Source organism: Fringilla coelebs (assembly GCF_963513975.1).
Source record: "Fringilla coelebs genome assembly, chromosome: 2".
NCBI lineage: Eukaryota > Metazoa > Chordata > Aves > Passeriformes > Fringillidae > Fringilla > Fringilla coelebs.
The window spans coordinates 115,660,181-115,872,208 of record NC_140029.1 but is presented as its reverse complement, the minus strand read 5'-3'; the positions used below and the strand labels follow the sequence as shown (position 1 = coordinate 115,872,208).

General features: G+C 46.9%; 5 protein-coding genes and 1 long non-coding RNA gene across 11 annotated transcripts; 2 read left to right on the top strand and 4 right to left on the bottom strand.

The window, feature by feature from the left end:
* Positions 1-1,637: 1,637 nt before the first annotated feature.
* On the bottom strand, positions 1,638-5,689 carry P2RY6 (pyrimidinergic receptor P2Y6). The gene is made up of 2 exons (XM_084226488.1): positions 5,651-5,689; positions 1,638-3,850 (listed from the first exon to the last, which is right to left on the bottom strand). Exon 2 carries the CDS (start codon positions 3,793-3,795, stop codon positions 2,806-2,808), a length of 990 nt encoding a protein of 329 aa, XP_084082614.1. The 5' UTR covers positions 3,796-3,850; positions 5,651-5,689; the 3' UTR covers positions 1,638-2,805.
* Positions 5,690-27,930: 22,241 nt separating this feature from the next.
* P2RY2 (purinergic receptor P2Y2) lies at positions 27,931-37,699 on the bottom strand. The gene is made up of 2 exons (XM_084226289.1): positions 37,546-37,699; positions 27,931-31,056 (listed from the first exon to the last, which is right to left on the bottom strand). The coding sequence occupies exon 2, from the start codon at positions 31,050-31,052 to the stop codon at positions 29,976-29,978; it is 1,077 nt and encodes a 358-aa protein (XP_084082415.1). The 5' UTR covers positions 31,053-31,056; positions 37,546-37,699; the 3' UTR covers positions 27,931-29,975.
* Positions 37,700-53,642: 15,943 nt separating this feature from the next.
* On the bottom strand, positions 53,643-55,666 carry LOC311166918. The gene is made up of 3 exons (XR_014617047.1): positions 55,527-55,666; positions 54,641-54,821; positions 53,643-53,777 (listed from the first exon to the last, which is right to left on the bottom strand). It is a non-coding gene; the product is annotated as an uncharacterized lncRNA (long non-coding RNA).
* A 192-nt stretch (positions 55,667-55,858) lies between these two features.
* Positions 55,859-176,157, top strand: FCHSD2 (FCH and double SH3 domains 2). 3 transcript variants are annotated; one of them, XM_084226777.1, is made up of 21 exons: positions 55,859-55,940; positions 58,121-58,218; positions 82,119-82,164; positions 116,310-116,386; positions 117,432-117,576; positions 120,443-120,576; positions 121,452-121,506; positions 121,904-122,032; positions 143,873-143,995; positions 148,065-148,160; positions 149,219-149,290; positions 156,603-156,719; positions 157,401-157,505; positions 166,933-167,094; positions 169,757-169,891; positions 170,179-170,262; positions 170,387-170,564; positions 171,218-171,438; positions 172,411-172,540; positions 172,670-172,752; positions 173,822-176,157. In XM_084226777.1, exons 1-21 carry the CDS (start codon positions 55,920-55,922, stop codon positions 173,903-173,905), a joined length of 2,295 nt encoding a protein of 764 aa, XP_084082903.1. In that variant the 5' UTR covers positions 55,859-55,919; the 3' UTR covers positions 173,906-176,157. The 3 variants fall into 3 exon arrangements, with proteins under 3 accessions (XP_084082903.1, XP_084082904.1, XP_084082905.1); XM_084226778.1 differs by lacking the exon at positions 149,219-149,290; XM_084226779.1 differs by lacking the exons at positions 55,859-55,940; positions 58,121-58,218; positions 82,119-82,164 and adding an exon at positions 86,204-86,329.
* Positions 176,158-185,147: 8,990 nt separating this feature from the next.
* Positions 185,148-189,892, top strand: RPS3 (ribosomal protein S3). The gene is made up of 7 exons (XM_084226310.1): positions 185,148-185,218; positions 185,992-186,122; positions 186,230-186,323; positions 187,043-187,137; positions 187,671-187,858; positions 188,983-189,179; positions 189,828-189,892. The coding sequence occupies exons 1-6, from the start codon at positions 185,189-185,191 to the stop codon at positions 189,174-189,176; spliced, it is 732 nt and encodes a 243-aa protein (XP_084082436.1). The 5' UTR covers positions 185,148-185,188; the 3' UTR covers positions 189,177-189,179; positions 189,828-189,892.
* Positions 189,893-192,318: 2,426 nt separating this feature from the next.
* SERPINH1 (serpin family H member 1) lies at positions 192,319-198,500 on the bottom strand. 4 transcript variants are annotated; one of them, XM_084224307.1, is made up of 6 exons: positions 198,379-198,486; positions 197,428-197,471; positions 195,223-195,830; positions 194,890-194,988; positions 194,298-194,530; positions 192,319-194,145 (listed from the first exon to the last, which is right to left on the bottom strand). In XM_084224307.1, exons 3-6 carry the CDS (start codon positions 195,803-195,805, stop codon positions 193,843-193,845), a joined length of 1,218 nt encoding a protein of 405 aa, XP_084080433.1. In that variant the 5' UTR covers positions 195,806-195,830; positions 197,428-197,471; positions 198,379-198,486; the 3' UTR covers positions 192,319-193,842. The 4 variants fall into 4 exon arrangements, with proteins under 4 accessions (XP_084080433.1, XP_084080434.1, XP_084080432.1 ...); XM_084224308.1 differs by having other exon boundaries at positions 195,223-195,833; positions 198,379-198,478; XM_084224306.1 differs by lacking the exon at positions 197,428-197,471 and having other exon boundaries at positions 198,379-198,500.
* Positions 198,501-212,028: the final 13,528 nt, after the last annotated feature.

The window sequence follows — 212,028 nt, the reverse complement described above, 5'->3', positions numbered from 1 at the left end:
ACTTTCTCGTGGGTTTTCAGCAGCGCTTGTCAGCGCTTGCTATTTGAAGCCTATAACCCTTTTTTCCCCCCAAGACAGCAGATTTGTCGCTGGGGATGTGAAAAATGAAGGTGGCTGGGACGGCTGGTGGGTGAGCTGTGGCCTTGGAGACACGGATGGGGCTGCAGAGGTGTTCTGGCCATGTAGAAGATATTTATGGCTGACCCCAAGGCACAAAAAAGGGGAGGAAAAAAAAAATCCAACACCTCCTGTAAATGCATTTTTCGGGGCCTAAAAAGCGCCCGCAGCGATGCCGTGAGATGCTCCACCCCAGCAAGTCTTCCTTCCCTGTGTCTCCCTTCCCACCCTGCTTCCCTGCTTCCCCCAGGCCTGGGTGTCTCCTGTCCCCACGATGTCCCCCCCATTTGGTGGCATTTTGGGAAGATTTTATGAAAATGATGAAATTGTGTATTCCATCCCCACTCCGTTCTGTGGGAGCTGCTCCTCAGCTGCCGGCTTTGAGCATCTGGCAAGAAAAGGAGATTTGTTGAAGCCTTCACCCCATTTCTAAGGCATCCCTTTATTCCCACCGCTTCCAGGCCTGATGGTGCCGAGGGAACTGCTGACAGGGCAGGACAGGACATGGCGAGATCCAGAGAGAGCTCTGTGTGCTCCCTCCTCTTCAAAAACATTCCAAATTGGTGATTCCAGTATCAGGAACATCATCCTGAGGCTGTGGGATGTGACCACCCGAGCCCATGCAGCCCTTGCGGCCACCACCAGACTTTTTGGAAGCTGATTAACTTTTTTCCCCCCCTCAGAGCTTTATTGTGGTTCGAATTTTCGGCCACCTCCTCCCGTGGGTCCTGTCCAGGCGCTGGGCGCTCCGATGGTGCGGCGCTCCTCCCTCCCAGCCTGGAGCCAGGTGGACACCCACACATCAGTCGGATTTCTCCAAATCTAAATATTTTGCGCCCTCTCCTGGGTCCGGATGGCGTGGCCCGGCCCTCCCACTCCGTCACCTTCCTCCTGCCTGGGAAGAGACGGGGACATCTGGCTGGGGCTGTCCCCCCAGCCACCGCTCTTGCAGCCCCCCAGCGTTTTGCCCTTCCATTGCAGGACCCCGAAAAGGCATCAGAGGGGTTTTGGCGTGGATGAGCTCGGGCCAAGGGAAAGCACGGAGCTGCCTTTGCCTCCTCCATCACATTCTGTGCCCCAGCCCAGAGTCACTGTCACTGCCAGGACAGGGACGCGGCTCCTGCAAAACCAGGGGGTTTGAGCTAGTGCTGCTGCAGGATCACGCTCTGTCCCAGCCCAGCCGTGATGCTGAGATCTCTGAGCATCATCCAAGACCTTGAGACCACTCTGGACACCCTCCTCATCCTCAGGACAGCAAGGAGACACACTGGGACTGCCAGCACTGGATGCTTGGGTGCCCAGGTACCTGAGGAGACACTGTGTGCCTGCAGGGAGCAACTCAGGATGGAGCTGCACGCTTGGCCAGCTGCAGGCAGCCAAGCTGGAGGGGTGCTCAACCCTGGAGATTTGAAGCACATGACTTCAATCCACTTAGGTATGATTATTATAAGCAGACATGAAAAATGCAGTCATCCACATATATATTTATATATATACACATTATAGATACATATACCATGCTCAGGCAGAGAATTTCTGCACTGCAGAGCCTGGGCTGGGCCACCAACCTCCCTCTGCTTGGATATATTCTATGTCTGTACATACAGTGGGTGTATACACCCATCTGAGAGAGAGCAGGGAGTTAATTCTATACATCCTATATGTTAGAAAAGACTCGCAGAGCGATGAGTGCTGCATCCACCTCGCAAATCCCTCCTCGCTGTGAGGGAGCAGCATCCCAACAGAGGCTGGGGAGCAAAGCTCAAGTCCCAACCCCACAACCCCACGGAGAGGCCAAGCCAGCTGTGGGGTGTATGGTGATGTGACCAGGACACCGAGTAGCTCTCTGTGGAATGCATCTTCCGACTCTGGGTGTTGTGTCCACGTGTGCTGGTTCTGATTGTGGTGGATCCTGGTTAGGAGGGGACAGCAGGGCACCACTGACACCAGGATGGGCCAGACTTGGGGTGCTGGACTCGGATTTATGGAGGTCCCCAGGCAGGTGACAATGCTGCCTGACCCAGCCCATGGTCATGGCTTCAGTGGGAAATCCAGCATGGGTGTTCCAGTTGCCCTGGTGTCTCCTTTCCCTGTTCCCAGTCCGTGCAGGGGTGCTCCTCCACCACTCTGCAGCACCAGCAACACCAGTGAGCTTGTGTCTCTTGCTGGTGCGGCCTCGTTCCGGGCACTGGGGGATAGGGATGTCCCAAAAAGGATGTTTCACTAAAACCACCTGTGACACTGATCTTGAGCTGGAGAAACACATGGCCCCGTGGTATGGGCTGAACCAAACCTTCCCCAGCCTTTGTGCTGTCCCCAGCAGGGAATTTTTAATTGAGCATGGGACAAATCATCTGCCAGCAGCTCATCCTGAGCCAGGGATGTGTCCTCCATGGAGCTCCATCTCGTTCTCCACGGTCCCAGCGGATTTTTATTGCATCGGTGGCTTGACCACCGCGGTGCTGCGCTGCTCCAATGAGCAAGGGAGAGAACACTGGATCTGTGATGGGGTTAACACTGCCCCACCGGATGGAGGTGGATCACCACGGCCCCATCACCAGGCTGGAGATGGGCTGAGAGTGCTGGCAGCTGGGAATACGCAATCCTCCTCTCCTCCAGCATGTCCCCGCTGAAGCCATCTCCGCTCTGCGGAGCTCTGACCGAAATTGCTCAGCGCCTCGGCCTCGCCTAGGAGCCGTAGGTGACGCAGTGGTCGTGGCGCCACTTGGAGCTGACCTTGTCGAGGAGGTAGCGGGTGCTCTCGCGGAACTTGCGCTGCGTGAAGTAGAAGAGGATGGGGTCGAGCACGCTGTTCATGCTGGCGAAGGGCCGCGTGCACTTGTAGGCGATGGCGAAGGCCTGCAGGGCCGGGCAGGGCAGGGCGGGCGAGGAGCGGACGATCAGGTAGATGGTCTTGGTGAGGTGGAAGGGCAAGAAGCTGATGGAGAAGACGATGACCACGATGATCACCATGCGCACGGCTTTGTCCTTCCTCTTGTGCACGGCCAGGCCGATCAGCTCATCCTTCTGGCACAGGATGCGCGCCATGCTGCAGTAGCAGGCCAGGATGGCCGCGAAGGGCAGCAGGAAGCCGGTGAAGGTGAGGGTGATGCCGTAGGGGAAGTAGGCGGCGGAGCGGTCGGGCGCGCTCAGGTCGTAGCAGACCGTGCGGTTCCTCTGCGTGCCCGTGGAGGCGAAGAGGAAGGTGGGCAGGCACTGGGCGACGACGATGAACCACACGGCCGCGCACACCAGCCACGTCAGCTTCTTGCCCTTCTTCTTGTGCCACGAGGCCAAGGGGTGGCAGATGCCCAGGTAGCGCTGGACGCTGATGCAGGTGAGGAAGAAGATGCTGCCGTGCAGGTTGGTGTAGAACTGGAAGCGCACGAACTTGCAGGTGAAGTCCCCGAAAGGCCAGTAGTCCTTCTGGGTGTAGTTGTAGATGAGGAGTGGCAGGGAGCAGACGTAGAGCAGGTCGGCCACCGCCAGGTTGAGCATGTAGATGGTGCTGCGGCTCAGCGCCTTCCGCGCCAGCCAGATCTGCCCGATGACCACGGCGTTGAGGGGCAGCCCCACCACGAACACCACCGAGTACACCAGGGGCAGCAGCACCTGCTTGAACTCCTCGTGGTAGGTGCACGAGTTCCGCCCGCTGCTGGCGGCTGTCAGGTTGGCCATGGCGCTGTTCCCGGCTGTCAATGTCCTCTCGGCTGGCACGGCCCCTCCGTGGCACCTGCGGACGTCAGAGGGGACAGCTGGTGACACTCTGTGTGGTGTCGCATACACCTCACAGGATGCACCCAGACTGGGGATCTGCAGGTCGGGGCAACCCCCAGTATGCACACAGGCTGGGGGATGAAGGGATGGATGGATGGAGGGCAGCCCTGAGAAAGATTTGGTGGATGGGAGCTGGACATGACCCGACCACATGCAGTCATGTGCAACCCCCCTGCCCGGGGCAGCAGGGGAGGGGATTCTGCCCCTCCGCCCCTGAGCTCAGGTGAGACCCCACCTGCAGAGCTGCCCCAGCCCTGGGGCCAGCAGCAGAAGGACATGGAGCTGCTGGAGAAACTCCAGAAGAGGCCACAGAGCTGCTCCAAGGATCCCCTCTACTCTGGGAGATCTGTGCTACCCAGAGAAGCTGTGGCATCCCTGGAAGTGTCCAAGGCCAGGTTGGACAGGGTTTGGAGCACCCTGGGCTCGTGTGAGGTGTTTCTGCCCATGGCAGGGGGCTGGAATGAATCTTTGAGGTCACTTCCATCCCAGACCCTCCTGCGATTCCACGATTCTGAGCGACAGTGATGGATACAGGCAAAGCGAGTGGAACCGCACAGGACGGCACGGTAGCCACACTTCCCACCATCCCAGCTCCCCTTCCCACGGCACTTATCCCGCACAGAAAGGTTTGCACGAGGCCGAGCGGCTGCCAGCCCCCTCCGGCGGAGGAAATTGCGGCAGGATGCTCCGGTAGCCGCCGGCACGGCTTCCTGCGCCTCTGCAGGGGGTGCCAAAGCCCTGCGGCCAGCCGGGCTCAGCCCGGGAGATGCCACCAGCGCGGAGCCCAGCGCGACCCTCCTGGGCGCTTCCCACCCGTAATTAGCGCGGTGACAACGATCCCCGGGCGTTTCTAGCGGGCTCAGAGAGCCCACCCAGCGTCCTCCGGGCTGCTCGGAGCAGGGGAGGAGGACATCTGCTCTCCTCAGAGGCGGGGAGCAGCGTGGCAGATGTGGTGGCACAGCCCATGAGCCCCCTGCCCCAGCCCCGGGGCAGCATCTGTGCCGCGGGTGCCACCCGCGCCCGGAGGGCAGCAGGTCCCGAGAGCCGCTTCTCCTCCCTGCCCTGCCCTGCCCTGCCCTGCCCTGCCCTGCCCTGCCCGGGCTGCAGCCCTGGCCGGAGGCACAGTCCCCGCTTCCCCTGCTGCCCTGGGCACAAAACTGCCTGGAAGAGGGTGCCCACTGGGAAGGGGAAACTGAGGCAGGGAGGAGGTTCCCAAGCTCCAGCCAGGAGCATGGGGCACAGGGCACCAGAGACAAACGAGTCCAGGGGTCACCCTGTCGGCTTGTACCCCCTCATTTCAGCTGTCTGGGGATTCAGCAGTACCCAGAACACAGCCCAGCCGTGGTGTCGGTGTCGGGGACGCAATTTTGGGGTTTGTGAATCAGTCCCGTGGCTGCTGCACATACCTCCCATCCCCCTGGTACCCTGCTGAGTCCCCCTGCACCCCCATTAATCCCATCACACCCTATTGGAGTCCCTCTGTCAGTTCACCCCAGTGTCCCCCTAAATCCTGCTGAGCCCCACTGTCACCCCACTGTCACCCCAGCTCCAGGCAGTCCCAGCACCCACCTCCCCCACCTCCAAGCCAATAAACGCTCCAGGCTGTGAACTTCCCTCTCCCCTGGCTCCCCCCAAACCTCCCCCAGGGCCCCAGGTTGTGGCAGCACCCACGGGAACCTCTGCCACCCCCCAGTGTCCCCACCAAGGACACTGGGGACAGGTGGCCGGGAAGAGGGGTCCTGGGAGTGCCTCTTACCTCTTGGGGTGCCCCAGGGTGCTGGGAGCCAGGGCTCTGCCAGCCCTTGGCACAGCTGTGGGTGCTGTGCTCAGCCCATTGAGCAACACTTCCCTTTCCTCTTTCACCCCAGGGAAAGGGGGAACAGAAACCCAGCTGGCAGGAATGGCTCTGCCTGGCACTGCACGGCCCTGGCACGGCACAGATGCCACCAGGGCAGGGGATGCTCCTGCCTCTGGGTGCCAGGACATGGCTGGCTCAGGTCATTATGGATTATTTGGTCGTTTCTGTAGTTTTTTAAATTTTTCCCCTCGTTTTTTGGCCACTTCTCCTCATTTTTGAGACTTTCCTCCATTTTTGCCTCATTTCCCTTGTATTTGGCTCCTTCTAAGTGTAGGCAGATGTTGGGGACCAACATCCACCAAGAGGAAGAAGATGCTCCAGCTGTGCAGGTGCTGCAGTAAATCAAGGGAAACTGAGGCACAGGTACTGAGTTTGAAGTGAACCAGTGTGACCTACATCCCTTTTCAGCATATTTTTCCACCAAAACACCCCTTGGACAACTTGGCAGGGACCTGCTAAGGGCCATGCCCAAGGCTACCTAGGTCTTCAGTTACCCAAAAAAAGGAGGAGTGGCCAAAAATAGAAGGGATCCCCCCCCAAAAAATAGCAAATGAGGAAAAAAAACCCTCTTTGTAAGAGGGAAAGAGCACTGAACCCCCTGCTGCTGGGTTTGGAGGGTTGGGAAAGCTGGAGGAGAGGAGGAAAACCCAGAATTCCCAATCCCAGTCTCCCAGAGCCCACCAACTAATGAAACCAATTAATGAAGCCATGCTGACACCCTCAGCCTCAACCAGTGTCTGTGCCCAGGGCATGTTCCCACCTCATTGTCTGCCGGGGTGGATTATCCCAAAAGTCCCTTTTCTCACCCCAAAACCCCATCATGGGAACCCCTGCTGGCTCTTGGGGTGATGGGGCTGGCACCTCCCAAATCCATAGGAGCTGGTAACCTGCCACCACTGGCTGAAATCCATTGGGAAATGAGAGTTTAAGGGGAAATAAAGGGGGTGCTTGTGGTGTTGGGAAGGGTCAGGATGGGGTCACCCTCATCCCAGAGGTTTAAGGTGCCTGCAGAGGAGGAACAAGGATCAGGAAAGAGAAGTGGGGCTGCTCTGTGGCCAGATGGGGAAGAGATTAAAAATAATCACCCATAGCCACGAGCTTTCCCCTGCATGTGCCCCCTCCAACCTCCTTGCTTTCAAACCAAGCCCTTCTCCAGTGCAATTAGCTTTAATTAACACCCTGCTGTTGATTGGGAGGGGGATTCTGCAAGCTGGATACGGTGGGGAAAGCTTTTGGACATTGCTGGAATAGGATAGGAGGGAGGGCTTTGTCCCTCAGAAATCTTCCTCCGTGGTTTATCTTTCCCACCCTGGTCTTTGTGGCTGGCTGGCAGGGCTGGAAGTTTGGGCTGGGTGGAAGTGAAAGCTCCAGCTCAGCAAATTTCAAAGGGCTTGAAAAGGGGGATGCTGCATCCTGCATGTCACTTTGCCAAAGCCACCACATCCTTATCCCCAACCATCTCCTGGCTGGTGCCAAAATATCCCTGGTGCCCATCTGCCCGGTGGGGAGCCAGGCTTGGATGTTTAAAGGGAAATCTCCATTTAGTGAAGCCTCAGGATGTAACAGTGTGGAAAAATTGGGGCAAATTTGGGAATTTTGGGGTACTAAACATGGATTGTTGGGCACAGGGTGGTGGCAGAGCCGTTCTGTCCTTGGGTGAGCACATTCATCTTCCCACAATTTGGTGCCCCATCATAAATCAGCACCTCAAGGAGGCTCTGGGCAACCTGGGCTGTAATTCCCTGCTGGAAAGGGAATGATGGGGACAGGGAAGCTGGCCTATACCTCTATGCATGTAAATATAAATACAAATATAAATATAAACATATATATCTATACATAAATACACTTCTGCACATCTCTCTGCATATGTATCTCACTACATACATTTGGCTCTCCACACACATGGCATATTTTTAAATATAAATATAAATACACATATACATATATAAATAATATATATCTCTCCACTCTCACACACACATAAACAGAAACTTCTACACCCTTATGCACAAATATACGTCCCTGAGCCCATGGAGTCACACACTTATGTTGATACATATCTCCATCCATATGTACAGAAATGTATTTATACATCTATACACACATGTCTGTGCAGACATGCTTGTATATAGGAATATATTTGGAATATACACCTCTGAATGTATACATGCACAAATACATATAAATATGCATAAAAGGTAGAAGCCAGGCTACTGGCAACCCCACAGCAGAAGTGCCAAGGAAAACCAGGTCCCTTGAGCAGATTTAAGCTGCTGATACCTATGGATGCCTGAGGGATGCAGGCGCCCCAGACCATGGGAGCAGAGGGACAGGGGAGAATCCGCCCTGCACCAGCCCTGCCAGGGGGATCACGGTGGGATTTTGAGCCCTGCTCTACGGTAAGAGCTGCCAAACTGCCCCAAGGGCAAAGTCTGGCAGCTTCCATTCGGAGTGGCTCTGGGATCACCCCAAATCCCAGCCGAAGCACGGCTGTTCTCTGGATCTGACCCCATTCTCTCCTGTTCTGCCTCATCCCGCCCAGTTCAATTCCATCTGTTCGGGTCCAGTCCTGCCCAGTCTGCCCCCGTCCTGCCCAGTTTGGTTTGACCCCGTTGAATCCCATCCAGAGGGGGTCAGCCTTGCCCCCTCGGGTCTGACCCTGCCCGGCTCACTCTGACCCACTCGGATCCATCCTTTCCCGGTTCGGCTTGTCCCGTCCCCCCCTCCCCACTGGCGGCACTTACCGGCAGTACATCCCGGGATGTGCCGGGAACGAGCGGGTTCCCTCTCACCCTGTAAGGTCCCATCCCGCCCGGGTGGGTCTGACACTGTGGGGTCCTTTCCTACCCGGTCCAGTCCCATTCTGCCCTATCCAGTCCTGGTTCACCCGGCTGGGTCTAACCCTGTTGGGTCCCATCCTGTCCGGTCCAGTCCCATCCCGTCCTATCCTGCCCGCTTCACCCACTTGAATTCCATCCTTTCCCGGTTCGGCTTGTCCCGTACTCCCGGTCCGCGGCACTTACCGGAGCGGGATGCTCCGGGAGACAGCGGCTTCGCTCTGCCCCCTTAGGGTTCCATCCTGTCCCTTCCAGTCCCATCCCGCCCGATCCTGCCCAGTTCCCCAAGATCCCATCCTGCCCGGTTGGCTCTGACCCTTTAGGGTCCCAGCCTGCCCGGTTCGCTCTGCCCCAGCCGGAAGGATCCCGTTCCCACCGTTCGCGGCACTTACCGGCAGCGGGATGCGCCGGGAGCCCGCGGCACGGAGCGCTCGGAGCAGCCCCGCCGCCGCCGCTCCGCCCCGCGGCCGCCCCTCTCCGCCCCGCTCCGGCTCCGGCACCTGCGGGAGGGCCCGGAGGGGGCTGGGGAGGGGTCACAGCTGGACTGGGGCAGAAACAGCTGGGCCAGCATGGGGGGCTCCCGGGCGGACGTCTGGTTCGGGATCTTGGGCGAGCATCTGCGTCGAGGCGGGTGTCGGGGGAATTCCAAAGGCCCCAAAAGCGGGATTTGCAGCGTGGGATGCCCACGCGCCAGGGAACAGCTGCACTGTGCTGGCCTGGGGCGTCGGGGACAGGGTCTCCCTGCAGCCGAAGGGGTCGGTGCCTCCCGTACTCATTAACCAGGCGGTCAAAGCTCCGCGCTTCCTGAGCAGGGCAATTAAAGAGCAATAAGGCAAAGAACCCCGGGGGCACGGGCTGGGTATGGAACGGCAGATGCATAAACAGCACTGGGATGCTGAGATTCCGCTGCATGATGGGCTTGACCCTTCCTTCGCCTGGGAGCCCTCCAGAATTATTCCCTGCTTTCTTTTGGGGGGCTTGTGATGGGTCTCAGCGGATGTGGAAGGGAAGGAGATGCTGAGGGCATTACCCAGATGATGGAACACCATACGGGGGGCTCCCCAGTGGGAGGCCCCCAAATATGCCCTGAGAGGGTTTGGGTTGTACAGAAGGGATGGTGCAGTGGAATGAGGCGTCTGGATCCTGCTGCAGTGGACAAGACGGGCTTTCATCGATCCTGGCGTGAGCCCACGGCCGAGCCAGGCAGCCTGGCCACGGGAGAGATGGGCTCTGGCAGGATCTGACACGAATATTTGCAACCACAGCCAGGCAGGAGCCATCCCTCACATCCCGGGGCTGCCCGGGCTTGCGGGGTTGGGTTGGCGGTGGCTCGGTGCCCTTGTGAAATTCCCCGCTCCCTCAGCCTCCACGGGGAGAGGAAAATGGGGGGGAAACGTGCTTTTCCCCAGAGAACACACACCTTGTGCAAACAAGCCCGACATCCGTGGATGGGGAGCCCAGGACTTCCCGCAAGCATCCGGGGAATGCAGCTGAGGATGGATGAAGCTCATTCCCCCCCAGAGCTGACAGTGAGGGCATCGATCCCGCCCCCAGCGCTGCCCCTGGCTTTGGGGAAGGCTGGTGTCCTCCTCCCTCCCGGCACGGCGGGTGTCCTTGCAGGTCCCCAAGGTGAACAGCCGGCTGTCCTGCTGTGGGGACACTGTAAATAGTGGTGGGAGTGTTAAAAAACAGAAAATATAATAGCGGCTCCTGGCTGACTGCCATCTCCAAACACCTCCACCGAGCCACAAGCCCAGCCCTAGAGCACCTGGAATTAATGGGAAATCCCCAAAAATGACATTCTGGGGGCTGATCAGGGATAGGAGAGGCAGTAGCTGGGTCTAAAAACCGAGATTTCAAGCAAAGCGTTGTTTTTATACCTCTTTCTATTCATGCCAAAGGATCATTGGGAAAAGTAACTGGGGAAAGGGACTAGCCTGAGCTCCTCTTGGAGTCTGACCGAGTGAATTAATCCTTGGCAGAAAGGGCTGGCACGGTGGCCGGGTTTGAGTTTCCGAGCCCCTGGTTTCTGTTCCTGCGGCTGGATGCTGCCAGTAACTGCATTAGCACATGAGTGCAGGTGGCCTTTGCCACCGCTGTCCCCAGGGGTAACTGCACCTTCCCACCGCCATCCAGGCTTCCAGCTGCCTGCAGACCCCAGCCTGGCTGGATGGAGACAGGAACCTCTGTGGTCAGGGCCAGGGAGGCACTTCGGAACTGGGACCGTGGTCTTTCAACGGCTGCAAAACCTTCTGGAGGTGAAAAGCTGCATTTTTCAAATGCTGCAGCTTTGTGAGGGCCTCGGGACTGGGCTGTCCCCACCACCAGACACCGGCTGTCCCCAGGGAGAGGTTCCTCAGAGCTCTCAGGTCGTTCCCCAGCACAGACAGGCAGGGATCAGGCTGGGTCCCTTCTGCCTCGGGCTCCGCTGTGTCTCACCAGACCGGAGATGTCTTGCATGAGAATTTCATTACATCTAAAAGCTGTTTATAACGGAAATGGAGTTAATTTCTCATGTCCTGACAACTCCAGCCTGCCAGGGTGGTGGATCTGCTTGAGCTTGCTCGTGAGGAGGTCACATGTGAGGACAACTTTCCCTTTTCAAACCAGCTCAGATGATATGGTCACCCCAGACTCCTCCACGGCCATCTGCTATCCCAGCACCTTTTGAGACCCTGGATTTTTGGCAGGAGAAGGTGTTTGGTGCAGAAAGTCTCATCTCCTGATGGAGCCCTGCACCTTCTGGCTGCAACCAGAGTTCACCACAGCCAGAGCAGTGCAGGCAGCTGGGGTGAAGTCAGGCGAGTCCTCTTGCTGCTGGACTTCTGAGGGGGAGAAACTGGTCACCCTGCAGTGCCATGAGGGGTCCTTACAATTCAGACCTCCACAGTTTGGACCTTCACAATTTGGTCCTTCACAATTTGTGGTCAAGTTTCTCTCTTCGAGGACAGAGCTGGGGTCTGGGATGGGGATGTCTCCAAACTCTTCATGGCTGAGTGGAAATCAAATGTCTCCAGGTTGGCCACAATCCCTCCTTTGGGTTCTTGCCCTCCATCCTGAAAACCCTCAGGTTTTCACCTCTATGTGCAGATTTAGTCTGTGCATTTCCATAATAGGAATTTTAAGTATTTTCTTCAGTGATTTTTCAGGTCAATTGAAGCTATTTCCTCATTAATACCATCAAATGCAGCGCTGTTGACTCAGTTTGTCCACCCCCTTGCCAAGGGCAGTAGGGATGGGGCCTTGGGATTCCTGAGAACCCAAGATGATTTCAAGGCATGAGGCATCTCCCAGAGGGAGCAAAGCCTTTCAGGCATTCAAACTCAGAGTAGGACCCTTTGCTTCCCAGGAGAAGGCAGGGATCCGCTCCAATCTTGGGCTGGTTCTCCCTTTTCTGCAGGTGGGTCCATCACACCCAGCCACCACAGCAAATATTTCAAACACACTTCCCTGTTCCTTCCACTGCAGAGGAAACCAAACTGGACATTTATTTTGGGGGGGAAAAAAACTCTGTTTCATGTCTGGCATCACTGATGATGTTTTCTGTGGGGGCTACTCATATGTCTTTACTTCTCCCTTTCGATTCTGCTTCTCAGAAGATCACGCTGTGCCCTTGAAGAAGATGAAAGGGGAAGGCATGTCCCAAGTGATTTATTTTTTAAATTCCAAGAATTAGTCGCTTTCTTACAAGAAGGAAAAGACTTTTTTTTTTTTTCCTTTTTCTGTGGAAGAGCAGAATTACAAAGACAAGGCGAAATTGAGTCACGGTTTTCTATTCTGTCATTCATAGGTGAGCAAAAAAAAACCTCCACCAGTGCTCGAGGTTTGCACTCAGCTAAACCAAATGTGATGATAATATTTTATAGGAAGATTTTGGAGACATCCCAGGTAATAATAGCCCTTGATTCAGGTATAAGAGGGTTTTCTGCTCTGCTTGCTGGGAGATGACTGAACCACCACTTGTTGGAGGTGTTACCAGGAGCAGCCCCACAGAGGGGCAGTTCCATGTCCTCCATTCCCAATTGGGAATTCTTTCCATTTCTTCCCCCACCTAATCTGCCAGAAAATCCCTTGGATCTGCTGCTGTGCAAGCAGAGAAGGGCTCAAAGCTCCAGCAAAGCCACTCAGGGCTTGCTGTAGGCTTTGCTTGGTGTTCTGGCAACATTAGGAGCAGGAATCAGGGGTCTGGGGCCAGCCCAGTGCCCAGGACAAGGAGGGGGACAGGAACAGCTTCCCAGGATGGGCTGGCTTTTTGCAGGGACGTGGTGCTCGTGCAGCAGGGCTGGGAGCAGCATTACCTTGGCAGCACCTCCTAAACAAAGCTCAGAGCAGAGCCAGTGCCCAGACACTTCATCCAAACACCGGGGGGAAACCATAACAAGGAAAATACAATCCTGGGGGGTCCTGACCATCAATTGTCTGCGTTTGGGCAGAACCAGGCATGGCTGCTGAACCTTTTCTTTTGATGTGGACGTGTTTGGGGGCTTGGGTGGGTGGGATTCGGGTGCCTGTCCAGCACAGGAGGGTGGCCCAATGATGCTCATGGGTTCTCAGGAGATGTTGATATGTCAGGTGTAGCTCTGGAGGTTTGTAAGACCATCCTGAGCAAGGAGGTCTGTGCCTGTCACTGCTGGGAGTGACAGGGGGAACTGGAGAGATCCTGTGATGACCTCAATCCGTGCCTCAGTTTCTCCAGTCGTACAAAAGAATGAACTCCCAGCTTTCAGCTCCCGGGCCACAGCTATAAAACCCTCAGCCAGAGCGTTGGGAGGTTGTATCCCACACCTGCCACAGGTAAATCCTCCTGTGCAGGAGCTGCAGGCAGGGCCCTCCTCCCCTCAACCCGCCCGTCCTGTGCCATCTGGGACACCTGAGACCTGCCCCAGCCAAAAATGTTCAAGCAGGTCCATCCCGTTGGGGATGTGTTGCAAAACCAAGGCAGGGGCTGAGTTCTGCACCTCGGCAGGGAGGGAGGGAGGGAGGGAGGGAGGGAGGGAGGGAGGAGGGGAATCTGATGGGAAACAAGATCAGCTCGTTGCCCTGGAGCCTGCGTGTGCTGGCAGGCTCAGGAGCAGCGGGTGACCTCACTCACAGCACCTTTCACAGTGTTTCAGCCTCTTGAATTTGTTTTTTAAGTCATTTTCCTGCAAACAAGGTTCTAGTCTATTCTTTCCTAATACAAGTTATTATTTTTAAATCCCTTTATTGAGGCCAGGAGCTGCCAGTGCCTGGGTCGCTCTCTCTTCCTGCACGTCCAACCAAGAGTCCTGATCTTAGCAGAGTGGTGACTCCTCCAACTTGAGTGATAAATACCCAGACAAATCCGGCATAAACAGAGAAAATGATGAAATGGGTTTGATTTAATGTATCCAGTAATCCTAGGCACCCTCACTTCCTTCCCAGTATTATCTGATGTGTCTTCTATTCTTGGATACTCAGAGAAATTTGCTCAAAGGAAAACCAAACAATAACAGGCAGGAGATTAAAATAAAACCAGAAAAATAACGGGAATGGTGGACAAGAAAATGGTTGGGTTTCCAGGAAAGTTCAAGGGAATCTCATGTGACTGTGCCCTGCTCCAAATCCCTGTTGGAGGGGGAGGTGAAGGTGCTGTGTTCCTCTCAGGATCAATTGCTGGGCTTGGGTGTCCTCGGTCCAAACGGGCTCATCTCAGCAGGGTGGCTGGAGAAGGAGCCCTGGGATGTTCTCTGGAATGTGCTGTGGTGGGCTCTGTCCCTGACACGTGGCTCTGAATATTATCCCCACCCCTGTCATCCACAGGCCAAGATGGGCTGAGACCAGGCGGCTGTAATTAAGCAAATGATTAAATCTCTGTTCTCCAGGCACTTGGACATCTGGTTTTTAACCCAGCCACGAGAGGAAAGGCTGGTTTTGCCCCCAGCAGGATGAGAGCAGGTGCCAGCCACCCTTGGCTAAGCAGGACCTCTGAGCATGGCGCACCTTGTGGTCTCCTCTCCCCCTGGCACACCTGGACATGCCTCTCCGCTCTGTTCCAGAGCCTGGGCTGAGCAGCATCCCATCTCCTGCTGGGTGAGTGTCCAAATGTCACAGAGGAGCTGTGATTGTCACATTGTCCCAAACTGCCACAGAGGTGCTGTGATTGTCACATTGTCCCAGACTGTCACATCATCACCCCAAGACCAGCGAGGAAGACACAGCCGCACCAGCAGGCGACATTAAACGCGTCACTGGTGTGGTGGTGAAGGCAAACAGCCTGGCTTCTCCTTCTCCTTCTCCTTCTCCTTCTCCTTCTCCTTCTCCTTCTCCTTCTCCTTCTCCTTCTCCTTCTCCTTCTCCTTCTCCTTCTCCTTCTCCTTCTCCTTCTCCTCTCTTCCTCCTCCTCCTCCTGGGGCAGTTAATATTGGTGGGGTTTATGAATTAACTTCCCTCTGAGCCAGTCTGCAGAGCCGGAATGGGGACATTAAACAAAAAGCGAGCGGCTCGTGACTCACGCCCCGGCCCCGTGCCAAGGCAAGCACAAAAGCAGAGGTCTGGGCAGAGCCTTGGGAATTGCTCCCTGCTCAGGCCCACGTGGTCCAGGAGAACACACCGGATGGGTCCTCTCCCTCAGTTCAGCTGGGGCAGGTGAAAAGCTTCTCCCCTTCCCTGGCTCTGCTCCTTGGCCAGCGCAGAGCCGTCCGTGCAGAGACAGACCTCGTCCCCGAGGGCCAGCCGGCTCCCACGGTGACACAGATCCCGGATTCGGGAGGGTCCCCTCTCCCACACCCCACAGGGCTCGCCTGCTCCTGCATGGGATGAAGCAGCCCTGTGCTGCAGGCTCCCAGTGAGCTGTATTTTTGAGGAAAATGAGTAAGAGTTGATTGTCCTTTTGGGTGAGAATGAATCAAAGATGTTTTAAATAGTAAACCTGTCCTTTCCTACAGTTATTTCCCTCTTTATTCCCCCTCCTAGCTGCTGGGAGGTTTGTAAACATTTATTAAAATCTGCTTTGACATGTCACGCTGAGTATTTCCTTTTGGCCAGCTTCTTACACGTTTGCTTCCATGCAAATTCCCATACAAGGACAGAGGGGAGCCAGACCCCTTTCATCCCTCACAGCCTGCCCAGGGCCCTCTCAGGGGTCACAGCTGGAGGGCAGGGAGGCTGAGACCTCCCCAAGGTTCTGGCTCAGGCAGATCATTTCTGTGCTGGGCTAAGGAGGGGGACTGTCTCCACTGGCTGTTTGCAAGGCAAGAATCCAAAGGCAACGGATAAGATGATAATAAGAAAATGGAGCCAGAGTCTTTGGAGTGGTGTCCACGTGATGAGCATGAAAAATCCTGTTTAGACAAAAGAAAATGACTGTGACACAGTGAGGGTGGTCAGCTGAGGCTGTGGAGATGCTCAAAATGCACCTTGACATGGCCCTGAGCAGCCCACCCCCAGTGCCCCCCATTGAGCACCGGGCTAAATGGTCTCCAGAGATCCCTGCCAGCCCCGGGGCCTCTGGAAGGGAAGGAAGGAGAGGACACCCCCAGGAAATAAGCTCTGTGGGAAGGGGGGAGCTTCTCCCACGCCTGGGAGGTGACCAGGGAAGTCCTTGCAGCCACAGATGGGTGTGAGGAGGCTGTGTCTGACCCACACTTCTGCCCGATGGAGGGGCTGCTGATTCCAGCCCTTTCCAAGCCTTTTTGTGGAGCTTTCCCCCACACACCACAGGGCACAGCAGCAGTGGCTCTGCAAGGACACAGTGAGCTCATCCTGCTCCTGCTCCCTCCCCATTATATCCCAGACATCCTCCAGATGTTCCTCGGAAGGATGAGCACCACGATTTTGTCATTAGAGCAGAGACAAAAGCTCTGGCTGCAGCGGATGAACTCGTGCCCTCTGGAGCAGGTGCCCGAGTCCAGATGTTCACAGCACGGGCAGGGATGAAATGAGGGAGAAGGCTGGTCCAGGAGAAACATCTGGGCATGGTGGCTGCTTGATCTGCTCTCCTTGGAGAGGGATCCCTTTCCAGCTGGTTTGGAAAGGCAGCACAAGCTGCTCTGGAGATGAGAAGCGCTGGGAAGCACCTGCACCTCTCACACTCCTATGCACAAAGAGCCACAGTCACATCTGGTCTGGGGAAAAGGCAAGGGAAATATTGGGCTGGTGAGCAACTGTGAGGTTGGAGAAGGATTTGTGGCATGAAGAGCCACCCACTTTCATAAAATCACAGAACAGTTTGGGTTGGAAGGAACTGAAACCAAAACCCAGATCAGGTTGGTCAAAGCTCCATCCAACCTGACCTTGAATGATTCCAGGGATGGGGCATCCACCCCCTCTCTGGGAATCCCGTGCCAGTGTTTTACCACCTTCATTATAAAAAAAATCCAACTTCTTGTATCTAATTTTCTGTCCTGTTTTCTTCTTTCTATTCCATAAATCATCTCACAGCTCACTGTCCATGAGTGTGGAGGGAAGAAGGGAGCAGGGCAGGGCAAGTTGCTCCAGAGGGACCATCAAAGGGCTGGAGCCCAGTGTTTTCCTGGGAGCTGTCCAGAGGGATGTGATGTCCCTCTGCCCCAGCTCCACACCCTGGTCCTGCAGCACAATCAGCTTTCTGATTTTGAGCTCCAGTCAGCTCCCCCCTTAGCCCAAACAACCCCATTCTGGCTCCAGCCTGTGCTTGCACTCCAGGGCTGCTTGGTTCAGTGCCCTCGGGGGCATCCTGAACATTTCACCCACTGTGGATAAGGGGACAGGGTCACTGTGTCCCTCCCAAGCTGTGCAGGGAGGGCTGGAGGCCCCTCTCTTCCAGCAAGGCCTCCCAGCACCCTCCTAACATTGCTCCCAGTGCACCCAGCCTCCTGCTCTGAGGATGGAAAACGCAGAGAGAAATGGTGCAGAAGACAGGGGGAAATGGGTACAAGCAGGTATTTACTGTCCCAAACCACCCCTCCAGGCTCACCCAGCCTGCAAACCCAGCTGGCAGGGCAGGGATGCCCTCCCAGTTCCAAAGTGCTCCCAGTTAGAAACATCTCCCAGTTTCCAAGCACAGGGAGAGCGTTTGGGGGGAGATAAGGGCTGGTAGGGACGCAGGGAGCTGGGCTGAGATAAGAACAGCCACTGGCTGAGCTGCAGAGCACGGAATGGTTTCAGCATCCAGGGCCAAGCCACCCTGGGCTGCACCAGAGATAGGAGAGGGACACTCTCTGCCAGCCCTGGGGGCATGGACGAACCCTGCCCCTGTGGGACTCCATCCAAATAATGGATGTTCCAACTGGATTCCTTTGCTCTGCTGCCCTTTGCCTTCCTGGGGTTACAAATCCCAGCTATAAATAATTATAACTGAGCATCCCCCAGCACCTTGACCCAGGCTCTGGCTCCTTCTCCAGCTCTCTGTGGCATGGTGGCTGGATGCAATACCATGCTCAGGGTTGTTTCCCCTGGAAAATCACCCTGGCCTTGGGTGGAGGTCAGACACTCCAGGTGCTTCTGCTTGGTCCAACAATGATGATGATGACCTTCAAGGTCTTTTCCAACCTTAATGATTCTATAATTCTATAATGTGCTGCAAACTTTTCTCCCCTCCCTCCCTTCCTCCCTCCCTCCCTCCCTCCCAATCCATCTTTGATTTCCACCCTGTTCTTCCCATGCAGGTTGGTGTGCACTGAGCAGGCCTAAGCATCCCTGAGGATTTGCCTGATTCCCTTTCCTCTGCGCTCTGGAAAGGATCTTGCTGTATTTATCCCTTCACCCAACAGAAAAGCTGACTCTCAAAGGACAATGCAAGCCCTTAATGCCACAAACCAGCGGTTTCTGAATATTTGGGGACAAGGCTTGGGATTATGCAGAGCTGTTTGCTGCCTACCTCTGAATTACAGTGACCTCCCACGAGCAGCCACAGTGGGAGCACCAGGGAAATACCAGTGCCCCAGAAATACTGCACACAAACAGCACAAAAAGCCAAATATTTGTCCTTTCACACTCCCCATGAGGGTTCCTTCTGCAGAGCTCTCCTGGCCCTGCACTGGGATGAAAGAGAGGGGAAAATGTGGAGGGGAAGAGAGGCTGGAGGGGAAATAATAGCAGGAGCAAACAAGCAGCACCAGAATTTGGGCAGAGCCTGGACAGTGGAGTCAGCTCCTCTTCGTGATGTTTCCTAGGACACCAAATGTTCTTCCCTGCCAGTTTTGATGGATTGTTTTAAGCAGGAATTAATGTGTGCTGCTGATACCAGCCACACTTCTCACCACAGCCAGTGGCAATTTGTGTGTTTGCTCTTGGGACACAATGCCAGGGAAGTGCAAAAGGGGGGATGAAATAGAGATAGGAAATCCCAAGGAGCTTGGAAAGAAGAGCTGGCGCTCCAGCAATGTCTCTAATGATGGATATCCATCCAGGGGGTGCACAGGAGCTGGGAAGTGACAGCTCCTGAAGTTTCAGCTTCCTGACCCCTGTGGGGACAAGGGACCCTAAAAACTCCTGGGCAAACCCTGTGGTAAGAAGATAAATAGAGAGAATGCAACAGCAGGACAAGGGTTACTCTTGTGCTCTCAGAGCTGGCTGTGCTTGATTTTGGATGGGCTGGTGGTGGCTCCTCTAAGGCAGCAGGCATTCATGAGCACACTGGAATCATGGAGTTATTTGAGTTGGAAGGAACTTTTAAAGACCACCTTGCTCCATCCCCACATCACGGGCAAGGACACCTCCCACTAGGGATTCGGGAAGAAGGACCCAGGGATTCATCTGCCTCTCTCTGGGCACAGACCCATCGCTTCAGGCCCTCCCTGCCTCCGTGGTGAGGAGCAGAGCCTGGCAGGAGGTGACCCCCAGGTCAGCCTGCCCTGGACTTTGTGTCCCAGTTGTCCCTGTGGCTTCCAGCTGGCACAGCCTGATCCATAACCCGGGACACGGAGCGGCCTCGCTGCTGCCACAAGACCAGGAACTGCTCCCTCTCCATCCTCCTTCCCTCTGGGCCCCGGGGAATTTCCATTTTTGCTCTCTGGATGACGTTCAAACCCTCAGGCCACGCAGAACAACAGCAAGGAAGCGAGCTGGTGTTGGGGAACGGCATGTAGGGGACAGAGGCGATGTCGCCATCCCTGTTCTCCATGAAGATGGAAAGGTTGGGAAAGGGTTCATCTCTGAGAACCCCCCAAGACATCCACAGGGGGATTTTATCTCTTCATGTGTGCTCAGCCAAGCAAGGAGCTGCACACCTGGAAAAAGGATCTGGCTGCATACCGAGGGCATCTGCTGTGCCCATAAGATTTCAGGAACACAAAGAGGGACTTTGCATGAGCCAGCACTTTCACACCCTTGTGGGAAATCACAGATTTTGAGCTTTCCTGGGCAAGAAAAAAGGCTGTGTCTTGTTTTAGGGGGGTAGAAACACCATCCAGCCAAGCAAATTCGCAGTCTTGCACTGTTACAAGTTGAAGATGCTTTTCCTCAGCTTTTCCTCTTCTCCTGGAGGATCCATGCACAAGCTCAGGGTGCTGCCAGGACGAGGCATTTGTGGTGCCACAACACTGACCAGTGGCTCTCCAGGGCTCGGGCTGGGAAGTTAAAGTGTCCTGGCCCATGGCCAGAACAAATATTCCTGCTAGGCTCATCAGACTGAGCCTACATGTCTGGAGAATCACTGCCAGCCCTGAGTCTGCTGCCAGAGCAGGGTCCAGAGAGGCTGTCCCTGGAGGACAGTGGTCCAGGGGCTCCTGGAGGTGACCACACTGCAAAACCCCAAGGAGCAGAGCAGAAATGCCCCCAGCACCGTGCTCCTGACTGAAGCACCCTGTGGCTCCCACCAGCCCAGGCTGTCCCAGGACACTGTGTGTGCCAGGGAGGGCTCCCAGCACACCCAGTTCTGCCAGGCTCTCACCACCTCCACCAGCCTTGCCCTGGGAAGATGATGATGGAGATCCTGGGCCCTGGCCTAGACCATGGAATATGAGAAAAAGTCATTTTCTATGCAATATTTCAGAAATTTTACTTTTCTCTCTTTATTGAGACTATCCAAGAGAAGCTTCTGTTACAAGATGCTCTGGACTTTTCTTTGTAAAAGCCCATGGCCTGTAAAGCCTTTAAAGCTCTCAGATCCTGGAATCCCTCCTAATTTAGCCATGAATTAGTGCTCCATCCTCGGAGAGCACAAATTCATGGCCAGCTCATAGGGCTGACCACCCCTGGGTGTTATTCTGATGGGTTTGATTTGGCCCAGATAAACCCCTGCCTGGCATGGTTAAATTTATTTTTTAATTTAGCAGAGAAGGTTCAGTATTGCTGCAAAATATTTTCAGTGGGGAAAAAATTCCTGATGCTGCATTGTTTGACTGCAAAAAGGGAAATGGCAGAGAAATGAGGAAGCTCCTGAGAATTAAGCAGCTGAAGATGATGAAATGTTTGCAGAGGGAGTGGAAGTGGGCTGAGGATGCAAGTGCAAAGCACTGATTCAAGAAGGCCCAGGGCAGCCAGATCCAAACAGCAGGCTGAGAAATGCCACCAGGGGAAAGAAAATCTCCTGCAGCAGATCCACACGGGAGGCATGGAAGAGGTGATGGACACAAGCTGAGCGTGAAAATCCACTGGAGCTTGTGGAAGATTTTGAGGAACAACTCACTGAGAGCTGCAAAAGGAGTTAACGGGAAGCAGAGCCCACAGTGCAGATCTGCAGAGCTTGGTGGTGGTGGTGGTGGATAAAATTAATTGTGCTGAATTGCACAGCGCTGAGGAGGTGGCAGCATCTCCCGCGAGCTGTCCCCGCCCTGCTGTTCCACAGGGAGATGGGCTGGAGCTGTGACAGACCCCAAGGAGACCTCAAACACTGATGAATGGTTGTGAAAGACCCATCCAAGACCCAGGATCAAGATCCAAGATCACCTGGATGGAACAGGGGGGGTCCAGCCACCAAGACTCTCCCTCCAGCACCCACCGGGAGGAGGCAGTGACGTGTGGAGGTTATAAAAGCAGGGAAGTTTCCAAAGCAAGGAAATTTTCTGGAGATTATCTAACTTACCCCACCTCCTTCTCACAAAATCCTGCAGCCACAAAAGCAGGGTGTGATCCAGAGCAGGTATCACATTGCTAATTCCTTCCCCCTGTCCCTTTCCCGGTGACCTCTGCCAGCAATGGGGCACTGGGGCTTATGCAAATAGGCACGAAAGAAAATGCCCAAACACATCTCCAAATACATAAATATATATTTATATACATAACAGGTTTCACAAGACACTTTTGAAAAGCGTCACCTGCCGTTACCAGGATATCTCCGGATATCTGTAGGAAATTCCCCAGTGGAGACAGGTCGGAATGACAGCCTGAGAAACACAAAAGAGGCCCTTTTCAGTGCTACTAAACCATGCCATTAAACCGGAGATCACCTGGGGTCACTTGCTACCCTGCATGGCAAACATTTGCTCTTACTGGAAAAGGATTTTTTTTATCCCTCCCCGCTTTTGCGAGCGCTTTATCTGCAGGGTAATGAGGGAACTGAGTCTTTCTCCTGCCTTTTTTCCTGCTAAATTGGGTTCCTTGCAGTCTTCAGGCTGATCCTCCTCCCACACAGGGTCGACGTCAAGCGTGCGTCCACCGGTTTCACAATAATCCCATTAACTCCAAACCGGACAGAACCCACAAAGCCAGCCCTGGGCAAGGCTGGGGCAGGAGGCGCTTTGTCCCTGAACCAAAATTTGGGAGGAAAACATGATTCCGGTCAGAGGGAGGTCAGAGGCAGTAGTTTCTGTTGGTTTCTTTTAACCCTTGCCTATTTTGGTGAAATAAACCAGCTGAGGTTGTTTGTTTGGTTTTTGGTTTTTGTTTGTTTGGGTTTTTTTGTTGTTGTTGTTGAAAAAGAAGTGGCTTTTTGAAATGAAAAGCCGAGTGCTTTGTATCAGAAAATTAGGAAGGGGAATAATTCTATCTCCCAAAATTAAGATGTTTTTCTGGGAGTTGAGTTATTTATAGACATCACAGAATCATTTGGGCGGGAAGGGACCTCAAAGATCAGCCAGTTCCACCCCCTGCCACAGGAAAGAACACCTCCCACTATCCCAGGTTGCTCCAAGCTCCACCCAACCTGGCTTTGGACACTTCCATCCCCATCTTCCGTATTCCCCCCCAAAATATCTCCACCCTCAACTACAGAGCAGCAGAGCAACACCTTGGTGGTAAATCTGTGTGTGGAATGATTCACCCTCCTTGGACGTCACCAGCTGGATCCATAGCCCTGGGCTGGGAATGTCCAGATTAATCATTGCCCCACCACTGGCACGGTTTGGACCCAGACTCCTCCAAAGCAGCTCCTGGTTTTTGGGGGATGCCCATCTGGATGTGGCCACCTGGGCATCCTGAGTGCCTCAAGAGGGTCTGTGGGCTCCTGGAGGGCTCATCTCTGTCTCGTGGGCTCCTACTGGGGTCTTGTGCCAGCATCTCTCCCAGGACGGGCTTTAACCCCCCAAACCAAGGGCCAAAGCAGGGGGGAGGAGACCCCCAAAACATCACACACCCCCAAACTATCACACACCCCCAAAACATCACACACCCCCAAACTATCACACACCCCCAAAACACCAAGCAAGCAGCTGAAGGAGGAACCCAGAGGGGGGCAGAGCTCTTCCTCCATCTATGGGCAACCAGGAGGAAGAGCAGCCGCCACAAATCCAAACTTGCAGCACATTTCAATCCAGCTGCCTTCTGGGGATGGTCCAAGAGTTACCATAATTGGGACCAAAAATTGGAAATATTTTGGTGATGAGGGGGATTTTGATGTGTCATGGGATGGCTGGAACGTGCTGCTGTTGCTCCAGACTTTGTGCTGCCTCCCATCACCAGCCAGATGCCGAAGTGCAGAGATGGGTTGCAACATCTGCGGAGCATTGCCTCGGAGGGGATGATGGATTTCAAGGAAATGACCTCATAAAGTTTGGATGGGGGTCAGGACAGTGGGGTATTAATCATCACATGAAATTGGCATCCTGGGACAGGGGCGCTGACTGCTGCCCACGGCCCTGGCTTGAGGCATCATCCTCAAGCCAGTTGTTTAATCCAGGCCCACCATCCCAAAGATTCCACCCCCCTGGCACTGCTGCTGCTCCCCACACCAGGAGCTGACCACAGAGGGGTCCCCAGACCACCCTGCTGGGGCCCCATTTGCCTGAGGAGGAGCAGATGGGGAGGCAGGAGCTGGGGAGCTGCTCCAGGGCTTTTAAGACCTCCTTCCCCTCGGGGTTCCTCGGATCCCGTGTGCCAGGGGGGTTTGGGGCTGGGATGGGAGTGCAGATGGGCTTGGAAACACGGGCTTGGGAATGCTGACGCCGGTGACGCCACAGTGACAGCGATGCCCACCCACCCACTGCCCCCAGGGAGTTATTTCTGGGTCCCAGCCCCGTGAGCTCAGCCTGGGAGGATGCTGGAGGGTGAGGCACCGGAGTATCGGCATCCTGCTGAGCACAGGGCTGCAGAAGCTATTTAGGGACGATTTGGGTCATTGAGCAGCTCCCAGCTGGGCTGCTTTGCCCAGGGAGGACCAGAAGAGAGTGGATTCCCTGAGCACCTCCCCCTTCCTGCAGGGAGAGGATGACACCAGGGAGCTGGACACGCCACACGAGCTGCCAGCCTGCTCTGCAGTCCCATCCCAAGGCTCCTTTGGGACCAGATGGACTCGTTCCACAGGCCATGAACCCGCACCCTGTTTGCAAACAGGCTGTGCTGGCATCCACGTGGCGCCTCATCCAAGCTGCAAAATGCACCCAAGGCATGGAGCAGGAGCAGGAGCAGGAGCAGGGCAAGGACCGTGTCCGGCTGGAGGTGCTGGAGCTGCTCATCTGGAGAAGCTCAGGAGCCACATCCCATCCTGCTGCTCCTCAGCAGAGGAGGTTTGCAGGGAGCTTCAGGGCCCAGATGGATCAGGGACATCTGAAATAAACTCATTTCCAAAGGCAGTGGTGGTGGGGAAGCCCCACCATATACCAAAATCCTTCTCAATGCATGGCCTCCACCTCCATCCATACACATCCATCCTTTCCTAAAGCTGCCCAGGCAGTTTCCAACCCACTTGCCCCAGCTGAGGAAAAGGATGGCAGCATGTTAAATGAGCATCAAGGCTTCCCTTAGGGGAAGGGATGGAGCTGGAACAGCAGGTGGGAGACTGGATGATGAGTTGATGGTGACCAGCTCTTCCCCTGTCATTAAAACCCCAGATCACAGGAGGAGAAACCACACAAGAGAAACTTCAGAGTGAACAGAAAACTTCCCCATTCCCTGGAGAGTGCCATGGATGAAAATCAGGACCTGCCTGGAGTGGCTGTGGGTGCCACAATCCCAGCCTGGGGACAAGGACCCCGCTGCTGGCACATCCCCTTGGCACCAGCAGAGGACTCTGCTGCTGCAGGTTCAGCCTATTCAGCTAAAGTGCTTCTCCATTAAAAATCAGCCCAGGATAGATTTTGCACTGCTGGGCCCAGCATCTTCCATGTACCATCTCCCAGGGTCCCCCAGAGGCTGAGATCACAAGAAGCCCCTCACCCTTTCTTTCCACTTTCAAAGTTGGGAGCTCAGTGGTTTGAGGGCATCTCGAGGCTCCCCCGGGATTTAAGGGGGGCTGGGAATGGCGTTGTGACACGGTGCCTTTCCACAGTAAGTGGCAAGAGCAGAGGAGAAGGGTCTGGTAGGAGAATCTCCTGCTCTCCCACCAGCAGCATCAAAGGGGGATGCAAAACCCACCCAGGAGTTTGGGGGTGCTGCAAAAGTGGGAGCCCCCAGCACCGAGCTGAGACCTTGCAGCTCATCTCAGGAGTGAGGAGCCACAGCCAGGAAGGTTTCAGCTGGCTGGGAGGATTTGTGGAACTGCTGTTCTTGTATTTATTAGGTTTTGGTGTTTTCCTGACTGACTATTTTCTGAATTTTTTGGCTATTTTTTTTTTCCTGAATGCTTTCCTGTGCCCTTGGGAGATCAGGCAAAAGGTTGGAGGGTTCAAACCCCTCTCCAATCCCAAAAGTGGGGTTGTGGGCATCTGTGTACTTATGTACAACACATGTATGTGTGCCTACACGTGCACAAACCAGCTGCTCCCCAAAACACCCCCCAAAATGCTGGTGATTAGCCAGGGCTTTAAACTGCAGGTATTTGAGGAGAAATCCATTTTAAAAAGGGTTATTTTAAACTTTCAGGTTTTCATGAGCATTTATTTGTCAGAGTCTGCAAATATTGGTATTGAGGCTGTGAAAGTCTTCAAATAAACTCCTCAAATAAAGCTGGGTGATTGACGTGTTATTTCAAACACCCACTGGCTCGGTTTCTCCCTGAGCAGCTGCTGCCTCGGCCCATCCATACTGGGGGAATTTCTGCAATGATATTGGGAATTTCCCCCATGTTTGAACACAGCTTTGCCTGCTGGGTGGCCTTTGGGCCTCTCACCTTCCCTCACACATCACTCTCCCAAAGCCACCTCAGGCTCTGGCATGGGGGAGGTTCCTCTGGTGTCTAAAACAAATTTTGAGCTGTTGGGTGACAACTCCTTCATGCCACAATTTCCCATTAAATTATTAGGAGCTCAACAGTGTGGCAACTTTGTGCCTGAATCAAACTGGCCAGGGATGACTTCAAGGGGCAGACAGACTGTTCCTCTGGACAATCCAGCCCCCAAGGCAGAAAAGCAGAATAAAAATGGAGACAGGGCTTGGAAAAAGAAGTGGATGCACCAAGTGTTTACAGCAACAGCATGGCCCGTTGCCTGCCACTGTCCCATTGAGAGCCTGCTTCCTAGGAAGGCATGATCAGGAAGGAAAAGCTCTCCACTTGGATGCTGGGAAGGTCCAGCAGAAGTGTGCATCCCTCCAGCCCTTGTGACAGATTTGTTTCCTTGGCAGGAAACCATCAGTGCTCTTAACTTTCCCTTCCTGCTGCCTGTGCTAAGGGATATTTAGAAAAAGTGGTTTGTGACCATCTGGTGGCTTTTTTCTGCTCGTTCCTCTGCACAACCTCTGCGCTCCCCACCAGTGGCTGTTTCTCTTCCTTGATTCTCATTCTTGGGTTGGGGTGACTCAGGGCTGGGGTGAGCTGTGCAGAGTCATTGCAGGAAAGATTTGGGAATGATGCTCTAAATCCCAGAAGTTAAACCTATTCACGTGTGAGTCCTTGGTGCCTGGGCATTGCCCCAGAGAGAAACCCCAAAACCTGGGCTGAAAATCAAGAGGGGCTTTTCAGAGGTTGCATCCTGGGATATCTGATTTAGCAATTCTGGGGCTCACAGCTATTTCTGTGGCTTTGTGCTTTTGAGACTTTGTGTTTTTTGGCAGCTCTAAGGGCTGCAAAGTTCTTGAAAAGAGTGAGCAAAGCAAAGCTTTCTGCTCTGGTGCACGGGACCATGAAGGGCTTCTGTCCCACAGGGGGTGATGAGTGACTGTGTCTGCCCTTAAAGACATTGCTGGGACACCAAGTGTAAAATGATTTGAAAACAGCTTCAGGATGAAAAGTGAAGGAATTCTTACAACCAGAGAGTCATGGAAACACAGAAGGGTTGGAAAGGACCTTAAGGATCATCTCATTATAACTCCACTGCCATGGGCAGGGACACCTTGCACCAGCCCTGTCCAGCCTGCCCTTGAACACTTCCAGGGATGCACAGAGCAGTGGGTTTCCATAAAATTGTATTTGCAGACATCATCCACATCCCTTGGAAGCTCCTCTTTGAGCTGCCCAGATTATTCCTGAGCAGACTGCAAGGTGACTTGGCCACAGTTTGGAATTAACACATCCATGGAGCTGAGTGTGTCCTAAGAGAGAAAGGCCCAGTGAAAGCCAGGCTGGGGACCAAGATAAATTGCAAACCAAATGGAAACTAAGTTGGAACCAAATGTATTTTTTCATGGGGACTGTGGTTAGGCTTCTCCTGGTGTCTGCAGGGGAAGGTGAGGAGCCTCTGAGAACCAGAGGTTTCCAGCATCTTGGTTTGGTAGCTTCTGAGTGGCTGGGAGAACCAGAAAAACAAAATAAGTTAGATGGGATGGGAGACTAATTATTTTGAGATTTGTTAATTAATTACTTAATCTAACAATTTATTCTAGTCTTCAACAAGAGCAGCCGAGGAGAATCTACCAAGACCAAGGACACACAACCAAAAAAGGTTGGCTATTGAATTTGTAACACTCCAAGGGGTTTTGTCCTGCCATGACCTCAGAGCTGACCCTGGATTTTTCCAGAACTGGTGGAAATCTTGAATCAAGAGTGGAGACTGAATTCATTGAGTTAGATGGAGATCAAGATTCACAGAGGAGTGGACAGCTGTACCTGGAGCTTAAAACATTTCCATGGCACTCAACAACCCAGTTTCTACCCCCAATACCCACCTTTGTACATACCAGAGGAGACAGCAGAGAAGTGCTCGTAGTAGAAATAAACTCATTTACTGTCAGAAATCTGAGGTGTTTGCATGTTACAAAAATAAAAATGTACAGTCACTGTCATAAAACTCACCTTTTTTTTTCCCCTCTAGTATAAGTTAGTGCTTTTACAAACAAAAACAGAAAAGAGTCTAGAGCTAGATTTCCAGCTGGCACCTCTCCAACCGCTCTGCATTGGCCAGTGGGATCACTTGGGATCAGGATCACAGGATGAGGGACACCCCTGATGGCACTGGCAGTGCTGCCCAGGGTGCTGGCTGGAGGCCAGCTCGGAGGGAAGTGGGATTTCCGAGCAGGACCAGAGGAGGAAACTTTGGGTATGTTTCTGTTGAATTATTCAGAGCACAGAACGTGTCCACGCTGCTTTTTGGCAAGTGTGGGCAAGGCCTGGCCTGGAGTGATGTTTGTACCAGCTCAGTGCCCTGGCTGAATTCATTTCTCCCAGGTGTTTGTCTCGCCCCAGTGGCTGTGCCATGACCCCCCCCATCCAGCCAAGCTCCCTTCACAAGAACAAAGGAATAAAGGCGCTGCCATGGTGCAAGTCCGCTCTTAACCCCATCCTATCCCAAACACACTCGAGGGCGGCACGAACCACCCTACAAATGTCCTGTTTGCCTTTGCCTTCTGTGCTTGTGACCTTGTTGGTTGAGACAAGAGCTCCCCACTGGGGGTGGGACCACAGGAACCTCCCAGTCAGCCCTGAATGGTCCCAGTCACCCGTGACTGAACACACCTGGTGACATCACGGTGTGGATTTGTCTCCACCAAACTTCACAAGAAGGAAGGATGGGAGAAACTAAAGTCTGGGTCTAAGCCAATATCAAATGTGTTTGCCTTGTCCTGAAATGGAGCTTTTACAAAATGTGACTCGTCCAGCGCAGCAGCTGAAGCAATTTTCATTTTTGGGGGGAGGAATCGGCGTCCTCCTGGCAGGGAAACCACGGACCTGGGCTCTGGGCTCTCCAACCCAACAATGACAGGGAAAAACACCAAGAGCACCTTCTGGTGAAATGTTCTGTGGACATTTTTTACAAACCCAGGCAGAATGGGGCGAAGCTCAGCACCACTTGCACCTCCTCAACTCGGGGTTTAGTGCTGAAAAACTGTTGTCACCTTTGAGGGACAGCAATGGGGACGTGGGAGCACGCAGCCAAGGGGATGAACACTGGTCTTTGCTGCTGGGCTGGAAACATGAGTCACCAGGAAGGGGGGTTAAAAAAAAAAGACGTGAAGAGCTCACCTTAAATTTTAATGAGCTGGAGATGATTATTAAAAGCCAGCAGCTGGAAGCTGCAGGTTCCTAAAAGCTTTTAAAGGGTGACTGATGCTGTTGGGAAGCCCTAATGGGTTTTTTGGAAGATGTTGGCCCCACTGGAGAAACCTACAGGGGACCTGCTCGATGGTACCAGTAAACTCCAGTGGGCTGCTACCAGTGCACTCCAGTGGGATGGAATGTCCATCAGGTTAGTGGGAAGGCAGCCCTCGGACGGGAGCTGGGAATCCCATCCCTGCTCTGCCAGCTTGAAGCTGGGAGAGCATTTCTGCAGGGATGCAGAGCTGTGGGAGACCCTTTCCCGCTGTGGGTGATACTTGTCCTTGACATTTGCATCAAGCTGCTCAGCAGAACTGCAGCTGCCTCTCCTCATCCACCCAAAGCCCTTCCTGCCTTGCCAAGGCACAGAGGAACTCCGTCTCTCCCTGCGCCAGGCACTCTGCAGATGGAATTCTCTAGGGGCACCTTTTGCGCACGGCGTTCTTGCTTTGGAAAATGACTGGAGGCACTCAGGGCACAATTTGTTCCCCAGATTTGGTCACCTCAGCGTTCATCAGAGGGGCAGCCTGGGATGCAGAGGCGGAGATCAGGGTCCATGTGAGCAACCACAGCTGCACCTTCCTGAAAAGAGTACAGCAAAACAAGCAGAGGAGCGCGCTGGAGCGGGTGCAAGCCCAGGCACCCCAAACACCCAAAGCCTCGGCCCCCAGAGCATCCTGTCCTCCCTTCACAGCCAGGATAAACCCTTCTGCTGTGGGCAGAGCTAGGATTTCAGATCCTTGGAGAGCGTGTCCGTGTCGCTGCTGGTTCCCAGGTGGCTGTTGGGCACGATGCCCAGAGCCACCTCATTCTGAGGCTTCCAGGGCACTTTGTTGCCCGCAAACTTCATGAATCGTTGCCCTGCCAAGAAATACAAAATGGGATCCAAGCAGCTGTTGGTGCTGGCGAGGGGACGAGTCACCTTGTAGGCCAGGTTGATGGCATTGAGGGTCTGGCAGCTCAGGTCCCAGCTCCGGAAGGAGTAGTACAAGGTACGAGTGACGTGGAAAGGAAGGAAACAAACGATGAAGACCACCAGGACGATGATGATCATCTTCACCGACTTCTTCTTGGAGCGGGACAGGCGGGAAATGCCCCGGGTGGGCTGGAGCAGCCGCCGGGCCATCAGGCAGTAGCAGACGATGATGATGAGGAAAGGGATGCAGAAGAGCAGCACCAGCATCACCGAGCTGTAAATGACAAACTGCCCGAAGAGGTCCTTGCTGGACGTGTCGTGGCAGGTGATGGTGTCGCCCTTGGCGCTGGTGGTGACGAAGAAGAGCACGGGGGACTGGCACACCACGGTCACCAGCCACACGGCCACCGACACCTTGCGCGCGTGGCGCACGTGGCCCCACTGCAGCGACTTCAGCGGGAAGCAGATGCCCAGGAAGCGGTGGATGCTGATGCAGAGCAGGAAGAGGATGCTGCAGTAGAGGTTGGTGTAGAAGAGGAAGCGCACGATCTTGCACAGCCCCACGCTGAAGGGCCAGTTGTCCCCCATGGCGTAGTAGTACACCAGGAGGGGCAGGGACACCACGTAGAGCGTGTCGCTTATGGCCAGGTTGAACATGTAGGTGGTGGAGGCGTTCCAGGTCTTGATCCTGAAGATGAAGGCGTAGAGGGCCAGCAGGTTGAGAAAGAGCCCCACCACGCACACGATGCCGTAGGAGACGGGCAGCAGGACGTATTTGAAGTCCTCGTCAAACACGCACTTGTAGGGGTTGTCATCTGTGCCGCCTGGGTCCGAGGAGCTGTTGGTGACCCTGCTCCAGGCTGGAGGAGTTGTGAGGTTCTCCATCACCCTGGGGGGAAAGCAGAGAGGCTGTAAGGATATGGAGACAATGGCTCAAGAGGGCAGCACATCACTGGCCACAGACACCACGGCCTCACGGTGTTGGTGACACAACTGAACAGACCCTGGCGTGGAGGAATTATGGTCAGGCGGATGAGGTGAGTTTTATTTCACCTCATTTTGCATCTGGAGCACAGAGGAAGAACTGAGCTGCTTTAAAGTCACCAACAAACCCCAGGCCACATGTGGGAGTCCACCTCAGAGCTCAGTTCAATGTCCCAAACCACCCTTCCCACCAGGTTCACACAGGAATTTGCTCTCCTGCATCTCAGGACAGGAAAGATGCTCCATTCTGTGTTTAACCAGACACAAGGGGTAACTCAGCTGAGCACCATTAAAAATGCATCCTGCTAAATTCCAGGCAGAAAGGATTAGAAAGTGGAATTTCAGCCAGCAACCCTCGTGACTGGCCCCCATTTAATTTTTGAGGTCCTCAGCTCCTTCTGGTAGGGCAAACCTCACCACACCCAGAGGTCCTGTAATCAAACCTTGCCAAAAGGAGCACGGTCTCCACCACAGGGGCTCTGCCTGGCTTGGCTCTTGATGAGGATGAGGGGTCTTTAATGGGTTTATTGTTGGGCTGATGGTGGCCAGGTGACAGTCCTGCTCGCTGGCCTCGAGCCCTGCTTGTGCAGAGCTGGTTTCTGCACGGGACTGATTAGCTGGGAGGAGAAAAATGGCCTTGAAAGGGTCTCTGCAGACACACAGAGCCTGGCCTGTCTGTGAGGAGGGACAAGGGCCCTTTTGTGCCCGGGCTCTGCTGACACACGATCTCTGAGCGAGCCCATGGGTCAGGAATCAAATTAAAATGCATTTCCTCCCTTCCCGTAAGAGGAGCCGGATTGATGTCCCCGCTGTTCCCTGCCTTACGGGAAGCCTGTGGAAATGGGGGGTCACAAGGAGACAAATCCAGCCCAGGAGCTCAGGGAGCAGCAGCTCCTGCAGGAGGAAAGCTCTGAGGAAATGTGCCCTTGGAATGAGTGTGTGGGATGCACCCTGACCCAAACCTCACCAGGATTTCAGGTGGGAAAGAGCAATCCCGGCCTTTTCGGGTGAAGGGCTCAGCTCTAACCTGGTGCCACCATGCCGAGGGACACTGTGGCCATGCCCTTTCTGGCAAAATAAGCACCAGATCCAGAGCTATCCTGTCCCCATCTCAACCCAGATGCTGTAGGGAAGGAGGCAGGGACGGTCTCCTCGAAGCTGCCAGCCTGGATGGTCTCTCACCAGAGTAAATCACTTTGGTACTAAAAAGCACCTTGACTACTGTTTGCCGAGGGAGAAGGGATGAAGTGATGCTTCCAGCCCATCACAAGGGGATAACTCCAGTCCTTGCTCCGGGGGCTGGATCAAACAACCTGTCCAGAAGCGCACTGACACCATCCCTGATGATGTTCCCCCCATCCTGCTGCTTTCCCCTTGGAGCAGAGCAGGAACAGGGCTGGCTGAGGCTCTCACTTCCCAAGGACAGGGGTGGAAACCACACACACACACACACACACACACCCCAGATAATCTGCAATATCTGCAAAAACCCCAACACCACTTTGGGAACCGCTCTGTGATGAAAATCAGGAGCCAGCACTGTCCTGGCCTCGGGGTTTTGCTTTTCCTGCACTCAGCTCAGCTTTGCTCCCATCCTGCTTCCCCCGTGCCCTCAGCAGTGTGGCTGTGGATGGAGAGGGTTAACAGAGCTCTGGCAGATGGGAAAACATTTTCCAGCCGCTGTTCTCCGCAGTTTCTTCCTTCCCTCTGAGCTTTGCAGCTCTGTGGCCAAGCAGAGAGAGGTTGCCCACAGACCTGGCAGCGGATGAAACGGGTGGGACAGGCCACCGTGGCCGAGGGAAGCCACACAAGATGCCCCAAAAGGCTCAGGGAAGGGTTACAGAGCTCCAGAGGCTCCAGCCTGGCATGGGATTTCTCTGTCTGCATTCCCTCTCTCCCCTGCACATAACCCAGCACTGATGGGGGGATATCACCCCGAATTCCAGCTCATCTTCCCACAGGCTCCTGAGACCCCAGCGAGAGAAGCCAGCCATAGTCCATCCATAAGCCAAGGTGGGGAATCTCCTCTGGCTGCCCAGGGATGTGCCAATCCCTGATGCCCACCTTCAGCACAAGGAGCAAACAGTGTTTGCTGGTTGGTTTGAATGGAGCCTTGTCCTTGCTGTCGTGCTCTCCCTCCTTTTCCTTCTGGGAATGCAAAAGCCTTTCTTTTTCCTCTTTTTTACCCTCGCTTTGCCCAGAATCCCCAGGACAAAACCTGCTGTGTGTGCCGGGCCCCTGGCTGCAGTCCAGCCCCTCGCTGCATCCTCAGGCAGCGAGCTGGAGAGGCCAGGGCCAGCCAAGGCATCTGAAGGCACAAGAGCTGGCAGCTGGCACTGCCCTTTGCTGTGCCCACGGGAGGCACGAATGCCAGCTGGGACACCCCGAGCCCCCGGCAGGGACCAGGGGAGGGAGAAGAACCTGCAAGCCCTGAGGATGCCGAGCGGGATGAACACTCCTGTGATCCCCCAAAGCAGATAAACCACAATGCTTTGGTGAGAACCACCTGTGTCACCTCATGGCTTCATCTCCTGGCCCTTTCTGAGGTCACAGTGGGAGGCTTTTTCTCCGGCATTGGATGCAGGTCACCAGGCACCGCTTTCTGGGTGCCCTCCAGCCATCCACTCACAGTTTCCTCCATGCTGAACCATGGGTTGCAGCGGCTGGACCATCTCTCTCTCTGCAGTGTGGCCTTGGATCTGTTTATCCCATGAGTTTTTTCCCAGAAAACCTCGGTGGATGAAGGCAGCACAGGAGAGAAGCCTGGTGACGAGAGCAGCCCAGGCAGATCACTGTCCTCAAATAAAGCACCCACAGGCATGTGCATGTGAAGTCAGCGCCCCAAAATGCTCCTGTAACTGTATCTGCAGGGATATTTAGATCAGCCAGCATGGGAAAGGAGGGGGCTGTCATGGGAGAAGGTCACGGGCAGCTGAGGGATGGGCAGCACTCCACAGGGAGACCATGGGACAGGCACTGAATTCCCAAGTAAAGGCCTTGACTCCTGATTTCTGCCCCATTTTCCAGCATTCCCAGCTGTGTTTCAAGCTGGAATTTGCCAGGCAGCAGCAAAGTCGCTGAAGACAGCAAAGCACGACCAAATCACGGCTGCGATTAATACGTTTTCACAGGGGGCTGATGAGGTTTAATTGGCCTTCCCAAATAATTAATGTGGATTAATTTCCCAGCAGGACCTCACAGAGGCAGCCCTTGGTGATGCCACAGCTCCCACTGTTTAATGCTGGAGGCTGAAACCACGATCCCTTCACCACATCTTCTCCCTGACTCCCTTCCAAAGGACACGCGGAGAACGTGGGTGTTTTCCCTGCCCTAATTCTGAGGCATTTAGTGGACTCATCAAAATCCTCGCTCAGGATCAGGAACCGCTCCAGACTCTGGGAAGCAAACGACCTGGAATCGTTTTTCACTGCTCTGGGGCCGTGGTTCAAGCCTTTGTGACCAAAAGCAAACAGGCGAGGCGTTGGGGTGCTCCCGAGCCTGTCTGCTCGGAGCCGTGAGACGGGATCCGAAATCTGAGCCTGCCCTAACTGCCTGCTCTCCATCTGCCCTCTCCCTTTGGATCCTTTCTGCCACAGTGACCTTCAGAGCCCTTCTCCTCCAGGCTGGCCCTGGCCACCCGTGTGGGCTGAGGACCACCCCCAGCACTTCTCTCCAGGAATCCCAAGGCAAGACAACTCCAAAATTCATTTCCAGGATAGCCAAGCAGCTTTAAGGAGTTTTATCCATCTCCCTGCCAGGCAACATCCCTCCTTTATCCCTGCTGGGTGTGATCTACCCCTTCCTCCATCCCCAAAACAGCCAGAACACCTTAATTAAAACAAAACCTTGCAAAGAGTCTGTGTTTCTGTCCCTACAAAAAAGCACCTTTGGAGGGCAGCTCCACTCCAGAAATGCTGCCTCAGTTTCCCCTCCTGTCAGCAGGCTGAGAAACAGCAGAGTTGAACTTTTTTTCTCTGTGAAAAATATTTTTCTGGGCCTGTTTTGGTTTCCTAGAGGGTTTTTCAGTAACTTGATCCCAGCTAAAAAGGGGAGAGAAAGTCTGGAGAAAAGATGTAACGAGTTTAAAAGAACTTTATGACTTTGTTTGGAGGTCAAATAAAAGGTTTTGATTCGAGAGAAATCACTTCTCCTGGGAATTTCTGGTTTCTCCCAAGAAACTCCCTGAATTCCTCCCTGAATCCATCTCCCTTCCAGCTTTTGCTTCCCAGGGGGTACCAAAACCTCCTGCCTTGCTCCACACCATGGGGAATCAATTGGGATTAATCAACTCTATGACTTTAAAGTGAATTAAGAAAGCATTAAAAGCATTGGTGACAATGGTAATTAAGGCCACCTCCATTCTGTTGAACCTGACTCCATTCCCAGCACGGCAGGGCTCTGGGGACGGATCCTGCTGGAAGCAAACATCAACCCTGGCCAATATTTAATCCCTTCATCAACACTTCCCTTCCTCCTTCAGCAAAGGTGATGCTCCCTGCCTGGTTTTCCCTGCTGTGGGATTGGGGCAGATCCTATTTGAGCCCTCAAACTTCCAGTTTTAATTATTCCACAGGGGAAACCGAGCACTTGCATCCTTTAGGCTCCCTGGAGTTACAAGGTGGTGTTTCTGTCAGGACTTTGACTTTGGTTTTGCCCTCCATGACCTCTTGATGCCCACTGGAGGAAGTGGCAGTCAGAGAGAAGAGTGTGGCACCAGTTTCTGCCCCATTTGGTAACCCAACAAGCTCTGTATGTGGGAAAAAGGACATTTCCATGGAGACCTCCCAGCCTCCTGCCCACACCAAGGGAGTCACAGCCACCCTGGAAAAACCCAAGGCACTCAGGGGGACAAGCAGGACAGCACAATCACCGGGCTCCACCACGGCACCACCAGAAAACCCCACAGCGGGAGGAATTTGGGGGACAAACTTTTTGCTCCAAAAGCAGCATCCCCTGGAGGCAGTGGGGTCTTTGCTCCATGGGTGGCTCCCAGTCAGGTTTTGGTGGGGGCTGCTCAGCACTGAGGAGGGAGCCCGGCAGCACGCTCGGCTGCCAGAGAACTATTCGTGGCTTTGGCTTCGTGTCAACAGCCCGAGATAAAAATCGCACTGGGCAGAGACAGGATAAAGTCACTCAGTGCCACGACCGTCACAAATCCTGCTGGGGCTTTTCTAACCCACTAAGCCCTGGGATGAGGCTGTGCTTTGGGGCTCAGGGCATTTTGGGGTCTGCCCCTTTGCACTGGAGCCCCTTGACCTACCAGCCACCCGTCGCTTGAGGAAAAACAAGGGGAATTTGGTGGTAATGAAACGGCCCGATTTTGGCAGCAGTGACCACGAGCTAGGGCCACCATCCCCCAGTGCTGGTGGCCCCCCAGAGCTGGGTTTGCTGCTCCTCACCTCGTGTACAGGAAGGCAGTGGGTTGCCAAGTGGCTTTTGCAATAAACTGATAAGAAAACTGGAACAGAAAGAGAAATTAGATGTTTTGCCCCTAAAGTTGTTCCTGCAGTGATGTCAGCCAGTGCTCAGCTCTGGGAAGAAGGCTGTTTTGGAGGTTAGGAGCTGCTAGAAGGAGTCAGACAGTTTGAAATGAGAGTATCATCATTGCAGTGTAAATCAAAACACTCCCAAAGAAATTACATACGGAGCCCAGCATGCAAAGAGGTGGAAAAACACGCGGAGCAAAGCAGGGAGTCAGCTCCATGGTTCAACCTGAGCTGCGTACAGGAAATCACGGACAAACAGCCAGTGAACTCCCCAGGGAAGGGAGAAACTGAGCAGCAAAGATATTATTGTGAATCAATGCATTAAAAATCCAATAATTCAGGCCAAGAGGAGCAAAAGGAGCAAGAGGCTTCCCTGCGCGCCCATTTGCGCCAGCACCCGCCCATGCCAGCGACTCCCTGCCGGCCGCTGGTCCCACTGCCCTGTCTTGGGGCACTTTGGGGCTTTTTTAGGGGCAGTCCGGGCGGTACGTGGGCTTGAGAGGAGGAGAGCAGGAGCGCCGTGCCTCGGCTCTGCCCCACTCCCTGCCCTGGGTGCGCGGGACGCTGTGTCACCCATGTCACCCAGAACGCAACGAGTGCCACCACCTCCGTGAGTACGTGCGTGTGTGTGTGTCCGGGGGTGTGTGTGTGTCCCACCCGTGCGTGTCCCACCCCCGTGCGTGTCCCCCATTCATGTGTGTGCCCGTCCCCTCCACCCCCGTGCGCGCCGCGTCTCCCCCATGTGCGCGTCCCCATTCCCACCCATGCACGAGTTTCCCACTCGTCCCTGGAGGTCGCCGCCTGTCCTTCCCTGCCGTGGGCAGGACACGCACTCCTACATCCCCTCTGGTCCCCCCGTGGTCGCCCCACTGTCCCCACTGTCCCCCGCCCGCTGCGGCCGCGCTCACCGGGCGATGCCGAGCCGGGGGCTCCGTGCCGGGGGCTCCGTGCCGGGGGTTCAGCGCCGATCGCCCCGCTCAGGAGGCCGTGCCATGCCCGGCTTTGGTCCTTCCCCCGCCCCGGTCCCGCTCCCGGTGCCGCTGCCGGTGCCGGTGCCGCCGCTGCCGGAGCCGCCGCCGCGTGTGAGCCGGGCCGGGGCGGGCGCGGGGCTGCACCGCCCTCCCGGCGCTGGGAACGGGGTTGGAACGGGGCAGGACCGCGGCCAGAACTGCCCCGCCCGGGCCCGGGACCGCCCCTTCCCCCGGGGACGGGACAGGAGCTCTCCTCCCTGGATGGGAACGTGCGTGGGACCGGGACAGGAGTCCGGCCGCCCCCTCTCTTTCCCCCTCCGGGATGGCACTATGGATGGGATCGGGATTAGGGCTAGAGCAGGAACCCCCCGCTCCCTGCCCCGGAGATGGGAGTGTGGATGGGATTGGGGCTGGACACCGACCGCTCTCCCCGTTCTCCCCCGGGAATGGGACCGGGATTAGGGCTGGGACAGGAGACCCCCTCTCCATCCTCCAGAAATGGGAGCATGGATGGCATCAGAATTGGGACTGACATTGGAGACAGATGATTGCTCCCCGAATCCTCCCCCGGGGATGGGGCCGGAGTTAGGACAAGGACAGGACCCCTCCCACCTCTCTGCCCCGGGAAAGGGACCATGGATGGGACCATGGATGGGACTGAGACCAGACTCACTTCCACGGGTGCTAGGACCAGGACTGATGCCAGGACTGGGATGTTGGAACTTTTCATCATTGCTGCATCCAGGAGGACGTGGCAGAAGCTTTGCTCCAGGTTTGCTCCTTGCTGTATCCTCTTTGCCCTGCCATCCCCACAGAGCCCTACACGACACAGCCTCCCAGGAAGCTGCAGGAAGCTGAGGAGGGCCACCACCAGCACCTTCACACCCTGCCCTCTCCTGCAGGTGCCTGCTGCCCCAGGGAAACAGTGGCCAGGTCCAGCCCAACTTTCCCAGTGGGCCTCATTCACCTGGGTGAGAATCCTTGGGATTTGTGGGGCTGGGGGAGCAGGCACAGCCCCAGGGGATCATGTGCAGGTGGCCCAGTTGTTTTGCACCGCTGCGAGTGCGGAGCGAGCCCTGGTGCTCCCCCGAGCATTCCCCATCTGTGTCCCTGGGTGACAGCCAGATCCTCCTTCCCCAGCTGGAGCTGATTTCATCTGGGGGTCCTTGGGCCCCCTGGCTGTGGCTGGGGGGGCCATGAAGCCCCTGATGGAGGAGGGGAAGGACACCAATGGCATCTATTATTCAACAGCAGAAAGTGGCAGCTGGCTCAGCAGGCTTTAGGAGGATATGAACTCCTGGCATGGAAACAGTGCTGCAGAGATTTTGCTCACGGACCTCCAAGCCAGAAAAGAGCAAAAAAAAATTCCTGTTTCCTTCTTCTGATGTAATTTGTTTGAGGAGGGAAAACAATACATCACATCACAGCTATTTGGGGCTGATAAGGGAGGAAGGACAGGCTTGCTGCTTGCCCAGAGGGAGGGAGATGCCTGAGTGAGGCTCAGCTGGGTGAAGCTGCCCAGCAGTGCCCTGGCTGCTGAGTTCGGCCCATCCCTCCTGGATTTGGAAACACTTCTTGGGCAAAGGCTGGGTTCACCCAACCACAGCACCTTGGTTTCATCCTCCAAATCCTTCACCCTCCCAAGGAGGGATGATGTCCAGAGGTGATGGATGATGTCCAGGGAGTTGTTGCCGTCCTTGCAGGAGCTGTGACCCGTGGGGTGATCGCTGCTGCTCAGCAGCCCTTGCCTGGTGCCATCTCCCCCAGCCTGGTCCTCAAAGGTCTGAACACCTGCAGCTCTTCCTCTGCAGGATGAAGCCAAACAACTCAGAAACAAGAGGCAGGGACCTTCCTCATCTCCAGGGGCGATTAATTATGGCCAGGCTGGCTGTGAGGGCTGCTTGAGGAGATGTTTCTCTAAAAGCTTCTTTGGAGCGGGGAAGTGTCTCCTGGAGAGCCCTCTTCCCATCACACCTCTCCCGAGCCTGGTTGAAGTCCCAGCAGCTTCCAGCAAGCAGGAGCTTCCCAGCTTCACTCCCCACTGCAAGGAAAAACCTTTCCTTTCCCTTCTTTTGCTTTTTCTCCAATCGTTTGGGTGTGAGGGAGATGGAAGGAGGGCGTCAACCCTAACCCACCCTACCCATTTCTGTCCTTCATCACCCAGGGCACCCAAAAGCAGAGCCTCCCTCGCCCCAAATCTCCCTTTCCCAGCTCCACAGCAGCCCAAGGAGGAGGCAGATGTTTTAAATCCCGTTGAAAAGCCAATGATTTGTGCAGCTGCAGAGCAGAAGACGGAGGCAATACCCAGCGAGCCGACCTGGAAAGCAGCCCCACGTTTCCCTTCATGGCTTCATTTTTCAACCCTTTTGGCAGCCTGGCAGGTTTCTAAGACACTTTCAAAACATTCCCATGCTTACTAGCAGGCAGGAATGTGATACAGGAATGGGTGGACCGGGAAGATCAGGCTGGCCACAGCAGAGCCTGCGCTGCACCCACGGGTGCAGCTCAAACACACAGGGAGACACCGACAGAAATGCTGGAGACAAGCTGACATGTATCAAATATCTCTTCTTTTTTGCCCTGTATTTTGTTTCTAAATCCTTAGGTGCAGCAAGTAGGACAGTTTGGGTGTGTTGGGCTGAGCCTGCAGCCCTGCCCTGTGTGACTGGGCTTGCAGGAGGGACATTCTATGGGAGCTTGATGTGACTTTGCAGCTTTCCAGGGTGCCTGGATTGTCCCTCCAGGATGCTCTTACTCAGGACCACCAACAACTTGCAAGGGGCAGCAAAAGCCAAGGCAGCTGGAGAAGGAAAGCTCTGTTCATGGTGCCCTTGGGGTGTGCTGGAGATGAGGTCAGGAGGGGCTGGAGAGAGACGTGGGAGCACCTTGCCAGCAGCCAGATAAGGTGGGTTGGTTGGAGGTGGGACTGGGGCGGGAAAACACGGAGTCATGGAATTAGCAGGGTTGGAAAAGCCCTCTAGGATCATGGAGTGCAACTGTTAACCCAGCACTGCTGTGTTCACTGCTAAACCACGTCCCCAAGTGCCACATCCACACGCTCCTTGAACAGTTCCAGGGACTGTGACTCCACCACTTCCCTGTTCCAATGCCTGACCACCCTTTCAATCAAGGAACCTTTCTGAATATCCAGTCTGAGCCTCCCCAGTGTCACCTGAGGTCTGGACCAGGAGCCAGTCCCTCTGTCCATCCCTCATCCTCACACGCTCTGGGGGAATGTCCTGCTGCCCCCTCTGAGGCTGCAGCACCCAGGAGGTGGTGCTGGCTGGCTGCTGAGCACAGAGAGACACTTTCCTCCCCTTTCCACCCTTTTCCCACTAATCCCTTGGACAGGAACTGACAGATGGATGCAGAAAGGGCACAGGGGCCTTTGCTGTCTGGGACTGGCGCTCCATGAGGAACAGGGATTTGGAGAAGACCTGGGGCAAGCAGCTGCAAGCAGGGAGCCTTGAGCTCATGGCTTCAGTGCAGGGAGGGCTTTGCTCTGTGGCTGTGGCCTGGGTGTGGATTTTCTGGGTGTGGATTTTCTCTTCTCCACCAGCAGTTGGGGATTTTTATTTTAGCCCGGCTTTTGTTTCCTCCCCACTGAGCGCACGTGGTGCCTCTCCCCTCCTCCTCCTCCTCACCATCAGGAAGGTGATGGAGGTGCCACTCACTCCCAGCTCCTGCATAACTCAGGTTTTTGGAGGGGTTTTCAGGCTCCAAGTGTGTTTTCTCCCCTCAGGATGATGCTTGCAGAGAGGGGTAGGGGTGCTGCCAGGACCCCCCAGGCAGCAGGAGCTGCCTGCCAGTCCCTAAACACAAGCATCCTGTTGTGGCCAGAAGTGTTTGTGCTTTTAGGAAGACCAAAAATAAATAAAACACCTCACACCAGGGCAGGTGTGTTAAAATTAACCCATAGGCTTGGGCTGTGTGTGCTGTGGGTTCCCAGATTTGGTTCTGCTCTGCAGCCTGTGCAGGGAGGGGGGGGGTCACAAAAAAAAAATCACAAAACTCAAGGAGGACAGCTCTGGCAGGGTCATCTCTGCTTCTGCTGACCCCATTGATGGCTTTCTTAGGAGCAGAGATGCTGAGTTTTCTGCCAGATTTCACACTTCCTCTGGGACTGCCTTGAAAATAGTAAATAAGACAGATTAAAAAAAAAAAAGTAAACAAACCCATTCAAGGTCTTATTCAAGAGGGTTTGAGCAAGCTGAAACAGCAGGAGCTGCTGGAAGAGGTGTCTTGTGTCCTGGAGAGCAGAACTTGCTGCTGGAGGAGGTTTTGCACTGCTCCTGGCATTCAGTAACACAAGTAAACACATGTCCTCAAATCAAATCCTCCCAAAACCAGCAAAAGCAACCCATCCACATAATAGTCCCAGCCTGAAATAGTGCTGGGGGTTCCTGAAAAAGGCTCCTTTCTCCTCGTTTCTCTATTTGCAGAGCTGCTGCGGAGCTGTGCAGGAGTGGCCCCAGCAGCAGCTTGGGATTCAGTGGGCATGGGCAGCTGATTGTGGGGTCCAATCACCCCCAAATCTTGTGGCTGACCCACCAGCAGCTCAGCCTGGGGGTCAAACACAGCCTGGCACCACGATGGATTAACTCCAGCTGCAGATTGGTTCAAGGGACAGAGTGGCAGGGCCCCCATGGCATCCCATGGCTCCCATTTTTCACCTGATCCTCATGAACTCCGCAGCAAAGAAAAGCCCCAGAGAGGCTCAGGAGCAAGTTCCCATTGGTGCTGGAGAAAAAGCCATTTTCCAGTAGTTTTGTGGGCCATTATTTTTGCTCCCAGCAGCGAGACCATGGAGACCAGCACAGGGTCCCACCCTGGAGCCTCTTTGTTTAAAAAAAAAAAACAAAACACAATCTTGTTCTCACTACGGGACTTTTGAAATCACTTCCTTCCCCTTCTGCTCCAAAACAACCCTTGTGTCCTCAGGGAGATTCCCTCAGAGACACCCCCAGGGATGGCCCTGGGCCCCAGAAAGCCACTGCTCCCTGTGGGTGCCACACAAGGGGGGTGATCCTTATGCAGCTCAGCCCAGAAAACAGGAGGTTTGCTCAGCCCCAGTGAGTCCAGCCCGTGCCTGTGTCCATCTAAATTAAATTCAGATCGATTTTATTTGTAATTCATTTCAAATAGGTGAAAGAATCACACCAAGTGTCTCCTCAGAGCCCAAACGGATCATGTGGGGATTTGAGGGATGGGTGAGCATGGAGAAGGCACCATTACACCTTCCCAATGTCCCTGGGTCACCCATCCTGCTTCCTGCCCTTTGGGAGAAGGTTGGTGATGTCCTCCCACACTCAGGTCATCCTTTAGCAGCTTCCCCGTGGGTACAAACCCTGTTGGAAGAAAACCAGCATTAGATCTGCTTTGACTGTCAACAAAAATAATAGAATCATAGAGGCCGGAAAAGACCTTAAAGACAATCAGGCACAACCATTCCCCCAGCACTGCCAAGGCCACCACTGCCCCAGGTCCCCAAGTGCCACATCCACATGGCTTTACATCCCTCCAGGGATGGGGACTGCCCAGAGGTTTTCCTGCCCAGAGCTGCCCTGGGTAGGAAAACCTCCCTGCAGAGGATGGATGCAATTCATCTGTTTTAAAACCCCCTCCACCACCATTATTTATTTCAAAATTGCATTTTCCTGTATTTCTTTCATCTCTCGCACCAATTAGACCCAAAGCGGGCTCGTGAGTGCAGAGTTCTGTGACCAACCCCTGTTTTCCTGGCTGGAGCAAAGAGGGAAGGTGGGAGGTTGTGCCCACGTGGATTTGCCCCAGCCCAAAAAGGGAGCCCAGCCCTGAGGCTCGCTCCCAGCTGGAGTCCTTGTCAGGAGGCCAATATTGTTATCTAGGGCCTGGCTGGTGTTCCTCCTTTGGACCTTTGCCACTGCAGTTAAAATATCTCTCCCACCACTCCCAGCATGTAAAGGTCACGTTCCAGAGATTAATCCGGAGTCTCCCAGGCCGCCTCCTTGGCTCGGGATCCCTGCTGGGACTGAGAGCCTCGGGATGCTGGGTGTGCACTCTCAGGGCTGGAGATCCCCTGGCCAGGAGTGGGCCTGTCACCAGCACCAGCTCCAAGGTCCCCCAGGAGCTGGACATGGAGCTATGGACAGTCCTGAGCTAAACAGAAGCCAATTCCCCCGTGTCAAATGGTTAATTGCATGTAAATGTGCTCCCAGCCCTCAGCCAAGCGGTCCTGGGAAGTCCAAGTTTGCACAACAAGCTTTGGAGGCATGGAGTTTGTTTGACAGCTCTTACAGCTGGTCCTGCGCTTGGTTTTTGTCCAAACAAGTCCTGGAATACCAGGGAAGGGTTTCCAAGTTAAATACAAGAGAAGAGTGATGGAGTGCTTAATGAAATCAGCGAGACTCTCTCTAAATGAAGGATAAATTGTGCCTAAGGAGCAGAGGAGGTGTGGGCAAGGAGAGAGGCAAGGGGAACAGAAATTCTATGATCCCCAGGGAAAGAGGAGTCACGAGTCTGTGGCCCAGGAGATGGGAAGGACAGTGGGATGTGCAGGGTGTCCTTCCTCTGCAGAGACCACATCAGCATCATTTTCCCAGCTGGATGGAGCAAACCTGCAGCATCCAAATGTGCACCAAGCAGCTCAGGACAATACAAGGGTTCCTGCCCAAATCTCCCAGGGCTGCTCCTGGGCTTTTCCAGGAGAGGTGATGGTGGTGCTCCCTGGAACTGCTGCCTTCGTTCTCTTCTTGTGGGGAGGAGACCTCTCTGAGGAAGTCTTGGTTACCCTGGCAGCACTGGCATGGACACCACTGACATTCCAGGCTGAGGATAAGGGAAAACTGTTCCACCACAAACAGCTTGTGTGACCTCTGTCCCTGGAGCTTTTCAAGACCCACCTGAACAAAGCCCTGCCTAAGCTGGTCTGAGCCCAGAGCTGCCCCTGCCATGACCAGGAGGATGGACTGAGACTTCCTGAGGTCCTTCCCAACCCAACTTATCCTGTCATACTCTGACCCAAGGATCCCAAACACATCAGTGGTGGAGCAGCACCATGACCTGGTCTCCTGTGGCTCCACTGCCCTGAGCTGTGGGTCTCTGTCACAGACTTGGGAGTCACGGGGAGTTTTACTGAGGCCAGCAAAAAGTCAGATCCCTTTCTTTTGGCTTCCACAAGGCATTCCATGAAATCCAATATGTCTGGACTCTGAACCCTTCAGCTGGTGACATTTAATGACACCTTGGGCTGGTAGCTGTCATTAAAACAGACCCACAGGCTCATGCAGCACTGAGAGAGTCTCAGTGTCACTGGGATCTACCTCTTCCTGGTTAGGAAACCCCCTGAGGAAGACCCTTCCCTTAGCTAAGAGCCTGCAGGTGTTTCCTGATGATTCCAGGCGTGGGGACTGCCCAAGCTGTCCCTTTCAATGAGTCAGCCATGGGGTGTCCACGGCAAAGTTTTGGAGCCACAGATGGAACCCTCAGGGCTCTGCGATTTTTAGAACAAATAGATCATCTGATAAGAAAACCCCAGGCAGAGATAATTTCGGGAGCAGGTATTTCCAAGGGAAGTGGATGGAGATTTCTCTGCAGATAGATAATCAGCAGGGAGAGGGATTGCCTCCAGCTTACACAGGAGTGAGTCACTCACCTTCCTGTGGCAGGATTGGCACTCCATGGACTTCTCCCTTGTAAGGAGGCCGCTATTTTGGGATACAATGCTACAATGCTCTGCTTCTTCCCGTGTCCCTCAGGGCCAGCAGCGTGGGCTGGGGCATCCCCAGCACGGGAGTGACCCTCCTCGCCACCCTGGCTCTGTGATTCCTGCCCCACCGTGGCTATGGAGCCATGGCAGCAGCTGGGAGCAGGGGGAAAAGTGGGCAGCTCTGGCAAGGCTCAGTCCTGGTGCTGACCAGGACACAGGGAATGGCTTCCCACTGCCAGAGGATGGATGGGATATTGGGAAGGAATTGTTCCCTGTGAGGGTGGGCAGGCCCTGGCACAGGTTCCCAGAGAAGCTGTGGCTGCCCCTGGATCCCTGGAAGTGTCCAAGGCCAGGTTGGACAAGGCTTGGAGCAGCCTGGGACAGTGGGAGGTGTCCCTGCCCTCTGGCAGACAGAGGATAAAGGGCAGGATTGTGGGACCAGCATCCACAGGAACTGGGGAATGAGCTCTGCACCACGTCCTGGCCTCCTTAGAGCAACTGAGGCTGGGGAGGGGTCTCTGCTCCAAGCCTGACCTTCAGTGAGGTCAGGTTTTGTTGAGGACAGGCTTGACTGCCTCCAAGGATGGAGATTTTCCTGCTCCCCAGTGGGACCTCCCAGCTCCTCCATCAGCCCTGCCTCTCTCAACCAGCCATGCTCCCCAAGCTTGTTCTGCTCCCAAACTCCCTGAGCATTCCCATTCCATCATGCAGGTGGTTACAGGAGTGATGGAGGCTGTTCAAAGAGCTCTCAAGCCTGTCCTGGCCCTCCAGGACTCCCTGGAGCATGCAGGAGAGGATCTCCTGCAGTGGGACATGGCATGTGTGGGATCAACAGCCCACAGCCAGGCATTGGGTTAACCCTTCACATCCCTTCTCCTCTGGCTGTCCAGTCACTTCCTGCTGTGCCAGGACAGCACTTAGGCCATGTCCCTGTACCTCCCAATGACATCCTGATGTCACCTGGTGTCCCCAGATGCCAGCGAGGAGGGAGCAGACCCTTGGGGAGGAGAGGGCTGACAGAAACATGGGTAAGGCAAAGGGCTCTGTTTAGGTCCCGGCAAGATCAGAAGCAGGTTGGTCCAAAGGGACAGCCTACCCCTGGGAAATGCCTTTTGCAATGGGAAAAGGGACGCTCCGAAGACAAAAACTGTTCCTACATCCTGGCAAGGGCAGCCTGCCCTCCCAGGCAGTGCTTCCTTCCCGACCTTGGCTGCCGAATCCATCTCACCGGGGGTGCTCTGTGCCAACAAAGTTCACCTCAGCTTTGCAGCCATGGGGTTACCCCGCTGCACACACGGATGTGCACCCCAGGTGCCATCCCAGGGCCGGGAGGGCAGCAGGGGCTGCCCAGGGCGTTCCCAGCTCCGAGGGTTCCGCGCGGCGTCGCGTTCCAGCCCGAGCCGGGGCACGCCACGGCCGGCAGCCAAGCGTGGCACAGCAGGTGACTCAGAGCGCCCTGCAGCACGGCCAGCCCTGCCTGGCACTGCTGGGAGTCTGGGCATGCAGAATAGCTAACACGGGCAGCGCAGTGTGCCTGCCAAGCCAGCAGCAGCAAGGGCGGAAAATCCTCATTTTGCACGGTTTAGGTGCATCCCGGGCACGCCTGGGAGATCTGGGGCTTGGTGGCACAGTTTGGCTCCTGCAAATGCTGGCCAGATCATGGAATCATGGAATGGTTTGGGTTGGAAGGGACATCAAAGATCATCCAGTGCCACCCCTGCCACGGGCAGGGATGCCTTCCACTAGTCCTGGTTGCTCCAAGCCACATCCACCTGGCCTTGGACATTTCCAGGATCCAGGAGCAGGCACAGCTTCTCTGGGCACCCTGTGCCAGGGCCTCAGCACCCTCACAGGAAACAATTCCTTTCCAAAATCCCAGTTAATTCCGCTCTCTGGCAGTGGGAAGCCATTCCCTGTGTCCTGTCCCTCCAGGCCTTTGTCCCTCTCCAGCTCTCCTGGAGCTCCTTTAGGCGCTGGGAAGGGTTCTGAGGTCTTCCAGAACCTTTTCCTCTCCGCCACCCCCAGCTCTCCCAGCCTGGCTCCAGAGCCCTTTTCCTGAGCTTTCTTAAGCCACACATTCCCAGATAGGCATCTTCTCTCTGTAGGGCCAGAATAAACTTAACCAAGCTCATGTTGATGCCTCCAAGTGCCAGGACTTTCCAGATTTAAGATCTGCATTTGTGGATGGGCAAAGCAAACGGATTAAGAATTTCATGGAGTTAAAAGCCGGCACAAATTCTTGTTTCATTTCCCCTGTGACTCAGAGATGAACACTCACTCCCTGGCACGGCTCTCGTGTTTGCCATTGTTCCCCATCAGCTGTTCCTGGGGAAAAAGAGCCTTTCCCAGGGTAGGAGCAATGCCCTCAAAGCAGGAAAAGCAATTTTGGTTGGAAAATCACAGGTCTTCACAGTGGAGAGGGGCTGGTTTGATGCAGGTGATGTATAAGCCCAGCTGCCAGCTCAGTTGAGCCCAGGGTTATTTAGAATCACAGAATCATTAATGTTGGGAAAGCCCTCTAAGGACATCGTGCCAACCATTAACCCTGACCCTCTGTGTTCACTAAATTTTGTGCCCAAGTGCCCTAATTCAGTGCTGATAATCCACTAGGGTTGAACAAACTAATTTTTGGGAGGGCAACATAATGCTCTTCTCTGCCTTTTGATGAGAAACCAGCTCTGAATTTGTATTTGTAAGGGGTTTGTTGCTGCTTTCTGGAGCTCAGGCTGAAAACAGTAACCCAAGCTGATAGGAAACTCAAACCACTCAATAGATCTCCATTTTTACATTGGGATATTGAATTAGGGGATTACTTGTTGTTTAAATGCTTTGATTGGTAATTACAGTCATAATGTCTTACAGCCATAATGCTCCAGGAGAATAAAAATCTCTGGGGCCCTTTCTTACTCTCTTTCACATTTTGGGCTTTTCACCTCTCAAAAACTCCCCCTCCAAATAGCATCATTTCACTGGCACAAACAAGCAGCAGGAGAGGCAAACTGGCAGGAGTGGGGTTGATTTCTGTGTCTTTGCTCATTTACAGCGGGGATAAACCACTTCTGCCCCCGGGATGGAGCTTTGTGGTCACCTTGCTTCAGCGAGCAGGATGCTGCAGCCCAGAGCATTATCTCTGGGAAACAGAGAGGAATAGGAATTAAATCAGCTGGAGACACATCAGCACATTGCTCCTACTACTTCTCCTTCATTCAGGAAGTTTTGGTTCCCCTTTGTGTGTGAAGATCCGGCTCTAAACCCACGTTTCTCCCACACCCACCCTCCGGACAGAACATGCCAGGCCACGCACAGAATGGGCAAAAAAGTGCTGAAATTGGCTTATGCCACACTTTCAGCTCTGTGTCCAGTTTCACTTCCTGGCCTTGGCCAATGATGGGTAACTCCAAGATCTCCATGGCTGGTGACCTCGAAGGCCACACATTCATCTCCTCATGTCCTCTCCTTCTGTCTCCCTCCTCATCCAGGTCCAGCCTCCTTACAAAAGAAGATTTCTTAGGAGCTTCCTCTCTGTTTCCTTTAAAGGCACCCAGTGTCAGGGAAGACTTGACAGAGACACCTTTTGTTTGGAAAAGGGGCTGGGAAAAGGGAATCTGTGCAGGATTTTTACCTTTATCCTTCACCATGAGAGCACAGGTTTTCCGGAGAAGCTGTGCCTGCCCCTGGATCCCTGGCAGTGTCCAAGGCCAGCCAGGTTGGAGCAATTTGGTTTAGTGCAAGGTGTCCCTGCCTATGGCAGAGAGTGGAACTGGATGAGCTTTAAGGTCTTTTCCACAAACCATTTTGTAATTCCACGATTTGGGGCTGCATCCAGATCCCAAGGTTTGCAATTCCCCTTGGCAGAACAAGAGCCAAGATCCCAGGCTCCACAGCTGGGAGTGTTTGAGGTTGGAAAGGGCTTTTCTTCACCAAAGACCCTGCTTCACAGTGCTTCTTCCCTGCTTCCCTGGCTGCAGGAAGAGGGGTGGAAAAGGGATTTTTAAGGCTGGCCAGGGTGAATGGAGGCGCCTGCATGAGAAAGCACCCAGAGAGACTCAGTGCCAGGGTGGAGGGGATGGCTGGTGCTGATAACCAGGGCTGGATTGGGATGTGGCCCAGTGAGTAACGCAGGGAAGGAGCCATCCCTGTCCAGCCCAGCAGCTGGGGGCTGATACAGTCCCCATACAGCTGAACCCCAGGGAGAGCAGTGCTCTGATAAGGGCAGGGAGCAGCCAGGTGCTGGCATCTCCAGCATCCTCCCGCCCTGGAGGCCAGCCAGCCCTTCCCACAGCACTCCTGACCCACATACATCTGCCTGTCCTTCCTGAACATCCACCATGGATGCAGAAAGCAATCCAGAAATCCCTTTCCCTCTGCTGCTGTAAATATAGAGGAGAAGGGCTTCCCACATCTTCTCCCAGCCACACGACAGCCTTGAGCCCTGTGAAACTCCTGGCTCCCAAAGCTGCTCTCAGACACATTTTTGTAGAAAATGAACTCCCTTCAGGTGGTTATTCACTCTCTGTCCGAGACAGAATTTTTCTCAGCTGCCTTGGAGGGATTATAGAATCACAAAATGGGTCATACTGGAAGAGACCTCAGAAATATAAAATTTCTAAAGTTGAGAAGGACCTGCAAGACCACAAGTCCAGCCATTACCCAGCACCAACATTTTCACCTTTAAACCACATCCCCAAGTGCCACATCTACACATTTCTGAACATTTCCAGGGATCCAGGGGCAGCCACAGCTTCTCTGGGCACCCTGTGCCAGGGCCTCCCTGCCCTCACAGGGAACAATTCCTTCTCTATATCCCATCCATCCCTGCCCTCTGGCAGTGGGAAGCCATCCCCCCTTGTCCTGTCGCTACAAGTCTTGCCCAAAGTCCCTCTGGAGCATCCTTGGATCCCCTTTAGGCACTGGAAGGGGTTCTAAAGTCTCCGTGGAGCCTTCTCCTCTCCAGGCTGAAGACTGAGGAGACGTTATAGGAGATCCAGTGGAAGGACCCAGGATACTCAGCCCTCCCCATCGCACGACACCATCCACCTGCAGACAAAAATACCCCCAGTGGGAGCAGGCAGGGATGGACCTGGCTGGGGACAGATAATGCTGGGATCACAGCAATGTGCCCTGGCCAGTTCGGGTTACACATTAACAGAGAAGGGGGAGAGAAATGGTGAAGGTGACGCACGGCCAGGCAGGGAATTTATAGCGGGGCTGCCCACTGACAGCCTCATCCTGACGTGCTCCTGGCAGCAGCAGCTCTCTGGGACCTGGACACACTGAGACTTTTGGGGTCAGAGCCGTGTCCAAAAGGCCAGAGCCAATTTGCAGTAGGATTAGTCAGTATGGCAAACTTGTACTCCCAAGGAAGGTGTGGGAAATCAAATGGGGACTGTAAGAAAGATGGGGACAAACTTTTAAGCAAGGCTGTTGTGACAGTACAAAGGGTGATGGTTTTAAACTAAAAGAGAGGCGATTTGGTTTAGATATGAGGTAGAAGATTTTATAATAAGTGTGGGGAGGTTCTGGCCCGGGGTGCCCAGAGAAGCTGTGGCTGCCCCTGGATGCCTGGAAGAGTCAGGTTGCATGGGGGTTTATATCAGCAGTTTTACATCATCACATCCACTTCAAAGCACCAAGAAGCACCTGGATGGCCTTGGCAACACAGCCACACTGGGATGGGACAAAGGGCAGGCTCCGAGTCCTGCCCCAGATGTATTCACATCTGCTCACATGCAGTCAGAGAAAGAGCAGGAAAGCTGCCAGTTCCTGGAGGAAGAACAAACCCCATAAAGCCGCCAAGCATCCCCGCTCAGAGATATTTACACTTGCAACGTGTTCTCATGGAAATTAATCCCAGGCTCACCCCTGCAGGTATGGTAAACACGAGGAGTGAGGAATGGGGAGAGGCCAGGACAGCAGGGCAAGAGGAACAAAGCTGTTTGGGTGTACCAGCCTTCCCGAAATGTGGTGGAACAGGCCCAAGCAGGACGTGGCAGGGCTCCTCGGGCTCCCTTCCAGCCTGGCCAGACCTCCAGCCCCCCGCAGCCATCCCGGCTGCCCAGCGAGTCCTCCCACCCCACTGGGACCTGGAGGAGGCTGATTCCATCCCCTGGGCTCCCCGACAGCTCCCTCGAGGTTTCCTAAGCCTATTAAATTAAGCAAGCCCCAAAGAGAGGCTTTTAATTCCGCTGGGGAAAGCCAAAGCATGCAAGAAGCGAGGAATTCTGTGCACGGGGGAAAATACATCGTGCCCTGTGAAACTTATTTTCCCCCACCCATAGAATTCCGTGCTTCCTGCATGCTTTCTGAATCTTTCCTGGCAAAGAGCAGAGAGCAATGCCAGCCTCTGAGCTGTCACCTGTCCCCTTCCCGCGGCTGTTGGAGCGGTGTGATCCGCATCCCCATGGCACCCCCACGTGGGGAGAGCCTGGAGGCTCCGGCCCCAGCCCGACGTTCTCCTTTTCACGGAAGGAAGGCTGGAAACACCTCGTTCAGTGCCACCATGAGCTTTGAAGGCCTGGAAGAAACACTCAGGATGGAATTGTGGGTGTCAGATAATGTCAAACTCAATTTCTGGCTTTACCTGTTCCTGGGAGCGGTCGGGAACATTATGGACATTATGGTTAATTGTTCCAGATAATTTTGTCCTTTCTTTATTTTTTATTTGTTATACTTTTATTCACTTTTTCATTTTCATTTTTAAAAAACTATTTTATTCTCATCTATATATATGATCTTAGATGAATTTTCCAATATAAATTGATTTGATTCTATGTGTGTCTCTCTCAATGTCTCTTTCTATGTGCTTGTCTCTCTCAATCATTATATCCATTAAGCTTTTCATTACTTATATATTCATTTAAATATAAAATAAATTCTTATACATTCATATATATCCACACACAACATAAAATAAATATTCCTATACAAGAGAGCTGGGGAGGGACTTTGGAGAAGGGATGGAGGGACAGGACAAGGGGGAATGGCTTCCCACTGCCAGAGGAAATGGATGGGATATTGGGAAGGAATTCCTGGCTATGAGGGTGGGGAGGCCCTGGCACAGGGTGCCCACAGAAGTTGTGGATCCCTGGAAGTGTCCAAGGCCGGGCTGGACATTGGGGCTTGGAGCAGTCTAGGCTAGTGGAAGGTGTCCCTGCCCACGGGCAGGTGTGGAACGAGATATTTTTTAGGTTCCTTCCAAATAAACCATTCTGAGATTCTATGACATTCCTAAACATCCCTATTTTCCACAATTAAATATGATACATTCCATATAAAAAGCTGACTTCCCTGGAGGAAGCTGCTGTGCTGTCAGCCCCCTCCCTCCACAGCCTCTACTGGCGAGCAAACCCTTCTGCCACGAGCATTCCTGTGAGCCCAGTGGGCAAAATCCACAATATCAGGGAGCAAACCCTTCTGCCAGGAGCGCTTCTGGCAGCCCAGCAGGCAAAATCCGTGGTTGGAGAAGCCGCTGTGCCAAGGCTCCGGCAGCCGGAGCTGCCTCCTGCGTTAATCACGGGCCCAGTGCGGGTTCCAGCTCGCTGGATTCCGCTCGGAAGCGCGTCCTGGCAGCCAAGAACCCTCCAACACATCGTGGTTTTGTGCTTGAAAAGGTTTAAACCCCTGCAGGGATTAAATTCAGGTGTGAAGAATGAACAGGCAGCTGCCGCCTGGGAGCCGCGATCCAACGTGTTGCCTTCCCCTGAGGATGGGAATCCAGTCAAGGGAGCTCTGCTCCCTAAAGTTCCTCTCCAAATTTTGCTTTTATGGCTAAATTCTTCTTTTCTCTTTTTTTTTTTTTTTTTCCCAGGATGAGGGAATAAGCTGTGGGTTGTCACCATCAGCTGGAATTTGGCTCTTGGGGTTTCCAGCCTTGAAGTCTCATCCCTGTTGGGGTTCCCTGAGAGGTGTGTATTGCTCTGGGGCTGTATTCTGTACCCTCCCTCATACAAAATGAAATAAAGCTAAATGAAATTAAATGAAATAGAATGAAATAAAAATAAATGAAATTAAACAAAAATTAAATTAAATGGAACAAGATTAAATCAAGGTCAATAAAATATAAAATAATAACTGGTCTAGTGGAAGGTGTTCCTGTCCATGGCAGGGGACGGAACTGGATGATCCATGAGTCCCTTCCAACCCAAACCATTCTGGAATTCCATGAGACTCAACTGCCTTCAAGTCCTGCAATAAGAGAGGAGAAATCGAGGGATAAAGGCTCAGGATAAGCTGAACTACAATTATGCTGTGAAAACAAGTATTTTGATAAAATATACAACACTTAGACAGTTATACTATTGACTTTTTGATAATCTTTATTTCACATCCTTTTTCTCTCCTATTATCAGCACTATTATTAAGATGTGGAAGAGCCATGGGCAGCTACAAGAGGCAGCTCCATCAGGATTTATCATCCCAGATGCAAAATCCTCCAGGATTCACGCTGAACCTGCAGCACTCCATGAGTCAGGCTTCAGGGAATCTGTGGTCAAACAGATAAAACATAATTATTCATGGAAGAATACAAGCCAATAGTGGGAAAACAACTGCATCATAAGGGAGGATGATACATCTGCCTGGAGGCCTGGTACCTAAAATGCTTCTCAGTCCTGCATGCAGAAGTCTGGGCACGATTATTTAAAAGACCTGGGTGAGATGAAGGTGTCCTTGCTCTTGGCAGGGGGGTGGAACTGGATGAGTTTTAAGGTCCCTTTCAGCCCAAACCATTCCCTGATTCCATGAAGGGCTGCACCTGCAGATCCTGTCCACTTGCAGCCCCCAATAGAGAGATGAAATATTTTTTCACAGCATCTGCTGCTGCACCAGGTCTCACTTATAATTTCAAATTTCCCAGGGAGAAAGAGTTAAGACTAATTAGCAGCACTAAATAAACTAGTAGCTGGAGGGGAAAGCAGAATTCAAGTTGCATTTTAGTTTTAAAGGTGGTTAAAGCATCTTTAAAGGCGAGGGGTCACTTTCTGGGAGCTGGAGCAAAGCAGCTCATCAATAATGCAGGAGCCGGCGATGGAGCAGCGGCAGCACCGCTGGAGCACTTGGGAAAATGCAGTTATGGGAATTGCCTGATGCTCTGCAAACTGCCCCGGTAATTTGCTTAAGGGAAGCAGCCAAATGCACGTTAATATTTCAAAGGTTTTGTTGCAGCAGAACTAATAAGCAAAGGCCAGGAATTTCAGTGCTGGGGATGGGGGTTAAAATCAGTGGTGTTTAATTCACACCCAGCAAAACATGACAGGGCTGGGAGCATCACTTCGGCCTCCTGGGCTCTCTGCATCTGCAATGCTCAACAGTTCAGCTTTGTTTTATTTTTCTTTGGTTAAAACCAACCCCGTGCAAAGGCTCGTGTCCGGGTGCTCTGCTCCCCGTGTGCTGCCGTTAGGATGCACCAGGATCTGGGATTCTCCATCCAGGGATTCTCCAGCCGCTGTCAGGGTGCTGAGCTTCCTCATGGGCTTCGGCTCAAGTCCAGCTCTTGCTACCCAGCTTTGTTAGGGCAGCCTGGATAGTGCTGGGGGGAAGGGGACAGCTGCTTTGTGCCATGGAGGGCCCCTGAGTGCCACCAGCTGTGTCCCACACCCCAATCCCGTGTGTGGATCCTGCACTGGACAGTGCCTTGGAGAGCACTGCACTCCTCTGGGCACCTCCCTGCCCCCCTGAGCACCCCAACTGCCTCCCAACCTGTCCCTGCGCACCCCCTTCCCTGCCCCATGCATACCCTGCACCCCTCTGTGCAAACCCCAAACCCTTCGTGCACCCCTTGTGCAAACCCCAAACCCTTCGCGTGCCTCCTTGTGCAAACCCCGAACCTGCCGTGTGCACCCCCTACACAGCCCCGCACCCTCACTCTGCACCCCATACACACCCGCACTGCGCACACCCATACACACCCCGGACACATCCCGCTGTGCACACCCCGCAAGCCCCCTCACACATCTCATTGTGCAGACCCGTGCACACCCCATACACACCCCGTTGTGCCCACCCCGATGTGCACAACCCGCACACCCCAAACTCCCCACCGTGCCCCACCGCGTCCCCGTCGCGCCCCCTCCCCTCCGCTCCCCTCCCGCCGCCGCCGCCGCCCCCGTGGCGCCCCCTCGCGGCCGCCGCGCGCGCCGGGGGCGTTCCCGCCCCGCCCCTGCCCATGGCGGCCGCCGGGGGCGGCGCAGGCCCCCGGGCCGGCCGCTGGGGGGCGCGCGCGGCCGCCGCGCACCTCTCGCTGCGTCGGGATTTTTTTTCTTTCTGTTTCTTTTTTTCTTTTTCCTTCCTCCTTTTAATTTTTTTTTTTGTTTGTTTGTTTTTGTCTTTTCCCGAAGTCTCTCCCCGCTCTCCCTTCCCCGCCTCCTTTCCCTCGCCGCTCCCCACCGCCGGGACGCTGCTCCGCCGCCCGTGAGGAAGAGGCGGCCTCCCCCCGCCATCCCTCCCCGCCTCCATCCCTCCCTTCCTTCCCCGCTCCTCCCGCCGCCCGGGACTCGCCCCGAACCGGGAGGGAGACGGTCGCTGCCCGCTCCTCCTCCTCCTGCTGCTCCTCCTCCTGCAGCGGGGGCCGCATCCTGCTGCCGGGGGGGAGGGAATTGATGTGGATACCCAGCGCAGCACCACCACCATGCAGCCGCCGCCGAGGAAGGTGCGACCCCCGCCCGGCGCAGGGGGCCCGTGCGCGGAGGGGCCGGGGGGAGGCTGAGGGTGCCTTTGCGGGGCTGGGTTTGGGGGCCGGGGGGATGCGGGGGTCCGAGGCCGCGGGGAGGGGGGCGCAGGGTGGGCTGTGCGGTGGGGGAGGCTGCGGGGAGGTTCGGAGAGGGAGCGCGAGTGTTGGGAAGGGAGCGGGGGGTGCAGCGGCGAGTTGGGGGCCGGGGGGGCTTTGCCGAGGGTGGCCCTGCAAGGTGGGTCGTGAGGAGATGTCGGGGGGGTGTGCTGGGGACTGGGCACGGAGGGGCGGTGGGGTGGGACGGGTTGGGAGGTAGGACGGGGCAGGGATGGGGACGCGGCGGCGAGGATGGAGGTGCAGGGGGGGCAGCGCTCCGCCAGGGACCCCCCTCTCCAGCGGGGGCTCTCCAAAGGGAGACGGAGGGCCGGGAGGGGGGCAGTGGTTGCGGAGGGCTCGGCTGCACGGAGGCGTCGAGGTCGTGCGGCTTGCGGGGTGCTGCCACGGGAATTTCGGGGGCCCGTGCGGCGCGTTGGTTCCAGCAGCGAGGGGTTGGTTGTCTTGGGGAAGAAGGTCACGTCTGGAGTTGATCCAGGGACGCAGACCGTCCCGGCGTGTGCCAGGAGCACACAGGAGCGCACGGGAGCAGGGGCGGCAGGAATTGTGCGGCGTTTCCACACACGTTCCCACGTGCGATGGGAACAAGCTGCAGATGCACCGGGGAGGCTCTTCGGGTGACCCTGCGGTCCGTGGGAATGTGGGGCGCTGCCCAGCGGGGGGACTGGTGTGGCAGCGGAGGCAAGCGGGAATGGAAATTTGGGATAAACGCTGTGCCCGGTGCGGCTTGTCTGGCTAGGCAGGTTGGTATCTGGGAGACCTGAGCCGCCTTCAGCTGCTCCGTGGTGGTTTTTGGGCACGTTTTAGGGGTTGTGCGGAAGGGGATGGAGAGGATGGAGAGGCTGCTCCTGTGCGGGCGGGAGTTCCGTGGGGCTGAGACCCGTGCCTGTTCCATGTCCGGCTCTGGGGGGCTCCGGCCGCCATGGTCTGCAGCCCCATGGAGATTTTCGATGTGGGATTTCTCCGAGGGGAGAGGAGATTGCCCAGTTCTGCAGCTGGCAAAGCCCTGCCACAGTGACCAGGGGAGGAGGGAACGTGAGCAGGATTCCCTTGTCATGCCCAGAGCTCCCCAGTAGCCCTGGCAGGCAGCTGCAGTGAAGGTCTCATTCCTGCCTCCCAGCCTCTTATTTTAGGGGCTGACTCTGTTTTTGTCAAACAAAACCAATTTTATTTCAAATTATTATTCAATTACATTCATTTTCTTTGCCTGTGCTATTTCATTTGAGATTATTTCCATTACCTGGGTTGTGTTGTGTGGGTTTATTTATTTTGAGTTGGGCCTTTTTTATATAAAGATAAAACCAAAAAATTCTGAAAGTTCGTGTTAAAAATAGATGCTTTTTCTGCTTGAATTCAGGGGCATACACGTGATTTATTTTTCTGGTGTCATGTGAAAAACTTGTCTTTATGTGATGTTGTGATTAAAGGGTGCTTGTTGCTGGGGCATGATTTTCAGAGTTAAAATAGGGAAGCTGATGAGATCCAGGATTTTATTTTTTTTTTGCCTGGCCAGTGAAGAAGAGGGAGATGGGTGCCCTCTTCCTCTGTGAATTTCTCATCCCTCTGCAGTAACAGTTTGGCATTTCTGTCCTCATGAATGCATAATGTGTTCAGAGATATTGGTGATCATTTTTTAGGCCGATATGTGGATTCCCTGTGATCACTAGAGGGCTTAAATACCAAGACCTCTTTTTGAATAAAAAACAAGTACAAAACAATTTCAAGGTTCCCTTCCAAAACCAAATCATTCCCAATAGCTGGGCCATTGGTGCTCCTTGTCAGTTACCAAGCAGGTTCCCAAAGTATTGGAACTTTAGCTGTGCAGGATGACAAGGCTCAAAGGAAAACTACAACAGTACTAAAAATGTAAAGCCAACCTTCTGAAGCCTTTCCCAGTTTGTTTGTTTGTTTTATTGTTGAAATGTGACTTCAACTGCAGAAAATATAAGTGGTCCTTGGGTTGGTTTGTTTGTTTTCTTGTTGAAATGTGACTTGAACTGCAGAAAATATAAGTGGTCCTTGGGTTTGTTTGGGTTTTTTTGTAGGTGAAAGTTACACAAGAGCTGAAAAACATTCAGGTTGAGCAGATGACAAAACTTCAGGCCAAGCATCAGGCAGAATGTGACCTACTGGAAGATATCAGGTAAGGCTACAGAAAATGTTACCAAAATTCCTTTAAGGTCCAGTTTTTGGAAGAACATTTGAGTTACAAAATTCAGGAACTGACGATGGAATTTCCTCTTTGGATTTCCTGCTTTTAGGCTGTTAAAGTTTTGACACAGCTGGAAATTATAACTGGAGCTAACACAATGCAAACCCTTTTTTTCTTCTCTTCAATGGGGGAAATGGTAAAAGAAACTCACAAACAACATCCAAAAAGCATTGGTCTTTTCAGCAATATTTATTTACATAATATACTGAGACTTTGATTTACCAGTTGTAAAAGGCTGCTAAAATTACTAAAATATTTTAAAGCCACTGATGATTTATGTCTCTCTTGAGATAGCTTTGAAAAGCACTTTCAAACAGATTGCATTTTTTTACCAGAAAGTTACAAGAAGATATCTGCATTTATAATTTAAAACTCTGCATGGGTTCAAAACAATAGAGAAAATCCACACAACATCAGTTGTGGGGGGTTCATTATTCCTTTTACCTAATGTGATTTGCTTCTCCTGAAATTAAAGGTTTGCTTTTAACAAAATATGGTGGGAGTGGGTACCTGGCATTATATGGAGGATTAATCATTCAATTTCCTGTAAAATATTCAGCAGAAGTCCATTGCTGCCCTGCTCTTTTTGGCAGTGGATAGTCCACATGTTAATTATTTAAATGAGATTTCCTGCTTGGTGTTTGTGTATTAAATGCAAGTGTTTGGCTTTGACAGATGAAGTTCTGTTTATCAGTGTCCTCCATAAATCAGAATGTCAAGGCTGGAGCCTTTTCTCCCCCTTGTAATTTTGGGTGTTGAAACACTTATTTTTTTCTATGGGAAAGATCACAGCGTTCATTTCCTCAGATTAAGATTATTCTGGGGAGTGTGTAACACACAAATGCTGAGTAATAAGTAACAGACTGATCCAGGGAATTTTCCCCCTTCGATGGAAACTTATTTTTAGAGTATCTAGGCTGGGTTCTGCTGCCATAGCCCAGGTTTTGTTAGCACTTGCTATTTTTCAGGAGCTTATGATCACTTCAGCCTGTATTCTGCTGAAAGATGTCATAAGCCTGTGGATACAAACCCAGGAAAACGTGAAAATGCCAGCTTAAAATATCTTCCTTTAATGTAATTTAATTTCTGCAGTTAATTAAATTTCTGAATTTTAATGTTGGGGATTAGGAAGCTGGGTTAATATGTTTAATTCACTCCTGTGGTCACTGAGTGTGTTCAGCACTCTGGTTGCAGAATTGCTGTGTGGATTTACAGATTAAACATTCTTTCAGAGTGGGATGATGAGATGGGGTATGACAGCTCAGTGCTGTCAGTGATTTGTTCAAATATCAGATAAGAGAATCAGAACCCAGGAGTTTGGGGTTAAAAGCATTTGCTGAACAAGCCCTGATCTTGGTGTGTGATGCAGAGGCCTTTGGATTGGGAAGAGGGGAAGCTTTGGGGGCTCCATGGTGTTGGTCAGGGTGTGATGCTCCTGCGGGAATTTGGGTTTCAATCTCACCCCAATATCTCATCATTTATGGCTGGATTCAGGATATGCAGCCACCGTGGTTCCACAGCATTCCAGAAAGCTGGAACCACACACAGGATCTTTTTGTCTCTGGAAGACGGTTTGTTTTCATAGAAAGCACCCTGCTGTTATCCCAAAGTATGGAATTTGAGCACAGTGCCATTTGTTTATCAAGACTCAGAAGAGTTTGGGTCCTTTGGTAGTGTTTTTGAAGCTTTTGGGCACTGCAGAAGCACAAATTTGTGCTCAGAATTCCAGAAACTGAAGTGCTGCAATGGCAACAGGAAACACTGAATCAGTGCTTGAAAACCAGTGATTAAAAATGCATGTTTGAGAAAGTTACTTTATTGTGAATAATTGCTTGGTTTGTTGGCACATAAATGCAAGCATTCAAATCACATTTTTTGTATCGCTTCGCTTGGGTTTTTATGTGCAACTAAAGAGAAGTGATAGGAGGAAAAGATCAGAAAGTTCTCCAGCGGAATACATCTATTGTCTGGTGTATTAGCAGATGATTTTTGGCAGCCTACCAGCCCATAAAGCATGCTTGCAGTACCAGCAGCTTAGATATCTTTATGCAAAACTGGGGATTCTTGGTCTTGGGTTGAGGTATATGTGTTTAATACTCTTTCTTTTTTTTTTTTTTGGATGGCTTTTGACACTATGTAAAATTCTAGTATTTATTTTTAAAAATACCAAATGTCCATTTCAGTCTTAACAAACTGTGTTGTTCCTCTGTGGAAGCTCGGTAGCACTAAAGCTGAAGTCTCTTTCCGTGACTTGAAAGACTCTAATAAAGAATGTGTTTGAAATGTTAGCAAATAGATTTAAATGTTAGCAAAGAGATTTAAAAATACATTTCTGTGTTTATAATCTCTGTTTGGCTCTTCTGTTATATTTCTTCATGCTCAGTGACTGAGGAATTTGGGGAACAAGTGATTCAGGATGCTTTTAGGGTCTTTGGCTTACTTTTAGGCATGACATGTGTTTATCATCTGTAGCTCACCAAAGCTATCTCATGCCTTCATGTGGGAGATCTGGCATTACCATAAAAAAGGCTGTCTTTCTGCCACTGGGATGGAGAAAAAGGTCTTTTTTCCTTGACAGGTAAATGTAGGTTTTGTTGCTGTGATCTAGAAACATTTCAACATTTATGGCAAGGAGTCCTTCATTCCATGCACACTGGCTGCTTTTAGGCAGTCAGTTTTTTGCTGGGCAGTGAATGGCTGAGTTTATCAGAGGTGTTAGCAATATTCATGTATTTTATTTTGGTTTTAAGATTGCCTTCTTTGACTGATGGTAGTGAGTAAGTCACAGCCAGGGTCGGCAAATGCCTTTGGTTTGCTGGGACAGAAGGATGCTTTCCTTTTGTGTGTGTACCAGTGCCTGCAGAATTCTAAAGAACTCTGTATGATTCACATTTTAATGCAGCTTGGCATTTCTTTGAGGTATTTATGTGCTACAGACTTTATAAACTCATTAAGTGATAATTGCTTTACATTAAACATTGGGCCTTGCTTTTTCAAAGGCTCAGGGTCTGCTTTTCCAAAGCACTTGTTATGCCTTTTTAGGTTTTGCTGAAGTATCCTAAGATGTCCTTTCTAAAACTTCTTCACGTTTGTGTTTAGCTAGAGAGAATGAAGTTGTGCTTATGTGTCTGTTTTAACTTTAGTCTGGACTAAAGATGTAGGACCAGGTCCACTGGCCCAGCTAATTCTTCTGCAGCACAGGGTGGGTTCTGTGGATCATCCACCTGAAATCAAACGTTCCCTGGCTTTTCTCCCAGGTTTTTTGATAAATCCAGTCCCTGGTCCAGTGTGGCAGGGGAGGGAGGAGGAATGATGAGTACCTGAGGGAGGAGAGGAAAAGCAAAGCTGCTCAACAGCAGCCCAGGTTCACACGGGTTTAAAGTCACTGTGTGAGCCCAGCCTCATGCCCCTGTGGAAGGCACAGCTGCTGCTTTGTGAGTTACAGCTCTGGAAAATTCACCTCATTTAAGTCTTAACTCGTTTTGGCTGTCTGGATGTGCTGATCTACGTTGCCTCATCCTTTTAAGTCATTTGAAATGAGATGTAAAGATTGTCTGATTTCTGGCTGAGAAGGAGTAACAATACAGCCCTTTCATTTGTTGGCTCCTGATTTTAGTTTTTTCAGGGTTTTTTTCCCTCATTCATAATTTAAAAGAAATTGCCAAAAAGACAGGCTCACCATCTACTTGTGCAACTGATAGAGATGTGAATCTATGTACAAATACTTCCTTCTGTTTTCTTCCCTCTTCTGTCCTTGCGGTTTCTGCCTCCTGACACGTTCTTTTTGATAAAGCTGCATTTCTCTGTTATTCACCTTTCTTCTGCTGCTGCCTTGCCTTTGTGGGGTGTTCTTGTGGGTCCCTTCCAGCTCAAAATATTCTGTGATTCTGTGATTTTCTACCTTCCACCCTCTCCCCAAAGCTCTGCCTTGTGACAGTTCCTTCTCCCTTCCAATTCATCCACTTATTTTTTTTTTCCCCTCCCAGGTGCTTCATCTCCTCCCTTTCTTTATCCAGTTCTGACCTTGTGAATTTTAATTAGTTCTCTGTTCCTCAGATTCTTTCCTATTTAATGTGCAGCAGAGCCACTGAAGATGTGTTAAGCCAAGTGAGGAGATTTTGTGGCTCTTTCTTCCCAATGTGAGCCCTTCCCTGTCTTGGATGCTGTTGTGGGGCCGTCCCTCCTTCAGGTTGTGAGGGAAGCAGTAATTCCAGGGCAGGATTTGTGTTTCTGTGCCCAGGATGAGGACAGAGAACTCCTTCGATGCCTCAGCCTGTCATAACAAGCCAGAGCGAGCAGCACAGATCTTTAAAAAAAGAAAGTAAAAGTATGAATGAATTTACATCTGTAGCCAGCCAGTTCCTGCTCGTTTTAACATGTCATTTTCTGTGCTCAGTTATGCTCCGTGGAAGCTTTTGCTGTTGGATACACTTTGTACTCCCTGGTGGAATTTGTGCTCCTGGAATCTGGCTGGCTGTGTTGGCAGGTTCCTGATAAGGTTTATGGCAGCTGGGGCTGAGTCCGGAGTAGAGACCGGCAGCAGTTCCAGTTTTAAATACAGCAAATCTACAAGATCCCTTAAAAGATTCTGTGTTGGGGAAGAGCCTTGTGGAGCTGTGGAAGGAGGAGCAGATGGAGAAAAAAGCTGGCAAATGATATGTGTTTACATGTGTGTGTAGCCATATGTATTAGAATGCCGTAAGAGATTCTGAATAATTTTGGGAAATCTCTGATTTTCCTGCCCGCAGGCATGGTGGTGGTGAGGAGTTTACCTTTCTTCCTGTTCTTGCCAGTCTCCAGCTGCAGGGAATGCAATTTATTTGGGTATTCCTGAACCTGGGCTCCACAGCATGTTTGCCTCTGGCTAGTGGTATCTGATAAAGCCCCTTTTTAAAAAATTAATCTATCCACGAGCAGGTCCATCTCTTTTTTCCCTTTATCCTGCTGAGAAATGTGTCCTTCCTTTTTCCCTCAAGGTCATTCCCTGCATTCAGCAGATGCAATTCTTGCCTCTGGTGTTTGGGGCTTTATTTCAGTAGGAGCAGAGTCATTTGCTGTGCTTACAGGTTCTGAAACCTGCAACCTGCCAAAGTGGAAAGCAGCAGAAAAATCAGAAAAATTCTCCAAAACAATGTGCAAAACATTATTTTTCCTGGGTTTGACTCACACTTGAGGCTTTCCTTTGTGTGACTGGAATATTTATTTCTTTAAAACTTCCAATCTTCTTACAAGCTGATGACATTTCTTTCCTCCTGGGTTGATCTTTCTCACCACTAGTGATTATTGTGACTTTATTTTGTACTTTCAGGTTTTTTTTCCCAGACTCTGCTAATTAGTTGAGGACACACAGTTCTTTGCTGTAACGCTAAATAAGCAGAAATTCCAGAATTTTTGAGAAAAGTTGGTAGAGATACTTCTGAATAATATTCCATATAAAGATACCACAGAATCTGTGGTCTGGGCACGTTACCTATAATTAGGCAGGGCTTTAATGAGATGCTCACATTCTTGACGGAATTAAAATCTGGTGATGTTTTGACTGGAACAGTTTGATGGAAGCTTGGAATGTGCTTTAAAAAAAGCCGTTGCCTACTGGGTGTGGAAATCCAAGTTCTGAGCAAAAAAAGAAGAGTTTTAGTATAAACATGGCCACAGTGTAATGATTCAGGCCTGTCTTGGCACAGTGGAATTGAGAAATGGACCACATTCCTTCTTTTTTTTTCATCCCCGACAGGCAAAAATTAATGGATCCCCTGTTTTAGTACTTCTGAGTATCTTTCAACTGATGAAAGTTAAATAATCTAAAGATTTTTTTTGTTTGCTTTTTTATAGCAGAATAGTGTAAAAAAAGCGCAACAAACCATTTCTCACATCAGAATGAAAATTCTTTTTTTCCCCATTTTTTTTCTCTGAGGTTTGCATTTGAATGAACATTTTTTTCTTAAAGCAATTCCAACACACACTCTGGAAGTCTGTTTTTTGAGGACTTTCAGGAGACCCTGGGCTTGTTCTGTTAAGCTGTGGCTTTAGTGTGAGTTTGTCTTCCAAGACATAACAAGAGGATTTGGGTTCTAAGTACAGCTCCTTGCCAAAAATTGCATTTTCACTTTTGACTCGTGCCCCATTTTTTAAGAACAAACTCTTTAGTTTGCAGAAAGTCCTGTGGGTTTGATTTTTTTTTTTTCCTGAATTTTATCCGAGCATGGCTTTTCCTGGACCCAACTCTTGTTTTTCACCACGATGTTACTTGGCAGAGCTCTGGGAAACCAGCAGCTGCCATGAAGTTCTGTAACGTTGCCTTTGGTACAGATTTTCATGGGGACAGTTGCAATGTGTATTAAAATCTATTGCACAGGGTGGTTCTAAAGGAATAGCAATTTATACTTTTGATCCACTTGTTCAAACTCAAGGTGTTTCCTGGGTTTTCTTTCTTCTCCATCATATCACTTCTGTGGGGAAGGCTTTCCCTCAAGGCTTTTCATCCCAGCTCTTATTGAAACCCATGTGTAAGGGGAATTGCAGGGGACATCCCACAAGGGTCAGGATGAGCTGTGTTGGAGAGAGGAAGAGCATTCTTCCCATTCCAGGCACAATCAGGGTGGCCTGGCCTGATTTCCTATGGTGGTTGTCACAGAGTCATGGAATATCCTGATGTGGAATGGGCCCATCAGGATCCTCCAGTCCAGCTGCTGGCCCTGCAAACACACCCCAAAATCCCTCTTGTGCCTGAGAGCATTGTCCAAAGGCTTCCTGAAGTCAGGCTTGGTGCTGTCACCATTCCCTGGGGAGCCTGTCCAGTGCCCTGACCATCCTGTGGGGGAAAAGCCTTCTCCCAGCAGCCAGCCACAACTTTTTGTTCTGTTTAGTTTGGTGCCAAAAGGTTTATTTTGCAGGTTTTGCTGCCTTTGCCAGTATCCCATCAGGAGACCTCAGAAACCTTGTGCCTTGTCAATTCCAGCATCCTGAAAAACGATGGGAATGGGATTACCAAATCCTACACCATGTACATATTCCCTGTAGGGGAGGCAGAGGTAAAAAAGAGGTTGTGGGTTTGTTTTGTTGGGGTTTTTTTCCCAGAAAAGGGCTGATGTACCATGGTTATCTTGGCTGCAGAGAACTTGGTGTCCTTACTTTTCATTCCCAGCTGGTCCTTGAGATCAGCCTCTCCTGCTCTCAGTGAACTTTTGACCCAACTAATATCTTATCTTACACATGGTGAATTTGGTTTTCTGATGAATATGCATCTGATTTTTAAACTTCTTTTTTGCTTAGTAAAATCATTGACCTTGTTTAATCATCTTGATTGCTTTTTTGCATATGAAAGCACACAGAAATTGATACTGATACTGCATTTATACTTTTAAAAACTGGCAGTTGAAAAAAGGCTAAAGCCTTATCAAACTCATGCTGCTCTGGTCAAATGTTTGCAGTATAAACTGGTTTAAATGGCTCAATGTGGTACTTTCCTGACTGCTTTTTATAGTAGGTTTTAAAATTTTAATAACATTTTTCCTAAATGCACGGTAGGACTATATTAAGTTGGGGGCTCTTTATTGACTTTAGGCTTTTAAGTGTTGGGTTGTGTTTATTTATGGAGTAAATGCAATATTTCCAATTAAAACTTGAGGAAGGAGAGGGAAAGTATGGAATTAATGGTTGTAAGTCTTGGCTTGTGTTTATTTAGGAAGCAAATGGAATATTTCCAATTGAAACTTGAGGAAAGAGAGTAACTACAAAAATAATCTATTGAAATCTAGGGTTTTTTTTTTTTTTTGCTGTATGCTACTGTAAGCATGGAGATTCCATTCTCAGACTTTTAAAATTATTCCTAACCTTCGGAGCCGCTCCTTCTGAGAGCCTTTGGAGTTATTTTAAGTGTTCCTTTCTTTGTGCCACTGTGAGAACAGTTTGGGCCAATCCCCAGTGGCTCTGGGAAGGTTGTTCACACACTCCTCTCTCCTCCTGCGCCGGCTCCACCAAACATCCTTTTAATGAGACAGACAAAACACACTGGTGTCTAATTTTATGAGCAGAGCTCAGCCATGCAGAAGACTTTCGAAGATTTATGGTGGTGGAGCCACTCAGTAGAGTTATTTCTAGCCAGATGCAAGCCAATCTTAGTGGGGAAAATGTTGGCACTTATTGCCATGTTTAAATACATACAATCCTGAGCATAAATAAGGTTTTTTGAGAGGGCTCTGCTGTGTTCTGTTTGCATTTTTGAAAGAGAAAAAAAAAAAAGGGAGGAGGCAAAAAAAACTGAGCAAGCCGCAATTTTTCTTGAGGGTATGATACTCGGAGATGAGCTCAGATCAGAAGTGCCTTTAAAGATCTTTGAATATAAGAATGAATCATAGATTTGTGGAATGGTTTTGGGGGGGAGTGGGATGTTAAAACTCATCCATTCCCACCCCCTGCCTTGGGCAGGGACACCTTCCACTGTCCCATGTTGCTCCAAGCCCCATCCAGCTTGGCCTTGGACACTTCCAGGAATCCAGGGGCAACCACAGCTGCTCTGGACACCCTGGGCCAGGTCCTCCCCACCCTCCCAGGGAGGAATTCCTTCCCAATATCCCATTTAATCTTTCGGTCTGGATGGCCACGTCCTTCCCTTGTGTCAACTGCTCTGCTCAGCTTGGCATTGTCTGCGAACTGGGAATTTGAGAAATCACTTAACTGTGTGAAAGGTAGAATTACTTTGCTCTTATTTCAGAGCTACAGAGATGAGGGGCTGAAGTTCTTGAAAAATGAAGTAAAATTGACCCCTATTTTTCAGTCTTTCAGCAGGGAGTAAAGTAGTTGTAATCTCTTGACATAATTGGGAATTTCTGTCTTGAAAGGTTGCCATGTGTTTGGCTGCTGAATTTCTGTTAATGTTTGACCTGAAAAGCATTGCCTTTCCCATCCTAAAGCCAGGCAGAGGCAGAAAAGACAGGCTAGATTGCCTCGTGAATGAAAAAGAATATGGATTCTTGATTTTTAGCACCTACTTTTCATAGTCCTGGTGTGTTCCCAGGCTGGTTTTAGCCTGTCTTATCTCTACATGTACTTTGCTCATTTTCAGCTGTGTTGCCACTGGTGAGAAAGGGAGTAGATGGCAGTGGTTTCCCATGTTATTTTAATGTGCTTGTTGTTTATGAAGTTTTCTTTCATGTTAATAGATTTTGTGTGATTGTTTCTAATTATCTCTCTGTGATCTGAGCTGGCTGAGTAAGAGAACAAGTACATATCACTGCCTAGTAACACCTAATTAAGAAAGAGGTCCTGCTTTTGAAATTCCTCTTTGTCTTCTCATTCTTCCTCTGTTCATCTCAACTCTGTCGAGCCAGAGTTTTGTGAAGAGAGACAGGACAGGGATCCTGGAGAGGATCCAGCATAGGATACAAAGATTGTGAGGGCCAGGAGCACCTCAGTTCTGGAGAAAGGCTGAGGGAACTGGGCTGTTCAGCCTTGAGAACAGACAGCTGAGAGAGGATCTTATCAATGCATACAAGTATTTTCAGGCCAGCTGCCAAGGGGATGGGGCCAGACTCTTTCCAGTGACAGGACAAGGGGCAATGGGCATGAACTGGAATGCAGGAAGTTCCCCTTGAATATGAGGGAAAAAACTGCTGTGAGATGACAGAGCACATGGAGGTGGCTGCTCAGAGAGGTTCTGCAGTCTCCTTCCCTGGGCTTATTCCAGACTGCCCTCGGTGAGCCTGTTCTGGCAGGGGGGTTGGACTGGGGGTGTCTCCAGAGGTCACTGCCAGCCCCAGCCATTCCATGATTGTGTGGTTTGGTGAGATTGAGAGACGACCATCACAAGGGTGGGGTTTTGTTTGACAAGAGTCACAGCAAAGCACAAATATTTGAATTGAACCTGTTTATTGAACCATCCCCTGTGGCGTTGGTTAAAGGTGGTAAACCTAAGATACCTCACTGTACCAACAATACCAGGATGCTCTTTAAAAGTAGATTTGCCTCCAAGGCGCACCTGAAAAGTCTGTCTCATCCAACCCTACAAGGCAGAGGAGCCTGGCTGAAGTTACCTCACATCTGCATCTTGAAAACCTCCACAATGGGGACTCCACGCATCTCCTGGGAGGTTGTTCCAGAGACTAATGCTCTGTTTCTAAAATGTGGCAATTTGGGAGCAAAAGATTCAAGGCTCATGACGTGAGTTCCTCTGGATCTCTGAGCAATCTCGTCTTTTCTTTGCAGTTAAAAGACCATCAGTTCTCTGTAGTATTAGCAAACATTAGTATTTTGGGGGTACTTGCGCAGCTAATGTCTTTGGGATTGTTAGTGAGAGTTGCAGCTATTCCTTGTATCCCACATTTCCCACCCAGTAATAGAAGAGAGATGAGAGAAAAGTAATTTCTGCAGTTGCAGTAAGACTGGTTTGTACCTCCTTCTTAGCTCTTTTCTGTGTGTTTCAAATCAAAGCAAAGGCTCAGAATTGTAACAGTGTGGGAGGTGTTGAGTCTCTCGAATCACTATAAATAGTGGCAGACTTGGGAAAGCTTGGGAAGTGCACTAGTTCTCTTTGGGAATCTCATTTCTTTTCCCCTGTGATGTACAGGCTTTCAGGGGAACATCTGCCTAAAACCTTCTGATTTGGCTGAATGTATGCAGAGCTTGAATGAAGTGCATTATGTTCAAATAGGTTAAAAGTGCAAACAAAATTTTTCTGGACATTGTTCGTCCATATTTGTATTAATTGATGTGAAAGCAGATTGTAGTTAATTGCTGTGAGCTAATCAGCTGTGTAGAAAACAAAGAAGGCCCTATATTCTAGCTTTTCTAAGCATTTGGAGCTTAGGCTTTTCTGCTGAGGAGGTGAAGGTAATCTTTGTGATTACAGGAGTTTTTCATTTGGAAATATGCAGAATTTTGATGATAGTATCCTAAGAGTGGTTGAAGTTGCAGTCTGAGGTGATGCAGGCTGCGTCTTGTTGGTGGACAGTAGCTGAACTTGATCCCTAATGCCTGAGGAGGTGAATCTTCTGTCTGTTGGGCATCTGGTCCTCAAGAAATAGTTCTAAAAACCTCTGTAAAGACTTCACTCATCTTCCAGTGTGTCACTGATAAAAATGTCCTTTGTTTGTCTGCACTTGCTTTCCCGTGTGCCCCCTCTTCTTTTGGTAGGAACCTGCTCTCCTTCTCCCCATCCTGACAAAGAGCAGCACAAGGAGGAGCCAAGGCACATTTCTTTTCCATAAAACCAAGCATGGCCATGTTGTTATTCCCGATTTCCTGGGGAGACTTGGCCTTGTGACTGGCGTGTCCCGCAGCCGGGGCTGGCCGTCCCTGCGGGGCTCTGCGGTGCCGCAGGAATGCGGCCGCACGGCGCTCTTTGTTCCCGGCTTCGGGGGGTGTTTGGAACACCCCGGGCCCGGCTTATGAAGTGCCTGGAGCTTTGATCTGCCCTGAGAAGTTCCTTTCGGTTGGTGGGGGTGCTTTGATGTTCTCTGCTCGCTGCCAGGTCCTTCTGGTGGAGGCGCAGTGCAGAGCTGGTGTCCAGTTAAGAACCAAGACCTCATCTCTCCATGCATCCAAACAGTTCCTTACTCTCGGGGGGCAAATGGATCTCTCTGCTAGAGGAGTTTGTCCGTTGTAGTTGTGATTTTTTTTTTTTTTTGTTCTAAATTTAGCAGGTTAGCTTCATACTGTGCTGGAGGAGGGCTGGGCCCTTTTGTTGACACAGCTCGGTGGATGTTTGAAATGCCTTTTGCCTTCTCTGCACCCAGCTGTGCTGCTGAGCTGGCAGTATGGGAAAGGCTGGGAGAATTGGGATTGTTCAGCCTGGAAGCCTCAGGGTGACCTGATTGCCCCTTCCAAGAAAGGAAGGAGCCCATAAGAAAGATGGAGAGGGACTTCAGACAGAGGCATGAAATGCCAGAACAAGGGGCATGACTTCTGACTGCTAAAGGCCAGGGGTAGTTGGGATTTGGGGGGCAAGTTCTTCCCTGGGAGGGTGGGGAGGACCTGGCACAGGTTCCCAGAGAAGCTGTGGCTGCCCCTGGATCCCTGGCAGTGTCCAAGGCCAGGCTGGACAGGGCTTGGAACTACCTGGGACAGTGGGAGGTGCCCCTGCCCAAGGCAGGGGTGGGACTAATGATCTTTTCAAGTCCCTTCCCACTCAAACCATGCTGGGAGTCTGTGATTCTGTGACAAACCTTTATTAACAGCCCTGTTCTGGTTTTACTGGAGCTCAGGAACAATGGTTTTAACTGCACTATACTGCTATATGTGGTTGGAGCAGGCAGTGGTGCTGCAGGTAGTAAGCAAGATCAATATTCTTGTCAGTGGCAAGAAGACAGGATGACTTGACCCCTTTCCATATCTTTTTTTTTGGTGGCAATAGACTGAAATTTCTCCTTTTGGGGAAAAATTTATAAGGAATATTTGTGTTTAGGGAATGACAGGACATGGCACTCGGTGGTGGCAAGGTAGTAATCAGTCAAAACTTGGGCTCAAGGATCTCAGAGGTCTTTTCCAACCTAAGTAATTCTGATTCTGACATATATCTACAGATGGATTTTAGAAATCGTGCCACATGTTTTCAGTGAGCTGTTACATTTTAGTGACTTTAAAAAATAACTGTACTGTACTCTTCTAAAACAGGGTGATTGTGCTTTGAGGAAAAAAACCCATTATAGTAATTATTTTTACCTGTAGAATCCATTAAAACACAGAACTTGACTTACGTCAGTGTTAGTGACAATGAAACCTTGTGAAAGGCATCATTTAAAATTGAAATGCTCATATTAAGACTGTAGGAAAAGAAAGGAGAGAAGTCTTTGTGATAAACCTGGGTGGCACTGTCAAGATTCCTAAAATGTGACAGATGAGTAAAGTAAGAACTCCAAGGTGGTTGTTGCCTGCTACAAAACCTTTTGCAGATCCAGGATGAAATAAGAGGCATGAATGATGAAATGTGCCTTGGCTTCTTGCTGTTAAGCAAATGGGGATCAAAGAAACTCCTCATATTCCTGTTTTCTAAAAGCTCCTGGTAGACAGTCTGAATTATAACATCCTATGTTGTTGGGTTTTTTCCTGAAAGGGAAATGCCTTGGATATGATGAATCAGGTCTGGGGAAGCTATAGAAAAATACCCCTGTATTTGTCTAAATTGTATGTCTCCCTAATGTTTGCTTAGTTTCCCATTTTAAAACAAAAACTCATTAGTGATCACTTAAGCTCTGAAACCAATCCTTGTATTTGTTGTGAATGTTAATGCTATAAAGAGGGCACGCTTTTATTTTGAAAAGGGTGAATGAAATGCTCACACTCACCAGCAGCTTTCTGGCAGTTCTTTTTTGTTTTCTTTTTTTATTCTACTGAAGGAAAAGCTATTGTTTTAGCATTGTTTTCTGTCTGGGTGTCATGTTCCTCTGATCACATGCTGGACTGCTAATACTTCTCTGAGACAAATTGCTGAAAATATTGGCTATGTTTGAGGTTGCAAGAATTCTCTATATATAGTGACAGAATTGATTTTTTTTTGCTCTGTTGCTAGTGGCAACTCATCCTAATCCCAAACTGTACAGTAATGTGATTTATGGGGAGTACATTGCTCGCTAGTGAATGTTGTCTGGAATTTTTTTCTCTGTGCATTGCTACAGGGGCACTGGTCAGGCACGAGGTGAAGATATTTCATGGTTTATCATAGGTTGTGTGCATTAGAACATTTAAAATTATGAATAAATTCGTACCTCACAAATGCATTTGGGGAAAAACTGCTTTGTTGTTTTTGATAGATTTATAAAGGAGAAATTTCTTATTAATTGGGAGCTTGTGCTGATAAAAATCACAACTATCTCCTGTCAAAGGCCAAATCTGCTTGTGGGTACTTTCACACCAAGAATTTTGCATATGTGTTAATAATTTTTGTTTAATTCAAATAAATTTTACTGTGCATTAAAATGCTTCAGTTAGAAATGTTGCCAAGATGCCAAGATATGTATGCTCTAGTATGTTCTGTGTGTTGTAAAGAGCACTTAAGATTGGCCTGTTCCATTTGGGATTGACCTCTAAATGTCCTGCTAAAAAAAATAGTGACTTTATAACACATTGTGTGGGGAAGTTTCAGGTTGGAAGTGCATCTTTTAAACTACTGTGAGGACTGTAAGCAATGCTCTCTTGAAAATCCAAATGGGCTTTTTAGGAAGGGACATTTTGTAAGAGCAGGAAGTCATTCATGGTTGGTCAAGATGATCATCAGGGCCTTTTCCTACCTGAACTATTCTGTGTGTGAGAACTTAAGAAGTCAAGATGTTCAAAGTTAGACTTTCTGGTTTTGTTTTTTAAAGCAGGAGCTCATTTTTCTGCTCTCTGTGGGCATGAAAGGCAAGGTTATTACTACTTTGAGTTGAACAGTAGTGCCTGCAGTTGCTTCAGGGGACAGCAGGATGATGATCCAGGTACTGAAAATTGTGTGAAACTGGAGTAAAAACAATTGTAGGTGGATGGATGCTGGCAGGACAGGCAGGAGATTGCTTTTGTTACAAAGATATAGTGCCCAACTTTGATTCCTTGATTGTATAGTTGGCTATATCCTGGTACATTGAAATATTGGTTGAAGTATTTTCAGCTTTAATACCTCTGTTTACACTCAGGAGAATTTTCCTTCCGTGTACTTTTATATTAGCTGAAGATAAGTGGAGATTTAAAGGGTAAGCATTCCAAAGGACAAATGGTAGCAAAGCTGTCACAGCTGATTAGTTTTAGGTGTGAGATGAGCAGGCTTCTAATTGCAGGGCAGAGACAGAGAATCCAGTGCTGTTGTGAGTTACTGTAAATCCTCGGTGTAGCAGAAGGATGGAGCAGGGCTCCTCAGGGTGGTAAAATGTTCTGTAGTAGCTGAATCAACAAGGGATTACTGTGTGCTTGGCTGTGAAAGGCATGGGGTGGATATTGTAGCTGCTGTTTGCTGGGGGTAAAACTGCTAGAAAGTCATGAGATGTGTTGTAGAAAGGAATTTGTGAGGAGAGGAGAAGGAGAAGGAGAAGGAGAAGGAGAAGGAGAAGGAGAAGGAGAAGGAGAAGGAGAGGAGAGGAGAGGAGAGGAGAGGAGAGGAGAGGAGAGGAGAGGAGAGGAGAGGAGAGGAGAACTCTGCTGTGGTACAGGATGTTTGAATTGCCAGCTACTCTCTTTCTGTAGGAATTTATGAAGCTCTGTTCAGAAGAACTATTTTAAGACTAAAGAGGAGACAGTACAGAGTATGTACATTAAAGTAAAGTTTAAGAAAAGGCCATTCTTTATTTCTTTTGTGCTTGCCAGAGAACTGGAGCAGTGCACTGAGGTAAGCAGAAAGTGAGGGCTGCCAGCGAGCTGCAGGAAGGAGAGCTGAATTCCTTGACTCAGCAAGCAGAGAGTTTCCTGATGTTACAAATATTTGTGCTTCCCGAGTTGTAAAGATGCCCTTCACACCTCTGCTGAGATCAGGCAGACCTCAAGTGGATCCACAAGCAGGAAGCATCACTGGCTTCTCGTGCTGGGTCAGAGAACTTCTTTGTGGGCAAAAATGAAGGCTGTGGGTGACCTCGCCGGGGTGGTTTTGAGTTTGTTCTGCTGCCTCGTGTGCTTTCACAGCTGGTGGGACCTTGGCCTGCCCAGCAAGGTTCTTGTTAAAGATCTTGGCCTGGAGGCCGTGTTCACCCCGCGTTGGGATGTTTGTGGTGTGAGAACTCCACGTCGTCCGTGCTTGCCGTGGCAGGGGAGGCTGGCGTTCAGAATCCTGTCCAGACTAGTGGTGGCTTGGGCTTTTGTGGCCACAAATTGCCTTCAGGACCTGGAGATGCACTGTCATGAGAGCAGAATTCAGCAGTGGTGGGCAGAGTTTCCTGGGAAGCAGCCAGGAGTGATGGGTTGAGCTTAGTTTTCCTAAGCAGGACTTGCAGAGAGCTCAGGAGCAGCCCATCCCGTTGTGTGGGAAGGTCAGGAGCTTCATGGCTGAGCAGGGAAAGCATGCAGGGTTGGTGGGCAGGAAGAGAGGAGCATGAAAGCTTTGCTTGGCTGCTCAAGGACAATATCAGTGACAGCTCCACCTGATCAGGGACATGAGGAGTGGAAAGAGGGATGCTCTGGGAATGGGAGAAGCAAGACATCTTCTGCATGTAGACTCTTCCAAGTGATGGGCTCTAGGAAAGGGTCTGCAGTACTCAGCAGTTTTATTTCCCCCACTCAACCTTTTGCAGGGAAATCTTTCCCTTTACTGATGTCCAGGAAAACCTTACCGTGCAATTTGGAAAGAAGAGCCAAGGTAATGCTCTGATGTTGATGAACATATTTCTACAAGAGCTGGGGGAAGAGTTCCAGGTGTGTATCTGTGTGCTGAAGGGCAGGGATGTGATGTAACATGGGAGGTAGCAGGTTTAATTGGAGACCAGGCAAATAAAGCCAGCCCAAAATCCAGGCAGCAAAATGGTGTTTGAGCAGTGCTGTTAAATGCCCAGCACAGTGGAGTTTATTTAATAGGCGGTACAAAGTCTTCAGCAGGAAAGGCAATAGTGGCAGTGTTGATATTATTCAAACCTGACATGGAGCTTTTGTTCCTTGATAAAAATGCAGCTGAACTGCCTATTTCTAGCAATAGCATAACCCTGTAGGGTGACAGCACGCACATAAAGGGGTCATCTTTCTAGGAAGGGATCTGTTTCATTCAGATGATATAAAACCATTGAACAAATGAGAGTTTGTTATTTTTAAAACCAAACATAAAGGCTGTGATTTGCTGTAATGTGACCTCTGGTGATTTTTTTTCTTGGAGTGGCTGAAAAGGAACCTGAAGTATTCTGTGCAAATGAAATGGAAGTGACTTTCTCCTTGCTTACAACTTCCTAATTTCTTCAGTTGCCTTTTTGCAAGAGCAAAGGCATGAGATCAACTGTTAGAGTCAGCACTGGTTTTACTGGAATTTGGGGGTGTTTAAATCGAATACAGTTAGCCAGAAAATGAGTGGAGGCAACTGGATTCCTGGGGGAGGTGGCTTTGCTGATGATTTAGTGGTGGTCTGACGTACAGAGTTGTAATAAAGGAGTTAATTCTTTTACATGATGTAATTAAGGTGAAACTTCACTTGCTGTGCTTTGTCTGAGTTGAAGTTTTTGATGTATAAATAAAAAATATCATTCATGGTGTTCAGTAATCAATATTGGAGGATTTTTGCTGGGAAAAGGGAAAGTCAGGCTACAAAAATCTCTGAATTTGGAGTCCTGAGTACTTTGTGACAAGGTGAACAAGGGGAATGGATTTGGACTATAAAGAGAGTAAGTTTAGATTGGATATTAGCAGGAGGGGTATTAAGAAGAAGTTTTTCCTTGTGAGGGTGGTGAGGCCCTGGCACAGGGTGCCCAGAGAAGCTGTGGCTGGAAGTGTCCAATGCCAGGTTGGACAGGGCTTGGAGCAGCCTGGGACAGTGGAAGGAGTCCCTGCCCATGGCAGGGTGGGGAATGGGATGTTCTGTAGGTGCCCTCTGACCATAACCATTCTGGGATTTTGTGAAGTGTGTTCCAAATTTTGATAACCTGGTTTTTGCACTGCCATGCTTTCTGCAGCCTGTGTACAGATAAATTCAGAAATTGTGGTGTTATGAAAAATAATTTACCCTTCAGCCACTCAGAATTTTATGCAAACCTTCAAAAACATTTCTGTAGTGGTAATTCTGTTTAGTAAAGAGAAAAGCCACGAAGAGGAGCTTATTACATGCAATGTTTGAGAGTCCTGTCGTGATGAATAATTTCTGTAGATTCATTATTGCTCCAGGTGTGTTGTCTTTGTGTCTGCTGGACACGGGCAGGGAATATTAATGCAGCGTGTCCCTGCATGCATGGGTGTTCCTGGAGTCCCTCATTAGCCATGCAGCTGCTGCTGTGTTATCTTATCTCAGCATTTATTGCCAACCCCTGCCCCTAACAGAGCCACAGGGATGATTTATGTTGGCTGGAGTATTTGGGAATCACTTGTGCTTTTGTTTGTGACACACCTGTCCCTAAATTAAAAACCAGGTAACAGCAGTTATTTGGTTGTATGGTACTGATTCATTATGGTGCATTTTTCATGTTGTTGGGGAAAAGTGGCAGGAGGGATCCGTATTAAAGTACTGAATCAAACCAAAGAAGGATGTTGGCATTCCTTGAGAAAAGCTGTTTCCCTTCAAGGGATGGCAAAACGTTTTGGCCCATTCTCTCATCCCATGTATTTCAGGATTGCTCCCCTTTGGATTTTATAGTGGGAGCTGGCATTCCAAAGGATATTTTAATTCAGTGCCATGGCCCGGGGTAGGGTCTGGAGCTGGGAAGGGGCTCAGCCTGAAGAAAAGGAGGCTCAGAGGGGACCTTGTGGCTCTGCACAACTCCTGACAGGAGGGGACAGCTGGAGGGACAACAGGGACAGAAGGAGACGGAACGGCCTCAGGCTGGGGCAGGGCAGGCTCAGGGCGGACAGCAGCAAGAATTCCTTCATGGAGATGATTGTCAAGCATTGGCAGGGGCTGCCCAGGGAGGTTTGAAGTCCCCATCCCTGCAGGTGTCCAAGGAAGGACTGGATGTGGCAGTCAGTGCTTTTGGCTGGTGACAAGGTAGGGATTTGGCACAGCTTGGACTCAGTGATCCCTTGAGGTTTATTCCAACACTAATGGGTCTGTGACTTGGCAAGGTAAATGCCATCATTTTGAACATTCTTTCTTCTTTCCCCAGCTTTTATTGCTGAGCCCAATGCTGTGTGGTCTGGGGTCACTTGAGGTCAGCTCTCCTGACTCCCAGTTTCTTACACACTCACAGCCTACTCACTAATGGGAACAGGTTGCCCAGAGAAGCTGTGGCTGCCCCTGGATCCCTGGAAGTGCCCAAGGCCAGGCTGGATGGGGTTTGGAACAACCTGAGATAATGGAAGGTGTCCCTGCCCATGGCAGGGGGTGGAACAAGGTTATTATCAAGGTCCCTCCCAACACAAACCATTCTGTGGTGTGAGGAGCAGGAAGGGCTTTGAGCTGTGTAAGCACTGCTCAGCAATAACGGGAACATCCCTGAGTTATCTGTGCCCGGAACTTTGTGTTCTCAGCACAAATCCCAGGCACAGCCCCATCCCAGCCACCGTGCAGAAAATTAACTCCATCCCAGCCAAGCCCTGTGAGCTGTCCAATGGAGCTGCACAGGGCAGGTGCAGCTGCAGGACTTGGAGCGTACTGGGACTCTCAAGGTGCTGTGGGATAGTTCCCTGTCACCTTGGAAAGGTCATGGCAGTCAGGAGAGCTTCCTGATGGCTGCAGAAAGGCAAATACTGGACCCATTTTCAAAGACTGCTGGGAGGAGGATCTGGGAACAGCAGCTTTACCTTAATTCCTCGGTAAATTACGCAGCAAAACCTCCTGGAAACAATTTTTGAGGCTTCTTTTCCATTCCTTGAAGGGGCCCAAAGGTGATTTGGAGCAGCCAGCGTGAACTCCCAAGGGCAAGAGGTGCTTGATTGCCTTTTGGGAAAGCTGGCAGTGCCTGTGTTGTACGTGGTGGCTTCAGGGAGACCTTTGACACAGTCCTGTAGCACCTTGAGAGCCACACTGGGGACACATGGACTGATAGCTGGGTGGAAAGTTGGCTGGGCTCCCCAAATCTGAGCGGTGGGGAGCAGTGCCAAGTGCAGCTGGCAGCTGGAACCCCTCAGAGGTCGGTGGGTCAGTGCTGGTTCAGGACTCCAGTCACAACCTGGATGGTGGCATGGGGCTTTTGGCAAGTTGGAGGAGCCTGTCAAATTGGGGGAGAACATTGACAGGCTGCAGGCAGGGCTGTGTCCAGGGTGACAGAGCCTGGCAGGAACCTCTGGAAGGTCAGCGAAGGCAAATGCCGAGTTCGGGCGCATTCCAGTCTTGAGCAGCGGGCCAGGCTGGGACTCCAGGATGGAATTTCAATGCCATCCTGGGCAGAAACACTTCACTGCATGTCTTCACCATTAAAGAGATGGGTCAGGAGTGATTTGTGGACAGTAATTCCTAAATTTCATCTTTATCCTGCCAGCAGTAATGCAATATGATTATTTATTCCCTGTGCCCCACTAAAAATCATTCAAAACCATTTAAAGTCTGGGATGGTTTAAAAAGAAGACAAGAAAGAATAAATACAAAGAAATTCAACAATATTTGGGATTGATTCAAGCTGATGGAGTGGTTTTTGTCACTGAGGTCACTGAGACAAAACCAGCTGCTCCCCTTTTTCATTTATTTTCTTTTTTTATAATAAGAACTGTCTGTTTTCATGTTTTTAATGGAAAATTTTGGAGTGAGTGTACACTAAAAAAAAAATTGGGGTAGCATTACTTTGGACAAGATTGCGCACTGAGAGTGTGTGCTCCCAGTGTACATTATAAGCACAAGTTGTAAAGTCATATTTTTCCACTGCTGTGTGTTCTAGCTGTCAGGAATTATCCTTGATCTACTTTCTGGGAAGCTGGAAATTTTTGGGTATTTCAAAATTCACTGATTCATCTTCTTGAGTGGTGGAGGATTGAGTCAGTTTTAACCCAGCTGCAATGTGCTCTGCAATTCTTAGGGAGATTTACTTTGGGATGGGGTGAATTAATTTCAGGTCAAGGTCAGTCAAAGATGTGTTTCTTTAGCCTAATGTTTTGGGTGTGATATTAATTTATCTGTTTTCTGAGGCTTTGTGTTAATTGTAAGGATTTTAACATTTCATTAAAATTTCCAAACAATTAGTCTGAATGTTCGTAGCCAAAAAACCCACAAACACAAACTGCTGGTGTCAGGTGAGCTGTATGAATTTTCCATTTAATACCTTGGGGTTTTGATCATTATCATCATCTTGCATGAGAAATTGTTCCAAATGGGATTCAGGCCTTGCCTGGTTCATTGTTGAATTTCTCAGCCTTTGAATAGAAATACATTCACTGGTGCAAATTTAGCCTCTTCTTTTATTCAAGAGCCCTGAACATGAAGTGTGTGTTTACGTTTTTGCATAGCTCTGCATGGAATTAAATTTTTATACAGTGACTGATTCCCTTTCTGGTTTTCAGGGTGTCACTGGGTTTACCTTTCTTCTGTGCAAGCTGTGACTTTGATCTTCAGATTTGTACAACTGCACAATATTGGCAACAGGACATTGTCTTATAAAACACTAATGTATATTTTAATGTTCTTCTATTGATTTTTCCTGAAGGTGTGAGCTGTACACATTTCCAGCCCAAGTGGACATCCATGAAATAATTAAGCCCATCTGTTTCTCCTGTTTCCCTGTAGGAAAACTTAATGAAATATGATTCTCCACCGACCTGACTCTTTAATTCATATTGTTATGTTGTTCTACAATGGGAATATAAAAAGATACCTCAATATTTCATAGCATCTGTTACCTTTAATGGATAAGAGTGATGAAAAGACATGCCAGTGGTTGAAAGTTGGGGTTGAGAATTTGCAATGAGGGCTCAACACTAGGAAAAGTATCATTAGCAAAGTGGGGATGGCAGGAAGAGAAGTTTTTTTTTTCCTTCTCTCTTAGAATTCCCTGGTCTCACAGAGCCTGAGTAAAAATGGGAAGGGAATAAATGTATTGCATTAATGTTGATAGGATAAACAAGATATTTAGGAATTGCTGTTCTCAAACTAAATGCTTTTTTGGGGAGTGCAATTATGGTGTTTCTTGCACTTAGTTAATGGTTACTTTAAGAAAAAGGTGTAAAACTAAGTCTTAATGCGCCCTAGTTTAAAAAACCGTGAAATAATGTTCCCGCTTTCTTGCAGACTCACTAACTCATGTTGTAAAAAGTTACTAGTAGTTAAGGAACATTTTATTACTTAATGGAAACAAATGTTTCCTTATATGAATGGATTTGAAAGTCCTTTCTGACAGACAATAAGGTTAAGACTATCCCAGCTTTGCACATAAAATCTGGATACACACGTCAAAGTTTTCGCACTGCCCAAGTTAAGAAACTCTGATGCATTTATTAGTCAGAATTCTCTTTTCCCCTGCTCAAAATAAGTTTCTCCTGGGAAATGTGTTGACTTCAGTTTCCCCTTTCATCATGTTTTGTAATCCATTCATAGTTGTCATAGAAGGGTTGCTGTATGAGCTGTCCCAAGGTTAAAAGCAGCTTTGTGTTGGTCCAGGGGAGGGAAGCGCAGTCCCAAAGCCGCAGGGAGCACCGGCTCCAAGGAATGCAGACGGCCGATCCCCACAGCCTTTCCACGCTTAACCATCTTCATTCAGCAAAACTAATTTAAATATTGGATACAGCATCTTGTCAGCTATTTCCCCATTTAAAATACAGAAGAAAATCTAAAACTGAAATATTTCTCATCAGGAGGTGCTGCTGTACGATCCATTCCTGCCAGAGCTTGCGGTTGATCCAATTCCAAGATTTCAGTTGGTTTTGGGAGTCAGTTTGATTCCCGTGTTATTTTGTAATCCTACACAGGGGTTGGTTGAATGTTTTTGTTTTTCCTCTCTGGTGCAGAACGTTTAATGTAGAAAGTTTTTTGGGGTATCTGGGGCTTCCTGCTTGTCACAGTCATTGTTTTGCAATTAATTTAAGAGAAATTTGGTTTGAATGGGGTGGGTAAAAAGCTCAGGTGAAATACTCAACTTCATATCCAGGTTTGGTGTAACTCAACTCTGATTCTATGTTTTGAAATGCAGTTAGCTGAGAATTGGAAAATAACTTTGTTTACCTAAAGTATTCCCAGATTTATGTTCCAAAGACTGGCACTTGTTTTCTTCTTCCTCTTCAATATTGATAACACATTTTGGTTATTCCTTGGAGTTATTTGTGCAGTTCTTTGTACTTCTGATAGAAAAGTGAGTCTTTTCAGAGGAATGTTGTGGTTTCTAGGTGTTAGCTAAACTGACTGGGATATTGGATTTTGGAATAGGAGATGCTAAAAGAAATTGGGTTATAATATTAGCTGGAATACTTGGAATGCTTTGCAAAGGAAATCCATTCACAGGCATCTCAGCCAACTTCACTTGTTCCTATCAAGGTGTTTCATATGGGAATTACACAGCCCTTGGAACCCACCTGGGTTACACAAGGGGGATTTGGGAAGTTTAACTGTTGGAGCTGGAATATGGCCAGATCTCTTGGGCTGTCATTGGTCTGGGAAGAATTTTAAGCAATTTTGATGCATTTAAACTTTTGTTTTACATCCCATTGGGGAAGCTGAGCCTATAGCATGTGGATGGATACTTCTTCATGGATGAAATGGAGTAGGAGGAATAAAAGGAGCCTGTCCAGACTCCTTTTTACTGAGTTAACTTAATTAGAGGATGTTCCTGAGGTGTGGGTTTTTTTATTGGCGTGTCACCAGAGTTATTGTGTAACTAATTTAAATAAAATTAGATTTTTTTTGTGCCTATGGTGTAGCCTTAAGTTGAGTAGTTTGTGGTGTAGCTTAAAGAAAATAACTCTGATCAAAATAAGTCTGAAGAAAATTAAGTAAGTCTGTCCAGATACATAAAGTCAATCCTGTTCTGTGCTCCCAAATTCCTCCCTTGGCTGTACCACTGGAAAGCTGACAAGCTTTTCACGAAGAAAATGCTATTTATGCCTGGGAACCGAGTATCCTTGGAACTGAGTTTGCCCAATAAAACTTGGAAATTTAGCCATCACACATGTGAAGTCCACACACAGTCGTTGCTGGGCTACTGATGTGAAGTTGTCAAACCATTTTCCTTTTTTGTTGCTGTTTTACCCTGCAGAATGTCCAGCAGAAGCTCCTTTTAAAGTAAATTATTGAATTTGTAGAGTTTTGCTCTCTGTGTTAATGGATTTTGACTAAATTATTGAATTAGGGGTGTTTTGCTTAATGTTCTAACTGAATTTGTTTGCTTTTCTTTCAGAGCATTCAGTCAGAAAAGAGCTGCAATTGAGAAAGAATATGCACAGGTAGGTTCTGGAATAATTTTGATGGCTGTGCCATTGTTCTATTGGGGTGATTTGTTAATCAGCAAATTACCATGATGTGTACTTCATTCATTTGTCTTTTCCATAAGTTACTTACCATGAAATGTGTTGATGTTCTGAATCAGTTTGACCTACACAGGACTTAGGCCCATTCTGTATTTTCATGTATTTTGACTTGAGGAAGTTCTCAAGTACAGAAAACATTTTTAACATTTTTTTCCCAATTGTTATAAAGTCAAACTCCATGTGGTTTTCTCAGAAGTCAGTGTGAAATTTGAGTGAAAGGTAAAATCAGGTCAATTAGAGAGAGAGGAAATGTTCTGGCTTACTCGATCCAAAATAAATTTAAATTCACATTCTTCAGTAAGAGCAGCTTCCCATTCATCTGAAATAAAAGCAGATTTGGCCTCGTGCTTGTGATAGGGAGTGGAATGAATTTTGATTTGTTTGTGAGAAAAGAGGGAGGATTGCTTTTTCTCCCCCAGTCCAAAATTAGAAAGCATCTAATAAGGGGCAGCTGCCTGTTTAATTTACAGTAAAGGCTCTTGGAGCTTAAGTCCAAGTACAACAGATTAAAAATACATTAATTTATTTTAAAATAGATTAAAGGTAGAATGAAATCCAAGGGAGTGAGCTCGTGGAGCTCAGTATGCCATAAATCCAACTGGAGATGTGCCTGACGTGGAATGTGAGAACACAAGCTGTCACCAGGCTGCTTCCAAGTGCAGTTTGTAGGATGTCATGTTAAACATCCTTTTAGTCCCCAGTGCTGCATCACCCCCAAAATACACAGAGCAAACTTGTTCTGGGGCCAGGCTTCACTGTCAGTTGAGAAAAGATGATTCCTGTGCCTGTGATGGATGGGTTTTTAGTGCTGGATTTTCTGCATGTCTTCTCAGCCTGAAACCCATCTGAAAAAGCTTCCTACACCTCGTGGAATTTGTGCTGAATTAAGCCCTCTCACTGACAATAGTACCATAAGTTATTGGGGCTCCTGTTCTTCCTCCAGATTTGAGTTTACCTTGGCAAGTATTAATTCCATTGGCAGTTCTGTTAAATTTGATTAAATACCTGAATTTATCAATGATAGTGCCTCCTGAAACTGTGGTTAAAAATGTGTAGTCTTGAGTGATTTTTTTTTAATTATGTAGAAAATATAACACCAGTTCTTAACAGATTTATGCATTAGACACTGGGAATGTCTTTTATATGCAGAGACACAACAGTCACTGCATTTAGGGAATAGTCCTGATAAGTTGGAAAAATAATTACACTGCGCTTCGGAAAGCTCCGACCTAACAACTGAGGCTTTCAGCTCCTTGGATTTAAACCCCCCCCAGCTTTGCAGCAATGCAGCTGCAGCATTTGAGATTCACTGAATAGCTGTTTCTATGAATGAAGTCTTGTGGGATCGCTTCCTTGGATTGCTGATAAGTGCACAGCTCCAAAACAATGTTGGATGCTTCTTCTAAAAGGATTTCTGTTTTGGAGGTGGTAATAAAATTTCACATAAAGCCTTTTGGGGAGGGAAGTTGTGTTCTAAATAAATGGGAAGTTGCATTCATCATCAGTGGGATATTCCTTTTAAACCAGTTCTAAAGGGAGCTGGAAATGCTCAGTAGTTTATGAAGCCAGATTTCTAAACCTTTTCACAGATTCTCTCCAAATGCCTCGTCACCTTAGGGAATTTGGAATATTCTGACATCTGACTTTTTTTTGGCAAGTGAGAAGCAGTGGAAGGGTGGCCAATGAAAATCAGTTTCCCAGAACTGAAGGCTTTGTTGGTTTAAAAAAAATTGTAGGTTGGTGCCCTGCACTTAGGTGCCAAGTTCCTAAACACAGAGTGCTTTTGTTGGGAGCAGGAGAACCTGTCCAAAGGCAAGTGAAACACCCCAGCCCAGTGTTTATAACTTGCCCCTAATTACATGGTAAGTGCTGCAAATGTATGTGATGAATTACAGGGCCTGGATTTAAATTTCCCTGCTCCTATTTTGACCAGGTTTTTTTTGCATTGTGTTTTCACCTGTTGCCTTTGAAGGTTTTTGGAGCTGTTTTTTGCTTATTGCCCTTCTCCAGTGGGTTCTTTCCTGGCTTTTCTAGGCTGTCCTGTGGTAAAAATGGGAGAAAGATCCAGTGAATCAGCAATTCTGCAGTTCTGTAGTGATCTTGGGATTCTGCATTCAGCTCTTCCACTTGTATTTTTGGTCCTGCATTATTTAATATATGCTTAGAGGGTTACCTTAATATTCAGAAATGAGAGCTCAGAAAGGTTCTCATTTCCCACTAACAGTATGCCTGCTAATAGCATTTAAATTGCAATTTTATATTGTTATTATTAGCTATTCTCCATGATTAATAAGCTACCTGAAATCAGTGCCTGAGAATACTCTTATGGTGAAAAAACAGTTTACTGAATGTGTGCTTTTGCTGCTACCTCCAAAAAAAAAAGCATTTTACCCAGCCTGTTAAATGGGTAAAATGTTGGGGTTTTTTTGGGGGGGTTTTCTTGAGATTATAAATACATTTCTGCCGCAGTTAATATTATTTCACACTTTTAACTCAAGAGACCAGTCTCTCACAGTCTGGGAACACACAGATGACCTTCCTTGTCATGTTTTGGTTTTGCTTGATGTTTCATTATCATTGTTTCAGAGTAAAACGTGACTCCAGGCAATCAGCATGGCCTGGCCCCTTGGAATTTGCAAGTAACCTCGAGGAGGTTGAGTTTCCCTGCATGCTAATGAGTTTCTAATTGTAGTACCTCAACCAAAGGCACTGATGTTCTACAAAAAAGGTGGGAGAGCCCATTCCCTGAGCTACATTTCAAGTGAGGCACAAGTAGAAGTGTCTGTTCAGTTTTTCTTTTTTAAAGAGGCAGTAATTGTTAGGATTTTTTTTCTCCTCTCTGTGTTTTCTAGAGGTCAAATTAACATTGAAGAGCTGTGGGTGCTCAGTAAAACCAGCTTATCTGTCATCAGGAGGGGACAGGGCACTCGGTGTTGATTGCTGTGTCTGTGGCACTGAGAAACTTCATGCATTTAAAACACTTTCAGATGCGAAGAAAAGAAAATTTAATGTAGTTTATAGCCACAGAGTCCTGTTGGCAGCTGCTCATATCCATCGTAGTGGTCAGGAGAGGAGCCTTAAATAAGATGAAATGGATGTGAGAGGGTAAAGCAGCTTGAGGTGGAGTGAGAGGAGCAGGAAAGGTGGGGAGGTGGATGTAAGCAGACACCATGGTCACCCTTAGCCATTTCCCTCACCCTGTGTCTCACCAGACCTAGAAAACTCACTCATTTCAAGACATCAGAATATATGCATTAATATTTCCTAAAAAATTACAGTATTATGGCAGTTTTTGTCTATATAATGTGTGCATGTGTATATATAATATATAAAGCAGATAATAAATACACATAATAGGATTAATTTTATATCTTTATATATGTATTTTATATATGATTTATTTATATATTTGCCAGAATGTACTGGTTTTCCTTTGTTTAAAAGCAAAGTAGAAGCTGACCATTTCTTTTCCCATGTTCTAACAAGGGTGCCAAGCTGCCCAGTGGCGTTTTGAACAATTTGTCAGAGGATTAAAATCATAAGGGTTAAAATCAGACATTCCCACCATATCTTAGTAACTTCTGCCATGGCTCGTTTTTTTCCTTTGCTGTTCTTTGTCATGTATTCCAACACTTTGTGAAAATTAACTGATTCTCTTTATCCTGTGAAGACTGGTGAGGTGATGGTATTACCCTCATAAGGAATGAGGGAAAATGAGTGAATTTAACCAAAATACCACAAATCTCTGATAGAATGGATACTAAACTCTTTTGAAAATACACTGGTTTATTGGAGTGTTTCAGTGGTGACTGTAGGAGCAGGAGGATGGCAGACACTGTACAGGAACAGCTGGGAGATTTGGGAATGGTGCTGGGGAGCTCTGTAAATAGAACCTTGTCAGCATGGAACACCAGTCACCTGTGTTGATTACTAAATCCCACCAGGCAAACCGGCTGCAGCCTGGAAAACACAACCTTACAACAGGCCTGGAGTACAAAACAAGAATTCTAGGGTGAAGCAAACTCTTTCCTCTGCCTCCGAGCCACGGAACCCCTGGAGCAGCAGGAAAAAATAACTTGAGGTACCTGCCCTGCAAAGCCAGCAGGCAGCTTTCCATGAGATCACTGCCTGCAGTCTGGGCAGAATGGGTTGGATTTTTTAATCCCTAAGGATGCAGGAGGTTGCTGTGGGAGAGCAGGAAGAGATTGTGGATTTTAAGGGTGGGTCCCTGACTTGGGGACAAACAAGGAGCAGCCGTGGGTTGACTGCTCAGGAGCTGTTTTGTTAACAGATGAACTTAAGTTACTTGTTTCTTCCTGTGAGGATGATTTTAGAGTTGTTGCGGTGCTAAACCTCCCTCTAGAGTATTTCTGTATTACTTAAGACATTTGTCTTGGTTTTGTTTTATGGTGAAATTGATGACTTTTGTAGTCAAGCAGTAATTTAAAAAAACCTGGGAAATCAGTTTTTGTGTGTGTATGGAAGATGTATTTTTAAGACTTAGGACACTTCACCTTTTAGGGAATTGGGATCTTCTGTATTCCAGATCCTGTGAGGAGAGTTTAGTTTGTAATTAGCCCATATGCAGAAACTAGGTTGGATTTTCTTTTATCTCAGGCTTATCTTTGGAAGGAATTCAGCTGTCATTCTGTGATTTCTCTGCAGAGAAACTTTCACTTGTAGTACATGAGTGGATTATGTTGAAATTTCCATCCTGGGTATCCTGAACTGAATGGCTGCTATCTCTGGATATATTTGATAGCAATTAGTTTGAAAGGCAACAAATTGCTTTGAAACTCACCCGTGTATTTACTGTATTTTCAAACTTTCTGTTGGAAACACTAGGAAAAACTCAGAGCGAAATCTTTTTTCAGGAATGAACTCACTGAGTGTCTGCAAGTGTTGGTTTGTGTCTGTTTTAAAAGACAGGCAAAATATTCCAAAACAAACAAACAAACAAACCAACCCAGCCTGTAAGAAGTGACCCTGCAGACCTGAGGTGCTCCATGTGCACCACTCACAAGTGTGGCAGAGCTTCGAGTTGCCTTCTTCCTACTTTGTTGGTAGTGTTGTAAACCATTTTAGCAGGCACTCAGTGTGTTGGTTTAATTGCTTATGAAAACCATGGTTTTGTCCACCAGCACTGGGGAATGCTTTCCTCCAGCCCAGAGCCTGGAGGAGACTTTGTGCTGGTATTTATCCATAAAGTTCCATTTTTCCCCAGTGGTGGCTGTGTGAATGTGGTGCCTCTTTCTCTTAGGAGAGTTCATTTCTTACCTGTGCAGAGAGAACAGCTACTGAAATCCAATCCAAGGTCTGACTTGAATATTCCACCTTTCCTGCTGCAGGAATTTCTGTAGGAGAAAGCAGCAGACCCACAGAATCTCCGTGTGTGATTATTTTGGATGTTGCTGCCTGAAGCTTGGTTGGCACATCTGTTTGGGGGAGTGGGAAGAGCTTATCCAAGAAACCTCTGGATCCAATAGCAAAAATGCCAGAGCCATTCAGGCCTATTCCTGCACTGAGTGATGCTCCCCCATGGATCCTGAGGGCTGTGAGGCTCCTCTTTTTCCTTCTTTTGGAGTCTTGCTGTGGTTGATCCCATCTGTCACAGAAAACCATGTCAGGCAGGTTTGTTTGTAAACCAACTGTGCTGCTTTCCATGGGCTTCCTCCTTCTCTTCCATGGACCCTGCAAACCAGGGAGGGTGGGAAGCCTTCAGAAGGGGCTGATAGTTGTTTGGAGATGATGTCTTTGGTTGACACCCATTAATAGTTCCCTGTGAGGGTGGGCAGGCCCTGGCACAGGGTGCCCAGAGCAGCTGTGGCTGCCCCTGGATCCCTGGCAGTGTCCAAGGCCAGGCTGGACACTGGGGTGTGGAGCAGCCTGGGATAGTAGAAGATGTCCTTGCCATGGCAGGGTGTGGAACTGGATGATCTTCAAGGTCCCTTCCAACCCAAGCCATTCTGGGATTCTGTGATAATTTAGGATATTTCTTTTGGATAATCACTGGTGTTTTCTAAATGAGCTTTGGATTCATTAGGTAAAAAATTCAGAGTAAGACCTGTGTTTCAACCTGTCTTATGAGCAATCACTTCAAGTCTTTGTTCCTTGCCATATTCCTGAAAAATCTCATGTTTAGTATGGAATGCCTGTGATTTCAGATACACCTTGAACCTGGACTGTTTTGGTGGTTTGTTTTAAATCTCAGTACGACTAACTTTCCATTTTTTGGGAGAGGATCCCCAGTGGTAGCACTTCCCAGTCACTGCCTGGGGTGGAGATCATGCATATTGATGGCCTGGTTTGGTCCTTTCAGCCATGGTGGCACACAATGCATCAGCAGAACTTGCTGCTTCCAGAAAGAAAACACCTGCCTGGTACTACCTTTGGATTATGTTCTCCATTCAAATCACTGGGATATCCATGAGCGGGGCAGGGAAATTAAGTGTAGGACTCTGTGGCTATTCAGGCCATTCTTCCCAAAAAACCATGGAGAATCAGTGGCCGTGAAGGCCACAAAGACTGAGCTGCTCCATTTCATAAATGGTTAGGAAAACTATTGTGAATTTTAGAATAACTTGTAGAGACAAGTTTGACAAATCAGATGTTATAATGGGATTATTGATACTATTCTGCACTTGTCACAGTTCAACCTCTTAGTGCACGTTTCCCTTTTTTCTCCCAAACAAGAACCTCTTTAGAATTCTCTGTATTAAATGTCCATTTAACATTTAATATAATATACTTTGCCTGGAACAAAGACTGTGGGTCTATGAGTGACAATCCAAACAATATTATCGTTGACCTTCTCTTTTTATGTAGATTTTGCATTCAGTTGTTCTTGTACTTTTCTGTCTCCAAAAAACACATGTCAGAACTTAAAGTGGGGGGAAAAGTGGGATATCTGATTTTGGTCCTATCTCACTGGTCATTCTGTTAGAAGAAAAATGAAAATGCCCTACACTGCAGCATTAGTCCATTTAAAAAGAATTTTTAAAGGCAGCCTTTAAAAAATGCTAAGCTATCTGCTACAGTTTTTATGGAATTCTTTAGGTTAAAATAATATTTCTCTAAGAACAGAGGAGGACTGTCAGCTTCTATTTTCAGTGAAAACATCTAGTTCCTTATAAAGGGGCTGCTAAGCTTAGAATTACTCTATTCCTACAAAGAAAGCCCTTCATAAAGAAACCCCATTTTTTGCTGAACTGATGCAAGCAAGTTTCTCTGAGCCTGCTTTTAGCCGATATTTTTCTTTCCGATTACTGCTCTCAGAAGCATCCAGGGCCTGGAATTTGGATCCTTGTAAGTGGTTCTGCTTGCAGATGAAAAACTTCATTCTTCAGAGCTGCCCTTGGCTCGGCCATGCAGCCCCACCAGCGAGCCCGGCAGTGATCTGCAGCCTGTGGGGTTATCCATGAGTTCCTTCTGTAGGCATTGCTTTTCCTCTGCTGCCTCAGTTTTTCTCAAGCTACCTCAGTGTTTCAGTTCGTTCCTAACACATTCAACCCTTCAGTCATCCTTCCCAGCATCTGCGTTTCTTTTTCCTGGGATTTAAGAGGGCAGGCAAGTCACAACTCCCAAGCAGCAGCAACAGCAGCACTGAGTCATGAGTCCATGCCAGCCAAGGCTGCTCCACCTCTCTTTGGGCTCCTTTTCCACCTCTTTCCTTGTATCTTGTCCTGGGAACACAATACTCTTGCATTTCCTAGCTCTGCACACCTCATCCACATCTCAGAGTTCTTTGGGTGGAGGAGATTCCTGTTCCAACCTCCTTAACCAAGCTGTAGCTTGGTGAGGCCCTTATCACTTTGAAATTTGGAAAATCTTTAAGCATCTTTGTTCCTAAGCTGCATCTCTCAGGAAAATATGTCATTGTTCTCAGAGAGAAGCCACCTACTTGGCCTTTTTCCCTGCTCCATTTTCCAGTCCCCTGGTAATGGTGGTGCCATGCTCTCCTCCCAGCTTTTGGGTTGGCATCAGTTCCTCAGGAAATGCATCCTGGTTTGCATGCACCATATTTGGTGCATGAACATCACCCATCATCCCTTGTATTTTCTAGTGAGCCATAAAAAACTCAAAAGGTGTTTTTCTCTTAACTTTCTTTTGCTTTTATTTGCATTTCTGCACCTTCTCTGTTAGCCCTGCATTTGTTCTGGAGCCATCAATTGAAAAAAATCCTTTGTACCCAACAGAACTCTGCCTCCTTACCTAATAAAAAGGACCTTGTCTGTTACAATCAAGAGACCATAAGTTAGGGGAAAACAACAATCACCAGTTTGCCTGAAAATGGTACTCAGGAGAGTGTAATTAAAAAGAAAATTATTATTATTATTATTATAGTAAGAAAAATTAAAAGAAATTTATTGATTAAAAAAATTTATTGATTTAAAAAAATAACCCATGTAGAAAAAAATTATGGAGAATGTCATTCTTTGTAGAGGTCAGTTGGTTAATTCAGCTGGTTAAATTTTGTCCTATTCTGCTGGTTCAGGTGGTTGTCAAATGCTGGGCACACAGGTAATCATAGGAGATGGTGTTCCTTTTTTTCCTCTAGCACTTTGAAAAACTGATTGCTCCTCCTGCACAGTAACTAAAGTGGTTTTGGGCTATGTGTGACTGTATTTTAGGTAGTGACATTTCTGAAAAGTTACTCTTCTTTTTCTGTGCCTCAGGCCTTAAATTTACTGTTGAAAAGGTGTCCACTGGTTGAATAAATTTAAAAAAAAAAAAAAAAAAAAGGAAGAGCTCATTTTATTTACTGTTCAATAATTAAACACATAAACTTGTGTAACACTGTAAAAAGGATTGAACATGGGTTTGCAGGAGCAGCCTGTCATCCTTCCCACTCTAGAGCAATTCCCAACCCCAGGAGGGATCCAGATTTCGTGTTGGACCCTCAGGAATTCATTAGATGGATGTAAGGAAAACTGGGCAGAGCTTCTTGGCTACTGAAGCTGTTTGTTTTAGGGGATTATTTAAAGGGTACAGTAGATGTGTTCTTAACTATTTTTAAGACCTATACTCCCTTCTTCCTCTTTCCAGCCTTGGAAGTTTGCTTTCAGACCTGGATAAACCAGGATGTGCTGACAGCTCAAAAAAAAACCAAAGATAAACCAACAGAGAATGTTTAAGTCCTATCTCCCATAAATGATTATTCAGTGTCAGACCCTGCATCCACAGTGGGTGACTTGTTCAGTTTTATACAGATAAAGGCCTTTAGCCAGATTTCACTCCCAAAAAAAAGAGGAGGGAGAAAGGAAAGCCATCAACTTTTAGATCCTAGGGATTATTTCTGAGAGTTCTCCAAAACTGCTGCCTCAAACATTTATTGTTCTGTTTCATGGCGTGTGGGACCAGCAGTGGAGCTCAGCTGGGTCATTCCCTTCCACATCGTGTTAGGAGGAATAAATAGCAATATTTGAACATCTTGGTGCTTTAGATAAGGAAACATGCTTGTCCAGCTGGATTCTGGAAGACTATAGGTGGCTGGCATCCCATATAGATGATGGGCTCCATTTGATTACTGGCTTGGTGCTGTTTCATTTTAGTAGCGTTTGGTTGCTATTCATTAAGTTACTTCTTAATCTGTTTTCTGGGGTTTTTTTAATGGAAAATAAAATAAGCCAGTGCAACAAGTTTTATATTGGGAGATTTCCATATATTTAAAAATCAATTAACTTCTGTTTTATCAAGAAAGCATTTTAAAATTTGATGGGTTAGTTAATGACATCAACATCAGTAAAAACTCATAAGGGGAAAATCCAGTATAGGTATAGTGCAGGAACAGAACCTTAACATACATTTACATTTTAATTTATAGATGTAAAGCATTCTTTTCAGTCACCAGAATTGTGTTGATGATGGCATAGAGTTATTCCTGCTATCTCTTGTTTAATTTTCAGTGTTACTCCATATTTTCTGCTAGGCAGATATCCTGCCTGCTGCTCATTTCTCTAGCAATATACTCTTCACTGCCTTTTGCAGTTTAAAGGGTAGTTTGTCATATTTTCAACAAAAATAAAAACATATTTCATACTGGTTGCAAACAGAAACTAATTGAGTAGGAGGAAGCCTACAGATTTATGAAAAAAACCATCCCAGCACTGGTTTTCTTAGCTCTGTTTGTGTCCAAATATGGCTCAGAGCTTTTTTTTACCTTCACAAGCCATAAAGAGGTAATTTAAAAAAATAAAAATACCGAGGGCTGGTTACAGTTTTTGAGATGTGAAATTTGTGAACTCCTGAGTTTCCTGGATTTATTTCTCTTCAGGATGCCAGATAGATCTGTGTTTGCTTTTTGATTGTCTATCCAAATAGGCTGGCCAAAAATTTGCATTTTTCCTATCACATGGGGTTTTCTTGTATTTATAGCAGCATCTTGAAAGATATTTTCTGTCTCATGTTGGATTTCTGGTTTTGTTTTGAGCAATTTTTTTTCTGATAATTTATGTTCACCTAAGGTAGAGCAGAGCATCTCTATGAATGCCCTCCAGTAAATGTGGTTGGGAGTGGAATTTATAAGCAGGATTATTTTTTCTGTGTTCATAAAAGTGAATAATGCAGATAATGCACTGCCTACCTTTTTAAAAAGAGTTTTCAATATGCAGCTATTACCAGGTGTAATGATGCTAAAATTGTTTATATAAGAACAATAATATAAGCTCTTAAATATAATAAAGGGGTCGTGGAGAGTCACAAACAGCTGGAATATATCAAAATGTTTACTTTTGATTATTCTTGTATTCTTTTGTTCTTTTTGATTATTCTTGTGTGTTAAACCTTTAGGAAGCAAAATCCCCTCACATAACAAAATCTGGAAATGTCATCCAAGGTGCAGGCAGCTTCTGGGAAGTCTCCTGCAGAAGGGTTTTGGTTGAGGGTTCCACCAAGAATTCTCAGAAGTACCTTGCAGAAACACTGAGATGTTGCTAAAACTACATCCTGTCTTTTTTTTTTTTCCCTGCAAAGAGTTCTCTACTTGTTCCATAGGAAAAGGAAAAAAAAACCAACATAGGGAATATTGAATATACATGGTAGAAATATATCTTCTTTTCCTCCAAATAATAAAGAATTTGGTGATCCTTGTGACTCCAAACACCCAATATTCTATGATGCAAGATATAAAAATTATAATTTTTGACTTCGAAGCTGATTTCCTCTGCAGCAATAATTTCACACCAATAAATGGTAAAAATTGTGGGCTTGGGGTGGGTGGGTTGTATCTATTTTTTTAGCAGTGGGTCTTGTCACCAACTTCATGGTGACCTTCATGCTTGTACTCCTTAGTTTGTTAAAATGTCTTTCTGGGGAAAAATCCATGAGAAAAAGGGGGTTTGCTGTGTGTCAGTAAATTGAGCTCCTGAATCTTAAAAAAAAAACCCACCCTCACACTACATATTTTGCAAGTTCATATGGCTTATCTGCTGGTTTTGTTTGGGTTTTTCCCCTATCTGTGTCAGGCACAAAGAAGGGAGGCAAAGAACTTGTGAAGGAGAAATGCTGCAAACAACCTTGTGGGAAATAATTTCAGTTCCTAAAATGGGTGTTCTTCTTGGGAAGCCACAGAGCTGAAGTGAGGCTCGGCTTCCAAATGCAGATATTGAATGTCTCTAAATTTGAGTCATATCGTTAAAAATAAAGTACTCTCTGCTCCACAAAAAATTCTTTTCACTCAGCAGTGATATTTTCCTCTCTAATTTGTAAAATTCCACCAGCTCCAATCCTGCCAGTGTTGTATATTACAGGAATAAACAGATTCACTCTTTCAGGCACTTTCTGATGCCATGTTTGACAGAGTCTCTCCCTGATTATTCTTGCAGTTTATCCAGGTTCAGGAGCGTGAAATGTTTGCTGATTCATGGCAGGATTAGGATGTGCTGAGGAAGCACTGCTGGAATTTAGCCTTGCTGGGAGCAGGGATGTGGCCTGGCTGCCTGATGGAATCAGCCTGTGGCAATTCTGCTGTTCTGATACATTCAGAACTTCTGGGTATTTTGTGTTGGTTTTTTTTGTTTGTCACAGTATCTAAAGCTTTAACTGTTCCTCACTTTTAAAAAAGCATTTTCCAGCAAAAATAATAGAATATCTGAGTGTGTGTGTGTCCAAGCCCATCCCATAATTCTGTCTGGTTTTTCTTTTCCTGAAAGCACAGTGCAGCTCTTCTAGAGGTGTCACCTATATTGGTCCTGCTTACTCTGCTCAGATTTGTGAGGTTGAAATTCACTTCACCAATTTCAGGGGAGAATCCTCAGGAACTCGTTTGGCTGCTGCACTGAGTCACTTGGCAGGAGGTCTTGTGGGATGTAAATCCCACTTCACCCAGGTTATCAGGGAGGCCACCCATCTTTTCTGAAATGTCAGGTGTTTAAATCCATGACCAGAGGCTCCTTATAAGTCAGATCAGAGATGTTTTTCCATCATTTAGAAAAGACCCAACCCAGCCTTGAAATAAAAAGAACTGGTAAACTCTTTAGCCAGCCTTTATAATCCAAGGAATGTTTGTACACTGGTGTGTTTTGGATTAGGATGTGTTTTATCAGCCCTCCTCTGAGTGCAGGAGATGTCCTTTACATGAAAGATCTTCTATATCTTCTTTTTGAAATAGGGCTTCACCACAGGAATTGATGGGTTATTGAGGTGTTAATGCTAAATTAATACTAAATAATTACTCAGGGAGAGCTTCCTCTCTGCTGAAGAAAGCACTTTGGTTTGCCAGCTGAGAAACTGAAATAAATAGCATTTGTACAGCATCAGTGGGCTCCATTGATTTGTGCTTTTTCTATCTCAACTTTTTCAGTGTTTTCCCTCTCTAGCGGCACTGCCAGCTGTCTCCCCACTCCAAATTATACTGTCACCAGTTCTGTAAACACCAGAGAAAACCACTTTTATATTAAATTCCTTTCCCTGCTGAAGTGGTCGATGGAGCTGGTAACCAAGTTACTAAAGAATCAAAAGCAGAGGAGCTTTTAATTAAATATAATTTGGCAAGGTGCCTAGAAATTTCCCTGTCGTGGGAGTGGGGAGTGACAAACAAAATGAAGAGCTGCCACTGCTGCCTTTCAGAGTGTCTGGAAGATGTATTTGCTTGGATGTGCAGATCCACTACCAAACAGTAATAAAAATAAAAATCCACAGTGCAGCTCCAGTGCCAAGGTGACCTTGTGCAAGTGGTTTTTATAAGCTCAGGGTGAATTGTGATTACATTTCACAGGAAGCAGAAGAATGGGATGCAAACCAAAGTCCTGTGTGGTTTTAGGCTGTTGTTTAAAGGTGAGAAGCAATTCAGTGCCATGAATTGCCCCTCATTTACATCAATTCCACATGATGCCACATTATTTTATAATTATCTCTGCTTGCATGTGGGCTCATTAAATCATTCATGGGCTGCTGCTTAGGTGGGATTTTGTCAATGTGCTTTTAGTTTTTATGATTCTTGATTTTTTCAGAAAGCTTTGCCATAGGTGATTCTGTTTTTGGTCATCCCTGCCTTTTCTTGCCCACATAATGAATATCTCATGTTGATGGTTTCAGTGAATCCTCTTTTGCTGTGTTCAATGATGTGATTTCAGGTACATCTTCCCTGCCTTTAACCAGCACTGTATTTGTTTTTAACTTCTAAATCTGCCTTTCTGTCTTCCTTTCCCAAACAAATTAGATTCTCATTTGGAAAAGAGGGAGATGTCATCTCTCTCAGTGATGATTATGTTTTGATTAATTTTTGCCTCTATATTAGTGCCAGAATGGCTTTCTCAGTTGTCAAAGTCCTAAAATCCCTTATGTAGCAATGAGATGACTCGAACTGAAACTTCCTTCCAATATTTACAGAAATATTTGATACAAAGCATTTTTCTGTTTAATTTTTTACACTTCAACTCCTTGTTTTGAAGCTCTAAAGCACCAAGCCCTTGAGCATTAACTTTCCACAAGGTTTTAGTTCACTTCTCTCAATCTCTTGCCCATTTTGCCCTCAATGATACTTTCCTGTGCCCCTGATTTCTGCAGCTTCCAGGTCACACCAAACTCTGATTTACCCTGGTTATTGGGGGGGTTTATTTGTGTTCTCAGTGCTTCCAGGTAGGGAGTGATTCCTTCTGTGTTTGTACAGCACTATGTAAATTGGCAACAATATATAAATGTTTGTTAATGACCCAGCCCTGTGGAAGTTAATAAGGCACATCAAACAACATTGATGTGTTGTGTTCAGAAACACAGAGTTTATTTAAAGAAAATCAGGATTAAAAAAGGTGAGAGTGGAGAGATGAGCCCAGACTGCAAATTTGAAGCTTGCCCTGGGCTAAATAAAAGTTGTTTTTAAAAATCTATTATCTACCAATGCTGATTTAAATATGAATGCAGTTCACTTTGGTCCTGATTCTGTTTCAGATCTTTTTAAACCAGATTTCATTGGTTTTCCTTAGCAGAAATTTGCTCTTGATGTGTTTGCTTAAGACTTGAGAGAGCCCATCTGCACTCTCCAGGCTCTGTGTCAGCACTGGCTTCTTCTTGGCTTCAGGCATTCCTGTGAAGATCATTTTCCTTTGCAAAACCATAGAATTTTAAACACACGTTGGCCAGTGTGTAAAATACAGTACCAAATGAAGTTAGTTTTATATTTTCTGAGTGATCTATTTAATTTCCCTGCTTGATCTCAGTTTTAAAGCTTTATTCACATCTTTGTGTCTGGGATTAATTTGACTTGGCACACTGCAGTGTCTCTGTCTCCCAGGAGCAGCTGATAATTTACAATGAATTTCTTTTTCCTCTTCTCCCTATGACTTGTAGCAAAGGTTTTTCCTTGCAGTACTCTGAATAATATGCAAAGAGCAAAAATATTTAAGAATGAACAACTGAGTTACCTGTGATGATTTGAAACTCAAATACAGCTCAGCTTGTAATGAGTCCAAAACTGTTATTTACCAGAACATCTTTGGTTTGCAGCAAAGAAACCTTTGAATAATGAATAGTGCCTCTATCTGTGTAGCTGTACAGAAAATATTGGGCTGGAGGCCTACAGTGAAGCAAGGAGTTGACAAACGTGTGTTAATTATAGGCTAAAGTAATCATATAATTCTGTGTGAGAGAAGGAGAAAATGTGTTTTCTTTTAGGTATAATAATGATATAAATAAGAAAAATTAGCAGTTTGGAACTGACTTTTGAAAGATAATTTGTTATAATTTTTTATTACTGCTTCCTTGTCTTGTTTTTTTAAGTGCCTATTAATTTTTGGAGAGGCTGAGGCTGATGTGAGTGCCTGTAAGGGCCTGTGTGTGGCTGGGCAGGTGAACGTGAGCTGGAGCCAGGACATGTCTCTGGCTGTGTAAATCACCAGGTGTCCTTTGATCACCTGCATTTGTCAAGGAGCTGCAAAGGAGGACTGGGAGGAACATCTGTGTTATCATAAAATCATGAAATGGTTTGGGACCTTAAAGCTCATGGGCAGGGACACCTTCCACTATCCCAGGTTGCTCCAAGCCCCGTTCTTCCTGGTCTGGGACAATTCCAAGGATAGGGCAGCCACAATTTCAGGGTGTACACCCAGTGATGTGCCTGTGGGATGTTGGAGAAACCCAGTCCTGAGAGGGAAAGTGAAAGCAGCATTGTGGCGTCTTGGTAGTGGGATTTGTGGTCATGGTTATGGGAATTTTTGGCAGGAAAACGTCATGGGGAGAAGACTCTGGATTTGTTCCCCCTTTAGTGAACAGTATTGTCTCTGTCCTCCTATTTATATTCTAAATACCTCCTTCCATCAATGTTGTGAATACCTGGAACAAAAGCCCAGTAATAATTAGTTTCTAAAATTGAGTAAATGAAAGAGCAGAACTTTTAGTGAAATCCAATTATGTACCATGGTATATTAAGCTGCTAGTGGTGTTCTCATATCCCAAAATCAATGGCATGCCCTGCAGGCATGTTTTAATTAAAATAGGAAATATATATATTATTTTAGCCCAGCTAAAATAGTTAATTCTGAAGTTCCTGATTATTTTCCTGAATGAGTATAAAGTTCAGTCTCTGAATAAACCTCGTCCTCTAAAGGCTCAGTGAATTGCACCTGACAGTGAACAAGGATTGGCAATCCAGAGGGAGTTTGCAGTAAATCAGGGAATGTTCCTGGGGCTGTCGAAGGCTTCCTCTCTCCCAGAGTTACCTCCAGAGCTCGAGTGAGTGTTGGCAGCAGCAGAGCTGAGAGCAACCAAAAAAGTGTCAGGGATGAAGATCTACGATAAGCACAGATGGAAAGAGCCAGATACAGGAAAGAAAACAAAGCAGCTGGGGGGTGGAATTTTGTCCCTGGTGAAAGAAGAAGTGAATGGTGAAGAACTGTGGAACGGCATAAAAAATGAGATTATGGCAATGGCTGTTCAAGTTTTGTGTTGCCAGGCTAAGACAAAGAAATAGAGGTGGGAAGTGCTAGAAATTGAAGGGGAGAAATTAGAGAAGAGATTGAAGAAATGGACCAGACAGTTGGTGTTGAAAATGGAAATACAGAAATGCCTGGTTGGGGTAAGAATGGTCAGAAGAATGTCTGGAGAAAAACTGGGTTGTATGGCAAGGTACGAGAAGTATGAAGTGGAGCTCTGGAAACAAAGATCTCGGTGCTAAAAGACAAATAATAATTGAGAACATAAACACAGAGAGTAAAAGATATTTGGAAGACCTAGGGAGTGCCCAGAAGCCTGTAGGTTGGCTCATCCCAGAGGAGATTCCTACAGGAAACAGGGAGAGAGAACAGTGGAGTTACTGGAAATGCAAAGCACTCAGTGTCTTGGCAGAAAAAGGGAGAATTTGAATTCTGGGTGTCAGAAAAATCCTGGAGGAATTCCAGCCAGGCAGGAGACATGATGATGGCTGTGTACATGTGATGAACACGTGAACAAGAGTATCCACAATTTATCTGTAAATTCTGTTGAATGAGGAAAAGTGGCAACACTGTCACTGGTAGAAGGAGGATTTGATTAAATCACTTTAAAGCAATGTCAGAAACTGTCCAAGAAATTCTTTTGAATTGAAGTTCAGTGTGAAGTTGTTGGGATCTGAATGGAAAAGAGGTGGTGATGGAAATGAAGCCAAATATCCATCAACTGGGAAAACAAAGCATGTGAGCTTTGGAAATGTGCTTCAGGGGTTAGGGGATGTTAAGGTGAAGCAAAAAGGAGCATAAAAAAATAAGTTCTGAAACACTATGCTTGTAAAATTAAAAAAAAAAACCAACAAGGCAATTGCCTCCTATATATAAACTTTTATCTTTGCTGACTCAAATTATAGGGCTAGAATAGAGTGAAGCAAAGGAGGTGTTGGTCTTTAAATATGGATTATCCCTAACACTGCCGCTGTAAATTCTGCTCAACCAACTTTGAGGCCCACTCTAAATTGGATGGATGTGTGCTTTTTTTGAGGAATAAGTAAAGATTTTAAATTGGTTTCATTTTTATTTGAGCAGGGCTCAGATGATTATTTCTTGTTTTAGTCTCCTGATACCAGCTGTAGAAACCTGGTTCCTTTAGAATCAGAGTCACAGGCTGGAATGGGTTGGAAGGGACCTTGAAACTCATCCTGTTTCCCCCCCTGCCATGGGCACCTTCCGCTATCCCAGGCTGCTCCAAGTCCCATCCAGCCTGGCCTTGGACACTTCCAGGGTTCCAGATTTCTTCAATAATAGTGAGAATAAAGAATTCAGCTGCAGAGCTGAATCCTCAACCTGTGTAAAAGCCAGTGCTAATGGCACGGGTTGTTCATGTGTGACACCTTCTGACCCATTAATGCTGCTCTGCATCCTTTTAGTACCTGGTGCTCTGTGGGAAGGGAAAGTCCTTCCCTTAGAATTATAATTAGTCATATCTAAGTTGTAATTAATGAAGTTGCAGGCTGCTGATTACTTGGATCACAGTCATTTGCCTGCAGTCTTTTTTGTGTCCTACTGAATCCTGGGATTCAGTGGGACAGCAGAAGAAGAGCTGGGTTATCTACATGAGTACTTAGGTGGAAAATTGATATTTGGGAGAGGTGAAAAGCATTTCAGGTAAAAATGAGTGATTCAAGCCATGGGCTTTGAAGAGCTGTGCTTGAGATATAAGAAACATTCTGGTAGCCTTTAAGGATAAATTTTACATATTTTAGTAAAGTACGTTGAAATTAATAATCCTGGAGGACTGAAGTGGAGCAAATTCGTTGTCTTAGATTCCACATTGGTATTTTATTTATTCTGTGACCAAGATATGGAATTGGAAAGAACTCAGCCGGAATCCAGGCTCCCAGATAAGCAGATGACGTCCTGCCCATCTTCCCCAAACTTCCCGCTTGTGCCAGTGCTCCTCTGGAGCGCTGCCTTCCAGCTGAAGGAGAGCTGCCATCTCTCAGCTGCTTTGTCCCGTGGCAGAGCACAAGGAAAATGTCCAATAGGATGAAGAATACATTTCCTGGGCTCTGAACTCGGGCTCTGACCCCTGCTATCCGCACTCCGCCAGGATCATTCCAGGCATCTCCCAGCTCGGCCAGGGGATGTGTTGCTATCTTCCGTTCACATTCCCTCCCTTCTTTCTCTTGGTTTGTTTTCCACATGACTGGGAAACAATTGCTTCTTCCACATGGAGCCCTTCTCCCATTCCTGGGAAAATAGCAGGGAATGGGGAGCATTTGCATAATCGTCTTTAGTGCTATTGTGGGCGGGCTTTGGATGCCGGCACGGAGTTGCAGACTGGCCACCTGTCCAGAACAAATGAACTTAGCTTTTGTATAACGTTATATGGTTTTCCACAGTGTTATTTTTGTGTAATGAATAACTCGATTAAAATATTATAAAACCCCATCATTCAGTAAATGTTTGTGTTGAGTTTAAATCCCCCCTCGCAGTGGCGGGGAGGGGGACGGAGTTTCCTCTTCCTCTGTTAGCACAACTATATTTTCAAGCTGCCTCTGACATAGTTTTATAACTGCCTTTGTGAAATTATCCTCATGAATATTAATTAGGGGTGTGGGAAGAAAAAAAAAAACCAACCCCAAACCTCAAAATGATTTACATTCATCCTTGTATAAATGATAAATTAAGTGTTGTCTAATGTTTTCTAATGGTCCGTTTCACCTATGTAAAACAATTAATTAAACAGTTGGCCTCTCAGGGAAGGAAGAAGAGGAGGGTGCTGAAAACACCACCCCTGCCAGGGCTGCAGCACGAGAATTAAGCTTGTTCACTATTCACATATGTGACTTTTGCATGTCTCAATGTTAGTCTTTGATCTCTTCGACTCCTGTGACTGAAATCATAAAAAACTAATTCTAATTTCTCCTTCTGAAGGGAAAAAAATGAGAAGATGTGTTCCTATATGCAGGTTTGGGTCTTTTGCCAGCCTAGGTGTGGGAAGGACAGACTCTGGGTGCCACATTTTATTGCGCCTCAACCTTTGCCCCATGACTGAGTTTCGATTGCTGCATTATGAGAATGCAAAACAAACCCTTCCATACTTTCTGTTGGCTATAAATAACATGTGGAGCTTAACCTGGACAGCAAGATTTCCATATTGCCCATTTTATTTTCATATTTGTATCTTTTATTGCCTGTAGTAAAAAACAACTGGCCAAAGTTCAGCCAAGTAAGCACCACTAAATTATGACCCAGAAAGATGTGGTTTTATTCTTCCCCTGCATTTCTCTTTCCCAGAGCTGTAAAAGGTAAGACCTGCATTGACCCAAAGCACATTATTATTATTTTATTTTTTTAATAATTTATTATTATTATTTTAAGGGCTTTTTAGCCCTTTCTCAGCTCCGCAGTGGCCATGGCATTGCTGCTTTGCTGTTTGGTGGCAGCACATAAGAGGAGGGGAGTTTTTGTAAGTCAGCAATTGCAATTCCATTCCTGAGACAAGAACATCCACCACAGACATTGTGCTACCTTGTTTGGCTTCTGGCTCGTTCCTGATGCACATGTCCCATGGATTGGGTCCAGAGCTCCTCCTGCTCTTTTATTGCCCTTAGTTAGCAATCACTTGGAAATGCTTCTGGTGAACATTGTAGGTTACTCTGGTTGATTTACGTGCCAGTGGTATCAGCTTTGGAATATTGCTGGAATTATTTTGGAGTTTGGTCTGGAGCTGCTCAGGAAGAGACTGATGTGTCCCTCGTGTAGCTGTCAGTCAGCAGTGTTGGTTTAAAACAAGCTTGGAATAGCTGCCAAAGAATCTGCCACAGATCCTCTGCCCAGGGAGAGCATTAAAATCAGGCAGTTGTCTTTTGCTGGAATAAAATAAAATGTCATTATAGGCAGCAAGGAATAAATATTGAAAGTCTGTAAATTAAGAAGTTTAAAGCCAAGTCTTCCTGCTTCAGCAGTTAAAATTTGCAGATCCCTTTTCATTTTGAGTGAATGGATGATTTGTATAGGCATTTGATAAAAATATGAGTGCTGTTACTATACAGTTAACTACCAGTTAAAAAACTGTTTTGTTTGATTTGCTACCTCTGCTATGGTTTGTCAACCCTGAGCCATTTAAGGTGTGGTTTCTCTACCTGAAATGCGGTGTTTTCAAACCCAACAAACCAGTGAATTGGAAAATGGGGACATGTTGATGAACTGGACATATTTTTTTAATCTTTTGCTGATCTTTTTTCCTGCTTTGCTTATCTCTCCTGTAATAACTGGGAATTGATTTCACATTTTATGCTCTCACCCACTGAGGGAAGACCTGGAAGTTGCCTGATTCATAGCCCAAGTTTCAGATTTACAGCCCTGGATCAGCACAGTGTTTACAGGAGCAGTTCTCCAGATATGACTGAATTTGGAGGATTTAAAGTCAGGCTGTCGAGTGCAATCCGATCCCTTTTGCCATTACTTATTGATGAGGTTTCCTAGGTTTTCCAGTTGTCAGCTTGCTGATGGAGCTCCAAGATTTAGGATGTTATGTGGGTATGGGAATCTCACTCTTTGTTTTCTGATTAGGAGCCTGACCTCTGGTACCTCATTTTAACATTAGAGCGGACTCTGGTGAATAATGGTCTGTGTTGAAAGTGCATCCAGCTGGAATTGCGTCTTGGGATGGGGGTAGGGGGGACTGGAATCTTTGGATGCCATCATGAAGCAATTAGACAAGCTACTTAATAATTTATAGCTTGCTGTCTTAAGGGTTGTAAGCGTTTTGACTGAAGAGGGTTTTGTTTAACCTTTCTCCGTGAGGCCGAGATTGAGCTCAGAAATGATTTTCCTTTGAAGAGTGGCAGAGAATCCAGAACCAGATGACTTTGTCATCTATTAATTAATGCTTTGTCTTGCTACCTAAATATAAGAGTTTGCTCAGCTCTCTTAGGGCTTCAGTGTGTTATGAATAGAGAAAAACCTTTGGGAAGCAGAAAGCGAACAACAGGATTTTTTTGCAAATCTTGTTCTTAAATTCCTTTTTTGTTGAATTTGCTTGTGACTCGGTGACTTTTTAGTGTTCTCTCACCTTAAATATTAAATATGATACTTAAAATAAATACACTATTTCTTAGGGAAAATGTAATGCTGGGGAAGGGAGGAAAGCAATTGCATATCTACTAGATTTCAGTAATCCTGGTGTAATTTCAGTATTCTTGGTGCTTATATGGGGGACTTAGGAATTATAGAGACCTTCCAGTGAAACAACTAGTAATTTAGCATTTAATGAAATACTGATTTGTCCAGTCTTTGGTATATCAAAGGAAGAAAAGCCCACCTGGGTTTTCAGATGCAAGAGAATGAGGGGCTCCACTTGCCTGGAGATGTACAAAGGCCAAGAACCAGAAATAAAGTGCAAAACACTGTCTGTAGGAACTGACTCACTGGCTCTTCTAGAAATGTTATAAAATTGAAAAGTTAGGAGAGATTTCTAATGATAGTCTGTCAAGCATTTGTCTGGAGAAGAAAATATTTGTTAAATATGTTGCTGATATTCTTGGATGCGACTGTTTCACCTCCTGTCAATGTGCAGCTGCTTCAGATATATAAATACATATATACATATTAATATATACTTAAATATAATAAATATATACATACAGTCACTGGGAGATATTTTGGATGACCAGATGCAATAGCTGGGTTTTTTTAGTTTATTCCCATTGTTGTAAGGATAATATCCACAGTTTAGACCTGTATTTGCTTTCATATTACTTTAAGTTCGAGTCTGAAGAGTGGCACAGTTTCCTGAATTACAGTGGGGATTCATTTTTCTCTACATTATTCTGTGTGTTCCCTTTTTGCCATCAAACTCATCTGTTCTTCCAAGGACTCCTCACTTTGGGGGAGCTTCATTACACAGCATCTCTTGCAATATGAGTGTTAAATGTCATTGTTTTCTCCCAAAAACTTTCAGCCTTCCTGCTTTATTTCGCCCTGCTCACCCTGTGAGTGTGCTTAACAGAACCCTTTGGATAATACTATTTCTATTTTAAGGACTGGAATCTGCAGTTTTCCTCTTCCCTCCAGCTCATCTGCTTCATTTTTAATAGGAATAATTTGTGGCTTTCTTGTGCAGGGCTATTCCTGTTGGAATAACCTTGTAGTTGCTGATACTTATCCATGGAAGTTGTGGATATTTTTTCCCCCTTGTATTTTTTTTAGATCCAAGGATTAAGTGATTACTGATCTTTGCAAAGTGGAAGTTGCTTCTTGGTACAAAATAGGAATTCTCAGTTCTCATCAGGGCTTGACTATGGATACCTTATTCTCAATGTACTGCAGGGTGAAATAGTGCAGCTTCGTGCAACTGCTGTGTAATCTGGGATTAAATTAAGGGGTTGATGTGCTGAGATCAGTGTGGTGGGGACTGACCTGGTCTCATTCCCTCCTGGGCTCACTCCATTTGCATTATGTTAACCTTTGCATGACGTTTTTTGCCTCAAACTTGAGTTGTTGTTGCCGTATTTGATTTTGGGAGGTTTTGGTCTCTGTCCTTCTGCCTGGCCTGATGTTACAGAGTGCTGACCATACCCAGGGCACTGGTGCTCCCAGAAACCAGAGCAGAAAAATCTGCTGCAGTCTGCATTTATCTCATTTAATTTGCTGATCTGTAACTGTAATGGAGAGCTTCCATTTATCATTGTAGCAAAACCTTGTTCTAAACAAGCTGGACAAAACCACCCAAGGTGTTGTCTCTTAACACTTGCGTGTGAAATGCAAACCTGTTTCCACAGAACTCATTTCAGCCCTGTTCTTGGCTAATTTTATGTTACAATATATTTGTCATCAGCAGGGACTTGGAATTTCAGGCTTCTCTAGTTTATTTTTTTAATATATGAGTAAACTTGTGGCTCAAGAGCTTCTCTTGCAAATATCAGTAAATACACAAATTGGAAGAGTTTTAAGGATAAGAACCCAAAGAAATTTGGTCCAAATAATCTTAGTTTGCTAGGATTTGAGCCTTTGCTGTTTTAAGAATAAGAACCCAAAGAAATTTGGTCCAAATAATCTTAGTTTGCTAGGATTTCAGTCTTCCTTTATTTTTTTTTCCCTCCTTTTTTTGGGACCTGCCCTGGAAGCGGTTTGGGAACTTTCCAATTTTGAAACTAGAATAGGAGGACATTTCCTATCTCTGGTGAGAAATTAGCCCACAATCCATTCAAAAAGCAGAAGAGTTACCAAGGCACCAAAGTGAGAAGATGGCAGAGGTTTTTGTGCTTCACCCTCCAGAACAGCCCTGCGCTGCTCCGTGCCTTCGTTTTCAGCACGACAAAGCTTCCTACAAAGCCCACGCGGGCTGGGAGGGTTCTGACACGAGGTGGGGGAAGGCAGAAAATGCCCAGTTCAGAGGAAATGTGCCATATGCTTCCCAGTGCCGAGCTGCCAAACTCAAGCCCTTGCCTATTGTGTCGGCGCGGTGCAGACCAGATGGTTCCTTTCCCCCGGCACTGCCTTTTCTCCCTCGTGCTGTTTGTGTGATAACAGCAATTCCAGGAGTTGCACGTGGGAAATAATGTATAAACCTCTACAAAAACCTTCCTCTGGATGGACCTGTGCTTAGCAAACATGGAGCCTGAATTAATGCCTGTTTTAATCTCTCTGAGACAAGCTTTCCTTCTCTGTCTGTGCTTTCTATTGACGTGATGATTTTTTGTTTTTCTGAACTGTTCCTGTTAAATTCTTTCTTAACTGAGCAGGAAGGAATTTCTTTTTCTTTCTTTTTTTTTTCATGTGAACAAAGTCAAACTGAGTTGGACTCTGATGTTCTTGGCAGCTCTTGCAGGGTTGGCTTGTCTTCTGACTTCAGAGAAAAATTGCTTTCTAATAGACTGTTTTTCCCCTTAGTGAGTGCTTTGGCACCTGTATCCTGAGTTGTGGAAGGGTTTCTTTTTTTCTACAGATGTTTGAACATGAACACAACCTTTAACATCTTTGCATTATTGCTGCCAGCTCTTCTGTCCTGTTGAAAATAGAGATTTTTTTCTGAAAAATAATATCCTTGCTTTAAAGTGCTACCATAATGTAAACCAGCAAATTTACTCTATAAAATGCTATTAAAGACTCTTTAAGATGGCTAAAACGTTACTTAAAATTTTGTATTGTTTGCATAATTATGTTCTACAGCCTTAAATTTTGCTTTCAATCTCTGCTACTGTTTGATTTATAAAGGACAAAACAAAACCATGGCAAATCCCTGGAAATATAAGGCAATACTTTAAAGGTTCAGCTAAAGGAATGAGGATGTCACATCCTGTGTCCTATAGGATATATGGGGTGTTAAGGAATGTGCTGTGCACTAGGTAATTTTGTTGTTAAGTAATTACTTCAGGGTTAATGTGGAGTCTTGGAAAGGTGGGAGATTTTCTGTGGTAAATTAAGGGAATTACAAAGGCTGTGATCCCTGGGAATCGCTGCTGCTTGTGGGAAGCTGGATGTGAGCTTTGGAGTCCCCTTGCCTGGGAATGTTGATATCCTCTAGACCCAGTTTAATTATTAATGGTGGTTCTGATGTGCCACATTCACCTGGGATCTTCTCATGGCAACCTTTGTGTGGCTTCCCTGCTACTTTGAGCACTGTTCACTTTTTCCTATTGGAAAAAAGCCCTCAAAAGAGTTTTAGGATTTTCAAGGATCTAAAATGGATTTGTTTTAATGACTTCTTTCAAAAGAAAAAAAAAACCCAACAAAAAACCAAAACAAACCCAACAGAATCCAAACCAAATTCTGTTCCCTGTGCTGGAACTGCTGAGGCACCTCCACTCCTGGGGGCACTTTTGGGCTCCTCAGGACAAGAAGGACATTGAGGGGCTGGAGGGTGTCCAGGGCAGGGGACAGAGCTGGGAAGGGGCTGGAGCCCCAGGAGAGGCAGAGGGAGCTGGAAAGGGGCTGAGCCTGGAGAAAAGGAGGCTCAGGGGGGCCCTTGTGGCTCTGCACAACTCCTGCCAGGAGGGGACAGCCATGGGGATACAGGGAAAGGATGAGAGGAAATGGCTTCAGATTTCTCCTGAAATTTTTTTAGCTTACCCCTTTCTTCTGTATTTCCCTGCAGGACACAATCCCACCATTTTTTATGCTTTTCTATGAATGTGTGTTCATCCTAAAAAACACTTAGCTGGACTTCCCCTCACCCAGGAGCAAATAAAGTATTTCTTCTTCTTTTTCTCCACTAAAACAATGGGTTCTCCAGTCCCTTTTCCTGCATCAAGTCTCAAAGTTTACTAACCAGAAGAATAACGTGGCTTTGGTGTCTGCTGATTTAGAATGCTGAAAATGTTGTTAGGTACAACTGTGTTCTTGCTTTGCTCCTCCTCAAGCTGCCTGATCAATCCAGCTGTTTCATGTAGGAAGTCCAAACCTTTGTTTTCCATAGCTGGATGGTGGTGCCAAAATTCCTTGGCAGATGGAAGCATGGACACTTGTCTCCCTGATTTCCAGGGAGCTCTTGGGTTGTTTGTGCAGCTGGAAGTGTTGTCCAGCCAAGGTGAATCATCTTCATTTGTTTTTCAGAAATTTAGGTCTCTTTGTCTTCTACCCTTGACATTTGTAACTCTACTTTTAGTGCAGATTTAGAGGTTCAGAACAAACCCAGAGTGACAGGTGAGGGATTAAATTCCTTGTCAGTTGCAGAGTTTGTGCTGCATTTAAGTATTCTACTGATCTGGGCATAACTAGGCAAGCAGTGGCAAACCTTTCCTCATGAAATCGTGGAATATGTTGGATTGGATGGGACCTTAAAGCTCACTGGCATCAAGGACAATTTTCTTGGAGAAAACAGAATGGCTGAAATCTTTGGTGGTGGTTGTGGGGCAGGTTGAGCCATTAGGGGGCTGTGGTGGGACCAGTGACACTTGGAATGTGTGGTTGCAGCATCCCATAATTTCTTTTCCATGCCACTGTGTCTTCCCTGAAATACTTGATGAAAAGGGGCTTTGCTAATTAGTCTCAAACTCCATAAGTTTATGAAGCTGTAGAAACTGACTGCTGTGCACAATTTTTATTATCATCTTCTATTAGAGGGGTTGATTTCAGCAGGGCTTAACATAGACCTTTAGGGATTAGTGTTGAACAGAATGGACAAGAAATATGAATTTAAAAATTATTTAATTAGTAAGTAATGAATTCTGAATAGTGGTGATGCTTTCAGAGCAAAATTTGTTCATCTAAACTTTTTCAGATAGATACTGAACTCCTTAAAAATATGGCATTGCATTTTCAGGCAGATTTTTGAGTTTTACCTCATGTTATGATGCACACAAATTTATGCCAAAACCTGACTTAATTGCAGGTTCTATATTCTAAGGATAGACCAAAAGAAGCTAATTACCAAATTGAAAATTACTTCTAAAACTTTAACATTATAAACTTCGCAGCAGTAACACTTCCACTGTTACAAAGTGATCAATAAATACTATGTGTAGCTCAGCCAATTTCAGATGTTTTAGGATGGGGAAAAAAATCAGCTTTGTGCTCCATAGAGCAGGAGGTGTGTCAGTGCTTTGTAATCATGTGAACCTTTATTAAGAAGTTCCCACCGAATAGGAAATGCTGACCTGCTGGAGACACTTCAGGGAATGACACAGAGCAGCTTCAGTGGCAGCACTGTGGAGAATGAAACAAATTCAGAAAGGTTTCTCTCAAAATAGTAAATATTTTAAAATTGAATCCTCCTAAATGGCATTATTTAAAAAAACCAAAACTACACATGCTGTAGTTTATTATATATGGTTTGTTGTTATGGTCAGTGCCAAGTCCTGCAGTGAGGATGAGAGAACCACAACGTTGCAGCCACCACTTGTTGGTCTTAAATACAACTTTTGTAACTGTTTGAAACAGGACACAGAGGTCACTCACCACTCCTGGTTTACTCTGACATTCCCTTTGTAGCTCTTCCAGTGCTTTCCTGCTTTTTGAGCTAGTTCAAACGTTTTGAATTGGTTCCATGAGGCAAGTGAACTGGTTAATATGGATTTTTAATCCATAGTTCAGACTTTGCTTAGGAGATCCCATCCTGATCCTTCTGTTTAGTAGAGCAGTGGCTGCACAGTGTTCTCCAGCCAAAAAATACTGTGGAAGGTGAGGTTTTTGCCATCCTTCATCAGCCACCCAAAATCTGAGTTACAGGAAATTTGAAATTATTGCTATGCACCTCACATGTTACAAAACTGGGAAGCAGCTGGTTTTGGTCTCACTCAGCAGAACAGAACTCGTGGAGGTAATTATGGGGAAGGTGAGAATTTGAGAAACTACACTTTTTTTTTAGTCCTAAGTGGGACTTTCCTTTTTCCCAAGCTCCACATCATGATTCTGTTGTCTGTCCTGTGCAGCAACTCAGAGCTTCCATTTGGGTGGGGGGAAAGGGAAAATCAACATTCCAGGAGTCCTTAGAGTCAGTTTGGTGCTTGTTGAAAGTGCTATTTCTTAGTAGATCAAACAGAGAAGAAAAACCCCTCTACCTGACAGCAGTGCTGGTTAAAACCCCCCAGAAGTTCCTTCAGACTCACATTAAAGGGATGCTTCTGCCTGGGGTCCCTGAAACCAGCAGGAAATGGTGGTGAGGAGGTGACAGACATGTCCCCCATGTCGGGCTTCAGCTGAGGTGTGGGAGAGAGGAAGGATGTGGCATTGGTGTCTCCAAGGTGGTTCCTCTTTGGAGGGAATGGCAGAAGTGCTGCTGTGCCATCTCTGTGGGATTTGGGTGGCATTTTGAATTTGTGTCCTGAGGAAGTTCACTTTGAATTAACACAATCAGACCTGTACATGGAGGAAAAGAGGTCGTTTGCCATGCCTTCACCCTTTTCAGTGTTTTAATTTCAGGGAGGGATCTTAAAAATCATCTCATGCCAACCCTCTGCCATAGGCAGGGACACCTCCTACAATCCCAGGTTGTCCAGCCTGGCCTTGGGCTCTTCCAGGGATCCCAGGGCAGCCCCAGCTTCTCTGGGCACCCTGTTCCAGGGCATTCCCACCCTCCCAGCCAGGAATTCCTTCCCAATATCCCATCTATCCTTGCCCTCTGGCAGTGGGAAGCCATTTCCTATGTCCTGTCATTGCCCTGACCCATGTGCACGACCTTGCACTTGGCCTTGTGGAACGTTGTGAATTTCCCTATTTTTAAGCTTTAGATCTGTCTAAAGATCAAAGTCCAAAGTTGTTAAAAGTTTACCTAAAAGTCAAAAATTAACTCAGCCAAAAATGGCATTGTCTAGTGCAGTAGGGTGGAAAGGAAATCTGGTTTATAAGGAGCAGGGGAAAGCAGTGGTTCCCCATCTGAAATGTGATCCAGGACTTTGGTTTATCTATTAGGAGTGGGATTTGCTCAGGAAGCACAGACTTCTGAACCAAAAGACAAGCAAACTTCTCCAGAGCTGCTAATGTGCCTTTGGCTCCAGGGAGGAGTGATGTGGTGGAAACCTCCTGATATCTTGTAATACAACCTGAGGCTCTGCCCCTTCCTGAGGTTTTCTAACAGTTTCTTAGGGACTTAAAGAAAGCCTACTTTGAAAAAGAACTCTGAATTTATGTAGAACAGCTTCACAGTCTAGGAGAAGTTATTTCAAGTATAAGAAAGAATAATTTTAGATGGTTTAAACAGGAGCTTCTTGTATTTTGAAGAATAAAATCAATCTTCAGCCGTTTTCCAACTTTCACGCTCAAAGATGTGGGGAATTTTACTCAAATTTCTTCACTGGGTGCCTGTAAAGCTGGGGGATTTTTATTTGCTTGGATTATTGTACTTCCTCAGGGGTTGTAGAGCTAAAAATTGTGAGAAGAGAGTCCCTAAACCTGCCTGAAATACTCTCACTGGATAAATACTGGATGGTGCAATAGGAACATCAGCACAGTCCTTTTTAAAGGAGTCATTTAGCAAAAGGCTTTCAAAATAACCTGGAATGATTCCAAATAGCAACATATCCTTAGTGTAGCAATTTAAAATATGTAATTTAGAAAGTGAAAATCATTTCTCTACATGAATACTGAGCTTGGTCTGTGTAACTGGATTTACTCTGGTTTGTAACCTGCTCAGAGTGGGAAGTATCTGTGATTAAGTTATGGCCACAGTGCCACATTATGGAGATTTTAACAATTAGTTTTTCTTGATGCCTGAAATCCTAAAATTTGGAAGCCAAAGACAGGAGAATTCAGAGAAAAAGCAGTTGGAAGCTTAGTGAGGTGTGGTTCTGTTACTTAAAATCTGTCAGGGTATTCCTATAAGGGAGACTCATAATAAGGCAGAGAAAGAAACTTCCAACGCTGGTTTTGTGCCAAGTAATACAGAATATGAATCCCTAGGTTAGCTATGGATCCTGGCCTGATGAAAGGTCAGGATTAGAATAGGTTAGAGGATATTTTGATGAAGAAATCTGAATTGGCTCTAGGTCTAGTCAGCTTGGCTGCAGTGGATTTATCCTCTGATCATTTCCTGTCTTAGCCCTGTGAGTGTTGTCTTTGAAAACTGTGAAACCTTTGGAAAAAAGGGACAAACTTAGTGCCAGGGCTTTTTTTAAAAGGGGGGCTGAGAAAGGAAAAGTTAAATTGTATCTCATTCAGGTTGTTTTGGAGAGTATTAAGATGCTGCAAATAAAGCAACAGTTTTAGCAAATGAACAAAGTGAATGAGAAGAGCTTTGACGTTTCCTTTGCTAAACCTCATTGCAGGAGTGCCTGAGGTGATATTTAACTGCTGTACATGAATTTTTTAGCTTCCCACTTTGTTTTCTTTGCTTTCTTGTCATGCTTCAAATATCTGAAAATAAAAAGAGAAATGAAGCAGCTTGGAACAAAATTGTGAATGAATGAATGAATGAAGGAATAAATTAATGAAAGAATGAAACTCCATATTTTCTTGAATTGGAGTCATCTGATAGTGGGAAGGAATATCCCATCTTGAGGAAGGAGAAGCAGCATGGTTGGGGTGCAGCTTCACCTTTGATAACCAGCCTTTCCTCATGTTTCCAGGGAATTTTGCAATTGATGCTGCAGGCACAGGGACATCTCTTATTTCTCATTAAGCATGTTAAAGGCAGTGCAGATCAGCAGTCAGGGCACCTTTTGGGAAGTGCCAGGATGCACTGGAGAAGGCCATGTGCTGCCTGTGGCAGGGATTGTTTTCATTTTCATTTGGCCATGGGGCTGCTGCCTAAGGCCCTGTGTGAGCTCCCAGCACGAGAATTGTGTCTGACAGAGCTTGTGATGCCCGTGGAGCCACGTCACATCCTGCCTGGAATCCCTGCCTGAGTCCCTTCATTCTCATCCAGCTCTGGTAAATAAAACATCCCTTGAAATAATCACTATCCCAGACTTCAGTACTGACACTGTTCTGCTGGATTCAAGAACCAGAGTTCTCACCTCACAGGCTGTATTGCATTTCCTGCTCCCTTCTCCCTGTTCAAATGTTTCCAAGAGATGGGCAAGGGTGTAAAATCTCTTCCAAGTTACTCTTGAAGTTGGTGAGGCAAACATCTGTGTGACTGATAAAGCTCCCTCCTGAATTTTTGGCCCCAAGTAGCTGGGTTTGAATGAGTCAGCTCCCTGAGCTCACTGGAGTTGGGTCAAATCTCACTGGTTTGAGAAAAAAAAGCAAAGGGCACCAGGGAAGTGCCTGAAATCTCTTGGTTTGGATACACCTAATTTCTTAATTTGTGCAGTAGGAGCATTCTTCAAAATATAGACATTCTGCATTTTGGTTGTGTGGGACTTTTTTGTCCTTTATTTTTTTTTGAGGAGTCTCTGTGTGACAATTCCCCTTCATCCTCAGCCAGTCCTCGCAGATTGCTTCATTCATTTCACAGAATATTCTGAGCTGGAAGGGACCCACAAGGATCATCAGAGAATGGCCCATGCAGTCTTGCTCTCTTACAGCTAAAAATATGGGTTTGAAAATATCTGATATCAGTTCTGATATCAGTCAAAAGGCTGTTTTTATAGTGGCAGGAGAGTCTTGGTGTAGCTGTCAAATTTATTTTGGAAGAACCAGCAGTACTGAAATAAAACAGAGTTTTCCACAGTGCCTGCACTCTCAATAATGACAAAGTGCAATATTCCCAACACTTTTTTTCCCATTTAAAAGTAAAATAAAGCAAAGCTCTTTTGCACATAAGCAATGGATGGGTCTGATAACAGGAATTAATACATAATAAAACTGTGACTTTTTCTAGCTGCTAATGGAGAGTGTTAATTTGCAGCTGTTGATTAGTAAAAGTGGCTTCCACACTTCCCATGAAGTCAGTTTAATTGGGAGTAACCTTTCTTTTCCCAGAGACGAAGCAAAGTAAAGAGAGATACTGAAGCCTCTCTGTAGTGGAGTGTTTGCCTGCCAGAAGAGGACTTGGCAAAAAAGAAAAAAAAGAAATAATCATGTCAGAAAGCTGCTGTGATAAAGAGAAGGGATCAAAATGATGTAAGATACCGAAACCACCTAAATGAAAAGCAGCCTGATAGTCCCAAAACTCAGTGTTACATCAGCTGTGTCTGTCATGCTTTCTGCTGTCAATAATAAGTTTTTTTGGCACCTGCTGTCATCAGCACCTCTCAGTTATTATTGCAGATAAAAACCTTACAACTGTTTCGGAAAGGATCGTTAATATGACTTTTAAAAAGTCTCCTAACAATGATCTTTTAATTTGGGTCATCTCCCTCTTTCCTTTTCTAGTAGCGATTCCTTTTGTAAGTATTATAGCAAATATTTTATAATTTTTTTCCTTCCCAATACCTGCTACAGCTGGCTTCATTAGATAATATCAATAAATAGACTTGAGGTGAGGTCTGGTGATAGAAAACATCAAATAGGAGCTGCAGCCCTGGGATATACAAATCTGAGTGTGTGTGAAATTGTGCTGATTTTTCCATGGATGCCATGGCTCTAGGAGTGTTTGGACAATGCTCTCAGGGTGGGATTGTTGGACTGTGCCAGGCTAGGAGTTGGATTTTGTGATCCTGTGGGTCCCTTCCAGCTCAGGATATTCCACGATTCTTTTATCCTTCCTATTCTCTTCACTTTTTTTTAGTGGTTCTGTTGCTGAGCTTGTTCAGTTTGGAAATAAATGGTTAATCCCACTGGGTTTATGGTTTATTTGCTGACATCAGTGATAGGATTTCTCTAGGCAAAAATAGCTTTATTTATCCCTCTTGTGACTTTTTTTGCATCTTAATTTTGGCAGAGCTTGTCCTCAGCTGCCAGCGAGATTTTTTTCTGGTTGGGGAATGTGTGTTCAGCATCTTGAGGCAGATCTTGTAGTGGAGTCTGAAGAATAAATGGTGCAAACATGGAATTAGCACCAGGTGGAGGCATCTTGTGGAGCTCCAAATCCCATCACAAATCGCTCTGCCAGGGTTAAAGGAAATGCTATTTTTCCTTTTATCTGGGATTTTTTAACAGCTACCTAATGGAATTCACTTTTTTAAAAAAAACATGAGGGAGCATGACTTTGCTACTAGTGATATATTAGCAACATTTAATTTTTCTCTGTGAACACATTGAACAAGTCATAGCTTGGTGATAAATTTCTACCACTGTGTGGGCTGTGAGACATGAATAAAATCTTCTGCTGCTTGAGCTACTTCTGATTTTTTTTTTTTTTTAATAATTCAAAGGTTCTTGTATCTTAAACGTGGTATGGAAAGTGTAAATAAATGACACTGGGCGAAGATGCTCATCCCAGGCTCTTCCTCAGGATTGCTTTTTCAAAATACTCCTGGGGCATTGATTCTTAGCTGGAGAGGGAATTTTCACCCAGGTCTCCACTTCTTTGCTGTGTAGACTAACATGCAAAAGCTGGAGGTGTTTCTGTGCTGATGGTTTAGGTTGCAAAGGATCTTCAAGGACTTGGAGTCCAGCTGTTGTCCCACCACCAACCCATGTCCCCAAAATGGGATATGTATTGATACATTGAGGAAAATGGGATGGGTATGGACATATTGAGGAAATTGGGATATATATTGATATATTGAGGAAATTGGGATATATATTGATATATTGAGGAAGACAGGATGTATATTGATATATTGAAGGAAATTGGCATATATAATGAAGAAAATGATATATATATTGATATATTGAGGAAAATGGAATATATATGGATATATTGAGGGAAAAGGGATCAGCAGCCAGAGGAGGGGTCGGTGTGGAGCAGTTCCCCTTCCCTGTGTGGTTATAAATGAAACCCTGCTGCTTTCTGACCTTGAGTATGAAAATGTTGTTATTGATTTCCCGAGGCCGTGCAAAACGAAACGCAGGGACTGAAGGGTGCAATTAACATTAATAATTAAAGATGAGCTGCATTTGTCAATCTCTTGTCTGGTGTAATGCTCTGAGTAATGGGCCCCTCCTGGGAGCAGCAGAGCTCCTGCAGCCTTGGATGATCTGAGCTGGGCATGTCAGGGTGGGCTCATAAGTGATGATCCAGATGTTTCCTGGATTCTGGGAGCCCCCTCTCCTGATCCAGAGAAATACAAATTGGGGTTCTCACAAGCTGGCACGAGTTCAGCCCTTTCCCTTCCAACATTCCCACCTCTGAGTGTGGGACTTTGTACATTTGCTGAGCCGGAGATTGATTGCTTCTTTGGGTTTTCATTTGTCTGACATAAGAGCAGAAATGGTATTTTATTTAACTATTTTTTTATTTTTAAACTATTTCTCCTCTTCTTTTAATAGAGCATTCAGAAGCTGGCTAGCCAATACTTAAAGAAGGACTGGCTTGGAATAAGAGCTGAGGAACGAAGTGATTATAGGTAATTTACCAGTTGGAAATCTCAAAATTGCTGTATTTATCATTTCAGTTTGTGTCATTATTTTACTTAACAATGAATCACTGCTTTTCTGTAGCTAATTTTTCTTTTTCTTTTGTAGTAGAGCATTGCCAGTTAAAAGAGAAGCTTTGTTTTCCTGAGATTAGTCTTAAATAGATGTTTATGACTTGAATATTTAGGAAGATGGGAGAAACAAAACAGCTTGACAGGACCACAACTGTAATTTGCATCTGTTTGGGTGTTAATGCTTGTATCTGAATATAGATTTTAGTAAATAACTTTAAGGCTAGAGGGGTAAGTGTGTGGGTTGTTTCACAGTAAAAGAGAGGAAGAGATCTCATTTTATGAGGCCGTTCTTTGTGAAGATCAAATCTGACAGCAGGGAGGAGGCAAAGCAGGAGACAGTTGTTTACAAAACTTTATTTCGTTAACATGAAAGGTGGATAAAACATGAAACCAGAAATAACTCAGTTGCTGAAAGCCTTTGAACAGCACCTCTTAAATATGTAGAATAAGCTTTCAGATGTTTTGTTTTATTGTCTTCTTTGTGATTCTACAAGTTTTATTTCAAGCAGGAAGAAATTGACAGATTTGTGTTTGGGACTTTCAGCACCCTCAGTCGGTTGTGTTTAGAAAGAAATAAACTGAATTATCAGTCTCAAGTGTACATAAAACACTCCTATAACACCCATGAGATCCCACAGTGCCAGAGATCTTCTCCAAACCCCTCCCTACGAGGGAGGAACAGACATGAAAATCTTTATTTTTGGTACGTCTTCCATTAAAGGTTTTGTTAAAAGTGGAGGTATTTGCTAGTTCAGCCTAAAGGATTGTGCTTTAGATTTAGTTTTAAAAGCAGTTCTTGGGAAAATGTGTGCTGCTGTCACATAAACCAGCCCAGGAGCTGGACTCTGATCCTTGTGGAGGATCCTTCCAGTTCAGCAGATTCTATAAATCCAGATTTTCAGTGGAGCACCTGACCTCCCTTTCTTTCTCCCCACACCCTCTCTGTGTTTCATTATTTTAGGAGCATGTACTCAGTTTGGAAATCACTCTTAGAAGGCACCATGCAGGTGGCCCAGTCCCGACTCAACATCTGTGAGAACTATAAAAACTTAATTTCTGAACCAGCCAGGAGTGTCCGGTGCTTTAAGGAGCAGCAGCTGAAGAAGGTATTTGTGCTTTATAAAATCCTCTAAACTATTGTCATTTTAATTGAGGAAAAAGATGCTTTTTGAAATCTTTTATTGTGGCACTTCTAAAATATGTAAGTACTCTTCATCTTATAGATATAAGGTTCATCTTTTAGTACTCTTCATCTTATCCAGCTTGTTGGAGAGGGATCAAAATTTTGAGCTGTTATCCCAAATTGTAACTGCTTGGAACTGAGTCTCCTAAAAATATTATATCAGTTGGTCAAATGTATCTCAGCAAATCTCTCACTGTGCTGTAGACATTGCATTGCATTGGGTTTGCAGTGACAATTGCAAGTGGTTTTTGTTAGAAAAAGTTGGGATTTTAAGAAAAGACTCTTCTGAAACGTGGAGGAATGGCATGAGCCATCTCCAGGGTAGAGAGTGGAGACTGTCCAGCCACCTCCTGTAACACTATCACAAGTGAGTGCTCCAAAAGCACTTTAATTATCTCTTTAATTATCTGTAATTGTCCCTGCAGAGAAAATAGTGTAGTTCCAGTGAGCTGGATATTAATTTAATTGCTTGTTGCATTTGAAAGTCATTTATGAGGGTGGGCAGGCCCTGGCACAGGGTGCCCAGAGCAGCTGTGGCTGTTCCATCCCTGGAAGTGTCCAAGGCCAGGTTGGATAGGGCTTGGAGCAGCCTGGAATAGTGGATGATGTCCTATTAATTAAAAAAGAAAAAACCCAAACAACAGACATTTTATCTTTCCTTGTTACAAAGTGACAACAAAGACCCAGAATGTACCCAGTTCTCTGTTCTAGAGTAGTTTTTTGTAAAATACTTGGTTACAAATTTAAATAGATGTTCCTGTAATGTGTGCTCTCAGTTTCTGAACAAATGTTTCTACTCCTAGAAATGTGTGCAATTTCTGTTTCATGAGGGGAAAATTAACTTTATTAATGCAATTTTATTGTCCTGTGGAATTTTATTTTCATGCGAAGCTTTCCAAACAACGCTGTGGCAATTTTATGGCATTCTTACTGGTAAATAATTGTACTTTATTCTTCTGTAAGTGGGGATAATTCAGTGTTCATGAGTCAGCAGCAGAAGTGGGATCTTTACATTCTTAAAAGTCATAGAAGTTCCTTTATTCCTGCACTTCTGAATCAGCAGAACAAGTTATTACAATTATCAGGGCAGTATTCTGGTTCAGAGTATTCTAACAGTGATATGCTTTTCCTACAACATGGAATTATCATCCACTTGGCAGGATTAATTTTCCTACACAACCAGTTTATTGTTTTACACAGTGCAGCCTCTCACCCTTCCCTTTGAATTCCCAAACAGATAAATAATGGACAGAGAAATAATTGTTCTGACCTCCATTCAGACAAAAGCTTATCAAAATTAAAATTCAGTCAGCAAAATACTTGTAAGGTTGCATGGGAATACCCATCTAATGTGGCATCCAGTCTCCTGACAATTTTTTATCCTACAGGGATGCAAACCAAGATTAATTAACCCGTCTCAAATTATCTTTTTAACAACTGGGGTTATTTGATATTTTATTTTTTTGATGCTGGCAGGAGATTTTAGGGATCAAAATCCCCACTGATGTTGCAAAACCCCGGTTCTTTCTACAGGCTTTTAGCTCTTTGTCAGCCATTCGTTGCATACAGATTAATTTACCTTTCATTTTTCACTGATTCACACAGGGGTCTGCAAAAATCCAAATTCTGCCTTCCACCACTCCCCAAACCCCCCTCTAGGGAATGCACACTCTGGAGCCCATTGCTTTATTGGTCTGCACACATCAAACAGTGGCTTTAGTGGGAATTTTTCTGTGCTTTGTAGCAATTTGACAGCTTCAGAGAGAGCAGGATTGTGTGGTGAGAAGACCAGCAATTCCTGTTGGCTGCCAGTTTGTTTTTTCCAGGTGCCTGGGTGTTATTTTTTAGCAGTGGAGCAGGGGTAAGTCAATAGTAGGTTGTTGGATCCCAGCACCCCGTCAGCCCTGCACTGCTCCCAAAGGAGGTTACATTAATTATACTAATTATGCATTAATAATTAGTAATAAAGAAGAAGCTGAGGTGTTTTGCAGGGGTGTTCAGCACCTGGAATGAGGGCAGCCAGGGGGATGATGATGATGATGATATGAAAAGAGCTTGGACCTTTGGAGTGGTGTTTGAAGGACTCAAAAGTTTGAACTCACCCCTGGGTGCTGCTGGAGCCTTCACTGACCACATCCAGCCTGTGATGTCTGTAATTAAATAGAAATCCACTGGACTATCAATCTCCTGCATGCTTAATCCAGTTTGGGTAAAAGAAAATCTTTAGTAATCTCTTCTAAAGAGAGTTTTAATTCTAGACACTGATGATTCACATTGGTTTTCTTACCTAGATCCTGCTTAGCACACATCCTTTCCCACTTTGTTGGGGTTTTCCTTAAGCTGGCAGGGTGTCTGAAGAATTGCTGAATATAATAATTTTCCTTCCTGTTGTGTTGTGTTTTGTGTGGCAGCTTTTGCCTCATGTTTTAAATTTTAAAGAAGGTAAGATTAATAATTTTTTTTTGGTATCACTTCCAGTAGATTGCCTTTGGATTTTTCCCAGTTGTATTCTGATGGCTTCAACTAATTACTGCATCCAAAGCTTTCAGAACATTTCTGTTTAATTTGTGGGTTATCCTAACACTTTAAACAGCAGCAGAAAGAAAGGAAGAGAGAAGGTTTTGTGCTCTGATCAGTTTTAAAAGACCTGCACGAATAATTGACCAGGAGTGACTTGAAGCCTGCATCCTTCCCTATAAAATGCCATAAAAAGCAGCAAAGCGATGATGATAATATTATTTGGATGTCAAAAAAAAGTAATATTTTCTTTCCTGAATGCTTTTTTTCAGTGTGTGGACCAGCTGACGAGGATCCAAGCTGAACTACAGGAGACAGTCAAAGATTTAGCTAAAGGCAAAAAGAAATATTTTGAGACTGAACAGATGGCTCAGGCGGTGCGGGAGAAAGCTGATATTGAGGCCAAGTATGTTTTTCTAATGGCATATGTAGGAATAATTGCAGCCCCAAAAAGCACATTTCTATTAGGTTTTGCACTTGATATTGGGCTTTCAATGAGATTCTGCCAGGTTGTCTTTGTGTTTTGCTCCTATACATTTTTGTAGCTATTTCAAGCACACCCTGAGAGGAAATTAGAACTTGTTTGTGTTGGTTTGTTTAGGAAGGAAGTTCAACTAACAGCTTTAATTTGGCATTTTCTATGGACAGTGTGTCAGCTGGCACTTTTTTGATATTAAAGCCTCCTGACTTCCTTTTCTGTTCACACATCTCAAATTTTGCATCAGTCTGTTTAGAGGGGGAGAGGCAGCAGGATACTGTTTTTGATTTTTTGAGATAAATTTTGGAGGCTTTAGGTTTTTTCTGTTCCTTGACATCCTAAAGAGGGCGATTTCCTTCCTTCCAGGAAAACCAGTAACACATGTTTTGGGTTTGGAGTCTGGCCTGTCTTGTGGGAGTTCACCACACCCCTTTTGCTTTTTTTTTCTTTAATTTTTATTTTTAGAAGTTATTCAGAATTGCTCTCAGGGAATGAAGTTATGGTTTCCTTAGACATTTCTTCTGTCTTTCTGAGGGATGATGAAAAGAACTTTAATAAAATTTCCTATAATGCCTGAAGAAAATAAACAATCATACATAAACAAACAAAAACAACCAAAAATTTGAGTTTGGGGGTTTTGGAGCAGATTTATCCTGCAGTTTTATTCAGATTAAAATAGCTATTGACTTGATTTTGTTTTCTTACCTACTTTTTCAACCACCATCCTTTAGACAGTGAAAAAATACTTTTGTAAAAATGGTGCAAGGCAATCATTCAATCTCTTCTGCTCATTTCTGTTCCAGGTCCAAACTTAGTCTTTTTCAGTCAAGAATAAGCTTGCAGAAGGCAAGTGTGAAGGTGAGTATAAAACTTGGATTTTGCTGCTCATTTCATGAGGCAAATGCCCCAAATTGTCTGGAATGTAGAGGTGAGGGACAGCTTGGAAGAGAAATCGGTGGGACAAAGGATGAGCTAAGAGCATTCTCTGGGCAGAGTATAGAATTACATATGGAATATATGCAAGGAATTGTATATCTAATTAGAGTTAAAACTGTTCTTTGAAGACCACACGTGAAATTCCAATTGCAGGGGAGAAAAATCCATCAGGAATCCCCTCATGGCTAGGAAGACTTAAAAGCTGTAAATGCCCCAAAGTTTTCACTGTATTAACACAATTTACACACAATTAATTTGCTGCTGGTGAATGCTTGGTCATTCAGATTCCCTTTGTGAGCTGTGTTTTCACTTGTTGCAGTTAAAAGCCCGACGATCTGAGTGCAATTCCAAGGCTATTCACGCCAGGAATGATTATCTCCTCACTTTAGCAGCTGCCAATGCCCACCAGGATCGCTACTATCAAACTGACCTGGTGAACATCATGAAGGTAAGGAAGCTGATTTCTGCCTGCCACAGGCTGTTGGAATCCAAAATGCAAAGAATTCTCAGAACTTTGGGCTGTAAGGCAAGAATTAAACCCAAGATTTGGTCTGAGACCTTGGAAAAGGCTTCCAAACTTAGCAAGAGTGTGGATTTGTAGTTTAAAGCAGAGATATGTTGAGCTAAGTAAAGGAAAGCTTAGAGTTTTAGAGTTTAAGATATCGAAAAAATAAAAGTAGTTTAGGATATAGAAAAAATAAAAGAGGTAATCAGGGAGTTGAGAATGCAGCACTGTAGCATGAGTCCATAAGATGAAATACTTAAGGATTGGGTCAGAAACATATATATCCTTGTTAGCAGTGGTTTATTAATCAATAACTCCTTAAAAAGTCATGTGACTCAGGGTCTTGTGACCTTCTGAGCCATGCAGTGAAGATGTGAGCCAAACTTGCCCTTCCTGTCTGTGTAGAAGATAAGAAAATAAACCCCATCATCAAAAACAACTCAGAGGTCCTGTCTGGAATTCCTTCCGAAATTCCCCACAAGTGAATTATCACAACTGGGAACTGGGTAAATCTGGGAGGGTCCAAAGTCCTGGATTGGCTTTTCCAGTGAGCTGCCATGAGTGAGAGGGAAGATAGAGCCTGCAGTGGTGTCTGAAAAACTTGGAACCAGCTTTCAGTCCCCAAAACTGAGCAATCACTTCATTTTTTAATTCACTACCTTTCTGAAAAACTCAGTTGGATAAAACTCACTTGGATAAAGGATTAAAAAAAACCTGACCAAAAAACTCATTTGGATAAAGGAGTCAGGTTTGTCAAACTAAGCCCTGTCTTTTCCTCTTGTAAGGAAACTGGAGAATTTTTAACTTCTTTAGTAGCATATCCCATAATCCTTTTTATTTTGTGTCTGATCAGAACACTTCTTTATGGTGTGATTAATGAGCTGGAGTTATTAAATATCTTGGTTTCCAAACTATGGATTTTAAGTAGGAGCAGTCAGCATTCTTGTTCTCACCTGTGGCACTTAGCCAGGTCCAGGCAGGAGTAGCTCCTTGAACTCAGAGGAAATGACACACTTCAAAAAGTTCAAATCTGATTGCTCACAGTTGTTTTTTCTTAAATATCACCCCAGAATTAATTAAATGTACACTATTCCTGTGTCTTTGAATTTGAGAGTTACAGATAAATTGTAAAATCATCTCCTTCACACTTTATCTGCTTGCATTTCACATGTTGACATTTTCAAACTTTACTTGAATTTGCTCTTTACAAATTATTTCTAGTCAGGGTGACTAGAAGTCTGTCATTTGCATTTTGAATTGCCTTATTGGAGAAATAACATAGAATTATAACAAATCCCTGTGTTATCAGCATACCTTTGCATTTTTGGGGGGAAATACTGATATGAAAAATAGGTAGGTGAGGTAGAAAATAAAAGCACCAAAGGAATTCTCCTGCTCTTCCCTCTGTGTGTGCTTTTCTGTTAGTAAAATGTGAATATTTGTGCTGACTACATGTTTACTACATGGAAATGCTTGTAAAAAATTTTCTTGTGCTGGTGCACATAAAATTATTAATTGATGCTTACATAAGATAATTCCATACTTACATGCATGGTTGGCTGTCATCACTTAATGCTCTTACTTGGGAGCAATTCCAGAAGGGAATTGAATAGGTTCACAAAAAAACAAACAAAAAGGGTGCTTGAAATAATTTTTAAAAATGAGCAAATAGCCTTGGTAAGTTTTTTTCAAGCCTTTCTCAAGCTGAATCTTTTTATTTTTCATACAGAAAAAGCCTTTCAACTTATTCTTTGATATAAATAATTGTGGTTTACTGAAAGCCTAAGTGCTTTCATCCAGCCAAATTACTGTGGAAGGAAAGGACAACACTCAGGGTTTATTTTTCTGCATCTCTCAGATATTTATAGCAGTTGAATCTCTTTGTCTGGTAAACAAAAGTGTGTTTTTGATGAAGAGCTGTAAATTCAGGTCTCCTGCACTGTTGGCCATGAGCAAAACTCCCTGGGAGCACACCCAGGTCCTGGGAATGGGGTCATTCTCTAGAGCAAGGCACAGGTCCCAAAACTGGAGTGGCCACTGGAGATTTTAGGGGAGAGAGTGGGAAAATCTTCAGGAAAATCAAGGATAATGCATCACTGGACTCTAATTCTTTCATCCAGGAGCTCTAATGTAAATTGAAGGGTGAAGCTGCTTAAATGTATAAATAAATATAAAAGGAACAGCAGCTTGTAATCTGGAATGGGATTTGGTGGCAGAAGGTCCTGGTTTCTCCTTCTCCTCCTACTGAAATTCCTGAGGGAACCACACTGTATAAAGTACAGAAAAAAATGATTATTTTATTTAGCAGAATGATTTAACACAAATGGAGAAGGAACTGGAGGGAGAGGTGGCCAATTGAAGGTGAAGAATCATTCAGTATCAGCAAATGTACAGTGACTGAGAAATGGAGCAAGATCTTGCCAATTTTGGTTGACCAGGCAGAAAATAGCAGATGAAATTATGTTTAAAAGAAATGCAGTAACTTGGGGAAAAAATTGCTGCCTACAGACTGAAGAAACCTGAATAGCCATTAGGGTTTTTTGAAAGAGATGCTGGAACTGGAAAATGGAGTAAAGGATGAAGGAATGGAGACATCTGTGCAGTGTTTCTAATCTCTGGGTGACATCCCTGGGAAAGGAGGATTTTGGAAGGGAGTTTCACCCTTCCAGCACAGGTTTTGTTTCAATAGGTGGTGTGGTGGTGTGACCCAGTATATTTTACATGCTGTGAGCAGTTGTAGTGTCTAAACTGAACATCTTTGCCGCTGTGTTGTGATTAATATTCAGAAAATGTGCTTTTTTATCTCAATATTAGTAAGCTCTTAGGTATTCCTGTAGTGCCACGTGCTGTCTGTGAGTGTTTCCCCATTTAGCTGCCCTTGAGCTGATCTTTGAACTGCTCAGGGCTCTCCACATTTCTAAATCACATCAAGTATCTCCTCAAATGGTTCAGATTTTGGACCCAGTGCCTGGTTTTCTAGTTGTTACCCAAAAATGATAAAATCTTTCGAGCTAGAAAAGAACACGTGCAAACTTTTCAGCTGACACTTGGCTGTATTACTGTATATACATTTACAAATGTGTCAGAGGCTGTTTCTGTTTGCATCCACCATAAACAGTTTCTCCCTGGGTTTTGGGTTCTTGTTTGCAGAATTAGGATGGGGGGGTGTGAGTTCTGTTGCCTCTGGCACGTTGGAAGCCAGGGCTGGCTTGGCTGGAGCACACCCAGTCCTTGGCCTGTTGTCTTGGAGATACCAATTATTATCACTGTGTTAATGGAAAGGATTGAAGGGACCACAGTCAGGCTAAAAATGATTTCTCTCTCAAATAAACATCAGCCTCAAAGGCTGTGAGATTTAAAAGAGCAAGCAGTCAGCTGTAGCTCAAAGTAGGGACAAATTTCGTGGTTACAGGGCAATATATAGCAGTCTAATTACAAGGCAATATATAACATTCTAATCCAATAGAAAGTTGCTACAAAGTTGATTTTGTTTTTCTAACCTATCACCTTTACTTAATGCTGCTGCACTGTGGATACTTTTATCTGCTGTTACACTTGCACACATATGATTCTATCATAACATTTAAACTTTTAGTAAGTAAATACTTACTAAACTTTAGTAATTCTAAAATACTTTACTTACTTCAGTAATTAGTGTAGTAATTACATTACTACACTGTAAAACCCTTCCCCATCTTACCCAATACAGTCTCTTATTTAACTAAGGTATATTCTTACTTACAGCTATAGAAACATAAGTTTGTAATTTTTCTGCTTAATGTCTGTGTACTTTTATTTTTACATCAATCCAAGCTTCTTGCAAGGCTGCAAATGAAACCTTTCAGTGTCTGTGAAAGTTTCTATCTTTCCATTTCCTACACTGGCCATGATGTGCATCCAGCTGCTGCCTTTGGGTTGGAGCTGTGGCACTGCACTCTCAAGCCATCCCTGTGCCCCATCTGCATGTGCAGACAGGGCTCACTTCCCTAGCAAACCTGAGGTTTTCCTCTCAGCTCTGACATGGCTGCATTGATAAATAGTGGGTTAAAAGCTCAGCTGATGTGGCTGCCTCTTCCCATCTGTTTTCTCCTTATATTAAATTACCTTTAATTTCGATGTCTTTACTTGGCATAAAATAGAATCATGGGGTGTTTATTGTTGCATGTGGACGTCAAGGGTTGGTCCTGGCATCCTGTGTGAGCTGAGCTGAGCAGAGACAGGTGGAGTTCCTGCACAGCCAGCCTGGAGAATGGATCTTCAGTGCTTTGGAACAGTAAAATCCAATAAAAGGCTGTGTTGGTGTTGGAGAAAGGAGGGGTGGAGATATTTTGCAGCCACATTGTGCCTGCAGGAGGGATTTCCAGCCTGTTGGGAAAGCGTGATGTGTGCTGGGCTGAGGCACCCTGGGCTGCTCCCAAGAGGAAGCTGCTGCTGGGTTTGTTCTTCTGTCTGGCTCTGGAATGCTGCTGTGTTTCTGTCCTGTGACAAAGGAATGACAGTCCACCTTGTGGCCTTGTTTCCCTTTCTGTGACAGGCAGCAAAAGGGGTTTTTCATACCAGGTTCCTCTTGCACGCAGCTCCCGCTTGTTTTCAGTGGTTCAGAGTATGTTACTTTATTTTGCAACATTTTTTTTGCAGGGAAGAAAAAGTGATTGGCTGTGCTGTGTTTGTAACTGGGAAAGCCATCACAGACTAAACAGGGATGCTTGGAAAGAAAATACAAATTGCTTCCAGCTCTTTCAGTAGGATGAAGAATTGTTCCTACTGTGCCTTCCTAGTTTTCCAGTTACAGCACTTAATAAGGAGCAAAGCCATTCTAGGTTTCTATTCAGAAAAGATTTGAATCCTTTTGCCTTTTTTTTTATCTGTCCTTTATGTCCATTTCAGTCTCTGCAGTGAAATTAAAACCCCTCAAAGCACTGACTAAATAAAGCCTGGTAATGTTTTATTCTTCGCCAATTTCCTGACAAGCTGCTTAGGAAGAGTTGCCATCACCTGAATGTGAAAGTACAGCCCAGAAACCCTTTTAAAAATAAGTTGTCTGCCTGGTGCTTAGGTTTTTACTTTAAACTGAGGTCTGAAGAAGTCTGAGATTGTTTGAAGTCAAATCAGGACTGTTTTGTTATTCATCCTTTTAGAAACTTTATCATTTTTAGTGCTGTGCTCTTAATTCTGTATGTTCCCCTCTTGAACCACCTCAGAGAACGACTTTACACAGCGACTTGCTATGAGGAAATGTTGACATGAAAAAAGAAAAGCAGGTGTGCTGGACACTTTAAACAGTTCTGAGATTATTTAAAGAGAGAAAGAAAGAGGGAACAAAAACCTCCATTTCAAAATCACAGAATGGTTTGGGTTGGAATGGACCTTCAAGACCATCCAGTTCCAACAACTTCCACTGTCCCAGGCTGCTCCAACCTGGCCTGGAGCAATTCCAGGGATCCAGGGGCAGCCACAGCTTCTCTGGGCACCCTGTGCCAGGGCTGAGGAACAGCTCACAGGTGGTGCTGCATTTTTTATGAGCACAGGAAAATTCTGGAGAAGGTAGCAAGGAGTAGCAGCAGGTATTTCTAAACTAAGCCCTTCTAAAAGGAATTATTTCATGTCATTGCTCATGTGGGCTTTGGTGTTTGAGGGAGAACAGTGTCAAAAGCTGGTGCTTTGTCTTTGTGGTTTCAGTGGTTTCTTTTATCCTGTTGTAATTATTAGGCTGCTTTTCTGGTTTTTTCTGTACTTTCCAGTTTGCTTGACACGAGGAAGTGGAGTTGTGTAATTTGGCTCTTTTTCTTGATCAGAGTTCGTGTGATGATTTGGCAGGTTTGAATAAAAGCTTGGTTACATCATTTCCCTGTAACAGCCCTTTGCTCAGGTGTGGGTGACAGTAACAACACAAGTTACAGTGGAGCTTTGTTAATTTGAGAGGTTGATTTATAAAATTACAGGTGAAGTGTGTGGCTTTTCCACACCCTTGCCTGTTTTTAAGGACTCTGATAGAGGAAGAGATCTGGCTGACTTCCAAGGAATGAGCAGCGTGGTGTACCTGACCCTGCTCTGAGGGCAGAGGTTGAACCAATATCTCCCTTTTAAACCTGTATTTATAATTATAATGAAACTCTATCGTTCCTTAAAACAGCATTTTTTGCTAAGGAGGTTCTCCTTGGGATTTAACCTTCTGCTTTCTGGTTTGGGGGTTTTTTCTGCCGTTAAGTGGAGTAACTGCAGAAGTTCCAGCAGTGCTGGAACCTTCATGTTCTGGTGAGCCCTGGTTTTTATTTGTTGGAATGGTTGGGAGTTTTTGTGAAGCTGTGTTGACTTCTTTGTTTTCAGCATAGTCATCCATCACTTTTCCCATGCACTTTCAATGGTCATTTAAAACAAATGTAAGTGCAGGCTCCAAACATGATTTGCACAAATGAGATTCAGCTGGAGCTGGCAGTGTTTATAAAAATGACCCCAAATTGAGGACTTGGTGGCTTCCAGTTAATAATTTGCTTTATGCCCTGAAATTAATAAGATGTGTGTGGCAAAGGGTTCTTTCCCCTGGTGGCTCTGTCTGAATTGAAAAATAAGTTGAGGCAGTAGCTGAAAGTCTTCAGTTGGCTCAGGAATGTTATCCCAGCACTGCTGTGTCCTGCAGAAATAAAAGGGTACCATTTGCATCAGCACATATTTCTGTAGCCTCTGGAACAAGGAGGACAAATATTATCACTGTAAAAAATCAATTTACGTCCATGGCATTGTTTCCAACTTTCTGGAATGATTTAGAAGCACCCAGGGGATTCCTTTTTTAAAATGGAAAGTTTGCCCCTCAACGAAAAAATAGCATTAAGATAAAGTAATTCTGAAGTCACCAGAGATTTCCATGTTCTTCTATAAATCTCTTTTATTATTTCAGTGCTACCAATTCTTTTCAGATCCTGTAAAACTCCCTTAAAACTGCAGAGGGGACTTGTGCAAGTGAAAGAACGATTGTTTCACTTCCTGTCCTTGTCGGCTGCAAGCCACAAATATTCTGCAATCCCAGTTAAGGCAGCCATGGATGGCATTATCTCCAGCCTCAGATGGGCACAGGAACTTTCCTTCCCAGGCAGGTGATGAGTGTGCTTGGCCTCCTCACGGTCATTCCCACAGAGGGGGGTGGCTGGAGGGATCACGCTCAGCACGTGATCCCAGTGTTCCAGCAGATGCTCATTGTGGGTTCCACAGCAGCTGATCCTGATCCCACACTGTTTTCCCATCCAGGGACATCTGTCTCTGTGTTGATGTGCACATCAAACCTGGGGGAAGAGAATTCCGGGTTGTAGTGTAGTTCTGCATCCACATGAATCATTAGATCATTACTTGTGGTCTCTTGTTCAGTGTTTTTCATAAATGCTCATCTCTCGCATTCCCAGCTGATGACTGAGAAGTGCCTTGGAGAATTTTAGGTGTTCAGAGTCCATGGAATATGTGCTAACTCCAGTTGGGAGCACTTGGATTCCAGCTGACTGTGAGCCAGTGTTTGCAGGGAAGTGAAAAGAGGATTTGGAAATGCAGCTTTTGATGTTAATTTTGGTAAAACCACAAGCAAGGGAGGTTTACTGGCCTTAACAGTAAGTGGTGTTTGCACCAGTAACTGTGGTGTATGTATGTCATAGAATCATGGAATGATTTGGGTTGGAAGGGACTTTAAAAACTGTCCAGTCTCACCCCCTGCCATGGCAGGGACAGCTGCCAGTGTCCCAGGCTGCTCCCAGCCCCGTCCAGCCTGGCCTTGGGCACTACCAGGGATCCAGGGGCAGCCACAGCTGCTCTGGGCACCCTGTGCCAGGGCCTGCCCACCCTCATAATTCCCAATATCCCATCTATCCCTGCCCTCTGCCTCCCAGTTCTTTCATTTCCAATTATATCTTTATTTTTTCATAGACAAAATGTGGATTTTCAGTTTCAAATCCACCACTCACTCCCTGAGAAATCACATTGCTCATCACGCAGACTTTCCATGCGACCTTGAGGCACAGGAGTGGGGCTGAGTCACAGCTGTTTCTGTTGTGAAGATGAGAAAGTGTGATGGTCACATTGGCCTGGTGACAGTCAGTTTGTCCCACCTCGTGTTTCAGTCACAAGTAAATCCCCTGGTAAAGCATTTGACCCAAAGGAGTCCATTTATTTCAGGGATCCAGGTGTTTATTCCTCCATGGCTGGGCAGAGCAGCATGGCAAAGTCTAATACAGAACTCAGGACAACTTAATTCTCTTAAAACAATGATCATTTTTCATGGTGAAATTATTTCTTGATAATATGATTGACTTTACAGTGAGGCTTCCTTTGGTGTTTTCAAAGAAATAACTTGAGAAAAGGGTTGATTGTGAAAGTGCAGTGTGACTTTACAGATGCTTATGAAGGAAAGGCATTCCCCCTTGTCCTGTCCCTCCATCCTTGTCCCCAGTCCTTCTCCAGCTCTCCTGGAGCCCCTTCAGGCCCTGCAGGGGCTCTGAGCTCTCCCTGGAGCCTTCTCCTCTCCAGGTGAGCACCCCCAGCTCTCCCAGCCTGGCTGCAGCTCCAGGTGCTGCTGCTGTGTCCCTGAGGCTGGGGCAGCTCTGCAGGTGGGGTCTCACCTGGGCACTGGGGCAGAGAAGGAGAATGATCAGGTATGGAATCAGGGATTTAATGAATGTAAAACAAGGAAAATGCCTGGAAAGCCAGAAAGGGAAAAAAAAAATTCATAACCCCTGCTAGAAAGAAGGCAGCAGGAAAGCAGTGTAAAGATTAGGATTGGAAAGGAGTTACTTGAAAGGAATCTGGGAGAAATCTGGTTGAGAAAGGCAGCAGAAAACCTAAGACCCTTTTTTTTTTCCTTCCTTCATTTAAAGATTTTTAAGATTTTATGCAGAAACTGTTTAGGATTTGAAAGGGGCTTCGAGATATTTTGGTCAGCTGTCATAAACCCGCTCATTGTGAGCAGGAAATGAAACTGCCATCTTGTTTCAAAGGCACACTGTAACACAATGAAAGCAGTTCCCAAAATACTCCCCTGTGCCAGAGAGCAGCCTTGGAGCTCAGGAAGCACCTGGGCTGCTCCATTTGGGAGGCAGGTGGGGCATGCAGCATTCCTGCTTTAGGTTTCATGGAGAAAAGCATCCCAATCAGATCCTTCACAGGGTTTTGTTTGCTTGAGGGCTTTGTTTTTAGCAACTCCACTGGGAGATTTGGAGAAGCAGGGAAAAGTTACTTTTTTCTTCAGCCTTTTTTTTTCTGCTCTTACTCTTAACCACCCCGTGTTTCAATGAGTTACCTGGAATGGACGTGTTTCCATTGAAACCAGGGGAAAAACTTGTGGATTATTGTTAATATTGAACGTGTGTGCACAGGTTTTGTCTTGTTAAATGAGATATTAAAGTCATAATTGTCCTGTTAAATGAGATATTAAACTGTAAAAGTTACTGAAAATGCAGAGACCTCAGAGCCCCTTCCAGGACCTAAAGGGGCTCCAGGAGAACTGGAGAGGGGCTGGGGACAAGGGATGGAGGGACAGGACACAGGGAATGGCTCCCACTGCCAGAGGGCAGGGATGGATGGGATAGTGGGAAGGAATTGTTCCCTGGGAGGGTGGGCAGGCCCTGGTATAGGGTGCCCAGAGCAGCTGTGGCTGCCCCTGGATCCCTGGAAGTGTCCCAGGCCAGGCTGGACAGGGCTTGGAGCAAGCTGGGACAGTGGGAGGTGTCCCTGCCATGGCAGGGGCGGGATGAGATGATTTTAAGGTCTCTTCCCACCAATCCATCCTGTGATTCTGTGACTCATCTTCTGTCGTCAGTGGCAGGACAAAACATTTCTGAGTGACTTCACTAATGAAAGCAGCAGAAGAATGGTAACAAGGAGATGAGGCCCAAAATAGCACAAGACCAATAAGTGTGAGATGGAAAATGTCACACTGAATTTGTAGTTTAATTAAATCCCAGAAAACATTATGGGGAAAGTGGTAAAATGGTTTCTAATCTACAGCTGTCTTGCCAAGAGGGAGGCAAACCTGGGAAGAGTTTTCACAGATCTTTGAGGGTTTCATAGGGCCCAGCTGTCAAATTTTGAGGGGTTCCTTATTCTTTCAGCTTCCAAGGCTCTGCTCTGTTTGGAGACCATGCAGTTGTTTTGGGGTGGTTGGAGGTGAGGAGCTGCTCATTCCCTAAGTGGACAAGAGCTGCTTGAGCTCTGGTTTTTGCACAGTCTTTAGAAGACTTCCTTGCCTTGGAACCCCTTCCTGCAGCTGAAAATTCCTATTTAGGTTTTACAAATTGCTAAGGAGATAATGGATTGCAAAGCTGGCCCAGAAGATCAGTCATGCAAAGAGGAGGAGGAGGAGTGGGAATGCTCCATTGTGGTTTGTCTCCCTACCTGCAGGTTTGATCCCCAAAAATAAAATTCCCATCTGTTCATCTGTCATCTCTGCTTAAAAAGCTTTGCAGCCAGGTAGAGCCCCTTGGTGTGGAGGGAGGTAAACATTCCCTGCCAGTGGCTTCCTTAAATCCCTAGTTCCTGATGGCTGACCTTTGGAATGGTGTCATCCAGCTGAAGGAGGATATTATTTTATAATGTTTTACAAATGATGAAAGCCCTAAGGTAATTGCTTGTAGGATTGGAATGCTAATTAAAGGAATTATCTCTCTCTGGTATTGCCAGTGTTGCTCATGGATAATGGGAAGAACCTTTTCCATGTGCTTTCCTTGTGGTGCCAGCATTGTCCAGGGCATCCAGCAGCACCTTCCAGCACCTCCTTCCAGAGTGCCTTCTTAAAAATCCTCGTGGAATTTTTAAAACGTCAGGAAAGTTTCAGTGCTTGGGTTCAAGGCTTTTAATCTCACACAAAAGTCATGGGGAGCTGAAAATGATTCAAAATGAAAATGAAAACAAAACTTGTTAGGAAGAATCATGACAATATTCTGGGATTTAGGTGCCTGAATTTTCTTGGAGATAAGCTTCTTTTGACTGGAGTGTTAAACCAGCTACATGGAGATAGTTAAAAATCAGGTTTCTGGTTGAAGCTCAAGAGTGTTAGAAATCAAAATTTTAAATTACTCCTATTAATAAAATTTTACCGTGTTTACTATGCTAGATTTATATATATTGTATGTATAATAATTTAACAGATGAGAATTCAATTTACTAAAAGATAATTTTCAAAACCACAGAATTCCAAGAAAAAGGTGCATAAAAAGAAGATGGCAAATCTGAGAAGTACCTTTTTTTCTACATAAAATGTTCACAGATGTTTGTGGCTCTGTGTATAACCAAATAATTCAACATTTTTTGACGGCTGATCCACTTCTGTCAGGCTTTGCTGTTCTCACTGGGCAGTTCATCCAGTTGGATTCAGTCTCAGTTCCTTCAGCTGGATTATTTTAGTGTATTTTTATTATATTCATATGTGACTTCAGGTCCAGATCCCTGGATTCTGTGTCTCAGCATTCCCACTGAGCACAGACCCTTCTCTCTGGCTGGGTCTGGGAGCCCCATTTCTAATTTAAAAGGGGATATTGGAGCATTCAGTGAATTAACTTTGCTGAAAGGCTCAATTTATTTAATAGCTAAGACTAAGCACTGAAGACAGCCTTGTATCAAAGAAATCCCAGCCCTGCCAGATCCTTGGGATGTCTCTTCCTGTGGGATTTCAGTCTCCTGCTCTGCTCTGCCCACACAGTGTCAGGAGGGCCTCTGAGCAGTGGCACTGTGAAATTAAGGAGTTTTTAAAAAGGTTTGAGTATTAATCCTACAGGGCTGAAATAAGTTTGAAAAGGAGCTTAATGTTAATTCAGTTATGTTCAACAAATACTGTCAGGAGACCAAAGTATATTTAGGTATTCCCAATCAGGCCACACTTCAGAAGTGATTTAATTAAAAGATTTAACAGAACTAGATCTCATTTTTGTTCATTTTTCTGTTGATTTTTGTTAGCCATCCCTGTCCTGTCAAACAGTAGAAGATTAGAAAAGCCTCTCAGCTTCTGGAGAATATGGCAAAACTGATGATTCCATCAATCCTTGTTCAGGAATACTGCTTGGAGGGGGGGATTCTGTGCCAGGCTTTGGGATGGGGGTGGGGGAAATCTGTTTGTGAAAGGGAAAAACCTTCCACAATATTTTTAATTATGGACTTCAGGCTCAAATTATCTTTGTCCTCAACCACTGGTGCTTACAAGGAGTGCAGGCATAATTTGTTAGTGTGAGTCCCCTGGAGATAATTGAGAATGGACTCCTAGAAGTAATAAAGCATAATTGGCACCAAGAATTCCCAAGTGGGGTTTGGGAACCCAGGATTTATCTTCCTGCTGCACTGCAGCTGCCATACCTTTGGCATTACCCCCACCATGTTTTTTCCTTTATTGTGGGACATAAATGCTGTCATTGTTCTGTGATTCCATAATTACTGCAAATAATCACAGTGCTGTGACTCTGGGCCATTTTCCTTATAAGAACACATTTGTGCAGATTACAAAAATTCCTAGAAGTAGTTTTGTTGGATTTGGTCCTTGCATTTTAGTGGACTGGCAGAGTGATCCTTTTGTAGGGTGCCTGTTCAGGAACAGGGGGTTCCCTGTGAGATGCACTCTGCCCTTTTCATATGGCTGAATTGTCTCATATATTAGCATAAAATTTAATTGAATTTGTATTTTGAGTTGGAAAATGCCTGAATGTTCTGAATATCCTGACAAGACCACTTGTGTTCTGGGTGAGAAAGAGCAGTGTTACATTTGCAGGACCACATCAAGCTGCAGGTTAAATCTCCCTGGCATGATAAGAACCTGAAAGGCTTGGGAATATATTAAATTATTGGAATTTTTAATATTGGGACATTTCCATCCCTGAACCTACTCTGTGAGCAGCTTTTGAATGGCCTGTTCACTGAATGCAGGTGACTTGAAACCCACATAGAGAAAAAGCAGATGGAAGTGATAAATCCAAGGAGCAGTTGGGAACAACAGCCTGTGCTGGGGCAGAAAAGGTTTTGTTGAAGAGATTTATCTGAAGAAGTAAATGAAAATGGTAATACAGAGATTGAATCAGCTGAGTTAAAACCTAAACCCAGCAAAATAGGTGGGTAAAAAAAACCTGCGAGAGTGCAAAAGAGTAAACACAAGCTCCTGAGGAATGTTTATGCTCCATATGTGATTTTTATTTTTTTTTACTCCTTTTCAATACATTTTATCATTCAGGGGAGTAGTTTTAAGAAAATGCTTGTTTCTTAATTTTTTGTAAGAACATATTAAGAAAATAGCTTAAAGAAAATATTTTAAGGAAAATATTTATTAAGAAGCATTGGGATTTGTTGTGAAGTGCATTTTCATCCACACATCTGTGTCAGTTTAAGGTTTCTCTCCCTTAGCTTGTGTTGTTGTAATACAGAAAAGATTTGGATTTATCCAAGCTTGTGTCTGAGTCAGGGATGATTCTCCTGTACCATGAGAGTTCCTGTGGAGACCTCCTGGTAAATCTGGATGGAATTCTGTAAGGAAGAATTCCCAGGGCTGGTTCGCTGTGTGAGATTTGGTTTTGTAGGAGGTAAAAATAATCAGCTCTGGCCCGTTCCCAGAGCAAAGTGCATTTCTTTAACTTACCTTCCAAATAATTTTGAAATATCAAAGTATTTATTGAGCTGAGCAGCAGAATAATTAATTTATTTTTGGGTAAGAAGAACTAAAGATTCCAGACAGAGCACACGCCCCACTGCCGTTCCTCAGACATGTTGTGATGATGACGATGGTCTTGTGGTCAGCAGAGGAATCCTTGAAGAGCAGAAATGGTGTCAAAGTGCTGAAGGATTGAAATGCACATTTTTCCACATGAAGGAAGCCAATTTTTACTGGCATGAGCAGTGTAGAGCACTCTGTACTCTCCAGATGCAAAGATATGATCATGGTGACAGCTCTGCCACAAAGTTGTCTTCCAAATGTTGGATTTGAGCCAGAATGTTTTTTTTCCCCTCCAAGAATGAGGAAGTACAAAAGCAAAGATGCAGTTTATTAAAAATTCATCCTGTCAAAAGTGGAATTCCCCTGGGATTTATTCCAGGGCTGTGCAAGAAAAAGCAAGCTAGGTCCAAGAAGTCTCAGGAGATACTTTTGGGGAATGTATTTCCAGATATTCCTAGAATCTGTTTTTATCTTCCAGGGTTTTTTAAGCCTTACATGGTAGAATTTGAAGATCTTTTTTCCATGCTTATGGCAGTCTCACATCAGGGTGTTCTCACTGATTTCAGCAGAGTTCTCCTTTAACCCTGGAGTGTTCATTTAGTGCTGTCTCCACCAGGTAACTCTCACTGCTGTCAGCCTTGTGCCAATGAAAGGAATTATAAAGGACATTTCCTTCAATGCCTGTGTTCACCTACCAGACCCTCATCCTGAAATGTGACCACTGCAGGGCACTGCCATGAGATGGTGGAGGCAAATCTTATCATTATCAATAATTTTGTTTATTCTTGTTCTAAAGGGACGTTTTTCCTGCAGTGGGGGAGGGTGACAGGCATCTGTTGGTGGCTGTTCCATATTTTTGTGTGCTCAGAGGAGGCTGCAGCTCCCCAACAACAAAGGTTTTGTCAGTAAAAACAATGACCCTGGCGAGATTGTAAAGGAACAAAATGATGTGCAGGACAATCATCAAGTGACTAATGAGAGCAAACAAAGAACTTGCAAACAAGCCCCAAACTCCTGACAGCAGAAAACACAAAGCTCTGGGGTAAGGGAAAGTGCAGAGTGTGTTCATGGGCACCCAGCTGAAAGGAACTTGGGCTCTTGTGGTCTTCCAGTGTCCATTGTTCCCCTTCTTGCTGTGGTGAGAGCTCCTGCAGGGTGTGGGAGAAGAGGGAACTCTGAGTTTCATCAAACCTTGTCGAGTTAAAGAGGCACTTTCTATTCCTATCCTCATATTCTCTTCCTACCTCTTGGCCTGCTGATTTTATTCCCAGGTTTTCATGTATCTCTGCTCTTCAGCTGGAATATCTTGTGCTCCCTTGTTGAGCAGATGCACTCCAGGATAGCTTGTGGTCATGCAGGATGTGGATATGGGTGAAACAGAAAGAAACAGGAGAAATTAATTAGCCTGACAGCAACAGGACAGTGACACAGTTATAAAAATTCCTTAAAATTGCTTTCTGTGGAAGTTCAACAAGGAGCAGAAGCCAGAGGATCTTTTTGTGGAGACTCTTAAACCCTTCTTCACTCAGACCTGCTGGCATCCTCTGGGCCTGCTATAACTGCTCCATGTCTTCCCTGTGCTAAAGACTCTGGATTTGGATGCAGTGCTCCAGGCACTGGATTTCAGATATTTCCAGGCAGACCTAGCTAGTGATACTTCAAGAGTGAGTTGCTTCTGGACCCTCACTAAGGCAGACTTTTCAATACAGCCTTGGGATGTGTAAGATTTTCCTGAGATACAGATAATTTTACAGCCTTAGATTATCCCTGCATTGCTTTGGATGCAATTTCTGTTACCCTGAAGTCCTGATTTTACAGACCTAAAATTTAGGCGCTCTCCCTGCAGTCTGAGGAAGTCCAGCACTCATTTCTTGATCCGGGGAAGAGAGTTGGGGTTTGCCCTCAGCTTTTCCTAGGAGCTTTCTCTACTTGTACAGCTCAGCAGAAAACCAGGATTTTTCCCCAAGAGGGAGGGAGCCTGCAAAGGGGCAGGCTGGGCAGCAGCTTCCTGTCGTTTGGAAGTCAGGCTGCAGCCCTGAAATCCCTGATGGGCATTGACAGGGTGCAGTTGTTCCTGCAGGATCTCTGGGAGTGCTGGAACCTGATGCCAGCAGCTCCAGTTGCTCCAGGCAGGTTGTTCAGGGACCCTGCTGGGGCTTTGGGCTGGCCTTTGTTGGGAATTCAGACACAAATGTTGTGTTTTGTTGACAAACACAGCCCTGATTTACTTCTACATTGGGGGGGTCTTGATGGAGGAGAAGGAATTTCAGCAGAGACAAATGCTGCAGGGATGGAAGAGGTAAAAAGGAAAAATTAGCAGTTTTTCTTGTGTTTTAGGAGAAATTGGTGGCAGGAATCAGCATTTTTAAAGGAAAATGATTGAGAAATGGAGCTGTTACCCAGAAAGGATGGGTTCTCCTGACCTTCCTTCCTCCTTCTCCTCATGTCCTTGGGAAGTGCTGTTCCATTTCACGGCTCTGAATAGTGCTGAGTGTGGCAAATCCAGCTGATCCGGGCTCTTGACTTTGTTCTGAGTTTCAGATGAGTTTTTAAATGCTTTATCCTTCACTGTCAGATAAAAGGAGATTTGTTGCTCTGCTTGGGCTAAAATACAGAGACTTCTCACCCTAGAAAAGATTGAAGTTGATGCCTTAATTCCAACTTAATTCTAAGTTAATTCTTAATTCTAAAAATACCTGTTGACCAATTACTATTGTCTGTACCCCAACCTCTCCTTTTAATATTCATTTTATCTTTTCTGACATACAAAAATTAAGACCCTCAGTAGAGTCTCATTTACCAAAATCATCCAGCTGAAAATTCTCAGACTGTGCCATCCGTGAGATTACTCTGTTTATTTAGTGGATTGGAGCAGGAGTTTCAAGCACAAACACTCAAAAAGCCTCACTCAGCTTGTTTGTTCTGCAATTCAGATTGTTGGGCTTTTAATTTTAAGTAAGGAAAAGTTTTGAGTAATATTACAGAAAATAAAGGGTGAGAACTCAAGTCCCTGTTCTTAATGGATTCCAAGCGGTTTTCAAAGCAAAGCAGATCAGGGATAGATAAAACAGGGGGTTTCATGCAAATGAGAGTAGGGTGGTAAAAGAATTCAATTTTCATTTTGAATATAGATATATTCACATACAAAATAATTTTAATATAAATATAAAATAGAGAGTGGAATCTATGATATAGATCTCCCTTTTGATTTGGGGGTTTGACGCTGAGCAGGAAAACAACTCACATTGCCAGGATGCAATCCCATTGACTCCGCAGAGAAGTTGCCACTCCACAGACACAATGATTTTTGTTCTGCTCATTTCTTCCCCTTATCTTTCAGTTTCCAGGCTGCAGCCCAGACAGGGGAGGGTCAGCTCTAATTTTGTGCTGTTCCCTCCACCCATGTAAGGAAATTCCTTGCCTTCCACATCAGTTCTATTGTTTCCGGCCCAGCGATGGCAGCGCGGGGAGCCTTTGCCAAGGATTTCAGTGGCAAAATCAGCCCTCAAAAACTGCTGGGTGGCATCAGCTCAGGGAAGGATGGATGTTTTGAAATGAAAACTTAATCTCACAGAACCATAGGATGGTTTGAGTTGCAAGGAACCTTAAAGATAATCCCATTCCACCCCTAGTTTGAGGATGATGGTTATTGTCACAAGCGTGGGGTGAGGGAGTTTAAAATGCATAAAAACATAAATGTGTGTTTGCAAATATCAAATTGTTTCTAGGCAGTGGTGATTCAGATGAGACTGCTGTGAATTAGTCAGTGAAACCCACGTGGCTTTACAAGTGCGCCTTTAATTGAGGGTTTTTAGCCTGGTTTTGGTGCCTGGTGGTTAAATGAGAGGTTTAGTTCGAGCACCTGAATTTAAAGTGTAAAATTATTACCCAGAGCTTCAGCACAGATTTGAGGAGTTCCTGTGCAAGACAAACAGGAACAGAATACCAGGAGTATTTCAGAAATAAATGGGACAGGGAAAACTCACTTTGGTGGCTTCACACAACTCTGCTCTGCTCTGTGTTGGGCAGATAGTTTCCATTTTTAATTTCTGTTTGCTTTTAAAATAAAAACTACAGAGTAGTTCAGCTTGTTCTCTGTCTTCTCCAAGATATTGAAATGGTAATTTGTAAGTGGAGTGTGGCTGAGATCTCTAAATGTTTTCGTGAAGAGACCTCATAGTCAGTCACAGAAATGAGGATTCTACACAGGGTCTGTTCTACATTGTGTTATTTTAAATGAGTAACAACCTCCCAAAGGCAACCAAATGTCCTAATAATAGCTAAAATACTTTCATTTACATATTTGCTTTTGAGGGAATTTTCTTAGAATGTAGAATGATGAGAGCTAAATTCCCAAAATGTTTGGTATCGTCTCTTGAAACGAAAAAAACGTCCTGAAAATGATCTGAACTGGGACTGGAGTTTTGTTTCAGGGAAAAACTCTCAAAGTTATACATGAAACTTGGATGCTGAAATCAGAAAAGTGTTCTAGTCCCATTCCCTCTGTATATAAGTTTATTGGTTTGAGTTAATATATAGGATTTCTTCTAAAAGCAGGCTTTAATTTGGTTGTGTGTCCATTGTGTTTATTAACAGCTTCAGCTCTTCTCAGCCCTAATTCCAGCTTTTATCTTTTCAAGCTTGGACACAGGGGAAGTAGTTTTGTACCTTTAGTATGGCAATTCTGCCGTAAAGAAATTATTTCTGAAAAAACAGTGACTTTTTTCTATCCTTGGAAATTGTAATTTTGTGCTACTTAACTTTGTATTATCTTGGGTTTGATGCCAGATTTGTTTTTTTTTTTTTTAAACCCTTGATTTCCTTTTGAAGTTGACAAAAAGACAGGTTTTTCAGTGGGATTGTAATACAGTAAGTGATTTAGTGCTCTCTGGAGAGTCAGAAAGAGAACAAAAGCCATTGTAGAGGAATAATGGGTGTTAGGTTTTTTGATTTTCTTTTTTTTTCCCCAGTTTCCCCTTCAAGTTGTGTGATGAGAAATTTTGAAAAGACTTTTCCTTTCAAAACCTGTGATGTTCAGTGGTTTGGGTCAGAGTGTTTGTAAGTGAATGAGATTCAGCTGATAAAACCCCACGTGAATGTTAATTTATATCCTGCAGTTCAGCAAGTCAAGTCTTTTGTTTTAATATGAACACATCCAGCTCGATGCAATAATTACCATTTTATAGAAAGGATAAATCCATTATTATTGCAAGTCTGGAACCTGCCAGCTCTCTGATGCCGTGGCTGATGGGATGTCACCTTTTCTGTGCTTTTTAGCCTGTGTTGGAGCCACTTTCTCAGCTCTACCTGTGTGATATTGCAGTGACTTTCAGAACTTCAGTTCCAGCAGCTCTCATCAGTATTTAAGAACTCCATCATATTGAAACTGCTTTTAATTAATGAAAGGAGCCAGGCTGTAGTGCAGCTCTCACATGCTGACAGACCCACGTGCTCCCTAATGTTTTGCTCTGATGTCCTTTCTTAAATATCTTTATTTTTTATATCACACTGTGGGGGTTTCTGCCATCTCAGCAGAGCTGTGGTCATTGCAGGAGGAGGGGGGAAATAATGAAGTTGATATTTCTCCCTCTTTTATTTTTTTACTATTCCTTGAACTGCAGGCTGCAGCTGGATGTGAATTAATCCCCAGTGCTGTGTGGATGGTAATTGGAGGGAGAGAACACGTGTGGGGCTGGGCTGTGTGTGCCTGACGTGTCTGTGTGAGCTAATTGTGGGGGCACTATTTACGGTCAGTGAAGAGCAATAGGCCCTTGGCATCTTGCCTTTCAGCTGACCTATTTTAGCCATCTATCTTGGAGAGGGATCAATCACAGCAAACAAGCACCAACTTCTCTCCACTGGCTCTGCAGAGCACCCAGAGTGTCAAAACCCAAGGCAGAGCTCAGCATTTAAGGCTTGGATGTAATGACACGAGCCCTTCGTGTGGGGGTTGACATAAAAACAACATTTGGGTTTGATATGGAGCTGTGAAATTCTCTTTTACGGCATCGTGGGATGAAAAGAATCACAGCTGCTTTGCAAACTGAGCACTTAGAATTGCTTTGCCAAATTGAAATGATTTCTTTACATTTCTTAGCGGAGATGCACTCCAGCCCTGGTGTTTGAGCTGAAAAGCTTTAGGAACAGATGAAAGTTGACAGTTCTGTTTTGGGGGAGTTGCAGGCTCCCCGTGGTCCCCCAGGGAGAGCACAGGCAGTCTTGGCAATTTTAGCCATCATTTGTATTCTCTGTGAGCACAGGGCTGAGCTGCTGTTGGGGCTGCCTGTACTGGATGTGAAACGAGTGCCCTTGGAATGGGGTGGTGACTCTGGCACTCGTGTGTCCCTTCAGGGCTAAAAGCACAGGGAATGTTCAAATCCTGTGAATCCCAGCAAAGCTGTGCCCACTGCAGCACAAGCTAGAACTGAGCCTGTGTCTGTGTATGGCTGCCTGCTTTCTGTGGATTTGCTGCTGGGAATTTCCTGATGTTTTCCTCAGCTGTCTCTAAGCTGGTATTACATAACTCTTGAAATAAGAATTTTAAAAAATTCTACATAACAGAGTGTTTGATGGAGCTGACACCACTGACAGGAGGCTGGAGCAGTTATCCTATAGCTCTTACCCAGCCATACTGGGAAGTCCTTCCTGGGGCAGGGCCTCCAGGAGCTGCTCTGGCTTCTGACCCCTCAATCCCAGCCTGAATGAACCCCTGAGTGAACCAGCTACAGTGTGGAGGCTTGGGAGGAATTCACAGTTGGCCACTGGTTTGCCATAATGGCTTCCTGGAGGCCACAGAACTGCTGAGTTTAATGTGTAAGGCTGGAGGAAACAATCTGTGTCTGCTAAAAATTCCTTTACACTTGGAAGGTACATGATGAAGAAAATAGTGTAGTTTGGGATATCAGAGTTTGGATGTGAAAATTCCAGTCCCACTGTTTGATTATCCCCTCAAAGCATCCCTCACTGAAGGTGGCTGTGTGCTGCTGGGAAAGCTTTCCAGAAGAAAGATCTCTTCTGTTCTTCCTAACTTCTGAGTGATTTCATAAAACCATGCAATGGTTTGGGTTGGAAGGGACCTCATCCAGTTCCACCCCTCTAATGGGCAGGAACACCTTCCCCTATCCCAGGCTGCTCCAAGCTCTGTCCAGCACTTCCAGGATTTGTGTCTGATTCATTGTGTCTCTTCACCTCACCTTAAACATTGGTTTGATTTTTTTAGGGGCAGAAACTATTCCTTAAGTCTTGCACAATTTCACTCTTTCCCCCCCTCAAATTTGCAAAATGATTTAAATCATCAAATGCAATTTTCTGGAGAAGCACATTCTTGAGTTTGTTGAAATGGAGTGTGCACAGTTTCCATGAATACACTGTTTAAATGGATATCTGTGAAATATGACCTATTTAAAAATCTCTATCACATATATTTAAATACATCCTCAGTTAACTATTTAAATGACATTGTCAGTCACTTGCAAAGTCACATTTAACACAGAACTGTTCTGTGTTATGTGATTTTACAGTTCTGCTCACAACAGAGTTTTGGGGTTTGAACTTCACTGTCACTGCTACGTTTGGAATAGATTTCTGTTCCTTATTTGGCATCTCTATGCCCAAAACAGCTGGGGATGTGTCCCATCCAGATGTTGAGTGTCCTGGCACCACTCCCTGAGGAATACTCTGGTTGGCAGCACCCGTGGCCTGGCAGTTCTGGGTGTCTTCCTTGCCCTCAGTGCCATCTCCCTGAGCATTTTTCCTTCTCCAGAGCTGCTCTGGCCCTGGGCACAGCTGGATGGGGATGCCGGGATGTTGTTGCAGCGCTGTGTGCTGCCATCTAATGGAGCCCAGCACTGTCACTCCTCCTGCCAGGAGTGAGGGATTTTCTAGGTCCCTTCCCACCCAAAGCAGTCTGGGGCTGTGATTGTATCAAAATGCAATTTAAGTTCCTTTTCACTTGAACAGTCTTACTCAAGACTTGTACTTCTTGCACTTCTTTTTCTTTCCACTCCTCACAGGTGTAAATCTGCTAAAAAAATGGTGTGAGCATCTTGCAAGTCCCAGGGTGATAAATTGTATACAGAGTTACTTTCCTGATTTTTTTTTATTTCTTTCTTTCCCTCATGCAGGCTCTTGATGGAAATATATATGATCACCTTAAGGATTATTTAATGGCATTCAGCAGGACTGAACTAGAGACATGCCAAGCTGTACAAAACACATTCCAGTTTTTACTGGAGACTTCCAGCAGGGTAAGTTTGAACTGAATGATGCTTTGTAACTGAATCCTTGCAGCATGGACAAATCCCCAGGCCTGAGATTTGCTTCCAAAATCACGACAGAACTGAAAGGTTGTTATTTTTGGTTACTCCTGAGTGGTGTTAAGTTAAAAGGCACCAGACAGTTTTCTTGGGGAGAATTTTTCCTCCAGCACCCAGACTGCCTTCCCCTGAGTGCATTTGCATCCAGAGATGCTCTGCTCCCCTCACCCTGCACGTCTGGGAGGGGAAATTGCAGCTGAGGGTTCTGCAGGGTGTAATCTGGAGCAAAGCCCCAGGAAACTGCTTGGATCATTCCTTAATAATTGTCTGTCAACTCAAAATCCAAGCTATTAGGCTGTTTTCTCCCTGGAATTAAGAGTGGCAAACACAGCAAACAAATTAGAGCCCTGTTGTAGACGTGGTTTGTTTGCTTTGTCGAGCTGCCAGACTGAGAGAGGCGTGATCGCTTCCAGGGTGATTTTGATACTTAAATAATTCATCTGCTGGGCTAAAAGAAGGGAAAAAAAATTGCCATTGAGCTCAGAAAAAGCTGCTTTGGTGCAGTCATAATATTCCTTTTTACGTTTCCCTTACCCACCCACCCAGAAACAGAGCTCATTCACACAGAGATCTGGAGCAAAAGCTTATTTAACACATTCCTTATTTACCTCCAAGCAAGTGATCTCACACCTTCAGAGATCTAAAGTGAGGGCATGAAAAATGGGCTTCACCCTCAGCTTTGAATTTACTTGGCAGCAACTGTAAAAATAATCAAAACACCATTTTCTCTTCAGTTGTAGAAGGACTTTCAATAATTTACCTTGGGGTGTATTATTCAGGTCTGCTTCCTTCAAATACCTTCCCCAGAAATGCTGGCTTGGAATCTTTCAGCTAAACAGGCTTCTGTATAATGTCTGCATAATTAATTTTTCACTGTTGTATCAGATCCTTTGTGTTCAGAATACTCAGAGAGCTGCCTGGTTGGGACTTTGATCCAATTCTAAGCTGCCATATCCAAATATTTCCTTGGAGCAGGAATCCTTTCCTCAGATATTTGTGTGTGCTGAGGTCGGGGTGCTTCAGAGAGCTCCTGGTCTGGCAGATTTTACACAAGCACCAAGTCAGGCTGTGTGTGTGAGTTGTGTTTCTGTTCTACCCCGTGGGCACAATGCCTGGAGAAGGGACAGAAGTGTAAATCCAGCTGGCAGGTCTCAACAGGGCTTTTACAACTGGTTTCTACAACTCCGTTTGCTTCTCTCCTTGTGCTTCAGGAATGTGGAGAAGAAAAATTTGTGCTGCTTTGCTACCGAAGGCGTGTGCTTTTCTCTGAATATATTGACTGGTGGATTTTTCCACAGGCTTTGCTTATCCTTTCTTTCCATAACAGCTTGTAGTAATCAGCCCCCCCCAAAAAAAAAAGAACCCAGAAAAAAAAAATTTCTCTCCACCAAAACCCATCCGTGTCTTTCAAAAGCAGCTTGAGTTGTTAAACATGTAATAAATTTGTAGCAATTTAGAATAAACCTGTCATCAAAGCAAAGGTTTTAAATATTTATTGGGGGTTTTGAATGCTTCACCTGTTCTTTGTTAGTTTGCAGTACAGGCTTGGCAGGCTCTGCATAGAAGAGACACTTCAGGTCATTGGGAGGAATATTTCTGCTCTTCCATCTGTACTACATTTCTGTTTGCAGGATGGAATTAAATTGTATTTCCTTTAGGGGGACAGAAATTGCTTCCTACAAGTGCCAGGGATGGCTCCTTGGATGGGCAGGGCTGGCTGTCACTTCATCTGATGCAGATTGAGGGAAACAGCTGAAAAACAGATTTTATGTATAAAATTCTGGTTTTTCATAGTTTGATCATTGTTGGTTGGAGCTGTGGAGATTTTATTACTCCTGGGTCGGGGTGGCCATTGTCATTCCTCTGACACTGAAATGGGAACACTGACTCCAAAGGGGGCAGGGAGGGATGGGATATTGGGAATTAGAATTGTTCCCTGGCAGGGTGGGCAGGCCCTGGCACAGGTTCCCAGAGCAGCTGGGGCTGCCCCTGGATCCCTGGCAGTGCCCAAGGCCAGGCTGGACAGGGCTTGGAGCAGCCTGGGACAGTGGAAGGTGTCCCAACCCATTCCAGGGGGTGGAATAAGATGATTTTTTAGGTCTCTTCCCACCCAAGCCAATCTGGGGCTGTGATTGTATCAAAATGCAATTTAGGTTCCTTTTCACTTGAGCAGTCTTACTCAAGACTTGTACTTCTTGCACCTCTCTTTTGGAAAAAAAAATCTGATTTTCTTGGAATTTTCTGAAATTCCATTTGCTGTTTTGAGTGACATTTCTGTGAGGATTCTGGTAAGAGGGCAAATAATTTCCTTTATGCACATCTCTAACTGTGCCTTGTTTCTGCATATGGGGTATATTTAATGTTTGATTTCAGGTCTGTTGTAACCTGTCAATTGACATTGACTTCAGAAAGAAACCATGTAAGAACATTGATTTAATTACTGAATAACAGGGAATCTATTTGGAACAGTTGCAGCTTAATCCCAAGGATACAAGTGTTGCTTTGGAGTCTTTTTATTCTCTTTTTTATCAATTGTCCAATATTCTGTGCAAATGCAGGATTTCATGTGCTGGGCTTGCACGTCCTCCCAAACCTCCCGTTTTGATAAAGTTGTTTTCATTTTTAACCACTTATTGTGGCTTTGAGGGGAAATATCTGAGTGCTGTTGGAAAAACGAGTTTTATGCTTTGAACTGATTTGCTTGGGAGTCAGATTTGTGTGGGGAAAGCACATAAAAATATCTGTGGAGGTTTTCACATCTTCAGTAACTTCATTTTGGGGGGGGGGGTTCCTAATTGAAGTTAAAATAGCTCCACATATTTGGCACGGCCCAGGGTTGTGTGCTGTGGTCAGTGTTCACGTGGATCTAAAGGACAATTCAGTGGAATAGCTGCTTAAATTAAATTATTTTGATGCCAGATCAGTGCTGAGCATCCTCTGAAGCTGCAGATGTTTCCTTCTTCAGTATTTTCTGAATTTCTATTTCTGGGAATTCGTGATGCAAATCCCTGTCTGTTTTCTCCCCATTTGAGTGTGTTTATGTTCAACTGCTCAGATTGGAGCAGTAATTATGTACTTTTCTGGTTTAGATGAGTGTGTTATTGGCCCTGGAGGACTATTTACTTTCTTTAACTGGAGATTAATTTTTTACAGTTCAGTATTTCAGCAACACAAGCATCAACATTTTGCTGCATTAGAGAACAAGTTTTATTTCCCATTGTCCACGCAGCACAGAGTTCTTGGTCATGCACAACGCTGCTATTTCTGGATAAATACCATCTTTATTATCTCCTTTGTACGTGTAAACCCCCAGTTTGGTAATAAATTGATATAATTTTGATGCATTTTCATCAATTGAGGCAGTGAATGCTCTGTAAGAGTTCTTCAACCAGTGATCCTATTTTTTCATCTTGCAATCACTGGGTATTTCTTTGTAAATCTGTGTAAATTGTGACATAAGAGGTTTGTTTAGGGATCTGTGTCATGCTGCCTGAAACGTATCATTAAACAAATTTGGGAGCTGAAGGAGTTTTGCCTCAGAAAATGCAAGCTTGGAGAGTTTTCTCTGAAAGCAATTTAATAAAGAGAGATGAAGTTTGTAACTGATTTTGGATGCATTATTCCAAATAAGTCTTTTCAGCTCCCACAATTAATAATTTCTGCCAAATTAAGACTTTTCATGTCAAGAAAGAGCAGTGCACAGGAAATTACCCACAAGAGGAGGGAAAAATATTTATGGCAGTGGCACCACAGGGTGTCTGTTCGGTAGCTGGTGTTTTTACCCCATTTTGTAGGTAAAAGGCAGGGATATTTTAGGTCCTTGTCACCCCCTGTGTGTCCTGCCAGTGCTTCTGAACGACTCAGGTCCTCAGTTCCCTGCTGGTGCACCCAGGCTTCTGCTGCAGGTCTAATCTCAGTTGGAGACTGTGCTGGTTTTGCTCTGCAGCTGTTTTTCAGTTCACCAAACAAGGAGTCTAAATAAACCTTTCTCTTTCCTCAGGTGGTGCGGGATTACAATCTCCAGCTGTTCTTGCAGGAGAACTCCGTGTTCCACAAACCTCAGCCTTTCCAGTTCCAGCCCAGTGACAGTGACACTGTAAGAGCCCTGTGAATCCCTGCAGTTACTTGGTCTTGCTCTATTTTAAAGCAGATTGTTCTAAATGGGGAAGAGAATCACTGGTATCCCAGTCTGGTTTAACCTCGTGCTGGTATTTTTGGGAAAGAAAGGGAGAGTGGCCTGGTTGCAGGAGGTGGGTGATGGTAAAAAAAGAATCAAACAGGCTCTACATCATCCACAAAAGAGCAGAATCTTTTTTTGGCTTCCAGATTGTGACTAACAGTCCTCTGTTTCACTGCTTTCAACCTAATTCCTACTAAATTTTCTTGCCTTTTTATCCTGCTGGTGAGGTTCTCATAATATTCACTAATACTGGGTTACAGCTGTGCCAAAGAAAGTGTCCCTGCACACCTAAATTGCTCAAGAAATACTTACTGATACATATAGAGAGTGTTACTAAAAATAATGCTGTTAAAACACTGCATTCCAAAATAATATGCAAGAATCTTATCTTGGTTTCTGTGTTGCTTTCAAAGCAACCATTAATGACATTAAAAGTGGGTGAATCAGAGTATGTAAGTGCATTTCCAAACAGCACCTTGATTAAAGTGGATTCTTGATGTCCCATTGACATTACTGATGGTATTTTAAGAAACAGCTGTTTAAAATAAGTTTGGATCTTTAAAGCTTAGAAACTTTTTCTGACTTGAATTCTTTATTGAACTGACTTGGGCAGTCCTGATCTGCATTCAAGTGATTCAGGTCAAGACCTGCCTAAGGGTGATCTTGCCAGTCACCCTGACATCTCTGACTGACTCTCCTTTGTATTTCCCTTTTAACAAACTCTGATTTTGATTCTTATTCCAGAAAGAGTCAGTTATTCCCATAAATAAATGTTTGGACAATGCTCTTGGGGGGGATTGTTGGGGTGTCTGTGCAGGACAGGATAATGCTGATGGGTCCCTTTCAACTCAGGATATTCTGTGATAAATTTTAGGTTGTTCTTGCTAACAGTGAGCAGAATCTTTCAGAGTCTTTGCTCTGCCTCTCTAACCTTTGCTGCTGTGTTCTCATCCCTGTGCACTCCCTGCATCCAGAGTTTTAATGCAGTTCAGCTGGTGGAGATTGAGCCCTCACCTGTCAGTGCTATGAGAATGACCATAGCAGAGGTACCTGGGGGTGTTTCTGGTCAGCCCTGTGTTATCCTTGTGCATGTGGGATGCTGGATTTATACTCTGGACAGGTGGCAACAGAATGCACAATCTCTGTGTATATGAAACAGAAAAGGTAAAAAAAAAAAAAAAAAAAAGCTTTTTTCACAATGAGACTTCAAGGAGGAAAAATTAATTTAAGGGTGTTATTCATGGGGGGCAGCTTCACACTTCTCCGTTTGTAATTGATATTCTAATCAATTTGGGGGTTTGTAATTGATATTCTAATCTGCTGGGGCATGAATTAAAATTTCACAGCTCAAGACAGTGCTGTGTGAAATTGGTGCTGCTCCAGTGTGAGAGGGAAAGGTCTGAGAGCTGCAGGCTCTGAGTGCACTGGTGAAATGCAGCCCCATTGCTGATTCATTTGGCTCTTTTTCCAGAGGGCCATCCCCATAGCCAGTAGAGCTGGGAGTCTCTCCCAGTAAACTCCTCAGGGTGAGGAGTGCCAGGATTCTGTGCCATGGTACTTGTGTGGGCTTACAGGGTCCACATGTGCTCCTGGTGGTGCCTCACTCCAGGAGTTTTTGGGAAGCAATGAATGGATCCTTCATGTCTCAGTTCCTCACTCCTTTGATTGGTTAACCCTCTTGGGCTGCAGAATTCCTGCATTTCCTCACTGCACTGCAGCTTTTTAATCTGCAGCTGCTTGGGCTGTAACCAGTTTTCCTCAAAATAATTCAATTATGCTTCTTTAGAATCCATGTAATTCTGCTCAGCTGACAGGATCCTACCTGGGCAATCCCATTTTTAATCAATAAGTACAAGAGAATTGTACTTATTGAAGGCTCTTGCTCAGGCTTTTGAATTGCTCAGAAATTGGGTGCTTTCTAATTGATGGGGGCAACTTTTAATTGCAGGAGAACAATCACCAAGCATTCTTTTGCCACATGTTCTGTTTCTAGATGTTTTGCAGAGGTTTCTCAGTTGGCTTTTACTCTCTGTGGGTTGTGCATGATAATTTTCACACCAAGGACTGAAAGAAAAAAGTAGAGTCATAAATATATCTCATCAAAAGTTTGATATGAACCTTTTCCAAGAACAAATTGTGGGCTCTCTTCAGGCTGATCCACTGGGACTGGGCTCAAAATTTAGAGTATTTATGTATTACTGGAATGGAGTTGTGAGGGCTGTAGGCAGGAAGAATGTTATAGACAATATGGATGTGGAGCTCTGGATGGAGAGATCTGAATTCTGGTGGAAATTCCACTTTTCTATGGTCCATCCCAAACTTCTGTTTTATTACCAGGATTTCTGTGCAATCCTTGAGTCAGGGACAGCCCAGTTTGCTTCCAAAATGATCCCAATGTGCACAGTCAGAGCCTGCAAAAGGGTCTGTTCCTAAGAAAGGAAGGAATGAAATAATTTTCCATCAACTTCCAGGATTTTGTTATCCCAAAAATCCCAATTACTCGAGGCAAAATGTACATTTGAGTGCCCACAAAGAGAAAACCACTTCACAGTGTTTTACCTCAAACAGGTATTTTCCTTTATCTAAAAAAATTGGTTTGAACTGGAATTTAATCAGTTGTTGATGTTACTAAATGACTTAAGTGACTTCATTGTCTTGGTTCATTTTGATGGACATAAATTCTTATTTTTAAAAAAGAAAGTTTTCAAGAAATCCCTTGAACAAACCAGTTACCCTTAAAGAAATGGTTTGTTTTAAAAATACTCAGAAAGAAACGATTGATCAGTTCCCAGCAAGCTTTGATCCTCTCCAGAAAAGAATTCCCCACATGGATTTATAGCCAGCAAAGCAGAGAATGGGAAAGAATCTTTTAAAATACCTTTATCCTCCCAAGGAGATGCAGTCAGCACGTCTTGGCCTTCCACAGAGGCTGCTGTGGTACTCCAGTTTCATCATGCCCATCCTCCCACGAGGAAAGGGATATTTCTGAATTCCACAGAAATCCAGAGTGTGAAAAATGCTGCCCTGTGCTCAAAGATAAGCCACGAGAACAGGGCAGAAGAGAGAGGAAATTTTCAGCTTTTCTCTGTTTCCTGCTTGGAAAAGCTGCCTTTTCCTTGATCCCAGGGTTATCACGTGAGAAGGGGAGGCAGGTGACACAAAAGTGTCCCTGGAACGGGAAGAGAAGGGCCCTGGAAAGCTGACATTTCATTTTTGGGCTCTTTTTCCTGTTTTTTATTCACTGTTTCCTCAGAAAATGTGAGGAAGCTGTGGCCCAGCTGATTTCTCCCACATAATAATCTTATTTTTTCCCTCTTAATTTGCACAAAAACACCTCAGGAAGTTCAGAGGAAAGTTTTGCAGTTTCCCCCCCACATAACTTGGCTCTTTCATGGGTAGATTGTGAAAATAAAGATTAATTTCTCGTTACTCTCAGAAGAACATCTTGGAATTTCTCAGCATCTTCTATGAAGGAGTTTTATTTAAGCTACATAAAAAGGGTCCATATTTCTATATTTACAGTGGTCTGTACATTTAATACCAGAACAGACCAGGTTTAAGTATAACTTTCTTGGAGTTATACCTAAAAAAAAACCCCCACCAAATTAAAGTTAATATTTAATTTGATCAATTGGAACAGACTGGTTTTAAGTATAACCTTTTTGAGGCTAAATATATATTACAAAGAAGTAATTATTTAATTTTATTCAGAATTAGCAGTTCTTTTTGAGGAGAATTGCAGCCATTCAGGTAAAGAAATGATCAGTGGGTGTGAGTGGGCAAAGCTCTGCCTTCCTTCTGTGACTTGACCCATCTTGTGCCTGTCTAAAACTGATTTTATTTAATCCCTCCCACCCTATCTGTGCTTAAAATAAGATCTGAGATCTGATATTTATATTTGAGATTGATACTGAATAAAATGGAAAGTTTTGTATCTGCTGGGGATTTAACTTAGGTTGAATGTGAGGATCATTTCTGATTTTCTCCTAAGTCTAATGAGCTGAAATTGGCTCCTATCCTAATGGATTTTATTTTAATTTTCACTGCCTAGTTGACTTTATTTTAATTTGCACCACCTAATTTTAATTTAGAGAGCACACAGAATTCTTTGGCTTTCAGCACTCAGGGAACAAAATTTAAACAAAGCTCTGAGTATTTTCTAACAATGAAAATCAGAAGTTGCTCTTCTTGAAAGAAGTAGCCACATCAAAACTACAAATTTGTTTATATTGCATTGAAAATATTCACAAAATCAATTTTTCTGGGTCAAACTATATTTTAAAAGTCTTTTCTTTTTTCTTTTTTTTTTGCCTTTGGTTACCTAGTGAGGGCAATTTTTCCATATTTATAATTCTAATAAATTTTTTGAAAAATTGGCTGGGAATGCAACTGCTGTGAGAGCTGAGGCAAATGAGGATAATTGTGAGGGTGAGAATAGAAGTAAATGAACAAAAATACACTACACGTGAATTTCAAGATTAATTTCAGTGATAACAAGAAAAAACTTTCAAAATAAATAAGATTCAAATTAATTTTAACAAAAGGATTGTGCTTTTCATCTCTTGTATGCAACAGAAGTTCTTAATGCAGAAACATCAAGGCCTAGGAATAACAAAGCTGTGTTGATCAGTGATATTTAATAAAAGTCAATACTTTTAAGATTCTAGACTTCCAAAATAAAAACAAAAAACCTGAAACAAACAAAAAAAAACCCTAAAACCTAAACCAAAACAAAAACCCAAACCAAACAAACCAAAATGTCCCTGCCCAGTCTGATGCTCCCTTTCCTTCTGCAGCCTCCTCATCAGTTTATTAAATTTATATTATATTGTTTCATATTAATAATATATTATAAATTTGTTAATTTAAAAAGCAGCATGTGGTTCTATAGAGCACAAACAATAGGTTGGTTTGGATTTAACCTTATTGTAACATATATGTGATAATAATAATAGTGGATTTAAGTCCTTTTTTGTTATTCTGAGGGGAAAATAATCCCCTGTATGCAAAAAATCTGAAGTTTTAAAGATGGGGAGTGTCCAGTTTGAAATGTTGGAAATTGACTGAAATATGAGTCAGCCCCAGCTCACTCTTGGCTAAATTAAAATTAAATGACTTCAGCAACAAGAGACTGAAAGGAGCCCCAAAGTTGGCTCACGATTTTCTCAGAACTGCTGAGTTTAGCATCAGTTGTGTGAAAAATGTCATGTGTGTTCCTTCCTCCTCCCAGAGTGTTCCTCTGCAGCATTGGCATGGAAACTTCTTGTTTTCACCTCTTTTTAAAAGAAATGCCTGGTTTTTAGCTGTGTTTTATGTCGGTGCTTTGCATGCAGTAAATGTTCCCTGCTTTTTTTGCCTTGCTAGAAATGAACTCTTTTAGGCTTCAGCCACAAAAATAAGGAACTTTGAGGCTCAAGGCTTCCAAGACAGCAGTGTGCCATCTGCATCCGGATATAACCGGATAAATAAGAATACAGGGCCTGTTGGGAGGCAAATCCTGCACCTGCACCAACATTTCAGACCAAAATGGAGAAGTGACATTTGGCTGTAGCCTGAATGCTTTCGTTAATTTAAGAAGCAGCATTGCTGCCCCTAAGCTTTTTAGCTGCTTGGAGCCATCCAGAACTTTCTGTTTGGTTTACTGATCGAATTTTTAGCACTAAACACTGTTTTTGTTGTAACCCAAGCCCTGAGGAGCAGCAGGGTGTCCATCTATGTTTAGCTCAGGTTTTTTGGCTCTGCCTTCATTCCTTGGCCACCAGAGTGGGTTTGGTTTCCCTCTCTTTTTGGAAGAGGTTAAATTCTAGCCTGAGAATGCTTCAGCTTCATGGAGTAAATCAGGATCAAACCCTTCAGTTCCTTCACCTTCTTCCCTGCAGTTTGGGCTTTAATGTCCACAGCAGATAAATCTGTTTAGCTCCTTTCTTCTCACCTATTTAATGGCAGCTGGGTTTTCATTTTCTTGATGTTCCTGTCCAATCTGTCTTTCCCTGAGGCTACAGAATTAAGGCTTTTCATTGCCACATTTTTATTTTTGTTTTATTTTTAGAACTTTAGGCAAGGGTGAGGTCTGCCTGGGTGCAATACTGCTTTATAAATAACTAATAAAAGTCTGATCCTACAAAATGCTTTTATTTTTTAGTAGGCCTTAAAAAGTAGCCACAAAGTCCACGCTCATTTTTCTGGTCGAGTGCTGTTGATTATAAATAGACTAAAACCCAAAATCACACTTGGGGTAATGGAGAAGATTATCAAGTGACTGAAAATCTGAATTCCTTCCATATGAAAATGAGCTGCTGGGTAGGAGCAAGAGCAGTGGGAACACTGAAAATATGTTATGGGCTGTTTTCTCTCAGATGTTTGATAGGGAGGAGGGAATGTCAAAGATTCTGCTCAGGTTTAGGCTCAGGTGGAAGCTGTGGAAGAAGCTGTGTGATAAACTGGGAGAAAACTGAGGTGAAGGATTAGGGATTGGATGTGCCTAAATAAATCTATGTATTGTTTCCTTCGAGTTTACAATGGAGTAGCTTAACAGAGGTAATTAAAGAAGTCAGTAATGAATGAATATGATTCTCTACATCCACCTCAAGAAAAGCCAGTTTACTAATTAAATTGAGAGGATGGGTGAAGAGATCCTCACCCAAAGCTTCACCCTCCTACCTGATCATCCCATGGCTGCACCTCTCCTCTTGCTCTTCTGGGCTGCTCCACATCTTGCCTGACAATTCCCTGTGCCTGGAAAAGAACTCTGGCTGGCATTTCAGACTCTCAGAATAAAGGCCAGGTTCAGTTTTGGCAAAGAACTTCACTGAACAAGTAATGAGCTGAACCAATTTTGCCTCTTTTTCAGTTACATCCCCTGATAGGCTGTCAACCAAAGGTAGTCTTTTTTGTCTCTTCCATGAGGCCAGAAAAATCTTGTTTACAGAATGACTTCAGTTTGCCTCCTGGTGTTCTTGGTTTTACCCCAGTCTGTGCCAAATGCTGGTGTGGATGGTTAAACTCTTATCCTTCCTTGACACAAATCATCCCACTTTTCCTGCTGAAATACCTGATAACAGCATCTCTTCTTCTGCAACAGCTGGAGGCTTCCCAGCTACCCTGAAAATAATTCCATGTCTTTCAGCTCTCTTACCCTTTCATGATGGCTAACCTTGGATTTCTCCTGCCTAAACAACCTTTTCATCCTTCTGGGCTTTTTCTCTAGTTTCAAACTCCACCTGATGAAGAAAAATGGTGTCATTTGAACCGCACAGAGTGAGAAATTTGTGACACAGGCATTTCTTTCACACTTCAACAGCTCTGTGCGTATTCTCTCTTCTTGAGTCAGTTTATAAGGGAATTTTTTTTGGTTGATCTCAAAGGCTGGCCAGGATTATGTCAGGATTTGTGCAGGGGGGTTGTGGATTGCAGTGACTGGATCAGGAAAAAACAAATCACAGGGACTGGTTGAGGATTGAAAGGATCTCTGAAGGTTGTCTGGTCCAGGACTGTATCCAGGTGGCTTTTGGATAGCTTCAGAGATAGAATATGATTCTGTGATTCTGTTACAAATGGAAATGATTGGAAAATTGGGAATGATTTCAGTAATTCCATGCTGGGAAATGTTCCTCTTCTGTTCAGCCTGGAGACAGTGGAGAACTATTTCATCTATTTCATCTTGCTTTAGTTGGAACTGCTTGAGGGGGACAATTTTACTATTTGTCGTTGACACAACAAAAGCAGGAGTAAGATGGACCAATGTCAAAAATGTGATTGGAAATTTCAGACTCTATTTTGCAGACACAAACATTTTTGGACAGAAACTGCCACGCTGTGCTAAAATATTTGATGGCTCTGTGGTTAGATGACAATTTAAAAAGAATGAGCCCCTTGGGCACACTAAACCTTTCATCTTTAGGAAGGAATTGTTCTCCATGAGGGTGGGCAGGCCCTGGCACAGGGTGCCCAAGGAAGCTGGCTGCCCCTGGATCCCTGGCAGTGCCCAAGGCCAGGCTGGACAGGGCTTGGAGCATCTTTGGACAGTGGAAGGTGTCCCTGCCCATTGCAGGGGTGTCACTGGATGGGCTTTTTAAGTCCCTTCCATCCCAAACTATTCCATGATTCCATGATCTTTGCTTCGTATAATGCCTGTTTACTTTGGGAATTGAATTCTTGTGAACTTTTGGCTTTTGGAGTTGCCTTCCCACAACCTGGTCCCATCCCGAAGTTCGCCAGGAAGTTCTTGTCACACCTTCTTTGTTTCATGAGAAACAAGAGCTCAGGCTGATCCATGTAGCACAGAGTTACCCTGTAGGCCAGCACAGAGGTAGCCCAGGGTCTGGGCCACCATCCCTCATCCCTTGTTGCCTGTTGCAGAGCCGGCAGCTGGAGTCAGAGACGGGAACCACCGAGGAGCACAGCCTGAACAAGGAGGCGCGGAAATGGGCGACGCGTGTGGCCCGCGAGCACAAGAACATCGTCCACAGCCAGAGGGTAGGTCTGGGACAAGCACATCCCTGGGGACAGGAGCTGCTGCCAGCACCAGGGACTCACCTGGGGCCTGCCTTCACGGGCTGTCAAAAGTCAGTTCCACACTGGGTAAATCCCTGAGGGGTTGGTTGTTAAATCTAATGCGAAGACGTAAAATTAGATGGGAATTGATAAATTGATTTCTGTGTCTGTGGCTGAGCTTTGAAGAGCTAAGGGCTGTGTTTGGGCATCAGGTTTTGGAATGTGTTGAATATGTCTTTTAGGAGGGAGAATAAAGACAAAAGTTCCTTGCTCTTCCCCAAAAAAATCCAGCCATGAAGGAGTCTGCTGTGCTTTCACCACACCCTGCCCAGTTTCCCGGTGTTCCACAATTCCAGCTCCTGAGCACAGCATCAGCTGCAGAAAAACAACATCCAGAATGCTCTGACGTCTCTGGGAAGGCACCAGGGAGAACTCAGAGCCCCTTCCAGTGCCTAAAGGGTCTCCAGGAGAGCTGGAGAGGGACTGGGGACAAGGGACAGGGAATGGCTTCCCACTGCCAGAGGGCAATGTTAGAGTCATCAGCTTTTATTTCCTGGGACGGACCTTTGTCAGCCAAGCCCAGCATCCAGACAGTTCCTGATTGTCACAAATCCTGTCTTTGGCATTTACTGCACCTGTGGTGTGTTTCCTTGTTCCTGACAGACCCTGGAAGAGCTGGAGTGCCACGGGCCCGTGATGTCCGAGCAAACCCGAGCGGAACTGGAGCAGAAAATAGACGAAGCCAGGGAGAGCATTCGCAAGGCTGAGGTAAAAAGGAAATCATTTTGGCATTTTCACTTCCTTCCCACAGGTGGATCTTGGTTACAGCTTCATTTGGTTGGTGGAAATGTGGATTTTTAGCATCAAAACCCAGGGAGTTTTAAGATTTTTTTTTTCTTCATTTGGTATTTGTCAAATCACTGAATGAAGTTCATGAAAGTCCAGGTCAGAAGAGTGATACTGAAACACCTCCTGATGAAGGAAGAGTGAGTCCTCTTGCTGCATTTTTCACTGTCAAGAATCTCTGTATTTAGGGGGTTTATTTGAAACAGATTGAACAACAATCTCATTGTTTTTTACTTATTTCCTTCTGCTTGAAGGAATTAATACCAAAAAATGGTGATTTTATCTGACTTCATATTTTTAGCTTATAGTGGATTTTGATACACTAAATCTGACTGTTGATGGGAAAACATTGGAAATCATGCTTGTATCTCTAATTTTACTGTGGGGTGCTTTTAAAAGGGTTTCATAGGGTTTTGAGACCTGTTGTGGGCTAAGACTCATGAAAAAATGAACTTCTTGTTTGGCTGCCAGTGTTGGGCTGGTAAAAGTGAACTGTTTTCATGAGCCACTGACTGAAAAACCCCATTGCAGGCAGCAGGATCTGATCTGCTGGGTTTTGGGTGAGTGGGTTGCTTAATTAAAACTGTAGGAGAAACCTAATTGTTTCAGTGAACTGCTTCTCATATCTCAGAGTACCTGATGTAATTAGGAATGTGATTTACAGGTGAAGGGGTTAGAAAATACAGAGCAAAATTATTCCTTCTCCCAACAGGAGAGCTGTCAGGCTCCTTTTTTAAAGCAAATGCAGGATATGGTTTTTTTTAAAACCTAATTCTTACAGAAAGTGGTTTAAAAATTTGTTTAGAGTAAATTATTTCCAGGAGACCATACTCCAAAATACTTATGTATATACATACATAGTTAATGATTAAATCTGCAAGGATAAAAGCAGCAGCAAGAAATAAAATCAGGATAAGAAGTTGCCAAAGAGAAAGTTCTTGCAGCAAAATATTATAAAAGGTACAAATTAAACCAGTCAGGAGCTTACGTGACTTAGGAGAGAGGGGAAGTGCCAAGAAGTGGAAATTTTATATATGATTTTCTCCAAGGCATGTGTTTTAGCTAATACAGACAAATAGTGTATTTTCCTGGTATCCCAGTGTGTTGGAGTTAAACCATCTCTTCTCTTCCTAACATTTCACGTGTGCCATGTTTTACAGGGGAATCCAGTGCCAAGTACTTGAGGAGGAACCTCAGTGATTGAGGGATTTTTGCCAACTTCTTTCTCTTCTGCTGCATATTTTAAAGACATGAGATTACTCCTGAGCTTTTGGAATGGTGTGGAAACCTCTTTGTGGGAGTTTTCTGTATTGCCACCGAAGCTGTTTATAGTGTAGCATTGTTTATTTTTTTCAGATAAGTCAATAAGTGAATTTAGATTTTATTTCCACTTGGGAATGGCTTTTTCTTTTTGCCCTGTTGGTCCTCACTCCTCTTAAGACTGAGTTCAAGACCACAAATTAGACAAGAGATTTTTGCACACATAAAGTCCTGGAGGAAAGCAACCTAATCTTTGAGCTAAAACCTGTTCTTTGGGAATGCAATTATAATTCCTTGCAGTGTGTGAAAACCAAACATTCCTGCATATTTAAGTGCACCTGATTGAGTTGGAATTACTGAGGGTTGGGTTGGGGAGTGGTATTTGTGCAAAAAGTTATTTAGGCTGTAGAGAGGCTGTGGAGTTTGTTCTGGTCTCACATCTGAAGGTGTGTGAGGATGACACAGAGATTTTATTTTTATTTTATTTTATTCTTGAAATGCTTGCTATTTTTAGGGAAATTTTTATGCCTGTTCTATCCCATTTTGGTTTCTTGACTCATTAATTTTTCTTTGCAAATCCACTTTCTCTCTTTTCTGTCCTTATCATTCCTGAAGACAATTTCACAAACACATTGGGATTAATTCTTTCTGGTTTGGTTAGAGAGGATTTTATTGGTAAAGGTTTTTTTTTCCAGGGTGTATTTGGCATAGAAGTGCTCATCTCATTGCCCTCTTCCTTGGAGACCCTGAATCCAGGGAAATCTAAGTCCTGGGAAGAGCTGAGGAGCTGTTCCATATGGATAACTGGAATTAACAAGTACAGGGGTGTGGAAACAGGTGTCATTTCAAAGTACAACAAAGGAAATGAGTAAAAATGTGCTCAGGATTAGGAAATACTGGAGAATCCAAATTGTTTTGTGTTCTGCCAGATGGATATAAACCCTCAGATTGGCACATCCACAGCTCAGTGGGTAATTTCTGATCTTTTTCTCCCTGGGATAACAGCTATTTTTCCTTGTGATGTTTTCAGGGAGCAAACTCCTTGATTAGAATTAGGGAAAAATTAGGAGTTCCAGCAGAGTGCTGCTGTGCAGGTGGTACATGACAGATGTGACTGATGACCAGAGCACACATTTTTGTGTTAAAATTGGAAAATGTGGGGTTTGTTAAAGGAGGGGATTTTTTTTGGGTTTTGTTTGATTGCTCGATTTTGAAGGAAATGTTAAAATAATGTTAGAATTTGAGTGATAATACCTCTGGCACTGGCAAAGAAGTAAAATTGACTGCAGTTAATGACACACTGTGGAGTTCAGATCCAGAGGGATTCCATCCTTGTCCCAGCTGCATTGAACCACTTTGATAAAGACAAGCCCTGAGAGCACAAAGTGCTCCTTCAAACTGAAAGTGGCACAATTCAAGCATCAGCTGTAAAGGAGATCAATTAAAAATTGGGGAATTGTTATTGAAAACTGATTATTTGTGAAAATAAGCCATTCTTGGAGCTCCTCTGTACTCACTGACCCAATTCAGGTAATTGAAGTAGAACTTCTGTGATTTCAGCTTTGATTTCTGTAGCAGCAGGAAGGAAGGGGGGAATTGAGCTTTCCATTTTCCCACTGCCTGAATCCCTTTATCTTTCAATGACTGGAGACAGAAATTTACTGGGAGCAGAGCCTGACCCCCCTGGCTGTCCCCTCCTGTCAGGGACATGTGCAGGGTCAGCAGGTCCCCCCTGAGCCTCCTTTTCTCCAGGCTGGGCCCCTTCAGCTCCCTCAGGAATTCTCCAGCCCTTTCCCAGCTCCGTTCCCTTCCCTGCACACCCTCCAGCCCCTCCATGTCCTTGTCCTGAGGATCCTGAAGCTGCCCCAGGGCTGGAGGTGCCTCAGCAGTGCCAGCACAGGAGATTCCTTTTACTCATCTCCTTTTTCCTCTCTCACACCAAAGGCTCCAGCATGGCTCTCCCCAAGCAGTTCAGTTATCCCAGGGCTGACAGGATTCTTCTCCAGGATGGTGGGAGAGGTTTCCCATTTGCTCTCAGGTCTTTGGGCCTCCACAGCAATTAATCCTATTCCCACTGGGGGATCCCTACCAGGGGATGTGTTTTGTCTCCTCATCAGGATACCTGCAGCTCTCCAGAGAGGTTTGTACCAGATTAGATCTGGTTAAGGCTCATTGCGGGGCTGTTTACTCTGTTGGATCAGCTCAGAGGTGTAGGGCCAATTTAATTGGGTTTAATTGGGGGGCTGATTTCTCCCTCTCCCTGTGTTTGGCTGTTGGTATTTAATGCTGGGTTGTGTCACAGTGGGAACAAAGGAAATTCCATATGCTGCGGGAAAATAAATGGCATGGAGCCGCAGAATCACAGCATGGTTTGGGAGGGAAGGGACCTTCAGGATCATGTAGTGCCACCCCCTGCCATGGCAGGGCCACCTTCCACTATCCCAGGTTGCTCCAAGCCCTGTCCAACCTGGCCTGGAGCGCTGCCAGGGAATAAGGCTCCTAATCCAAAAAGGTGAATTTGTAAAATGCCACCGGCTGCCATCTCTGGTTGAGCTCAGGAAGCAAAGGCTGGGGAGCGGGGCAGGGAGCCAGGTGCCTTCCCTGCAGGAGATGTGTGGGAGCTGTTGGTATTTCCAGGTCAGCAGATTGAGGACTGCCCTGGAAAAATCCCAGTGACGTCCACAGAGCAGGAGTTTCAAACTCTCTTGGTGAGGAGCAGTTTAGTGAGGGGGAGGATGACTTTTTACATGGTGGGTAGTGCCAGGACACAGGGAATTCCCACTGCCAGAGGGCAGGGATAGGTGGGATATTGGGAAGGAATTGTTCCCTGGCAGAGTGGGCAGGCCCTGGCACAGGGTGCCCAGAGCAGCTGTGGCTGCCCCTGGATCCCTGGCAGTGCCCAAGGCCAGGCTGGACAGGGCTTGGAGCACCTGGGACAGTGGAAGGTGTCCCAGCCCATGGCAGGGGTGGGATGAGATGATTTTTCTCAGTGATGGGCTTTGGGGTGTCTAATCCAGCCTGTGCCTCAATCTTACTGAATGTTTTGGCTCTGAAATGTCCATGACATTTTTCACTCCATGAAGAACCAGTGTTCACCCCAGGACTGCAGAGAAATGAGATAAGAAATGTTTGAGTACATACATTTTACAGACACTTATTTCCTTACAGAATTTGGGTGATGTCCATTCAGGCCCTGTTCCCAACAGCCTGAGAGCCACTTTTTAAACCTTACAAATTCAGTACTTAGGGATCTTGAATGTTCTGTGTGCCTAAGCTTGGGAAAAACCCATCTGCCACTTGGGCTGGAGCTGTGCAGGTGGATTCTTCTCCAGGAATAGCTTTCCCTCTGTTTCCTTAACCTTGGAATTCCCTTGGGAGAGGTGTTATGTGTGCCAGTGCCTCATTTCCTGCTTGCTTCACGTTGGATTTCAGTCCTTGCAGATTATTTAGCATATAAATTAACTCTTGGAATAGCTGTACAAACCTCCAGTCCAGCCTCCTACTTAGAAAAGAAACTCAGTGTTGTGGTGGCAAATGTAATTTATGAGCTAATTCCCCACCTGGTACAGAAGAAGGATCCAGATGTAAGGTGAGTTGTGTTGGACATGATTTGTCTTTTTGATTGGGGTGGTTTTGCCACAGCTTTGGATTTTCCACCCCAAACCCCAGCAGAGCAGTGCAAGCTGAATTTTTTGGTTTGTTCCCTCATACACCCCTACTTTAACACAGCAAGCTGTGATTTAAAACTGATCTGCATGGTATAAGACTCACGTTGGGTTTTGAGAAGTTTAGGGCATTCCAAAACTTGATTATAAATCAAATTGATTTATAGTCATGCCTATCACTGTATCCTAATTCCAGTGGCCCAAAATTTTTTCCTGAAGAGAATGATTTTATTTTAATATATTTTTTTCAAGTAAAAAGCCTAGAATTTCAACAAAAAGTTTTTCTGTATAGGGACAGAAATAAAGATAATGACTTTCCAGAATGTTTTGCCAGAATCTCTCCATATTGATTTCTTCCTGGCTAAAAGAATTTGCCAAATGAGAGTGTCCAGCCGCTTGGAGACATGGTCAGTGGTGGCCTTGGCAGTGCTGGGGGAACAGTTGGGCTCCATGATTTTAGAGGGATTTTCCACCCTAAATGATTCATATATGATTTCTTTTCCTGCCACTGAAAAAATATTGGTGTGGAATAATACATTTCTCACAGAAAATGGTTTGGGTCTCCTCATAATCCTAATTTAATCTGATTTTAAGTATCTGACCAAGCTTCTAAGTGCAAATTCTGTGTAAAAGAAATAATTCTGAATTCTTCAGGAGAACTAAAATCTGGGCATGGCACAGGGTTTGTTCTGCACCTTGGAAAGCCATGGCAGGTAAAGGAACTCTGCTTTCAGGAAAATCAGTTTAAAACTGGCTTTAGCAAAAACCCAAACCAGAATATTGAAGGGGCAACATTTGCTGCATTTCTGTGTGGTTTTTACCCCAACACCTTTATAAATGGCTTTGAAGGACTTGGATTCGAGGTGTTTTTGGGATGTGAAGGAACTCTGTGTTTCTTTCCAGCCCTTTTCTCTCCTGGGAATGGGGAACAGCTCTGTAACATTCCTGCTGGATTTCATTTCCATGCCTTGCAGAACAGTTGTGTATCTTCATCTCGAGTAAGCTGTGGGTCAAAAAACCATTGCTTAATTAAGACTGGAACAGTAAATAAACAAAACTATTGCATCTCCCATGTGGAGCAACGTCAGGTATGTGAGGAATAGATAACAGTGTTTATATTTTCTAAAACTTGGGTGGTTTTTCCTTTCATCTTCTTAGATCCTCCCAGCAGAAAGAACAGCTCGGAGGAGCAGGAACCCCCCAGAAGAGTTTGTACATTTTGTGGGTGGCTGATGGTTTTTTAATCAGTGTAAAAATACCCCAGTCCTCAGCTATTAACCAGTAATTGGTGGCTGTAAACAGCAATTTCACTGTTACACAGGAAAATGTTTGTCCTGCAGGGAGATTCCCTAACAATGAAATTTGGGCAGCACCCAGATTTCAGAGCCAGTGCTGGATTCCAGCATTCCTGGGCTTGGGAAGCTCAGCTGCCTTCCTGGAGATGCTCAGAGTTGCTGGGCCTGCCAGGGGTCCCTTGATGGAAGATATTTTCCAGTCTGTCAATGGAGGTGACTCAATCCCCCAGTGTCCCTGGGGATTCCAGTGGGAGGCAGGGAAACCCGGGGTTAAAGCTTTGTTTGGCTTTGATTGTGGTGATCTTTCAAGGGAACAAGACTTGGAGAAAAGCTTGCAACACAATGTGGTGAAATTGCCCTGTTTCCTTCTTACTTTACATTTTATTCTGGCATGTTGAAAGCACCAAGCCCCAGCTCACGCAGATGGAGTGATGCTTGAATGAAATGTTTTATCTTTATAGAATCACAGAGTCATTGAGGTTGGAAGGGCACTCCAGGACCATTGAGTCCAACCCAGCACTGCCAAGGCCATCACTAAACCATGTTTAAATGTGTAGCTGTTCTTTTGTGAGAAGCAGGATAAAGTTCTGCTCCTGAGTGGTATTTTATTGGTATTTCTCCTACAGGTAGGAAGCTGTTAACTCTGGTCTACCAGCATAATTATTTAGGTAAAAATATAATTTCAGCTTGTAAATAACTTTCAAGTGCAGGCCTGACCTAATGCTTCTGGTGCTTTTATGGCTTGCCTGCAATGGAATGAAACTCAAAGCATTTGTGGTTTGCAGCAAACATTTGTTGACTGTTAAGGCTCCTGGGTGTAAACAGGGAGGGGGAACTCCATTGGATTTGCTGGGTACAGTGAATTAAAACCTCTTGTAGAGTACACTGAAGGATTTTGGAGCAGGTTGTTTATTTTAGCTCACAATTTGTACAAACAAACTACAGCAGAGAGAGGACTAACAGCAACTGCAGATGTTTGGAGCAGCCTGGACCAGTGTTTATTGCTGTAGCATAACTCAGCCTAATTGGAAATTGCATAATGAGGTAAACAAAAACAACTGGGCTGAGCAATTCCTAGGTGGAGGCACAGGGAAAGTGCTCATAAATGGGTGTCAGGATGTAAAGACAAGTTGGGAGGAAGCTACTTCACTCCACAAGTAAATATATACATTAATATATATATTTATATATTCAAGGCCAGGCTGGACAGAGCTTGGAGCACCCTGGGGTAGCAAAGGTGTCTCTGCCTATGCCAGGGGGTGGCACTGGATGATTTTAAGGTCCTTCCAACCCAAAACATTCTGGGATTCTGCGAGTAAGTTGCCTTTGACAAGGTTGTCTCCCCTGCCCTGTGCAGCTGCAAGGTTGGAGTCGGTTTGTTGAAAATCTTGGATGCTTAGGAACAGGAGAGAAGGGATGCACATTAATGTACTGAATGTTTCCTCCTTTTCTCAGCTCTCAGAACACTGTTTACTGTTAATCATTCACCTGGAGACCATCTACATGAAGAAGTGGCTCAGTGGCTTTGGCTTTTCCCATGGGAAACACCTCTCAAAATTGTCCCATCCTCCTTTCTCCATCCCTGGTACAGGGCAGAGCTGCAAGCAGCTGTAGCCATGTGAAGTTTCATCTGACATCATAAATTTCCCTCTTACAACTGACCTCCTCCTTAAAAATCACATTTCTTCTATGCAGAATTTAAAATAATGTCTCTCAGAAGTGGTTTGATTGAGACAGGTTTAAAGTCGCCTTCGCGAATTAAGTGAAAATGGAGACATTTTTAGGGGTTCAGCTTAATAAAGTTAGCACTCATTTCTTTTCTGGTTTATTTTCTAAGTAGAAAGATAGAAATCTCTGATGCAGCAGCTGTATCACTTCAGCTCAACACAAAATTTTGTATGGAGTGAGGATTTGTGTAAGAGATAAATATCTACCTGGCACCCATTGGCATTTGAATTCACTGCACACATAATTCTGCATGGTCTACTGTGCTTCAGCCACTACTGGAAAGGGAATTTCCCTCTAATTTTTGCCTGAACTCACCTGTTTTTGCTGGTTTTGTACAGATTCCCAGTGCTGCTGTGAGGGCTTGATCTGAAGCAGTGAGGTGCTCCACATCCCTGTGGGAAGGGCTGGAAGGAAAAGGGAGATGAAACTTTGCTGCTTGCTAAAAATGACCAGTGCTGTGAAAGGGAATGTGGGAAGAGTTCCAGGGTGGTTCAGTGGTGTTGCTGCCTCCATCAGTGACTCACTGAAGGATTTTTGAGAAATCACTTGATTTTTGTTCCTCTGATGAGCAACGGCAGCAGGGGGGTGTTGAGAGGGCTGGTCTGGACAAAAATACCTTCCATTTTATCCCTGGGTCTGCCCTCCACTTCTTGATGCAAATATGCTCTTGCTGAAATCCTGAATTTCTTCATCCTGCTCTTCCCACCCCTCCTGTTTAGACTGTGAACTAATTTGGATCAGGGTGGTGCTTTGCCATGAATTTGTTAAATCCTTGGCTCCGTCGGCCAGCTAGCGTGCCAGGATGCTGAAGTGAACCCAGCTGTCAGAAAACCTCCATTTCCATGCTGGTCTGAAGACAAAAATCCTGAAACTGTTTGTTGGAGTGCGATACTTACTTAATTTGGGGATTATTAACATATTGTGCTTCCATAACAAATGAGTTTCCTGTGATCTCTGGCACGTGCTGGTGGAAAAGAGCCTGGCTTGGGAGTTGGTGGGTTGGTGTGTGTGTGTGTGTGTGTGTATCCTGTCAGGTTTATTTGTGTTTCACATCCAGCTTAGTCACTGCCTGGAAGGGTCTGCACTGTGGATATTCCTCATTTTAAAAATCTTGGGAAGCACCGTGTTGTTGGACTTCAAAGCTGCACTGAGCTACTTTAGGGTGTGAACTGGGAGTGAGCGTAAACTCAGAGGTGATATTTTCAAAAACACCAACTGGTGAGATTGGCTGGGCCTCCAGCAAACCATTGTCTGTGTCTTGGCTCGCAGCAGGCAAGGAAATGAGGAGTGGGGCTCATTTCCACAGGGAGCAGCTTCGAGAGCCATCTGGATGGTCAGAAGGTCCATGGGGCAAGGTGGGACCCAAGGAACGCTGAGCTCTGTGTGTGTTTGTGTCCCCAGATCATCAAGCTGAAGGCAGAAGCCAGGCTGGAGCTGCTGAAGCAGATCGGGGTGTCCGTGGACACGTGGCTGAAGAGTGCCATGAACCAGGTGATGGAGGAGCTGGAGAACGAGCGCTGGGCCAGCCTGCCCTCGGTCACCAACAACGGCTCCGCGCACCTGGTACGGATTGCTGGGGAAACCATCCCCAGGGCTGGGCCATCTCGGGTTCCCAAGGGGAAACATCTCCTCAGGGCTGCTCCTGGCTCTGTGTGGGATACGGCAGGTCCAGAGGAGGCCCCAGAGCTGCTCCAGGGCAGCAGCCAGGCTGGCAGAGCTGGGGGTGCTCACCTGGAGAGGTGAAGGCTCCAGGGACACCTCAGAGCCCCTGCAGGGCGTGAAGGGGCTCCAGGAGAGCTGGAGAGGGACTGGGGACAAGGATGGAGGGACAGGACACAGGGAATGGCTCCCACTGCCAGAGGGCAGGGATGGGTGGGAGACTGGGAAGGAATTCCTCCTGTGAGAGTGGGAGGCCCTGGCACAGCTGTGACTGCCCCTGGATCCCTGGAAGTGTCCAAGGCCTATGCTTCTTTGAAGTTTCATTAATATTTTATAATGTTATCTTGAGCTCTTGGAGTATACAGATCCAAGTGTCAGCCCTCCAAAATCCCAAAGGAGCTCCTGTGCTGAGTTTCACTTCAGATCCTTTCTGGTCATCATAGATGAGGATTTGTTGCATAGCTGTGTTAAACAGTGATTTTATTCCATTTCTTTTTGTACTCCAGCTCCTTTAACTTCCCTCTGTGCCTGTTGGGCTGCTCCCAGTCCCCCATTCCCAGTGTCCCCAGACATGGCACAGTTGGCCCTGGAGCTGAGCCCCCTGTGCTGGTCCCAGGCGATGCCACAGCCTGGGAGGTTCAGCTCTGAGTCTCATTTTCCCCTTTTACACTTACGTAGGCTCCTGCACTTAAAAAAGGCTCTGTTGACCTTGGCAGGCCAGACAGGGACAGCCCAGAGATGGAATTCTTAGAGCTGGGGCCAAAATTTAGAGGAATTCCTGCAGTTTGTAACAAGCAGCACTTTGACTCCAGCCTGGAGGAGTGGGCAGTGTTTAAAAGAGCTGGGGAAGGGAAGCCAGCTTCCTGGAGCCCCAGGAAAAGCTGAGGGAGCTGGGAAGGGGCTCAGCCAGGGCAAAAGGAGGTTCAGGGGGGACCTTGTGCCTCTGCACAGCTCCCTGAAAGGAGGGTACAGCCAAAGGGGTCAGGCTCTGCTCCCAGGGAACAGGGACAGGACCCATCTGTGTCTATGTGCTACAAAACAAGATTGATTGATTGATTGATTGATTGATTTTCATCTTTTTTTTAATGTATATCATCGGCTTTTCTGATCACCTCCCCTGCATTTCTTCCTGTGTTTTCTGCGTGTCCCACACCTTTAGTGTCCTTCTGTCCCATACATTGATTCCTTCTGGTGCCATCCTCCATCCCAGACCCTGCAGAAGGATGAGCTGTGTCAAGCCAACCTCTCAGTTTCCTGTTTTCCCTCTCCATGCCTGCTTCCCAAATGATTCCAGCTGAGGAGTTGAGAGCAGCCCACGTGCTGAAAATGAAGGCGTGTTTTTCCTCCTGGTGCTCGAAAAGCAGGAGCAGATGTTGCCCAAACCTTCTAGACATGATTTGCTGATTTCCATGGTGTCCCAGCTGGATGTCAGCCCTGGCTGCTGGGACCATGCACAGCAAAAGGCAGAGAAACAGGAGGGGAACCCCCAAATTTGCCACAATTTGTGGTTGATTGCTGATCTCCCAAAGCGTTGCCCAGCTGTAGGACAATTTTTTCATGGATCCCAACATCCATGAAGGATAGATGGAGGCAAACTGCTCTTGGATGAGAGTTAGTGAGGAAAAAATAATCACCAGAACTGCAAGAATTTGTTTTGGAAATAGTAACAATAAAAACTAATTAAGTCAGAACATGATGAATCTTTGTGCTCTTCTAGTTCAGGTCTAGAAGAGCAAAGCTGTCAGGGACCTGGTATAGGGAAACTGCACTGGGAATTGGTAGGCTCAGCTTAACTTTTTTTTGTTTTATTAGTCTGTCACTTTTCTGGGGGAGCACCAGATTCACACCCAAATTAATAGGAATAAACACAGGGAAGATGGCTCTACATAACAGTGTTGCCTTTGATTCACAGAGCTGTTGTCACAGAATAATTCATCATTTTTCACTTGAGATGAAGTTATTTATTCAAAACATAACCTGGGCACGAGGCCAAAGCACAGCTCCTGGCAGTCTTACCCAAACTTGTATTTTTCCAGCACATTGACTTCAGGTTTTATTTAAACTTTTATAGCAAGTTTTTACAAATCTTCCTGTCTCTTAAGATTTTTTGTAATAAACTGGAGCAAATCTGTTGTGTGGAGTACAGCAACTAGAAGGTTGATTTGGGGGTTTATTTTTTTAAACTTTAAATATTTTCACTGTAGATTTATTTTACAACTCATGGTCACAGGTACATTAATCTTTCAGTAGCATAAATTCCCTTTTTTCCAATAAACTGGTTTTTGTGCTGTTGCAATGGTATCTCCAAAGTACTTTAGTCACAGATTATGTGAAAAATGGATTTTTTAACTGTCCAGCAGTTGAGCTGGAGCTTCCAAAATCTTCTGTTGTACTTCTTAAAGTCCAGGTGCTTGTGCTGGAACAGAAAAATCCAGCTGAGTTATTTTCAATAACAATAAGTCATAAAAAATACACACTGGAAAATATTGACCAGCTTCTTTTTATTGTTATTTCTTCACCAATTTTTAGCAGCTGCTGTAATGCCAACTGGAATTTGTTTTACCAGGTCAATGCTGATGCAGAAAAGGAAGAAGGTGAAGAGTTTGAAGACAGCATGGATGTTTTTGATGACAGCAGTTCTAGTCCTTCTGGTACTCTCAGAAATTACCCTCTCACCTGCAAAGTTGTTTATTCCTATAAGGTTAGTGATTTTTTTTAAAATTTATTAGAAAAATGAATTATATAAGAACAAATAATAAATGTGCCTTGGGGAGCTTGAGGTTTGCTTTTCTGATAGGGTGAGATTCAGGGAGGTTCTCAAGGAGAAGAGCTTTTGTGAAAGGCAGAACCTTCATTGGGATGTTTTAAATCATGTCAAAGCTTTCAGTTTTTTAAAAAACATCACTTCTAATAAAAGTCTAGATGGGAATGTTCTTTCCACTGCCCATGCCTTGCCCTGAAAGCCACTTTCCTATTCCTGCATTCCAGGCTTCTCAGCCAGATGAGCTGACCATAGAGGAACACGAGGTGTTGGAGGTCATTGAAGATGGAGATATGGAAGACTGGGTAAAGGTATCATTTTCTCAGCTTGTTTCCATGAACTATTTGAGGATAAAGGTTGGGATGGGAGGGAGTGCTGGGATTCTCTCCAGAGCAGTGCCCCAAGCAGAGAATGCCTCCTGTTGTTGGTTCACAGGCACGGAACAAGGCTGGACAGGTGGGATATGTGCCAGAGAAGTACCTACAATTCCCAACCTCCAGCAGCCTCCTGAGCATGCTGCAGTCCCTGGCTGCGCTGGACTCCCGATCCCACACCTCCAACAACTCCACGGAGACTGACCTGCTGCCAGGCAGCCTCAACGGAGACTCCAATGGTAAATCCCACTTAAGAATCCATGGGGTATTGAGCTGCCTCTTGGAAACACTCTGCACATTGGGTCTGGGAGGTTTTTCCCAGATTTCATGGAGTCACAGAATTGTTAAGGTTGGAAAAGACCTCCAAGATCGTGAAATCCAAGCTTTGACCAAATGCCACCATGTTGCAAAGTCTGCTCATTTTTTAATGCTGCCAGGCATGGGAACTCCACCATTTCCCAGCCTATTAATGTTTAATCACTATTCCAGGGAAGAAATTTTCCCTAATATCCAACCTGAGCCTCCCCAGTGCAATTTGAGGCCATTTCCTCTTGTCTTATCTCTGGTTTCCTGGGGGAAAAGGCCCCACCGGCCTTTCAGGGAGTTGCAGAGTGAGACTGACCCATATCTGAACACAGCCATTCCCAATAATTATCTCAATAATTATCTCTCTCTCATATAAATCTGCATAATTCACCTTCTCAGCTCATACTGAGATTAAAATTAAGGAAATTTTAGCTGAGATCGAAATTAAGGAAACTGGAATAATCTGTCCCAGCAACAACAGAATCTTTTAAAGAACTTCAAAATCACCAGCTCCAGCTATCAAACTCTGTGTGTCTACTTCCATTTTTTCCTTAGCTGATTGGGTTTTTCCTTTTCTATTTTGCAGTCTGTTTTGTAAAAGCACTTTATGATTACGAGGGGCAGACAGATGACGAGCTGTCCTTCCCAGAGGGAGCCATCATCCGCATCCTGAACAAGGAAAACCAGGATGATGATGGCTTTTGGGAGGGAGAATTCAACGGCCGCGTCGGGGTCTTCCCCTCCGTGTTGGTTGAAGAGCTCACGGCCTCAGAGAATGGAGAGACTCAGTGGATTGGGGATATCCAGGTATGGAAAGAGGTGTTGGCTTCGTTTATTATTTGCAAAGTTCTGTCACGTCTTCAGGGGGAAAAAAAAATCGAAACCAGTTTAAGAAAAAAAAATCAGAAGCTATTTAAGGAAAAAAAAATCAGAACCTATTTAAGAAAAATAAAAAACCCAAGCCCCCAGTGCCTGAATTTTAGTTTCTTACCCAGCCTAATAACTATCAACTGATGTAGTTTTGCAAATTTGTGAATAAAGGCAAATAATTGGATAGAAAGCAATCAAAGGAAAATTAGCAGTTTACTTCCTGTCGTTAGTTTATGAGAGACTAAGATGTCAGACACAACCTAGCAAAAAGAGAACTACAGGTTCTTTCAGTGCTAATTTAGTGTTTTCATACTTAAATCTGTTCTGTGTGCTCTCAGTTTTGAGGGGTAGGATACTGCCAAGTTTTGGATTACAGTAATTTTTCAGAAATGTCCTGGTTTCTACAGCGTAGTTCTATAATCCTTATATCGTGTTAGAAAATCAGACACATCCCAGTGTGGAGTTTGGAGATAGAAACAGCACTTCCATGTTTTCTACAAGGGAATTTTTCAGTATTTTTATTCCTTGATTTAGGAAGACCGCATTTAAATGCATTTTGGGGGGGGATAAAGCTTGTGATCCCAACACTTCTGTGTGAGTCCCACTTGGCCGAGCAACCTTTTTGGTTTGAATAACCTTCAAAAATCCTCTCTGAATTACCTGGGAGAGGCTGAAAATTTCTGTTCAGTGGCAACCTGTGATTTTAAAAAATTGAATCCCTGTTGGATACCTTGGCTTTCCTTCCCAAACTTTCCTGCCAGCTGCTTTTGCTCTGGAGGGAACTTGCTGGAGTAGGGATGGGTTGGAAAACTGGTTTCTGTGTGTGTGTGTGTGTGTGTGTGTGTGTGTGTGTGTGTGTTAAATGTGCCAAGGAGGATTTGCTGCAGCTTCTCCCTCTTTTTGGCACAGGTATCCCCCACTCCAAAGGCCAACAACTCCCTGCCACCACTGCCTCTGTACGACCAGCCTCCCGCCAGTCCCTATCCCAGCCCGGATAAAAGAGGATCCCAGTTTTTCCCCAGGTCTCCGTCAACGAACGGTGAGAAATTTGCAAACGTTTTGGCAAACCTTTCAGAGGGGCAAAAAAAGAAAAAAAGAGCATTTTTGCAACATAAATTCAGCAATACTGAGGGGCTTCTTTGTAATAGGGTATTGCTTATTCCCTCAGAAAACAGCTTTGGTTCAGAGTCCCCTGGATTCTCCCAACCTCCACGAATTCCTCCGGAAAGTTCCTATGGCAAACTGCGGCCTGTAAGTGACCAGCAAATCCTGTGGGTTTTATTGATAAAATATTATATAAGGTTATATTGTTATATTAATAATATATTATAATAATTTTATAAATATTATGTAATATTGATATTCAGAGGGTAACAGCCCCTAAACAGAGCTGAAAAAGAGGTGGGGAGTAAATGCCAGAAGAGTCCTATGGTTTATACAGTTCCTTTCCTGCACATTTGGGATTCTGTTTATTTCCATCCCCTTTGGTTTGAGGGCTTTGGATTCAGGATTCCTAATGTTGAATATTTTGTGTTGTCTTTGCTGCCTAGAAAAAGAACATTTGCCAGAAAAGGAAGGGAAGAATTAAATCACTTAGAACTTGACAAAGTCCATCTCCTACAACTAACTTTGAAATCAAGTTGTGGGGTTTTCAAAGCCCTAAACCAAATCATACTAAACCATGACATTTTTCTTTTCCTGACCTTCTCAGTGAACAAGGTTGCAGAAAAAGGAGCATTTTTGGATATTCAAATAATATGATCTGAATATTGAGATAGTATTTGCCAGTTTGGTGCAGGGTTGCTCCACAGTTCACATTTTCCAGAGCAATTCTGGTGTGTTCTGAAATGGTGTCCTAAAAACCCTGTTGGCACTAGAGGTGATCTCTGTCAGGAGCAAAAAGGACTGAGGTGGCAGAGTGTGAAAACAATTTTGGGTGTGTATTGTTGAGGTCAGTGATTGATGAAGTATCAGTGAGTCAGGTGCAGCAACACATCCTGGTAGTTCCCACTCCACAGAAATTCCAGGCAAAATCTCCATCAGATTCAGCATGTGATGAGCTTTTCCCAGGTTTCCATCCTGGCTTACCCATGGAATAAAACTGGGATTGCACCCTGGAGGGAGTCTGGGACGAGTCATAAGGAAAATCCCTGATGGCTGAACTGGGCAGCACTGGAGCTGCATCCCGCTGGACACACAAGCTGTTTGTTTGCATCACCTCAAGGGGCAAGCCTGGAGAGCTCAGTGCAGGAAATGTCGGGGGTTTCTGGTGGGGTTTGGCCATTTTGGGGTAGTCACAGGCTGGTTCTGAATGTTGCAGGTGCGAGCAGCTCCACCCCCCCCGACACAGCACCACCGCCGGCCCACGGAGAAGATCGAGGACGTGGAAATCACTCTGGTGTAACGAGGGGACTGGCTCATTGGTAGTGCTACAATCAAGGCCAAACACAGCTTTTGGTCAATCTCGTTTTTAGGCACCTTTGCATGATGAAGACTTGGACTAGAGCGAGCGATAGGGAGGATTTTATGTGGCAGTGACCTGGCGGATTCCTTCCCACAGTCATGAATATTTTGTGCCTTTTGGTTATTTTTTGTTTGTTTGTTTGGATTTCTCTACATCATTCTTCTTGTCTTAGCACAAACCAAGACAGGCCAAGATTGGCTTTTTTTCTTGGCTGGAGATGCTCCATTTTGATGTGGAGACAAAGAAAGAGCCCCGTTCATGCAGCTTAGTCTTAGCATCCTTTGCTCCTGTGCATTAGTACAGTATATTACTGTTGCCATAGGAATGTGTTAAAGATTGTGGATCCTTCCAGTAGCATCACCTGCCTGATCAGGTATTCATCAGAAGAATGAAAAAGGGAACAGAAAAAAAAGTCTAAAGGAGAGGCTGGCTCCTCTTGAATCCCCCTGCAGAAAGGAAGAGATGGGAAAATGATCTCCTGGAGAAGCAAAAGTGTTCATTCCATGGGTGCTCCCCTTGTCAGTGATTCACAGCTGAACATTCTGCCTTTGGATTTTTGTGTTTACTCAGTGCATTTACTCATAGAGGATCTAACACGGAGGTGCTGAACCAGCAGCAACATCTTCTTCCACAGCAGAAACCAACGGGTAGAAAAGCAAAAAAGCAACTGAGATTTTTGTCTAGATCTGGAAATTGAGCTGCTTTTTCTTTTCTTTTTTTTTTTTTTTTTTTCCTCTTAGCAGATTTTGGGGATTTTGGTTTATTGTTGGGTTTGTTTTATTTTTTTTAAAGCATTTGGGTCACTCTTATCCCAGTTATTGCCGTGTACTTTATTGTCCAGCGTTAGCAGTGTATCTTTGTCATCAAACCACCTGAGTTCTAGAGTTAGCAGTTCCATTTAGAGTATTTACATGCATTTAGTTGTTGCATTGGATGGCCCTGTAGCCTTTTCCCACCCCAATCCCATTAACCAGCCAAAGCCAGGGAGCCAGGAGCAGCTCCGGGTTCTGCCTTCACACCACCTTTGTGCCCAAGATGTGCCCAGTTCCTCTCAGGGAAGAAACCAAAAGGAAAAGAGTTTCACATTTCCCTCAGAGAGCTCTGAAAAGGGAGCTTGGATTTCGGGTTTTTGAGAGAAAAGGGCAAAGAACATTCTGAAGTTGAATGTGGAGCACAATGGTTGGAGGAGAGGGAAAAACTGGATAACCGCAGGTTTTCCTTGGGTACTGACTAAAATATTGTCGGCATTCTCCATCAGATGAAAACTTCAGATCAAAGGCATCCCAAGGTTGGGTTTGGAGCTGTTTGTGGGTTCTCTTGTGTCTTCATGGTTTTTTGTCAAAGCCAGTAAGTTTTCAACCTTTAGTTTACTAACAAGGGCTATTTTTTGAGGCTGCATTTACAACAAAAACCCAGCGACTCATCTAACAAGATTTTATCATAAACTTTGCACATACTTGGAAATCCCAACCCAGGCTGGGTCTCTGAGACATCCAGTGCTTGCCAGTCTCCTTTCCCAGTGGGATCCTTAACCAAGAGTGGGGCTGTCTGAGGGCAACAATTCATGGATCAGTTATGGAATCAGTGACTGTCCAATGAAGTCTTTTCCATATTTTATTCCTTCTTTTGCACCTCTTGTCCTGTTGATCTGTTTGAGGTCTTTTTATGTGTTTATCAAACTTATTCTTAAGTTTAAAAAGACAAGTTAAAAAAAAAAAAAAGGTTTTAACTGTTTGCAAATATTTTGAGTTCTTTACAACACAGAAGAAAACCAAGTTTTTGCCATAATGTTCATGTTCAATTCTTTTGGCCAGTTTCACCAGTTTCATGTTCAATTCTTTTGGCCAGGACACAGGTCTGTGTCCTTCACACCCGGACTTTCAAAAATCCAGAAAATTTTTATTTAAAAGTCTCTTTAGTTGTATTTTAAAATATTTTCTGTAAGAGCTGCTAATTTTATTTAAAAAACAAAAGTTAAAAAAAAAGGCAAAAAAAAAAAAAGAAAAAGGAAGAAAAGTTGTAAAAAGATGCCTCCTTTTTAACTATGATTTCTTCATACAGGGCATGTATCGGCCGTCGCATCGTGTACAGCTCAGTACACCCTGAAAGCATCAGTGCAAATGCTTTCTTTATATTGGCTGTAAAAAGTTTGTATTTATTATGTATAAAAAGTTGAATAATAAAAAAGTGGAACTAAATCCCTGGTGCCCTGGGAGATTTGGGTGGGGGGGAGGTTTGAGGGAAAACCTAGAGATAAAAATCAGTGTTTTCTTGAGAGAGACTTGGTGCTTTTACACAGAAATTTGAATCTTGTGCTTCAGGAAAAGAAAATCCTTAAAATCAGCTTTAAACATCTTTTGGAGGGGGCATTTATACAAAGAACAAAACGTTGGCAAAAAACGAAGAGCCGGCAAAAAAGCTCCAGTTATCAAAATAATTGCTTAATAGCCTTGATGCAATTAGGATAATTGTCTAAAGAAAGCAAGGGGAGTGATTGATAACCACCCTTCAGAGTGATTGTCCCTTAATAGGCTTGATTTGCCTAACTGTGCCAGGAGCATTCCCTCTCCAGCTCTGGGATCCCTCTGTGGGCTGCATTTCCACCTTGGATTTTCTCCCTGCACTCAGAAGCTGCCTGTCAGTGACCACCTCCATGCTGGGCTAATCCCAGTTTACTACAGCTGGTAGGTGCCAAATGATCCGTAATTTCCGTGTGCTCCCTGGTTTTGGAGGCTCTCTTTTCCTCATGGAACACAGCACTTTGCTGTGGGGTTGGATCTTTTTGCACTTCCACTCTTCCCACTGAGCTGTTGCAGTGGCCTTTGCTTTTTCCCCTGAGCTCCTGCAGCCTCTTCCTTTGAGAAATCCCATTTTTCCTCCTTTTTATATGGATTCATGGTGCTCCTCTAAAAATTATTGTCCTGCCTTGCTGATTTGACAGCTCTGTCCTTTTCACTTTTTGCTTGTTGCTTGGGGTCCTTTTCACCACCTCTATGACTTTATAATTATTTTAATCCTCAAATTCACCAGTGGAGCCACTTCTCTTTTCTTGCATTTTCACCAGACCCCGTTCATGCCTGTACTTGTTCTCCTTCCCAAAGAGAACCAGCAGAACTGTGCTGTGATCCCATCGTTCTTGCCATGATTTCCATGAAAACCTCTTCTCCCTGAAGTGCCTTTCCTGCATGGTGTGAGGAGCATACAGTGACCACTTAGAGGCCAAGGGAGATGCTAAGGAACCACAAAGGCTCCAGGACTCTATTTCCTGCTTGGCATAGTCAAGAGAAGGAATGTGGGGAAGTTCCCCAGTGCAGAGGGTGAAATGTGCTGCAAGTCAGCAGCAGGATCTGTTAGAACCAGGCTTTCCTCTGGTTGCTTTGGTTCCCAGATTTCGGCTTTAAACTGAAAGAACGGAGATGTGGATTGGGTATTAGGAGGAAATCCTACCCTGTGAGGGTGGGGAGGTTCCCAGAGCAGCTGTGGCTGCCCCTGGGTCTCTGGCAGTGCCCAAGGCCAGCTTGGACAGGGCTGGGAGCAGCCTGGGACAGTGGAAGGTGTCCCTGCCACAGCAGGGGTGGAATGAGGTGATCTAAGATCCCTTCCCTCCCAAACTAGGCTGAGATTCAGTTATTTTCAAAAGGTGAATAGGACTGAGACTGGGTAGAAGAAATGGGGGTAAACAATGTGATGTTTACTCCAAATTTTGCCAGGGTTTCTTTTTGTTTCTTTTATGGAAATACTCAAAGGAACCAATGCAGTGGGCGAGTTCTCTTTCCCTTCTAGCACTAATGTCTCTCACTGCTGATAGTAATAAAAAAAGAAAACAAAACCTGCACCATCTTCTCTAAATAAAAGCATCTTCTGCTGCTTGGAAGTCTGGCTGCTCTGCAGCTTGCACTGCTTTTCCAGCAAGGTCCCTATAATTAATAATTTGTAAATCCCAGCATGGCAGGGGCAGGATTAGCAGGGGATCTACCTCCATCAATCAGCCTTTGGAGCCTCCCAGGAAGGAGGGGATGCCGCTGCCAAGGGAAGAGTTCTGTCTCCCCACATTTTTTCCATTTGCAGATCTGTTGCCCCACATGAAAATCTTGAGATGGATGGGAATAAATGTGCTGTCCCCCCACACCAGGACAGGTGTGTCCAAGAGAGGGGAGCCCAGGGATGTTGAGACCCCAGTTCAAGGTACTGGGGGAGGCTGGAGAAAGTGAGGGATGAAAGGGAAGAAAACTTAACCGAAGTCAGGGATGCAGCAAAGAGACAATAAAAAATGCAGCCAGGAAAATGCTGACGTGCTTGCCATGCCAAGTGGTTTCCTACTCCAGGCATTCCCCAGGGGGATTGAGGATTACAGATCTGGCAGCAGGATCAGTGCAGCAAGTGAGCCTCTGCATTGCAGGTCATTTCAGCCAGAAAATGAAAGAGAGCACTGCAGTGATACCAGAAGGGAGACGTGGGAAATCCCTCTGCTTGGTGGAGCAGCACAAGGAGGAGGGGGAGAGGGGGAGTCTGACAGGTACCTGTGCATCTCCTGGGATGCTGGCACTGCTGGGAAGAGCCTGGCCCCATCCTCTTGGCACCCTCCCTTCCAGTACTGCTGCACAGTGAAGAGTTCCCCCCCAGCCTTTCTTTTCCAGTCTGGAAATGTAGAGAATCCTGGAATAGAATCAGAGGATAGGAGGAAATGGCCTCAAGTTGTGCCAGGGGAGATTTAGGTTGGATATGAGGGAAAAAATCTTCACTGTAAGGATTTTCAGGCATTGGCACAGCCACCCAGAGCAGCAGTGAGTCCCCATCCCTGGAGGGATTTAAAGCCATGTGGATGTGGCACTTGGGGACATGGGGCAGTGGTGGCCGTGGCAGTGGAGGAATTATTGGACTCCATGATCTGAAAGGATTTTTCTGAATGATTCTCTGGCAGGGAGAAGCTCTGTGTTGGGCTGTGCAGTGGCCATGAGACATTCAGGAATGGGGTTCCAGGATCGAGGCTTCAGACTGAACCTCCTTTAGGATCCAGGGAGAAAAACAACATTCTGCCATGGCCAGTGGCAGCTTTGTGTGTTGGAAGTGGCTTGTGGAGGCTTTCAAATCCCAAGTGTGGCCCCCATCCCCAGGGAATGAGGCTTGAGGTGGTGTCTGCCACATCCATCCACAGCCCAATCCCATTCCTCCTGCTCTTTCCACTTCAGGTTTTCTCCCTGCAGTCCATTTTCCAGCCTGTCTCTGTGTAAAGCAGTGATTCCTGAAATTCCCTTTTGCTGTCTGCTGGATTTCCCAGCTGGTATCCAAAGGGAACAGGAGGCAGGCTTATGGGACATGCAGCTCTGGGCATCAGGAATTGCCTCTCTCAGAAGCCGTCACTGCCCCTTGCCAGCCTGGACCGCAGCCAGGGATCAAATGGGCTTTACAGGAGGCTTTGGATTCTCTTCTGTCCTTTCACCCAAAGGTGTGAATACCCCTAGAGTGTTCTGGGTCAGGCAGGGATGGCTGTGAAGAACAGGAAATGGGGATAGCTTCACCTTTGGGGTGCTCTGTCTTCACCATGGAAGGAGAAGCTGCTCAGCCACCAGTGTGCAAGTTGAGCTCCACAAAGATCCCAGGACATTCTGAGCTGGAAGGGACCCCCAAGGATCATGGGGTGCAGCTCTTGCAGATTAACCCCAGACCTTGGCATTACTGACACCATGCTCCAGTTCTTCTGGCAGCTAAAAACCATCCACCCAAAACTCACCTGGATGTGAGGTGAACACAGAACGGGCCCCCCGAGGAGGAGCTGGGAGCTCATTTCTTCCCCCCACTGGCATCATTCCTGGATAAGTCCTATTTGCCAAGCATCACCTGAAGCTTTCTCCTTCCAAAAACCAGTCTGTGCCATGCTGAAGTGCCCCTTCTATTTCAAAATTACTTTTTTTCCACTCCTGGTTTTTCACCTTTTTTTGATGGAGTGGTTTTTGGGGTTGGATTTTTCTTTTTGAATGCAGATTGAAGAGTGAGTGCTGTGAGCTGTGCTTCAGCTCTGCTGTAATTAGTTTTGTCTACTGTAATTGCTTCTCCTTTTTCCATTGTTTAGTGAAAGACGAATGAATTTCCAGGTCTGGTTGCATTGGGAGCGCTGACAGCAGCTTTTTAAAATCCCACAGCACAGCTATTTGTCTTTTTTATTCAGCTGAATCCTGCAGAGTGGGACAAATTCAGCTTCTCCTCTGTGTCCTGGGCAAATTACTGCACTAATTAATTTCTCTAAGACTGGGGCCTCTTTGCTTAGCAAAGGGAGGGGATGGAGGGAGGGCACTGTCTGGAAAACAGCAACAACCCTGGATTAACTCCTGGAATAAAGTTGCATGAAGAGACATGAGAAGCTGATGGTTTAAGAATGAAACTTATGTGGTTAAAAAAATGGATATTGTGGTATTAATCCCACTTCATAAGAACATCTTGGTTTCTGAGGATGGAGCAGCTCTAATCCATCACCCTGTTCATGCTCCCAGGGTTTCCTGTTGCAGGCTTTGCTGTGGGGTTTTAAAGAGAATTGGCATTTTTCTTGGAAATTTGGTGGCAGAAGGTATTGCTGCTCCTTAAAAGCGAGGGAGGGATGCTTTGTGTGATAGCAGGAGGAGAGAAAATGAGGGGAATGTGGCCAAAGGACTTGAGGGGTTCTGAGAACATCAGAGGCAGTGGGAGATGACAAACCCAGGAGAGGTGACAGGATGCCAGGAGAGAAGGACCCTGCAGAGGGAAGCTCCTTTGGGCAGAGAGGGGAAGCAGTGAGTGCTTGGACTTGCCAGGAATTTCTGTGGAAGGATCTGAGCACTCATGGGGTGCTTGGGACATCAGAGCTGAGGCTGAGCCAGGGATGAAAGTGGCAGGAGGGAAATCCAAAATGTAATGTTGTTCTAAAAAGGGCGGGTTTGGGGTTTTTTGCCAGAGAAATAGGTGGTAGTTTTATTTTTGTCCAATTTTTTTTCTTCTTTCAAATCAGAAATTTCACTCCAAATATTAATCCAAATACTAAATTTAATGAATGTAAGTAATAATAAATACAGCACTCCCAATTCCCTCATTGTTGAGGTCAGTGCAAATTATTCCCCAAGGACACTGTTGGAGGGGGATTGCTCTGGGATAACGAGGGAATCTCATGTTAATTCAGCTGCCAGAGCTGCTCTGCCTAACAGTGGGGAAGTGCTGCTGCTGATTTCAAAATTACCTGACCGAGCTAATCTGAGGGTGAGGAGACAATTTATTGATTTGGAGTCCAAGCCAGACGTAGATGGAGATAATTCTGGGATGTTAGTGGTATTATTACTACAGAAAAGCTAGCTGGGTAAAGATTTTCAGGTTTTTATTAGCCCCTGCCAAACAACTGGGCTGCATTGCAGCTTGAATGTTTAATTTAAGATGTGGATGGCTGAGATACCAAAAATCAGAGCTCTCTGGGTGGTGGTCACAGAGTATTTCTGCTGAAACTGCTCATTTTCTAAAGCCAGCAGCCCCTCACACTGCTTTGAGCTTCCCCTCTAAAGCTATTTTTAACAGATAAAGGGAAAAAAAAAAGGTGTTAAGTTTGCAGCTCTGCTTTTGCATTCTGGTCAGGTGTCTTGTCACTCTTCATGGCTCTCCTGCAAGCTGGCATCCGAGGGTTCTGCTTAATGTCCTAGAAAATAACCTTGTGCTTGGACCAACAGCCAGTTTATCACTGCTGCTCTCTGGCTGTGTGTCTGGGGTGGAGAGGGGACAGGGAAACAGGGAGGGCATGGAGCTGGGTTTTGCCAGGCTGCTCCTGGACCAGCAGCTCCCTCCCTGCTGCCACAGCACCTGGGCTCAGCTTGGCAAAGCAGTTCTGCTTCCCCTTGTGCAAGCAGGGAGCTGAAATCTGGGATTGAAGGTCTGGGATTTGAGCCTTGCAGAGCTGAAATCTGGGATTGAAGGTCTGGGATTTGAGCCTTGCATCCCCAGCAAGTTCCCTCAGTGGTCCTTGCCTCCAGTGCTCTTCAGCTGTGTTGAAGGTGTCATCTTGCCACATGCAGGGCTCCGTGGATTTCTCTGGCAGTGGGAAGCCATTCCCCCTTGTCCTGTCCCTCCAGGCTCGTGTGTCATGTCAGCAGTTCCACCACGAGGAGCAGGAGATGGCCTTTGTCACCAGCCTTACCTCAGTGCACCTGTAAATCATCACAAAATGTGGTGCTGGGGCAAAACAGCCCCTCCTGCCCTCAGCCTATCTCCTAGGGCTTGAAAACTGATTAAGAATCACTTGCTTAACTGCTGGCTCTCGGGTGACAGTGCCAGGGCGAGCTGCTCTCCTGGAAATGCCCATTAAAGTTTCAATTTCCATCCCTCAGGCAGAGCCCTGGGGCCGGGTGTGAGCTGCTGGAATGACCTCTGCCAGCAGCCACTGGGTTCATGAAATAGTAATGAGCCCAGGATGCCCAGCTAAACAGCACACTGAGCATCCTTACTCCATTTCCTGTTTTTAAAGGAAGTTAAAATTGTTTAAGAACCTGCTTGAGGTCCTTAAAGTGAATCTGGGCAGCAAAGCAAAATCCTGTTTAGCGGGGCAGGTGCCCAAAGGAAGATGTCAGAGTGATGGAGCTGTTTGGGAACAGCCACTGAAACCCTGCCAGCAGTTTATCAGATATGGTGGAGGTGACAGGCTGGGATTACAGTCGAGCTGGCTGCTGGCTCAGACTGAGCTTCACTAACACCTTGCTGAGTGCTGCAGTTCCTGGGTTCAATCCAGACCATGTCCAGTGCACAGCTTCTGTTTTGCGCATTTGGTGGTTGGTTTTCAAGCTCTGATGTGTCCTCGGAGGTGTGAATTCTCCTGGAGGGTCCCACACACCTTTCCAGAGCAGTTATTCTTCCTTAGCCTGGAGCTGAGCTGGTGCTGCCCGGGTTTCAATCCCGCTTTTCCAGCTGCAGGGAAGGAGATGGGATTGGGGCAGCTGAGAGCTGTCTCTGCCTGCACTTCCATCCCTGTCCTGCAGGATCCTGCCACCTTCCCCTGCCTCCAGAAGGTTTGCAGGACTTACTCCCCGTGTTCTTGCCAAGCTAAGAGCAGTAAATCCTGCTGGGTGTGAAATGTTTACAAAAGGTCTGTGAATGTGGCCCTGACTCCCAGCCCTGTTCCCTCCACCTCTCCCCACTCTGAAGGGCTGTTCCACCTGGGAAGGCAGAACAGGTTTCTCAGGAAGATTTCCAGAGGTGCCAGGGAATGGTGAGGAGCTCAGTGAGGGGTTTGTAGCTTGGGCAGTAGCAGCTGCTCCAACTGCAGCAGTAAATTCTAATAGAGCATCTCCCGCAGTAAAATTCCTGGCTGAGTTAGACTTTACAAATGCTTTACAACTGGTGCTTGCAATTCATCTTATCTCTGCTGGAATTACCTCCCAGGACCCATCTCCATTCATTTAATGCAAACTATCTCATCTTGTCCATCTCTACCCGGGGTTTCATTTTCCACAGCTACTCCCTGGGAAAATTCATGAGCTCTGCAGTGCCTCTGATGGTCGCAGGGAAGGGGATTTGGGGGGATTTCTGTCCTGGGCTGCTGGTTCCTGCACTGAAATGCAGGGATGCATGTTGGGATGCAGCTGTCCAAATCCCCCTGGAGCACCAGGAAATCATAAGGAACAGGAAGGGAGAATCTGAAATCCTCAGGCATATCCAGAGAGGTGGTGGGGCTTGTTGTGTATTCACCCCAAATCCTGCAGGTGTCTGAGCTGGAGGGACCACACCAGGAATGGCAGACCTTGTGCTTCTGCCTGCCCCAGTCTGTATTTTTGATGACCCCAAAGCTGTTCCCTGTCCTCCTGCAGAGCCAGCACGGTCCCTGGCAGGATCTCCTTTATTTTGGGAGCAGCCATGGCAGTCGGGGACTTTCCCAGGCAGGACACTCTCTCCCAGTGCCACCTTTTCCTGTCTTTATATGATACAGAAATATATTGGGTGAGCCCCTCCTGGGTAAACTCAGCCTAAAAAATAGATGATTTTGGGCGGTACTTTCTGCTCTGAAAATACGGTGGAAAACAGCAGAGTGGGGTTTGTGCAGCTTGGCAGGGTCTTCCCTGGAAAATTACTTGAGACCCCAGTTCCCAGGGCTCAAATCCCTGCACAGAGACATCCCCAGCCACTGGACACTTCTCCAGAGGCTTGTGTTCTGCGGGACAGAGACTTTGGGCTCAGGGAAGGGCAGGAGGGTTGGGCACGCCAGGAGCCAGACAAAGCTGTCTGTGACAGAGGGGACACAATTCCTCGCCGCCACCGCCACCTGCCTTTGATGGGATGCTCTGCCATCCCTCCAGTTCTGGATCAGCGGATCCCTGGGGACTCATTTATTCATTATTCTTCATTCAAGAGGTTTTTCCCAGCCTGGAAACCGTCTGCACTGACATCTAGTGGTAATCCAGGCTTTTCCCCGGCCGAGAGCAGAGTGGGATCCTCTGCTTTCCTGCTCCTGCTCCTGCTCCTGCTGGGGGCATTTTCACAGCATCACTTAGGCTGGAAAAGGCCCTTAAGATCCTCAGGTCCAGCTGCAAACCATAATAATATCCACGGTAAAATGCACTTTAAATCTCCGCTGCCTAGGGGCCGTGCATCAACTCTGTCCATTATTGCCGATATTTTTGTAATCCCATACAACCCCTAAACCATTAAAAAACAAGGACACAGGGAACGGCTCCCCACTGCCAGTGGGCAGGGCTGGATGGGATTTTGGGCAGCACTTGTTCCCTGGGAGGGTGCTGAGGCCCTGGCACAGGGTGCCCAGAGCAGCTGTGGCTGTCCCTGGATCCCTGGCAGTGCCCAAGGCCAGGCTGGACAGGGCTTGGAGCAATGGAAGGTGTCCCTGCCCATGGCAGGGGTGGAACAGCATCAGCTTTAAGGTCACTTCCCATCCACAACCAGTCCATGCTGTGATTCCTGGGATAACAGCAGAGCACCCCCTGACAGCAACGCCTGGGCAAAGCAGGTCTCCAGGTATAATCCCGGGGTGAATTATCATTTATCTCTTTTATTTCACACCCCGCTGACTCTCGTGTCCGTTTAACGCTGCTCTGGGCCGTACGCACGGCTCAGCCCTCGCCAACATGGCGGCGTGGCAAAGACTACATCTCCCGTCGTGCCCCGCTCGCCGCCCGCCGTGCCAGCGGCGAGCCAATGGGGCGCGGCGGAAGGCGGATATAGCGCCGCCCGCGGGGCCCGTTCCCTCCTTTCCGCCGGGCCCGGCTCAACATGGCGGTGCAGATCTCCAAGAAGCGCAAGGTGAGCGCGGCCGCACGGCTCCTCCGCGCCCGCGGGGCGCCGCCGCACCGCCCGCGGCGGCCCCAGCAGCCGGCGGGGCGGGAGCACGGCGGGCGGCGGCGGCGGACGGGGGAGGATGGCGGCGGATGCGGCGCGGGGCCCGGCGGGGAACATGGCGGCGGGATGGAGCGGGCGCTTCCCCGTGGCCGCTCGCGGAGGTGCGGAGCGGCGCTGGGAGCCGGGAATCGCGGGGTTTCCCTTTGCTTTCCGGGGGAAGGGTGTGCGGCTGGTGGCTGCCCCGGGAGGGCACCGGGCGCTGCCTGTCCTGGGCAGCGAGGGAGGTTTGGGCTGTCAGGAGTCTCGGCAACAGCTTCCTGAGAGGATGGGAAAGGGATGGGACCCCGCTCGTTATTTCCCTTAAATTGCTCTCGAATTCCGGCAGACAGCTGTGATCCCAGCGTGGGCAGTGGCTGTGGGTCAGGTAGTGCTGGGTGTAGGCTTCTGCTAGGAGAAATTCGGGGAAGGGGGTTCCGTTTTTCCCCACTGCTGCACCCTGAGCTGGGCGGAGCACGGTGATGGTAAAGTCAAGGTTGTGCGTTCAGTCCCTGGGCTGTTCGTGTCAAAGTTGGACTCGGTGTTCCTTGTGGTCCCTTCCAACTGAGAGTATTCTGTGATCTCTCTCAGAGGAAGGGAACGTTGTCAGGAGAGACTGTCAGGCTGCAGGAGGAATTTGGGTGAACTGCATTCCAGTTCAGGATGTGACAAGACCTTGACTTTGTCCATTTGTGTTTTAGTTTGTCGCTGATGGCATCTTCAAAGCAGAGCTGAACGAGTTCCTGACTCGGGAGCTGGCTGAGGATGGATACTCCGGAGTGGAAGTCCGGGTCACTCCCACCAGGACTGAGATTATCATCCTTGCCACCAGGTAACTCAGCCTTCCTGAGCTGGGATGCTCTGAAAGCTCTTTGGGATGGCTCCAGTCTCACTCCTGGGGACACTTTCCTCACTTGTCCTGTGCTTATTTTCCCTCAGAACTCAGAATGTCCTGGGAGAGAAGGGGCGCCGGATCCGGGAGTTGACGGCTGTGGTGCAGAAGAGGTTTGGATTCCCCGAGGGAAGCGTGGAGGTAAAACTGCCTCGGGAACTGGGTGGTGGCAGCATGGTGCCAGCTGAAAGGTGGCTTCAGGATGACTTGGGCCTTCTGTTACTTGGCCTCCAAAATGCTCCTGCACTGAAATACAAAATAAATTACAAAGAAACTGCTCTGCTGCAGAAGGGTCTTTGAGAAACAGAAGTTTTCACACCAGTTATTCTTTATCATTAATGTTAAGGGTGTTTTCCCAGGGGAAGTTTGGACTAGGGTCCTTTAAAGGGTCCATGCAACCCAAAGAATTCTGTAGTTCTATTCCATGAAATTTTGCTGTGAAACAAATGAGGGAGGGAGGGAGGGGGAATGTGTGTGCTGGGGTGGTGCTCATTTTTTCCAGCTTGGCTAGTGCTGCTGGATCATATCAGACAGGGAAGGGATTGTAGGATAAATGTGGAAGGATTAACGGGACTGAATGTAAGGAATAGAGGAGAATGAAGCTCCTGTGTTCTGCTGAAGTAAAAGTTAATTTTACTGTGAGGGTGGTGAGGAACTGCTGCAGGGTGCCCAGAGAAGCTGTGGCTGGCCCTGGATCCATGGAATTGTTCAAGGCTAGGTTGGAGCAGCCTGGTCTAGTGGAAGGATCGCTGCCCATGGCAGGGATGGAAGTGGATGAACCTTCCAAGCCACAGCACGCTGTGGTTCTGTGACTGAGGTGGAAAGGAGCCCTGTTGTGAGTGTGCCTCTCTCCCGTGCAGCTCTACGCCGAGAAGGTGGCCACGAGGGGTCTGTGTGCCATCGCCCAGGCCGAGTCCCTGCGCTACAAGCTCCTGGGAGGGCTGGCTGTGCGCAGGTGAGTACAGCAGCCTGCCCGTGGGACTCCAGTACTGTTCCCAAAAAACAGCTCCTCTGCAGTTCCAGGATTTCACCCGGAATGCTGCACTGAAACTTCCGTTCAGTTCACAGTTACTTCTGGAACATTCTGTCTGGTTGCATGTTGTCTGTGGGGCATAAAGCTGGATGTGTTCCTTTGGGAATAAATGGGTGGAGGAGCAAGGCAGACAGCATTTCAGGCCTTGTGGCTGTGCTGTGGCTCAGGTGGCAGTGGCCCTGCTCTCATCCCCTCAGTGATGAGACGATGACGAGTCAGAAGCGGGTGGCTCTGGTGGCGGTGCCCTCGTGGTGTCACGTTCTGTGGCGCTGCGTGAGGTCCTCCAGCAGCAGCCTCCTGTCACCAGTGAATGATCTAGAGGCATTTGTCTGAGAAGGGATGGGAGCTGCACTGCTGACACATGAAACTGAGCTTGGAACTGTGGTAAAATTCCTCCAGGGAGCCCTGTGGGTTTGGCAGAGTGGGCTCATGGCTTGGCTGTCCTCTCCCTGCAGAGCCTGCTACGGTGTCCTCCGCTTCATCATGGAGAGCGGGGCCAAGGGCTGTGAGGTCGTTGTGTCCGGCAAGCTGCGAGGTCAGCGGGCCAAGTCCATGAAGTTTGTGGATGGCTTGATGATCCACAGTGGGGACCCAGTGAATTACTACGTGGACACAGCCGTGCGTCACGTCCTACTCCGGCAGGGTGAGTGCCTGGCGTGCAGATCCCTTTGCAGCTTTGTTGGGTTCCTTCTCTAGAGCTGCAGAGACAAAAAAATCTCAGTTCCTGGCATCCTGTTCCCGCAGATTGGAGATTTCCCACTGGTATCCTTGGGTTGAAACTCACGTGGTTTTAATGCACTTCTCATCTCATAGTAGTTGAGTTGTGCTGCTCTGGATGGTTCAGACTCTGAAAATCCTGTTTTCTTGGGCTTTTGTAACTGAGCTCTCACTGTGGGATTTGAGCATTATATCTAAAGTAGAGGTCATTTGGGAATGGGAAACCAAGGGGCCTTCAGCAGGCACTGTGGTCATACCATGTATCCACTTCTCTGCTGATGGGGTTTGAATGTTTTCAGTTAGAAATGCGGCTGTTGATTCTCCTGACACTCTCACTTGTGTCCTCTGAGGCTGGTGATAACTACCAGATGAAGTGCCTGTTGCCTGGGTTTAAGAGCCCTTGGCAGTTGGGATTCTGGTTTTCCTGGCTCCTCAGGATGGGCAGAGAGAACAGGGGTGCTACAGTTGTCAGACAGTCTTCCCAGCTAAACCTGCTTTCACTAGTTCTCCCTCCTGGTAAAACACAAATGATTTGTGTGTCTTAACTGGCTTTGGGGTTAATCAGTTGCAGAGCTCCTGGTACAGGGATACCAAGCCAGCCAGAGCTGTTCTCCACCTTCCCTTCGGTGATGATACGATGACGAGTCAGAAGGGACATCCTCGTGTCATTGCAGCCCGCTCTGTGCCACGTTCTGTGGTGCTGTGCTGAGGCTGCCTTGGCCAGAGTGTCCTGCTCATTGGATGATTTAGAGGCATTTGTCTGAGAAGGGATAGAAAAAAAATTGCAATTTCCTAGAAAAATTAGCTGAGGAAGAAGACAGGGCTTATTAAAACCAGGCTTAGAATGAGTGAGTTGAATAACTTTGGATATCCTAAGTTGCCTGGATTTGCAACATTGATATAAAGTCACAGTAATTAGATTTTTAAGCTGTAGCATGTGTGTGTTACAGTGTTGTCAACAGATCTTCCATGTGCAGAGAGATATTTTGTAACCATGGTGCTCATCTCTTGATCTGTTTTGTGTCTTCCTGGTCCTGTCGCTCTCTGTAGGAGTACTGGGAATCAAAGTAAAGATTATGTTGCCTTGGGACCCCAGTGGAAAAATTGGCCCCAAAAAGCCTCTGCCAGACCACGTCAGCATCGTGGAACCCAAAGAAGAGATTTTGCCCACCACCCCTATTTCAGAGCAGAAAGGTGGCAAACCAGAGCAGCCAGCCATGCCTCAGCCAGTGCCCACTGCCTGAGAGGTAAGTGCCTGGGGGCAGTGGGAGGGAGGTGTGCTGAGGATCCGTGTAGAAAAGGTTTCAGGCCACCAAAACCACGAAGATGGGATTTCAGCAAGACAAGCTGCTGTGTTGTGGACCAGGGTTGGACTTGAGCATTGCACTGGGTGAAGGGGACAGAGTTCAAGACGTGTGTCAATGCAGCTCAGAACACGCCTCTGGAGATGAGATGATGGTTCTGTCCACCTGTCTTGTTCCATGTTGCTATACAAGCATGGATTTGGAGGCCTTGGATTATTGCAGTTGGAGAGGCTTGGGTTGGGTGCCTTGGATGTGTTGGTGTTGTACCAGTGTGCAGCTGTCAGCATAGAGAATATATTCCTCACATGTCCATTCTGTCCTGCCCCAGGATCCAGTTTGGGATAGTCTTAAAAGCCACGTGAGAGCAATTTCTAGGCTGCTTTTGTAAGGAAGTTACCACAGTTTGAAGTCTTATCACAGAATCTTGCAAGATCTGCCTCAGTGAGAAAAATGGGGAAAATTGGCCAAGAAGCAGGAAATGAGAAATGCAGTTGAATTGGAAAGTTTGGTTTGTTCTTTGTTTGGGATAGGATGATGGTTATGGAAGAGAGTTTGCTCCCAGCTCACTGAGTATTTTGTTTCTCGTTGTAGGGTTTGTAACGTCTGCAACCAGAAGCTTGTCTGTCCTGAAAACATCTCTTAATAAAATCACAAAAGGCAGTGTTTGTGAAGGTGCTTTTTCTTTTTTTTTTGTTTTCTTTTTATTTTCTCAAGATGTACTCCAGGAAGACCTTGCTCCCACCTTTGGTGTGGAAGGAATTCTGTTGCTGTGTTCCCTGTCTGGAGTGACCGTCACCAGATCCTGATCCAAAGAAAGTGGGCATAAAGCACTGATACCTGTGATAGATAGAGCTGGAGCAGCAATCCTGTGTTGAGAGGGTCATGAGTTACACACACTCCATGGAGTACTGGTGACTGTTCCCTCCATCCCGGGCCCTTATCCAGTGTTTCCAGAAGGGGGAGCTTTTCTGGCAGTATCCAGGCCAGTGCAGCTCCTGTTAGGGGTAGGCAACTCTGGGTGTGGATTTGTGGGGTGAGAGCAAAAGTGACACTCGGGATTTCAAACCTTCTGTCCTAACCTGCAAGGTGGGAGTATGTGGTGGAAGTTTGGTGCAGGAATGGGAAGAGAGGCACCTCATAGGAGATAATGTATGTGCAGGATCAAGGAGTTTAGATTTTAAGGAATTCAAAGCCTGTTTGTTGTTGAGGAATAGCTTTCACATCCACATTTCTGTTTTTAAGAGGTTGCTCTGCAGGAATTAGGCAGTCAACTTAGGAACTGGAATTTTGAACTGGTTTGTCTAGGGAGCCTTTGCCTTGCTGTTCCCAGCTTCTCTGGCACACCTGGAGTGTGGAACTCCAGGTGTTCCAGACTGGAACCTCTGGAGTCTGGTTGAGTTTCAGAAACAAGATGTGCCTTCTTAAGAGTGTCAGTGATTTCAGGTTTCTGTGTGAACCATTCAGAGCAAAGATTTAAATAGTTAATATAAATATTAGACTAATGCCAACATTAATTTTTATACAAATTTGAATGTGGAAATAATCTGAAAATATAAAATATGACAACGCAGCTCTGTCAGATCGTAGGAGCTGGAAATGTGTGAAAGTGGGGAGATCTGAAGCAATAAAAGTCACACCTGGTTTTGCACATTGTCTCTAAATTCTTGAACACACTATGTGGTGGATGGTGATGGTTAGAAATCTCTCCTGCTGCCTCCCAGGGAGGGCTGGATTTCTGGGAGATTGTTCCACTTCTTCTGGATTAAAAGCTCTCCAACCTGGTCATTACCCTGTTAATTTCACAGTGCTGATTACTGGTAGAGTCAAGAGCTATGCAAGTAATGGGGAAGAGAGAGCTCTAGGGAGAGCTCAGAGCCCCTTGCAGGGCCTGAAGGGGCTCCAGGAGAGCTGGAGAGGGTCTGGGGACAAGGGATGGAGGGGCTGGACACAGGGAATGGCTCCCACTGCCAGAGGGCAGGCATGGATAGGATACTGGGAAGGAATTGTTTGTTCCCTGTGAGAAGGGTTAGGCCCTGGCACAGGGTACCCAGAGAAGCTGTGGCTGCAAGTGTGAGCTGAACACCTTTTCCAAGTGTCTTGGCTGGAATTACCACCCCTCTGAGCTGTTTAAAGAAACTCCAAAAGAGGAGGGAACTCATTCAGTTCCCTGTGTCTTATGGGTGCTTCCCTTGGACAGAAGCCCTGGAAGATGAGCTGGGGGTAGGATGAACTCAGGAGCTCTGGAAAGCTTTTAACTTCGTTTCAATATTGCTATTCCAGGTCGATGTGTTCCTGCTGTGGTTGGTGCTGGAGGTGGCTTCAGTAATTCCAATTTAGTGAAAATTAGGAAGCCTGTGGTGCTTTTCCAGTGTGGGAGGAGCTGCACGGGGAGGTGTGTGCTTCCCCAGGAAAAGGGGACATGTCCGTGCCTTTAGTTTTGCTTAAGAGTGAGTGGCAGAAGGTTCATCCCTTGCCAGCAGTGGGAGAACATGGATTAGCAGGGTCTGCCAATGCTGGATTTTCCACCTGGGAAAGGTATCTTTTTTGCAGTTTTTTCCCCTGTTTCCCCAGAGTGGGTCCCAGCTAGAGGAGCTTTGGCTTGGAGGGTCAGGAGGGCTGGTCCCTGTGGCTGACAGCTCAGTTTTTATTCTGCTGAGTGGCCCAGCAAGACAGGGCAGTTGGTCCTTTACCTGTGGAGTATTTAAGCTGTTGGATATTTGCAGTTTCAGAAGGAAATAGTGAAGGGAAAATGTGCTAAGAGCATTCCTTTCTCATAACTGATGTGCTATAGGAATTCATCTTGTGCATTGAGTAATTTTTGTCCATAGTTGCCACTTCAGGGTGTCTTGGATTTAAGGATTGCAAGGAACCTCCCTAAGTTTATTTTGCTCTACAAGGGATTCCAGCTACCAGGGATTCATTGAAAAAGTTTTATTGCAAAATTACACAATTGTCACTGTGTGGTACAAGAACAGACAATAAAAGCCATCAGACACCTGCATCCACATGATGCAAATTATTCACAATATCCCACAGTGTGTTCTTGCCTTGCCCACCCCTTCCACCCCCCAGCCCAGCCTCCAGAATGTTCTGTGTGTGGGTTCAGTGCACTGCATCACCTGGAAGTGTCCCACATTTGGGGACACACCTGGCATTGCCTCCTGCCTCCCAGCACCTGGGAATATGCAGTATTGGGCTTCTATGGCAGCAGGGAAAATTGGCAGGGAGATAAAGCAAAGCCATGTAGGTGCTCCATGCTCGTTTCAGGGAACTGGCAATTCCATTGGGATGCATGGATTTCCCTCATTTCCATAATCTCAGTGTTTGCCTTGTGGTGTCTCTCAGTGCGTGGCAAGTGCTGCAATGCTCCTGGGATAACATCAGCTCCTTTAAATAGTACTGACCTGATGATATTCCTTGAAGAGAAGCTAGGAATAGCCTGGATCAGGCTGTGAAACCTGCTAATTATCAGACATAAATATAACTATAAATACCTTTGTTTTTCAGGGTCCCCTTATCCAGGTCAGCAGACAGGGAGCTAAAGTACCATGGAGCTTCAGCAGAGCATAATTAGGAAGTCAGGTAATGGCAGCTTTAAAGCTTTGTGTTTAATTAAGCAAGAAAGTGGAGGTGACCCTGATCCCACCTCCCTGCGAGAAGCCAGCCAGGAGTGCCTTGGGTCAGCTCCACAGGGAGCTGATTGGAACCAGCTCTGGGAGAGCCCTGGAAGTGGGAATGGAGTCTTTGCCAGCCCTTCAGGCTGATGCAGAGCATTTCCAAGAGAAGTGAGTTCCCTGCCTGGTACAACTGCCTGTTTAATTACAGCTGTTGGCCCCTCAGTGATCCCAAGGGGTAGAGTGTTAAGGAGCCTCAGGTTACTCTTTCTAGGAACCCAAGCTGTGCTTTGAGCTCTCCTGACATCCCAAAGCCCCTTAGTTCTCCATAAAGTGTTGATCCAAGCTGCTCTTGGCTTTGATGCTCTCCTAAGGAGCTCTTGTGGTTGAAGCATTGAGCACAGAGCAGAGGGTTAGGCAGGACAGAAGGGCACAACTTCTTACAATCTCGGTTCTCCTGTGCTGCCTCCTGCTCTGCTCCAGGGCCCTGCAGGGGCTGGACTGCACAGCTGGCCCTTGGAGCTCTGTTACACACCCCTGGAGAGAGAAGAGAGAAGCGGGAGCAGCTCTGGAGATGTGCCGCAGGGCACCCAAGCGGGAGAAAAGCAGCGGCAGTAAGCGTGCAATGGGATGGAAGCGTTTGGGATGGGAGGGTGGTGCCTTGGCAGGGCTGGTGGAGCAGCAAGGAGCTGAGCAGGAGGCTTAACCAGTGCAGGGAGGAGCTCGGCTTCAACCTGGCCACCTCAGCTGACTCCCGGTGACCCTCTGGTGCCAGGCTCCCCTGCTCCTCTCTGGAGGTGGGTTTGTGCAATCTGGATTGTGGGGTGAGGTAAAGTGTACGCTGCTTTCTCCTCACAATGCACCCTGGTCTGAATAGCACCCATGGTTCGAGAAGGATACAAAATAGTGTTTCCCATTTGTCAAAATGCCCCCCTAAAAACACACACAAACCAAAGCTCTGGGAAAAAACAACCCAACCAAAACAAACCCGACTACAACTCGTCGCGCATCTTGTCGCCTTTGGGCCTCACGAGCCTGCCGATGAAGAGGATGGAGTTGGTTTTAGTGTCCTTGATCATGAAGATGAAGGGGTGGTCAGCGTAGAAGAGTTTGGGGTTCCTCATCTCCTCTCTGCCATAGATGTCGGCGTCGTAGGGGTTCCCTTCCGTGTCCCACTCCAGAGCCGCGGCGTGGAACACGTTGGACAGGTAAAGGTCTTTCTTGCCAGAGATCTTGGACAAGTCAGCCTTGGTTTTGTCAATGGCTTCTGTCAGGCCCAGACCACCCAGGTGTTTCTAGGAGGAGACAAGAGGTCAGCAACCCTCCCGGAGATGACGCAGTGCAAGAGGAAAGAGGGGCAGCAGGCATGGATAACCCACCATCCCACTGTCTTTCCCCCATCCCAAAGAACTGTAATAAGGCCCAGCTGTTTGAGGACCTCCTTTACCTGCAGGTCATGGCTGACTTCCAGGACGACTTTTGGCAGCGAGATGGCCACTGATCTCTTCTTCATCTTGCTAGTCCACGTCTTGAGCTGCTCCTTGTTCAGCAGTTTCTCCACTCTCTCCAGAGGCTCCACGTGGTTTGGCATGATGAAGATCATGCTGGAGAGCTTGTGAGCCAGTGGCATCTCTACCACCTGGAGCTTCTCTGCCTCATCATCGTAGTAATTGTAGAGACCTTGAAACCAGAAGAAGGGAGCAGTGAGATGTGGAGCAAAGTGAATTCAGCCTGGATTTTTCCTTGACCAGGAAGGGAAGTAAGTCTGGACATCCTTTTGGGAAGTGGCCCAGCATTATTGGAGTTGGCTGTGGCTCTCATATGTGTAATGTGCCAGGATTTGTTCCCAACAGCCAAGCAGCTCATAGTAAACATGGATTCTCTCTGCTCACAGGGAGACTGAGTCAGTAGAACAAACACTTCCCTGCTTTGTTCTCTTTCATGAGGCAAAACAATTTTGGAAGCACCTGGTGGAAATCTGGGTAAGGGAGAAGAGTGACCCTAACTCCAGCTGGTGGAGCAGGAGATTTCCCACTCACCTGTGCGGTGCATCATGGGCACGCCCACGGTGTAGGAACGGGTCACCATGAAGCCACGGTTGTCTACCATCTTATGATGGAACTTCTCATCCCAGTGAGCTGCAGGAGAGAGAGAAACACACCTTGTAAGAAAATGGAATGGGCATTAAGTCCATGCACAGTTCCCAACTACTGACAAAGACCTGCCTCCAGTGGACCTAGGATTTGTCCACCTTCCCTTGGGGCTGGTGGATGATCTTTAAGGCCCCTCCCAACCCAAACCATTCCATGATTCTTTGTTGGCTCAGGGCAGGTTTTGGGTCACTCATACCAAGAACTGAAGGTGGAACTTACGCTTGAAGAACATGGCGTTGACAATGAGCGCCCCGTCAGTTTTCTCCACGTCTTTGGTGACCTCGGGGAGTTTCCCATCCGTGGTCTGTGCTGCCCACTCGTTGATGGACTTGAGGGCGCTCCTCTTGTCTCGGAAGTTGATCTTGGAGTGCTCGTAGTTGTAGTGCTTCTTGCTGTTCTTGACGAAGTCCTCGGTGAAGGTGATGGAGGCGGGGCCGTAGAGGCGGTTGCCGATCTTCCAGGTGACGTTGCGGGCGGTGCTGTTGCTGACCTCGCTGAGGAGCTCGGCCAGCCCGCTGTGCACGTACTCGTCGTTCAGCTTGTCCGCGCTCAGCACCGCCTTGGCCTGCGAGGCCGTCGTGGCCTTGCCCCCCAGCGACACGAGCCCCAGGGACGAGGCCACGACCACGGGGGACAGCAGGATGTTCTCCATGTCCTTGTCTTTGGCCATGGCGTGGTAGAGGTTGAAGGCCAGCGTGGTGCTGCGCTCGGCCAGCGTGGTGGCCTTGTCGCTCAGCTTCCTGTCCTCCGAGGGCACGGCCGCAGCGAGGCCCAGCAGGGCCAGCCCCACGATAATCCACATGGCTTCGGCAGCACCCAGCGCCTCCCTGCTAGGCAAGAAAATGCATCGTCAGCACGAGCCAGAGCCTTCCTGGAGCATCCAGAGATCCCAGGGGCTCTTCCAGAGAAACCCACTCCTTGGTTCCAGTGACGGTGGCATTGCCCCAACGCTTCATTGGGGTGCGACCATCCCAAGTCCACCCTGAGCAGCAATTAATCTTCAGGAGTGCAGGCTGCACCCTGGCAAGCAGAGCCTGTGCATTTGGAGTGAAAGCTTCCTTCCTAAGCAGTTTCCCTATATTCCAGTGTTAATGTACAGTGAATGGTTTAAGGAAGGGTCAGGGAATGTAAGCAACAGGTATTTCTTATGTGATCTTCACAGGGCAAGGGGGAATGGCTTTGAAGTGAAAGAAGACAGATTTAGATTGGACATTAGTAAGAAATTCTTCCCTGTGAGGTTGGTGAGGCCCTGGCATAGGGTGCCCAGAAAAGCTGTGGCTGTCCCTGGATCCCTGGAAGTGTCCAAGGCCAGGTTGGATGGGGCTTGGAGCAGCCTGGGATGGGGGAAGGTGTCCTTGCTGCCCATAGCACGTGGGGGGAAAAGGTAGTCTTTAAGGTCCCTCCCAACCCAGCCATTCCATGATTCTGTCCCAAGAGCAGAAGAAACCTCTGCCCTGATCAGGAAAAGCTGAAAAATTTTTGTGCTGCTCCTTGATCCAAGGGCTGTTGCAGGCAGTGCATGGCAAGGACTGTCCTCTTTGGGGACCCCGGCCTGGGCCCCAAACCCTCCGGTTCCTTGGCACTAGATGGAGCACGTGAGCTTCCACCAAGGAAAGCCAGAGGCAGCCCTGGAGAAGATCCTGCACTGTCTGAGCTGCTCTGCTCGGCTTTGGTTTGTCTGTCCATCCCTGCTGGGGAGGTATCGGGGCAGAGGGAGGTGGGGGAGCCTCATTTTCCCTAGCAGAGCCTTCAGTTCGTGCCTGAGGTGCGTGGATCTCATTCCAACGCAGGTGAGCCCACCCCAGCAAGGGCTCTGAGCCCCCAGCTCTGGTCCGTGTGCAGACTGAGCAGTCCCAAGTGCCTGGAAGCCCTTTGGGGCTCATCCCACCTGGCCCCACGCCTCCCCTCCCTCCTGCCTTCCCTCAGCAAACCTTCCTGCTGGCAAATTCCCCCTCCCGCTTTTGGGGACTTTCTCCTCCACAGGAACTGCTTCACTACACTGCAGTTCTGTTCCTTGGTGGTCCTCTCCTCCCACCCTGCTCCTGCCCAGCCTCAGGGGCTGTCCCTGGCGTGGGGAGGCAGGGAAAGGCTGCAGCAGGGTTAAAGCGTTCCCAGCAGGAAGCGAAGGGCCCGCTGGGATTACTCATGGAAGGAAACACGCAGCACGTAGCCCCAGGCGAGGAGAGTGCGCAGTTCCACCAGGGACCCTTTGCCAGAGTGGGAATTACAACCTAAAATCCTTTATGGGAGCAAGGCTGCTGTTAAAGGGAGGAGCCATCCTGCCTGCCCCAAGAGCAAAGATTTGTGCAACAGGCTCCAAACTGCCCTCAACGCTCTTTTTAAAGTGCAGCCAGGGTGACAAACACTGGAAGTGTGAGGAGGCTCCTTCTGGTTTTCTATTTCCCCGTTTATTTCTAAGGATACCTTGAAACTGTTTCATAGTGAGGTCAACGTTTGCCTTTTTCTTTCTGAAAGAAAACAGATACATGGAGTAGTTCTCTTGTGAGCAGGGGGTGGCCTGCACGGCTTCATCCTCAGCTTAAAAAAAGGTTCATTACTTCAGGGCCGGGTGGCAGATTTGGGCTCTGCTGAGTCACACAGCCCGAGATGGAGAAATTTTGCCCATTCTTGGATTACGGCAGCGATTATGGGTGAATTCAGAGCCCGTGGTGAAAATGGAGGGAATGTGGGGAATGCACAGCCAGCACCATCCTCTCCTGTGCTCCCACAGCGAGGGGACGCCCAGTGCCAGCGTGGCATTCCTCAGCCTTCCCTGGGGCTGCCGGGACCCTCTTTCCTGGCGGGATGTGACTTCTCCCAGGAGCAGAGCAGAGCTGCAGGGCACAGGACTGCAGGCAAAGGCCATTTCCGTGTCGCCAGAGGGATGTAACGTTTGGTTAGGGCAGCAGAAGCAGGGTCGGGCCGTGCTGTGGCAGGAGGCTGCAGGGAGAGCTCTGCGCTGGGATGGTGCCCAGGGTCCTGCAGGCTCCCAGGCTGAGCCAGAGCAGGGCTGGAGGATTTCACCCGCACCAAGCTAAAGCTTCCCTTATCCCCCTTTTCTTTTTTGTCATTCTCTGAAAACTTTTCTCGCAGATTCACTGCGACCACCTCTTGCAAACTGGGGGCGATTGGGGGATTTTTTAATGCTTTTCCTCAAAAACCCAGAGCCAGCTCACGGGACAGTCTGTGCCCCTATCCACCCCCCCCACTGCAGCCTACCCCCCCACACCCCCTTGTCCCACGCCGTAAACCTCCCCCCGATTTTTTTTTGCCACCCAGGAGGCTGCAGGACCCCAAAATCCCCCCTCACCCTGCTGCAGTCTCAGCTCGGTCTCCACCCTGCCAGCCCGGGGTCTCCCGGGTCCCCCCCCTTACCTGCGGGGTCGGGACACGGCTTTGCTCGGCTCCCTGTGCACCTCCCGGTCCTGCGGAGGGGGTATATAAGGGGCCGGGGAGAAACTTCTGGAAACTTGGGAAAACCCTCTCAAAAATGCTGGGGAGGGAGAGGAAGGGGAGGATCCGTCCCGGCTCTCTCCCGGCCCGCCGCCAATGGCAGGGAATGCCGGCCCCGCGCCGCCGAAGGGGGGTCAGGATGGATGGGGGATGCGCCTTCCCTCCTCATGCCCTGCCTGTCCCCTGCCTGAGCCCAGCCTGGCCTCCTGCAGGAACGTGGACAGTTATTCCCTGCCCAAACTGAGCTTTTGCCTTCTTACAGGGCTCGGGTCCATCTTATTTCCATCCTCTCCCTGCCCCTGGCGTCTCCTGCAGCGGGATGGTTGTTGGCTCCAAAGGAAGGTAGTGATGTATTTATTTGTTTGTTTCTGGGCCGTCACCCTCTATATGAGGTCAGGGGTGAGGCAAAGGGCTTCAGCCACAACTGGAGCAGTCACAGGCTCCCAGTGTTTAACACTTGCCCCATCCTGAAATGTGACCTCAAGAGAGAAGAGAAAGTTCCAGGGAGAGCTCAGAGCCCCTTCCAGGACCTAAAGGGGCTCCAGGAGAGCTGGAGAAGGACTTGAGACAACAGATGGAGGGACAGGACACAGGGAATAGCTTCCCACTGCCAGAGGGAGGGACACATGGGATATTGGGAAGGAATTCCTGGCTGGGAGGGTGGGGAAGCCCTGGCACAGGGTGCCCAGAGAAGCTGTGCCATGGAGAGGTTTCTGCTGAGTCACAAGTGTTGAAGCTGGGATTCAACCCTGGTGTGTTTTAGGACAGCACAGGATTGTTTTCATGGCAGTCTGGGACGGAGGGATATTTGAGGTACCACCCCCCTCATGGATGGTTACATCAGCAGAAAGATGCTGCATCCTTGTGTTCTTTAACTGATGTCTATGTCTCCCTTTTAATCACACTGTAATTTCATTTTTGCCCCTAATTTTGCCTCTGCCAAGCTTTTTTGCTTCCCTCTGAAGATGGGAATCTCAGCATGTCTCAGCCTCCTGTTGCTGTACTAGCAAACAGCATCTGATTTTTCCTTCTGGCTTTGAATAGTCTGCTTGTTTTCTTGGAAGCATCTTGCTTTGGAATCACCATTCCATTCCCCTTCACAGCCCACCTATTCTAGAAGGTAGCATCAAAAGGTGACATTTTTCTTCCATCTGACCTGTTTAGATGGTGCCATGTGAGTAGATACTTCTCATCTCAAACAAGGGGAGATCTTTGAGACCTCCCTGTAAAAAAAAAGTCTCCATCAGCTGCAACAAACCTGGTGCTCAGTGATGTTTAGAAATCTGGTCCCTTCAGGGAGAGATTCAGTGGGAAAAAGAGCTTTGGAACACCTTAAGCAACAGATTTTGGTACACTAGTGTCTTTTGGTGCAGTTAGCTTTGTTTTATGTCTGCATAAATGATCAACAGTGGGGTCCCAGAGTTTTTATAGCACAATTTTGGCTTTATTAAAAATGAATTGCTGATATCAAACCATTGATACCAAGGTAAATGTTCATGGTCTGTACCAGCAACATGTGCCAGCTGAGAAATGAGAAAAGCTCCTTTAAACTTCCACCATCAGCTGCTTTTCTCTGCCAAATTCTGAATTGCTCCACCTTCAAACCCTGCTCTGTAATTACTTCCCATGTAAGGTTTTTTCACCTTCCGAGTGAAATTTAAAATAAACTCTTACACTTTTTATCTTGATTTCTATCACTGCCTCCCAGCACCAAAGTCCTTTGACACTCTGGGGGCTCTGTGCTTTGGTCCTTTGAAATGGCTTTGCCTCAATAACATGAATTTGGAGTAAAATGCAAATAGTTGTGTTTGAGGGCTGGCAGCATAAAGATATTTCACATTCTTCCTGATTTTTAAGTGTGTATTTCAATCTGTTCCTGCTATCTCTCCAACACAACCTGGTAAGAGCCACAAAAAACCCTTGCAGAGCTTTAGGATGTGAATACACAGAAAATGAGTCAGTTCTACCAAAATGTCAGCAAACAGCTTCATCCTGACTGTGAACAGTTTTGTCCAGGGCCAGAGTTCTGGGAATCAGGCTGATCTGCATTGCTGGGGAGGATTCCTGCTGCTCTCCAGCGATTCCAAGCGGGTCGGGCTGTGCAGAGGCGCTCCCAGCCCCCACAGTGCCACGTAGGAGCTCCTCCAGCGGTGGGATGGGGACTGGGAAGGGGGAGCCAAACTGGGAGTTGCCGTCTTCCGTCTCCCCTGCTCATGTAATGAGCGGTTCCAGCTGCCAGAGGGACACATCCTCCCCTCCAGGCCAGCTCCTCCCCTCCAAACCGCACTTGCGCAGGGCAGAGCTTGAGATTCTTTTGTCTGGAGTTATTTCCAGCATGGGTTGACTTTGTGGGTTTAGGGCAGTGCAGATGCACTGAGCCTTAAATTAAAATCCACCCAAAGTTTTTGTGACCTGGGTGTGATCCTACACCCCAAAGCAGAGGGAGATTTCCAGGCTGTTGTTGCAGTGCTTGGAAATGCTGGGATGGAGAACAGTGAAATCCAACAGTACCAGGAGTCCAGTTCTGTGGGAAACAATCAGTGCCCAGCCATGAAACATCCATATTGATGCTGTCCTGGTTGTTTGGCTTCTTGTTTCAAGCAGTGTTACTAATTCACTTGATTATCTATTGAAGGAGTGGTTCATTTCTAGGAAAGCAGATGCTGTGTGCTCTTTGGACAGGACTTTTTAAATATAAACTCTGGCAGCTTTGCTGGCTCCCAGCAGGGATGCTGGGAGCCAGCACTGAGGAGCCTTAAAATAACCCCATGGGCAGGGACACCTTCCACTGTCCCACCTTGCTCCAAGCCCCATCCAACCTGGCCTTTGGCATTTCCATGGATCCAGGGGCACCCACAGCCTCTCTGGGCACCCTGAGCCAGGGTGTCACCACCCACACAGGGAACAATTCCTTCCCAATATCCCCTCTAACCCTGTCCTCTGGCAGTGGGAAGCCATTCCCCCTTGTCCTCTCACTTTCTGCCCTTATTAAAAATCCCTCTTTTTCAGGAGCCCCCTTTAGGCAGTGGAAGGGGCTCTGAGCTCTCCCTGGATCCCTCTCTTGCTCTAGAGCTAATCAGGACTTGACTGCTCCTCCAGGTCCTCACATACAAATATTTTGGGGGAATTCTGCTTCCTGGCTCAGCTCAAGGACAAGTTTGGGTTCAGCACTTTTAATTTCCTCCCTGCACGCCCTCCTTTGGCACTGTGAGCTCACTCATGCAGCCCCAGGCACCGTGGAGCCGTGGCTTTGCTGCCAGCAGTGCCCTGCACTGGGTTCCCAGCCCTTCTCCCCCTCTCTGGCTCTCAGCCATGCCCAGCTCTGGCCTGGCTGGAGCTGGGAGGGCCCAGCTTTGTGTGAGCAGACAGCGCACAAAGGATGGCAGTGGAGCTGAAAGCCGCATCCCGGGGATCCGTGCCCTGGCCTGTCTGGAGTGCAGCAGTGAGAGCCAAACTCCTGTGCCAGCCTGCTGTGCCAGAGCTGGCCATGCCAGCTCCAGGCTTCCAGGGAGCTCACTGGGTTTACATGTCCTCAAGGGGCAAATTCTGTGGATCCTCTGCAAAGCACTGATCTCCTTCTGCTTCCTTAGCAGGTGTGCTGGAGGAGGAAAAGGAAGAGGAAAAGACCTGATTACCGTGGAGCAAATTCCCCATCCATGGCATCATCCAGGTATGTCACAGTGCACAAACCAGGGAGGACAGGCTGCAGAGGCTGCAGCTGCAGCTTTCCCACAGGGCACAGCAGAGAGAGATTCCCTTGATCCCAGTTTGTAATCCCTGTTTAATACTCCCAGAGAAAAGTTCAAAATCCACAGGGTTTCCTGCCAACACAGCGAGGCAGGGGGGCCGAATTCCTCTGGTGCTTTTGGGTGGAAAGAATGACATCTGTGTGGCCTCAGCAGAGGGCCAGCACAGGTGGTGGCAGGTTGGGTTGCAAGCCCCTGCATCCCACACCTTCCTGGGGCTGGGCTTTGGCAGGAGGTGATGGAGTCCTTGTGGATGTGGCAGCAGGGATTTGCAATCCTTTGGGAGGACCCATGGGGCTGTGGGGTCCTGAGCTGTTCCTGCACTGATCCAGGAGCGCTGGTGTGGAGTTGTGGCAAGCCAAGAGGGCTCCAGGATGCCCTTTCCAGGCTAATGTTTGGGCTCCATGGTCCTAGATGACTCTTCCAACCTTAAACTCTGTGATTCTAAGATGAGCACTGGTGATGTGCACTCCTTACCCTCTCCCTTCTGCCTCACAGTGACTGGGACTGCCTCCCAAAAAGCAGCCAAAAGGAAAAGCAAGTGCTTGGTTTGTCAGCCACAACAGCCCCATGGGTGCAGGGGCCATCTCAAGGACAGGATGTGAGAGCACCAGGGCTTTGGGATGCTGCAACATCAGTTTTCTCACTGGAAACAGGCAGCAAGGAATGTCCAATTCCAGGTTTTCACCCTTTATTACAAAACACAAGCAGAGAAGGCTCAGGTGTTCGATCTGCTCTGCATAGAGTGGACCTGTGGTGGGGCATCTCTCTTGTTAAAAGCTGCAAGGAACTCTCCCTCTTCTCTTCCTGGCATTTTCCAGGAGCATATGGGAATGTGAAAGGTGTGAGCTCTGCCTGCCTTCACATTTGGTGGAAGCTGAGAGGAGGCTCAGCCCCACACGCTCCCAACCGTCAGGAAACCGGGATGTAAAAGGAAACAGTTTATTCTGGAGCCAGCTGAGGGAACAGAACCGCCCCTAAACCCGAGCCTGGCTTGCAGAAGGATCCTCAGCAGCCAATCTTCTGCTTCCAGCACAGCACTGCTCAGGGCTGGAGGGGGGTGGGCCTAGCCTGTGCTCTGTGTGCAAGTGTGTCACACAACTGACTGTCTCCCCACTCCTACTGCTGTCCCTAAAAGTCTTTTCCTTGTTGGAAATCGGATTCCCAACAAGCCAAGTGGTAAAACTGCCACTGTTGATGGCAGAGGAAGGAGGGGGCTGAGTGCAGGACAGGGCTGGGGCTCTGGGGGGTTGGTGCACCAGTTTGAAGGCAGGAAAGGAGGAGGGGAGGGATGAATCCCAGGAAGGACACACTGGGCTCAGCGCTGGGCAGTGGCCCAGCAGGAACAAACAGCGTGTGCACTCCTCCTCCTCCTCCTCAGCCAAGTGCTGAGGATGTGTAAGCAAAGGGATGCCTAGGAGGGGCCTTGGCAGCCTCTTCGTCTCTTCTGCTCTTGCAGAGGCAGCACAAAAGCTGCCCAGAGAGATACAGCAGGAATCAGGATATCAGACTGGTTTGGGTTGGAAGTAATATTAAAGCCCATCCAGTGCCACCCCTGCCATGGGCAGGGACAGCTGCCACTGTCCCAGGCTGCTCCAAGCCCCATCCATCCTGACCTTGGACACTTCCAGGGATTCAGAAGCAGCCGCAGCTTCTCTGGGCACCCTGTGCCAGGGCCTCCCCACCCTCCCAGGGAACAATTCCTTCCCAAGATCTAATCTAAAATCTCTGCTTTAGTGTAAAAACCAAACAGGAAAAGGGGTTTCATCCTTCCCCAGTTTCCAAGGGCCATGGCTGCCCCAACCCTGGGGATGTTATGCTGATCTAGTGGGACCAAACCAGTTTGTGTCCAGATCTGAGCAACTTTGCTTGGGATGACAAAATGCACCCACCTCAGAGATAAATGTCCTTTGCCATAGGTCCAGATTGGGTCACGGGGCTTCACCCATAACATGGAAATTTAGGATGTGTCTGCAAGAGGCCAGGATGCATTCCAGGATGAATCTCCAAGGCCAGAGACCCTTAGGAAAAAAGTGACGTCTTCCCTGTGTGATGAAACCCCCTTAGCCTGAATATTCCTGCCTGCTTCAAATATGCCAGCAGAAAATTGCAGTGTGTTTTTCCCAGCTACTGTATAGATTCCTCATGAAAATCTGGCAGGGAAGCAGTGGCAGATTTCTGGAAGATTCAAGGAGCCCACATGATGCAACCCCGCTGCATTCTTGCAGAGCGACACCCGCTCCTGGGAGCTTCAGAAGGAGCCACTCACATTCTATTCCAGCTGCCACTGGGCTGCATCCACACATTTGAGGCTTTTCCAGGGTCACATCCCTGTCCTGCCACAGCTCCTGGTGTTGCAGAGCCACATTCCTGCCTCAGGGATGTTAATTTTAGAAGGAAAACCCACTCTCAGTTTTCTGTTTTCTGTCCTTTGTACCTTGCAGGGAGCAAAGTTGTGGACGGCCCAGTGAACTTCTCTCTGTTTCAGAATGAAGCTGGAAAGACTTTTTCCTGGTCTTCCCAAATGCGTTTAGAAACTCACAGGCATGTTTACTTTTGGGAACAGTCATGCACTTGGCAGTAAGAACAGCAGATATGGATCCTGGAGCAAGGGAAGCTCCGTGGCTGTTGGATGGGATCTGCCAGCTGAGTCACACAAGGCAGATCTGACTCATCACATCAGAGCTGCATCTGCAGATGTCCCAGGATTTTATAAAGTTGGGCAAGGCTGATTATCCTCTGTAAAAGCTGGGGAGACCAAGGCATGGAAGGTGAGTTTGGGGCACAGTCAGAGCCAGGCTGGTGTGTGCTGCTTTCCTCTCCCTCAGGATGCTGAGGATTTGATAGGGAGTCCCAGAGGCATTGTCTCCCTCTCTGCACAGACACTCTGCTGAGGGCTGGGACCCCAGGATGTGGAGCTGCTCTGTCTGGGATTATCCCAGCTCCAATCTCATCCAGCAGAGATGGATCTCATAGCCAAGGGTCCTCTGCATTTACAGAGCAGCCTCTGTATCCTTGTCTTCTCTCCCTGCTCCTGGTTACTGTGCTGTAAACCCCAGGCAGGAACAGGCTCTGCTTTGTGTTTTTGTACCCTGTGGGACCATGATTGATGCCTTTCTGCAACATGTATGCCCAAGCTGTGCTTCCCACAGTGGGAAGAGATGCAGGAGCTGCCTCTCTCTGCACACTCCAAACTCCTGGCCCAGCACTCAGCACACTGAACATCTCCTGCATGTCCCTGAATCTGACAGGCTGTTCCCAACACTGGAGGAGGCATCAGAGCTGCTGAATTTGGCTTTGTACAGAAGGTCTCTTGTTCAGCCTGGGGCTGAGGTGCTTGGGAGAGGTGGGGTGGGAGGTTTAGATGAATGAGGACCGTTGTTTCACTCCTGATTCCCTTCAGGAAGGTGCTGGATGTTTCCCAGCCATGCACAAACAGCTTGGATTCAGTCTTTGAAATCATTTGCACTTCTGGACTTGGTTGGCTTTGACGTCAAGACCTGAATCCCCCTGGGATCACTCCTGGTTTGGGACCCAGGGGATGCTGTGGTTACAAAGACACGTGTGAATCAAAGCCTCTTACAGCTGCCCTCCTTTCCTGCATGGATCTGGCTTAGCCCCATCCAGTTGGGAATTATTTCAAGCTCCTTTGCTACCTTGACACAGAGAAGCAGCAGCAAAGAGCCTAAGGCAGCTCCTGGATTTTGAACATTTCAGGATGCAATCATGGCTGCAGTTTAATGGGAGGGAAGCACTCAAATCCTGAACTTCCAAGGGTTTCTGTTGGATATGGAATACCCAGTTCTGGTTATTGTAGTTTCCAATGACAAAGCTGTGTGCTGGACATGCAGAATAATGGAGAAAATTATATTTGTACATTGTGGCGTCTTCATTTTCCAAATTCACCTCCCCAAATTCAGAAATATCTCCAGTGACTGTGATGGCACTTGTCTTGATGAATTAACAATTTAACAGTGATTTTCTCCCTAATTCCAGTTAATAGAATTGGATCTGCTGAAGGCAAGTTCATCAAATGTGGGATGCACAATGAATCCACTCTGGGCTCTGTCTCTGATTCACCACGTGCCATGAATCCAGCAATTCATCACTGCCTGAAGCTTTCCTGACTTCCCTGGCATTTGAAGGAAGGTGCATGGTCACCCTGTGGAAGCAGGTATGAAGTGGGCCAGGGTGGGGGGACACCCAAAAAGGCCCACAGGAATCTTGGGCACCACAGGGCTGGTGTAGAGTCAGTGCAGACAAATCCTTGTGGGCACAAGAAGCACTGGGTTCATGGCACTGGGCACTTCAGAGGTCCTCATCACCTGTCTTGTCCCATTAGCTGGAAAATCCCAGTGCTCTGGCTTCAACTAAACAGATAATTGTGTGCCTTGGTGCCTGCCCTGCATCCCTGGGGCAGCAGGACCACCGTCCTTGAGGGTGGGATCAGGGTGAGAAAGCTCCTCCAGCCTTGATTGCCACCAGGGTTTCTGTCTCCGGTCCCAGCTCCAATCCCACGCCCTGAATCCTGCACTGGGAGTGCACTTCTGGCTCTGTGTGGCTGTGGCCATGAGTTTCCCATGCTTCAGAAAGTGCCATGAACCCACAACAAACAGCACAGCCCTTGCACTGCTGTCCCTGAGCTCCCCTGGTCCCCAGTGCAGCTGGTGCTTAAACACTTGGGAGAATGAGAATATTTAGGATTTCTGGGCCGCAGAAGTGTCAGTGTGGAAAAGGCTGCACCAAAGCAGAGACACCAGCGGAAATAGATGGATTTAAAAATAGTGGAGACAGAGAGGGGCTGGCTGGGATTCAGGAGCTACAGAGAGCTGGGAGCACACAGATCCAATTAGGGAACTGCAGGACTCCTTTAGGCCCTGCTCCCACCCACACCAGCCCTGGGCACAGCTTCCCCTGCACAGACTCCCCCGTGGCCCTGGCACTGCTCCCCTGTTGGGGGTTCCCCAGGGAGCAGTGCCCAGCCAGGATCCCACCCAGCTCCACGACGTCCCCTCCATGCATCCCCAAACCCAAACCCACGCCCCGAGCCCCAGGGAATCCAGGGAATCTCTCCCCAGGCGGGCAGGGACATTCTGTCCTTGTCCCCGTGTCCCAGTCTCGCTGCTCCCCCCGCTGCCCGGCTCCGGCACCATCCCGGGCTGGCTCCAGCCTTCCCCAGCCACCAATCCCGGGAGGAGGAGCAGGAAGGGCTCGGTCTCCACTGCACAGCCCCGGGATGTGCCCCAGCAGTGTGTCCTGGGAGCCCCCCTCTGCCAGGGAGAGGTGTCTCCCCTTCCACTTGCCCTGGGAATCATGCTCCTCCAGGCCAGTCCTCCCTGCTGGAAGGAGAAAAGCACAGCCAAGAGGAGTAACAAGGCTAGCAGGGTCAGAAGGGAAAAAGGGAAGCAAAGATGGATGTAGAAACCCCTGGCATTTTTGCTTGTTTGTTGTTTTTTCTTGTTTTGGGTTGGAAAGGACCTTAAAGATCACCCAGTGCCACCCCCTGCCATGGACAGGGACACTTTCCACTATCCCAGGTTTCTCCAAGCCCTGTCCAACCTGGCCTGGAAGGGGAACTTAACTTAATTCAGACTCTGCCAGATATAATTTCAACTGTGGTTTATTGGATTTATCACTAGAAATAAGATGATAGTAAAGATCACCCAAACTGTGGGAGCATGGCATGGGTGCCCGAGCAGCATGCGAGGAGATTCCTTATGTCTTTCCAGGTTTCAGTTTCAAAGTTGCTATTCTGCCTGGGAGCAGAGAGAGGGAGTCCTTCTCCTTCTCTTTGAGGGACCTGCAGGATCCTCTTCTCCTGAAGAGGGTTCCCCAGGCTGCCCAAATCCCAGTTGCCATGAGGATTATGTGAACTGGTCTTCTCTTTCCCATGCAGGAATCTTTCTTCGTCTCTCTCTTTCCAGAAAGGGAAAGAGAGAGACAAAGATTTACAGGAGGATCTTGGCAGAAAGACTGTGGGGATGGGAGTGACTCAGAGCATCTCTCTTATAAAAATCACAGGATCAGAATGGGACACAGTGGTTTGGGTCAGAAAGGGACCTTAAAGCTCGTCCAGTCCCACCCCTGCCATGGGCAGGGACACCTTCCACTGTCCCAGGCTGCTCTAAGCCCTGTCCAGCCTGGCCTTGGGCACTGCCAGGGATCCAGGGATACCCACAGCCTCTCTGTTTCAGGGACATGTCCATGTGTCCCCAGGGATGTGCCAGGATGCACAAGCAGCAGGCAATCCCTTTAGCAGGGAATGGGAAGGGCTGGCTTCCTGCAAGATGCAAGGCTGGAGCCCCCAGGTGGGGTTTGCAGTGATACCCTTCAGGTCTCCCACTCAGCTCTGGTCCAGAACTGCAGCCTCCCAGTACACAGCCCCCAGAAAAAGGGTTTGGCTTGTAGGGAAGTGTTTTATTTCCTTTAATTAACTGGATCTGAGCTGGATGGAGCCCAAGCCTGTTCTCGGTCAGCAGCGAGCCTCGAGCTGTGCATGATCAGAGCTGACAGCCGGGGTGGTGCTGGTGCCAATGCCAGCAAACCCCACTGATCCACCTGAAAAACCCCTACGGGTCTGACACGGAACATTCGTGCTCAGGGGATGGATATTTGATTTGAAACCTCAGCAGCAGTTCCTGCTCAGATCCCCTCCTCTCCTCAATTTGCAATTGCCAGCAGAGAGGGAAATCTCTGCAGAGTAACTCAGGGATTGCTTAGAGCCTCTTGCATTGGGATCACCAAGTGAAGCAGCAAGTTTTACCCTGTATCTGTCCAGGAGAGAGAAACTGGAGCCTGTCAGGCTTCTTGGAGCCTGTCTGGGGTGATTTACCAGGCATCTGAGTGCCTGTGCACACAGCTCCAGATGCCTCCCTCTTGCTTTCCTTCAGGACACGCCACCTCCCACAGGGAGCTGCTGGCTGAAGGGGGAATTAAAGGCATTTGTTATTCCCTGACACAGTCCATCACCAGGCTGCCTTCCCAAGGAGCTGCAGCTCAGGGGCTTGCCTTGGAGGGAGGAGCTGCTTTATCATGGCATGGCAGCTCGCCCAGGGAAGAGCTGGGAGACAGCTGGGATTTATTCTAGAGCCAGAGTTCTGCTCCTGTGGGGAGGCCAGGGGTCAGAGAGATGAGCCAGGCTACAGGAGGTCAGGCAGGGAGGGGGTTTCACGCTCCTGTAAGCACTCCAGCACTGCCTCCCCAACCCAGGCTGGCAGGCAGGACCCAGCCCAGCGCTCTCATCCCAGTTCCCAGACCTCAGCTCATCAGAAGCACAGAACTGGTCATGCTCTGCCAGCTCCATCTCGTGCCTAATCTCTGCTTGCTGTCCACCCTCTCTGCACTCCCCTGTGTTTTCCTTGGGGAGTCCTGTTCTGTCTCCAACCCCCTTCTGCTTCCAAAGGATTTATCTCCACACTCCCCTCTCCATCCTATAAACGGAAAGGCTTAGGCAGGCACTGCTGCACATTTAGAGCTGTGTGACCACGAGATTTGCTGCAGCCAGCCCAGTCAGCTGATCCAGCCACACTCACTCAAGGGAACATTTTCCACTGAGGTCCAACCTGTGGCTGCCCAGATTGGGGAGGAAAAAAAGGGAGATTTGGTGTGTTTGGAATAACTGGTGAAGGAAAAGCACACCTGGAGAGGGGGGCACATCTCTGTCCTTCATGTATCCTGAGCTGCTGGCATCTGTCAGGGTAAGCAGTTGTAGGACGAGGTTATGAACCAAAGGAGGGTGGATTTAGATGGGATATTTGGAAGGAATTGCTGGCTGTGAAGGTGGACAGGCCCTGGTGCAGGGTGCCTAGAGAAGCTGTGGCTGTCCCTGGATTCCTGGAAGTGTCCAAAGCCAGGTTGGACAGGGTTTGAAGCAGCTTGGGACAGTGGAAGGTGTCCCTGCCCATGACAGGGAGTGAAACTGGATAAGCTTTAAGGTTCCTTCAACCCAAACCAGTCTGTGATTCTCTGTTATTTTCCCAAAAACCAGGTCCTCTTCTGGACTCTTTCCTTCCATCTCCAGCTTTCTAAGATCTCATTCCAGGTTCTGTACCTTGAGAAATTGATGTGTGTCCCCAAGGCTACCCCCCCTCCTGAATCCCACAGGGTTGGGAGCATTGTGTGAATCCCACAGAGCTGGATCTCTTGCTGTGGAGTGGAGCTGAGTTAAGGTCTCATGCAGCACCAGCCCTGGCAGCTCCTGCTCGGTGGTCACGGCAAGAGGCACCTTCTCCCCCTGTGGCTTTGCCACTTGGCCTGGAGGAGAACTGGAGGTGGGAAGTGAGTGCTTGCAGCTTCAGCAGATGGTTATCCCATGAATCATGGGCTACCTGGCCGTGTGGTCATCCTGGGTGGCTCCTGCTGGACCTGTTTGTGCACATGCAGCTGAGCTGTGGTTTCCTGGGAGGGCTGAGCTCCCTCACGTGCCCTGCCCAGCCCTGGCTGCACCTCAAGGCCACCACAGGGACAGTTGGCACATGAGATGTCTCTCTTTTGATGCCCAGTCTCCCCACCCTCCTGATGGGACAGCTCTGCCCAGTATTCCAGAATTCCACTCCCCTCCTTCCCAAAACACACAGCTTGGTGGGAGTGGAGACCTCCTGGACACGTCCCCAGCTGAATTCAGGGGATTCAGGGAAGGTCTCTGCTTCTTGGCTGATCTTAAGCTGCCCTCACCCCTTGTTGCTGTGGGGGAAAATCTCCAGGCAGAGAGAGGGCAGGAGGGGATGGGTGAGAGGGAAATTCCTGCCAGGAATGAGTCACCCCCTCATGCTATGCCTGGAAAAAGCAACTGTTCCCATCCTGCTGCAGTGCTGGGGCAGAAGGGATCCCTCATTCCTTTGGGATCCCTTAAGGGACAGGCTTTATATTTTCCTGCTTTAAGGTAAGTTAGGCTGGAGTTTCACCCAGTTTAGGGAGAAGCAGCAGAGCCAGGTATCAAATCCCAAATGACTTCTCAATTCCTGGCTGGTGAGGCACAAAGCACAGGGTGACTTTGTCTGGTTTACCCACATCCTTTGTGTCATTTTAAACTGAGGGGAGAGATTTTAGATTAGATATTGACAAGAACTTGTTCCCTGTGAGGGAGGTGAGGCTCTGGCACAGGGTGCCCAGAGAAGGTGTGGCTGCCCCTGGATCCCTGGAAGAGTCCAAGGCCAGGTTGGACAGGGCTTGGAGCAGCCTGGGACAGTGGAAAATGTCCCTGCCCATGGCAGGGGTGGCACTGGGTGGTCTCTGAGTTCTTTTCCTACCCAAAACAAGAAAAAACATTTATTTCTGCTTCTCACCTGCTTTGCATTAAATTTTCTGAAAGATTCTCCTGCACAGGAGCATCCTCCTGAGCAATGTGGAATTTGCAGGAAACATCCCCTGCTTGTGCAAAAAGCCAAAACTCTTCTGCCTAAATACTATTTTTAATCAAGGAATACTAGAGATGGTTTAGGCAGAGAGGGAGCAGCAGTAAACCAGCTTTGAGTGTGGCTTTTGGGTCTGTGATGGAGCTGCACAGCATGACCCAAACTTAACTTTGCTAGGGTGCAGGATTCATTCTCTGGGAGAATAACAAAGCACCCCCTCGGGCTGAATCGGGGGCTGATGGCTGGAATTTGAGGAAATCCTGTGTGTTTCTAATCTTGGGCTGCTTTTTTCCTGGGTAGTTTATTTCTTTAAATAGAAGGGCTTAAATGGGATTGACTCCTACAATCCTTGTGGCCTGGCTGGGCTGTAATCTTTAATGGCCAGGGATGTCACATCTCACATCCCTTTTGCTTCTGCTGTGAAGGGAAAGCACTCAGGAGCCCTCACTTCCTCAGGTGTCACCTGGAGATCT

What these genes read in the sequence shown, in the direction of transcription:
- RPS3 (XM_084226310.1), top strand. Translation starts at nt 185,189, where the DNA reads ATGGCGGTGCAGATCTCCAAGAAGCGCAAG. An exon ending in AGATCTCCAAGAAGCGCAAG is followed by an intron (nt 185,219 to 185,991) that starts GTGAGCGCGGCC and finishes TTTGTGTTTTAG; the next exon opens with TTTGTCGCTGATGGCATCTT. An exon ending in TCCCCGAGGGAAGCGTGGAG is followed by an intron (nt 186,324 to 187,042) that starts GTAAAACTGCCT and finishes TCTCCCGTGCAG; the next exon opens with CTCTACGCCGAGAAGGTGGC.
- P2RY6 (XM_084226488.1), bottom strand. Translation starts at nt 3,795, where the DNA reads ATGGCCAACCTGACAGCCGCCAGCAGCGGGCGGAACTCGTGCACCTAC.
- FCHSD2 (XM_084226777.1), top strand. Translation starts at nt 55,920, where the DNA reads ATGCAGCCGCCGCCGAGGAAG. An exon ending in TACTGGAGACTTCCAGCAGG is followed by an intron (nt 143,996 to 148,064) that starts GTAAGTTTGAAC and finishes CTCTTTCCTCAG; the next exon opens with GTGGTGCGGGATTACAATCT. An exon ending in ATATGGAAGACTGGGTAAAG is followed by an intron (nt 170,263 to 170,386) that starts GTATCATTTTCT and finishes GTTGGTTCACAG; the next exon opens with GCACGGAACAAGGCTGGACA.
- P2RY2 (XM_084226289.1), bottom strand. Translation starts at nt 31,052, where the DNA reads ATGGAGAACCTCACAACTCCTCCAGCCTGGAGCAGGGTCACCAACAGC.
- SERPINH1 (XM_084224306.1), bottom strand. Translation starts at nt 195,805, where the DNA reads ATGTGGATTATCGTGGGGCTGGCCCTGCTGGGCCTCGCTGCGGCCGTG. An exon ending in GCCCATGATGCACCGCACAG is followed by an intron (nt 194,531 to 194,889) that starts GTGAGTGGGAAA and finishes TCTGGTTTCAAG; the next exon opens with GTCTCTACAATTACTACGAT. An exon ending in AAGTCAGCCATGACCTGCAG is followed by an intron (nt 194,146 to 194,297) that starts GTAAAGGAGGTC and finishes GTCTCCTCCTAG; the next exon opens with AAACACCTGGGTGGTCTGGG.